This window comes from Arvicanthis niloticus, chromosome 15 (genome assembly GCF_011762505.2).
Source record: "Arvicanthis niloticus isolate mArvNil1 chromosome 15, mArvNil1.pat.X, whole genome shotgun sequence".
Taxonomy (NCBI): domain Eukaryota; kingdom Metazoa; phylum Chordata; class Mammalia; order Rodentia; family Muridae; genus Arvicanthis; species Arvicanthis niloticus.
The window spans coordinates 12,217,901-12,465,912 of NC_047672.1; the positions used below are offsets into that span (position 1 = coordinate 12,217,901).

Genomic DNA, 248,012 nt, shown 5'->3' on the forward strand with positions numbered 1-248,012 from the left:
AATTAGTTAAGTGGGTTTCCCTCTGTTTCCATAACGAATTTCGCAACTCTTCATAGAACTTAGCTATTAATTACTAGTGAGTAGGCTTTATTGAGGTCTGAAACAGGGAAGAGCTATTTATTTTGAGTAAATCCAGGGCCTCGTAGGTATTTCCTTGTGTTGTGTGAACATTTACGCTTTTAGAGGCAAACTCATGATACTTTCCCTTAGGAGACTCAAGGGACAGGCTGAGCAATGCATGGTGGGACTCGGAACTGTGTGGTGGAGGGAAGCCCAGAAAACTCTCAATTCCTTGTGAAATGTTGGCTGAGAGTGTTCTTTCAGAGCAGGTGCACTGTTCATGCACTGTCTCCAAGCTAAATGGATCCCAAATCAGATTCTGTGAAGTAGAAACCACGTTAAAAATTGTATTTAGATCCAAAGTCCCTTTCCTTCCCACAGGAATTATAGTTTCGATCAAATAAGTGCTGAACAATATTACTTTTTTCTTCCTTGCTATGGTGTGTCTAGAAATGGTTTGTGACAGAAAGTCTTTTTATAGCCTGGCTTTCAACATGCATTTATGTTTTAATGATATATTCTCCACCTGTAAAAATGTAGTTCTAGCCCACAGAAAATCAACACATTTGAAGCTTTCTTGGTATATTTAAGCTGTCAACAGTGTGTTTTCTGACATCTGACGTTACTCGGCTTCCGCCTTTAATGGCTAGATTGTTTTCTAAAGACAGTCTAATGACACAAGGCTCCTAAACCCTGTTGGACCATTGAACTGAGAATGACCTAAGCAGACAGAGACCCTTTGACCATCTGTCACTGGGGAGCGTATTGATCTGGACATGGTGGCTGAGGGCAGTGTGTACCGAGGCTATGGCAGTTGGCTGAGGTGTTGATAACCCTCCTTGATATGTTTGTGAGGGTTTGATTTCTCATTGTGTCCTCCCCAGCTATGGAGCCCTCGGGCAGTAAGCAACCTGGCTGAAAAAAAGCACACCACCAGGTCAAAAGGGTACATCAGTCCTCGTACATTATCCTGTCCCAACACCCTGTAGCATGGCTAAGTAGAGGACAAGAAAGGAGCCCTTCGAAGTTTTTATTTTGAAAACTTTTAAGCACATAGAAAATCACTTACCTGCCAGAACGCTTTCAAACAGTTCGAGATCCACTCATGGCTAGTGTTTTATATCTGACTGTTGTATCTCTGAAGTCAAAAAGAGCTTGTTACTGATGTCTTGAAAGCTCTGCAAAGGTAAATGGAGAGACACTGACCTCTGATTCTGTTAGGTCTAAGTAAGTGAAGCACTTTGGTGGCACACACGGGTTCTTCTCCCTGATGCTTAAAGCATCCGTGTATTCCACTGACTTTCTCAGTGAGTTTAAGTGGTGGAATACAGCTTTTGTGACAACTCTCATGGAGAGAATGGTTTTTCTTTTTTGGATAAGCATCTTTTAGAATCTGTACAGGTTGATGAGAAGCTAAGTTCTTAAAATACTGCCTTTGATATTTACATGTGGCCAACTGGAGCAATTAATACATTATAGATGTAAAAGGTAATGGTTGCAAATGACTCACCATCTTAAAAGTAGTGAAGAATATACACATATACATACACACACATACACACACACATACACATACACACACATATACACACATACACACACATATACACACATACACATATACACACATATACACACATACACACACATACACACACATACACACATATACATACACACACATACACATACATATACACACATATACACACATACACACACATACACACATATACACACATACACACACATACATACATACACACATACACACACACATACATACATACACACATACACACACACACACACACACACACACACACACACACACATGTATATGAGCAACCTCTTTCTCACATCTCCTCGTGGTCTCAAAACTAATTCTGGATTGGTAATACTCCACGCTGTTGCCATAGCTGCTACCTGCTTCAGTGAGTACTCAGTAAGCATTCATTGTTGGTGATATACAAATCACCTTTTTGCGTTATATGTGTGCTAGGAATCAAACCCAGGATTTTTATGTGTGCACAGTACACACCCGCCTCTTTCACTCTTAGCAGTGATTCCAAGATCACACAATCTGGGACGGTTGGAAAGTGACTTAAGGGGAAAAAAAAACACTGAAAGGATCAAGAAACGTAATGTATCAAGGACACAGTCGCCCACGTAGGGGTTGGGAAATGTCCACTGTGTCAGCTTATTTAGAAAGAAAGCTTGCTCACCAAACATTTTCTAAGACTTTCTAAAATTCTTAGAAATTCTAGGGGACTACATAGAAGGATTATATTAAATATTTTCATTGTGGAAACAAATCAAATACTCATAAAAGTAGAGAGACTAGCATAGAGAACACATGTGTGGCCCTCAGCCCACCTCACCAAGCTGTACCACTTGACAGTCTTGTTCTCTTCCTCCTTGTTGGCACTTGCTGCAGGCGGTGGAGGAGTATCTGTAAGCAACTCTCAGGCATCACAACACACATTTACTGATGTGAAGTAGCTTTCTTTCCCACACCTCTCTGTGATCACACATGAGTCCTTCCCACCTCTTCATGATATGGTAGAGCCAGCTTGCAAACTGAAGTTCATAGCTTGCTCTGATCCCCACAGACATATACATACATGTAGGCAAAATGTCCATACACATAAAATAAATACATCTAAAATGTAAAAGACTACACGCAATAATAATGCAGAAATCTGGTGATATTTGCCACCTTGTAATGTATTTATGATTCAGAAAGAAGAAATAAAGTACGATTTGATTGGCGGGAAAAGATGAAGAGGCAGAGGCTTGAGCAAGCTACAGCTTCGTCAGGTGACTTTTAAAGGTGGAGACAGAAGAGCAGAAGGTCGGTGGGAGTTTTGGTTGCCCAGCTTCTTTTTCAGTTTGTTTGTTACAGTTATTTTTTTTGTGCATGCATGTGAGGAGGTCAGAGGACAACTTGCAGGAGTTAGTTCTCTTCTTCCCAAGGTTGTTTCCTTGGGTCTCTTGCTGCCATATTTGCAGGAACAACCTGTCCCTTTGTTTTATAATGGGCCTATCGTTCTATTTTAATTTCTTCTGCTTTGATAGAACACCCTGCCCAGATGCAACTTTAGAGGAGGCAATGATTCATTGGACTTACAATTCTAGGTCACAGTCCATCACTGAGTGGAGTCAAGGTGGGAACTTGAAGGCAGGTCTGCTTGCGGTCCTGTGCTGTATTACCTCCAACCAAGGAGCCTGCTTCACAGTAAAGGAGGATGGTAGAAACCATGGAAGATGACATTCACAGACCAGCTTATACTCAGCTAGATTTAACGTGCGCGCGCACACACACACACACACACACACACTCACTAACACTTCAGGACCACTTACCTAGATGACGTCACCAACTGTGGGCTGAACCCTCCAGTATAAATTAACACCCATGACGACCTCCTGAGCATGTCCTCAATTGAAGCTGGTTTTCTTAGATGACTCTTGGCTTTGTCAAGGCCACAGTTAAAGCTAACCAGAGTAACTGTATATATACCATAGTGAGCATTAAAAGACCCGAGAAAACCTTACTGTAGAGAAATAATGCCATATCTATAAAGTGACTTCAGCCTTGGTAGGTTAAGAAGAAATGTTGAAGTGTTTGTTGTCTACCTAAATCATGGGGGCAAGGAGCTGTATCAATAAAAGAAGTTTTTGTTTGTTTTGTTTTTTAAACTATTTAACAACAGACAAAAAGTTCTACATTCATGTCTCTCATTTTATTTTATTTATTTTAAAAATATGTTTTGAGGTGTGAAAGGCCTGGGAGGAGTGGGGGGAGGGGAAGCTGCGGTTGGGATGGAATCTGTGAGAGAAGAAAAATGTTGAAAAATGTGTTTTAAATTTTTTTTTATTACACTTTCTTTTTCATTTATGGTGTGTGTATATGTATGGGTACAGGTAGGCACCATGGCACACCTGTGACAGTCAGAGGACAATGTATGTACAGGGATTGGTGCTTTCCTTTCATCACAGGGGCCTCTGGGATTCTCTGGGATTCTCAGGTTCCACAGGAACATCTACCTGCTGAGACATCTCACCAGCCCTTCTGTCCCTCTGTTTCTGTCTTCCTTCCTTTCTTCCTTCCTTCCTCCCTTCCTTCCTTCCTTTCTTTCTTTCCTTCCTTCCTTCTTTCTTTCCTTCCTTCCTTCCTTCTTCCCTTTCTCCCTCCCCCTCTGTTTGTTTGTTTGTTTCTTTCTTTCTTTCTTTCTTTCCTTCCTTCCTTCCTTCTTTCTTTCCTTCATTCTTTCTTTCTCTCTTTTGTTTGAGATAGGGTGTCTCTACACAGCCCTGGCTGTACTAGAACTCACCATGTAAAGAGGCTGGCCTTAAACTCACAGGAATCTACCTGACTCTGTCAACATGTCCAGCTGTTTCTTCTGTCTGTCTGTCTGTCTGTCTGTCTGTCTGTCTGTCTGTCTGTCTCATCTATCTATCTTTATTTGTTTGTTTGTTTGGTTTGATTTTTCAAGACAGGATTTATCTGTAGTCTTGGCTGTCCCTAGTTCTGTGGACCAGGGGGGCTTCAAACTCAGAAATTTGCCTATATCTGCCTCCCAAGTGCTGGGACTTAAAGGTGGGCAATACCTGCTTAGTCTTTCTTACTTTAACATTAAGTATTCCACATAAAATATTGTCCCAAAGTAAACAATTCCCTTTCAAGTCCTGTAGGGATTTGGAATGAAAAAAATCTGGTTAATATCTATTATCTGGGTTAGGAGTTAGTAGCAAATGCTTACCTTCAAATTGAAGAGAGTTCCTTTGAGTCCTAAACACAGGCCCACGAGAGGCAGGACACACATTAGTATCATACACTGTAATCCTTTTTCATAGGTGCAAATGCAGAGAGCTATTGTTATTGTTTAAGCTACTATTCTAGTGTGTGAATCCCAAGTCCGTTTACCTCCCCCTGATGTCTCTAATTGCAGGAAAGACGTTTTTAAATCTTCTAGTACTTGTCAGAGTATAGTGTGTTCTCTTGCATATTCTAATTATGGATTATATGTGGATCTCCTCTGTATAATGATAGTCTTTAGACTAGTCTCCACCCTGAAATACTTCACATTCCTAGAAACATCATAAAGGTGGGACACAGCTATTGATCTAATGCAGTAACTTCAAAGCAGTATGTCTGGTATGGCCTGAATCTGCTGTCTTAGCCCACACACCATGTTCTTAACAAACATTGTCTCTTATACCTCCCTGAAATTAGCAGTGAAACTATGACTAATAAAATTGGTTTAGAGCCAAAATTCAATAAAAGCAAAGTTAATTATATGCTGGTAAGAGAATAAGCATACAGTTAGATCAATATGCAAATCATGACCTTCAATGGTCTTCACTGTCTTCTTTTTAAGCCCTTAGTCTTGCAAAGATTAATTTACTACCCAGAACTTCATTTTATGAAGCCACCCATACTTAGATTACTAGATTTTTAATTGTTTGTATATAAACAATATATTTGTATCTATCCTTGTGCAACAGTGTATAAGTCAATTAATGTATCCAGCGTCATGTTAACAAAAGACCAGAGCAACTTAGGAAACTAAATTCACAGGACACTGCTTAGGCACTATGGTTTGATACCACAGGAAATACAAATTAGTTAGACATCCAAGAGTTTATACTCTAGTGTGGAAAAGATAGCTAAGTATACAAGTGTAGTGTTTGCTGGTTTGTTTTTAAATAAAGACACAGACAAAAAGCAATAGAGTGGACAATGGCTGCAGACGATGGAGACATTTATCGTTTTCATGGGCAGCTTTTGCCAAGGAGATGGCGTCTGACTGCACCTTGAAGAATGGGTAGAGTTTTCATTGGCAGAAATAAGAAGGTAGGACCAGGAGGAAGAAGTGACTAAAAGCAAAGGATAGGACATGGTGACTGCATAACTTAGGACCAAAACATGGTATCTTCCACCATCCTGCCCAAATATGGTGGAGTAACCCTGGCATACAACTTTTGACTTGGAACATTGGCCTGGTTAACATAACACATGATAAATATGCCTGAAAGTAATGTTTACATGGGGAACAGCAGATCATGAGTTACTTATACATAGACATGACTGCAGGGTCATCAAGATGGCTCAGCAAGTAAAGACACTTGACACCAAGCCTGATTGACCTAAGCTCAATCCTTGGGACCCGTATGGCAGGAGACCGAATCCTAAAAGTTGTTTTCTGACCTCTGTGCACATGCTGTGGCACCCACATGCTTACCATAGATGAATGAAATTAAAAACTTAAAAAGAGAAGTGACTGGGAAATACATAAATACCCAATTAAACCCAAATTAACTGCATTTACTGATGTAACCTCCTTTTAGGTCTCAAAGTGTCTGTGGCCACTCTAGTACTCTACCACTCAAGAGGAAGAAGGGGGTTGGGAGAATGCCAGGGTAGAGAGACAGTCGTCTTACTTAAGTGAGGGCAAGTATCTTAGTTTTGCAAACTTTACAAAAATGTATAACCTTGTAACATGTTGCCAGTAGCTTAGATTCACCAGTTATATGGCAAATTGGCTTGCTTATCACTTTGCCACTGACCTCTCTACAAATTCGTGAATGGCCTTTTCCTAGTGACTGTGATCCACGGCTCTCTCCCCCTTGTTTCTCTTCTTCTCGCCCTTTCCCTTCTTCTTCTGAGACATGATCAATCTCTCTTTGTAGCTCTAGCTGTCCTGAACTAGCTATGTAGACCACACTATCCACAAACTTAGAGGTTTGCCTGTCCCTGCTTCCTGATTTTTTGGGGATTAATGGTATTCAATTATATTGTGGTTACATCAGGACACTTCTTCAGCACTGTTAAGAGATTAGAGCAGAATTCTGGGATGACAAGAGGTTCAGTGGGTTAAAGTGCTTGCTAAAAACTCTTAAGAAGCTGGGTATCATCTCCAGAATCCACCTGTGAAAGGAGAGAACTACAAGCTACCCTCTGACCTCCACATGCTTAGCCCCTCCCCCAAAATAAAATGAAATGAAATAATTTGAAAAGAGTTTAGAGCAGAATTCCCAAAAGTTTCCAAGGACCTTAAATCCTCTTGCTTGCACTGAGGTCACCAAGGATTTCCTGGAGAAAACGAGTTCCTTATATTTCTGTCAGAGTGGCTAAAGCTTGACCTGATGGTGCCAATATAGAGTCTTGCTAATTGTGAGGCCGAGGCAGGATGATTGCAAGTTCAAGACCCACCTGGGCTCAATAACAAGTTCAAGACCAACATGAGCAATGTAGTGAGACCTTGTCACAAAATAAAAAAAAAATAATAATAAGGAAGTGGGCCGTGGGATGTGTGTAGTCAAGCTTGTCATGCCCAAGGCCTTAGATTCAAATACCTAGTACCAAAGAGGAAGAGGGACGGACAGACAGACAGACAGACAGACACAGAGTCTAAGAGGGGAGAGTGTACTTTCTGCAGCTTCTTGTTCTTAGGCAGGCTGAAGTGTTGACATGGCTTCTTTAATTCCCGGATGACTTGAGAGTCTTTTTCTTGGCTCTTTTCCTTTGTTTGTCTTTTTTTTTCTCCATGACTTTTATTTTAAATGAAAGAAAACATACATTTTGAAGACTAACATTCCAAGGTCATTTTTCTTTCCATGCCAATTATGTGATCTGGAATACAGAGCTTCCGTCTTTAGGCTGCGAGGCTGACTGGACCCCTTTGTGTATGGAGAAACTCATTTTCAAAGAAACCAACTGTTTTTTTGTGAACTTCCTGTTCACTGGCCAGGACAGCCTTCCCACTGCTGCCTGTTTAAGCCCATTGGCTTGCAGGGTCCTAGGCATTCTCTGGACTGTTGAATATCTCAAACTTCTGGGTTCTCAAACAGGAGCTATCTGAGATAATTATACAGGGCTTTGTTTTGTGCAACAAAAAGGAGCCATAAAAAATCATTAATTTATGACCACCCTTTTGAGAGAATTAGTTCCTGAAAACATAAATATGAAGAATCCCCAGTTCTAACCATCCTGAAACTCAGATTCAGACTTGGGAGCATAGCTCAGTGAGAATACAGCAGCCTCATCTTTAGCACGGGGTTGGTCATGGGGGTGAGAACCTTGGAGTCTAATAAAATAAAACACTCCATATTATTTAATACATTCTGATGAGGAGAATAGGGCCAAGCGTGTGGCTACTTACTTTGTTTGGGCTAGCCAGTTTGACAGTGGGCCTTAGGGATCCGTGGAACTCTGTAACAAAAAAAGTTAGGCCTTCCAAGGCTGACAGACTGGCCAGTACTAAGAAGGCTTGGCTGTATTCTATATGAAATGATACAATGAAAGAGGCAGAAAAAATATAAATTTGAGAATTTAAAATTTTTCATTGTAGCTAGCGGATCCATTTACAGCAACTAATAGTTGATCACACACATGTTATAAATTGAATGGTCCTCGTATTTCAAATAAATTGACTTTAGATTGTCTAGTCAGTACAGAACATTGGCCAAAGGCTTTCAAATCCAGTGGTGAAACATAGCGTTCTTTTTCTTCTTTTAGGCTGTAAGAATAATCACAGCCTGTGGGTTGCTATGGTGACAAGGAGCAAGTCCTAAAACACAACAGTTTGTTTCTGTTAAACACATGAGTCATCTTTTACTATGTGATTCAGTAATGACAGTTCCAAAAATCTCAAGACATCACACACAGACACAGACACACACAGACACATAGACAGACACAGACAGACACAGACACACACACACACACACACACACACACACACACAGAGAGAGAGAGAGAGAGAGAGAGAGAGAGAGAGAGAGAGATTTCTTTTCCACTCACTTCTTATATAAGTTATAGGGTCGGGCGGTGGTGGCGCACGCCTTTAATCCCAGCACTTGGGAGACAGAGGCAGGCAGATTTCTGAGTTTGAGGCCAGCCTAGTCTACAGAGTGAGTTCCAGGACAGCCAGGGCTATACAGAGAAACCCTGTCTCAAAAAAACAAAAACAAAAAAAAGTTATAAGTGGGCCTCCATAGTCTTTGTCTTTTGGTTCAGGATGATAGCAGACATTATCAATAACATTTTCTTGGTCATTTTCTTCTTTTCTTCTTCCTCCTCCTCTTCCTCCTCCTCTTCCTCCTCCTTCAGGAGATAGGGTTCTCTGTGTAGCCCTGACTATCCTGAAATTTGCTTGGTAAACCAGGTTGACCTCAATTCAAACATTTGCCTGGCTTTGCCTCCCAAGTGCTGGACTCAAAGGAGTGTGCCACCACCATTCAGCAACAGTAAGATATTCTTAAAGTAAGATCATTTAATTTCATGATATTTCAAGTTCTGCATCTCACTAGGTACCACTTGATGGATACAGTACAGGATACATGTACTTCTGTTTTGATGCTCTAAAGCACATGTTTTTCTCTAACCCACACACAGATACCTGTAAGGAAGTACTAATTGCCTATCTGTAAATTTTTGAGATTTTACTTATTTGTATTTTATATGTGTGGGTGCTTTACCTGAGTGTATGTCTGTGTACCACGTTATACAGTGCCACATGGATCAGAAAAGGGCATTGGATCCTCTGGGACTGGAGTTACAGATGCCAGTGAGTTACCATGTGGGTACTTGGAATTGAACTTGGGTCTTTTGGAAGAGCACCTAGTGCTCTTAACTCCAGAGCCATCTTTCTAGCCCCAATGTGTGATTTTTTTTTTTGAACAGCTTTCTTTTCTTCTAGGCACATATGCAAGATAGAGAACAAATAAACAAAAGATACTCATTTTTTACTAAGTATTATAAAAGATTATTGATTATCAGGAGGAAAATAGACTAATAATCTGTTTATATTCATGAAAACCGTACGTTATAAAAAGGTACCATTGTTTCTCATTACTTAAAGCCTTTTGAAATAAACCTGGAAGCATGAAGGTTGCAAGTCTTCACCAATTGCATTGTTATTTGTCTAAATAGTATTCACATCCAGGTGTGGTAGTGCATACCTTTAATTCCAGCACTCCAGAGGCAGAGGGAGGGGGATGTCTGTGAGTTCAAGGGCAGCTTGGTTTATATAATGGGTTCCAGGCCAGTTAGAACCACATGTGAGACCCCTGTCTCAATAAAGACTTAAGAAGGGCATGGGGAGGGAATGGGACCACAGCATGCTAATCCTGTGTGCATGAAGCACACTGCTGTGATGCTCTCGAGGGCGGGTCTTCACAGTATACGCCCATGAAAATTAACTAATAGAGCAAGGTACAAACATGTCAGAAGACAACCCAAGGACGTGTGCAATGGATCAGACAGACGTAAGGACAAAAGAACTCACGAGAACATTCCCGAGGATGTATGTCAATAATTTTATATGCATAACACTTTCTGTGTAAATGGGATCATAGGGTACTTGTGATTGTGTAATTTGGTTTTTGACCCAGCAGTATGTCTCAGAGGTCTTTCCACGCCAGTTCATAATTAGTTCAGCCTCATTCTGAAGTTTTGCATTACTTCCTGTCCTGTATGTACTGTAGCCTATTGAAGCACTGCCTGTTTGGTTGACAGTTCAGGAAATGGACTTAAAAAGGTTTTGGATAGCCAAAGGGTGTATAGATCTTCAGCTGTATTTTCTATGTTAACTTAATTTAAAAAATTACTAGTACCCACCTGTCCTACCTTTAAGGTATACTCCAGTTAGCCAGTGTTCCATGGGAGCAGAGACTGTCCTTAAATCTCACTTCATCTCTCAGAAGCTTCATTTTCTTTGCCATTTGCTTACATCTCTTGCCTCTACTAAACACTTATTCTAATTTTCAATGTCATTGGTTTTCTGGTCAGTCTTAATTTAATGGTGCTACATGATTAGCTGATTTTGGACTATTCTATTTTCATCTTTTGTATTAAAAATTTTAAGTTGGCTGGGATGTTGCTCAGTTGATACAGTCCCCTACCAACAAGCAAGAATCCTTGGGTTAGGTCTTCAGCACCATATAGAACCCTGTCATGGTGACATGTCTGTCATGGAGACATGTCTGCCATCTGGGAGACAGAGGCAGGATGATCAGAAGCTCAGGGTTATCTTTTGCTGCATATCAAGTTCAAGGCTGGTCTAAGTTGGGGAGACCCTGCCACAGAAGGGAAAACAGGTAGTTTTGATAAGCTAGCTTTCAATGGGAATTTCATCTTTGATGGTTTTCATTTAGGGAAATATGGTTTTTAAAGACTATCTGAACTTTAGCAGATAGAGAAGCTATCATTCCCCTTAATAGCATAGTAAGGGATGTGCAGCACCAACATTGTACAGTCTGAACACATGGTAGCCAGTAGGGCTTGGGCCTAGGAGTCCTGTAGATTCGAAAATATGAGCAGTTTTGCACAAAATGGTGCGGTGTCTTCATAGATCTCCTGCATATTTTACGCCTAGAGTATTCATTGTATCTGGCCTAATATGAATGCCGAAATTGTTATACTATATTAGTTAGAAAATTATATGAAAAATGCCTATGTGATCAGCAATTTTTCCTAAATGTTTTCGATCTGGTTGAATCTGTGGATCCAGAGCCTACTTGAAGAGATTGACGTGGGTTTCTGGGCGAATCTCTTTGCACACTGCGTTTTCAGCCATCTCTTCTTGTTCGATAAGAAACAAAGAAGTGAAAAGTAATTATTTCAATGTAGAAATATTTTGGGGCTCATCTAAGATATTTCAGGGGAAAACCAAAGCTGTACATGGGCCTACTGCAACACTTCCTAAAGAAATGACACATCTGTAATCTCAGATGCACTTCTGTAAATTGAGACTAAGTCACAAAAGTTCGAGTACTTTTTTTTTTTTTCCCAAGTAAGGACAAAGTGTTCTCTAAGAAGAATTTTAGAACAAAACACTTTAAAATTTGCTTTTCTGGTATCTCCAGACACTGGAACACAAATAGTTGCCTATTTGAGACAGAAGTTTAGCAGCAAAAAACCCTTACAGCTTTTCAGAGATGAGGTCTCATCCCCTTTGTGGTCCTACGAAGTGTTTTGGAAGTGGGTGAGTAACTTCACAGTGTGGGAGGTCATTTGGGTGACCCTGACAGTTCTGAGCTCTGCTTTCAAACATGCTCTTAAAAACTGTGGTTGGTGGTTTTTTTTTTTTTTTCCCAAAATAAGAGCAGATTGTGAAAGGCATTAGGGACTTGAAAAACATCTCTTCCCATATGTAGGCACGGGACTTTCCAGGGCCTGTGTCTTTCAGTTTTAGCAGGATACATTCCATCCTTTCCCTCCCCGACACTGTGTTTGTAGACACAAGAATGAGTGTGTATAAACAAGGCGGTACATTCAGTAACTAACTTGAACGAGAAACAACAGGATCATTGAGCTCTAAAAGGCAGGGAGGATTCGATCTTTGGGCTCACCTATAATTTGTGCACCATAAATGTAGGAGGAAGTCAGCAGGGACGTTTTAATGACAGTGCTGTCTATAGCGGTAGCATCAAGCAAGACATTGGCATAAATCATTGGCACTTTGCAAAGTGTCACTTCTGTCAACCTTCTAGTGATGTGATCTTTAGTCTTTCAAATCCATAGACTGGCATTTGGATCCGCTAAGCATCTCACACCCTGTCTTGCATATTAAAGCTCACCCAGCCAATACTGCAACGCTGAACCAATGCACCTTTTCAACGGTTTTCAGCAACTGACCTAAGAACTAAGCTTTGTTCTTGATATAGTTTGCAGAATTTCCTGTTCTCAGATGCTGATAAGGCTGTTGATTCATTTTTAGGAATCTGGGAGGGGGCAACGAAGCAGTAATGGTTCTTGTATTATGTTATAGGGCTATTATTATTATAAAATTTTTATTTGCAGCTCAAAAGGTTATTTTAGTGTGGGTTTCCACCTCATCCAGGAAATGAACTACTTGCTAAAGTAATTGCTTTTCAGTTGTATAAATGTCACAAAAACAGAAATAATGACATTGACAGACACAGTCACTTACACTTGATCTGAGGAAATAAAATTAATCTACCTATGTGCATAGCAAGATGGGATATGTGTATCCAGAATTCAGAGAGGATGCTTGCCCTCAGCAGGGTCAATTCTTCTGCCGGCAGGGATGAACTCCTGAGGAACTCACATTGGTGTTCACTTTGAAGCTGAAAGGAAAAGCATCGTGAAAGGTAGAGCTGCCTACGCTCCTCTTCTACACGTTTTTTGGCACTGTATCCCTGAATGTCACAGTCTAAGCACAAGGGTTTTTGTTCTTATTTTGTGTTGTTCTAGGAAGAAGGAAAGAAAGAAGAAAGGGAAGGAGGGAAGGAGGGAAGGAGGAAAGGAAAGAAGAAAGGAGGGAGGGAGGGAGGGAGGGAGGGAGGGAGGGAGGAAGGGAGGAAGGAAGGAAGGAAATAAGGGCCCTCAATATATTCCTGCTTCTCCTTGCTCTCACCTTTCTCTTTACTTGGAGCCATGGGGCTGCATGTCCTGAGTAGTGCCCTTTCAGAATAAAGGCCATAGATATAAGGAGGCTGGGAGAGTCAGTCAGGGATAAGGAGGAGGAGGAGGAGGAGGAGGAGGAGGAGGAGGAGGAGGAGGAGGAGGAGGAGGCAGAGGAGGAGGGCAAGGACTACTTAGAGAAGGGGGCCTGGTGACCCCAGAGGAACCTTTCCATTTTAATTTCCTCTCCATTCTACCTCTTGTTCATCCGTCTAAATTTTCCACTGATCTCCCTCTCCCTCTCCCTCTCCCTCTCCCTCTCCCTCTCCCTCTCCCTCTCCCTCTCCCTCTCCCTCTCCCTCTCCCTCTCCCTCTCCCTCTCCCTCTCCCTCTCCCTCTCCCTCTCCCTCTCCCTCTCCCTCCCCCCCTCCCCCTCCCCCTCCCCCCTCCCCCTCCCTTCTCCCTCTCTCACAATATGTGTGTGTGTTTGAATGTGTATGTGATTGTGTGTGCTTGAGTATGTATGTGAGTGAATGTGTGTGTATACCTGTGACACAATATATGTGTAGCATTCAGGTAACTTTTGGGAATCCGTTCTCTCTTCTCCCTTGTGAGTTCTGAGGCTGAAACTCACGTGGTCAGGCTCTTGGTTTGCTTGTTTGTTTAATCATTTCTTTATGCCAGAATGGACACATAGATATTTACTTTTTTTTTTTTATCACAATCTATGTAAGTTGTTTATTTTGTTCCTCAGATTGCTCCCCAGTCAGGGTTGGCTGTTGGTGGATCTTTTAGCTGACTTCTTCAGCGCTGTGACACTGTCACTGTAGGGTCATTGGGGCACTTTTTTATTCTCTGGCACTACTGGACAATTGAAACTCATTTTTCCTATTTCCTGACTCTGGTCTGAAGTCACCCATTTCTCTCTAGCTTTAGATGCAGGTTCCAAATGTACAGTTACTGCCTGGTGTTCTCTCTCCTTCCATGACATTTGTTGCTAGAATTAAATAACGATCCCTTAATGCAAGGTTCTGAGTTTCTTTTGCTTTCTTTATTAGTGGAATAATTTACATAGCAACAAAGCTAAAACTGAAAAATGGAAAAAGTGTTCAAGTCCAGGTTATTTAATTTTTAAACCATCATATATGAAGGGACTTGACTAAATGGTGTGGAAACTCATACCTGATGTTGAGGCTTTTTGATGTCTAATTCCAATGACTTGATGAAAGATGACATCTAATTTCAAGATGGCATCAGATAAGACATAACACTGTGATTGGAAGTAATATGGGAAGTTTTTGTTTTTTAATTAATGAATTAATTTTTATCAAATCATAATTTTTACTTTTTCACACAGGGGTTATAAACACAAAAAGGCAGGATGTGGAGAAGGGGATGACACAGGAGCATAGGTGTTCAGGGGGAGATATCTTCCAGAACAGAGTATTGGCTAGGTAAAGGTTCAGGGGACAGGTCACTATGACTCTGCCTATGATTCACTTGTCCTTATCTAAGTTGGTACTATCAGCCAAGGCTACCTATCTACAAGGTCTATGACTGCTCAGGCTGTTAAATTTCCACCAAAGCTGCCTGTTTACAATAGCTTATAGCAATCTGTTTCAGTGTTTTTCCACAGAGACCCAAGACTTTGTGTTAGCAGGCATGTATGTCAGGTCTATTGCTGATTTTAGGCCTATGGCTGATTTTAGGCCTTCAGTGTATAAGCAGGGCTGCCCCTGACATCTCCTCCCTTCTCCAAGTATAGAAGGGCCATGGCGATTCTAATCTTGTGAAGGCAGGGATAGAGGCCTGACCTCTAGTAATTAAAATATGGGAAGTTTTTATTATTAAGTGTTGAAAGACAAGGATAGAAAAAAGTTGAAACTGGGCAGTGGTGGTGTACACCTTTAATCCCAGCACTTGAGAGCTAGAGACTGGTGGATCCCTTAGTTCAAGGCCAGCATGGTCTCCAGAGTGAGTTCTAGGATAGCCAGGGCTACACAGAGACACTCCATCTTGAAAAAAACAAACAAATGAGAAGAAAGTTGGGAGTATGTGTGTGTGTTGGGGGGTGCCTGGCCTCAAAACCTAGGCTGCATTTTATAGGCTGAGGTGGCTATATCTCTCAGCTTGGGTCCCAGAACCCTGGCTAGGGATTGTGAAGGAATGCAGAAAGGACAGATACACCGGGGTCAGGTGGGCTGTGCGTATTCTGATGGAGTGACACCAACTACTTCAGCAACCTCGAACTTCTGTGTGTTTATTATGTACAGCACAACAGGAGTTTGCTAGTCTCAAAAGGAGGTGTCTGTAGGCGAACAGCTTCAGGATGCCAACATCTGGGAGGAGGGAACTGCTGTTGCTAGTTTTGCACAAGCTATTTAATCATTTGCTCATCTTTGGACCAGAGGAAGACTTTTGTCTTTCTGGGCCTGACCCTGATTTCCCAGAGGTCTAAGGCCCTGGTCCTTGACATGACATGCCAGCGTCAACAATGAACATTTGCTCCGGACTTCATCTGTTCTGTACATAACTCGCTCAGCACTTCCTGAGCTCCCCATGTGCGGTGACTATTTTAAGAAGTCAGACCCATTTGTCCAGTGTTCTGTAATACATGCTGAAAATATTACTTGGAGTGAAGCTGGCTGTGGGTGGGCAGTGAAACAGTAATGGCTTGCCATTCAGGCTGTTGACTCCATTAGGGGTCAGGGACTGGGCCACCAATTGCTCCTCTGTCCCTTCATTGCTACACCACAGGCTCATTGGCTTTATTACCTTGTGGACATGGATGTTCAAGTAAATTATAGGAGTATTTTAAATATATTGTATAGAATTAAGTGTGAAGTGGACTGTACAGACTCATTTGCCTTTATAACACTCTATTACTATTAGATTTCAAGCAGTGCTAGGAAGCCTGGGAGGAAGCAGAGAAATGTTCTCCATAACCTAATTGTCTCCAAGGATGGTCGCATGTGCACGCATAATCTCATTGTCTGTGGCTGGAAATTATAGGAGGGTGAGAACAATTTTAAAGCCTCAGGCAGGAAATAGTAATAGGTCTTAGTCTTTAAGCTGGCACAATAAATATTGTCTGGCTTGCATTTTCCTTCAGAGTTTGTGGTGTTTGTTAGTCTCCCCGGCTCCCCTCCCCTCCCCTTTACCGTGACCATCTCCAGCTACTCTTCACTCCGTTTGTTTCTGAGCTCAGGTAAGATGCTTTGTAGGCCAACTGCCCTCTGGATGGAAAATGATTTATTACAGAGACAGTTTGCTTTGTCCCAAGCCTCGGAGATGGAATTCTAATCCTTTAAAAGTTTTCAGTATTTTTATGACCCATTCTTTTACACCGCCCCCCCACCCCACCCCTTTTTTAGGTCTGTAGCTTTTTCCAGCTAGTTCTGAATCAGAATGCTCACATTGGTCATCTGCAGATGACAGCTGTCTAGTAGAATCACTCACTGTTTTCATTAAGACCAGCTCTTAGGTTTTTGCTTCATTGTATAATTCTTGCTTATTAAGAGCGGATGTCACTTAAGGGAGAAAGCATTGTTGGATAACCTAGAACTGGAGTTAGGGATGGTTATGAACCAGCATATGGGTACTGGGACTTGAACCCCAGGCCTCTGAAAGAGCTACAAATGCTCTTCACGTCTTAGCCATCTCTCCAGTTCCTAGATAACTGCATTTGGCAGGTATTCTAGAAGAATTTCACAGTGGGGTATTAAAAACAAACGAAAATATCTTCTGCCTGTATTATATAGCCCTCCTGTGAAGTAGATTGTAATGGTAAGAGATCGGTAATGCCCTGAAGGTCTGCGGAGGGCAGAGAAGGGAGCTTTTGGATGAACACAATCTGAGATATGGTTGGTTATCTCTTCCTGCCTTTTCTAGAAAATGGCACAAGATTTTAACAAGTGATGTGGATAGTAAAGACAAAAGACAGATCTGGGTTCCAGATTGATAGGAGAGAAGGAGAAAGTCAGGTCTACCAACCCCAGTGATGAAATTGCTGTATTAGGTCAGGGCAGAAGTAAGACGTTCATAGGTAAGTTATGTACTCTTTTTTTGTTGTTTAATTAAATAATTTATTTTTTAAAATACATTTCAGATTTTATCCCCTCACCCCAAGTTATGTACTCTTTAACTGCCTGTTCACATAGATGTGTATTTTTTCCATACACAATACTACCACTTAGGACATGATATTACTACTTAATCTTTATGCTAGTAAATGGTTGTCACGTGGATAAGAGGTACCATTTGGCTTTTTTACAGGTCCAAGTGTGGGAGAATGGGCTAGTCTGGTTTTTACATCCTCAGACAGTGGCTGTGTTCCCTTAGCTCATGAAATCCCCTGGCAGTTTCCCTATTGTTTGCACTCACAAACAAACCATTGTGGTGACGGCCTTTTAAGTGGGTATGTGATATGGCAGGAAAGCACTATGTGTGTCCGTCTCCGTCACTTCCCACCTTCCTAAGCATCACAGCGTAAGTCTTTGCCAGATGTGAGTAGAAAGGAAGGGGCCACAAGGACATTCTCCGGCTGGCCTTGGACAATGCTGACAGCACGTATCAGCCACTCAGCACTTTCCCAAGTAGCCGCTGATGCCCGGCTACTCAACTTTAACCCAGGAAAAGGAGGTCACTTCAGGAAAGAGACACACATCAAAGATGATGCTGGCGGTCCTCGAGAGAGAAGGTCATCGTCTGATATTTCCTTTAGCTTAGTGTCAGCACCCTCTTTGGGGAGTAAAACGCAGTGCTTTTCTGTCAAGGCAGAAACTGTGTGTAGATCCATCATTGCAAGCCGAGAGGAAGAAAAGCTTTTTATCTCAGAGCCTTGGAAGAAGTCATAAGCATTAGCGTTTTCTACCATGTGTTAGGCACTGTGCTGGTCCCTTGAATTAACTGTCTAACTTAATCCTTACAATAATCAGAGCTACACCTCATTTTTCTCTCCAGATAAGCTTCTTCCTCCAGTAGACACTGTGATTAAAGTGGCACTTATTTAAAATTACATCCTGTCTCTGACCTACGCTTTTTGATCATTGCTCCATATTACAAAATATTCTGTCTGAGCTCTACTTCATTAGGCTCAAACTCCTGCACGTCTACTGTTTTGCTGTCATATTCTACCATGGGTAATGGCAGTAGAAGAATCTGCTCCAGATTCTTCCCTTGTACACTTAGGGACACATATGTGTTCATTTCCACAGCGTTGTCGCCAGGCCAGACACCCTAGAGGTTTGTGGGTTAATGATCTCCAGCTACATCCACAGCCTAAAGCCTGGCCCCCATGACCGTAACCTACAATATCAAAAGGTGTTTTGCAGCTGTGATTAAAGCAAGACATGGACATGGACATGGGAGGACTACCCTGGATCATCACCGTGAGTTCAGAATAGCGCAGTCTTAAGAGGGATATAGGGGATTGACAGAAAAATCAGAGGAAGGCCCTGTGACAATGACAGAGCTGGGGCGAAACACTTTGAAAATGGAGCCACGAGCCACAGAACACAGGCAGCTGTGAGACCATGAAACCAAAGCAAGGGGACATGCTCGGATCCTTCAGAAACAACGAACATCCACTACATCCCACTGATACCTTGACTTTTGCCCAGTGAAGCTGATCTAACACTTAAAACCTCTAGACTATAAAAAAGATACATGTATGCCATTATCTTAGTTTGGGGTTGGTATAAAGAGACTATCATAGATTTGGTATTTATTTTTCGAAGATCCTTAACACATGAAAGTCAAGACCAAGATGCCTGTAGATCTATTATCTGGTGGGAGACCACTCCCTGATTTAAATAAAGATGCTGTGTCTCCTTGGTTCCCTACATGATATAAAAGAAAGAAGAGGAAGGCTCTCTTGTCTCTTCTTGTAAAGGCATTAAAGCCACCACGAAGGCATCACGATTATGGCCTAACTACCTCTGAAAGGGTCCCATTTCCAAATATCATCACTCTGGAATTAAGGTTTCAACATGTGATTTTGGGGACTCTGAGTCCACAGCAGTTGTTTTAAGTCACTAGGTTTGTGTTAATTTGTTCTAGCAGTGATTGCAGTGGTATGGAATGAACGGCATAATGTGTAGGTCTAGAAAACAGCTGGGCAGAGCTATCGAGTTGACAGTAAATAGCACAAAACACACGATGTTGCAATTGTGAGTTTTCAAGACAGCTTGTTCTTGGTAAGCCAGTCACCACTGGTGACTCACCCTGTGGCACCCCTCCCTTCCTAAATGCACACAGGAATGAGACCGCCTTCCTCCGGTGACTAGCTAGTCTCCATTCTTGGGCCTGCTGTTGAGGGAGGTCTGAGGAAGGAAAGGTGCCTTTGATTTACTTTCAGCTGTTTTACCTCTTAACCTCATCTTCTCTTGCTGTTCCTTGTTCATTAGGGTATGGTTACCACAGTAACAAGTAACCAAAAGTAACAAGTAACAACAAGTAACCAGAAGAGGGGTTTGTTTGCTCTTCCCTTGCCATCCAGGGAAAGTGAAAGTGATGGACCTTCTTCTCTCTTGAGACATTTCTGTGGTCCAGACGTGGTGCATTTGATATTTAAATGCTACTTGCAGTTAGGAGTTGCAGAGAAGGAACTTGTAGGTTCTGAATCTAATTGGAAAGAGCTATTTTAATGTAAGGAGAATGATAATCTCAAAATAGCACCACAGAAAAAATACTAGAGCTATAATGAAAAAAGAGGAATTTTAACAGAGTATTGACTTTTAAGGAACATTTTAGTATCAGCATCAACCCTAATACTCAGCTAAGAAGTAGGGTATTATGTTAAAAAATATTTATGATTGTCAGGAAATCTATATTAACATTCAAATCTCAAAGAATAAAATGCATTATAATTCAGCCAGCAACGAAGCTAAATTGCACACCATTTATTTATTTGAACTCTAATGATTCAGATTTTATCCAGGAGTATATTGACCTGTGGAGGAACTAATTAGAAGACCATTTCCCTGTCTCTTTTTCTCTTCCCTTTTCAGCGTCCGGGATTAAACCCAGAACCTTGTACATGCCAGGAATGTGCTCTGCCTATAGGCTATAGCCATTTATGTATTTTTATTTTGAGATGAGGGTCACTAAATCATCCAAACTGATATTGAACTTGATCTGCAGCCCAAACGTCCTATGCTGCAGTTGAGATTATAGGCCTGAACCAGTAGGTCTCCTGGCCGAAAAAGGTCTTTTTAAACACTGTTCTATCTATCTATCTATCTATCTATCTATCTATCTATCTATCTATCTACATATCTATTCATCTATCATCTATTAATCTATCATCTATTTATCTAATATATATTATATATATATATATATATATATATATATATATATATATATATATAATCAATCACCTACCTATCTGGTGTGCTGGGTACATGTGGGTTGCCCATGCTATGGTACTTGTGGAGGGGTGAGTTCACTCCTCCCATTCTGTAGGTACCGGAGATGAAACTACAGTGGTGGTCAGACTTGACAGCAGGTACCTTTACCCACTGGACCATCTTGATGGCAAGAGAGCCTTTCTTTATATTTCTGCCTGTCAACACCATTGGTAGTGAATCTAGACATTATTTGGTTGTAGATTTAGTGTTTTATTGGCTCTGAGTAATGAAAAATACTTAAAAACATTTCCTTGTGATCACTGTTAAAAACTTTAAAAAGAAAAGATTTCTTCTGTTTTATGTGTATGGATGTTTCTCCTGCATGTACATCTGTGAATCGTATTCATGCCTTGTGCTCTAGGAGGCCAGAAGGAAACTCCCTGGGACTGGAGTTAGAATGTGAGCTGCCATGTGGGTGCTGGAACTCAAATCCTGTGCTCTTAACATCCTCTCAGCAGCCAGTACTTTTAACCAGAGTGACCAGTCTCTCCAGCTCCACTATAATGAAGTGAAACCAATGGCATTAGCTTTTCTTTCAATTAATTTTTTAGACTTATTTCTACTATGTTATGTGTATGAGTGTTTTGCCTGCCTGTAAGTCTGTGTACCTCACTTGTGCTTAGTGCCCAAAGAGGAGGTGAGCTCCATGTGGGTTCTGGGAATCGAAACCAGGTTCTTGTGCTCTTAAACCACTGAACCAACTCTCTAGCCCCACTTTTCATTTTCCTCAGACCCTTCTGATTCTGTGTTGGACTTCTCTCTCCCTCACCACCCTCAGAACCTTAAAGCAGTAAGGCTGAGTGAAACCTGTTTGTTAATCTTCAGCTACATCTTAATTTGAAATTGCAATCTTCCAGTACACACATTACCAGTGTTGATTAGAATGCCCTGCGTCTTCGTGTACTGGATTACAACACTCCTACTCGGGCCAAGTCCCAGGTCTATGCCCGGAAGTACTCCTCCTAACTGCCCTGGCATTTCTAAGAACAATGTAACAGCTCAGGGCAAGCAGAAAGACATGCAGAAATGATAAAAATGTTTCTATTAATTGCAACAAACAGCTCTGCAAGCCTAAACAGAGAAAGAACAGCTAAGTGAGTTTCTGGACAATTATTCCTCCTAAAAGCACAATTCTCAACCACGCAGTCACCAGTGGTTTAGTTCCTGAGTGTCTGACTGAAAATTTGGAGGCTTGAAACGGCAGTCTTTCTAGAAACGTCAAATGGGGAACAGTAGACTATACAGTATACATTATAGAGTGTTAGGCAGTAAACGATGCAACACTCTGTGGTTTTTCTATTACCTACTGGGCGGAAGTGAATGTTTCTGGCTATACTATTTCAAATAAAAAGAAAATTTAAAGCCAGCCAAATAGATTTGCTCTTCACTTACTTTTTGGTATTAGGCTCTAACCCAGGTCCCGTGCTCACCAGGAATACGGTCCACTCTAGAGCTTTCCTGGACTTCTCCACTAAAAAGTCCTTATCTCGGGCTGGAGAGATGGCTCAGAGATCAAGAGTGCTGGCTGCTATTGCAGAGGACATAACTCAGATCAGGTGTTCTCCACTGCCTGTAACTCCAGCTCCAGGGTAGCTTATGTGCACACACAAACACATACAGACATACACAGATTTTTTTTTTTTAAGTCAGCTTTATACTTTCCTTTGTTTATTGTAGAGTTAATTTCGGGGTTGAAGGCTCTACTCCCCTTTTGCTCCTAAATACCTACAGGGGATTTCTGCCCCACCATAAATCATTTAGTTCCCAAGTAAATGACATAGAAACACCAGACTTGCCGGGCAGTGGTGGCACGCCCCTTTAATCCCAGCACTTGGGAGGCAGAGGCAGGCGGATTTCTGAGTTTGAGGCCAGCCTGGTCTACAGAGTGAGCTCCAGTACAGCCAGGGCTACCCAGAGAAACCCTGTCTCGAAAAACAAAAACAAAACAAAACAAACAAAAAAGAAACACCAGATTTTAATAACAAGCAGCTAGCACTATGTTGGGAAGATTCTGAGACTATTCTAACACCCAGAGAAATTTCCCTTACTCGCCAGTGTCTCCTGCTTAGACTATTTTTATTGTAGCTGTCTTTCTGTGTAACTTCCCTTTGGCCATGTGCTCATGTTTCATTCTGCCCAATGGTGACCTTCTTCTCCTCACCCTTCTTCCTTCTCCCACTCTCCCCTGTGGTCTCTCCTGAGACTCCCTCACCTGGTTAATAAAATGCCCATGTCCAGACTGCAACCTGATCTTGGGGTACAGAGCCCAGCATCTGAATACACAGAGTACAAGATCAACCCCAACATTTTTGGCTATTATTATTTTTTCTTATTATTTTAACATTAAAACAACAATAACAACAAAAAAGATAGCAGTGGGGCTGGCAAGATGACTCAGTGATGAAGAACACTGGCTGCTCTTGCAGAAGATCTGGGTTCACTTCCCTGCACCCACATGGTGGCTCACAACCATCTGTAACTTCAGTTCCAGGATACCCAGCACCTATTCTCTCTCTATATATATATATATAATCACATGCACTAAGGCACACATAAATGAACATAAAATAAAACAAATATTAAAAATGATGTTAGTAAGTAAAATCTTTATTACTGAATTTATTTACTTACTTAACTATTTGACATTTTGAGACAGGGTCTCATTCTGTAGCTCTGGCTATCCTAGGATTCACTGTGTAGACCAGTCTAGCTACATAGTCAACTCACAGAAATTCATCTGTTTCTGCTTCCTGGGTGCTGGGATTAAAGGCATGTGCCGCTGTGCTCAGCCTGTCGTTGAATATTTTAAGGCAGAAAGATGGTCACTTGTCTTGATAATCCCTCCACTTCTGAAGCTCATGAGGAAGACAATGCTACTCATATCCAGGATCATTAGTGGGGGCATAAACCATGAATGAACTCTAATGCCAGGCTTATTAAGAAATCTAGCATAGTTTCAGTTACTTGAGAAACTGAGCTGGGAGAACTCTTATATCTCAATAGTTCAAAGCCAGTCTGGGTAACAGAGGAGGACCCAAACACAGGAAAAGAAAACATAAACTATTCAATTGTTAAGTGTCATTTTAAAAAGAGTTTTTGGAAAGATATTTAAATAATAATTTTCATATTTTATTATTTAAATGATATTTTAAAAGTTATAGGGGGAAAAATAAGTTATTTAGGAAATCAACCGGTTAGGTCTAGAGAGATGGCTCACTGCTGTTATGGAGGACCTGAGTTTAGTTTCAAGCACCCACTTGGGGCCATTCATGATTGCTTATAGTTCCTGCTGCAGGGCATCTGATACACCCTTCTAGATTCCTAGGATAGGACACTGCTCTCAAACATCTCTCTCTCTCTCTCTCTCTCTCTCTCTCTCTCTCTCTCTCTCACACACACACACACACACACACACACACTAAAATAAACCTTCCAAAAACTAAAACTAGCCACTTGAAGCGAGTTTAGATTTGTTAAGTGACTGGATTAATTTTACTTTGATAGTAATGACGTATAAAATAATTTAATAAGCACGCATACCTTATAATACAGTAGAACTCTTTATTTTGACGGTTGAAATCCTGGTCTCTTTACTGAGTTGATTCAGCGCCGTCTGCTGAGATGGTTTCATTGTTAATTGAGCCATCTTACAGTAAGACAGGCAGATTAAAGAATGTAATTTACTACTCTGTCTCTCAGCTCATGGCTAATTTTAGGGATATATAGACTTTTTTTTTTCATCAGCGTTAAGATGATCAAAGTTACAGCTGTTGCTCAAGCTTTCTCTGAGGATTGAGTGACTTAGAGTAATGTGCCTAAAATACCAGTTTTCCCACTTTGTTTGACTCAGTTACAATCCTCAAGGCAGCCTCAACATTGATCTCTCAGAGCAAGAAAACGAGTTGATGAGTTTATATGCTTTTTTAGCCATGACTAACAATTACAGTTTTATTTCAAGTAAGATGGTGAGAAGAGAAAAATATTGTTCATGTTTGCCATAACATTTTAAGAAGACTTGAAATTAAAATATCGTGTTCTTTTCCCGTGAAAACAATCTTCTGTGATTTCACCCTGAGGCTTTGATAGTTAACCAGGAACAAGGGTTTGAAGAATGCTCTTCTCCCTGGTCCCTCCTGAGAACTTTGTAAGCTTTGCGTGTAAGTGCAAACAAAAAACAGTAAGCCTTTTTGATCTCAAAGATTTGAAGTCATCTCTAAATCTCCAGAGTAAATTCAAGGATTATGAGGTAGGACAGGCACACACAGGAAAGCACGACAAAAAAAGAAAAGAAAACAAAACAAAAAACAGCAAATACGTGACACCAATTCCCAACAGAGTGCAGCAGATCTGTGATGAATTCTAGTCTGAGTCACTAACAAAGACAGTGTTAGTGGGATAGGTAGGAGGAGAGAGGTGGCAGGAGCCATCATTGGCTACATTCATATTCAGGTTCATTTACATGCTAACAGAAAAACAAGGTTCGCTCAAAGGCTTCATTTACTGTAGGCCTTTCTTTCTTCCTTTTCTTCCCCCCCCCCCCCGCCCCCCGCCTTTTTTTTTTTTTTTTTTTTTGACAGGGTCTAAGCAGAGTGAAATTCAATTCTAGTCAGACCTGGGTCACCAGGGATTTGATATCCCAAAGGCTTTTTTGTTCCCCTTGTGTCAGAGATCTGAGTGAGTTAGTATTTAGCTGTTGGAGCCCAGGAAGCCTCTTACTAAGCAAGACAATGACCAGGGCTTGTGAAATCACCATAGCTCCACCCAGTCACTGTCATTCTGAGAGGCTACCTATGAATTTCCGTTACCCGCTGCCACCGCTACCAGAGTGGGAGCACTGTAGAAGTTGACCTGGTCATCACAGGTCCAAGTGTTACTGATTGGCTGGTGATGGACAAGGCACGACATGAATCTGTTGACATTTCATTCAACAAGCATCTTGGATTTATTACCTAAATCAATCTTGCTTTCCTTTTACTTGGCCTAGAGTTTAGCAACAGGAGCATGCAGGAACATATCCCCTTGTTTGCATCTGGTACTGACTATCAGAAAGAGGTCTCCTATAGCCTCATGCAGGCATTGCATAACTATCAGGGAAGACAGCTGATCATAGAGTTACTAAAATATCAGAAATGCACATGATGTGTCTAAGGAAGAAAGCAGAACATGAGTGAACCTGATTCATTCTCATTCTCTCTCTCTCTCTCTCTCTCTCTCTCTCTCTCTCTCTCTCTCTCTCTCTCGTCTCTCCTTTAAGAACTAAACTGGTGCTTTCTTCCCTTACATGTTTCAAATGCTGAGGAAAAAAACCTTTAGCCACAGAAGTTTCTTCTTTGGAACATTTCCCAATAAATGTATACCAAGCGCACAAACCTGAAAATATGAAACTTGAAGAATTAACTCAATGAAAAACATGGTGACAAGAAGTGTACTCTGTCTGTATGGTCAACATCTACTTTGGTTGTAGTCTGTAGACCTCAGTGTCCTAACTGAAGCGAAAACTTGTCCAGACTCAGTGGAGGGTATAAAAGTGACTAAAACCTCTCTAGCCCTACCCTGTACTTTAAAATGTTTAAAGTGTTCTTACTCTTTTCTTCTGCTATAAAACTAAAATGACCTACAAAATGTGCTTGATAATATCTGCTATCAGCCTGGACCAAAGGAGAAAGACTATTGAGGTCCACCTGTAGCTTAAATAAGAAGTGAGAAAAACGTGTGTGTGTGTGTGTGTGTGTGTGTGTGTGTGAGTGTGTGTGTGTGTGAGTGTGTGAGTGTGTGTGTGTGTGTGTGTGAGTGTGTGTGAGTGTGTGAGTGTGTGTGTGATGTCTTGAGATTTTTTGGAGTTGTTATTACTAAATCACATAGTAAAAGTTGACTCACGTACTTAACAAAAATAAACCATTTAAAGTATTTTAGGACTTTCTCAGTAATCTTCAATACTTCATCCGCAAAGCATGATTTGATTGTGTAGGTTTACTGTGATATACAGTAGTTTTTTTTGTGTTCTGAATACTTTCTGAGTCCTGGAAATACAATACTCTATTAAGCTTCTGTTCTAATGAAATAAAGATGCAAGAGGTAGGGGAAATGGGCAATTAAAATAACTATGCAGTAATCCGTGAGCAAGGTGAACCAGATGGGAAGCTGAGGCATTCTGCTATAGAAAGCTTGGTCTTGGGATCTGGCAAGATGGCTCAGCAGGGGAAGGTAGGCGCTGCCCAAGCCTGATGACCTGAGCTTTATCCTCAAGATCCACATGGTGGAAGGAGAGGATCGATTCCCACAACTTGTCCTTTGATCTCTCTGCTAATGTGCACAGACACACAGACACATCGAGAGGCACATAGACATACAATGCAAGACCCTGAAATACCTCAAGAAGGTGGCATTTGAGTAAAGACCTGAAAAATAAGATGCTGGCCATGAGAAGAGCATTGTAAGTCAGGGCAGAATAAACACAAAGAATCTGTCTCTCTCCAACTTCCATCTTGACTAGTCTTTTAGAACATGACAGTATTGTGAGATTGCCGTGAAGTCATTTCAGGGGTCAGACTCAAGCTTACCATCAAAAAAACACGTGGAGTCTCACTGTGGACTTGCTTAGACCAGAATGCAAAATAGATCTTTCTGTCCGATGAGAGTATAATACCTCTGTGCTGGCCATTTCCTACATAGAAATTGTATGCCTTTACAAGAATAGTTTGAGGTAGACCTCACAGAGTAGAAAGCCTACAAAGGAAGTACTATTATGGGATGTCAAATGTATCAGAAACCACCATGCCAAGGTGTAGAACTTCCCTGCTGGGGTGGCCTCCAAACTGGTCTGAAAGGAGTGGCATTCTGTCAGAAGTGCATCAGCTAATCAAGTTTCATATGTGGTTCCAACAGGCTTACTGTTCATCCTGTGTCTTTGGCAAATTTGGAAGGCTGCCTGGATGTCTAATCTCATTTCCAAATTCTAGGTCTCTCTTATGTTCACGTTGATGTGAATCTGTGATTCTTCCAGACACCTGTGCAGGCAGCATGAGCCACAGGAAAAGCGATTGAATTCCTTTCAATTTAGTTTCTTCCGAGGACCACCCTACTCCTTTCTTTCCCTTAAGGCAAAAGGTGCAGTGTAGGGGGAGGAGGTGGGAATGGTAGTTCGTGACTTGGTGCCTTTAAATTCCAAGCCCTGCATTTCGGTGATTTCTAACTCGACAAGTATGTTTAGAAAGCCAGACTCAAAGCTGTATTGGGAAGACGGCCAACCCTTTGCCCAATGCACCTGGTCCCTGAAGAGACAATTTATATGTGAGACATCAAGAGCATTGGAAGTGGTTTTCATTTTGTTTTGTTTTAAAGGTGAAAAATGCTTTTTATCTTTACAGGCATAATCTGAAGACAGCAGCAGGCGATTTATATGTACAATCCTGCAATTTGCTGTACTAGTTAAACTATTTTATCTGGTCTTTGCAATGATAAAAAGCACACAGCTATAGTGCTTTGATATAACAACAACGTGAAGCAGAAATAGAATACAGACAGATAAAATTGTGTGGTGCCCGCACAATGGCGGTTTGAGCAGCGATTGCTCCATTCCATTAAGAACAGGGAGAGTGCTTGCCGACATCTCAGAAGAAGCCATAATTGGCTGCTTAGGGACGCAGGTAAATGGACTTTATCTTTCTGAATTTTCAGATTTATTTTGTGAGTTCAAAGCCCAATTTTAAAATGCAGTTAGTGTTTAGCTAAGTAGCACATACACCCCTCCCCCATTCAGAAAAATGGATACAAAAGAGAATAGTTAGAAACATTTTTGCTGGATAAAAGGCAAATTCCCTCATGCTGCTTATCACTAGAATCCTCAAGCTACAAATCGGGAATACTGAGAGAAGCCTCTGGGCAGCAGAATTACTAATTAAGACAACTTTAAAGTGGTTGTCAAATATCAGCATTAATCCTCAAATCACTTAAAACTTTTTATTATGAATTTATTTTATCTGTAGGAGTGTTTTGTCTGCATTTGTGTCTGGGCACCACATTCCTGCCTGATTTCCTGAAGAGGCCAGAAGTGGGTGTCATATTTCCTAGGATTGGCCTTAAAGATGGTTGAGAGCTGCCATGTGGGTGCTGGGAATTAAGCCTAGGTCTTCTGGAGGAGTAGCCAGTGCCAAGCCATCTCCCTGGCCCTACAATTCTTATAGAATCTAGGACATTCGAATGACAGATGCCATGTTTCTGTGACTTTGAAAGATAATAAACAGTAAAAAGATCAGTCTGAGGAAGCACCATTACCCTGGTAGGTTTTTTTTTTTTTTGCTATGTTTATTTAGAACCATAACAGCAAGATGTTCATTTTACATGTATGTGTGTGTGTGTGTGTGTGTGTGTGTGTGTGTGTGTGTGTGTGTGTGTGTGTGTTTTAGCTGGAACTAAGAAGTGTTTACCCTTTTTTTGAATAACCTACTTAATATGATAGCCCATTCTCACGTTGACTGTCTTACTAGAGTATCTTTCAGCATGTAAACACTCTGCCATTAGATCTTTAAGTGGTTTTAGGTGATCAAGTGGAACAGCTGCTACTCACACAGGCTCTTCTCAGCAGCCAGCAGCACAGAGCCTAACAGGGTAAAGGGAGTCTGAGGACATTAGCAACAGCCGGTTCTTAAATAGCCATTCACTTCTATTTACCAGTTTAGTTGGTAACTAAAATAAGATCTCTATCTCTTAAAGACTTAAGAAAATTTCAGACTAGGTGTGTTTATTGTAGGCTTAGAGTTTTCAAAACCTACTTTAATAAGGGTTTGTAAATGCTTCTAGCCCACTACCCACCAGAGGTAGTAGAAAGGAAGGTTTATAGGGTAAAGGGGGGGATGTGGACCTGTTTAGGGATAGTTCTTTTGGGTGATCCCAATCTTTGTCAGGATACCAGCAGTTCAGCTCCTCAGCAGTGGTAGCTCGATCCACTTGCAAACACCATTCACGAATCAGCAACGGCAGCTCCATCCAGAAGAAACCTCGAGGCTCTGCCAATTGGCTGGAGTCTGCAGAAGTGGAAAGAAGTGACCAAAATATCACGAGAAGCTCTTTGGTTTTCTCTACAAAGTCATGAAGACACATGATGATCAGCAAAGAAAGCAAGACGAACTCATGCCACAGGGTTGCCAGTGTAGACCAGCAAAGAAAATGGCAAGGCGAACTAATGCCACATAGTCTACTGTCTGTTGGGTCATCCTTACACCCTTTCCAAACACCAAGTGTCCTCTCAAGCCTCTGCTCTAGTAAAACATCACATGCTGCTCCTTTTCCAGGCAGCTTCTAGAAAACACCATATGTCTGTTCTCGCCAAAACATCCTCCCATGTGTCTGCCTTAGCAAAACATCCTCTCATAAGCCAGTTTCCAGGAAAACATTACATGACACATCTGAGTCTCTAAAGAAACTAGAATTTTTTTAAAGTAGAACTTCCATTTTATTTTTCCCAAAGCATCTTTCCTTTTGCCCTTATGAAAGAAACCACCTCTTTACATGGGCTTTGGTAGAGGTCGTGGTGCAGCGCCAGCAGGTCTGAATCGTGGGGGGGGAGTTCGGTCCTTCCCGGGCCTCACGAGATCGATTGCTGACGACTTTGCTGTGAATGGCACAGCTCACGCAGTAATGCATCTTGACATAGCTTGGGAAGCACGTATGTCCCTGACAGCAGCGACTTCTACAATGTTTCGAATGACAAACTTCTTGATGGCCTTATTCTTGGGCACGCACGGGGCGCAGTTTGTGCAGCGAATTGGCTGCACATGGCCGCGGCCCTTTTTGGCACGACCGTTATTTCTTCTTTTTTTGGTCATCTTGGAGCCAAAACTCGAAAGAGCGAAACTAGAAATTTTTACTTCAGCTTATAATCATTTGAAAAAAACTTACCCTGCATAGATATCCCAATCAGAAATCTGTGAAAATTTTTCTTCTTGGGGGTTGATAATAAATTTGGTTCGTATTTGTGTCAAAGATATCCATGGTTTTAAAAATTAAATTGTTCACGCGCTTTCCTAAGGGAAATAGTAGGTCACTTCTCAGCCCCAGAGGGAAGCCACCTGTAACACTTCTGGTTGCTTCAATTCGATTTGGCTCCGTCAGGAAATCTTCACCCAAAGCTGTCTCCTGACTGCTTACTTCAGGCACTTACCCGTTGGCTGTGGAAAATGAGAATTTCTCTTTCTTGTATGCTTCCCAGTATTCTCCTTTATTTCTGGAACACTTCTAGTTTCCAATTATCCCCACGTAATTATATCGTAATTGTGTTTTGTTGATTATTCAGGGCCTCATTATTGTGACTACATCATGCTATTCACAGCTGAGTGTGCCGTACACTGTAATACCAATACTTGCTGTGTCACTTTAAAAGTACAATTTAATTATTTAAATAATATTCTTGATTTTCATTTATTTAATTTTTTTTTTTGTGTGTGTGTGTTTGAAACCGGTTTGTTCCAGATCCTTCCCAAGTTAAACGGATCTCTGTTACCACATTTGAAGATTTTGGGGCGTCCACCTGTTTCTGTAGTAGCCATTAGGATCGTTCTTTGACACTCCTCTGCTTTATTCTAGTTTGGGTCAGTTATCCTCTATGCTGGCTACACTGCCCTCCAGAGCGAGGCAACCTTGTCCTGTAGACAACCATGACATGCTTTAGTTTTTCAAGCCAAATGATCACAGGTCCGTCTCTTCAGCTTTGATGTTTCAACAGTTAAGCAGCCATGGAGAGTGCATAAATGCTGGGCGTAACTGTGCTCTAGCAGAACTTTATTCATGGATACTGACGTTTGAATTTCTCATATTTTTATTTTTAAAATAGGATTTTTTAAAAAGCTACTTAAAATTGTAAAAACAAAACAAACAAACAAACAAACAACCCCAAACTACTCTTACTTCTTCAGTCACTTGAGGAACAGGTGTCAGACAAAAGTTGGCTTGGGGTACAGTTGGCTGCCTCTCTTTGCGGGGTGACCCTGCTTCCTGTTTTGATTTAGATCCCGAACTTCCCCAATACCAGCTATTTTGTGTTGTTGGGGTTTTGAGACAGGATGGCTAGTTTAGGCTGGCCTCAAACTCACCTTTGTAGCTGTCACTGAACTTCTGATCCTTGTGTTTCTACATTCTAAATACCCAGTATTACAGGTACTGAGAATTAAGCCCAGGGCTTCGTGTACTCTGATTCGGCTGCACATTCCTGTTCAGATTTCTAATTCCTGTTTCACACACTACTTTGATACATCATGTCCTTTTTCTTCCTCCCTCTCTCCCTTCCTCCCTCCCCATCTCCCTTCTCCTCCCTTTCTTCCTTTTTCTAGCTATAGTGCCCAGACTGATCTCAAACTCCAGACAGATCTGCCTCAGCATCCCCAGTGCTGGGATTACAGATGTGTGTCAGCGCCAAGTTTACGTCTTAGATTTTGTCTTCTAATTGCCTCCTGAGAAAAAAGTTTAGGATCTTAAATAACTGAAGTTCCTCATTTCGCTTTCACATTTACTTTACAAATGTCATGATCTTGGAGGGATTTCTCCATTCTTGGCTAACTTCAACTGTTGCTACCAGGAAGTCTGATATCAACATGATTCTTTTCTTGTTTAAAACAGGGTATTACAAATCCAGGGTAGTCTTGAGACTCTTTAAGGATGACCTTGAACTTGTGACCCTCCTGCCTCCACTTCTGGAAGGCTGGGATTTCAGCCGTGCTCTATGCTACAGGGTTTTGTGAGGTTCTGGGGACTGAAGCCAGGGCTTCACACACAGCAAGCTCCATTACTTGCCTCCAGTGAGAACCTTTCTCTTTCTTTTTTCTTTCTTTCTTTCTTTTTTTTTGGGGGGGGGGCATGTATTTGTTTATGTGTGTGCTCCTGTACCACAGCACACTTGGGAGGCCGGAGGACACGTCAATGATCTGTTTTCACCTTCCCTTATGTGGCTTCCAAGGGATCAAACTCACGTTGTCAGGTCTAGTGGCAAGCATCTTTGCTTGCTGAATGCTCACGGTGACTCTTAAACTTGTTCCTGTTTACTTACATATTTATTTTGTTGTTCTGAGGATTGAACCCAAGGCCTGTTGGATACTCAACAAGCACTCTAACCCTGGGCTCATCCCTGGCCCTAAACTGTTATCTGTTTAAATTTAAAGTTTTTAATATTTTTTCCTTAAGATTGTGAAATTTCATAATTTAAAAGATCTTTGTTGGGTTTTTGTTTTGTTTGTTGTGGGGTTTTTGTTTGTTTGTTTGTTTTAGATAGGGTTTCTATACATAGCCCTGACTATTCTGGAACTTATTCTATAGATTAGGCTGGCCTCTAACTCAGAGATCTGCCCACCTCTGCCTCCTGAATGCTGAGATTAAAGGGGTGTGCCACTACTGTCCAGCTAAAAGGTTTATTTTTATTTTTATTGTTTGTAGTTATGTGTATGTGTTGTATGCCTGTGTAGGTGTACATGTATCTTTCTTCTTTCACTTTTTTAAAAAAATACAATTTTTATCTCATCTTTCTTGGAGATAACTTCAATTGTCTACAAATTTAGTTAAAAAAATTTCCCCTGTATTTTAGGCACACACACAAAGATAAGGAGATTTAAACGGAAATGGAAATTCTGAAGTCTGTGGATGAAGCTGTCGAGTTAGGTGACTTGTAGGGAACACACACAGTCTGTAGATCTCTCACCATGGTGGCCTGGCTGTATGCCTCAAAAGGAATTATATAACTCCTGACTAGAATATTTAAGTTTTGTTGCTAGCATTCTGGGAACAAAATGAGAGAGAGAGAGAGAGAGAGAGAGAGAGAGAGAGAGAGAGAGAGAGAGGCATTTTTTAAAGGGTAGTATAAAAATTTCCATATCATCTTCTTGGTTTTTTAGTATGATAGTATGGTACCTCTATCTCAATTTTGCCTAGGTTCCACTAGTCCTGAATCTCTTTATTTATCTTCTGCCGAGAAATAAACATCCTGCTGTCAGGGAGGGACAGTCTATAGTGTGTGACTGAAGAAGCAAGAACTCTCTTTGTGTTAGCTTTGTTGCTTTTAGAGTGTTTTTTTTTAATTGTATTTCTTTTTTAATGTTTCGGAGTTTTATTTGTGCATATAATATACTTTAATAAAATCCATTCCTTGTTTCCTCCCCCCTAACTCCTCCTCTTCCTCCTTTTTTCCTCCCAAGTTCACTTGCTTTGCTTAAGTCCACAGTTAATTTCGTGCTGACTTTATGTGCATGGGTGTAGACCATCTGTTGTAGCATGGGGAGCTGTGTCAACTCCTGGGCTACTCAGAAGGTTCTTTTGAAGAAAATGAGGTTGTTTCTTAGAACCCATGGACAGATTAGGATTTAGCTCTGTTCACCTGCTTTCTTGTTTTCAGTGTTCTGGGATACCATCCCTTCCCTTGCTGTACTGTGACATTGCTACTTCTGCTGTTCTGTGACTTCACCCCTTCCCTCTCTGTTCTGTGACTTCACCTCTTCTCTCTTTGTTCTGTGACTCACCCTTTTCTCTCCGTTCTGTGACTTACCCTTTTTTCTCTGTTCTGTAACTTTACCCCTTCTCTCTGTTCTGTGACTTCACCCCTCTCTCTTTCTCTGTTCTGTGACTTACTCTTCTCTCTCTGTTCTGTGACTTTACCCCTTCGTTCTCTTCTGTGACTTCACCCCTTTTCTCTGTTCTGTGACTTCACCCCTTCTCTCTGTTCTGTGACTTCACCCCTCTCTCTTTCTCTGTTCTGTGACTTTACCCCTTCGTTCTCTTCTGTGACTTCACCCCTTCTCTCTGTTCTATGACTTCACTCCTCTCTCTTTCTCTGTTCTGTGACTTTACCCCTTCTCTCTCTTCTGTGACTTCACCCCTTCTCTCTGTTCTGTGACTTCACCCCTCTCTCTTTCTCTGTTCTGTGACTTTACCCCTTCTCTCTGTTCTGTGTCTTCACCCCTCTCTCTCTGTTCTGTGACTTCACCCCTTCTCTCTGCTATTCTCTTTGTGAGTTCATGTCTTACAAATTCTTTTATGTCATTTACAGGGTCGGGGTCAAGAATGAAGATGAAGTATTCAGTTTGTCATTTTAAACTGGACTAATTTTAAGAGAGGAGTTCTCCTCTCATGAAAACATATTAATTTTTCATATATTGCAGTCAGAACTCACATGGTTTATAAAGTATGTCATTGTGGGAGGCACAGGCTGTGGATAAATAGCTTTATCCTTGAGGGAGTAATAGTAAGTTTGGCTTCATATGTTTTTGGCAGATGCCTGGAGTTATGTGTCCTAGGTATTATGTGTTTTGAATATGTAGGGTTAGTCTCTGTAGGCACTGTTCTAAAGTATATTATGTGCTGTTACAGTGTACTGACAATGATCTTATATTTGTTAGTACTAGATCTATCTGGTTCTGGCAAAAACACTCAAGTAACAGTGGCTTTTATACTATATAACTACATTTCTTCCTTATGTAAATTAAGTTTACATTTCTGTAAGGATCTTCCATGTGGCCCAAGATGGCTCCTTCAGTTCCATCTAGGTTTTCACTTCAGCCAACAAGTGTGTGCATGTGCACCTTTCTTCTCTTTAAGGGTACTTTCTAGAAATTGCATTGATCACCATTACATACATTCCACTGGGCAGAAAACAGTCGAAGGAGTTTGAAAATTGTAACTATTATTATAAATAGCCAGACAACAGCTTGGTCTTTTATAAAGGAGTGTGTCTTTATAAATACATGTGGTCTTGGGAAGTAGAAGTAGAGCACTTAAAGGAATAAAAAACGGAGACAGAGGGGAGAGAAAGTAGAGTGTTTTCAGAAGAGTGCAAGCGAACCTCAGACAAGAGTAGCAGGGAAAGGGAATGTAGGAGGAAGTCCTGGACAGAGGGTCTGAAGGTGGGGCACTGCTCTTGGCTCCACAAACTCCCTTGTACAAGGTCCTCTCTGTGAACTACTTTTTATTCAGTGTGCTAGGACCATCAAGTAGTGTGCGTGAAGACAGTGATGCCCTGGAAGCTGGGGTTAGCTTCAAATCCATCCTTTACTCTACAAGGTCAACCTGTGAGTTAAGTTTTTGAACATAGGACAAGTTCTTAGTATTCTTTTTAAAAGACTTTTTATTTATTTTATGTATATGAGTACACTGTAGCTGTCTTCAGACATACCAGAAGAGGGCATCAGATCCCATTACAGATGGTTGTGAGCCACCATGTGGTTGCTGGCAATTGAACTCAGGACCTCTGGAAGAGCAGTGAGCCACACTCCACTGAGCCAACTCTCCAACCCAGCTCTTAGTAGTCTAAACACAGCATCTGATTTTAGATTATCTTATAATCACGATAAATAAAGCTCAATAATTACTCTTGGCCTTACTTTGCTTATCAGTGAAATGAGATGTTAAGAATAGACTTACAAGTCCAGAATCACACATTGTAGTGCCCTGGGGTGATGTAATGAACTAGAAGGAAGGGTATTGCGGAATATTATGAAGTTGCAAAGGCAATGGAGTGTTACTTCCCAGCTTTCAGATGCCAGGTAAAGCAATAGTTTGAAATACTTTATAACAGTAGCTCATACAGTGTTTTGCCTGTTTGTTTTTGGTTTTTTGAGACAAGGTCTCTCTTTGTAGATCTGGGTGTCCTAGAACTCCTTATGTGAACCTCCGTGACCTCAAACTGACAGAGATCCCCTCTGCCTCCCAAGTGCTAATATCAAAGATGCCAATATCCTGAGGTTCGTACTATGGGTTTTGATGTCTTTTTTTTTTTTTGAAAACATAAGTTTTGGGGCTACTTTTAATTAAAAAATCAACAATAACAACCACAATAAAACAACAAAAAACAAAAAGAGATACTATCTGAACATCAGTAGAGAATAATGAACAGGGTTGTACAGCTCAGTCTGACTCCATGGTTTTCTATGAACTATGCAAACAATCATATGCATCGCAATAGGCAATAATTATAAGAAATAAGTAAAAAGGTGCTTTTCTTTTTACTTGGTGCGTTTGTTTAAAAACAGCTCTTAATAGGTTGTGAATGCTTATTAGATGTCTAGACCCACCTGCTTGACCAGTGAGACTGAGCGAGCGCCTTTAATCCCAGAGCTTGGGAGGCAGAGGTGGGTGTGGCTGTCACTCCTGCTTTGGTTTAGGTATGCTCTGAAAAGCAATCACTAAGAGATTCATTGGCTGTGATCCTGGGAAATTTGGGTACCTTCAGATTAGATCTTCTTTAACATGTTATCAAATTGATGGCTAAATGACAACGTCTAAGTCCAGAAGCATTCTCTGAATATGGTTGAAGGAGGCTGACAGCCTGGGCATGAAGATTATAGAAAGGAGAAAACTAAACTAAGGCTCATTTCTCATGTCCATCTGATTCTAATGGCTCTGCACAGGACTGCACGCACAGTGTCCCCGGACAACTCTTAGATCACAGTTTGGGTCATCTTGGGGGAGTATGTTTCCTTTCCATCTTCAAATTAAAGCTGGGTCAGTTAGGAATAGCTAATCCTCACTGAGGGAGCTGCTTGCTGGGTCGTGAGATGAGTCCCAGCCAAGGGACTGAGTAGAGAGTTGTTCTTGGCAAGCAAAGTGGGACCTGGGACATGATTTCATAAAGAACAGCGTTAAGTACTATAGTCAACCAACCCAGACTTTAGCATTTGTCAAAGGTTCAAGAATGTGCGTGAGATTCAGATTTTTGGCTTCCTGTGAGTAAAAGGCCCAAATGACAAACCAGAGTCTTTTTCTGGAAAACAGAGTCACTGCACTCATTGCCAGGTCTTTCTTACAATGCCTTCCCCCAAACTATCAATGATTGGAGGCCAAAGCCCTCAGTGCAAACAACCAACCAAAACTCTGCAAAAGCCAACAGCCGTGATGTTCAGCTAAGCTGGCTGATTAAAAGGAGAAAACTGCGTTGATGTCAAGAAACTCGGAATGATTTAATGAGAAGATTAACCATAGGCTGTAAGTCTGTGCAGCATTCCTTTGCTTTCTCAGTCACTCGAGAATCCATCCTGAGTGTGAAAACTGCCGCCTCACGTCAGTTTCCTTTCTCCAGGTTGTTCAGGTGCCCATGCATTTGATGAACATTTTTAAGACACAAAGTGAGACAGGGGCTCACAGCACACTCACAGGTTTATGTTGACGTTGTTTGAATTCCTTCCTTCCTCCTCCTCCTCCTTCTGCTTCTGCTGCTGCTTTTCTTTCTTTTCTCCTTCTTTCCTTCCTTCCTTCCTTTCTTCCTTCCTTCCTTCCTTCCTTCCTTCCTTCCTTCCTTCCTTCCTTCGGTTTTCTCTACATAGATCTGGCTGGTCTGGAACTCACTATATAGAGCAAGCTAGCCTCAAACTCACAAAGTTTCACCTGCTTCTGTCTCCTAAGTGCTGAGATTAAATATGTGCACCTCCACAACTGGCCTACAGCTGTTTTATCTTTCCTATGTTTGCTTTTCTCTTTTGTATCAGACAAACCCAGTATTTTCTTATACTAAAGAAAATGCCATAAAACTTAATTTATCTACAAATATCTTTGGCAATATTCCTTATATTAGATCATTATGTTAAGTGAAATTAGCCTGACACAGACACTGGTTTTTTTTTTTTTTCACACGAAACATCTAGGTTTAAATGAATGTGTATGTGTTTATGTGTGTGAGGGGTGGATGGAGGAGGACAGCAAGAAGCACATAAGAACAGAGTATAGTCACATATGTATGAAAATGTCATCATGAAACACATTTCTTCATATTCTAACCTAAGAGCAATTTTAAAAATAATTGAGCGTCTGGAGATGGTAGAGCACTTGTGTAACTAATTCCTTGTCTCATCCTCAGCAATGCATATAAAGGGGCATGTTAGCACATGCTTCTCATCCCAGCATTTGGGAGAAGGAGACAAGAAGAACAGATGTTCTAGGTCATCCTCAGATACATAATGAGTTCAAGATGAGTCTGAGCCACATGGACACATCTAAAATAATTAATTTATAAAATCTCTCATTTCTGAAAGAAACAGTGTGGGTGGAGGGGATAGCTGAGCCAGTACAGCAGCTACTGCAGAAGCGTGAGAACCTGAGTTCAGGTCCCCAGCACCCACATAAACGCTGGGTGTGGTGTGCAACCGGGTATTGAGGCACAGAAACAAGAGGGTCCCTGGAGATCCTTGGCCAGCAAGTATAGCCGAGTTGGTCTCCAGAGTCAGTGAGATCGTCTGTCTCAAAAAGAAAAAGCAGGTACAAAAAAAGAGGGTAATGGTGCGTGCCTAATGGTGACCTCTGGCCTTTGCACATATCTATACACACATGTGCTTTTGCACCCACATACACACATATACACACATACCCAAACACGCACATATAGCACACACACACATACAAGGCTTGTTTTAGTAGAAAGAGAAACTACTGGTTTTATAACGGGTTCTTTGTGTTCTCTGCCACAGTAGGATCTTTATCATTTAACTTCCATGTACTCCAGATCTCTCCTCCACAATGACGGAAAGTTATGTTGGTGGCATACATATAGTACCAATCCCACCCACGTGCCCAGACTTCTAGTTTCTTAGTTCCCAGAGACTCACATCTTTTATTCCTTGTGTGTATATGTTCCCTACCCTTTTAAGTTTATTTTTCTAGAAATTTCCTGTTTAGATTTAGAATGGGCTCTAAAGTGCTGCTGGTTATTCAAGGACAGATCCAGCCATGACAGAGCCTGTGTGTGTGTGTGTGGGGGGTGGTGGTTGATGCTTGACTGGGGTGACAGTCCTGCACACAAGTCACCTGATGTCTTGCCATGCACTGATATGCCTTTAATTCGAGGTTTTCAGGATGGCAGATGAAATTACTTCGTCAGCGATTTGAGGAACCCTTTACTCTGGGACTGCCTCTGCCTCCCTTCCCCCAACTCATTACGTTTCCAAGTGCCTGTCACTGCTGACCTTAATAATAACCTCATATCCTCAACAGTTTGGCAACACAGAAGAATAAATGTTTCCAGAAAAAAAAAAATCTGTACACTCTAATTCCCCTACTCCAGTCCAACATACATTGTGAGCTGGAACTAGTTTTTGCACAATTATTGGGCTGCTGAACGAGTAGATTTTACCCTTATACTGTAGAATCCTGGAGTTTTGCAAGAGAGAAAAGTAAGGCCTCGGTGTCCAGTGAAGCCATAAGCTTGCATAGGAAAAAGTTGTAATTAGCAGCCAAGCACGGGTTGCACCGCAGAACACAGGATGCCTGTGGGAGCTAGCGTGGTGTTTAAATGCCAGCACACTTACTACAAGTACTATGCGCTGCTTTCTGCCAGGATCAGTACAAACTTGGGTTACACATCCCAGGAGACCTGCACATGAAAGCTCCGGTGTCTTGGGATTAATCGAGCTCACACCATCAGACGAGCAATGCTCTGTTGTGCGTGTTTTCTCAGTGATTTGCCTTCTTGGCTTGGCTCACAGGCCTGCCTGTTTTTCCTCATTCTCTGCTGGGTCTTTAGACAGTGCTGTCTTTGACAGCAAGCTGGATAAATCATCAACTGCATGCTGATGAGCTGATTCGCCTTCTTCTGTCTAAATCAGGACAGCCGTGGAGTCTGGAAAGGGACAGGGTGGCGGGTATGTTACCTCCCACTGTCCCTTGCTTTGCTTTCATCTGGGACTGTTTCCATTTTCCACCTTTCCTCTACTGTGTCCTCAATTTGGGACACTTCCTCTCCTGCCACTTTTCCACCAGGAGCATAACTACTCCATTGTCCTGATCATTTGTTTGTTTTCTTGCTTGTTTTTACTGATCTTGTTCTGTTTATTTTTTCATAAGACAGTAAGCAAGCTCGGGAAAAGAAAACAGTGTGGTGAGTCCACCCACTTCCATTCTCTGACTAGAAGCAACATTCACAAAGTCAATTTTCATGTAAGGTAATATAATAATAATAATAATAATAATAATAATAATAATAATAATAACCTCAAACATATTCTCAAATTTGTCTGGAGAAACACATTCCCTAACCTTCATGAGAATGTGCTTTGCAGATCTCTGTAAGGACAATGCATCCTCCCGTTGCCAGGTTTTAGATGATGATTCTCCTTGGCTCCAAAGACTTTCAGTAGTGTGCCACCATCCAGCCTTGGAAATAGTTTCATTTTCTATTTCTCTACAACTAAAATTATAATTAAGCTTTATGTATCACCTGGTAGCTAGTTATAATTTTAGAGAACCACAAACTTTATATCCTTTTTAAAACATGATTTATTTTTATTTTGTGTGCATGGGTGATTTGCCTGCATGCATGTCTGGGTGAGGGTGTTGGATCCCCTGGAGCTGGAGTTACAGACAGTTGTGGGCTACCCCATGGGTGCTGGTCCTCTGGAAGAGCTGCCAGTGCTCTTAACCATTGAGCCATCTCTCTAGCCTCTTCATGTCTTTCTGTTTTGTTTGTTTGTTTGTTTTAGAAAGGGTTTCTCTGTATAACAGTCCCACTGTCTTAGAATTCAAGAAATCCACAGAAGTCCCCCAAGTCCTGGGATTGAAAGCATAAGCCAACATGCCCACCTTCTTTTTACTATTTGTACATAATAAAGGCAGCCAGAGAACTGATGAGGACTTAATACAATTTGAACATTTTATGAGTTTTATTTTTTTATGGAAACCATCTTTCTTCAAATTTATCTTCACATTTACTTTTTTAAAAAAAGCATTAAAAATTTGTATTACAAGAGTCCCACATTCCCTTCTCATTTATTTTCTGTTTTATATGTGATAGGAAGTAGCCAAGCAATGGATACAAACACAGAATTTTACCTGCCAATATGAGTCTTGTGATTTGTCAATACTTCAGAACATTGCTCCTGGGGCCAAGCATGTCACATTAGTATACAATGGAGCGTCCTTTCTCTCCTCAAATATGTTCTGTATCATGACTATGCCCCAGTCAAGGGCCCAGTCATCAACTTTAAACCCACAAGGTCACCTGGTCATCTTGTGATTACAGCAGCAGCTTTGCGGCTGGTAATTGTCCTACAGCTGTGGCAGGTCAATGGAAAAATGTTCTTTAAACGCCATAAGCGTCTGATTGTGCAATACCGAAATGAGACTCATTGATTATTCCTACCGCTGGCCAGCCAAAGCTGGGGAAGTAATTAGGGCTTTTTGTGTGGATTATCCACTGAGAAAAGGTCAAATAACTACAAACAGTGCCAGGAGAGAGGAGCCACCAAGGACCACAGCATCCGTGATCAGTTAAGAAATGCTAAGGCAAGTCTTAATAATGACGTGCTTATGCCAGGCTCTGCAGAATGTGATCGTCTGTCAAAGAAATCCAATGAAGCATGAGTGATGGCTACTTTTTCCCTAGGAAGCTGGCTTCAGGTCCCTGATGCCCATCAAACAGGTCTGTCAGGGAAACCAGACTGAGAAGAATTTAAAACGCAGGGCTTACCAGCCTCCCTTTCTTAAAGTCCAGAATAAAGGCAGGCAACCGTTCTTTTTGTCGCCTCCCTGTCTGTGCCACAGAGTACTGTTTTCCACGTTTGTGATGAGATAGCCCATTACAAGGGGGTTTGAAGCTGTTGATTTGCAGACTCAGATTGGGAGTATGAAAAAAAAAAAAAAAGCCTCCCTGAGCCACCACAGTTCTGTTCATGGAAACACAAGCCTACACAAAGGGCATAGGCTTCCTTCCATCTGCTCAGATCTATCCTTCATAAATTTCCAAGTTTAAGATATTTCATCTAAATCCACCTCCAATCGCTAGCTCAGTGATGCCTGAAATTCTACAGTGAAATTGTCTTACATCCTCTTAAACGATTTGCTTATATGAGCTAAGACAAGTCTCAGGAAGCTGGCAATTTGGCCATTCTGCATCTAAGGAGAAAACATTTAAAAGTTAGATTTGAGGTGGTATTAGGGAAACTGTATACAGAAAGTAGGATAAGTGGTTGGGGTACTTCCTACCTATGCCCGAGGTGGAAAATACAAGGTAGTAGTGAGAACGCCAACTTTATGTGTTCAAGTTCTTGTTCGTGACCCCGGGCTGTTTGGTAAGTCAGTTGATCTTTCTCAGCCTAAGCAGAGGGTGAATGCCTTAACAGAAGCTGATGAGGTGGCTGGTCAGTAATGACCTAATGTAGAAAGAAGAGGATCTGAAGAGCATCTAGTCTTTCTAGACAATACCTTCCGAGGTCTCTGAGGAACTGGGGAGATGAGTCAGTGCTATAAAGCATAAGGACCTGATCCCAACCACCAATGTAAAGAAACCAAGTGTGGTAGTGCTCGCCCAGAGGGCAGAGATAGAGGACCGCCAGGGCTTTCACACACTGTGTACAGCTACCAATTGATTATTCTCTAGTGTGGGTTCCTCCCAGCATAGAATAGTCTATGGGCATAAGAGACTGGGGAAAAACCCAGGCATAGAATTCAGTCTATGGGCATAAGAGACTGGGGAAAAACCCAAGCAGTGAAACAGGCCCTTCTTCCAAGAAGGGGTTCCAATATCATATCAGAAGTTACATCAGAGATCTAATTGGGAAGTGGGGGTAGGAGGGCCAGAATGAAGGACCAGAAGGCTTGATGTTGGTGTTCCAGCCTTACTTCATCATAGGCAGAAGACATTCCTCAGTGGAGCTAAGTAGATAGTAGGGGTGATTGGTGCCTGCAATAGAGCATGTCCTGGGGGAAAGGAGCATTAACACTTCTCTAAGATTAGCACTTTCTCCCTTAGAGTCTCAGCAGGGACTTTTATGAGGGTCATGGCTAGTGAGTGGTAGCGCTTTGAGTCTTCTGGAAGAGGGCTGGGTTTGCTATGAAGTTTACTACCTCAGTTTCTCCCCTGCATCCCTAAGAATGATTGACCATCTCTACACAGCTCTCTAATGAACCTGGAAAGAACCTTTATTTTTTCAAACAGCGAGAACCCCTCTAGATGGGTAGAACTGTCTGACTGATTACATAGAACTGGAGTTCAAGGAGGAGCCTGACAGAAAACTTTGGGCAAGTGTAAATTTGGAGAATTGGAGGGATTACCTAAGCGTGGGTAAAGTATGTGTGTATTCTTGTGTGCACCTGGGGGTCAGGTACTTTTACTCAGTAGCCGGCTCCCTTGTTCTTTGAGGCGGAGTCTCTCCCTGGGACCTGAGGCTCACTAAGCAGGTGAGGCTGGCTGGCTGGTGAGCCACAGAGATCTGCCTGTCTGCCTCCCTCCTGCTGGCATCACCAGCTCTCCTGACCATGCTCAGCTTTCAGACAGGTTCTGGGGATCAAACCCCAGTTCTCATGTTTGTACAGCAAGCACTTTCTTGACTTAGCCACCTCCCCAGCCCCCACTCTCACCTTGTCATTTGCATCCCCAGGTGTTCTGGAAAGAAACACTATGTAAGTCATAAGCCAACTACCGTCACTCGAGTAGTAAGTGATGAATCTTAAATTCAAGCCTGTGCTCTGAAGAGATGAACTTAGTACCTAACAGCTTCTAATAGAATGAGCTGACAGAGATGAAAGTGCCGATCTCAACTCCCAGCCAGGGGTGTGTTAATCCTTTAGGGAGTGTGTGGGTGTTTAACGGGTGCTCTCTGCAGATAGCATCTTCCAGTTTAATGCTAACAGGAGAGCTTTCACAATCGGAGGAATGTTTGTGAGGCACAGGGAGTTTCTTGAGTCTTCTTCCAATAAGAGCTGTGGAGGACAAAGCTTTCAAGAAAATGAGGGTGACATGGAGATCATTCACTGCCAGGTCCCTTCTTTGTCTGAGGGCTTTTAACTCATCGGGACAGCACCTCCCCAGAGGAATAAACACCTGGGAACCTCACCTTATGTTGAAAGTCCTGTCTCTTACGGGTGGTGGGAAACGAAGCACACTTATTTGAACATTCGTTTTTACCCTTGTCGTCTGCTCTCTGTATGTTTTTGTTGAAACCGAAAAGCTTTTATTCTGAGCAGTAAGTGACCTTGACAGAAGCTGGCTTTACCCTGCAGAAGTTTTGAAGCTATAGCGGTCAGATGGACACACCTGATTAATATTTACTTCACACCCAATTCTCTGCTGTTTATTTTGACTTGCATAACTTGCTTGCATTAGCTTGTGCTGACTCTTGCTGCCAGCAGAACATTCTGCAGGTTTTTTTTTTTTGTTTTTTTTGTTTTTGTTTTTTTTAAATGGCAACCTTCATACAAAAGTAATTCATGGTATAGAATGAGCTAAGTTAACACACTGAAAACTAAAAGGATCCTTGTTTTCTCATGACTGAACTGCAGGAAGACCCCAAGGTGCTGTCCTTCCAGTGCCAAGCATCGAGCCAGTCTAAAGGCTGAGCTGGCTGGCATCTAAACTCCATTCAGTGAGTTCTTGTAGAGAAAAACTGCATTGTGGAAGAATTTCTTTTTCCTTTTTTTTTTTTTTTTTTTTCTTACAGGATCTAAAAGCACAGGAGATCTTGCTGACTGAAACATGGCTTTCTTTTCACAGGGTAATTGACTTGGGAATGGAAGAATAACCTGTTTGTTGGGTGAAAATATCTTGTTGAAATACCATTCTTCTCCCATCAAGGTCAAAGACTGTGACAAGTTCTTGCTACCTAGGGTTGTTGGGTTGGGGTAGGGTGGGAACAGGACTATGTAGTCTATCTGAGTGTCTGAGGGTCTGTGGCTTCTCCTTTCTGTACAGTCGTAAATTAGACCCTTGTTTTAAGATTCATTTTCTTTAGAGAGGCAGCCCATGTGAATTTCCCACATATATTTAAAGAACTTTTGTCCTGTATGCAAAACATAGAGCATAACTCAGAATAAAAATTTCCATTTGTACTCTTATACATCAAGTATGCAAAGACTGGACTCAATAGCTAACAGGACAAACAATAAGCATCCTTTCAAAGGGTAACCACTGGAGCTTGGCTCTTGAAAGAACTGAGTTTCACTGCCAAGGTTCTGCACTGGCCTGCACACGCCACGCTAGTCCTGAGTTCTCTTAGTCATAAGCACATACAACAGAACTTTGTAATGATAGAAACGAGTTTTAACATAGAAACTTTCCCTCCCCATCTTTCCCTGCAATAAACTGGCCTACAGCACAACCAATATTATCAAAACAGGCACATTTACAGAAAGCTGGTTCTTGAGTGAAATATACTTATGTTTTAATCAGCCACTTAGTGGCTCATGGCAGGGGTGGTGGCATCTAAGGAGATGCTTCAGACTACATTTGGTACAAGAGCAAAGCCCCACTGAGCCAGCTGCAGTCTGATGGCAGGTTAGATAGACCCCATCATTCTCTGAAAACATTCTGTTTTTATTGGATTGAGGTGATGGTCATGTATCCCTCATCCTCCCACATACAGAAGAAGGAGCACACAAATCACTCTTTCAAAAATATGAATAAAAAGTGATAAACAAACCCCTTTCAGTGCCATGCAACATATCTGCTCTATTTCATGTCTAATAGTCTCTTTGTGAGAATCCAAATGAGAGAAAAGAATGTGTTTCTCTCTCAAACTTACAGATGCTTTCTAGTGGCAACTACTAGACTGCTTTCAATACTTATAGTTAAGATTTAGTCATAACATTTTAGAAATTGTTTAACGAAAATGACCACCCCTCTCTTAGCAAAATACAGTTTAGACATCGGAAAGGTCATCCCTCAGCTATGGCTAGAAAAAGTTCAAGATGTGTGGGCAGAGCCTCCAATTCATCCTCTCTTCTAGAAGCCAGTTTGGCTTCCTTATCCAATAGAGCGTCCATCCAATTCCCTTTACCCTGTCCCTACCAGTTCCCAGGGTCTACCCCCGAGCGCTCAAGATCCAAGCATGCTGCACTGCTCTCTACCTCAACTTTTCTCCTGGCAAAATTCAATAACATCTCACGACTACCATTCTTATTATCATCATGGTCAGAGTCAGAGCCTCACTATGAAGCTCGGCTTGCCCTGCCTCAGGCCTCGGAGTGCTGGAATTAGAGGCATGCAACGTCATACTGGCTCTGAACATCCACCTCTTTCTTCTTCTGAGAGAGAGTTTCAGGGTGGCCTGGAATTTACAACTTTGACTTCTTGGCTGCACTGATTTTGGGTGTGATTCTGTCCTATGCACACCCAGCTAGCTGTACTCTGTTCTTCAGGGTCACTAGCCACTGTGTATTGGCTGGTCATCAAGATGTTGATGTGCTATAATATGCTTTGCAGAGCTCCTCCCAGGTTCTATCCTTATGCATAGCATCTTCTGAGCAAGTACAGTAAATTACTTATCGAAACAATGCTAGGAAGTGGTTATGAATGTCATCTTTATCTTAGCCCTGGAGAAACTGACACACAGATTTGTCATGCAACCTTCCCAAGGATGCACAAACTGAGAAATAGCAGTGGTGGCTCACGCCTTTAATCCCAGCACTTGAGAGGCAGAGACAGGCAGATTTCTGAGTTCGAGGTCAGCCTGGTCTACAGGGTAAGTTCCAGGACAGCCAGGGCTACACAGAGAAACCCTGTCTCGAAAAAAACCAAGAAAGAAAGAAAGAAAGAAAGAAAGAAAGAAAGAAAGATAGATTTGATACAGAGTCCATGCACCATGCTTCTAATAGGTTATTTCTCCTGTGTGGGTGAAATGAACCAATTTAAACCAGATTAGATCATACTTAAGGCAGGGTTATTGGGAAGGTGCACTCGAGCAAGTTCACTGGCCCCAAGGACCAAGGCCAGGGAAGTTACCATAGGAACGGAGTGGTGTAGGGGAGAGAGAAAGGGAAAAGGGGAGCACTGAGAGAAAATAGGAGAGAGAACAAGAGAGCGAGCGTGAGAGAGAGAGAGAGAGAGAGAGAGAGAGAGAGAGAGAGAGGGAGAGAGAGAGGAGAGCGAGCAAAATGTCTGGGGAAAGGGCACCCCCATCCCCTGGGCTGGAAAGTTCAGTGTTGGGGGCAGGGTATGCTAGGTAGAGACTGAGGGATCCTGAGAGAATCTGGAAGCCAGGTCTGCTTTGGTATGTAAAATATGTACCTCAGTCCCTTGTCCCAGGTCTGAAACCAAACATCTCAGCCTTTTGTTGATTATAAATGAATAAGGGGTGCCATAATCATCCATGACTACTTCCTGCTGACACTGGGGCACAGTTTTGAAGTGTGAGCAAAAAAGCTGGAATGTCGACCAAGCACGGAAAGAGCTGGTTGTTTTACTGTTGTTCAGGTTGTGGGACCATCTTGGGGTAGGAGTATATAGGCCCAGTTGAAGCAGTCTGTGAGGCTGGGTCAGAGCACTTGTCAGTAACTGTTTTGGAGCTTTCCCAGATATAGACTCTGAGAGATCACCTGGATGTTAGGGGCAGAAGAGAAAGTTTAGGGAGAAAAACTTCTTTTGGTGTGCATTTGGTCTCGGCAGTTGGTGGAGAGGTGGAGATATGTTTCTCTGTGTCTAAGTCTCTCTCTCTCTCTCTCTCTCTCTCTCTCTCTCTCTCTCTCTCTCTGTGTGTGTGTGTGTTGTTTGTGTGTGTGTGTGTGTTTTTTATCACTTTGGATTTTCCTTCTATTCTGTCTTTGAAGTAGGATGTTTGCTTATCCATAATTTCACCAGCAAAGAATATTGTCTAGCGTTCAGATTTTCTCTAAGAGTGGGAAATGACAAGGAGCGTTTCAGAGTACTTGTGAAATTTTGCTCTTTTCCATTCTCATGATCACATGAAAATATTTTCCATGTTCAAGAACCAATTTTATCTCTTTACATGAACTGTCTGGGCTAAGTTCCTATGTGCCATCTATTTTCCCGATTATTGGTCTTTGTTTATGGTTTAAAATCTTTGTAAATACAACATGAAGACTAGATAGAAAGATGTAAGTTGGACACACTTTCTGATTTTTCCTCTTACCATAATATAATAAAGTTTTGTATATGAAAGGAAAGAAAGAGAGAAAGAAAGGAAGAAAGAAAGGAAGGAAGGAAGGAAGGAAAAGAAAGAAAAGAAAGGAAAGCTTGGGCGAAGGTGGATATCAATACAAAATGGGCAGCCACAAGACGGGCCAAGAAAACTGATGCCAGCTAGGGACTGAGGGATGCTGGGAGAACCTGGAAGCCAGGTCTGCTTTGGTATGTAAAATACATACTTCAGTCCCTTGTCCGGGGCCTGAAACCCCAATTTATCTTCTCTAGTAGTAACACTTATAGAATCATCATGATGAGCCATATTATGTTAAGTAATTTGACACAGTATTTCACTGCTAAAGCTGCCCTATAGTATTCGTAGCTTATTGGCGATTCCGCTAGACTCCGCCCAGGGATCTTACTTCATCTTCTGCCGCCATGACCTTCCAGTTGTGGCTTATAAAAGGATAGCTCCTCACCCCAGCTCACTCCCTTTCTCTCTCTCTCTCTCAGCTCCCACGTGCTCCTGGACAGCCTCCTTAATCCCCACCCCCTTCTCTCTTTCTGTCCTTCTCTGTCCCCCCTTCTTTGCCCTCATCGCTCTGCTCCTGTCTGTCTGCCTCGACTCTGTATCTCCCTCCCCTTCCTTCAAATAAATCTCCTTATACCAGGTCCTTCACATGGTATGATTTCTCAGGGGGTCGCCTTGGCATATGCCTGCCATGTAACCTCCCCCTTCCTGCCCCGCCGTTATATTTCATAGCAATACTAATGTATTTTTTTTTAAATCAGTTTACTTTTCTGTAAAATGTATTTCTGTAAAAATACCAATAATCTTGAGCTGATTTACTACTTCACCTTACCTGTAATAGAACATGTGCGGACACTCTAATGGCTAACACCTCATCTCTCATTTAGAAGTAAGGTGCTGGGAATTTGTGTTGCTAGCTTTTGTGTCTCCAGCATGAAGTGTGGAGTCAGGCACCATGTAGGAGTCCATAAAATATTTGAAGAATCAACGAATGCTTATCTTGTTCAGATGGTAACGATGGCAGTGTGATATACAAATGCAAATCTGGTTAATGACGGCCACTGGAGTCTGCTTTCTGATAAGGAGGATATTCTCTTTTCTGGGCATGGTGAATATTTTTCACAGTGGTCTCCTGTGTCCTTGTCCTTGCCTGTGCTACCCAGCCAGACACACACCCTTTTTTGACTATTTTCAGGGAAAGAGAAGGCTGCTTTCTTGTGAGGAGCTATGTCTCATTTAGAAGGTTTATCTAATCTACTTCTTGATTAAGCTTTCCAATCGAAGGTGCCAATTATGAAATTACAAAATAAGAATAATGAGTGAAACATGAAAATATTCATACAGAGCTGGGAAGAGCTTTGGGTGTCAGGCAAGTGGATCAGAATGCAGTCTCTGATGATTACTTGAGATATTTTAACTTACTATTACTATTTTATGTGTACTATTTCATGTATAGCTCTATGTTTGAGCACCAATTTCATGCTTGGTTCCTGCAAAGGCCAGAGAAGGGCATTGAATCCCCTGGGACTAGAGTTGCCATGTGGTGCTGGGATTAAAACCCTAGTCCTCTGGAAATGTAGCCAGTATTCATAACCAACGAGCTATCCCGTCAGCCCCACTCGGGGTGCTTTAAGCTGTGTGGAAGATTGATGCATCTACAGAGCACTAATCTCTCTTGGAAGCAGCATCCTGGATTTCACTTATTTGACAGATACAATTGAGTTATAGCTTTGAGAATCTGATGGAAACAATGACATCATCCTTCAGGAAAGCCATCCTTTTAGCTGTACTGGCTGAGTTTCACCAGCTAATTTATTCCACCAGTAAAGCAATTGTTAGATTTTTATAAACTTTCTGTCTTACACAGTATGTCTACTTAGGCCTGAACCTTAAACAGTTGGAGAAAAGGAATAAAAATTCAACAAGGTTTGCATCAAAATCCTCTGAGTCTCATCCTAACAAAACCCCCAGAGCAGGGTAACTCGGCAAGTTTCAGGTGTTCAATCAATGCCCTTCAAATAAACGGATGAAAATCTAAAGTTGTGAATTAGATCAATGAAGATGTGATCACTTACACTCCCTGAAGATCTGTCTGCTCACAAGTCTCTGACTGCTGACTTTAAGTATGGATTTTTTTTGTACTCGTATTAAGGAATGAGAAGGTGTGATTTTTCTTTTGAAGTCACTTAGTCTTTTCCCCCTACAGGATTGTACATGCCACCTCAACAGCTTGTCGCCTACCCATCACATGCATGGTGAAAGAGAGGGCTTCTGGTTCTTATATGTTCCTAAGTGCCAACACTGTATTAAAAAACAACCCTGCTGGACCACCACAATGTATAGCTTCAAAGTGTGCTGTAATGCATTACGGCTTAACATATGTAGCTTTGCCTCCAACATCTGTATCCCGATTTGTGGTCCGATAAACCTCCCTGCTGCAGATGGCGTGCGCATGGTTGTTCTGAGGTGCCATGCATCAACACAGCGTTCCTAAACACAAAGCAATAATGTATTCAATTAAAGGAGGAAATAAAACATCAGGCTGTTTCTTATAATACATCTTTTACTAAAGCTTCCCACATCATATGTTTGCTGAGGAAATAATACATGTCATTCAGACTAAGGGTTATTGTAGCCTGCTGAGGGAAACATGAAATTCTGGAGGCTTCAGCAGTACTGGGAAACCCTGAAACATGGGAAGTGTACAAATTAGAAAAGGGTGTAGTATGTGACTAATGATACCTCCTGGGATACCTTTGCAACCCATATTTACTGTTATGATCGCTGGCTTCATTTAAGCTACAGGAGTTGAAAAGCAATACCCCTGTAAGCGAGGAGCACCCCCCCCCCCGTGCTCATTAGATGTGGTTGTAACTTAAGCCCAAAGGCTTTCTTCTTCACTGTCATTCTTCATACTTCTGGAAATGTGGCGCTTGAACTTGTAATAAAAGTGGTCCATAGCATGACCATATAATCTACAGCTCCCGGAAAGCACGCTCACACCTCTACATCTGTAGCCTGCGCTGGGACTGAACAGAAACTTAATTCACCCCAGATGTTGTCCAAAAGAAAGTTCTGGATAAGGCTGCCAGTCTTAGGCTTTTCTAGCCACTGTGACCCAGGCAAGGGTGTGGGTCTTCAGCCCAGAGTCCCCAGCGTTTCGTTGGAGACTTTTTCATTTGTTATGCCAAGAGAAAAAAAATTGCTGGATCCCATAAAGTAACCCTCCCCCAAGATCCCCCCACTCTTCCATTTATAAAGGAAGACAATGGCTATTTGACTTTATTTGGACAGATTCTGTGTCTTTCTGTCAAAAACATGCCGAAGAAAAATATTGTTCTGCTGTCTTCAGAGTACCTAATTCCCTTGCACTGTAGGAAAGCTCACATAGCAATTTCTTTAAAACAAAACAAAACAAAACAAAAACAAGCAAACAATTTATATATGTATGGTTTGTGTCGCTGATCACCAGAATAGCCTTGGATAGAATAACACAATTAGGCAGCAGGTTTATTTCTAATGATACTGGGTTTTTGTTTGCTTTTTTTTTTTTTCCTGTAGAATCTCATGTAGCTCTGGATGGTCTTGAACTTTCTGTGTAGTTAAGCATGACCTTGAACTCCTGCTCCTCCGCCTTCGCCTCCTGTAAGTGTTAAGTTCACAGGTGTGAGTCACCTGCTCAACTTTGATGATACGTTAACACTGCGATAACTCTCTTCTTGCTTCAGGTTTTATTGGCCAGCTCCCTGTTCTTCAGGGATGGACACTCGGTGTAGTGTCGGTGTCCTTTATCATGTGAAATGCCTCATTTCAGGCTCCATGAATGGAAAATGCTCAATCATCAAACAGTATAGACTTTAGTCTCATCTTAACCCATCTATAGTCCCCTCCTTTTTTGGTCTCTCAGGTTCATGCCTTTTTGGGGGGGACTGGCTAGAGTCATCTTCTTGACATGTGATGTCCAACTAGTTTGTGAGGTATCTACTCTGTACAGTGGAGGCTTCTCTGCATTGTAGCTTCTTGGTTGTAGTCCAGGACCGGCCTCTGCAGGCTCATTGTGCCTTACAAACCGTGGTGTTCCCTCTGGAGGGAGACCATTTCCCATTATGTCAGATCAGATACAGAAACCAGCCTGTCTGGGCTCAGTTGGTATAACTACTTATAAAAATCACTACTTAATAAGGATATCTTCAATATTTATTAAGGGAACAGCGTGAAAAGAGTCATATGAAAGATAGCATTGACCTTTGCAAAACTACTGTTAAAGACATTGTTCACTGAATACTAAATAATTGATCAGAAATGCATCCATCCAACAGCCTTTTAAAACGTGTCTCCTGACACCCTGATGTGTTTCTCAGTTAAATGTTGGAATCTATATCATGCATGGAATTATTGCTCCTGGTTTGGCTACAGGAAAAAAAAAAAGAACTAAGTTTCCTGATCTGTATTCCTTACCCCATTCCTCTGTGGTGATATATGAATTTCTGAGTTTGGATGTAAATGTGTGTGTGTGTGTGTGTGTGTGTGTGTGTGTGTGTGTGTGTGTGGTGTGTGTGTGTGTGTGTGTGTGTCTGTCTGTCTGTCTGTCTGTAGCATTTCTGGAGAAAGAGTGAGCCAAAATAAATTCTTCCTTCTGGAAGTGTGAAATGAAATAGACCCTCTCCTCCACAAGCTGCTTTGGGCAGTGTTTGATCACAACAATAGAAACCTAACTACAATAATAGGAAACAGCAAGGAAAAATACATGACAACAGAGCTGGGGGGGTGGTGCATGCCTATAATCCCATTACTCAGGAGGCAGAGTCAGGGGATCTCTGGGTTTAGAGCCAGACTGGTCAGCTGTAAAAGTTCCAGGACACCCAGGACTATATAGAGTGGGATTTATATAAATTATATAAATTTATATAGAATTTAGACTATATAAATTCTGTCTAAACACACACACACACACACACACACACACTCTTAAAAAGGCATAAGGGAATAGTTTCCATCCTGTGTATGACCAACGAGTGGGATTTCCTATGGGAAAGTACAGACAACTCCAACAGATGGAATAGAAAGTGCTTGATAATTTGAAGTCCAGTTGCAATACTATAGTTATGAGTCTTCATACTCATACCAAACTAAGCCAACAACAAAATATATCTATTTATCCTAGGGATATAGCTTAGATGTAGTATAGGTTTGTAGCATGCATGTGTGAGGCTCTGAGTTGGATCCATGCCTTGGAGAAAAAGATATCACGAAGATAATGCAATGACACATTTTGTTGTTAAGTATTCAGTCCACTATTAGAGCTAACTTTGGGGCTGGTGAAATGGGTCAGCAGGTAAAGGCACTTGTGCCCAAAGCTGATAACTGGAGTTTGATTCCCGGTACCTATATGATGGAAGGAGATAACCATCTCCCGTGAGTTATTCTCTGACCTCCATACCCAGACAATATGGACCTCAAATAAATAAATAAGTCTAATACCATTTTAAAGTGACTTTATAGAGTTTTCTTTCACCTAGATTCGTGGTTCTCAACCCGTGGGTTGGGACCCCTTTGGAGTAGAAGCAGGTTTTCACAAGGGTTGCATATCAGATATCCTGCACACCAGATATTTACAGTATTCTTCATAACAGTAGCAAAACTACAGTTATGAATTAGCAATAAAAATAATTTTATGGTTAGGGGTCACCACAGCACAAGGAACTGTATTGAAGGGTCACAGCCTTAGGAAGGTTGAGAAGCACTGCCCTAGAATTAAGAGACTGACAGCAAAGACAGTAGAGGGCACACTTCTGTGTGAAAATGTAATCTGGTCTCTTTTCTCCTTTCTATTTTTCTCTTAGAAGAAACAATTTGGACAGATCTGTCTGCGTACCCTATAAAGTGTATCCTCTGAACACTGTAGGGGAGAAGACAGCCGTAGACAATTCCTGAACCACATGACATTGATACATATTGACCTAGGGGCTGAAGTGCTCCACTCTGTTGTACATATTAATGTGGGATTTTAAAGACAACCCCACAGGACCTGCTTTGCTAATTTGGGAACTAGATAAGTCCAATAAAATGAAAATTTATTCAGAGAAAAGGCCTTGATGAGAAAGAGTCCCAGGAGACCAAACACTAACATCAGACCACTGGAGGAGCAGATAGTCCCTTAGAATAGAGGGTCTTCCATCTTGATTTTTCCAAAATAATTTTTTTATATACAGTGTGAATTACACAAGACACCATCTCCACTGTTTTGGGAGTAGAAAGACGGAGTTGACAGATGTAGTTATCTGCCAGGAGCAACCATGTGAATTTATAAATATTTTACAAGTGCAGCTTTCAGAAGAGTGACTTTTACTGCCATATTAATGCAACCTTGCAAATTTATAGCCTGGGCATGTGTGGGTTATGAATGTCCACTATTCCGGGCTAATGCCAAGAACATGTTTTATGCTTTAAAATTCTTTTTCTCCCCTCTGATCACAGACTCCTCGGCCATTCAGATCTGTGTAATAACTCAGCAGCACACGAAGAACAAGGCCACATCAGTTTCCACTTGCAATGGCTAGACTCATAAATATACTGATTACAACACACTCTGTGTGACAAAGTGTGATGCGCAGAGCGTAAACACATCTCCAAAGAAAGGGAGTTACTAGTAGTTGAAGCAGCATGGCCATGGTTCTTTGTTGCTGGCCAAACCCACATAATACATAGCCCCAAATTATAATCGCATGCCATGATCCAAAGAAAACTGAAATAATGTTTAAGAAAATAACACCTCGGTGCATATTAGGTGGAATACTGAGGAGTGATGTGTTATCATCAAAGGCCATGCTACTGAAAGTGTTTTTAAGTTATCCTTTAAAAAGGTTTTTTATTACACTTACTTATTTTGTGTGTATGTGTGCGCATGTGGGCCCATGTGGGCCATAGCACATGTGTGGAGGTCAGAGGGCAGCTTTCAGGAGTTGGTGCTCTTCTTTCATTATGTGGGTCTCAGAGGATCACAGTCAGGTCAGCAGGCTTGGTGGTTAGTGTCCTTCCTGGTCGAGCCATCTTGCCAGCGTTACTGAAAAGGTTTTGGTTACTATACTCATCTTTCAGAACTTTCCTCGTACACTTGAAAGTTGCCTTTTGCAATGATTGTGCCCAAGGTCAGTCTTCCTAGTGTTGCAGATTTTGGAGAAAGAGCAGGTTCCTGGGGCTTGAACAGTCTCAGAGATCTCAGAATGGGCAGCCTTCCTTCAATGCCAGAGGGCTCTTCTCTTCCAACATGTTATGACCTGGGCAGAATCGTTACCTGAGAGAAGTCAGAGACCCCCGTTCATCTTTCTCTCTCCCCTAAGTAGCTATCGTACACTGAACACATCACTTAATTTCTCTAGTTTTTATTTTCATTTCCCTCTTTTGAAAAATGTTCAAGTTGTACTATGTGGTGCAAATTCCTTTCCAATTAGGATGATTTTTTTCCCTAGTATGTGTGTGTATACACCAACCTATTTAGGTACACATATTTAGATAGCATATTGTAATTTACAATATTAGTTGTTTTGTTTATTAGTGAGCACGATTTTCATTGTCTAAAAATTATCAGGGGATGTGGTGGTTAGTGATAATTGTTAGCTGGGGTAGTTAGACAGACAGACAGACAGACAGACAGACAGACAGACAAGTGGGTGGATAGGTAAATGGATAGCTAGCTAGCTCTAGAATCACCTAGGAGACCAGCCCACGGACACAGCTGTGAGGATCTTGATTAGGTTATTAGATGTGGGATGCTCCGTCTTAACTGTAAGTGGAATTGTTCCCTAGGTGGGGATTCTGGGCTGTTTAAAATGGGGAAAGTGGGGCCAGGAGATGACTCAGTCAAGCAAGCCTGACAACCTGAGTTTGATTCTTGGAATTATGTAAAAAGCTGGGGGGAGTGGCTGGCTCTGTACTCCTTGTGGTCCTCGGAAAGATGGAAAGATGGGAGGCAGACACAAGAAGACTACCCAGAAGCTCAGCTAGGCTGGAATACGTAATGCAGAATTAGAAACAGCAAGAAAGACACTATTTTAACAAGAGGAAGAGTAACCCTACCCCCGTCTCTCTCTCTCACATTACATACACACATGAATACACACACAATATATACACAAAAATAAGTTCTTAAAAACTGAGTGAGCTGAGCATTGTCATTCATCACTATGAGCTTCTTTCAAAGATTTATTATTTTTATTTATATATGTGCATCTGTGTGAATGTATCTCACTTGTGTACAGGCGACCGGGGACCAAAAGAGGGTGTTGGATCCTCTGAGTCTGAAGTTATAGCCAGTTGTGAGCTGCCACAGTGGGGCAGAAGTCAAATTGGTCTTCTAGAAGAGCAGCCTGTGCTCCCAACTGCTGACCACCTCTCCAGCCTCACTCTGCTTCCTAACGTTGGATGCAATGTGACCGCAGCCTTAAGCTCCTGGGCTGTGATTCCCTCACCATGGGCCAAAGCAAATCCTTCCTTCCTTGGGTGCTGTTGTCAGAGTGTTTTATCACAGAAACAGAAAAATGAGGTGAGCCAGGGAAACTCCTGCATTGTTTTACTCCCAATAGTCACCATTTCTGTCTTGCTGCTTGAAAGAATTCGGGGAGAGTCTAATCTTATTTAATGGAGGTTTATCCGTTCACACACGAAACTTCTTTGAGTGCAGCCAGGAAGGACCTCCAGAATTACTGAAATTAAGTAAATAAATAAATAATCCTTCTTTATTCCAAGGCTTAATCCTACTGAGGCTCCCACGATGATGAATCACTCAGCAGGCACCAAAGAGCCCATACTGGCTGATCTTACACATTTTAATAAAATGGCGCGCACACACACACACACACACACACACACAGGCACGCACACACGCACTATGAGAGAATACACTTATTGGCTGTGAAGATAACCTTAATCTTAAGAATAAGATTCTGTAGAAAGTAAACCCTTTCTCATTTATTTGCTGCTAACCTCAAAGAAAGACGTAGCCAAATGTTAGAGTTAGCCAGGAAAACGTCAGTTTTAAAGCTAATCAAATCAATTGCTCTTTTTCTTGTTATTTTAGACTGTAACAGTTTTAAAGATCCCAGCCAGAATAACCATCCACAATTCAGATATGTCTGCATCTCTTATTAGTCTGTTTTCTTCCTTTTCTCTTTAGTCTGAATTTTTTTTTACCATCCTGTTAGTGTAAAAATAGTAATGGAAAAATAACTAGATATTCATGTTCTAACACAGGCACATATTCACATAATACATGGGTCATTACAAACTTACTAACATGGCATTCTTATCACACACTCAATTTACTTGATTTTATGCCTTCCAACTATTAAGTCAAGGGTCACTCATTCTGCAAATTAATGGCTAATATAAATCTAGAATAAGAAAAAAAAGCATAAGGAAAGAGTTTCCATCCAATGTGTGGCCAACTAGTGGGAAAGTACAGAGGTAGTCAATGGACGAAACAGAAAGTACTAGGTAATTTTATGGCCAACCACAGACTACAGTTATGGGTGTGAAGACAATAGAAATGGAATCTCCTGCTTCGGGTCACAGCCCATCTTTCTAGGAGCTTTGAAGGAATTCTCCTTATGTTTCTCTGAGCCAGTCACAGGATTTACCTTTCTGAAACTACTGATGACTACTGTGAACAGGATGATGCCTCTCATCACTCGTTGGGCAGGGATTTATTTGGGACCATTTTGAAAAAAAGCGTTCCCAGAATCATCAGATTCTCTGTCTAATTGCATATCATTCAGTCCCAATATTTGTGGGCTGGCTGGGACCAAGAGCACAAATGAAGACGCTATAAGCCAGATGCGGTGTAATCCCAGCACTAAGGAAGCAGAAGTAGGAGGATTGCTAGTTCAAGGCTAGCCTGGTCTGCTCGGTGAGTTTTGACTGAAACAGTCATCTTCAGGGTCCAGCACTGAAACCTGGCCTTCTGCTTTTTCTGCTCATGCAGTGACCTGTTCTCAGTCATGGTGTCCTCTGGGGGGTGGGGTGGGGGGCAAGGAGACCAGCTCCAGGTGGATGCTGACTCCAACATGGCCTCTTGCTCTGTCCCAGAGCACACAGTGAGCATTTCTTCATCCAAGGAAAGCATGGTAAGGCGGGACTTGCAGTGGGGAGGGCTGGATGCCTTGGGACAGGGATACTTGCTGTGGTCAGGGACAAGCCAGTCTACCTCTCGGAGACTCAGACATATCCCAAAGTCCCCCAGATCTCTCTCCAGTCCTTTTCCTTGCCTGAATCATGTTGTTTTTATTTTCATTTAAAAAAAAAAGAAAGAAAACCACACATGTCTGATAATATCACACACACACACACACACACACACACACACACACACTAATGTAAGAATTTAATCCTCAATCCAGAGCCTAAAATGAGTTTACTACTGTTCTTAGTGTTTGGGACACAGCACTGAGAGTAAAACATCAACGGTCTTTGCATTCAATAAACTCATTTTACACTAGAGTTACAGAATCTGGATCAGGCTCCTGTGGTTCAGAACTAGGCCAGGTGTGGGCGCTGTTCCTTAAATACAGATTACCAGGTATAACTTCCTTAACTCTGCCCTGCATGCCCCAGGCCCCAGTGATGTAATGATACAATGACTGCCACACACTGCCATTTAAAGAAGGCTCAGCAGAAGAAGCTGAGAAGTGGCATCTGGTAATTCTAAGGTTTAGTTGAGTACAATTGTTGGTCTTCCTCTCCTCTGTCAGTGTGACATATGTCTTAATGAGGTCAAGTTCCTCCTAGGACCGTCTTAATGCAAACTTAGTGCCCTCTGAAATTCTTCTAAGTGAAAAAGGGCTTTATGATTCTTGTTCTTCTCTCCTCCACCCTCAGAGATACCACCTTTTCAATCAAATATAGCTTCTTTGTAACTCGGTAGCTTAAAACTACGTGTGTGTTATATGTATGTCCCAGTGTGGACATGTGCATACGCACTCATTTACAGGTGGTCTTGGAGGCCAGAGAGTGTTGGGGCTCATTCTCTTTCATTCTTCCCCTTATTCCTTCAAGGAAGGGTCTCTCTGAACCAGAAGCTTGCCTTTTCCATCTATGCTGGTAGCCAGCAAGACCTTAAGAATCCTCCTGCTTCAGCTCTTTATACTAGCAAGCCCAGGGGTCCCTTTTCTTTGCCCTCCGCATTGCTGGAGTTATAAGTGCAGGCTCCCAGCTTATGATGTAGGTGTTGGGATAACCACTGCGTCATCCCTCCAGCTGTTGCAACTCAGTAATGCTGCACCCTGCATTCCTTAACACTTGCACTTGAACCAAAGGAAGACTGACATTTCTATAGGTCTGAGGCATTGGTGTCCATGTCAACAGTTCACATTCACTTAGGGCTTTATCTGTTCCCACAGGGTGGATTTTTAGCCTCTTTGTATTATGTAGGAAGTCCAGAACCCAAAGAAATCTGATTTTTTAATTCCTTTTGTTCTGTGACACAGTCTCAAGCTGGCCTACAGTGAAGGATACCCTTGACCTTTTTGTTTGTTTGTTTGTTTGTTTGGGACAAGGTCTCACTATGTAGCCTTGGCATTCCAGAACGCAAAACAGACATGACTGGCCTCTAACTGATAATAACCTTCCTGCCTCTGCCTCCCAAGTGTTGGGATTAAAGGAGTATGCTACTGTGCCTGGTTTATCCCAGACCTCTCCTTTTGAGAAGGCTGCTCTTGCCTTTGGGCTGGTGCCAGACTGCTATGAAACAGTGCAGTGGCCTTAAAGGGTCTGTCAACCAAAGCCGTGGTACGGGGCTTCATCATGAAGTCATCTCTGCTTTGAGATCCGATTAACGGCTAAAGAGGTCAGAAAAAAAGTTTGCTTTCCCAGGTTTCAAGTCCTGGATCCTTATTAAAGGTCTATTAATTCTGCAGGAAAATTGTACATTTGTCTTTAGCTCAATTAATTCTCTCTGCCTCTGTTCCTTCCCTTATCAAGTTCAACAAAACAAACAAACAAACAAACAAACAAACAAAAAACACAACTACTTTTTCAAGATGTTGCTTAAATTTTTCTTAGCTGATTATATAAATTTAATACTAGGTTTTTTTCTTTCAAATCATCACAGCCAACATCGGGATACTGTGTCTCCACTATATATCATTACGGGCCATTTTCCTAGCCACTAAGGCAATTTTGTTACTAACTTTGCGTGGTAACTTTCCAGTTTCCTTCCCAGTCCCTGGTTAACATTTATTCTCAAGCTAATGCTGTCAGTGGAATCCTCTGTGTCTTAGTTACTTTTCTATTGCCACGACAAGACACCATGACCGAGGCAACTTAAAAAAAAAAAAAGCTTTTAATTGGGGATTTGCTTTTACAGCTTCAGAAGATGAATCTATGACCACACAGCAGGAGTGGCAGCAGGCAGGAAGGCATGGCTGGCACTGGAGCAGTAGTTGAGAGCTTACATCTAATCCCAAGTGGGAAACAGAGATAGATAGATAGATAGATAGATAGATAGATAGATAGATAGATAGATAGATAGATAGACAGACAGACAGATAAAAAGACTGGGCCTGGCATAGACTTTTTGAAACCCTGAAGCCCACCTCCAGTGACACCTCCTAATTCTTACTAAACATCCCACCAACTGGGAATGAGATATTCAAATATATGAGCCTGTGGAGGCCGTTCTCATTCAAATCACCACACTCCTGATGACACCTTCTGGGTCAGTGAGTGCTTCCTGAACAACACACTGTCCACAAATTTGTGGATTATGAAAATATTTATTCTAATGGTTTTGGAGGAACCAGTGGCTTTTTTTTTTCTCCTACAAGTATTCTTGACTTCACACACATGCAGTGAGTGTTTTCTGTTGGTGGAGCAATGGCTGTGTGTCTGCCATCACCTGCAGCCCAGCCCAGGGTGATTCACATGCTACGAAGTCACAGTGTGGACAGAGTACTTCTGTTATCTGTGGGCCAACCTTCGAAATCTACCTCCATCCTTTTTTCCTCTCTCTCTTCCACTTAGCCCATCATCTTGAATATACCACTGAGGCTTTATTAGCCATATGATTGCCTTACCTCTCCTTATGCTACCTGATCGATTTACTAATACTACTATGCATTTGGCATATGCATTATTCAGTGTTTCTCTAAACTTATTTTATTTGGGTCTAATGGAAGAGTTTATTTCTTCCTAGTTTCTATTTGAGAATCATATACAAAAATAAAATGATTAGCAGTTACCCCTACACTGAGTTGAAGCTGCCACTCTTGGGGATCACTCCTTTGGAGAGCAACCTTTTTTACAAAACACCCTTTGCTTACTGTTATGGCATCAGCATTTTCCACAAGACTTACATTGACCATAAGAGAAATGTTTAATATAATTATAAATTAAAAGAATATATTAGCACAGGGAGCTGCCTCAGTGGTTAAGAGCTCTTGCTGCTCTTCCAGAGGAACTGGGTTCAGTTCCCAGCACCCACATCAGCAGCTCACAACCACCTGCAACTCTAGCTCCAGGGAATGCCTTTAGTCTCTGTGGGCCCCTGCATTCATACACACATGTCTGCTTGCCCTATATACATACGTATAATTAAAGATAACAAAGTAAAAATATTTAAGAGAATATTTCATTTTCTTAAATATTAAAATATGATAGTGGTAGGTCACACAAAAAAAAATTAAAAAAAAATGTTTTCCCTGCATTGGAAGTAGTGGGTTCAGAGAAGGTGAGAATTTAAAAGAGAGACCTGTGTGGAGAGTGGGAGATGGAATTATATTTTAAGGAAATCACCTTCTTAAAGCTTCTGCGTTCTTATATCCATCAAAGGAGTCGTTTATTTCTCTCATAAATCTGTAATGATGGCACAGTTGCACATAATGGTTTGTAATTTCTTTTGGTCAGCAAAGAGAAAAATGAAAGGGGCAAACCACGGCACCAGCCCAGTAATGTCCACCTAATATGTCTTAACAGCCCCTGAGACAGCAAACCTACACGACCCTATTGCTGAAAGCCATAGTGCTATTGAGTGGATGAGTTTCTAGTCACAAATGCAATACAAATAATGAGGTGATTGCTCCTTCCCTCATCACTGAAACGCCAGCCACAGCACCCCCACCCCTCCCCCGCAAGGAGAAGCCCTGACCTGTAATAGGACATCATCCAGACAGAGCGGTAATGGGACATCATCCAGACAGAGCTGTAACAGGACCATCATCTAGACAGAGCGGTAATAGGACCATCATCATTTCCCGTTCTAATCACACTTAAAAACTTAACGCCTGTAAACCAAACACGTAAGCTAAAGCTTCAATTTGTTTTTGCCAAACTTTCAGATTCCTGTCTTGCTGCTACAAGACTGTTCTTTCTCCTCTTCATCTGAACAGTTTCCTTTGGAATAAATAATCCTACACAAAAGTTTTTGTTTGAGCTCTAAACTAGATGCCCTTGCGTGTGAATTTTTGTTACATACTAACTTTATTTTTCTTCTTTATCGGGAACTTTCTGAAAGAAAAGTGGTGCCCCTAAACCTGTGGTATTAAAGACAATAGAGCTTTTATCATAAGAAACGACTTTCTGTTCTAAATTAAGATATATTCTTATATTTCTGTTGCTAAGAACTACATATAAAACGAAAAAAACGAGAACTGACTACTTGAAGGAATTACTTGTGAACTGTTCACTGTGACAAATGTAAAAAACCACACACTGTCACTGAAGGTGGTTACTCATTGTCCATGAAGTTGAAACACAGTAAGAGGGTTGTTTGTAACTGTATAAAATCAACACAATTACTTAGACATCTGACCCTCTCCCCCAACGTCTAGAACATTCCATTGCTCCGTAATTACCTTTCTTGCCTCACCCTGCCCCCCATCTGCCACCAGATGGTTTATATACGACTATCAAGGTGGTTTTCCGTAGTGCTCATCCCCAAGTTTAGAAGTCGAAATCATTTATTTGCTTCCCAACAGAATAAATCACAAATTCAAGGATGTGAGTAGGGATCACATTTATTTTCTACCTTCATCTTCATCTAATAATCTAAGAAGTGAGGTTACCCCTGGCTAAGCTTCCTGAGTCTTGCTTTGTCTAGAAACAGCTGAAGCCGGTTCATTGAAGTTGCTGAACATTTTATATGCCATAAGGACAAAGAGTTTCTCATTTTATGTAGACAGAAATCTCAAGGTTTTAAAATTCTTCTTCTTCTTCTTCTTCTTATTATTATTATTATTATGTGCATGGATAATTTTCCTGCATGCATGTCAGTGTACCACAGATATGTGTGGGGCCTAAGATGCCAGAACAGAGTGTTGGAGCCCCTGGAACTGGAGTTGTAGATAGTTCTGAGCCACTATATGGGTTCTGTAAATTTAGCCCAGATCCTCAGGAAGAACAGCTATTACTCCTAGCTAGTGAGTCATCTCTCTAGCTCAGATGCCAAGGTCAGGTTTATTTATTTATTTATTTATTCATTCATTCATTCATTCATTCATTCACTTTCTTGAGACAGGTTCTCTCTATTATGTAGCTCTGGTTGCCCTGGAATTCACTAAGTAGATCAGGCTGACCTTGAACTCACAGAGATCTGTCTGCTTCTGCCTCCTGAGTACTGGGATTAAAAGCATGGGCCACCTTCAGGGTAGATCCCAAGGTTTTAGTGGGTCTGAAGAGTCTGAATCATTTTAATGTGGAAGGTTTATGTGATGGCTAATATTTATCGTCTACCTGACAGGACCTAGAATCATCTAGGAGATAAGCCTCTGGGTATGTCTGTGGGGGTTCTCTACAGGAACCACACACCTTCATTGTGATAAGCATCCTGGGTCTGAGGACTGAGTGGAAAGGAGAAAGCAAGTCCACTGCATTCATCCTCCTCTGCCTCCTGACTGCTGATAGCATGGCCAGCTACCCCATGCTCCTCCTGCTGTGATGTCCAGGCCATGTTGGGCTGTACTCTGGAACTGTAGTACAAATGAGCCCTTCTTCTGTAAGTGGAGTTTTGCCAGAATGTTTTGGTTCATGTAACTAATACAGCTGATACTGGGCCAGCCCTCCTCTGCAATTTAGATTCAAGAGCCATTTATTAGGAAGTATACAGTATCCTTTATATAGGCAGTACTTTGCACAAAATGCTAATGCGTAATCTTTAAGACGGTATTGTGGGGTATTATCACAGCCAGTGTTCAGACAAGGAAATTGAGCTAAGCTAGAAAACAACTGCCTTGCTTTATGACTGGTCAGAGAGGAGCCAGGATGTGGATACCAGTTCCCTGATCTCGAGGCTTGTGATCTTTCACCTTTATTACACCTCTAGCATAAACTCATCATAATTCTGTTTGGGTCCATTCCAGAACCTTCCTATTGTTGTCTTAGGTCGTTGCTATACCAGGAAAATTTTGGAAGGTAATAGCTCAAGACAAACTTCTTAAAATCATCCCATTCTTTTTGAAAACAAAGTTATTCTGTGCATTTTAAAAGGCGCTTCCAATGCAATCCTCATCAAGATTCCAACACAGTTCTTCACGGATCTTGAAAGGACACTTTATAGCTTTGTATAGAAACACAGAAACCTCGGGTAGCAAAAATAATCCTAAAAATTAAAAGAACTTTCGGAGGTGGCACAATCCCCAAATTCAAATTGTAATACAAAGCTATAGTAATAGAAACAGTGCGGTATTTGCTCAAAAAAAAAAAAAATTGAATTGATCAGCTGAATTGAATTGAACACGCAGACATAAATCCAGCAGGCAGTATTTGTACCCTCAGTGCAGAGTGTTACATGATGGTAGACTGAGAACCTAGAAAACAACAGTCCACAGTGTGACAGCACAGGGAGTCTCCAAGGAAAACTTAGATTGGCAGATCACATGAGGGTGGGTTTTTTGTTTGCTTGCTTGTTTTTATTTTTTTTGTAGTACTTTGAGTGGAGTTTTAGTAAACAGAATGAGTTAATGACAGGTGTAGCAGTAAATTAAGCAAAAAATTGCATTCTACAGAAATGGTTATAATACACTTCGTGATGACACATGAATAACACAGACTTATAACTACATACACTTTGATTACAGATTTACCTTAAACATATGGTACAATTACGTTGGATCGATAGAGGAGGGGAAGGAATAGGTATGTGTGTGTTTGGAGAGCAGGTCAATAAAAATAATTCTTAAAATTAAAATAAAATCAAGAAATAATAGCTTATGCCCATTATTTTAAAAATGGTTATAAAGGCCAAAAGAAATAACTCAAAAAAAAAAAAAAAAAAAAAAAAGACATTGATTACCCTTAAGGAGTCAGGAATAAGTGTTGGGGAAGTGTGGGCTTGGGGGCTGATTTTTGTCATATTTTATTTCTTAAACCACATACATGGGTTTCTTTAGTTGAAATTAAGTTACTGTAAGCCATAATGCATTAATTGGTTCATTGTCATCTGTCTGTTTAGTAGAGTTGGCTGAAAGTAGAAGGAAGCCTTCGGACTAAAGAGAGGGGGAGGGGCACTATTAAGAGAGAACAATTTATTTTTTTTACAATTCTTGCATGTTTTTTTTTTTTCTAGTGCCAGCTTTGGCTACATCTTTGATTGCACATCATAGTCTGTGTTTGGGTATTAATCACCCTGGGAAGCTGTACTAACTCGTTTCGAGCGTATATGAGAAGTCACATCTCAGACACCATCATCTCAGCCTGAGATGAAGTTAATACATCTTTGCTGAGTATCTAATTCGGTGTCACTGGGGACATATTGCATTGTTTATGGGATACATGTGTGTGTGTGGGGGGGGGGGAGCAGGAGTAAGAAGAACAGAGCAAGAACATTGCTCTTCTCCTTGCTTTTCTGCAGACCTGCACAATTTCAATCACAGTTCTCCTGGGTAGAGATGATGTCCAATTCAGCAGCCTGAACTGCAGTTAGCAATTGTGATTGCTCAATAAATATTATGGTAGTAATTCTTGGAGGGCTGGAATGCTCGTAGTTTAGACAAAGCTGTCACCAGCTGAGGAGCTGAGCCGAAAGTGCTGTCATATTTCTAGCCGAGTCACAAGTGTTAAGCCCCTGTTAGCCTTCTCATCATGTGGTAATTCCTTAGCACCACTCCTTAGGACCGAGCAGCTAACAAGGGCCTCTGAGTTCTGTGATAGCCACAGTTTGTTCTCTGTGGGTTATATGTAGGCTGTAATCTGTACCAATGAGTTGGGAAAGCGGCTGCTCAAAAAGGAAACTATAATTAGAGTTAGCAGGCTTCCACATCTCTTTCCTGTTTATTAGAGTCTATTTAGAGAATCTGAGCGAGCAGCTCTTATACACAAAACACAGAACTAGAGGGCATGGGTGACAGCCTTTCAAAACTGTACCCTTACATCTCAGAGCATATATCGTTTGGATCAGTGGTTCTCAACCTGTGTGCCTTGACCCTTTTGGGGGTTGAATGACCTTTTCACAGGGGTCACCTAAGGCCACTGGAAAATACAGATATTTACATTATGGATCATAACTGTAGCAAAATTACAATTATGAAATAGCAAGAACCAATTATGGTTGGGGGTCACTACCATGTGAGGAACTGTATTAAAGGGTTGCAGCATCAGGAAGGTTGAGAACACCGGTTTAGATGTAGGCAGATGTGGGCACTACTAGTGTTGGGCAGACTGCTTTCACAGAGTAAAATCTCTGCATCCATAGGACCTGAACTTGGGTTCTCACATCTTAGCTGCATGCTTATGAACTGATGACTTAGTTTGTGGAGGGCTTATAATGAGATGAAATAATAAAGATAATTGAATTAATTCTTGCCCAGAAAAGTCTCTCACACACAGTACAAGCTCTTAATTTTCATTTTCTCTTTTCTCTGCCATCTCCTTTTTTATTTTTTACTCATTTTATTTTAAAAAAAATTAAAAAGATTTATTTTTTATGTGTATGTGTATATTGATTTATTTTTTATGTGTACGCTACCTGCATGCAAGTGTACCATATGCATGCAGTTCCTGAGGAGGCCAGAAGAGGGCATCAGATACCAGATGAGATACACAGTTTTGAGTCACCATGTGGGTGCTGGGAACTAAACCTGGGTCTTCCACATCAGTAGCCACTAGTCTTAACTTCTGAGCCATCTCCTCAGCCCATCATTTCATTTGAGACAGTGACTCTCTATGTAGCCCAGGGTAGAATCTACCTTGAGCTCTTCTTGCCTCAGCCTCCTGGGTTGCTGGGATTACAGGGTACACATAGCTTTAGGTTCTAAATAATGCTTTCTAATAAACACGTTATTCCTAGAAGGTGCAGTAGGAGGAGCCCCTCTAGATGTGATTGCAGGAGGTTAACTCTGGAAGCAGCAGCTGAGTTGAGCACCAGAATTGGATTGTCATGTAACTGGAACAGGACGGGGGCTAACATTTTAGTGTTTAGACTGAAGTGAAACACAGCGAAGAGGCATAAATGCTTTTCTCTTGGTTAGTAGTCAGGTATGTTTGGGAGTTTTGTCGATATTATGCTGGAAAGATGGATCCGAATTAGAAAATGCCTCAATGCCACAGAAAACAGATTGTATGCTGTTGGTGAAGAGTTGAGCTAGGAAGTCCTTGCTGGGTGTTGCTGGAGTGAGAGGAGCTGAGCAGAATTCCTGGGAGCTGCTCTGTGATCACTGTGAATGTGATGGCACCAAGGGACTGGGTAGGGGTGGGGGTGGGGGTGGGGGTGGGAAGGTTTAGGTTGGGGTGGGAAGGTTTGGGTTGGGGTGTGGCTGTGTTGCCTTTGATGAATACAGAACCCAAGATGGCCTGATTTTCAAGGAAAATTACGATTTGAGTTTTTTTTTTTTTAATTAGTGGTTATTTTAGTTCTCAAGATTATTAAAAATCTTCTTTCAAGAAAATATTTCTTAAATAAATGACTCTAAGAAAGCTAAAATCTTGAGTCATTCATATCATGAGTAATATGACTTTCAAATTGCCTCCTATGAGCAATGCCAGGAAGTCACATAGTACGTAATGAATTATATCATGTGCTTTTGGCATAAGGATACATTAGGCATATTAACATGCTGGGCACTCTCTCCAATCCCTCTGCATCCCTTCACACCTTAACAGCACTGGAGCATACAGAGTGATGATTACTAATAATTTAGCAGGAAGAATAGATCTTCACATTTGTATTGATTTATCTTTGCACCCGCTTAAATGACCTCCAATAAATATTTAAAGGGTATATATTCACTTACCAATAAGGCATGCATCAAGAGCCACTACAGAATATTCTCCCAATGCTAAATTTGGTTGAAAAGTGAGCAAATTGAATTGCAAACAAGATGTCCCTTTGAGTGACAATGCTTTTATTTTCCTTACTGACAAACTCACACTAAGCTGCATCCTTGAATTCAGTGGTTATTGTAAATGCCTCAGGCAAATGAGCTAGGGGAATATTAATTCACCTTACAACTCTTGAAAATCCATTATTAAAGTCCTGGTTAAGATGATTTCTGTTAATAATATTAGCTATGATCTTGAACTCTGAAGGTCACAGAAAGATGAGTTGGTCAGGAATTGAAATCAGTGGAGCTGAGTGAGAGGCGTCTGCCTACACATTGAAACAATCACCTCAGACTGAGTATTAGATAACAGCAGAATATACAACAAAGCCTTCTACCGTCTCCTGCCACCCGATATCTGCAAGGTCAATGAGAAAACACTGAGGTTTATACCTGGAAATCGCTTTATACCTTTCATTATGAGCTTCCTTAGTGGATACTTCCAAAACTAGAGTTATTTCAAGGTTGATCTCCCTCCCCCACTCCCTCCCTCCCTCCCTTCCTCCCTCTCGTTCTTTCTCTCCTGCTGGCTGGCATATAGACATTGTAGACCTAGGTGCCACCGAGCTTAACTCAAGAATCATCTTTTGAATGAATGGCTTTCAGTATATTTTTTCAACACATAAAGCATGAACAGATGATCATTTCTGAGGACTTAAGGGTAATTAAATGTTCATGTGTAGTATGTGTGAAGGTGTTTGTGTGTATCTACATGTGTGTGATCATATATACACATGCTGTGTGCATGTGGAAGGCAGAGGTTGGTCTCAGCTGTCTTCCTCTGTCACTCTCTACCTCTTTATTTCTATTTTTTTCGTGTGTTTGCACACACACATAAATAAGGGAGTTAGTATTTTATACTCATTGACACATACCTCATGTCACCCAGCACCAATGCTCTTTCTGGACTTATCTGTTATCAAGTATGTGTTAAAGTTAGGCTCTGTTTTTTCCTCCCCGCCCCATGTCAGTCTCAGAAATAAGACTCAGACTCAAAATATCTTTACAAATATCTTGGCCTTATAGCTAGGTTCTTCTCTGACTAGATATAACTTAAAATGTCCCATTTATTCTAGCTTACAATCTGCCACATGGCTGGTTACTTGTGCTCAGGTACCATGGATCTGTCTCTTCACATCTTTCTGGCAACCTCCACCTGGCTCTATCTCAGAATCCTCTCTCCTCTTGTATGTCCCACCTCTATTGCCTGCCTAATCGATAGGCCATCGGATTTTTAATTGACAGGTGATGCATTCATACAAACCACAAGATATTCTCCCTACAGTTCTCCCTTTTAGTCCAATAGTTAGGTTCAGTTTGATTTTGAGTACGTTGGAAAGAAGACTTCTGGTATTAGTCAGGATTGTTTACTTTTCAAGTTGGAGGGTTGTGGAGTGTGGAGAGATATTGAAGGAATACTGGATACTAAAGAATCCCTGCACATATATGTTTGTGTGATTTATAGTAAATGCATAAAAAGGAATCAGAGTAAGTGTGCACACTTAGAAACTAGTTTCAAGGTTGACCATTTCAGCCGAAGTTGCATAATGGCTTCTCAACGGCTATTGAGAAGGTTAAAAATATAAATTTTGATTCCAGAGTCCATATTCCAAAGGCAAGCCTGGTGGATCATGACAATAATCTCAACACTCAAGGGGCTGAGGCTGGAGGACTTAAAATGTCCCATTTATTCTAGCCTACAGTCTGGAACTCATATTAAGTTCCAAGTTGACCTGGATTATATGGTGTGTTCCAGTCCAACCTGGTCTACAGTGTGAGACTTGTTTCAATCCACACTCCCCCAAACAACTAAAACAAACAAACCAGGAAAACCAGAGAATAGAACTCGTTTGTTAAGATTTTTGAACTTTTATAAGTACTCCTTTGAGGTCTAACAAGCAGCCAGGGTTGGGGTCATCTTCTGGGAAGACAGTCATCTAAGACATGGATTTACTCATTTGTTTATTTACTTATTTTAGCACTGAAGATTGAACCCAGGGTCTCACATATACTAAGCAAACCACTCTACCATGGAGCTTCATTTGCAGTGGTGGCTGGGAATTTACTAAGGATGGGCCTTTTTTAAATGTCTCAGTTTTGTGTCCAGGAAGACCACAGAAGAGTGGCGTTACGTGGAATGTACTTTTAATTCCTGGTGAGAAAATATTGTTCGTCAAACATCTTACATCTATTAAACACGTAAGTTGACCTAAATCTTAAAAAGTTCCTATATTCTGATAAGATAGAGGCAGAAGTGGACAGAACACGTGTCATTAGCTGAAAACAGATACACGAAGCTCGAAACACCTGTTCTACTTTAGGCTCCGTTCATTGCTAATTAACATCCCGCTACTCATTTTGATATATTTAGGCTTCTCAACATCATTTCTTCCTATCATCTCCCCCTCTGACTTTACAACTGGGATCCTGGATTAACACATCACATTCTTTCACTTGTATTATTGTTTAGATAAGTAGCATCCCCGACCTAGACTCATGTGTTAAAGGCTGGCCCTTAATGCCATATTCAGACTGAATGGGTCACACGAGGGCTAACTTCATCACTGGGTCGATTCATCAATGAATTTACTACGAGTTTGCTATTGGGATGGTAGGCTTGATCTATAGGATGGTATATAGAGGTAAGGTCACAAGGGGCATGGCTCTGAAGGGTACGTCATGTCCTGACCCCTTCCGGTCTCTCTTTCCAGCTGCCATGAGTGATAGAAATAGCTTCTCTTCTACACGCATCCACTGTGATGCGTTGCCTAGGTCAGCCTCCATGTACTGTAATCTCTGCCTTGCTCTTGCTCTCTAGTGCTAGGGATTGAGTTGAGGGCTCCACACATGTTGTCCCAGGCAGGCCTTCTGCCCCTGCTTCCCTTCTGTCAGCCATGCTAGGTATTGAGGCACCGTGACAACAGGCTAATGAACTGCATCAGTAACTGCATCAGCGTGTCACCTCCTAAACTGATTTAAATGTCTACTTTCTGCACCCCTTTCCTCACGAAGCTTCCAGATCGTTGTCCCTTAGTTTAAATAGTAACTCCTTAATCATCTAAGCTCACTGCTTAAAAATCACAAATTCTTTAGCCTGGTCTGCTACTGCTTCTGCGACTTGCACCAAGTCTCTGTCTCACCTCCCATTGTCCCTTCATTTACTCTGCGCTTTGGGTAAACTGACTTAGTCTTTACATCATACATGGATTCTGACCACTTGCTCATTCACACCCTGCTTACGCTTATCAGTGGAAAGAAATGCTTTCTACTTGAAGCTCCATAGAATTTTAACTGAAAAATTTTCATGGCCCATCTATAGGAATATACAACTACCTCATACTGTGACATCTTTGCATCCTTCTCTCTCTACTTGGTGTTTGTTGGATGACTACTTAGAAGCTCGAGAAGAAGAGCTAGTAGCAAAGGTGGCTTGTGTTAATCTGGCAGCTTGGTGATGTTTGTTCTAACTATTAGCACGTGCCAGCCAAACACACTTAATTAAAAATCCCACAGCACTTCCATTGTCCAGAGGAGAGTAACCGGATCGCCACTCAGAGCACAAACAACTTACTGAGTTTCCTTCATGCGTTTCAGTACCTGCTCTGTCAGATGTCAGTGCCACACAGGACATAGTAAAACCAAAGCTGAGACCGGGTACCAGGCCATCAGCTTCTCCTCCTCTAGGCCTTCAAGACAAGATCATGCTTACCTCTGCTCACGTATACCCTAGTATTCTGTCTCTAGTCCCAGCTCTACTAACCAAGCTACTTTCTTTTTCAAATGCACAAAACCAAAGGCTGAAATGGAAGGCTCAGCCCCTGGCTGGCCTTTTACATATTCATAGCACACAGAGGCTCCACCCATCCCATCTCAAATTTCACTTTCAAAGAATTTTTCAGACTGCTATCTGGATACTCTCCAAATAACAAGATTTACTTGAAGCCCTTTAGACACTGACCTAACATTTTTTCTCTTTCATCCACTGACAACCTTGCAGAAAACTATGAACATCAGTTGAATAAATACTTTTCTGGTCCTGTAGGTTTAGACCTAAAGAATTAGATGTAATGGGAATTTGACAACCTCATTCTATAGCTGTTACAAGAACAGGGTGTAATTTAGTTCGAGAGAAGAACATCCATTTTTCTTGCTCAAAGTTGTCCCTGGACTATAAATTCCCCGCCCCAAGCCAGCCTTGAAAAGGCCAAGTGTGAGCCTCAGAAGAGGGAACAGCGACAAGGAAGAAGCCTCTTTAAGATGGGACTGAGAAAGATGGACAGGGTTTGGAAGCCTCAGGGACATCCAGAGACACTTTGGGTTTTATGGGAAGCAGGGTGGCCTTAAGCGTCACATAGGTGTCATGTCCTTTCTGGATCTCTACAGTGATTGACGTGGTTGAGGTCATGACTGAGCCTTTCAGAACCAGAACTCTCTCCAGCAGAGGCTCATTTTTGTCTCTTAAGTAATCATGTACAAACTGAGACACAACAGCTCCTCATGTGTGGCAGAACTCTTGCAAAGACTGAAGATAACGCAGCTCAGAATCTTTACGGGAGTCACACTGCCTTTCTTTTCTTTTTTTTTTCTTTTCTTTTTTTTTCTTTTCTTTTTTTTTTATTAGTCTCCATAATTGTTGACTAAGAAGTTCCTCTTGAGAAAGGATACCACATTGATCATAAATGTAACTTCTGTTCCAAGTCAGAGAACCAATTAGGTGACCGGAATTATAGCTGATATTTATACCACCAATTTAACAATATTCCAATCTTTCCTTATATTTTTCTGTCAGCTTCACTCTGGGATAAACCAACTATCCTTAGTGCCCACTTCAGCAAATACATTAACATTTGAATAAACTGGCTTAAAATATGAATCAGGGATTACATTGCTATACCACGAAGCACTTAGTTCAAATTCAGTTCTTAGCACACCACGGAGTTACCACTGATCACCTTTGAGTTTATTTCTTGTTTCCAGGCTTATAAAACTGGAATATTAAGATCCTGAACTCAAAGGAAGGCTTCAAACCTAATTAAGATAATAGCCAATAAGTATTCAAAGTCTCTTGGCATGTTTCTAACAAGTTATTAGGCACATTTGTTTGTACCTATGTTTAAGAATACTGAAATTCAAATTAGGACATACTTTTGAGAAGGCATTTTGTTTTGGAAAGACTTAGTCCAACTTAGAGTAGTAATACTAGGGAAAAATACTTCTCACTTTATGTCAGGATTGTTTTTGTATAAGAATATTTTATATTCACATTTTAAATTAAATAAAAATAAAGATGATGGTGCCTAACTATATGTAAACACATGCCACGGTGTGTGTGTGTGTGTGTGTGTGTGTGTGTGTGTGTGTGTGTGTGTGTGAGTGTTTGTAGGAGTGGGCCGTCTCCTTCCACCATGTGATATCTTGGGATGGAACTCAGGTTGTCAGGCCTGACACCAAATGTCCTCACCCACTGAGCCATCTCAGTAGCCTATATGGTTCAAGTTTAATCCGCTTTTTGGAATAGCATCATGAGGCTGGGAGTGCAGCTCAGTAGATAGACCTTGTATAGCATCTGTGAAGCACAGTACTATGTTAGGGACATATTAAATAAAGGCTTCGGTGTTCTATCAGCTTCAACAGAGAGACACATTCTGTGTTCTTCATATAAGATGTAACAGTTTAAATAAAAAAATCTCTAGGTCACTTTGGAAGCACTTTCAAGAAAGCCTCAAGTAGCTGTGAAGTTGCACTCTGCCTTGTAATACTGAAGGGATAAGAAGAGCCAGAGAAAAGTCTGCTTCGAAGTCTGCATCCAAAAGGTGCCAAGTAACCATCCTTGGGCTTCTACTACAGTTGGAGCCAGGGCACTCGGAGGGAATAAGAACATGAAAGGCAACCAAAAATGGTTCAGCCTTTAAAATATGATGCTAATAAAATATTTTAACTCTCCCCTTCAATTTTGTCCTCTGAAAATACTTTACACCACAGTATTCTGCTTTGTGTGTCCTGCAAGCCCATTCCATCCTTCACTAAAAATAAAATAAAAAAAAAAAATACTGGTTTCATTTTGATGTAAAAACTTTGAGCCTGAAAAGTGGTTTAAATGAAAAGATGCTTGCTGCTAAGCTTGCCTCTTCCCAGAATGCACCTGTGGAAGGAAAGGACCTACTTTCCTCAAGTTAATCTTTGACCTCCACGAACATACCATGGCATGTGAAACCCCCAATAAATAAAAAAAATATACAAAAAAGACTTTGAAATTTCTATTTTAACATTTCTATTTTACACGAATATTTTCTCTGGAGCTGCAGCAATGGCTCAGGGTGGTTTACAACCATCTGTAGTTAAAGTTATGTGAAACTCAGTACCAGGAACACACATAGTGCACACACACGTAATGCAAGCAAAACACTTACTGATATTAGGAAATACATTTTTTAAAAAATGAAAAAAATTAATAACATTGATAAAACTAATAACTGTAACAAATATTATTTAATCCCATTATTTTGCACGATAAGGTCAAATACAGAGTTTTATCAAGACTATGATGGCTTAGAGACCCACAGCTGAACAATGAGCAAGGTGAGAGACTTCAGAGTCCTCATTCCTGAATGGACATCTTCATCACACTCCTCCCCTCAAGGCTTAGGGAAAAGGAGGCAGAAAGACTAGAAGAGCCAGAAGTGGTGGATGACTTTAAGGAAGTAGCATTTTTCAAACACAACAGGCCTAGTGCACTAAGAAGGCACCGACTGACAGCAGGCACTGGAGCCACAGAGGTTAAGGCCAGGCCAAATACCACCAATGAAATGGGGAAGTGGCCTATCAGTCCTGCCTCCAGTCAAGAAACTGTTTGAAAATTGAAAGCTGCAGAGAGAGGGGGAAATCAATTTTCTTCAACAGAGTGATAATGGGACTATCAGCCACCTTCCTAAGCAGGCCCAGGCTCAGGAGCAGCCAACACAAACCAGACTCCCGATTTTTTAGTTTTCCTTTCCTTTTATTTTTTAGACTCCCTATTTTTTAGTTTTCCTTTCCTTTTATTTTTTAGACTCCTGATTTTTAAAGTTTTCCTTTCCTTTTGTTTTTCAGTGAAAGAAAGAACATGAAGTTGAGAGGAGATCTGGGAGGAGATGGGGAATGGAAAAAAATAGGATAAAATATACTGTAAAAAATTCTCAGAAAATGAATACAAATTACAAAATAAGAGAGTGTGATAGCGTAACTCAAGCATGGTTAAAATCAGATGAGTTTGCTTTTAAAAAGAAAGATTTATTTTGTTTTTAATCATGCACATGTGCCCACACCACAGAGGCCAGGAGGCATCAGATCCTCTTAGACTTAGGGGAATAGCTAGTTTTAAGCTGACTGATGTGGGTGCTGATCACCCAACTCTGGTCCTTTGCAAGAGCTGTACATGCAGTTAGTACCTGAACATGTCTCCACACTGTTGTTGATTATGTTGATTTGGGGAATTGAGTTGATCATACAGTATTCTGTCTTAGCTAATAGAGTGTGTTCCACACTAAGGCCGTAGTATACAGACCGGCAGGCAAAATGCAAATACACATAAAATGAATAATTAAAAATTCTTTTTTAATTTAAAAGATGTTGAGTTTCTCATCTCAGAGATATCTTCCTTGTGTCTAAAGAGAATGTACGAAGACACAGGTTAAAAAAATATGAACAAACAGGTTTTGCTACATTGCTGGCCCCGAGTTTATGAGTATATTATACCTCTGTGGTTTTCCAGTCAAACTTCTTCATGGCAGTCCTCAAAAGTACAAAGATTTCCAAATTTCTGCTGACCTCTTGTGTAACACAAAACTGATATTAAATAAATGTATATAGTTTAGTCTTGGAAGCCTTACCCTTCAGGCTTAAGATTGGTAAGGAAAATACTGCTTTTTCTCTCTTACAGTTGGTATTTGGCTTCTTGAGTCCTGAAAATCCATTTCTGAGTCTCTTGGCATACTCGGGAAAATAGATACAAATTGGTTTCCCTTTATCCGGAGCTTGAGCAGATCGCTAGTATTCCAAGTTCAAAAACCACTTGTGGAGAAAGGATTTTATCAAATCCAAACACAGGAACAAAGAAATAGACTCTAAGACACAAAAATATTTCATCAGGAGCACAAGGGGCTAGCAGGTGGCAAACAGGTGCCAGAGACAGCCTGGCAAGTTTCTGTTTATACATGTTCTCTAGGATGTTGGAGCTGAGCCGGGCATGAGCGCTGTTTATAGTCTGCTGCTGCTCAGCAAAAGAAACCCACTTTGCGGCTGCGGCACACAGCTAGCCATCTCTAATGTCTGTTTCCCTCCCTCCTCTGTGACACAAGTTTGAGCTGAACATAGAACTGCCCCGAGTAAACACTTCTCAGGCTCTTGTGAGTTAGCCTCGCCATGGACCCAGCTTTGGCTTCTGAATGTACATGAACTGTCCTGTGGGAGCTTGAGGACCTTCTGTAAGCTCCTAATTGCTGGAGAAAGTTTGTGGTCCCTCTTCCTTGGCGTACTTCCACCTTCTTACTCAGAATATGAATGGCCTTGGAGAGTGAAACTGAAAGCTGGTATTATGAAAGAACCAAAGAGCCTGGGAAGGACCAGTACTGAGTGCATACTTAAGACTCTTAAAAAAACAAGCAAGAACTTGGGCATGGTGGGACACTTCTGTGATGCCACCATCCAGAAAGCTGAGGCAGAAAGATTGAAAGTTCAAGACTAGCCTAGGCATGTAATGAGATCCTGTTTCAGTCAACACATCCTTCCCAATCATTAATCCTGCTTAAGTCACTGTGTTTGGGGTTTGTTGTCATTTACAGGCACATCTAACTCTAATGACTCTAATAACTTTAAGATTCACTGATTTTGAGGTTGCAGTTAAAAGACTCTTTCGACACATTCTGCTCATGTAGAGAACCCAAACACACACTGGATAGCTCGCAATCACCTCTGGCACCTGCATTCACATACACAGACACACTGCTTCTTCCCATGTGCATACACACACACACACACACACACACACACACGAATTCCTAACGTATCACACACAATGTATATACATAATTTAAATGCATATACACACTGGTGCATAAAAACAAAATTTAGAAAATAGATTCTGCCTTGAAAATGCGAAGTGAGACCTAAATTCCTATCCCAGTTGAAGTTTCTGACATTCTTTAGTGAAAAAGATCAATATGTAAATTATAGTAGATACAAATCAGCACCTGTGTTCCCAAGAGCACAAGAAAAGCCGGTTCACCTACTTAATGACGTTGAGTACTAGCCAAAAGCTAGCATAAGAGCCAGCATTACTGCTGCCACACTAGGTAGTTTTTATTAAACATTTCAAAAGGCAAATTTCTATTCCCTCTCCACATAGTAGATGATCTCAGTCTTATCAGCAAAACTCAGAAACCTTCCAATCCTTCTGTCCTTCTGTCCTTCCAATTGGAAGTCCTTCTGTCCTCTAAAGTATCAAATTTCCAGACCTATCTTGCCTATCCTCTTCTGACTCCCTTTTCTGCATTACAAGGCTGTGTCTCTCCCACCAAGTGCAGCTTCTCTACCTGAGCTTTGGATGCAGCAATACAGTCTCAGGAAGTCTGGATGGCAGCCTAGCCTATCTTTTTTCCTGTCTTTCTGGTCTGCTCACCAGGATTGTCCCTATTTGTTTCTAAATGGCCTTGTTTGGTCTGCTAATAATCTCCCTTCTCTGGGTCATTCAGTGTGCCTATCAGGGTGATGCTTTTTGGTGCTTATTTAATCAGGATGATGTCAAATTCATACTCCTTTATGTCAATTTCCTCATTTCTAGAGAATAACTCAGTGTATCAAAATATGCCGCAGGATTTATATAATTTCCCTATACTCAGGGTATGTGGATACACACCTAGATATTTACATAGGTTTTAGGATTTTGTCTCCTATATTTGTAGTTTTCAAATTGTATATATAACACTTTTTTTGAGAACACTGTTGAGTAGTTCCAATCACATACACACAAAAAGTTATTTCTAACAGCATTATTTGAAACAATGTGTTTATATCAAGAGTTGGCCAAGATTTTTTATGCTAGATATTAGTTTAGCTCTGTATATGAAATCCATTGCCATGAAAGTTAATCATACTATTTTAATAAAAGAGAGAGAGATTGTAGAGAAACTTTAAATGCTTCATAGTTATTGTGATTTGTTTATCTATTTGCCTGTCTATTTATTTATGTTTGCCATATTAAGGATTGAACCTAGGGCTTCATGAATCCTAGACAAGCACTGTTCCACTAAGCTACACCTCCAGCTCTGCGTATTGAATGCTGCATGATTATGTACTCAGTAAAAAGAAATTGAATTCGTTTACCCCACATAAGAAAAGATTTTAAAGTAATGAGAGAGAAAAGATATGCTTCTGATTCCAGCTCATCGGAAGATGTATTTTAGGAGCAGACTTTCAATTACATGTCTTCAAATAACAATTTAGCCCAGACAGTGAGAACGGCTGCTTCATCTGAATTTTGTAATGGTTTCCTGATTTGTTGTTGCTTAAAGCGATTACATAAAGGCAGTAAATTCTCAAAACAATGGAAAATGGAGTACTGAAAAATTCCAGTGGTGAGTCCGTGCAGACCAAGTTTCAGGGACAGAAATAATGCAGGGTAGCTACAGTAGGTATGTGTGATGGGACACGGGGGTCACTATGAATAAACTGACAACTTTGTTTCCCTGATACACAACAAGCTCTACTGGCCTTGTTTTAAGAGCATCATCACGAGGCAGGTACTGTATTCAGAGATTCTTGACAGTCAACCATCAAAAAGAATATGCAATGAAAATCCAGAGCTCTCTGGCAGAGATGACCATGAACTCCACAAACTGCCCTACAAAGGTAACTTAGTAGGAAAATAAAGGATAGAACTTGAAGTTTTTATAATTATCTATTGACTTTAGTTTATACTAGTGTTTCTCAGGTTACTTTTGATGGACATTTTCTTTACTATTTGGATAAAAGTTAAACAATACTGCCTTCTATATTTATAAAACACAATATCAAATACTGAGGCAGCATTGAATTACTGTAAATATTTCAAAATCTACCTGCTTTCACACTAATCTTTTCATGGAATGGTGACAATCTGTGGACCCATACCTGGTTATAGTTGACACCTTACACTGATGTCACCTTCCAGCACAAACCAAGGACATGAGAATTTGACTTTTATCAAGTCGTGTGTATCATTAGTACTTTCTCCTTCAAGTTAAGAAGTGACATAAAAAATGGGAAGTTTTCTGTCAACTACTCCATGCCTGCCTTCTATTTACAATTCTGTCTTTTCTCTTTTAAATTAATGGAGGAAGGGTATTGAGGCTCGACCCAGGGCCTCCTGAGTGCTAGGCAAGCCCTCTCACTGAGCTACACACCTTCCTCACGACATACTCAAATAGTTGACTGAAAATTTCTGTGACTGAAGCTTTATAAATAATTTCCAAGTGAGAAAATAAAAATGATTACTACAAAAAAGCAAGCACACATATATCATACATCCATACCTCTGTCTGTCTGTCTATCTAATCCAGAACAACAGAAGACATTTTCTGTTATCTGCCACAAAGAACTATTTCAAATATTAGCTAAGATTTGTCCTTTTATGAAAAGCTGAATGCTTTTCTTCTTTTTGAGAAAAATATTTTCCTGAAAATGTTCCATATGCTTAGGATTTATTTTTCTCCAGTAAGCAAATAGGGTTTATTGGAAGTTAGAAAAATGAGAATTATCTTTTTTTTAATTGAATATTCTATTTACATTTCAGATGTTATCCCCTTTCCCCATCCCTCCCAGCACCTCCCTATGCTCCCTCCTCCTGCTTCTATGAGGATGTTCCCTCACTCACCCACCCACCCACTCCCACCTCCCCACCCTCAAATTCCCCCACACTGGGGCATCCATCCTTCACAGGACCAAGGATCTCCTCTCCCACCCATGTCCGACAAGGCCATCCTCCCCTACATATACAGCTGGAGCCATGGGTCCCTCCCTATGTGCTCGCAGGCTGATGGTTTAGACCCTGGGAGCTCTGGTTGGTTGGTTAGTATTGTTGCTCTCTCCATGGGGCCACAAACCCCTTCAGCTCCTTCCGTCTTCTCTCTAATGAGAAATGTCTTTATCTAGTGTGTAGCAGTCAAGTGCAGTGAATTGGAAGCATGTTATTTGGGGATGACATGGGAAGTCTGTTTTCATATTACAGCAAGTTAGGAGTCAAAAACAGTACATTTGCCAACATTGCCTAAAACTATGACATTTTTTCATCTATCTGTGCAAAAATTATGTTTCAAAGGTAAAATTAAATGCTTGTATGTGTGAAGTGAGTTGGCAGAAGAGAAATCAGGCTTCTTGGGAATCCCTGTTCTTACTGATGGCATCTGCATGAGGAAGTTTGGAGCTTGGGTCAAGGCAGAGAACTTAACTAGGAAGGACCTTGGTTTTCAGTCTACACTGTGGCCTTTAGATCGCTGAGCAGATGAACGGAGGGCAGTGAGGGACACCAGCAGGGGGAACTGTACATCCCCCCAGTTTCCTTCTTGCTGCCACTGACATGCCTGGCATAGGTGTCCCCAGTGGATGCTGGTTAGTCACCAGTACCGACTCTGTCCATGGAAATCAGGACAATTAAAACATTAAAACAGTCATCCACTAAAGAGAAAATAAAGGGAAAGAACAGAGGAGATTTCAATTATTTATGTGAATGTTTCTTTCGGTCATGTTGCTGGGAATGAAACTTGTCTGTGTTCTGAAAGGGGATGGCACAGACATGATGGATGGGATATGGGGTGAGGGGTGGAAAGTTCAACTATTAAAGGGAGGTGGCCAGGTATGATCGTGCATGCCTAAAATAAAATACTAGTATTGGCAAAGTCAAGATAGGCCTGGATTATATAATAAAACCTTATCCTAAAATAAACAAAGTTAAATGGGTGTGAGAGGAAAATATGAAAGAATTTCTGAGTATAGTACATCCAATGCAAAGTATGGGCAAATTCACAAGGTGGTGCTTAACGGCCGAGATCAACACATCTCTGTGTTTCTGTTTTCTCTGTAGTGGCATACTGTAGAAAAAAAAAGAGAGAGAGAATTTGTTTGAGACTTTTAAATAATATTTGATGTTATTTTTATTGGCTTTAGAGTAGTAATTTGTAAGGCTCTGCTGTTTAATATTGACAACTTTGAAAGTCACTGAAAAAAATTAAATGGCAATTTAATGTTAACAGCTGCTTATGGTTATCAAATCCATCAAGACCCTTCATGAATATATTAACACAAACCCACTAAATTACTGTTGCTGAAGACAGCTTGGTATTTTAAAAATGCCTGGTGAGAACAAGGACACTATAATAACAGGAAGGGCCCTGGTCACAGCTCACTGTTTTATATCGACAAAGGAAAGAAAGGCAGACTTGTTTTTCTTCTTTCATATTGTAGACTTTCTGCTAATTTAGTTATAAAGAGATCTCTAGAAATGTACTGGAAAATATTGCTTGACCTAAATTCATGTTTTTACTTGCCACAATAAACAAAAATAAAAGCCATGCAACGAAAGCAACTTATCTGAGTAAAGGTGAGAGAAAATTCAGCAAATAGTTCACACTGTTATGCATGTCTGGAACCCAGTCATGAGCTTAATTAACAACATGGCCCTGTTCTTTGTCATCTTTTCACTACGTGTTGACTGGAGATTGTGCACTGCATGACATATGTCCACAGACACCTTGCTTGCTTCACACAGGAAGTCCTGGAGCCATCCTCTAGAAGAATCATATAACCTAAGCTTCAAAATATTGTCTCAGTTATCTTTCACCCAAAGCTACTTTTTTTGAGGGGGCATACTGGGAATTGAACGTAGGACTCCACAGTTACCAGGCAAGCATTCTACCACTGAGCTATATGCCCAATCTTCATTTTTCACTTTTAATTTTAGAAAATGTCACGAAGTCCCCAGGCTGGTGTTAAACTTTTAGTGAACGTAGGCCGTGAACTTACCATTCTTCTTTCTCATCTCTTAACTACCTGGAAATCTAGGCTTGGGGCTACCATGCCTAGCTTGCAGCAAAGTCAGTGCAGGTGCCATAAGATGGCTTCCCACACCAAGGTCTCTCATTTAAACTCTTAATGAATTGGTAGAATGTCAGGGAGTGATGATCAGGACCAGCTTGAGAAAGGAGGGCTGGAGAAATGTAAATAACACAAGCAGCCTTGCACCTTACCCTTTACTGAAGGACAACTCTTCCTAATTCTGTTTTGAACACAATAAAATGGAATTTTCAAGGTCAGCCATCATGCCTTTTGAGCAGAAAGCAGAGACGTGGATTTAAAGAGTTAAAGAGGAGAAAATGTTTTCCGTGTACTTGTTCATGCTCAAACTGACCGTGTGAGGCAGAGCAAGAGTAAACCAGTTCACGTGGAGAGGGGACTGCTCATTGAGCTTTAGATCAGAATGAAGAAGTATTTCCTCTGCATACATTTCCATCTTAGTGTACCTAGAAGTATTTCCATGTTAGTGAGCCTTGGGGACTGAGACTGATGAGTGACAGAAAGCAACATGGGTTTAGGCTCCTTTCTTCTCAGGAACTTCAGGTGGAAGAGAGCCCCCGTGCCTAACACTGAGTAAATTCATTTTTCTTATCCAGTGATAAAATGTATTTTAAAAAACTAACTTAAACCAGTTTGAGAGGGTATAGTCTATCATGGTGGAGAAGGCCTAGCAGCTATAGCTGCTTGACATATATGAGGCAGCTGGTTATGTTGTGTTGGTCAGGAAGCAGAGAGCTTGGGGTAAGGGTTCAGGATGGGCGATCTCTTTTTAGCTTCTCCTCTAGGGTCCTATATCTGCCAACTAGATCCCATGTCTGAAAGGTTCCACACTTTACAAAACAGTACTGCCAGCTGGGGAACCAAACACACCAATCTGTGGGGATCTATTTAATATTCAATTCCTAACAGGGGTAAGACACTCATCTTTTAGGAAGACTAGATGTAATCAAGACCAAACATGTTCCTTTACTGAAAGTAGGTTTAGTTAAGACTTGGTCTCAGAGCCAGTTAGAAGTAGAATAGAAGGTTAGAATTAAGTTGTCAAACAAATTGACCTTATAGCCAGACTGCTGGTGGTAGGGCTCGGTTGAAGCTTAGCATTCGTGAGGCCTTATGTTGGTTACTGGTGAGGTATGTGAGCACTGAGAGTCTGGAAACTGGGGGGGGCGTGGGGGGGGAGAGTGCTATGACTGGGTAGGAACCAACTATCTGACAGGTCCAGAACTAGAGAGAGGGATCTCTCATCTTATTTCTAACTGGCAGAGTCCTAAAGACAGAACGTCTTGGAACTCAAATCCGAGCCATGGAAAACTGTTTATTCTTCTTATATTAAAAAGATTGGCCAAGACAGACAAGGATCTGAGTACATGTATGTGCAAATGAGAGGGAGAGCAAATTGAGTGGATGCATTTGCTGCCTCCCTATCTTAATAAACTATACTAACAAGAGTACTAGCTATAGCAAAGGCTGGGAATGTGACTCAGTGGTAGGACACTTGCCTAGCAAGCATAGGCTGTGACTTAGACCACTGGCACAAACAACTAAGACAACATTGAAAGCTCCATCATGAGCTAGCTCTATCAGGATTTTCTTGTTCTGAGTTCAATGCCACATCTTCAAGGGTGGATAAATTCATATGAGTTCCAATGAGAATGTAATTTTTTTTCATGTTTATTGCTACACAATGATAAACTCACACCGTATCTAGAAACTTCAAATGGAAATACAGTTAGGAAACAAATCTTCACTTCTAAATACCCTTTACAAGCCAAGACAGGTTTAAAAGTTTACAAGTTTTAAAAGACAGGTTAAAAAATGGGTTAAACTTAGAACTAAATATCACCTCAATTACTTCTTTTGTCTAATATACTCAGCTTACAAGAGCACAAATCTGTCTTGGTTGCTTCATCTCTTGGTACTTGCTCTGGAAAAGCTGCTATGTTGAAAGGGCACTCATCTGTCCTGAAGAAAAGCCTATCTTGTCAAAAACTAAGGCCTTTCCCCAGTGGCCAAAGAGGAACAATGGGTGCCAGCCAGAAGTTCATGGGTGAGCTATCTTCTGTCAGATCCTCTTGGCTATGGTCAAGTCAGTGAATGACTACAACTAAGCCTCATGTGAGGTGCTGAGCCAGGATCATGTCAATCTGCTTGTGGATTCTTGACCATCATAGGTGTGTAACAAAAGTTGTTAACTTTTATTATGGACAAAGAAACAACGGATTTTATGCCTAAGGATAATCTTTCTTCATAAGCCTATGAAAGCTAACTGAAAATGAAAGGTAAATTGTGCTTGGCCATTGTCTACTTTTCTTCCAGACACACCTAAATTCTTTTAAATATAGGCCTGTGGGCATGTCCTAGTTCAGCACTCTACATTTATTTTGAAGTCATATATATATATATATATATATATATATATATATATATATTCTATTTTTGAGGGAAAAAAAAAGCCCAAGAGATGTTCCTAGAGTCTAGCACTTTTTTTCTTTTCTGTGGAATGGTATGAAGGCCTCAGTCTCTTTTGGGTTGAGTTTTAAAGTTTCATTTATTATTATCATTATTATTCTAATACAACTAAAGTATGAAAAGTACTATTTGATTTCTCTACTAATTTTTGTTATGAAAACAAGAGCAATAGGAACAATTTCTTTCAGCCTCTCTTTATTTCTCTTCTCGTCTTACAATCAATCCAGTAACTCTAACAATAAACAGTAAGAATAATGGCGTATAGAAAACGTTGCCTAAGTGAATCCACCATGGACCTGTGTCTGCACATGGCTTTCTAATAGGGAGCCTGTGCTCCATATCAAGTCCATTCTCTGGTTTTACCTCTGTGATTTGGACTCCTGGATGCTATACATTTTAAAGGCAATTTTAATAGTTTCTTGTCTCTTGCTAACAAGAGTGACTTGTCATAATGAGCAGTGTAGACATTGCCCATTCGATCTACTCTACAGAGCTGTCTATTTGATACAGAGCAAATCACCTTAATTTCTTTGTGGAATGAGTGGAGTATAAATAAATAAGACACAAGAATAAAAAAATGTAGTCAGTTCTATCTGAAGGCAACAAAGTACTGAAACAGCTAGAGCCTCTCAATAAAAAATGTGAGAAGCCAGAGAATTCTATAAGACTTCATACAGTAAAGAGAGGGATAATTTTTCCTAACACACTGTCTATGCAATAGTTTCTTTCTTATTTAGAAAAATGGATGATTTTGTAGTTTAATATTTAATAACAACAGTTCTTGATTCTTTCAAGTCGGAAGAATGAAATTCACTTTTAACTCCACAAAGGAGAATTCTCATTTTCAGCACTCTTTTTTTTTATAATTTATTACGTCGCTCATCTGGGCAGGTCTTTGGATTCCATTTTGATTAAACAGACATTTTGGAGGTGTCTTTTTTGTTATTATTATGCATGGTTTACTTGCTATGTTTTTGTTTTTGCTGTTCTGTAAGACATGGGCATCTAAACATTCCCACTTTCCCTTTTAAAATCAGTGTTTTTTAAAATCAGTGTCTCTTTGAGAATTACATAAATGTCATAGTACATTTGAGTCTTAATTTTTACTAGTACTATCTGAAAAATACAAGTATCTATTCATTTGGTGCTGGGAATTGTACATGCTAAGCACATGCTCTGATACTCTGAGCTGTCCCCCAACCCCGACATTTTTTTGATGAAATATTATTCTAGTTGAGGATGATACTTATTACACATTTTACTCTGTTGGGAGTTAGGAAACAATAGTAATATGGTCCTCAAAACCAAACCATTAGATACTGTTTAATTGGGATTTCTTTGGTAGAACTTTAGACTCCGCACCTTAGTAGCTTCCCTCAGTGATTCTAAGGCAGACTAAAGTCTAAAGAACATTAGTCTAAAGAAAGCTGGAGGGGAAAAAAAAGAAAAAAAAAAAAACGTTGGGATAGTGGCACATGCCTTTAATCTCAGCACACATGAGGTAAAAGCAGGTAGATCTCTGTGAGTTCAAGGACGGCCTGCTCTACACAGTGAGTTCTAGGACAGGAAGACCCTATCTTGAAAATAACTAAATAACTAAATAACTAAATAGAAGGAGGAGAAGGAGGAAGAGGAGGAGGAGGAGGAAGCTGGAAGGTACTTGTGTTGGCATTTAGTCTAGGCTCCACCTCAGTTACCTGGCAACAGCTAGGTGTGGCTGACTCACTAAAAAGAGGCTGCTTGCCATCCTCCTCTCTCCCTCTCTCCCTTGTTTCCCTTCTCTTCTATTGCTCCTGCTCTTTACCTTTCCCCATCCTCCTCCCCACCCCATCTCTCCATAAGCTCTTGACCGGCCTCTACTTTTCTACTCTCTCTCCCTCATCTCTTTCTCTGTCCTTGTCCTCTCTCTCTTTGCCTTTCTCTGTCTCTACTCCCTCAACTCCCTTCCCCATGCCTTAAATACCCTAAATAAACTCTATTCTATATTCTATACTACACCTTCCTGTGGCTGGTACCTCAAGGGGAGGGGATGCCTCAGCATGGGCCCACAGAGGCACCCCCTTTCCCTACACCATACTGCCCCTTTTACAAACATACCCCCGGTTGGAGCTTTGATACAATGTTCAGAGCACAACATTAGTACCTAGGAGAAAGAATAAATGATAGCCACTGTTTCTACCAATGGAGGTAGGTGATATTCAGATGTCATTTTGAAAATGGTGTGCCTGGCCAAAGGAAAGATGGAAGGTGCAACTTGGGGTATATCATTAGTCACATTTCCAAGCATATTTTTACTAAAAGAAATACACACTTTACATCAAAATGTTTTCCCTTGTCTGTTCCTGCCTGGAGAGACCTAACAGCCTCTTTTGTATTCTTAAGTGGCTCTCGTAGCTTCATCTTCTTTCATGACATGTATGTCTACACAGTAGGTTTTAAGGGATTGTAAAGGTCAATGGCACTTGAATATAACAATCATTTCTACACACACATACTCTCCCTCCCCATGCCCTGAATAAACTCTATTCTATATACTATACCATCGTGTGGCTGGTCCTTCAAGGGGAAGGGATGCCTCAGCACAGGCCTGCTGAGACATCCCCTTCCCCCATACCTCACCACACACACCCACAGAACATATTCTAAATATCTTTATCTTTTTATAAATACATCACACACACACACACACTTTAAAGACTAAAGGACCCAGAACTTTTTGGATTTTAAGTGTAAAAGTGTAATATTGAAAGACTCAAACCTTTGCTGACTAAACTGAAGAAAATAGATTTTTATATTTTTACTGTTCTAATCACTAATTGAAATTAAAAAGTACTTAAGAGTGGATTTTCTGGTACATTTCAGCACATTTCTGGTGCCTGACCCTAAAAGGATAATGTCTAGAACTAATTCCGTCAGAGTGAGAGAAATCATTCATGCCAAGAATAGGTAGGAAAATAATGTCAGGGCCAATCAGAATGCTTTGCCGGTTTTTCTTCTCTTCTCTTCTCTTCTCTTCTCTTCTCTTCTCTTCTCTTCTCTTCTCTTCTCTTCTCTTCTCTTCTCTTCTCTTCTTTTCTTTCTTTCTTTCTTTTCTTGGACTCTCAGGAAGGACTGGCGGAAAATGGGACTTCGTTACTTTCGTCCAGTGGGACAAAGAAAGCCATGCTAGTTGGGGCGTTATGGTGGGAACTTCTTGGTGAGTTACCTGACGAGGGCTTAAACCTTAGTGGGAATGACCACTATTTAGATGGCCCCTTAACGGGAAAGTGCGTAAGCCTTGAGGAGGCGTTATTTTCCGGAATCCTGGAGAAAGAGAGGTGTGGCTGAGGTACCAGTAACGAAAATGGCGCGGACGAGCTTCAAGGTCCGGTCAGGTGACATAGCTCCAATTCGCTCCCTTCCTTCGGAGGCCTTGCCTCCTGCTCGCTTCCGTGTGTGGGCGTGGCCTGTCCAGCGGCGTGTGGGCGTGGCCTGCCTGGAGGCGCTTTCTTTGGCCACGCAGAAAGCAAGGCCTACGCAAGCGCAGTCGGGCTTTAAGCCCAGAGTCTCCCCGCCCCTTCACCCATAGCCCTGCCCCGTTCTCCCGGGCGGGGCGGGGCAGGGCCCGGCGTCCAGCGACCGCTGGCTAGAGAGCCAGTGACTTCCTTGTTGGCAGTCTCGGCCAGGCCGTGTCCGGAGTCGTAGCCCCTCGGTGCTTACTCGGACCGCTATTGCGAATCTAGGTCCAAGCCACTACCATGCCCAACCCCAGCAGTACCTCCTCTCCCGGCCCTCTCCCTGAGGAAATTAGGAACCTGTTGGCAGGTAAAGAGCAGGGGAAGGGGGCGGTGACGCTGGGGGCGGGGGCGCGGGGACGGCGAGCCGGCAGGGACAGAAGCGCTTAGCCCTCACCCTCTGCGGGCGGTGGGGGCGGGCCGTGTCGGGGGACTGGGGTACCGGGACTAAAAGGGAGTGGGCGTGTACGCCGAAATGTGCTGATCCTCCCTGGAGAGCCGGACAGTTATGCGTTTCATGAAGACCCGAATGTGAGGGCTGGAGGTGGACAGCAAATGTTGATGAATGTATGTATGAGACCAGCGAAGTTAGATGTCCAAGCACTAGTTCCTGGGTGACCGGGCCAGTAAGGATGCAGGTGCCCGCAAAGACTCTCAGCAGGGCTGCAGGTGTCAGGAGTTAGGAGGCGAAAAAGTACTATTTCCAGCCCCACCCCCACTTTCTTGAATAGTCAGGTCAAACATGTTTATAGTTTTGAAGAGTGTCCGATTTTCAAATAGCCTCTATTTCCTCGGCCTCAGTAACTACTCAAAGTGAAAAAGGAAGGATATGTTAAAAGTCCTACTTCCTGTGTCATGTGATCAAGAAACTTCATCTTTGCACCCTCATCTTCCCCTTTTCGGGTTTACATTCCCATTTATAGGAACTTTTAGGAGTTGAAATGTGGTTTCTCAGTTCCTCAGTTAGGTCAGCAGTGTCTGGAGGTGTGTATTTCCACTAAGCATCAAGAAAAGTTTGATAGTTCTGCCCAAAGTAGAAAATACATTATTTTAGATTATCACAAGTCTCACCTATCCTGATGGTCTTGTAGATGCTAACATCTGGAAATGGGATAATTTTAGTTTGGTTGTCTCTAAAATATTTCTTTCAATATCGATCATGGATAATAGAATTAAAGAGTTTTGCCTAGATGCCTGTGCTGTCAACTGTTCATTTTAATCGTTAAGAACAATGTCATCTAAAAGGTACATTTGAACTAGTAAGTTACAGTTTCAACAGTGTGAGAACAAGCATCATATAATCCCCTGTTAAACTGTTGGGTTGTTTGCATCATGCGTGGATGGAGACTTGTGTTTGTATGAACATGATGCAGGGTGAGGGTGTGCTGTGTCACTCTGAGAAATGCTTCTTGTCATTAATGGATATCACTAAGAGAAATGATGAAAGAACTGTCGATGCTGATTTAAGGAAGTGTTTTATTTACTTATATGAGAGCTTAGAGGAGTACCAGTTTTGTCTTACTACAGTTACTATTTTTTTTTGGGGGGGAGGGACAATGCAGGAATTGCATGTTTTGAAAAATATCTTAAGTAAATCAGAAAATCATTGTTTTCAGGTTGTTCTAGGTCCACATTTGTAATTAAAAAAAGAAAATATCCCCGTTTAGCATGTAAAGCTTTAAAACTCCTTTAGTAGGCAGGCTATCATATGGACCCACAGTCATACTTCCAACATCTATGATATGTGACTACAAGACCCATCACTCTGACCTTCACAGAGTACAGATTTTTTTTTTAGCTCTCTCTTGTATCATGTAAAGAGCTCAGAATTACACATTTACCTGCTGATTTTAACATTCTGTATATTTCTGCCATCTTTTAAGTTAGAGGATGAACTAACATAATGTTTGAAATTAGCTTTTTATAAAATACGTGAGGTACTAAAAACAAATATCAAGACAATAAATGTTTGCAGATTACAAGTTTGCATTACGTTTTATTCTTAGAAGATTTTTTTTTTAGCTCGTGGATATGATATATAATTAAGGAATTAAACAAGTGAACTAGTCTTCACGGCTTACAACAACTTTAAACAAGTTTTCAAAGAAAGTAGTTAAGATTTTTCTATGTAATTAACATCTAAGGATGTTAACAGTAATTAGGCATTTGTCCCTTGAATCTTGTTGGGAGGCAGGGTGAGGACCAATTTATCACTCAGATGTTCTTGGGGGAAAGTGCATAATACAATTTAGAATTATAAAATTATAGTGAAGTGATTGCATTGATTTGTATTTTAGAGATATTGCTGACATAGCTCTATGATATATAGATATAAAGATAGTGCATTCTTTTTTAAAGTGAAGAAGAAATATTGGTCCTGGCAGTTGTAAGCAGTCAAGGCTGTTAAAATGCACGGCACAGTGTGAATTAGATAGAAATCAACCTTTACAGGAGTTTAAAGTCCTTTGCTTTCAGAAGAAAGAAAATATCTCACTTTATGTTTCATATGTTCATCATCTAAGTCATCAGATGTCACACAAGTGTTTGCTGAAATAGGTGCTCAAGTTTGTTTTTTTGTAATCATGGTTTTTCTTTGTCATTGTTTTGCTTTTTGACTACCATTTTAATATTTGTCCTCTTTTCATGCCTGTATATGTAACTGTATAGAAATGCAAAAATAAAGTTACTACTCTTAACTCTCATTCCTTGAAAGAATGACAATATAATAGTTTGAACAGTTATATTTTTTATAGAATCAATGTACTAAAAATTGAATGGCTTTATTTTTTAAGATTAAGAAATGTTAAATTATTCAATTTTAGTACAGTTATATAAAATTTTGTTGAATCAACCTTTGACCCCCTACCCCCAAAACAATGAAAGAACAGGTTTATCCTGGATAATTCAAACCAAAGGATAGCCCCAAAGCCTTGGCCATTTAATCTTACCCTATACCCAAATATTTTGACTAGGACTAATAGCAAGAATGGTCTTGATTTATGTGAGCTCTCCTCTGGCAGGCAAGAAGGTGAACTGGGAGTGCTGCCTGCTGCCGGCAGTGCCCGTTTGTCTAATCACCCTGTAAGTACGGGATTGTTAGTGGTTCGCAATCAGATATTTGGACTCATTCTCATCCATTCATATCTTGACAACAGATTTTAAAAGGGAAGTGTTGCCTTCTTAATAAATTAGAAAGTAAAACCACTGTTAAAAGAAAATAACTGTCAGTGCACTGAAAAATTAACGAACAAACCATAAGAAAGTGGCTATATGGTTTCAGCAAGGTGACCTTGAGATTTGTTCAGATGGCAGTTTTGATTAGAAATATTGCCTTTCCCCCATTGGGGATTTCCAGAACATTTTTTTTTTTTAAACACCTTCACACAGTGTAATAGATAATACTGTTGGGGCACTTGATAAAGAATGCAATTCAGTTGAAACTGAGGTAGGGTTTTTTCAATGCCAAGTGCAGTATGGCTTGTTTCTCACCTTTCCAATTCCTATTTATGATTTGGTCAACATTTTTAGTTTTATTTTCCTTATAAGAATTATTTATGGTATATCTAGTGTTCCATAGCTTCCTTCTGGAGCACTGGCTGAGTATGCAAAGGGAAGAGTGCCACCTACTGAGTCACCAATTGCCACCTTCTTCTTACTACCTGGATTATCCACCAGAGCAAAGACAAGCCTTTCCATTTTGGCCACAGCAACTAATGAGGGTAAAGTTGATAAGAGAACATTGGATCCAAAGGGAAATCAGCCCATGGCACCTCTAAGGTCCTTCCTTCTACAAACACGGATATGTGTTTGCAAACCAAAGGACCAGAAGTTTATAGAGATTTTGTCTGGGTCAAATAGTATCTGTAAATGAAGAGGCAGCATTAGGAAAATTACTCATCTATTTACTTAAGAGTAAAATGCCTTCTTTTTTCTTGTTGGGGGCTATTTTGGCATGGCTTTCCAATCGAAGTATTTTCACCTTGGCTTACAAAGTAAGGCTCTTGATAGTATGTGCATTTTAAATAGTTAATCTAATCTTAATCAGCATTAGTTTTTTTTTAAAACATCCAAATGTACTAAAAAAATGAACTTTCCAAGTATGTTTATCTCTGGTGATACTCGCCTTGAAGTACTTGTATAAAGAAGGTAAGGCCACCAGAGGAGAGAAAGTCTCTGGTGGTTTGAAACACAGTTCAGTTGTTGCCCATAAATTGAACATTACGTGTCATATATGGGTGATAAAAGTGGTACAGGCTAGGTTTTATATCCTCATTATTTATTTAGTTTGTCTTTTTCAATTAAAGCCAAGTCTATCTTTTTCCTCCCACTGAGTTTCCGTTTCTCTTCCAATCACATTCTGAACACATTCCATTAGATGCTACCCAGTGGTGGATGGGTTCAGTGTAAATCTCAGATGAGTGTGTTACTCACTGTAGTTTCTTTGGAGTGTGTGGTGAAAAGATTTTGATTAGATAAAGAGGGTGAAAGACGGCCAGCCTTATCTTTCAACAGCCCGGCCTTTTATCATAATAAACCATTTAGCTTGTACCGCCAGTTTTGAAAATTTTGTAGTCAGTTGGATTATAAGACTCCGATTTGTTTCACCCCTTGCACTTGGTGATCTGTGCTTCTTCATGTCTCTTGCCATGTTTAAAAATCCACAGTTCGGCAGTAACATGGGAAAGTGCAAGGTGATCCAGGGGAAGGCATTGGCTCGAACAATCAATAATTTTTCAATTAGCCAGTTTCCAACTTTGAGTATTTTGTTCCATTGATCTGCATGTGCCCAGTTGAATTGATTTTTATATTTTCCTCAGTAGCTGTTTGGTCAAATCATTCCCTGTTTTAACAAAGAGTGTGATTCTGTTCTGACGGCAGCTGAAAGTGTAGGCTTTAAGTTAACACATTAAGTTGGGGTGACAGACAGCTCATCAAACAACATAAAATCTGGTTCCCAACGTAAGGCAGGGAGACATGAGGAATTAAGTAGTAAAGCCATCTGGGGGACCAGGATTGGTTTTTACAGTTATTTTATTGATGTGGGATTCAGCAAATGGTGGCTCACCCCAGTTCTTGCTTTCTCCTTTGGGCAGATTCAGGCCAGCACAGAGGTGGTGGTGGTGGTGGTGGTGTGTATTAGGTAGAGAGAAGAGGGAGGTTACTTTGTTCTCGACCTCCAGGCTGCAGGTCTTATTCTAGGATCGTCTATAGTGGGCATTGGTGAGGACAGGTGCTGAACTCTCACTGCCTGGTGGAGGAGTTTATCATTGGAAGACTTTTGTTCTTGTATCTTTTTACTATTGGATTACCAAGGAAGGTGGTTAGAAAAAAATGCTGTGTGTGTCTGGGTGTGATAGAGGTCCTCACGTCTAGAGGAAGGCGGGTGGCAGTTTTTCTAGAGGTTCGCATGTACAAAGAAAAAGAAAACAAAAGGAGACTGGAAGTACCGCTCAGTGGGCGGGGTTTAAGTGCTCACGTCTCAGGGATCAGTTGTCTGCTGAGTGGTTTTCTGATGTAACTGCATAAGGATTGCTGAGCCAGAACACGTCATTTTTTTTTTAATTTTGTTTTCAGACCTTAACATTTATGGACAAAGCAGTTGTAAATCTGATCTTTCAGCTGCCTTGCCCCAGATTTTTACAGCTGTTCCCACCGGACAGCTTACTCTTGACAAAGTCAAGGTGTAACAGGAACAAAAATGACCACGTTTACTTTCACTGAGATAACTCTTTCCTGTTGCTAACTTGCAGATGAGGCCTGTGGAAGTGGAGGTGATTCCACTGTTACATGCAGGCTGTGCTGACCTGCAGCCTTTGAGGCCGATGGGGTACCATCGGTCTGTTGCTTGGTGTTCACCCTCCTTTTTCCAGGCAGAAGCTCAGTAGCTGCCTCCTACCCCTCAATCCCGCTTTTCCGTGGCTGGCACCCGTGGGTAAAATAAAACCTCTCCTTCAGAGAAAAACCTCTCCTTCAGTCCCTGGGCTCAGGGGCCAGTCTGCGCAGGCTGACCTTTTCCTGTAGTCAAATTACCACGTTCCCGGAATTACAGAAAGGAGTCAGTGAAATCTACATATGAACAGGAGGACACGACCTCCAAAGGAAGGTAAAAAAGGGCTAAAGCGGCTTGCCAGCTCACCGTGGCAGGCTATTTTACCATTTGCAGGGCTATTTAGAGCACAATAAAAAGCTTCAAATCTCTTTTCCGACCAGCCAGAGGAGCCCTTGATTTAACCAAGAGTTTTATTGCTGCCTTTGAAATATTACTCTGGCTTTGAGGTACAAAGCCGCAGATCCAGCCCCATTTGTCTAGCGTGGCTGTCCCAAGCTCAGCTGCACTCGGTGCCCAGCTCTCTGTTCCCAGCTACGTGGACAAGAGCCTGAGGTTTAAGGCTGGCTGGGTTTGGGGTGGTTCCTGGGGGCAAGGCTGGGGTACCCTGGGACAGGCTGGTCCGTGATCCCTGTTCTGGGGCTGGCAAAAGCACGGAGGAGAAAAGTCGGCAAGCAGCGCAGTACCGCTATTGCTGCCAGGTCAGGCTGGCGTGTTTCATCCGTTAGCTCTGATGCAGTGTATATTTTAAGAAGCACCCTAGACTTCAAAAGCTTAAATACCAACCAAGTCTATAAGCAATCAACAAACCAGATTATTGCAGCTTTTCCCAGCGAAAGTTCTGGTTAAACACCACCCCCAGCAAGGCAGTTTGTTCTCTGTATCCTTTTGAAGAATTATCGAAAAAGCCAATGTTTGGAAAAATCGTCCGAATTGCTTAAAGGCATTTTCTAGGAAAAAGCTTGGGGATAAATATATTAAATGTGTCATTTTAAAAGTATAGATGGTTTCCATACCCAGTCTTCCCCTTGAGAAATTCGGATTTTTCCTACACTCTTTTAACAAATTTTTCTCAAAATAGAGGGATGGGTTCCCATTTTCAAGACACATTGGGTAGGCTTTTAGGAAACAGTAAGTTGAGCACGTTTTTGTGGTTGTTTTCTGAGTTTTTATAAAACTGAAATGACCTTGTAAAGAAATAACTCTTGGGTAGTAATTCGTTCTGTTATTGCTTCCGGAGATAGAAAATAGATCCTGTTTGTTTAAACTGGGATTGCATAATGAAAATGTAAAATAGGCAATTAAATACTCGTGGAAGAGGGAATTAAAGACAAACATTGAATGAAAATAACATTAAGCAGACTGTTTAGCAGTCTATGTGCCTGTGAGTCATGCAAGCATAGGGTGTGTTGGGGGGGGGGACTAGCAGCAGTAACCTGCTACTTCTTGGTCCACTTTTTAAAAAGTTACTGTATAGATACTAGGGAAGCCAGTGATCTCTTTCAGCTATAGTCGGCTTGTCCAAAGGTGGCCTGCTCCTGCTCCTGTGGGTAGAAGCTGCTGCTTCAAGTTTTATTTTTTTGAACCCACTTGAGAATCTGTCCCGGGTCTGCAGACCTCTGCCTCTGCCTCTTTCCTTGGTATTTTAGGGGTGACAGAAGGAAAGAGGAACCAGGACATTTTGCTTTCATTTCATTTGATACTTACTTTTAACATATACTTGCTGGTAGAGATTGTTTCATGTTTTAGTCTTATTTTTTCCCTTGTATTAATTGGCTTAGCAAAAAAAAAAAATGCATTTATTGTGAATCTGTAACAGCTTCATCCATATTCCTCATTGGAGCAAAATACTTTCCATAATCATAAATTTAAAATGGATTGCATTCTAGGCTATATAGTAGGTTTTAAATGGTTAAATATAAATACTGTTGAGATTATTGTACTTTTCATTACTTATGTGTAATATGTTTTGATTTTTTTATTAACGTAAGTTAGGAGACAAAGTAGTTAGAGAAAAGGAAAGTAAGTCACACATCTTTCTGGTATGGAATGTGGGTGATTTATTTAAAATTTTAATGTAATTCTCTAAGAGGTATCTTAAAGTAAGCCATGAAATTCCGAAAATAAAATATGTGTAAGCTCTCCAGTATTTTATGAACAATAATAATGGATGTCTAGGAATCAAACCAGCAAAGACTTCTTGCAACTTTATAGGAGAGGAATCAGCCAATGCAATATTTAGGAGTTTACTAAAATTCCAGAAGAGACTATGGGGAATGGTATATAAAGCCATAGAAATATGTTTCTTAGACACTATATTTTTAGATAGTAGAAGAACCCATTTTTTTCACTTTTTTATTTAACTAGTATTCCAGGTGGCTGAATGCAGAGTGAAAAGCAAAAGACAACTGGTTGTCTTTTTGACTTGAGGGTAGCCAGTGTGGGTGGGGCAGGCAGCAAGGAGGAGGGTATGATTTGAGGATCTTAGCTAGAAATAAAAGCGGATTACTTTTTTCCTTTAAGCATTAGATATTATGTGTTTCTGAAAATAGATTATACTGGGGAAAAGCAACGTGTTATCAGAGGCTTTAGCTTATCTTTATAAAAGACTATGGCTTGTTCTTCTGGCAACTTAAAAAATAATTATAGAATGATAGTAGCACATGCATAAAAGCTTTCTGCCTGCTTTATAGAGAGAATTTGTTTTATGGGGCACCGCAGTTTATTAAAACTTGTGTGTTTCTTCCTAGTTTAATGATGCCAAACATCCAAATAGCATTTTCTGTGCTAAGCATCTGTAATATACAGATTTTATTTAGCTAAGTGGTGATCTGATTTGTCCAACTTAGTTTTTGAAATATACTTAACTGCTATGCTTCGGACTGATAAATAATTACCACAGACTGCACAGACATAAACACTTAAGTACAGAAACAATCACTGATATTCTTCTTCCACAGAAAAGGTTCTTTTCTATAATTTGTATCTTGTTTTTATATTTTATGGTTTAGATGTTGAAACATTTGTGGCAGACACACTGAAAGGAGAAAATTTATCCAAGAAAGCCAAGGAAAAGAGAGAATATCTCATTAAGAAGATAAAAGATGTAAAGTCTGTGTAAGTCACTTGCCTTTTATTACTAATTTCTTACTTGGAAATAATTCTGTAATTAATGTTTATTATGGAGTTAAGTTTTATGTTCTGGTTTATTAATGTTAAGTATTTTTAAAGGACAGACTATATTTCCACTATAATAGTTTCAAATGCTGATATCCTTTTTGTTGATAGTTATATTTTTTCTAAGTATACTAGCAAAATGCTAAGAATTTATTTTGAGCATCTGAGGACATATTTGGAAGTTTTAATATCCATGTGGAAAATACCTCAGACTTTAAAAAAGAAAATTCTTTAAATTTATTGTATTAAATAAATAAATATAGATATTAAAAATATATTCTATTATTAGGTCTTTTAAAATTATCTTTTTCCATATTTAAATGTATATATTATGAATTTGTAAGCCTTTAAGAATTGTCATTTCAGGACAGAAAATATTTTTTTCTCTAGATGTATATTTGTAATACAAATTTTGGATTTGTAATATTGTTACTAATTAGACCTTGCCTTGATTTTTCAACCATGTTTAAATGTTTTATTTTCTTTATTTTTACAGCTATCTTCAGGAATTTCAAGACAAAGGTAAATTTTAAATCTCAAATAATTTTCTTTGGTGGAGATTTTCAATATGGTAGTCTTAACATTCTGAAATTTTATAGTTGGAATCAAAATTTTAATTTCCACGCTATGTATTTAGACCTTCAAGATGAGAGTGCTAGCTCCCCCTGCTGAGAGGAATACTGAGAAGCAGATCTAGAATCCCATGTGTAGACCTTGTCTTTGATTTTTGTGTTTGTTAGGAATCTAAGTACAGGCATACACTTGTAGCTCCACCAGAGTGCTTGGATGAGGCCAACTAAGCTGTCACCTCTTGCTGTCTCACACGACAGAGATTGTTTTTACGGGGTGCAGATGCTTCGTGGTTTTATGGCACTGGAGATGGAACACAAGACACTCCCATGAGCTATATGTCCCTAGCCCTTAGGTCATTAATTTAAAAGAGGGCTAAAAATAGATGCGAATTTTATTTGACAGCATGGATAACATGTTTTAAAATGCCGACCTTTATTTTAGTTCTTTTGATTTGAATAAATGTGTATTTTAGAAGTTTTTAGAGATGGGCATTTGGTTTCATTGTTTTTGAGATATGTGGTAGTGCTGGTGAGCTGACAGTTTTCCTTTAGACTTGAGAGACTGTTGCTCAGCACTGAAACTTCCAGGTACTTCATAGTTTTGGTTCTTTGAGAGGACCCGCATACGGTCTTTATTTCCAAGGTGCTAATTCACAGGTCATGACCTTCAGCTTGTGAATGTTAGTATGAAGACAGCAATATGAGATCAGCTAATCTGTGGAACCGGTTTCTAAGTCTGGATAAGAAAGTAGTGTGGTACCTTCTAACTGGGTCCTAACTTTAATTCCTATTTGAGCTGTCTGCTGGTGAGAGGATAGCCACAGCTTTAGGACACCAAGTTTTTAGCCCCACATACTTCCAGTTTCAAGGCAGTCGCAGTTTCTTTCACAGTTGCTTGTCAGGATCAGTGGGATCCAAGCGGACTAACAAGTTTTGCCATACTAAAATGCAGATAAGAGCAGGAAAAGTCTCCTCCTTCCTAGTCCTTAGAGTTGTGTGCCTCAGGGAATCTTAAACTTGGCCTTAATCCTATTGCATTTACTTAAGTGAATGCACAAATGGGTTTATACATTTTGATGGTGTTTTTTTAATACAATACATTATTTGTGAGGAAATAATAGGATACCAGGTCTTACCTATTCTTAAAAGGTGGATTTTGTTGTGCTGATTATTTGCTAAATTCTCATTGTGGCTTAATTATTTGGACATTAAAAAATTTTAAGCTAAGAAGGCATGATAATGGGAAGCCAGTGTATAATTGCATGCATCCCTATGGGATTATGTTTTAGAACTTGTTCAGGTGTGTGGATATTAAAATTACATTACTGAGATACATTCTTTGTCTCTAAAGAATATGGAAGTTTATACAGTATTTGATAGAAATTGAAAAATGAGCCTAGAATAAGAGTTCAAATAATGTGGAATTCAGAGATTTCCCCATAATCATTTTCCTCTGAATAAGTCATTTGCAGCTCAATACTGCTGAATTGAGTTAACTAATCACCGAGAGTGCCGGCACAAAGTAAGCCCGTGGATAAATTAGATGTATACCTTGGAGAAATATGAGAAGCTGAGTAATTTTATGCCATCACACCCTCACAATGTATTCAGTTTTATTCTAAAAAGACTATTTTCTAGCTTATTAGGACTAGGAAAGGACAAACTTAATGGTTGCAAAGTGACTACCCAGCATGCATCTTCTTTCAAAGATCTCTACTATGAATGACTTCAGTTCCAGATGCCTTTGATGCTGCTGTCCATGCTTCCAGTCTCCCCCAGGCATCTGGGTCATGCTCCCTCCCTTGTGGTCATGTCCTCTCCCTTCTCCCCTCCCCGCTTCTTCCCACTGCTGCCTTTCCCCTTTGTATTCTGTCTTCCATCCTTCGGTAAGCCAGCGGTAGATTAATTTTAATATCATTATTGTGAGAAAGATGTCCAGGTAGAAAGTTCTTAAACAAAATGAGTTAACTGAGATTTGCTCATTTATAAGTTCTAGTCACTAATTTCTGTAATGTTCACAGATGTCTATTTCCATCTTACTGTCTCTCGTCATTCCTTCCCCTGCATTGTAGAATATCCCCATCTTGGGATTTACCAAGGCACAGTCTACAGGTTGAAATGTTCAGTCATTAAAATTACTTGATATGATAGTCACGACCTTAAATTGTGTAGATCTGAGACTGTTTCCGTTGGTATTTCTTCTTTGACTGAGAATAGCTTGCTTTATTGCAGTGGCATTTACGTGTCGAGGTTTACCACTAGCTTTCCTATTATTTATATTCATTTTCAAAGGAAGATAACATTTTAAAACTTTCCATTGGTTTGATTTTTGAAGGCTCCTTATATAATTGAGCGTAGATTCCCCACTGAGTAGGTCTGTCAGGTTGTAACTTTAGAATAATTATCAGTTATTTATCTAAATGCCTTAAGTTTTAGTAAAAAAGATTTGAATCTAGGCAGAAAACAGTGCTTGGTGTAGTCCCTGTTATTCGTTAGAAACATTGCCTATTCAAGTAGAATAAAAAGGTCCCTGCAACTCTGGAACTCTTGAGCAAGATAGGTAACTAATGCTACTATCATAGTTGCAATATATCCTGATACTGTCGGGTGATCTCCTGAACCGTCACCCTGTAGGCTCCAGGTCTTTGTGCACTGGAATTATGCTATATGATTAAAAAAAATTTTTTTTGAGACAGCATCTCTTTTTGTAGCCCAGACCAGCCTCTAGTTCAGGATTTTTCTGCCTCTGCCTCCCAAGAGCTGGGATCACGGATGTACACCACCCTACCCACAATACATAATTATTTTATAATTGTTCTCTGTCACAGTTCTCTTAAAGTGACTTAAAATAATTATTTTCATGCTTTATACATTACTATTTTTGGAAAGACTATTATTAGTCATTAGCTAGCATTTTCTGATACATATTAGGTCCGTTACAAAGAGTTGTACTCTAGTTACACTTTTACCTTGTTTTAGTGTCAGTAATGATTTAGGTATTGCTTCCTTTCTAGATTTATTGGAATAAGGTAACGGAACACATAGTGGATGTTCAGTAAGTTCTTCCCAGGGTCTGTTTTCCATTGTGACTTTGTTTCTCAAGAGGAATCTTGATTCAGGAATTCAGTTTTGAAAGAAATTTTTAGAAATGTCTAAGTCATTAAAAAAGTAAATATTAAATGGGACACCATTTCAAGAGAATAATTTTCAAATTTGTAACTATTGGTATCTACTCTTTTTAATCTCCCTGCCTTTGCCCTTCCTGTGCTGGTCCAGCATACTAGGCATGTAGTTCCAGCAGAGTCTCTGTGCTGGGCCAGCATCTGGTTTTCAAATGGGCTTGCTTGAGATGCTGCAGTTTAGAGCTCTTACCTTCTCCTTCAGAATCCCTTTCCCTCTAGCTGGGAAAAAAATTTGTCCTTACAACTCTATCAGTGTTGTTAAATATGCACAGATTTATTTAGAAAGCAATTTTCTTTGACCTTCTTGTTTATATTATCTAAGCTTATTAGTGGACCACTTTGTAAAAATAGCAAGACTGTTGAGTAAGAGGGGATATATTTTAGTTTGTCCTAGTGGAGTCTTCAGACTAATGGAAGAGTCAGTCTTTGGGTTTAATTTCCTAACATAGTATATACTCAATTGAAACTTAACTCCATAATGAAATCTGAGTAAATTAAACTGAAGGAGTCCCATCCCACCCCCCCTCCCTCCTCATGCTCGTACAAGTGTGCTAAAACATGTTTGAGATAATGGGCTGTAATGGTAAGAGCCTATTTCCAAGGTAGTCCTGGAGAAATGATGTCCTTATTTCAAATCTGTGCCTCAGTTTGGTGTGAGTTATGTTTATTGTCTGTTGGCTCTAAGTTGGGCTTCTAAGAATGAGAGGAAAATCTTACTTTTGTCATTCACTGTTTTAGGAACTAAACTTGTTTTAAGAAATTACAGAGTAAGTGCATTAATTTATATGTTTACTATATATTATTACTGGAGAAATCAGGTTGGTCAAATGAACAGATTTAGGAATTAATTTGCTTTTACTTGGAGTTACCTCTCCAAATTTTGTCCTCGATGCTCTATGTGAAGGAACAATTATTCTCTAAATAATATGTTAGTTATAATTTTCTTTAAGTTAACAGCTATACACATTATGAAGTACAAGTGATATCTCAATATGTATACAAAATAGACTGTAAATTTTAGGTATTTTTGGCTGATTATCTGATCATATTTAAAATAGAACTTTATTTGACAAAATCGGTGATAAATTGGGCAGAATGCCTTCAGTGGTGGTGGAACTTGTGGCTGTGCCATCACTGTTGGCTGCATCTCTAGGCATTTAAGAAAATGGTAATTGATTATAAGCCCCATGAAAAGGGATGGCCAGCAGTATTATAAATTTCAAAATAGTTATCAGGGACCTGTGCTGCTGTGGTGCAATTAAGCCTGGAAGTTGCCACTAAAACGCTGGGAAGGGAAGCCTTGGATCATTGTCTTTTAGATGGTTAACTTTGTATCGTTAATTAAACTTTTGAAAGTTGTGGGATAAATCAAATGCTTTTCTAGGGAAATAAGAAACAGTATTAATGAGCAACAACCCCATAATTATCCTTGTGAGTACATAACAGGGACACATTCATGTCTTTTCTTTGCGCAATAACTTTTACAAAGAAGTATTTTTAAACTGATCATTAATTTTATGACCACAGAAATGAGATGCAAAATTTATGCTGTTGTCATTGGCACAGGCTCAAGGCACCATGGACATTATGTGTGATTGTAATAGAATGACTGCCAGCTAATGACTCTGCAGACATTACATTTGAGCATGCTTTTCTTTTAGATGTCTGATTAGTCTGTAATGCTTTCAATTATGTCTGTAAATTGTATTGGATACTTTTACCTGATGCCCATTGTTGATTCGGAGTTCAGTATTTTATTACATAAACACACATTGAACGTTTTCCTTTTAATTTATAGAATCCTTTGTAGGTATAGCTATAGATACTTAGCCCTGGGGAGGAAAGATGCTGTGCGCTACTCAACAGCGACCCCTGTGTTCAGTTAAAGATCCACAGAGGAGAACAGCTTTCTCTCTTTATTGGCCGAGGAAATGGTTGGAAAACAAACTCAGAGGATCATCAGTACAGTAAAGCCATGCTGAAAAGTAGTAGTTTTCAGTTTAATGCACCTTTAAAAAATATGTTTCCTGCACAGATGCTGTAGACATTCCTGTACATTTAGACCAGCTCTTGGGGTCAGAGAGGGGTGGCAAGAGGTGTGGGGAGGGAAGTAAACAGCCCTGTAGCAGTATTTCATTTAGCTTGTCTTTGGTAAATACAAATATCATACTGATTTTAAAAATTCATTCTTTCAATCAATTTTAGTTCTTATAATAGGTAAATTGAAGATAATTTAATTTTAATAATAACCTAAAAAGTATGTGTTTTCAAAAACAAAACTCAGGAGGTCTTCAACATGTCAGTGACAGATTTTTATAGAATACATTTTCTAATATCAAATGTCCTTGATGTTTCAGTATTTATAATCTTAGTTATATATAGCAGATACATAGAATATAGATTGCTATATGAGCCCACGTGTGTAAGATCACGTGCATTAAAGTAGGCAGTGGCCATATCAAAAGTTAAACTATTGATTTTCAAAACTTTAAAAAAGTCTTAATTCATCTGTTCATATGCATATAGAGTGTGAGGATTAAGCCTGACTATCTGAATTCATTTTCGTGTATTACTTAGCTTTAGTATTTTAAAAGTATTACTTTAGCTTTAGTATTTTCTGTAGTTACAGCATATAACTGTATATATATATATATTCAGTATATATATAATATACTGAATGCTAAGTTCTAGAAATGTATGTAAAGTATCCCGATACCTTAAACATTTAGCGAGGTTTATTGTTTGGTGTGTAATGTGAAGAGTCCTAAGAAAATCAATATCATAACAATTTTTACTTCCTTAAAAATAGGTCATAACAACTAAAAGTAATGGAGAATTTTGTGATCTTTATTATACATTCTATGTACAATCAAACATGTTCAAAATATTTCAGTAGCATTTTACGAGACTCCTTTTAAAATCAAAATTTTCTGCATAAGAGATACATTATAATGTCCTGGAAAGTACTTTGAATATCCTGAGAAAGATGAATTCTGAAGAGTTGGCAACATCTATATGCATTTCTTGGAATTTTGATTACAAACATATTACCATATTTAGTGTATCAATGAAAATGTAACTCCTTTTAATCAAATATGATCCTATGACTTTTAATGGAAACCATGTTCCTGTGGCTTTACCTAGTCAACCCCTCATTACAGATTTCAGATGACTGTATAGGTAAGGGGAATACCTAAATTATTTTCTCAGTTTCTCTTTCTGCTTTTCAGTTCTTATTATTCTTATTATTTTATTGGTCTTGTTTAATTTCTTTTCTTTTCTTTTTTTTTTTTTTTAAACTTCTAGAAACCTTGATCTTGGGACTGAATTCTTTTGGGTCATAAGTAAGCAGTTGTCTACTGACCTTTAAAACTATTTACTAAGTCATTTATATTACAATGCATATAAAATAACATCAGACATGGTTTTGCATAGTTTTTTTTTCTGTTGCAGTGACTAAATTTAATGGTAAAACTAACCTCTTTTGGCAGGGTATCATTATTTTCAATGGGCAAATCATAAAAGGCATTTTCTCTGATTCATTTACAGGTGATGCTGAGGAGGGGGATGAATATGACGATCCTTTTGCTGGGCCTCCAGACACGATTTCCTTAGCCTCAGAGCGCTGTGATAAAGATGACGATGGCCCCTCTGATGGTATGTGACATTCTCTCATAGAATATACCTCTTGGCGCTTTCATACAGATTGCTGGGTGTAGAGGGGCGGGCTTAACAGAAAGCAGAAAGTATGGGATTGGGGGTATCTCACCTTTAACAGAACCTTTTCAGAAGAGCTCTCTCCAGTGGTCCTAGGGTGGCTTCTTGAATGTGTAGTTGCTGCTTTTGTAAAGAAAACTCTTTTTACTAGAATTTTTAGGCGAGTGCTGGTATTATTACAGGAAGGTTCTTAGTAACAGTTTGTTAGTTAATTTAATATGATCATATTCTTGCTTAATATTTGATTGTGTTCCTTAATGTTTTTTTGTATTATTTATTGTATGAATAATGAACAAGATATTTGGTGTATTTTTTTCTTAAAACTTCATACAAAACGAGTTCATAAAATATTAAATTAATTATTTCTACATTACCTTCTCATACTGAGACAGTTTTTTTCTAATCGAATTCCTTTTTACTATACATTTTCATTTTTCTGATCTCCCTTCAACCCTGCCCCATGTTCCGCATCATTAGTACCCTGTCTTGTATTAATTGAATTCGTAGTGGAGTTGATTGTTTATATTTTAGTGATTTAAAAAAAAAAAAAAAAAACTATGGACTGTTACCAGACTTAAGAATCTTATTTTTAAGTTGCAGCAAGTGCCTGCTTTTTGATTTCTAGTCAAGTGAATCTGCACTCCAGAAAGCTCGTAAGAGTGATCTAGAGTTATAAATGAAGAGCGCATACCAGTGCATTAGCCATGCATATTAATTTGTGCCACTCAAAGTTTCACTGAGACATAGAGATGAAGGATGCCTTTTGTCACCATACGATGATCAGACTGTGCAGTTCTGTCTCTAAGTACAGTTGCTGAATACAAATGTGCTTCCTGCATCGCAGGGCTCCGCATCCCGTGTTATCCAGATCATTCCCTTTGGAAACATAAATTGCTTTTATGAGGTATAAAATTATGTCTATTGCAGAACAGGGATAAGTCAAGTACATGCATAAGTGATAAACATTCTAACCACTGATTCAGAACAAAACAGTCTTTTTTTTACATCCAGAACTTTGTCCAATGTGTAGCAGTGATAATCGCATCCATTTTGTGTTAACTTTTACATTTAATATCTGCTTTTCAAGGGAGGGATGTTTTCTGTCTTCTGTCTTTTGCAAAGATGCATGCTCCTTTTCACCAGTGCTTGCCATCCATAACCAAGCACTGCCTCTCCATCCTCATCGCTACCATTTTATAATGGAAGAAATAGTATTTTCAGGCAAATTAATGAATTATTATGTAAGATGTACTGTTTTAAGACTCACTTCAATTATTTGGTTTAGTTTTCTGTAAAATGTATATATGTGTATATGTATGTATGTATACATCATTACACAAGCACAGAGACAGAACATTTATATTTAAAAGAATAAATATACATTGACTGTATCATCAAGTAGGTTTATCAAATTCTTAAAAATAGCACAAATATTTTGATGTATGGGGCCATTATATTGAATATGAAAAAAAATCCTGCAACTTAAATAATCAAACAGTTAAATTTATATGATTCAGAAATAGTCTAAAAGTGAATTTTTATTAAATTAAAGAATATTTTTTATGATTATTGTTTTCTCTTTTAAGTGTAAATGATTTTGGTGCCTGGTAAGATGGCTGCTAAGTCTGAAGACCCGAGTCCCATCCCTAGAACTCGTGGTTGGAAGAGAAAACCAATTTCCACAAGTTGGTCTCAGACCTTCTCATGAGTACTGTGGTACATATATGCACCACTCCCATAAATAATAAGTATAAAATAAATTAAAATTTTTCCATGTGTTTTCAAAGTCAAAATAAATGCATTGATATGAAAAAAAAACTTGTTAAAAAGTAATTGATGGCATGTTTATGTATAGCACCAGTTTTGTTAAATATCTGTGCTTATTCATTAGTGCATGAGCAATTCTTGAGCAGATTAGACATTTTGCTTTTATTATGATTCATTTTGATATATTAGTAATAGGATTGTAGCAACTTTACACTTGCTTGGAACATGGTAAGTTAATTTTCAGACAGTCACCGGACATTTACTCCAACCTAGCATCTCATCAGTTTGCTCTTTGCAGTGAAGATTTTGTCTGTGTTCTCTGTGATTTGTGGAATATAATTTCCTTTCCTGTTATCAGTCTAATGATGTGTTAATTACAAAAATGTATTTAACAGTAACTATAACCAGCGTAGCCGTTGTCAAGTCAGGCTGTTGTTTTGTCCTTTTGACTTTACCTTATGGCGGGCACTAGCAGTATCTGAATGTTGATGGATTAGAAACTCTAAGCATGATAATGTATTTTTCATAGAGTTAATGTAATTTTCAAGGTATTGTAAAGGTCAAAGCTGCACATCTCTGTGAATTCTAAGTCTGTCTTTCCCTTTAATATTTCTTTTTCTCTGTTCCTCTGGTTCAAAAGTTCACCCAGTTCCCAAATGGCCACCTAATTTTCCAGTTATTCCCTCAAGCCATATGTGTTTTGGTTTCTTTATGGTTTATTAGGTACTGTAGGAAAGTAGCATAAGTTATATCTTCTAATGAAATTCAAGCACACTTCAGTGATGCTTCGACTTGATTGCTGGTAGCAATTAAATCACAGGCAAGGAGAATAATGCATAATCTCACAAAGTCCAGACACCCTATCGACACCGAATGGGGATGAGAACAGGAACAAAAACAATATCTTCAGACACTGCCAGACATGTTGTTTCCAGCCTGCCTGGTTTCTGTCTTCTTTTCTGTCTTTTGTTGTTATTATTGTTGTTGTTGGCCAGCTGCCTGATGGATAGTAAAATCATAACTTGCTGCGTGCTAACAGGCAGAGTTCACGTGTAGGTTATTGAGAGCTGATAAAGGGTTAGATGGAGTTTTGATTTTCACATTGGACCCTGGTACACCAGATTAATGGAATTTCAATGAGAGACTAGAGAAGCCACAGCTTTGTCAGAGAAACAGATGGAGATCCTATAGTCATGTCTGCTCATTAATACTAGTTGCGTGAAAGGTGCTCTCTCCTCTATACAAACAAGTTGATATAATTGATTTTTGAGTGGTACATTGAAAAAAAAAAAGCACCTTATTGATGATTGGACTTGTAACATAAATAGTGACAGATTTTTGTATAGTTTGTAACATAAAGATGGACTTTGTGATTTTTTTCTCTCTCCCTTTGGAAACACTTTTTATTTTTTAGAAAAGAAATATATCTTGAGACCAGTAGCTAAAAAAGGAGTAAATGCCATACTGAAAAAGAACAGCAAGCGATGTTTTATTTATGAATGATTGCACCGATGCTGTCATAGCTACAATTTGATAGGGTAACATTCAAAAGAAAGCAGATTCTTTCTGTTAGCTTCATATCTTTCTTTTTCTGGAAAATCAAGGACACAAGTGGTATCACTGTAGATCACTCATAAAAGTTTTATGCTAATTGTGTGGGGTGCTAATATATAATGGGTAATTCAGTAGTCAGATAAAATTAGAGATAATTAGGCTGAAAGCTTCAAAGATACCCCTTATTGAACACACAGTGCAATGTTTGTGCACTGGTGTAAGGCGTGTGCAGCCGTTGCTAGTCACTAGTCACAACTGATTGTCCTAGTCACTATTACAGTGACTTGAGTTTCCACTTTCTACATTGAGGTCAGTTTTCCTTTATTTTCATTGTTTGTGAAAGGAGGTCTCTAACCATATGGCATTTCAGTGGATCCCTGAGGTGAGGTGAAAGAATTCACTCTGCTAGAAGATGTGTATTGGCTCTACTTGTCAATGACAGGTCGAAGGATCCCTGTGGACATTTGTTACAAATCTGAGTCAGGGCTAGACCATAATCACTTCATGGATAAGAATCTGGAAGCTCTAGGGTGAGAGTGTAGGAGAGCTAAAGTGAAACTCAAGTAGAGAAGAGTCATTGCGTGCATCCTCCTAATTAGAAGTCCCAGGAAAACGGGGCAAGCAAGGAGTTGGCAGAGACATGCTCTCACGTGCACTGCTATTTGTCTATGATCTATTCCTTAAAGCTTGAAGATTAAGACAAAGGCTAAGATATTTTGATCATAATTTATAATGTTTTTCTCCTTCTTTTATATACCTTCCCTTAAGAAACTCCAGTACATAAAAATTTGGATTTATAAAACATGAACACTACTTATTCCAAAAGACTACTTAAAAAAGGATGGTCTGGCCCAGCAGGATGGTTTAATGGGTTAAGATGCCCGCTTCCAAGCCTAATTGTCTGAAGTCAATCCTAGCCCACATGGTGGAAGAAGACAACTGATGGCTGCAAGTTGTTCTCTGACCTCTTCCCAGGTCCCATGGCACATGTGCACACCCACCGTCCCACCTACCTACCCTCCCCGCAAACACACACATACACAGAGAAATGTAATTTAAAAAAATTAAAATATGCTATCCAGGGTGCCTATAAATAGTCAGTGTTCACAGGCCATCCAGCACGGGCTTAGATGTGAGACCATCCACATGCACACCATAAACTGTGTGACACTCTTGAAAAGACTTTTTTCCCATGTAAAATCAGCTGTAGCACTAATCATTTCTTATACAAAGTAAAGCAGTAGTTGTTTTACTTTTTTTAGGTGTCTCTAGACTATGAAATAATATTTGTAACTAGAAAAGAATTCTTTCAAGACAGCTATTCAGGTGCTTTTCTACTATAGTATCCTGTGCTTTTGATACTAAAACTTTATTTATTATTCTAAGAATTTATAAATCAATTGGGGATTTGAGTGTGGGACTAGCATCCTTCATCTCCTAAGAGTTTAACTTCAATTTTAACATATCCCATGTATGTAATGCACATTTATATGTTAAATATTTTATTTTAATATTCTAAATTACTAGCTTTTTTAAAGCAATGATTATTTTAGTTATTTCTGTCATGTATACAGTATTTTTAAATATTTAGTAGAAGGAAAGGGACTACAGTTTGGGTACATATTTTTACAGGACATTGTTAAGTAGAGGACATAATTTTGTTTAAAGATTATATTATTTGTGTAGGTGTGGGGTAGGATGCATGCCATGCGTGGTGTGGAGACCAGGGAACAACTTTTGGGAGTCAGCTCTCTCCTACCATGTGGCTCCTAGGGATTAAGTCTTGCCATCAGCATTAGAGGCAAGTATCTCTAGTCACTGAGCCTTCTTCTCTGCCCTAGAGTGCATCTTGTAACTCGAAAGATATACATTGTGTGATTGGGGATAGAGCACACATAGACTTGTAATATTTTTATGGTATAAAGTATGAGTGGATAAAAACAAATGGCAATAAGAACCATCTCTTCAAAGTTTCAAGATGACTCAATGATTTAGTATGTGCCAAACAAGCATGAGGACAGGAGTTTGGGTACCCACAATCCATTTAAATGCTAGGTAGGAGTGGTGGCCTGCCTGTAATTCCAGCCTTGAAAGGAAGGCAGAGATGGGATCCCCAGAGCAAGCTGGCAGCAAGACTAGTCCTATCAGCACTGAGCTTTGGGTGTGCTTTAGAAATTGTGCCTTAATGAATAAGATGGAAGAGTGAAGGAAGGTGATTCCTGACATTAATATTGTCCATGCTCATACATTGTATCAAGATGGAAAGAAGAGAAAGTATTTTTTTAAGGTTTTACACTACTTGATGGGAACACATGTCAAACTAAAATAAAGTAGCAAAATAGGCTAAGTAAGAAAGATTGCAAAGTTAGAAAGCTCAGCATTACCAAAAGAATTCCATTTTTAATTCAACAAATAAGCAGTTATTTGCACTATACATGAAGGAGGAGACACAATATTTGGATAAGAAAATGTATTCAAAGATGCATAAGATGAAGTTCTTATTTTCAGAAAATACGTAATTGGGGTGGAAGAGATGATAGTTTCCTAAAGTCATGTCACTAACACCCAGATTAAGGACGTATCAGAGGTAGTAAATACTATTTGATAACAGCATTCCACTCTTGTGAGCTGTACCAGGGCAAGTGAATGCTTCTCTTGATTTTACCTTCGAATTTGTTGACTGGATTAGTCATACATTTTAGCATCATGGCAGACAAACCAAGTGTAGACTTTATGTGTGATCTATGTAGGGAAGCCTTATATTTAAGTGAGTTTCTTGGGGTCTTGCAACAGTGGGGAAAGATGCTGTAAAGAACATTTGGAGTTGGAAAATCAGATTTTTATGCTCAGACGATTCCGTGGTCAATCACAAGTCACTTGGCTGCTCTGGACTTTTCTGGTTTTGTAATGAAATGCTTAGAGTTAGTGCTTGCCTCAGAAGTCCCTGGAGCATGAGTTGCTTGTGACCACATTGCAGAATTATGTGGTATTATGTAGTGATAGCAGTGAGATGATTTTCCTGGTTATGGACTGTATGGGTTGTAACTTGTGAGGCTGAAGAGGAAGCAGTGACAGAGATTTTAAGTTAGCCATGGTGTACTGGAAGGCCTAAGTGGCTGGGTAAGTTAAAGTTTGCCTTTAATTTGGTAGTCATCAGGAGAACCCAGAAGTAATATATTGATATGATGAGTGCAGATTTAAGGGATATTACCTTGGCAACATCAAATGCATGTTGAATCAGAACAAAAAACTATCTAATAGAACCAGCAAGCTAACTTTGCTACATTATTTTTATTAATTATTTGATTTATTTACATTTCAAATGTCCCCTTTGCCAGTCTCCCCTCCACAGCCCCACCACCCCATCCCTCTTCCCCTTTGCCTCTAAGAGAGTGTTGCCCCACCCACCCACCTACTCCTGTCTCACCCCTGTAGCATCTTCCTTTGCTGGGGCAACAAGCCTCCACAGAACCAAGCGCCTCCCCTCTCATTGACGCCAGATACGGCAGTCCTCTGCTACATATATAGTGGGAGCCATGGACCCACCCAGGTATACCCTTTGGTTGGTGGTTTAGACCCTGGGAGCTCTGACAGGTCCTGTTAGTTGATACTGTTGTTCTTCCTATGGGGTTGCAATCCCCTTCAGCTCCTTCAGTCCTTCCCCTAACTCTTCCATTGGGGACCCTGGGCTCAGTCTGATGGTTGGGTGTGAGTATCTATCTGCATCTGTATTGGTCAGTTACAAGGCTTTGACTCTAGCTGTTCCTTTTCAGTGTTGGGATTAGGCAGTCTGCAGCCACCTGACACCCTTGCCGTCTGGCGCTGTTACTGGTTATACTCTTTAGGGATTTGAACTTCTGATAGTGGAGTTCAGGCTTTATTTCAGGCTCACAGCAGCCATTGTTGCCAGCCAGTTGTGTTGATGCTTCCTTCCCTGCACTGGGTCTAGTTCTTCAGTGATTGGTCCTTCTGATTGTCCTGTAAATGTAAGGGCCTTCATGACCACTTTCCTTCGTACTCTCTGAGTTCTCCTGAATGCTGTCTCTTCATTTCAGTCTCATCTGTTTTCCAGTTGTTAGCAATTACTCATTTTAAAAAGGAACCTGTGACACCATTTCTTTATTATTGGTGATAGTCTGGCTTTGTTTGTTAAAAGCAAACAAAGGCTTGAGGGTGTAGCTCAGTGGCAGAGTGCTTGCCTGAATACATCCTGTCTTTCCAGTCCCAGTAACAAATAAGTTAATCCAAAAGGGATTTCAGGGGAACTTCAGAAGGCAAGGAGGCAGGGCTGGTAGGAAGTGCAGCTACTGGTGAGTCTGCACTGTCATTTTTGATGATATGAAGAAGCTGCTTCATCATACATTTTATGAACAATGTTTTAAAATAGTTTGTTGTGGAAATAGTTTGTTGTGGTCACCAGTGGAAAGCTGTCATTCCAGCCTTAGCTCTAGTCACTTTGAATAAACACAAGCATTCTGGGAGAACTTAGATTCTATAAGCACTAGCAAAGAACTTTAACTATTTACTTTTAAAGTAACTGTAGTGTTATTGTAAATACGACAATATATACAGTAATTATACTAAATAACTATTCAGAAAGGAAAGAGTATTGTCAACTGGTGTTAGTAGGTGCATTATAGATAAACCTAGAGTATGATAGAATTTAGTAAGGCTAGGTACAGTTGTAATGAGTAGAGGAAGACTTTTTTTCAGGTAAACCAAGGGGATGCAGGACAAGAAGGAATCATGCTGATACTGAGCCTGTTAAGAACTAGCTGAAAGATTGACAGGACTGAGAAAATGTGGAGAAAGTCAGGAGATGAGGATTGGGCAGAGGCACAGGGAACACTTGGTACTGGCTTCAAGTCTTTTGGTTTTGACAGAGTCTCACTGTTCGTCTTGTGTGGCCTAGAACTCTTTATATAGCCAGGCTGACCTCAAACTCACAGAGATCAGCTTGCCTCTGCCTCTAGAGTTCTGGGAGTAAGGTGTAAGCCACAATTTGTGGTTGGCTTCATGTGTTGATCCAGCTACTAACTTAGTTTGGTGAAGGTGCTACCATTATGTATTGGTTTTCACTTAAAAAAAAATCTGTTATTTCAAATTCTGAGTTAGGGAAAGGGTTGGTTCTGTAAACCAAATAAGATTTACATTTTTGCTAAAAGAGTATGGTAAAGAATGCTATTGTAGACATATAACTAGTTATAACTGCTTTATTGAAATATATTTAATGTAGCCACAGGATTTGGCCATTTAAAGTTTGTAACCCAGTATTCTTTCATTCAGTTACAGTGCTGGGTAAATATTTTCCCAGTAATTTTGGAACATCTTCATCACCACAGAAGGAAACCCTGTGCCATGAGTGGTCACTGCCCATTTTCTCCCAGGCCTGTCTTCTCCCTCCCTGACTTGGGCCTAGTAAAATGAATGTGCTCTCTGTCTATGCAGTTTTCTAATGTTAATAATTCATATGAGTGTGGTTGTGTAACACATGGCTTTCTTTTCTTAACGTAACATTTCAGGGTTCATCTTTGCTGTGGCATGTGTCAGTTATTCACTGTTTTTTGGCCTTGAAATACATCATTGTCTGTACACTACTGTTGTTCATTCACGAGTTAGTGGATGTCTAAGTTATTTTCTCTTTTCTGCTATTATGAATAGCACGTCTATGAATAGCTGAATGACCTTTTGTATGAATGTGTGCTTGTATTTCTTTGAGGATATATATAAAGTGACTCATATGTAAATTTATGGTTTTTTTTTGAATTGCCAGACTTTTTCTAAATGACTGCCAGTTCATGTGTTTCCCAGTAGTGTATGAGACTCTGTGTTTTCTACAGACTGCTCTACACTTATTAATATATTTTTTGTTTGTTTGTTTTTTGAGACTGAGTCTCTCTACATAGTTCTGGCTGTCCTGGAACTTACTTCGTAGACTAGGCTGGCCTCAAACTCACAGTGATCCAACTCTGTCTGCCTCCAGAGCTCTGGGATTAGAGGAGTGGGGTACCACACCTGCCCAATATCTTTTTTGATTGTAGCGATCTTAGTGGAAATAAAGTCCTATTTCACTGTAGTTTTGCTTTGCTTTTGTAGTTTTGGTCTGCTTTCTTTTCTAGTGACCACTGATATGGATCAGCCTTTCATGTGCCTTTGCTGAATGCTGTCTTTGGCTGTCCTGGAACTCAATCTGTAGACCAGGCTGGCTTCAGACTCACAGAGATCCACCTGTCTCTACCTCCCAAGTGCTGAGATTAAAGGCTGCACCATTACTACCTGGCTAAAAAATTAAAGTTTTAATGAAGTTTAATTTGTCTGTTTCCCTCATTAGTGATTTTATTGTCATGTCTAAGAAATAAAATAGGTTTTTAATGTGTTATTTTCTTAATTTTTTTCTTATTTTGAGCCTAAAGTGATTTATCAAAACACTGATTTCTTCTACTGTGAGAGAGTGTGGGATTATAAACTAACTGGAAGGGACCGTGTAGTCTGACTGGACTGCAGTTGCAGTCCTGTGCATGTTTAAGACTTGGGCAGATAGTAAGGGGTAATTTTCTTGCTGCCTTTTCAGTTCAGCCAACTGTCAGATTTTGTAGTTTTTAACATCATTTAAAAACAACTCCTGCTTTCCTATAGTTTATGTCACTGTTCTTATTTCTAGCATCATCATACCTTTGACATGTCAAAGCAACAGCATATGCTGCATTCCATGTAAAAATACAAGGCTCTTCTAGTTTTCCATGGATACATTATTTCTGAGAACAGGTAGTCTATAGATTATTTGGCAAACTTTGAGACTTTTCTGGGCAAGGCTTTGTTGGTGCTTCGTTACAGAAGCATGCTGGGGTTATAATTTTGAAAAGTTGTTGCTGCCTTTAGTTTTTAAAAAAGAGAGTGAGTCTGACTGTTTGTATTGATCTCTTCCCCCTTGTAAGAAATGGAGGCCTTTCCTTTGGGCATCAGTTACCAAGCTGAACAGTCTTGTCAGGCAAGGGAGCTAAGGCACGGAAACAGCTCGTGAAGTATCTGAGTATCTGGTCAGTGTGTGCTCTAAAGACTATATCTGATGTGGTCTGCTGTTGGTCTGCATGTGACAGTCTAGTTATAAAAACACAGAGAAAGCACAGAGAAGCATTAACAGCATTTGACAGTCTTGCTTTATCCAAGTTCATAATCACCCTTTCCCTAGTAACCAATGTTTTACTGTTTTATAATGGCATTAGTTTGTTGTGATGTGTTAGGGAAGGAGGTAGAGAAATGAGGTTCAGAGAGAATTATCACAAGAATACTAAAGTATTACCTTATTATAGAGAATCATCACAAGAATACTGAATATTACCTTATTATGGAGAGTCATCACAAGAATACTGAAGTATTAACCTTACTATAGAGAATAATCACAAGAATACTGAATGTTACCTTACTATTTTCTCTTTTTTTGAGTCCTGTATCTTTTCCTGTGTATTCTTCCATAGTCATAATTTTGTGTCAATTTAAATATGAAGTTGGTTTCTGCTGTGGAAAAATTTTAGGGATTGAAATTTCACATTTATTGACAAATACATATTCAGGTTCCAAAATTATAATTAGATATTTAATTATATTTTTATATGAAAGCCAAGGGATGGAAAATCTCAAAGCTTTTCATTTCTAATGTCTAGAGAAAAAGATGATGTAATTTGAATGTTATCTAGTTCTTTTTCATCCTATACCAAAGCATAAAGCATCACACTTAATGATGGTCAGAAAAATCATGTCATCTCTGCTGTGATCTTGCTTCAGCTTGTGTGACTGTCTCCAGAAGCAGCTCCTTACTTTTTAAAACCAATTGTGAGTTGTTCTCTTTTAAACTTGTTCATCACTTTCTTTAACAGTAACAGAGGTTAATAAAAATAATATTTTAATATCAAGAGTAGTAAAATGTTAACCATGGGGAAAAGAAATACACACACATTTCTTTTGTTGAATAGGACTTGTTTTGGTATTGCTACCCTGGGACCTATCTCCTGGAATAAATATATGTTGAAAACCTCTAATGTGCTTCAAATAGTTCTTTTCTAAAAGAAAATATGCCTTAGAGGAGATAAGGAGTTTATCTTTTAAAATATAGGAAGTAAGAAAAGCTAACAGTATTGTATGTTTTAGGCAGAGTGCTAGATGGAATAAAAGTCTAAGTCAGTAGATTCTTCTGTTCGGGGAGGCTGAGGAGAATGAGTTGATTAATAAGATACCCCATTTGCCTTTGAACACCTTACAGGTTAGTAGACTAGCTGTGATTCAAGGCAGGTTGGAATAGTCACTACTACAAGAAATATAGAAAGAAGAAAATACTAATATTCATTGTGGTGAAACAGACTTGTAGATGGCATATGAGCCAGGTTTGGGAGAAGGAGATTCTGGTGTAAGGATCCTGGAGATAATAAACAGTCTAGAAAAGGCAGAAGTTGGTTAGGACTATTAGATAAATTAAAATATAATTTTAGACTATTTGAATTAAATTTGTCCTGAGTAGGACTGCTTTTTCTTCTTCCTCTTCTTCCTCTTCTTTCTGCTCCTCCTCCTCCTCTTCTTTTTTGACTTTGATTTATTTTATATGTGAGTGTTTTACCCGCTGTGTTCACCACATGAGTGCACAATGCCCACGTAGCTTAGAAGAAAGCATCAGATCCCCTGGGACTGGAGATTTTGTTGGTTGTGAGCTGCCATGTGGGTTCTGGGACCTCATCAGTTTCTCTGTGAGAGCACCAAGTGAAGACCCTTGGCTGCTGCCCAGGACTGCTTTTTATCTTATTCTTCCCAGTTCATATTGTCTTCTAAAATCAATGGAGGCATAAAAAGATCCAAAGACACATACATTGTACTCATGTCAAAGTGAGTTAGGAGATGCTAGGCAGGGAGGGTCAGGAGAACTTGTAGGAGACCAGGATCAGCCTTTGGGTCTCTCCTGTACACCTCGGCCCCAGCTCTTCCAGGACAGGAGCTACTTGTGTGGCCTTGAGGTTTGTATGAGTCAGTGCAAAGACAGAAAACTGATCTAGTATATTATTTTTAGTGTCTCTGATATAAAAATAAATCAACAATTCAAGAGAGATATAGCTCTTAGTAGGACCAGGATCTAATGAAGTTACTTGTAAGGAGGTTTAAAAAGTGGTGCCATGTGTAAGGCAGTCATGAATGTTTTAGAGTAGATAAAATTCTCAGCTCAGGAACAAGTGGAGTTTTGTCTTAAAAGGTCCACTAGCTCAAATTTGAAGCGGATCAGGTAGGACAAGCCATTTTATGAGAGGCAAAATATCATGGGTTGGCTTTTTTAGGCCATGAGGCAAATCTGGTCAGTTGCAATTTGTATATAGATGCTTTTAAAAAATGGAGCGTAGCTATGACATTTTTCACATGTTCTCTCTGGTTAGGTTTCATGTTATAACAGCGTCTATAAGAATAGTCATGCTCTTCATAGTATACCTTGTACATGATGGACCATGTATATGATGGTATAGGGTCATGTATATGATGGTATAGGGTCATGTATATGATGGTATAGGGTCATGTATATGATGGTATAGGGTATAATTGCCTAGTGACTTGATAGCTGTCTCAGTTTATGTAAGTATTCGCTCTCATGCTTACAAAACCATGGAATGGCACCATATTCCATTCTCCCTGATGATCCCTTCTGTAAAGCCATGCACAATGGCAGTTGTAATGTACACCATATGTCTCACAGTGCTTAGAGCATTTTTTGTCTGATCTTCCACTGAAAAGATTTGTAAATCCTTGGCCTAGCAGTACAACTCTGATGGTTTGGTTTAGAGCTAAGACAGTATAAAGAGTGTGTGCGCAGAGGTCTCAAACTGGTTAGGCCATGTTCTAAATTCAGCTTAAAGACATAGTATGTTTGCTAAGACCATGATTTCATTTTTGAAAATGTTTGTACATCCACTAAAAACTCTTCTTAGCTTCACCCAAACCAACCAGCTAACCAACCAACCAGACGAACAAAAAACCCTGTTGGCTCTGGGTTTTATTGTATTTTTCTTTTTTTGAGGTGTCTTTCAAGCGTTTTTCCTGCAGTGCTCCACTGCCTCCCAGCCCTCATTTTCTTTTTGCTGCCTGAGTTGGACAAACAATTGCATTGCTCGTCCTTCATTTAGGTTCAAATATACTGCTCTTTCTAGTACTGGATAGCAGAGAAATTTGGGATACATTTTCTGAGAAGTGACTGGAATGTTCTGTGTTGCTACTTAGAGGCAGCTCATACATCTCTCCTTTAGCTAGGGAACTGGAGGAAGGGCTGATAGGCTCCTGAGAGGATGAGGGACTTGCCAAGGCTTGTGCCTGCACAGAGGACTAGCATACTTTGTGTGAGTGACCTAAGGGATTTGGCATGTAGGCAGTCTTAAATTTTCTTCAGAAAATAGTTCTTTCTCATTACAGACACAACTGGGTAGTTATGGACCAAATGACATGTAACTGTGTTTATCACTTTGGATCATCAGCTGTTCTAGTTAACAGAAGTCATAATTGGTTAAATTATGGCCATATAAATAAAGAGTGAAGATCAGCCGAGAAAACATGAGATAAAGCAAGGAAAGGTATGGATTGTGAGGAATGAATCAAAAGACAAGTAATATTGAGCTAGGAATAGAGCACTGTGGGAGAGAGCTTTCCTAATATTTGTGAGGCCCAAGTTCAGTCTCTAGCATGTTAACCAACAGACACCAAAGAATAAACACAAAATTTAGTTTGTTGTGTCAGAATATTGGAGATGGAGAAGGAGAAAGAAAGATGGGGGCTTGGTGCACTTCTCAGAGGCAAAGGCCTGAGAGAGACCCAGCTGAGGATCATTGTTCATCTTGATGGGTAGAGACAAGTATAAAGAGGCATGGGAGATACGGAGAAAGATGAGTGATGGGCTTTGTGCTGCTTGGATTTTTGTTTTGTGTTTTGTTTTTGTCAGATTGACAGCTTGACACAGACTAGAGTCATCTGGGAAGGGAAAACATCATTTGGGGAATGCCTCCTGTACTACCTGGGGCAAGTCTGTAGGGTATTTTCTGGATTACTGTTTGATATGGGAGAGTGCAGTTTGGGTGGGGCTACCTTGGGCAGGTCCTGAGTGGTAGAAGAAAGCAAACTGAGCATGTCATGATCCTCTGTGGTCTCTTCAGTACCTGCCCTGACCTCCCTTGACTATGGGCTGCAACTTGCAGGTTGAAATAAACCTTTTCCTTACCAGGTTGCTTTCAGTCATGGCATTTTATCAGGGCAACAGAAAGCAAATGAGGACAGACTTCATGACTGTGTAGGTGATCCTTAGATTCTTCTCTTGAGGAAGTGATATCTGCAAAGAAAATTGAGAAGTGGAAATCAGGTCTGTTAAACTTGAAGGCATACTGGGAAAATTAGTCCGAGAGCAAGACTGAGATATGGGATAGAGATATGGAAACTCAGTGATTTGCCTAAACATGTTGGCTGTCATGAGAAAGATAAGACCTGCCACATTCTGTAGAAAGAGATGGATTAAGATGTTCAGAAGAGACACCTGCCCTAACTTCCCTCACAGGTGAGCCAGGAGAATTGCTCTCTTTGTTTCTAAGCGTATGATCCCAATTTACAAAATTTTAGAAGTCATTAATTACTTTCACTTAATGTGGTTAAATAGTCATGGGGATATATTTTATTTTGGTAGTTTGGCATTCATTTGAATGTTGGTCTGATCTTAGATTTTTTTCTATTCTCTTTGTTTTTATTGTCTAATTATTTTTCTCTTTGTAATTTAAGTATCCTGTTACATGACTGTGTTTTGTCCTGGCAGCTTAAATGACATTAAGCCATATTTAAAGCAGACCAGATATACTTCCTAGTATTTCCATGCTGTATTTACAAGGGCCTTGTAGAGGCTAAACCTTGTATTTCATTTGTTTAAGGATAGATTATAGTGTTGTGGTTAAGAGTACACATTATTATAACATGAACAGCCCGGTTTAGTCCTGGCTTGACACTGACTTTGGAAGATTTATTTTCTCTCTATGCTTTATTTTCTAAATTTGTAAAAACAGTGGTAATTATAGTATTTTATAAGATTACAGTAAGCATAAGTGCATGGTAAATAATTTGTATAGAAATATTCAAAATATCTCTTGGCTTTTATAATGTTGCAAGATGGCTAGGGTATTGAATGCTTAACTTGATTTTTGTACATTTTTTCCCTCTGGAATTTTTAATCTATGTTTGAACATAGACAGTTTAAGTTGTGTTGGACTATATTAAATTTAATTGTGTTATGTTATAATAGCTGAAAGGGGAGTTGATAATCTGTAATTGTTTTTGTGACTTAGTATTCAACAGGCAGGTCTGTGTTACAGTTGACATGCGCCAGCAGTAGCCTCTTATTTTGATGAAATGCATTTAGCTTTCTGTCTCTCGGGCAATAGGAGATGATAAAGCAGTGGCATATGAATCTGATAAAAATGAGCCTTAAACCATAGACTCATTAGGTGGGTTATTTTGTTATAAAGATGCTAAACATGTTAAAATGAGGCTGATCTTGACATTCACAGTGTTCTTTATTTGGTTGACTCTTTGTAGACTTGGCCAGAAAGCCACAGTATACAATTACTAACATTAAGACAAAAAAAAATTTAAATTCTGTTATATTTTAAGTTTAAGAGAACTTATTTGTGGATTCTATTTTATAAATGTAAGATTTTTTTGTGACCATAACTCTATTTTAAGAATAAGATTTTAAAATATCTGTTTTCTTTTAAGAAGAAAGAAATATGTTTTGTGACTATGTTTTATAATGAAAGAAAACTAAAATGTTCATGTTGTTACCTTGAGTTGTATCAACTGGAATTATAATACTGTTCTCTGTAGTTTTCCTTTATATGGTAATAGCTTGTGGAAGATAAGCTTATTTTGTATCTGAGTTGTGTTTGGACTTGATATATGAGAGCTCCTCTAGTTTATAACTGTTCTGTGATAAATACTTTGTGTTTTGTTTCTCATTGAGCTTTAACAAGGTACCTGTTATTATGTTCTATTTACTCTGTTTATGTTAGTTTCAATAATCTCTATTCTTGTATCTGTATGTTTTTATTATAATTCATGGGTATACAAAACTACTTACCTGTATGAATATAGATACTTCTATGACTTATCTGTATTCCTCCAAGACTGTAAAAAACATTGGTTTGTTATTTAGTTAGTCCAGAAACACAAAGGTTGAACAGCTATTTGGAGACCCAAGAGGCTGATTCTGACAAAGGATTTGAAGCCTATGCAGTTCTGTTAGGTGAGGAAGAGTGAGTTAGGTGTCATCTAGGTAAGGCTGATCCTCTCAGAGTCAATTTTCTGTCACTGGCTGTCAGTGCGTGAGTTAGGGGTTGAGATAGCACATGAACAACATGTGCTGTGTCGCCTGTCCCACTGCTTGTTAGGTTTGGGCGCCGTGGGTGCATTAGCATGTGCCTCGGGGTCACTTACACTCTTCTGGCAGCATAAATTCACTTCTTGCTCTTAAGAAAGAAAAATTGCTTGCCTTATGAAATTTGTTTATTAATGAAATCTATTTTGATCTGTCACTGATTGGTACTTAAGATAAAGTTCAAAGGCCATCTGTCAGTGTAATTGCTAATATATTAAATACATCAATACATTTATATTGTAAACGATATATTCTTGGAATTAAAAAAGTCTTGTGAGTTTTCTGCCTTTAACTCTTTATAGTGTTTCAGTTTCTGAGTAATTAAAATAGGAGTAATGCCAAATAGTTGTGTGTCAGTGTGCATGTGCTTGTGCATGTGTGTGCATGTGTGTGTGTTCACCAGTGACAGGGCCACAAGAAGGTGGTAGTACTTAAGCTTCTGGACGTATCACCAACTGCCCAACTGTCCTACACTTCAAAAGCATGACAGAAAACGTTCCCAGCAGTATCCAGCATAAAAGTGTGTGTTATTTTTACTGTAAAATTTGACTTGGAATATGTCTTGAGATATTGCTGTTTCTTTAGCAAGTCATAGGAAATTGTGAACAAAAACAAAGTACTTTTTAAAAATAAAAATAAAGCCTGCAGATCAATTGTTTAATCCTGAGACTATCATATGGAGCCATTACCTAGGCAGAATTCTCTTAGAAAGCATACAGAATTTAACAAATGCCATCATCAAATGCGAAACAAAGGGAAGGTAGAAGGAAGAAAGTAGCATCCGCTCAGCGACAGCTCTTCAGAATCGCTGCAGTGTTTACTGCGTACAGATGCGCTATGGTTGGGTCAAGGTTTTAGTTCAGTGCCGGTGCTGAAAATGGAAATTATGTTCTGCCTTTTAGTTTATATATCTTATCATCCCCAAGTAGTGCTTGGACTATTTAAGCCCTGAACAACCCACTGGCATGGTATTTAACTCTGTCATTAGGGTTTCACAGGAAGGAAGTAAGGTGGTAGTAATTGATTTATCCCCAGCACACGGAGCCCCCGCTCTTCTTCCACTCTGTCCTCCCTTGGGCAACACTCACAGGGTCGAGCTGCCAATCTGTAGACTTAATTTTTTCCAGCAGTACCATCTGGCTCCTTGGCACCACAACTTATATTGGTTCTTTGTGGTTGCTATAAACAATATGAATTTGTCATACTGTTAGACAACTTATCGGTAGTTTATTGCGGCTTGATCCTGTTTTCTTGCAACTAATTATTGATTATTATTTCAAGAATCTCCTTTGGTGTTTGTGAGAGCACAGCAAGGCTTTCTTGTGAAAAGAATGGAACACACCAAAACAGATTCTGGATGTCAGCTGGGGATTCTCTTGAATTCTGTCGGATTCTTCAGTAGCGCTTCCTTTCAGGACAGATTTATTTCAAGTTAATGGTAGAGGTTTTCTCTTTCATTCAGAGTCCATGCATTTGTTTTGAAAATTACTTGAATGTGTGTTTAAAAATCCCATTTTGATTGCCCTTGTGACCCCACCATGAATATTGAGAAATCTCTGTGAGTGTGCAGATAGCCCTCTAACATCTGCATTACTGGCCTGCTTGCTTCATCTGTCATTTTTAAAATGATCATCTGGTTATACTTTGTGTTTCATTTTGTAGATTAGGGGTTTTACTTTCATGTCTCATAATATCTAGAAACAAATAAAAATGATTATGGAAAGTTCATCTGAGTTTCAATAATTGAAAAGATATGTCCAGGCATGTATTTATACAAACTTAAGCCATTTCCTTAACACATAGTAAACCAGACATATTTTTTTCTTAAATGCTTAAGGATTCTTTGTATAAAGCAGCTCATTTTAACAGGGACTTACTTGATCACATTTTTGTGAATTCTTCATGGAACAAGATCTTCATATTTTTAGGAAGTTTTTAGAGTTGCTCATTCATATGAAAGTGTTTCTCCTGAGTTTGTTTTTAATAGATGCTATGTAATCTATGTTGCTTCATAATAATGAAAGGATGCTGATGTTGAAAATGTGTACCTTGAGTCTTTTTAGTTGCTGGCATAAGGATATTTGAAACTCGTGAACTCATTTAATGGGGATTATTTTCATACCACCATGTTAGCAAGCAGTAACTGCAAAGTTGACTTTGCAGAACATTTTCAGAAGGTTGGGCAAAATGCACGACTAAACTGATGTAATTTGCTTGTGATGTGATGTTAAGGTCCAGTTGTTAATAATTCTTTTGGTTCTAAGTATGTGAAGAAAAGGAGCAGTGAATGTCACTCTGGGAGAAGAGCTAAATCAGATGTCACTGGTGTGATTCATGTGCTGACTGGAATGGTTAACATGCATTTTATTCTACTGTCTAGCAGAAGGAGGTAGGCTATAGAAAAATGAATTCTTCCCTGAATAATTCACAACAATTATATCAAATTTTAATAACTTGAGCTGAGAAGGCATACGTATGATTCATGTTCTCAGAATTATCCACATTAGAGATTAATTGTGCTTTCTTAAACAAAAATGTACTCCTAAGTGTTTTTAATTGGTAAATCACGGCCAGTTTTCTATTTATTAAAGTAGCATCATTTGATCAGTTTTTAGCTATAATTTAACATGAAGTTTAAGCATCACAATTCATCTGCTGTCACAAATGTCAGCTCATTAGATTTTGCCTTTAATTCCAAAAAATGCCTTGAATTGTTTGTTGGCTTTATCTCAAACTCAGATATGTAAAGAGGACAGTAGAACATTTTTCTTTGAAATCACGGAGAGTTCAGTGACCTTTCAGTGGCAAATTATGTAGAAAGAAAATATTTATATTCATTTAAAATAACCTCGGTGAAGAAATAGTCTCATTACCCTGTTTGATCAATTTCTTGTAGCCTGAGCTGTAGCGCGCCGCTGTAGCCATTGGTTGATGGAGTACACTGAGTAGTGGCTAATGGTGATGGCGCTCATCAGGAAGGGTTCAGCCAGCGGTCAGCAACAAATAATTCAAGGCTGTTTCTAAGTTTGTGGCTGGTGGAATTTGCTTCTTGCCCCAAGCCAGCGGCATTGCTGAGCTGGGCTATTTGATTAGAAGAGAGGCATATTTGCTTCTTAGCAACTGCACATTTGCACAACCCATAGTCCTCTACTGCCTCTGAAGGTTTCCCCTTTGTGACGGTAGAATAATACTTTATTGTTGATTGACGGACAAAAGAGGTTCTAATACAAGACAAGCTTATAACCATTTTTTGAAGTTTTTATTGGCATTAGAAACTGTAGCTTCATATTACAATTTAAAAGAAAATATAGACCAATTGTGCTTAGTGTAAATAAGCATTGAAATCCCAGTGTACTAGAATTTTGATATTCATATCAGCAAGGTTTGCAGTGCATGAATATGATTGCATAGTATTACTTTTTTGCCTACTATGTTCAGTGACAGAAAATAAATTTTGACCTCTGTGTGTGTGTGTCTGTGTGTATGTGTGTACTTTCAAACTATGATTAATACTAATTAAAATTTAACTAATACTGTTGAGAGAAGAGTTGATGTAAGTTTTCCTTTTTGATTTGAGAATTAATTTTTATATGAAAATAAGTCAGATTTTGAGTTCTAAATGGATGGTGGGTGCAAGCTTTAGAACATAGTTCTCATGGGAGTGGATCTATAGAATAAACTCTGTGTCCCCAGTAGTAGATATGGTTATTTATAACTCAGCAATTAAACAAGTGAGCAAAGAGCAGCATGGGAAACACAGTCTGGGTTTTATGTTCCTGGGAAACCATGATGAGAAGAAAACTGTGTTTGTTTTTGTGTTTTTAAACATGGTTTTATGGCTTTTTTATCATTCAAATTTTATGAATTGACCTCGAGTTTTAAGGTTTTTAAGCAACTGATATGACCAGAGATGGTATTAATTGGATCTTTCATTTTTTGATAGTTTTTTTTTTTTTTAAAGAAAAGCATTGACCTATAAGATCTTAGGAGAATAGTACAAAAACTAATTGAGCCAATGTATAAATTTAAACTCATTATTTCATATAAATAGTTTATATAGTTTATGGTAAGATAATATATATATATATATATATAATGAATATAAAGATGCTTTAAATATTGCATGAGGTTATATTTAGAATACAGAGTGCTTTCAAATGTATTTTTGCCTCTGAAATTTATGACAGATATGAAGAGTTTTCATAATTTAAAATGATTAACAAAAAAGTGCATTGGTGTGAATTTTCCAGTTAGCAAATCTTGAAATGTGTTTTGGGACTTAGGGGGAGTTAAAGCAAGTGCAGACATTAACATAGACATAAAGTGTATATGGGCAAATACTCTCATTTCCCAATAAAGGGACCTTAGGGCATATCAGTGTGCATAATATGACCATCACTGTGTTTACTCACTAATAAATAGCTGCTTTCGTGACAAGCTAGCGTCCAAAGAAGGGAAGAGGAATGAGGTGGAATGATTCACTACTGCAAGGCGGTAATATGCCCAGTGTATCAAGCAGCTGTCCCTATGCCATTTCAGCTAGCATGTTTGAAGTAGTCCTTTAAAAACAAATTGGAGCACTAGGAGAAAAGGGAAAACACTTTTAAGAGTGGGTTTAAATCGTTTAAAAATTAACATGCCTGCAACTAAATTGCCAAAGTTAGGATATGCTATATAAATTAGAATTATGTTTTGCTAACGTTTTATTTATAAGGTAAATTATGAGAGTTTGGTGTAATAAGGAAAATGAACTTTAAATTACTAAACTCTTGCAGATAGTTCAAAAACGGATTTTTAAGACCCTAATCTACTGCATTAAATTATGTGTATCTGTCTGTAGCATCACGCGGCAGTTGTTGCTAACTGCCGTCGCAGTTGTTGCTAACTGCTGTCCCCTCCTTGCTGTTTTGGGGTACAGCCCATGGTAGTTTTTTTTAGTGGACTTTAGAGCAGTTGTCACCTCGGGTTGAAGGGTCTGTTTCATTATTGAAGCTCTTTTTCCATCTTTAATGGTAAACGTAGGCACAGTGGTATTTTTGCATTTAAGTATGTGTTTTTGCATTTAAGTATGTGTTTTTGCATTTAAGTGTGTGTTTTGCCATGCAGATGAGCAGGGGCAGAGGTTTCTAGGGCTTTTTTTCTAGGTAAGGAAGAGACTGATCATGCAAGGAGCAAGGCCGTGGGGTTGGGGTGCGGCCAGATTTTGTCTTCTGTTTACCAAAAATCTCAATGTTCAGGGCTTTAAGGCCAAGTTAGCGATCAGAATTGCTGTATTCTTATTGAAGAAGCCGTGGCCCAGCAAGGCTCCATGATCTGCCTAAAGCCACACAGCAGTGGTGATGAGCAGAGGGAGTTTTTTCTCTCTAGTCTGGTATTTCTCCTATAGAGCTCACACAGGCTGTACAGTCTGTGGTCCCCAGGAAGATGAGTTTCAGGACAGGAGATCTCGGATACCAGCTTTGTGACCTAGCTCAACTCCTTGCCTTCCTATTTTTTTATTCATTTTAATTAAAGACTCTTAACTGACAAAATTTTGTGGGGGGAGGGAGGGTATGTGATGCTTTAACCTATGTGCACATTGTGGAATAGCCAAATCAGACTATTTAATGCATGCATACCTCATTTATTTTGTATAGTAAAAATTTATTCTCTTAGCAATTTCAAGTATATATTGTAGAACCTAGCTGCTAAGATGTGCAATAGTTCTCTTGAACTTACTCCTCCTGACTGACTGAAACAGTGTTCTTTGGCCAACTTTTTCCTAACCCCCAGCTTCTGGTAAGCTACCATTTCACTCTTGTTTCTGTGCGTACAGCTTTTAGCACTTTGTATCATTGGAATGGTGCCTTTTAGTTTCTAAGTATTTAACATGATGGTCTCTAGGTTGTGATAAGGATTTTTTTCCCTTTAAAAGCCAGTTACTAGCCCTTGTATATATAACACTTCATTTTCTTTACTCCCGGGCTAATGACCCCTGAGAGTGATTCCACTCCCACATCTTGGCTGTTCTGAAGACTGCTACAGTGAGCAGGAGTGCAGATGGCTGCAGGGCTCTTGGACACCATGGCCATGCCACACTCACCCACTAGACCATATATATAGGCCACCAGGATTCTTGGTCTTAAAGTAGTTTGTAATTTTTCAAGAAAAACTTCATGCTGTTTAACATAAGGGCTGGATTCACTTACATCCCATGCAGGAAATTTCTGCTCCACATCTTTGCCAAGATGCGGTTCTTTTCATCTTTTCTTTTCGTTCTTTGTGTGTATATATGTTTGTGTGTGTGTGTGAAAGAGAGAGAGAGAGAGAGAGACAGAGAGAGAGAGAGAGAGAGAGATATTTAACTTGGATTACCCTGATGATTGATATTTTTTTCATGTACTTACTGGCTAGATATGCATCTTCTTTTGTGATGTACCTATTTAGGTCTATTGCCAAATTTTTAATAGAATTTCTTTCATTAAGCTATGTTCCTTAAATATTTTGTATATCAACTCCCCATTTGCTGTGTAATTTGCAGGCATACTCCCATCTCTGAGGTCATCTCTCTACTCTCCTTTTTCTTTGCTCTTGAAAACCTTTCAGTTTGAGGAGACCTTATTTGTTTATTTTTGCTTTTGTTGTCTGTGGTCTTGGGGTTGTACGCAGATGCTCTGCCTGCACAATGTTGTGAAGATTCCCCTGCTTTCCTCCAGTACTTTTAAAGTTTTACTTCTGTGTATGTGTCTTTAACATATTTTTAGTTGATTTTTTGCATATTAGTATTTCATTTACATACCATAATTTATTAAAAAAAAAAAAAAGGTTATCCTTGTCCCACTGGATGTTCTTAGTAACTTTGTGAAAAATTAATTTACAGTTAAGTGTGCAGGTTTATTTCTGGCATCTTTATCTCTTAGTCTGTTTTTATGCTAGCACCATGCTGTGTTTCATTCTGTTCCACTGCCTCCCGTTCCCCCTCTCTCCTGCTTTCCCTTCCTTTTCTGTTTTTGAGATAAGGTCTTATATAATCCAGGCTGGCCTTGAGTTTTAATTCTGGATCAGCTCCTGAGTGCTAAGATTATGTTTTTAAAAAATCACCATGCCCAGCTAATTCATCACACACACACACACACACACACATACACACACACACACACACACACACACACACACACACACACACACACACACTGTGAATGGCATTGTTTGTCTGATTAGTTTTGGAAGGTGGATGGGGAGCTTTCATTGTATATAGATATGCTGTTGACATTTCTATGTTGAGTTTTGTATCTTGCAACTTTACTGAATTAATGTTTGCTTTAATAGGTTATTTGGGGGGGGGATGAGTATAGTCCTTAGGGTTTTTATATATGAGATCCTGTCATTTAGAAACATAGAGTTTAACATTTTTCCCAACTTGTATTTTTTTCATTTCTACTGCCTAATTGCACCAGCCAGGACTTACACTAATATGTCAACTAGAAGTGGCAGCCATGTCTTCTGGGAGATATTAAACTTTACCACTGAGATGTTTGCTCTGCCTTTGTTCATTTGGGGCCTATACAGTGTTAGGGTATCTTATTTATTTAATTAGTTGGAACCTTTAAGTTCATGTTCTCACTAGAATAATATAATGATAATATACCCACATTGTAGATTGACATCCAAATGAGCTAATCTGTGCAAATTTTATTTGTGAATCTGAAAATAATTTATGATAATGAATTATTTCCTAATTTAATAATCTAAGTAATTTGAAGAATTTGAATTCTTGATTTTTGATTTCTAACCATAGGAAGGAACTTGGAAAATAATTTGTTTTGCTACTTTCTCATCTATCTTAGTGAACACTTAGTCATAGAATAGGTTAAGTAGCCTTTCTAGTCATGTATATAATTACTGCTATCATCATCCCTACCTGCAACTACCACTTTGGGGCTATAATTGACAAAGTATTGGGCTAGACATTTCTCATATGTTTATAGATGTGATAAGGGAAGTATTTTATCATTTGCTAATAAGCTGAGATTTAGACTGGTCACACAGCTAGGAAGTGAGAAGCCGGGCTTCTGACCAACTTCATTTTAGTGTTTGTGCTCCTGGAGCAGTGTAATCTGCCTCCCTGATACTAGGTTCCAAGCATTAGGAATCCTCCTAATTCCAGTTTGTGAAATACAGTCTCTCAAAACATGTCTATATTTTCTTTAAAGAATTTATTAATATTAGTAGTCTTTAAAGGATTTATTAATGTTAGCAGTAGTATGGAATTTAAATCACTTAAGTATCTTATTCATTTACTTAAAAATGAATCCTTTTTGTAACATGACAGTCTTCTGAGATGATAGGAATCTTATGTTTGTTTTGTGGTGGTTTGAATGAGTATGTCCCCATTGGCTTACATATGTGAATGCTTGGTTTCCAGTCAGTGAAACTGTTTGGAAAGGATGAGGGGATGTGGCCTTGTTGGAGGAGGAGTGTCACTGGAAGTGGGCTTTGAGCTTTCAAAAGCGCATGCTGCTCTCACTTAGTGCTCTCCCTTCCCCCCCTCTTTCTCTGGCTTCTATCTGTTCTCTCAGTGTGTAGTCTCTTAGCTACTGCCCCAGCAGTGTACCCCATAATGCTCATGAACACTAACCCTCTGGAACTGTGAGCCCCAATTAAACACTTTCTTTTATAAACTGCCTTTGTTACAGTGCTTTATTATGGCAACAGAAAAGTAACTAAAATTGTTTTCCTTTTGTAAAATTGTTTTCGTTTTGTAAGGATAGATATGAAAATGTATTAGTTCAAATAGATATTAGTAAGGCGTAAGTTCACTGTGATGCTACAGTCACAGAGCTGCTGCTTTCCTTAAAGAAGGGAACTGTGGTAACCTGTACCACCCACTGTTCCAAAGCCAGGAGTGTGTGGAGTCAGAGGACATGGTTGTTCTTTTTCTCATAAACCATTTCTAGTTATGGTTTTATCTGGAGACATTTTAGTTTCTTTCTAAAAGTACAAGATGCTTATAGAGCAGGTGTTGGCAACTTTATGATGTTCAGTTAGTGAATATAAAACAAGAATGAGTAAGACAATCAGCACTTAATGTGGACTATTTTTTAATTTAGCCCTGAAAATATTGAAGTGTAGTCTAGGGTAGTGAGCCTTCAGAGCCTGTTCACTGGGTGGCCTTATTAGTGAGATCACTTTTAGAAGGATGTTGCTTTGCCTGTTTAGTAGCTAATTCTTTTTCTGATGTACACCTCCCATTGGATACAGTGTATTATTTAGCTAGTATATAAAATTATACTTTTATAATTGACATTTAAAAATTTTATGCTATAATTTTTAAGTAATGAAAGGAGAGAGGAAGAGGCATTCAGAAGCAACAGGTCACTGTGTCTGAGAACTTGAAGCCAGTAAGACCTTACAAGGATGACATTGTCACTGATCCTAATGCAGCTTAAATTGGTTTGATGCATTATTAACTGAAGTTCATATTTAGTTCAGATTTCCTTGGTTTTCCTCTAAAGTTCTTTTTCTATTACAGGAGGTCATCTAGAATCCACACATTATTCATTGTGTCTCAGACTTCTCTTAGCTAGAACATGTCCTAAGATTTTTGTTGTTCTTTGTGACCCTACGGTTTTGAGGAGTAGCGCTTATGGTGTGTGGTGTCACTCAGTTGGGATTTGGTTTTTATTTTTCCTTGTGATTAAGTTACGATTGATCATGGGTTTAGGGTAGGTGATGACTTAAAAGTGAAGTAACACTTTCATGGTGCACCTAAGTACACACATCAGTATGACATCACTTTTGATGTTAACCTAGATCACCTGTCTGAGATAGTGCCTATTAAGTTTATCTACTGTGGAGTTAATATTTTCTTTTCTATAGTTTTTAGCTTTTACTTTGATAAAATGTATGTGTATAAGTTTGCCGCGCCAACCCTGACCAGCAGGAATTAAGACACGGAATAACCGGTTCCTTCTCACAGCAGTTTACCCAGGATGCTTAGCAGTTGGTAGTCAAGATGGTGAGCCCACGATCCCTTCTTGGGCGCAGCTTATAAACCCTGCCAGGAGCCCATGAACTCATGCCACGTGCACCATACAGCTGAGGTCACTAAACAGCAAAACAAGCTATGTGGGATAAACAATATATTTATCAGAGTGTGCTTCAGCTGTTATAGGCTTTTGACAACCAAGTCTTTCATCAGGGTATATGGTTCCAGATGGCTGCAAAGTTGATCTAGCCGCTTTCTACTAAAGTCGGCTCCCAACATATAGGAAAGTTGCAACAGTAGTACAAGTGATTCCCATATTCCCCTTATGCAGATACACTATGTATTTCTTTATCACATCTCTCTCCCTCCTTCCTCCCTTCCTTTTTCCTTCCCACCCTTCCTCCTTCCCTCCCTCTTCCTTTTGGTCTGAGCTACTGGGAACAAGTTGGAGCCAGGATGACCCATCAGCAGGACTTCTATAGAAGTGGCTTCGTCTTCTTTTCTATGTATCATGGTAGGAAGCACATGGCATTTTCTTGTCTAGTATTGCTGATGATAATCTTGACCTTATGGCTAAGCTGATGACTTTCAGGTTTCTGTGAAGTTACTACTGCTTTTTTCCCGTTTTAATTAAGGATAAGTTATGTACACAGCCCATTTCTTATTGCATTTTTATATATTAGTTTCACTATACTTTCATTTTAATGACATATTAGTTGACATTCCATTTCCGGTGGGGAAAACATTTTCCCACTTATGTATGTTAATAAAGACATATAGATTATAATTTTATTCACTATGTTATAACATTTGACCACAGTTTTATGTCACCATTTTGATACTGAAATGGTTCTAGATAGGGCTTCTGGGTTTTCATAATGTATCTCCATCATATTTTTAGTTCTTTGTATAACAAGATATTCTGGACTCACCAAGTTCCAGCCTGTGATCAGCCCTTTCTTTAAGGAGCACAGATTTATTTCAGTCGAGAATGATGTTGAGAGACAAAGATCTTAGTGCTTAATGTGTCCATACTGCTTGTGTAACATGGCTCTTGGAATGTCCAAAGTAGGAGATCATTGACTATTTATGTCTGTATCTCTGGAAATGTGCTAGGTCATTAGAAACTTTGCAGCTTTCCATTGTTCTGGGTCTTTCTGAATGCTCACTAGTGGGATGTTTTCTACTGGACACAGATTGGTTGCTATGTATGAGAACGTTAAGCCACATGAAGCAGTCCTGTTTGTGGACTGTGCCTGGCATTCCCAGATGAGCCCTGTGCTATACTCAACATCAGCTGCTAGCCATGTTATGAAGCCATCTTGGATGTTTTAGCTTAGAAGAGTCAGCAATGACTGCAACAAGGCCAGTAGCATATGGTGGAGCGATAATAACCACCCAACTAGTAATATCCTCGGCTTTTGCTTTAGTGCTTAGTCGATGTTATGCACATCAGGGACAGTTGCAATTGCAAGATGTTTTATTACTTAGATTCCCCAAAGGAGAATGTGCAGCATACTATACAGAGCCATGTAGGGAAGCACCAGGGTTGATCAAAACACAGATGGAATAAAGGGGAAATGTGGGTGAAAGGCTTTTTTGCAGGGGGGAAACCAAGGCAAAGCAGAGTGAGCAGACACAGAGCTGGCTACTTTGATAAATGTTAACAGATTTCCTAGATACGGGGGACAATCTATCTGTGGTTGTCTGACACCTGAGTCTTGGGTAATTAGTGCAGGTGGCTAGTGGCCAGAGTGCAGAACCTGGATACAGGAGGTAGCTGGGCTCTGGAGCAATTGGCTTCATGTGAAAGGCACTGTTCAGGAGAGTCCTTTTTAAGTCTAGGCATTGACTGGCCTTGGGAAAGATCACTGTCTTAAGGATCTGCAAGCCCTTTATCCCCCAGATGGTAAAATACCAGAAAATAAAGAGACATGACTAACACAAAGAGAGATAACAAAATGGCTTCACACACACCCTGCATAGTACTCACAACCCTGCCTACGTTTTGAAGTGGTCACTAAGTAACTTAAGACATCCATTTATACAGGCCAGTCTGCCTCTTCAACTTTCCACTTACCTTCTAACCTACAAGTAACCATTACTCCATCCTGGTTACCCCAGTTCCAGTGCAGTGCCGCAGGGTTCTAAGTCTCATTTCCAGTGGTGGGAGATCTGGCCTCCATTGTTCTCAGTGTATTTACTGTAACTCAAATTCAGATTAAGAACTCTCAGTAGAGACAGTTTGAAACTATGAAACAGATTTATGGCCAGTTTTCAATGTTCATTTAGTTTTTAAAGATAAATAATCACATATAGCAAATGTTAAGTTACCTACACCACTGTCAAATGTAGAATGCTTCTACTGCCCCGGAAATTTTCCTTGTATTATTTCATTGCCCAGCTTGCTCACATGGCTCAAATTGGTGTAAATGTTGTCAGGAGGCCACAATTTCTCATCAAAGGGCCCTTTCTACTGGGTACTTGACTGTCCCTAAGATACAGTTGCTGGCTGCTTCTCCCTTGAGTGGTGACCTAAGAAAGAGCCACATGGAATTTATATTCTTTTTACCACATAGTCTCAGGTTTCATATAATGCCACTTCAGCCTTTTGCAGCAAGTCACTGAGTTTACCCATATTCAAGGGGAAAGCTATCAGGTTCTATCTTGTAAAGGAAAGAATGTTAAGGAATTTAGGAATGTGTTTTAAAAGTGTCAACAACTGAGATGCTTAAAGAAGTTAAAATAAGCCTGTAGTAACAGAATAGCAGAAATAACTCCGGCTAAAAGTATTCTGTATTTCTGTATATATGATCTCATAGCTGATACGCTGTCTTATAACTTGATTTTTAAAAATTAACCTGAGATTAAATTGTGTTAGAGATTTGCTAGAGATTTTTTGTACATATCTGACTGATAATCTATTTACTATTATTTCTAATTTTATGTTTCATAGGAAGTATCTTTTAGTGATGGTAAATATTTTCTCTAAATAATGGTTAATTTTCAAGTACTATATTTTATTGTTTTTTAAATTGCATTTATTTTAATATAAAAAGGTGCTACATTTTATCATATTTTAATTCATTAGTTTTATTTCCATTTTATAGATCATCTTCTAAACATTTTATTTATTTAATGTGTTTGAATATTTTGCTTGAACATATATCTTTGCATCAACACAGGCATGCCTGGTATAGAAGAGGGTATTGAATCCCCTACAACTAGAGTTATGGACTGTTGTGGGCTGATATGTCAGTGCTGGAAATTGAATCCAAATCCTCTGTAAGAAGGATACATACCATCTTTTCAGCCCACATAAATTGCCTTATTACATATTGCTCACTTAAACATTGACATATTCTTCATTAAACATTCACTTTATGTTGAGAATTCTAAAATATTAGCAAATAATTTATATATTTGGTATTATATTTCTTTCTTGTTTAAAATGTGTTCTACTGGTTTAAAAAGTAAATTGTATAGGGGCTAGAGAGACAACACAGTTGATTAATTAGGGCATGAGGACTTTAGATCATATATCCAGAACTTGAAGAAGACTTGGCATGATAGTATGCTCCTATAACCCTGGTGCTGGTAGGTATGTGTGGGGGGAGACAGGAGGATCCCTACAGCTCCCCTGACCAGCCAGCCTTGACAAATTACAGAACTTAAGGTTCAGGGAGACCTGGTTTTAAAAAAAAATCGATGTGGAGAGCAGTTGAAGGAAAAAAAAAGACATGTCTATTTCTCACATTTGGTGTACTGACACTCAGACATGTCCATACAACACAGCCTAACACAACCAGTACTCACAAAACTAGAATTTTGCTGTTAGAAAACAACAGAAGGAATCCAATATACTGATGATTCATCATGGAGACACCTATTCTCTCCCCATTAGTGCAGAAAATCAGCTGGCAAAGTCACAAGAGTGAAACCTAGGATGTTGCCTAATTTAGAATCTGTCTAACTGTCTGGTGCTCATACCAAATGTACCAAATGTAATCAGTGGTTACCTGAGGCTGTTAATGAAGGACTCTTTGTTAAAGATGGAAAGACACAACATCTGACCCTCTCATATTATTTATCTTGGTTTCACATAGCTACTGATTTTATCTGTCACTACTGATAAGAAACTTATCTTGAGTTCCAAAGATGGAGGAATTGATGGTATAAACTGAAGAAAGTACTAGGTAGCAAGACTATTAACTGGTTTTCTGTGCCTCTTGTTATGAAGGCTGTTAGGACTTTTCTGTTTGTGGGGTAAGACACTCTTTAAGTGTTACACAAACATGTTATCTTATGGTAAACCCTATTTTGTCCAATCTTTTACTCACCCTATGTCTAGGATAATTGAGAGATTATTATATGTTACTCCCATAACATTTGTGCCACTATGTCACTAGTATGTCTTACGGCCAGGTCACTGTTATATAGGTCACAGGGTTTGTAGCTGGATCATACTTGACTACTTTTCTTTTCCAGTAGCAAGCAGAGTACCTTCCAGCACTGTGAATGATAATCAGTAGGGGTAAAACTTCTAGTTGGGCACTAGTTTAATTTTCCATGTTTGATGACCTAAGGAATGGTATCTTTAGCAATAGGGCATGTCTTACTTAGGGTTTTTATTGTTGCAACAAAACACCATGACCAAAGAGCAAGTTGGGGAGGAAAGTGTTTATCCGAGACTTACACTTCCAGATAGTCTGTCATTGGAAGAAAAAGCCATGACAGGAACTCAAACATGGCAGGATCCTGGAGGCAGGAACTGATACAGAGGCCATGGAGGGGTATTGCTTACTGGCTTGCTTCACACAGCTTTTTTAGCCTGCTTTGTTATAGAACACACCCAGGACCACCAGCCAGGGATGGCACCACCCACGTTAGGCTGGGCTCTTCTTACTGGTCACTAATTGAGAAAATGCCTGTCTTAGGTTGTTCTGACAAGAATGCCTTCCTTAGCCATCATGGAATATGCATTATCAAAAACAATGCACTTCTGTCTTAGGTTGGTAAGGCTCTGTGCAGCATCTTTCCCATCCTTGGCTTGCCAGCCTGTTAATTTATTAAGTCTGTTTGGGGGTCCATTTTCAGGTTCAAGACATGTACTTTGGCCGCCAATATGTTATTTAACAAAGACAACATGTTGCCCTTAACATGATGGGCAGGAATAAAAGTATTCCCAGGACAAAAAGGGCTAGCATGATCAAGCTGTATATTGCCATTCTTGAAGCTTGACCAAATTAGAAATAATGACCTCAGGCCATGGGGAATTTTATCAGCAGTAAATCTACTGCATCAACGCTCAGCACAGCAGCATTCTTTAAATTCATAAGCTCACTATGCAAAGTTAAAACATCCAGAGAGGTGTTAGAATTATGCCAAATACACTGCAAGTGTCATTAAACTTCTTCCTAATTATAATGACTACTTCTGTAAATTTTAGAACTAACATGAATCAAATAAAAAAGGGGAAGAGGCAGATAGCCTTTGGGGCTGCTTGGCAAGAATCTGACATGGGCCAAGGACAAAGAAGTGGGCTTACAGCAGGAATCTGACATTAGGCTAGAACAAAAAAGTAATTTCAGGCAGGAATCTAAATTTTAGGCTAGAACAAGGGATTAGGCTTCAGACATGAAAATGACTTTGACCTAGGACAGGGAAGTTGGCTCAGATATTTTGGTCATCCTGATAAGCCCTTAGAAACAGTGATCACGGGAGTGTTCACAGAATTTTGTTTATTGCCTTGCTTGTTCCTTGACTATTTGTGTCTATTGTGTTGCTAGTTCCTCAACCTAGAACTGACCTTAATACTTACATGTAATTAAAATGGTATAAAAGCAAAAAGGAGGAGGGGGGATGGGTTGGGATGTTCTAGTGAGGGGAAATGAGGAAAGGGGATGGCATCTGAAATGTAAATAAATAAAATATCCAATAAAAATGATTTAAATATGTCCAATCTTTTCCCTCATATTTCAATTGTGTTAACAAAGTTATAGTTTTAAAAAAATTGTGCATTTATAATTCTATGTTTTAAAAATACTAAATGTAAATTGTCAATATGGAAAAAAAAAAAAAAAGAAAATGCCTTATAGCTGAATCTCATAGAGGCATTTTCTCAATGGAGGCTCCTTCCTCTCTGATGACTAGCTTGCATCATGTTGACACAGAAAACCAGCCAGTGCCTTATCCTTGGGTTGTGGAGAGCAATAGATAGCCTTGGCAATAGCCTGTGATGTTTGGGGAGGGAGGTATCCATGGGACCCCTTTGGCCAACAAATCAACAAGGCATAGCCCATTCCTGTCACTAGAGGTTTGGCTTTCTGCTACAGGATGTCTAGTTGGGACATTGTCTCCCTCATTATGTGGTGATGCCATTTAAATTACTTTCACGTATGTGTATATTTTGGGAAGCTTCTTTAGTAGTGGGCTTCCGTGTGGCTTTTCAAAAGCCTTTTATTTACCTTTACTTCATCACATTTCTTTCTTTATTCTCATCTCCATTTAATCCTCCTATTCTAGTTTCCTCATTTTTTTTCTAACTTATATTTTATTTCCCTTCCTTGGAAGATGCCCACTTCTCTCTGGTCCCTTATGAGCTACCTAACCTCTGTAGTTATTCAGATTGAAACACAGAATTGACCTCAGACCTTATTTCAGAGGAAAGGAAACTGAAGTACTGATGGTTAAGTGATCTGCCCAAAATGATATAGCCTGCTAATAGGAGGAATACTCTTTTTAGATTGTCTGCCTCTGGTTAGGGCTGATGCTTTGTTTCCTGCCTTCACTGCTCTAGTATGCTTGCTAATCTGCACAAAGCAGTGGCAAGTCTGTGTGTGCATACCTTAAATAGAAAAGAATTTTTAAATCTGGAAGTACGAGAAGAAAACCATTTGAGAGAATTTTTAATTTATTATTTGGTTTGCACCTTCAGTCTTTCCACCAAACTGCGGTGGTACAGTGGTTTCTCATCCATGGACACTGAGCAGTGGGGATTTTTAATGGAAGAATAGCTTACTTAAGGCTTTTAATTTTGGATTTAGGTCATAGGGTTAAGGCAAGTGCCATCCTCAGGTCTCCCAAATCTAGAAAATTAACAGTTTAATTTCTGGTCAAGCTTGTTCAATTAAAGATAATTGGCAAATGTACCCAAGCTTACTTCACATGCAGGAAGTTCAGAGTCAGACACAAGTAAGCCTATTGATTGGTCCTGGGGAGAGTTATTTTGGAAACAGCAGGTAGGAAAGAAGCTTGGCATTTCAGAAATAAGACCCTAATTTCTAGCAGTCTGTGTCACTGCTAGGCTGGCACTGGAAAGGATTGGTTTCTTAAAAGGAAAAAATGGTGGACATATGCTTCCCCAGGAAATTATTTCTGGAACATACTGATTAATATCTAACCTTAAGAATTTTATGTAGGCATTTTACCATTATAATTTTGAAATATGGAAAGTCCTTGCAACATTCTTAGATTGCCTTCTGTCTGTCTGCCTTGTTAAAGATCCTTTTAGTTAAATGGACCATCCTCCTTAAGTGATGTCATTAGCTCAGATTGAAAAGACATTGCCTGCAGGGAAATCACTTAATTGAACCAAAGTGCCTTATTTCTGTACATCTTAGAGCAGTTTGCTCACTTTTATCTTCAGATTGGATAATTTATACTAGATAATTTTTTCAACTCTACAAATGATAAAATGTTAAGAAAAGTAATCTTTTTAAAAAAGTATTTTGATGTTTTGTAGTTTGCCATTTTTGAGTTAGACTCACTGGTTCCTAAACTGTTGAGTCAAGTCTTATTTTCCAGTTAAGTGTGTTAGCTTGTTGGACTAAGTTGTTAATGCATTTGGGTTATTGAAGTCACTAGTTACAAAATAAATGTTTGTGATTTAATATAGACATAAGCTGGTTACTTTTGCTCTTGCAATATTTCCCTATTTTTGTTTTGCTCTTAAGTCACATTTATTAGTGTGTGTGTGTGTGTGTGTGTGTATCCGAAGTTTGATGTGTATTTGATAGGTGTATGTAGCTGGTGATAACTTTACAGTCATAGGTTATAGGACATTGCTAACACTTTGGAAAGTTTGCTCTCACTGCTGTGTAGTCTGTTTTCTGCTGTCATTCACATCTCCTGGCAGTCAGTAATCTGTTTTCTGATGTGTAGTTCTGCTTTTTCTAGAAGATTATGTAAATGGAATGTAGTATGTAACCAGGAAGATCTGGCCGATTACACTTAGCATGAGACTTCTACAATTTGTATCAATTATTCAATGTACCAAGAGTTGCTTCCTTTTTATTGTTAAGATGTATTCCAGCGTGTATAGGTACCACAACTTGGTAATTAGTTTACTAATAATGGATATATATGTTCTTTGCAACTCTGACCAGTATTAAGAAAGCTACTGTAAATATTTGCATGCAGTTTTGTGCATATGTGTTTGTGTTGCATTGCTAGGAATTGAACTTAAGGCTTCATATATTCTAGGTAAGCTTTCTACCACTGAACTACACTCCCACTCCCAGCAGACATTTTTTGAGGCTTATGTTTTTAGTTTTCCTGTGAGTGAGCTCTGCATGAAAAATTAATACGCAGTTTCCCACAGGGGCCGTATCATTTTAAATTTGCCCCAGCCGCTTTGCATGCTCACCAGCACTTGGTTTTGTCCATCTCTACCTTTTATTCCTATTAATAGGTGTGTTAACTTTAATTCTACCACCTATTCAATCTTTAAAACTTAAGATTTAAAAATAAGAACAACCAAACTATGGCATCTACCTGATCGCTGGTTGAGGCTGCTTGGTATACACTATTTTTTTTTGTTGTTTTTTGTTTTTTGTTTTTTTGGTTCATGGTTCTAAACTAATTATAATCATACAACTTAAAAAGGATTGCACTGAATCTAGTGTGTTCTACTCAGTTTTAATATTATAATAATGAGACAGTTATAAAATAATTGGCCAAGTTTCTAAACACACTAAATGATCATGCTGGTTGAAGCAGCACATGACTTTTGACACTTAGAGTAAAGAAATGACTTCATTGTATTCTTTGGCAATTGTGTATATGCTGATATTTCAAAAGAACAAAAATGACTTTTTAAAGTCTCAGTATGATATGTACTATTGTATTTCTTTAAGGAAGATATTTGATTATTACAATCTTGATGATTGTCTAGTTTAAGGTTTTCCATTGTCTTAACACAATAGAAGGTCTTGATAGATTTGAGACTTTATAGAGTATGGCTAGTTGGTAATAAGTTTAAAGTCCTACTGATGTTTGGTTCCTGTTTTTCTGCTTAGATTACCACTGTTTTGAAATAGGAAAAAGTTATTTTACATAAAATTTGAGGTTGAGCTATGTTGTCCAGAGATTGCTTTAAAATCTTAGAGTCTTTAGTTAACTATTTTATCCTGGATATGTTTAAAAAAAAAAAAACCTTCAATACTTGAATACATTAATTTAAAAGCAGTTATGGAATGTAAAAATGCTTTCTTAAAACAACCCCTACATGAGCTATCTTACCAAGGTAGAAAATGATACCAAATGGAACATACATTAAAGTAAATCAGAACTTGATCATAAAATTTTTTTCATGAGCTTTCTTCTGAAAACTAGTTTGCTCTTAAATAACCACCATATAGTTTCAAGACTCAGACCGTAACATTTAGATGTAAGGTTTCTAAATTCTCCCTGTAATAAGTTCTGGTGATTCCAGGGGATATAGGTCTTGTATCATTTCTATCATTCATTTGATTTAAATTTCACCAAAATCAGTTGCAACAACATCCAATTTTCTGCAAATCTCTAGTTCACCGCTAGGTCAGCAAACTCTTATGGAGAAGAGGCTGAAAGGGGCGGAAGGATCTAGTACATTTAATGGCAACGTTTTGTGTCCAGGTGAGAAGGTTCCTTGCTTCTAGACCTAAGTAATTAGGTGGGTAAGAATCCTCCGATAATTCAGCCAATAAAGGTGTTTAATGATAGAATGAACAGTTAGAGGTGATGATTAATTAGCCTGGGCACTTTGGGCTGGCCAGTGTGCGTGCAGCAGTACATACTGGCCATCAGCTGGTAGGCATGCAGTCTTGTAAAGGGCTTTCTGCACTGACACTGGTCATATATCATTGCAGCTGTGCCCTTTGATTACTGGGAGGGCTTGCAGAGTGATTAATAGCCAGGATCAATGTTTCTGCCCAGCACATGACATTTGGTCACAGAGCAACCATATACTTATTCCCCTTTGGCACAACGCTTAGGAGGAATGAAGGATGAGACCTGCCAATTTATAGCTGAAGAGCTTCCAGTTTATAAAATGAGTCAACTTTGACTGTACAAAATTATTCCCCATTGAAATAATTAGTGCAGCATTAAACACAATTAGAAGTAAAACTACAGGAGCATGCTCGCTGAATTCAAGCCAGTTGACAGATGGTTAAGGTCTGATATTTGGCTGCCTGTGATGACCAAGAGTTATTATTTTGCTGAGAAAATAAAAAAGCTAGAAAGTACATAGTGGCTACTTAAAGTAATATGGTACAAAATACATACTTAAAATACATTAGAATGTCTAGTGTAACATCTCCGTATCTGTAACACAAGCGATATTAGTATATTATGCTTATTAATATACTATGCAGCCATTAAAACAGACACTATTTTAAAAACGAAGGCTACTTTAATATAACAAGGTCTTGATCCAGTAACAAATACTGGGCCCCAACTTAGTTATTGCAACACTTATAAAACTTTCTAGAATAATAGAGTTGTGGATAGCAGATATCGAGACCTTAACTACATAATAAAAATGCTTAGGTCAAAATGTTTTAGACTTACAACCTTTACATCTTTATATATGTAAATTATCTGCCTATGTTATTTATATCAGCATATATTATTATAACAGAGAAAAGACAGTTTTTGACTTTCTAAATTAAAAGCTTGTATATTCTAATAGTGTAATATTACATATAATATATTACATATAAACAATATATAACATATAAATGTTACATGTCATATAAAAATAATAATATATACCATCTATAATTATATATACATGTATATATATAAATTTATAGTTATTGTGCTCTTTGCAATTAATAATTGGTTACAATGTCTAACTGAGTTGGTTCATGTTGAATATGAAGTGCTAGTTGTCTTCCTAGTTAACTTAGTTATTTAACAGAGGTGTTTTACTGTGTTCCCACTCTTGCTGGATAGGCCTTGTAGTGCTGAGTCATTTTATATTCTCATTCTAATTATTCTAAAGGGGCTGTTTAGAAAAATTACCAAAGTTTGTTGAGTGTATTGTAGCCCTTCAAAATTGTTTCTAATACATGTGCCTATAAGTTCGATGTGTGTGTGTATGATATTTGTGTGTATCCCATTAAGCATGTACTTTGAGAGATGTGAGAATTTAAGATTTAGAAGAAACTAAAAAATTATATGAATAGAATTTTACTTTCAAATTTACACATGAATAAAATTAGATCTAAGCTGGGCTGTGGCGGTGCACACATCTTTAATCCCAGGACTCAGAAGGCAGAGAAGGTAGATCTCTGAGTTTACTGAGCTCATTTTAGGACAGCCAGAACTACAGAGAGAGACCCTGTCTCAAAAAACAACAATAACAAAAACAAAAAACAAAAACAAATTAAATCTACATTTCTGTTGTAGTTTACAATAAGTCAGCTTTTCCTGCATTTTTTCTGCTGAATTGTTAAACAGAGGTCCAGACTAATGTGCTGCTTAGTACTTATCTGTGGTTAGCAATAGGTCACTTTACATCTTGGTAGTTTGGGGTTAATCACTTATTTCTGATGTTTCCATTTCTTAATCTGTAATGTAAGAAAACATGCTAATATTACCTGAATTTATATATTGTCTCTGTTCTTACTAATTCTGTGTGCCTTCCAACTTCCCCTGACAAGTCCTTTTCTTTTTCTAGTGAACACTGATAAGACAAGTCAAGGAAAGGATGGTGCTTTGTTTAGGAGTCTGGCTTACAATTGTCTGTGATGTTCTGGTCCTAGAGAGATTTTTTTTTTTTTCATTCTTACATTTTTAATATCTCTTCTTGACCAAGAGCATAAATGGCGAGTTGATGAGTTTTAAGAGGTTAAAAGTCATTTGGGGCTGTGAGTTAGAGCACAATTCTGAGGTTTGCCTGAGGAAGGAACTTGGTTTCATCCTTACCCATGCTGATGAGCTAGCTGGACATTGTGTACATGAAAGCTAACGCTGAGCTCAATCGATGACTCCCAGGCTGTGCATGCTTCCTCTTACTTCATTTCCTGTCCCAAGTGAATATATAAATGTTCAAGTGATTAAAATTTAATTAGTGATGAGGAAGGGATGCTGTGTATTGAGTTAATCACTTATTAGATAATTGCTCTCAAAAATAGAATATTTGAGAGAGAGCTTTTCCTTAAAAAAAAAAAAAAAAAAAAGTCCTAGAAACTGTTCAGGACACTTTAGAGCAGTCACTTCATGGTGCAAATGTCTGTAGCTACAGATGGAGGTTGCTCACATACCAGCAGCCACGGCCTTGCTGAATTAAGGGCACATTGTGTACTTTGAAGAACCTCTTGGCCTGATACAGAGTGCTCCTCCAGGCCCCTTCAGCTCTTCACATCTGGACCCGACTCACTCTTCTTAGCCCTTAGTTCAGCCCCCTGACATCACAGGCCACCCAGCTATTCTATGGTAGTTCTCTGTGGTCATTCTTCACCTTTAGCCTATTACGTTCTCCATTATTGCAAAGTATTTTGCATTGTTTAAAAAATGTGTTTCTCTTCTCCATAACGTGGCTTCTGTTAGTTTTCTTTGCCATACTCATTACTATATCTCTTCTAGAAAGTTGGGCCTTTAATAACTTGGTTGAATGGAGGATTTAACTTTTCTTTATTAATTTTTTTTTTTTTTGTTTTTTCAAAACAGGGTTTCTCTGTGTAGCCCTGGCTGTCCTGGAACTCACTCTGTAGACCAGGCTAGCCTCGAACTCAGAAATCCACCTGCCTCTGCCTCCCAAGTGCTGGGATTAAAGGCGTGCGCCACCACCGCCCAGCTTCTTTATTAAATTTTTATCTTGGTTGAAAAGGTGTCTCCCTACCCTTGTGACTTGTTTACTGCCCTGATTGCCAGTTTGTATAGAGTATGGCCCATATGACCCTTAGTCCCAAGTGAGAGAGGCCCCTGTATTGGTCAGGTTTACAGAGCTTTGACTGGACATGTCTCCAGTTGTGCTCTTCCCCACATGATCTAGTCTGTGGAGCTGAGGTTCAGTGGCCAACTTATGTGTGTGGTTGAGCTTAGCTCACTGGCCCTCACTGTGCCTGACTTTATCTTACTGGCCCTCACTGTGCCTGACTTTATCTCACTGGCCCTCGCTGTGCCTGACTTTATCTTACTGGCCCTCACTGTGCCTGACTTTATCTCACTGGCCCTCACTGTGCCTGACTTTATCCCAGTGGCCCTCACTGTGCCTGACTTTATCTCAGTGGCCCTCACTGTGCCTGACTTTATCTCAGTGGCCCTCACTGTGCCTGACTTTATCTCACTGGCCCTCGCTGTGCCTGACTTTATCTCACTGGCCCTCACTGTGCCTGACTTTATCTCACTGGCCCTCACTGTGCCTGACTTTATCTCACTGGCCCTCACTGTGCCTGACTTTATCCCAGTGGCCCTCACTATGTCTGACTTTATCTCACTGGATGCCCCTTATCTGCCAGACTGTGTTCTCAGATCTGAGGGTTCTAAGATGACTGGAAAGTTTTTTCCACAGCTGTGTGGACCTTTTGTATGCATTTGTTCCTGGGGGAAGATCCATGTAACTGACCTGTAAATTCAGTTTGTATCTGTAGGTTGTATCTAGGTGGTTGGCTGAGGATATGGATGAGGCTCCTTGAAGGCCTGGGTTAGAGCCAGAGGTAGGGAGCAGAGATACGGATATCTTAGGTGTCTAAGATCCTAAAGTTGAGTTTACTATTTTTCATTGTTATAATGGTGTGTATTTGCCAATTCTAAGAATCTTGTTAGCTTGATGGCTAGCTTTATATTGTTTAGATATTTGTTATACAGGTCTCCATTTGTTTCAGGGACACAGATGCCAGGGGGAGCTTTGAATCAATGTTGTGTTTAAAACTCAGAGAGCCCAGGCCTTGTTTTCAAACTTGACCATTCTGAAAGGGGTTAGCAGATGGTTACTGAAAGTTACTGTCAGCACACCTCATGTGTAAAAGAATGCTAATTCAGCTCTGTCCCAGCATTTTATTATGAGAAATTTCAAACATACTGCAAAGAAATGGAAGGATTTTACTGTGACTATTTACATAGGAAGCACCCAGATTTGTTTATTTGGTTAGTTTGGGTTTTTTGTTTGTTTGTTTTTTGTTTTTTTAATGTTAATCAACGGCTTTATAAGTTTGGTAATGCTCAATAACAAGATGCCCATACAATCAGAAGTGTAACCCAATACCCAACCTAGATATACCAACTATCTTTGACTGGCGGAGATACTCAAACATCTGCCTCCATGTCTCTCTGTCTCTCTGTCTCTCTATCTCTCTGTCTCTGTCTCTCTCTCACATCACCTAGCTCCTCCTCTCCTTACTCCTCCTCTTCCTTTCCTTACTCCTCCCACCTTAGCTCCTCCTACCTATCACCCTTCTGTTAAAATAAAACTTTAACAGTTAGAGCATAACTATACCAATTTGTGTCACTAAGGTACAAGATAGACCTAATACCCAGTCCATTATTTTGTTGACTAACCAGAACCTCTGTCATCTCTACTAACTAAAAGACTTAGTTCTGAACCTGGCTTTTTTCTTGGCTTTAGAATGAATGTCAGCTTAAAACCATCCTCTCAAATCTTTTCTCTCAAAGGAAATAGCCAGGATTGGCTATGAGACTATAAGTTTTCAACCCTGTCAGAAATCCAGAATGGCTGAGTTAACTGAAATTATGGGAAGCACAAAGCATAGCTTCTAAAACTTAGCTAATTTATAGAGACTGCTGAACACCTGGACAGTCCCTATACTACGGAACGTCGGAGCATCTGATCTTCAGCCTTCTGGCCCAGGATCATCTGACAGACCTAGTGATGTAGAATTAAGGGCTGATTACTCTGTCTTGGCAGATATAATCAGTTCACTATTCTGCAAGTGTGTCCTTTTCTGGACAGTAATTTGTCTGTAGATGGAAAGAGGCAATTCTTGCCTAGTGGCTGTTTCACCACAACTGGAGTAACTCCAAAGATGCTCAATTTCTTCTTAGAATCCAAGACAGGAAGCTGTCAGGAGCAAACAGGTCTCTAATCAAAATGAACAATACAGAAATGTTTGTAATGTCAATTCTGTGGACTTCTGACATTTTGGAAACCAACTGTCCATGTAAGGCAATCTGGACTGTTGTCTGTTAACTCCTCTCAGCTATTTCTTAAATAAAATATAGAAAACACCCTAACAACAAACTCAAAGCCATGAATTTGCTATAGGCCCTTAACTCCAGGCTACCATCTCAAATCAGTTAGAAAAGTTAAAGAAGGACTGGGTCTAAGCCTTGTATTCCTAAATGTGTTATATAGGCACAATGCCTATAAGGGTAACAATATTAATCTCACTTTTATATCAATAATATGCTCGTACCAATGAAAGCCTTAAATTTGAAATCAAAGTAAATTTTGTACCATTTAAGAAATTATAACTTTGTCTTAATAACAACTATACATATTTCTACCAATAGGTTATGGCTATGTAAAAAATCCTAGCTAATCCTTACTGTTCCAACAAAACCACTACTTTTCCCTAGAAAGACAGCCCAATATTAACTACCTCCGACCCCAAGCCCAGGGAATAGGGGTGCTGACTCTGCATTAACTTCTTCAAGCTGATTATGGGCTTTGAGATATTAGAAGAGGGGCAGGGGGGAAGAGTAAATTGATAAGCCTCTGACACTGTGTCTTCACTGCATCCAGCTGAAATTCCAGGACATAGAGGTTTGAGCAGGTCTGCTCAGCTTGCTTGATGAGTAGATACACCAAGGCTATGTATGTATTCTGCAATATACAATTCTCAAAATAAATTTTAGTATCAAGATAATTTTTTGTTTGAGTTTTGGAATCTAGTCTTCTGGCAGCCTGCCTCTGTCATGTCTAATCCATATAATTCTGGGAGTTTCTGTGAGGGTGTGCTCCCACCATCCTCCCATTCCCAGCTCCCTGCTCTCAAAACTCCCCAACACTAGGAAATCCAAACTTTCAGGCACCAAGGCTGTCCACTTCACTGATGCCTGGCAAGGCCACCCTCAATTACTTGTACAGTAGTTCCAGCCCTTTGTGTTCTCAGGGTGGAAATTTTAGAATGGCTACTCCATCTTGTTTCATAGAACCATTTGCTTGAAAAATTGTTTTCCAGCCTTTTACTCTAAGGTAGAGTCTGTCTTTGTCACTGAGGTGGGTTTCCTGGGTCCTGTTTATGTATCCAGTCAATTAGCCTATGTCTTTTAATTGGGGAATTGAGTCCATGGATGTTAGGAGATATTAAGGAACAGTGATTGTTGCTTTCTGTTATTTTTGTTATTAGAGGTGGAATTATCTTTCTGTGGCTATCTTCTTTTGGATTTGTTGGAAGAGAATTACTTTCTTGCTCTTTCTAGAGTATAATTTCCCTCCTTGTATTGGAACTTTCCCGCTATTATCCTTTGTAATGCTGGGTTTGTGGAAAGATATTGTGTAAATTTGGTTTTGTTGTGGAATATCTTGGTTTCTCCATCTATGGTAATTGAGAGTTTTGCTGGGTATAGTAGCCTGGGCTGGCATTTGTGATCTCTTAGGGTCTGTATGACATCTGTCCAGCATCTTCTACCTTTTGTAGTATCTGGTGAGAAGTCTAGTGTAATTCTGATAGGTCTGCCTTTATATGTTACTTGGCCTTTCCCCCTTACTGCATTTAATATTCTTTCTTTGTTTTGTGCACTTGGTGTTTTGATTATTATGTGATGGGAGGCATTTCTTTTCTGGTCTAGTCTATTTAGCGTTCTATAGGCTTCTTGTATGTTTATGGGCATCTAGTTCTTTAGATTAGGGAACTTTTCTTCTATATATTTTGTTGAAGACATTTATTGGCCCTTTAAGTTGGGAATCTTCACTCTCATCTATACCTATTATCCTTAGGTTTGGTCTTCTCATTGTGTCCTGGATTTCCTGGATGTTTTGTATTAAGAACCTTTTGCATTTGCATTTTTGACAGTTGTGTCAATATTTTTTATGATATCTTCTGCACCTGAGATTCTCTCTTCTATCTCTTATATTCTGTTGGTGATTCTTGACTCCTGATTTCTTTCCTAGGTTTTCTAACTTTAGGGTAGCCTCCCTTTGTGATTTCTTTTCTACATCCATTTTTATGTCCTGGATGGTTTTGTTCAATTCCTTCACCTGTTTGGTTGTGTTCTCTTGTAAGTCTTTAAGGGATTTTTGTGTTTCCTCTTTAAGGGCTTCTATCTGTTTACCTGTGTTCTCCTCAGATTCTTTGAGAGCGTTATTTAGGTCCTTCTTAAAGTCCTCTGTCATCATCATTAGAAGGGATTTTAAATCTGAATCTTGCTTTCCTAGTGGTATGGGGAATTCAGGACTTTTTGTGTGAGAGAACTAGGTTCTAATGATGCCAAGTACCCTGGGTTGCTGATGCTTATGTTCTTGCACTTGCCTTTCCCTATTTGGATCTCCTTAGTGCTACCTGCAGTGTCTCTGACTGGAGCCTGTCTTTCCTATTATCTTGGTTGTATCAGAACTGTGTGGGGTGGGTGTTACTACTGGGGTTAGAGCTGGGCCCCAAGATCTGCTCAGTGCTTTCGGGCCCAGACCAGAAGGAACCAAGGCTCCGGGCCAGGAGTGACTTCCTGGGTCCTAGTGGGTACCAGTTACTCCCTGTTTTGGGTGGGCATTGCTGTCTTTTTACCTAAGATACTGCCCGGGTTAGAGCTCCTGGGAGGCCTGCTTCCTCTGGGTTCTGTGAGATTGGGGGCAGAGCTGTGGCCAGGGAACTGCTCAGTGCTCTGGCCCAGACCGGAAGCTGTTTTTTGGTTTTTGAGACAGAGTTTCTTTGTGTAACCCTGGCTGCCCTGGAACTTCCTGTGTAAACCAGGCTGGCCCCTTTTTCCCTTCCTCTGCCTCCTGAGTGCTGGGATTAAAGGTGAGCACCACCACACCATCACAGACCAACGTATTTATTTATGCTTATCAAAGTAAATTTCTGATTCTAGTATATTCTCCTTAAGTATATAGGTGCAAGAACTCACTTTTAATAAGAAAGGAGAAGCCTCTGTTCAAATGCCTAATGTTTTAAAAACAAATTTCCCCATAATTATTGTGTTCAGTGTTTAGCAGTGAGCTTACACACTCACCATGTGCTAGTCGTACTTCGGGGATGGCTGTGATAATTATTTATTGTGATGTAATGTAGTACATGGTGATTCATACCCAGTTTTGCTCAGGTAAATAGGATGTTGTGACTAATATGATGAATGTAAATGATTGCTTTCATTCAGAGGCAGATTCTGGATTGGAACCACAAGTCACACATGGAGAATTAGAATGCTAGGTGATAAGCAGTGGCCTGCTGCTAAACGTTCCCTCTGCCTCTTGAGATGGAGAAACTCTGCCTTGCAGCATTTACTGATTTCCATTGGCATACAATCCTGAGAATTTTGCAACAGTTTTATGCTATTCTGCTGGTGAATATTCCCTGTTCATCCCAACTCTTCTCCCACCCATGTTCCTGGCCCATCCTCCTGGCCTGGAACATTTCATAATTCTTCCTTAGTTTCAGAGTCTTAGACTCCTGAGAGTTCCCTAGCTCTTTTCTTCCCACCCTTGGCTCTGTCCCAATCTGCAGTGGAAGAAAACCCTTTCCTTACTACTTTAATTGATGTAAGTCAACAGGAGAAACCTATGAGATCTTGCAGTAGTCCCTACCAGCGGGGAATAACTTAAAAGAGGGGTGGTCAAGGCCTCAGAGGATGGAAGGCTCTGATGCATCTTGTTTATACATTTACTTTTAGGCTGTGTTCTGGAGTGTGTTGGGGTGGAATCCTGGCAGCTGACTCTAGTCAGATAACAGTAATTTAGATAAGATTTCTTTCTGTCTTTGTAGTTAGATTTTGTTTGTTTAAGCAATCAACATGGTATCACTGTGGAGCTGGGAAGAGATGCTCACACTTGGTTTGTGATCTAGCTCCTAGTGGCCTCAGCACACCACTGGACATGTTATGAGTTTAGTCTGTAGAAGGAAGACATCCTGACAGATACAGTACTTGAGCTAATGTTTGAAGGATCAGTCCGAGTTAAAATCTAAGGGTAAGGGGGTGGGCTATTTAAATATGCTGGTTGTTGCAGGTTTGCTCAGATCTTCATGGATCTTATACTTTGCTAAAAAGCTCAGAGATAATCAGTGAAAAAGTGTTATGGAAGTATAAGTATTTATCTCCAAACATCAACCCAGTAATGGTATGGATTGAGAGAAGACCAGAAGAGAGGCAGGTGAGAAGATATTCAGATATTTAACCACCAAACTCGTGTCTCAGGTGAATGACTGGGGTAATGGGAGAAAGATGAATAATCTGGGGTGATTTAAAATATTTCGTATGAAAGAGTTAGAAGGATTGGAGGCCCTCAAGTCAACCCCATAGGAAAACCAACAATGTCGTCAGCTAACCTGGACCCCTCAGAGCTCCTAGAGACTGAGCCCAAAAAGAGCATACATGGGTTGGTCTGATGCCATGACACATATGTAGCAGAGAACTACCTGGTCTGGCCTCAGCGGGAGAGGATGAACCTAATCCTGCAGAGACTTGATTCACCAAGGATGAGGGGCTGCCTTTTCAGAGGCAAAGGGGAAGAGGGATAGAGCCGGAAACTCTTTGAGGGGGTGGGGGGCAGCATTTGGGGTATAAATAAATAATTTAAAAAATATTAATTTAGAACTGCAGGCGGGACATGCAAATGGCAGTGTTTGCAGCTAGGTATGGGCCTGGAACAGAATGATTTGGGAATTAAGGAGAGTAGTACACACTTGAAGAATGTAGGAGCTTTACACATTCTGGTGTAATTTAGATGCTTTTTTGTGCATCTGTCCTAGTCTGTTTGGGTTCCTACAGCAGAATGCATTAGGCTGTATAATTTATAAACAAGAAAATGTACTACTTGCAGTTTGGAAGCTGGTAAATTTAGAACCAAGGTCTTAGTAGCCTTAGTTTGTGAGAGCCTGTTCCTCGTAGATAGAGCTGTTTAGTAACAAAAAGACTGCAGTTTAAAGAGAGCAAAGCCTGTAAGGCTGTAAGTAGTCATTTGTCCAAAGAATACATGCAGGGTATGTGTGACTGTGTTCAGAATCTTAAGCCATTAGGACATGCCAGTCAGAGAGCAAACCCCATGGGATCTTTTTAAAAATACATTTTTAATTAAAATATAATTATGCTACTCACCCCCCTTTCCTTTCCTCCCTCTAGCCTCTCCCAGGCTTCCTCCCTCCACCCCCCAATCTCTTTCCTCAAATTGACACCAAAGGGCCAACTTTACTTTTATAGTTTATAGGAAGTATTTTTATTAATTTTTTGAGAATCTTAATATATTTTTATCATATTTATCCCTCTCAGCTCAGCTGGATCCATGACCATCTCCCTAGCCACCAAACTTTGTGGGTTTTCTCTCCTTTGTTCCTTTCTTCCCTCTCTTTTTTAGGGGTTAAATATGGTTAAAACTCGATAAACAAAGGGAAAAGATGGGGTTCATGGACAATGTGAATGATTCAGCAGGCTTATCAAGGTGGCTCTGAAATAGCAGGAAACCTGTCCCAGCACACAGGGAGCTCATTGTTCTGGGGCAGCTATTAAAAATATTTTTTCTCGCATAATATATTCTAATTATGGTTTCCCCTCCCTCTGCTCCTCCCAGCTCCTCACCACCTCCCCTCCCATCTGGTCATTCCCTCTCTGACTCTTATTAGAAAACAGTCTTCTATGGGATAGTAATAAAATATAGTAAGATAAAGCAAGAACTGACACATCAGAGTGGTGAAGACAAGCAAACAGAAGGCAAGGAGCCAAGGAAGGTACAACAGCCAGAGACTACTCATCTGCACACTCGGGATCCCATAAAACCACTAAACTGGAAAACACACACACACACACACACACACACACACACACACAGAGGCAGAGAGAGAGAGGTAGTAAGGTAGTACAGGCCCCCTGTGAATGCTGCTTCAGTCTCTGTGAGCTCATGAGCTTTGGTCATGTTGATTAGAGGGCCTTGTGTTCTTGGTGTCCTCCATCCCTTTGTGTTCTTGGTGTCCTCCATCCCTTTGTGTTCTTGGTGTCCTCCATCCCTTTGTGTTCTTGGTGTCCTCCATCCCTTTGTGTTCTTGGTGTCCTCCATCCCTTTGTGTTCTTGGTGTCCTCCATCCCCTTGTGTTCTTGGTGTCGTCCATCCCCTTGTGTTCTTGGTGTCCTCCACCCCCTCTGTTCTTATTCTCTTTCTGCTTCTTCTTCCATGGGGTTCCCTGTGAGCCCTGCCCCTTCTTTCTTTTTCTTTAATTTTTTTAATTGAACATAATTTTTTATGCAATATTTTCTGATCATGCTTTCCTTTCATCTCCTCCCAGACTCCCCTCACCCATCCAATTCCATGCCTCCCCCCTTCTCTAACAGGCAAATAAACAAACCAGAACAAACTGAAACAAACAACAAAAAGGAAAAAGAGAAAAAAGAAAAAAAGAAAAGCATGAGAAACACATATGTTTGTATGCGCGTGCACGCACACACATAAACACACACACACAAATACATACACTACACAAAAATACAAATTGGATATCATAATATATAAACAAAAGGCCTGTGAGGTTAAAAGAAAACCCAGATAAAGCAATATGAAACAAAATAAATAAATAATAAATAAATAAATCTCCAAAGTATCACTGAGTTCGGATTGAGTTGACCATCTACTGCTGGGATGGGGCCTGGCCTTAAGTGTGGTTTGTGTACCCAATGAGACTCCATTGGAGAAAATTAAGTTTTCTTTGGTGAGCAGTTGACAAGTAGAGGTAGCTTCTTGTTTGGGGATAGACATTTGTGTCTCATCCTCTCTCAGTGCTGGGGTCCCATAAGGCTTGGATCTGTGTGAGTCCTGTGCATGCTGTCACAGTCTCTGTGAGTTCATATGTGAGTTCAGCAGTCTTGTTGTTTCTGGAAGGCACCACTTCCTTGGTGTCCTCCATCCCCACTGGCTCTTACGATCTCCCTGCTTCCTCTTCTGTATAGCTCCCTGAACACTAGAGGAGGGGTTTGCTAAAGACACCCCATTTAGAACTGAGCATTTCATGGTCTCTCACTCTCAGCATATTGTCCCCTTGTGGGTCTCTGTATTTGTTCCCTTCTGCTGCTGGAGGAAGCTTCCTTGATGATGACTGAGCAAGACCCTGATCTCTGAGTATAGCAGAATGTAGTTAGGAGTTATTTTATCGATACATTCTTTTAGCAGAATAATAATAGTGTTTGGTTTTCCCTTAGGTCCATGGCTGATATAGTCTGAGGTTCTTGGTCACCTGAGCAGTATCAGGCATGGTTTTCATCTTTTGGACTGGATCTTAAATCCAATCAGATACTGGTTGGTTACTTCCACAACTTTTGTGCCATGATTGCACCAGCATATATATAGGCAGGTCACCATTGTAGATGGAGCTGTTTGTAGCTGGGATGACGTTTACCTTTCAACTCTGGCATTGTTAAGAGTACCTTCTGGTACTACGAACATTAGTCAGTAGGAGTGAAAGCTCTAGGTGAGTTTTACATGCACCATGCTTGTGTTCAAAGGCTAAATATGCACTGCTTTATACAGCCGTTGATTGTACACTGTTGAGGGATAGGCTTCTGTCTTGGTCTTCTTTTATTTTAAGTCTGTTGGCAAGGATTTAGTGAGGCTTGGTAAACTGTCTTTTGTGGTCCTAATGACAAATGGGCAGTAGCTCTAATTATCTTGTAAAATAAGCAGTGGTAAATAAAACTGACATAACAATAGAAATTTTAATGTATAGTCTCTGTGTGCACATTCTTGTACTCCAGCCTCAGACAGCAGAATTTTGCTGTGTCGTAGCTGCTACTTGTGTTATGCAATTGTGTTAGGCTGGGCAAGCTAGGAAAAACACTGAGTCCATGCTGTTTCTCAGGTGAAAGTAAATTTTAACTATATGTCCATTCAGAAGTTAGGGAAGTTGTTATATTTACTTTGATTTTACTGATGATAAAATGACTAATGAAAGGCTTCATATTTAAGGTTCACTACCTGTTTTTGTCAGCCTGTAAGCAAAAGGTAGCTTCTACATTTTTAAATGATTAAAAAAGAACATTGTTTCCCAGCATGTGAGCATAACTTAACATTAAAGTCTCATTGGCCATGAGTAAGGCTTTATTGGTCGAGCCCATTCGTTTCTGTATTGTCTATGCTGCTTTCAAGTGAAGGGTACTAGTGAACAGTGTGACACAATCTGTCTGGACAGTGAAGACCAAGGCTGTTTGATCTGAATCCTGTCTAGATTAGCTCCTCTGCAAGGATGGGGCCCATTTACACATTCAGAAGCTGGGGAGGGGGGTGGGGTGTTAAGAGAGGAGTGGTACAGTCATGGATTGAATTGAGCAAAATAAACATCTGGCATGGTAAGAACACTGAGTGTTTGCTGCAGCCACTCATCTGCTTCATAGGATTCTGTTAGTACCAACTCAGGCAGGCTATTTTACAGGAACCAGTATAGAGAGGTTAAATATCTTGTCTAATGTTAGGACTGAAAACGAAAGTTGGTTTTCCAGTTTACCCCAGTGACTTTCTCAAAAATCGCACTTTGCAAATGTCTTCCATTGAATGTGTTCTATTCTCTAGTAAGAGTCAAGGATATAGGTGAAAATCCTAATTTGAAAATCTAAAGTTGTAAATGAAATGCCACTAATAAATGGAAAATTCCACACCATGAAACTTGCACAAAATTATTAAAATATTATGTAAAATTTGTATCTGACTATGCATATCAAATGTATTTGAAACATAAATGACTTTCATGTTTAAAACTGGATTCTGTCCCCCAAACAATCTCATCTTGCTTATGTAGATAATTTTCATATCAGGACTCAAATTCTATTCCTATGCATTTTAGATAAGGCTGTTCAATGTGTCTTCTTCTTTAGGGGGGAACCCTGACTGCCTCTCTAGGGTATAATATTATTGTACTTGTAAGCTTAATTTGAAATTGAATTATTTTAGTGACAATTTTAGTTTATTAGATATTATAAACGAGTTCTCTACTCATAAAGCACAAGCTTCTTGTTCTTTTAATTATAAAGATTTTTAAAACTGTATTTGAGTGTTTTATTTGCATGTATGCATGCATGCATGTATGTATGTGCATCATATGTATGCAGTGCTGGAGGCAGTCAGAAGAGGGCCTCAGTTCTGGAACTGGAGTTACAGACAGTTGTGAGCTGCTGTGTGGGTGCTAAGAACTGAACTCAGCCTCTGCAAGAGCAGCCAGTGCTCTTAATCACTGATCCAGCTCTCTAGTCCTATTTTTAAATTTGGAAACAGGGTCTCAGTGTATAGCCCTATTGGGCCTATGGCTTACTCAATGTGCACACCAGGCTGGCCTTTATAACTCACAGGCAGTAATCCAGCTGTTCTGTGTGTATCACCAAGTACAACAAGTATTTGGTATTTTAAAAGCAGACCTCAAATGTGTTTTATGTTGTTTATTTTTAGTTTATGACCTATTCAAAAAAAATTTCCTGGTAGTTGTTTTTAACATATGCTACGTCATAAGTCAATATCCTCAAATAACTTCTTATACCCTTAACATCAAATCCTAATTCTTAGGAAGCTGACTTAGAATCTTGCCTGACCCAGTGCCCTTACCCCTACAGTCTCACCCATGCTGTGTTCTTTCCCTCATTCATCTTGTTTTAAGGTCTGCAGTGAACCATGCTTTCTTCCATTTCTACCTGTTCTGTTGTTTGTGCCCAAAGCATCCCATGTTTGTTTCAGCCTCTGTCATCACTCCATAGACCTTCCTGAGTTGAGGTTCCTTTTCTGCCCCACGTGGCTCTGCATCCCTTTTTATTTTCTGTTTATCACTTACCACAGTCTGTAAGTTTATGAGATCTTTTGTAACTTTTCTGCCTACCTTTCTGACTATATTATTTTAAGTTCCACAAGTGAAAGGGCCAGGAGACGTGTTTACTTTTGTGATCTTCATGCATGGCATAGTGCCCACCATGTAACAGGCCTTCAATAAATCTCTGTGTAATGAATGAATAAAAGCAATCTACTCTCGGTGCTACTGTTTAGTGTGAGACCTCATCACAGTGAAATACTGTAGCTGCCTCCTAAACTAAAAGCCCTCTCAAATTCCTTTTATGTTCCTAATTCTACCCTGCCAGATTGATTTTATGAAATAGTACATCGATAGAATCATTTGCTTCCTCAAGATCCTCCAGGAGTGGCAGATTGCCCACTGAATCAAGTCCAAGCTCCTTCTGCTTGTTTTTAAAGCTCTCCTAATCATAATCTTTTACTTCTCTTTCACATAATTCTTTACTTTTATAGGCTAGCCTCGTTCATAAGCCATCAATATTTATTCTGAATGCTCGCTATCTTCCGACATTCATAAGAAGGCCTGCAGCTTTCCTGCCTCCTTCAATAAATCCAGCCATTCACTGCTTGATTTCCCATGCAGCTACAGCTTCATCCACATTAGAACTTAGATTTTGACCATGTTCTTGAACACATTCTTCAGTGTAAGTCTTGTTTTTACAACAGTATAGAGGAGCCAATGTGAAAGTGTTTCCTCTGAATACCAGTAAGAAGCAGAGTTCAGTTGAAACACTGTTTTATAGAACTGTATGAAGCGCTCTGTCATAGGACTATCTAACTGAGGGTTATAGAAAAATGGAAACTTTTCTGTCTTGGTTATTAATTCAAACATTTGATAGCAGTGAAAAAAGTCACATTTTATCTTTATTAAATTTCGTTGAGAATTGTAAGGCCTCAGATTTTTGTGACATGTGATGCAGAACTACTTATAAAATTAAAGGTTCTCATTCTATTAATTCAGAATTTGTGGTAATACTATAAGGTCAAAGGCTGTGTTCTTTCTGGGGAAAAATGATTATAGAAACATCTAATCTGAACCATTCTTATAATTCATGAAGACATTTAATATTCAGTTGATGGTAATTCTTAGAAATAGAACATCTACTAGACACTTTTCCCCTGAGTTCTAGAGATGGGCTTTAGGCCTGGGCAGACACCATGGCAGTCATTATACAGTCTCAAAAGAAATGACTTTTTAAACTACTTTTGATGCTGACAGTGCACACCAATGAAATCCATTAATTTACTTTGATTTTTTTTTATTATATCAAATATTTGAGGGTAAGTAAATTAATTTTGCTTTAAATTTGTTACAGATTATATGGATATATAGTATGTGTATACAATTTATTTTATAGATTTTATACTTTTGTTATCTTTAACCACTAAATGAATTCCTTTTAGATGTATCAGGTACATTGTTTAATGTAATGAAATTGCCTGGAGTTACCTGCTAGTGAGTGGCAGAACATGAACTAGAAAGCCAGACGTGACTCTTGAGACCATGGCTCTGACTATTGAGCTTTCCTCTTTACAGGGACAGTGTAGAATAATGAATGAGTGCAATGATAAAAATCTGTCTATGAATGAGCATAAAGTTCTTTGATGTTCTTGGACATGCAATTCTGGCTGATAGTAGAATTCTAGAGCATAGTACTTGAAGTACCCAGAAGACTGCCAGATATTGATCCAAGCTTTACTTAAATCATCTCAATTAATCTTCCAAGCAACCACATAAAGAAGGTACTCAAACTGAGGCTCCATAGCAGTTAACTGTCTTACTTTCCCTGGGAAGCCTGGGCCAACCTCACCCATCTTTTTTCAGACAGTAAAGTCATCTCCATGGGATGTTGTCTCCTAGTTTTAAAAAGAAGGGAGGTCTCATTTGCCTGTGATGATTTTCTCATAGTAAACAACATTTAGACTTGTCATTACAGGTCTCACAGTGTGGCTGTGTTCTGATTCCAGTCTTAACGCTCAAACATTGGCTCAGGGTCTTCATGAGGATTCTGTGTTCCCATTTATGTAGTAGACCTTAACACTAATGCATCACTGTGGTGAAGCATGCTTGTCTTAGAGTTATATATCCCATGGTTTTATTAAACAGTTCATTTATAAATGTTGAGTTATAAAACAGTATGTATGACAACTTGGGCTGTTTTTCAGGAATTTTTTTTCTTCATAATCCCTTTTATGCCTCATGTTAACCTGTATTCTCTTCTCTGCAAGTATCTTGTTTGTCTTCATAGGATAGTTTGGATGCTTGTGACATTCTGTTAACCCATAGTATTTAGTATATTTAGGTTCTAGTATGTATCTAATGGAATGGCTGCTTTTTGCAAGCATTTTGAATACTTAGTTATATATTTTTAGAAACATTGTATTTATTTATTTGTGTATGTGTGTATATTTGTGCACCTGTGGGGAGATCAGGGGACAATTTGTAAAAGTTGGTTTTCCCTTTACTGTGTGGGACCCAGGGATGGAACTCTTTCAGGCCAAATGGCAAACATCCTTACCCACGGAGTGATCTTGCTGGCCCTTGGGTATATATTTACCTTAATGACCTTATTTTGATAAACACTACCACCCTGTGGGTCAACAGAAGAGTACTGTGCCTGTGTGTGTGGTTTGATCATTCTTTTATCAGCCTTTAAAGCATAGCAAGAGTAATGAAGACAGATTTAAGAGAATCTTGCCTACTTGAGGAAATCACAATCAATTTTAAAAGAACTATTAATACCTATTATTTATATTTACCAAATTTTATTTCCTTTTCTCTGTCATTAGTGTTTTCAGAGAAAAAATATCTCACAATATCTCTTATAATTCATAATTTAGACTTTATTCAAGTGTCCAGAGAGATTATATTAACTACCTCATTTCTGCTTCTCATCTGTTTAGGAGTGTATTTGAATTTCATACTCCTAGAGTGAAAGAACCAGATGGTTGTTCTCTCCAGAAAAGATAGACTTATGTTAAATCTTTAAAGTATTTATTTTGAAACATTTATTACTCTGCTCCCAAACAGTTAGTAATTTAAACTTGTTTGACCTCCTGAAAGTCTCACATACCATATTGGTTCCCTCAGAGAGCTCTCCAGACTCTGCATATGGAGACCCGTGTCTTAGGCTTAGGGGACAGGGCAATTGGGAATGCCAAGTAGCCTGGGAAAATGTGTGTATAGAGTGTGGGCATGTAAAGAGTGTAAGAAGATGAAGTTAGCAAATCATAGATCTTAAAGGGTCTTATGTATGTATGCTAAACAGTGAGACATTGTCCATGCGGACAGTGCAGTTACCATAAGATCTTAGTTCACGTATATCAGATTTGTATCCAGGTAAGAGCATCCTGAAGAAATCTAGAGAAGATTGGGGAAAACCAGATAGATGGATAAGCTGTTTGATGACACAAGAAAAATGAAATGATGAAACCTTAAGCTAAAGTAGTGGTGAGGGGCTAAGAGGAAGGGTGCTCAGGAGATACTTTAGAGATAGAGTTGACCAGATCTAGTGGCTGATCTGATGTAGGCAGTGAAGAAAGAGGTAGAGAGGAGTCTGGTGTTTTGAAATGACCACAGAGCCATGCTGTTCACAGAGACACCATAGGATGAAAGGAAATGGTTGAAATTCATTCAGTTAAAATGAAGAAAGGAGAAAAGAGAGATAAATGTTAGAAAACATTTAGTTATGTGAAAATGTGGATTTGAGATTCGGGAGAAGGATTCTTGGCTGAACTCCTTAGCATAGAGCAAGAATGGAAGGTGTAATTGAGAAATTACACTAGGAGGGATATGAACTATTTGAGAAATGAAAACTGTGAGGCTGGGGCCCTCACAAAGGATGACATCACTGAGGACTGGGGTGAGGAGATGAGTCTAAGAGACAGAAACAGTGTTTAAGAATCAAGACCAGGAGGGAATACTTTCACGATGCTAAAGGGGGAGAGAATATTATTGTTACGGTGGGTGGTTAGTAGACACAGGTACTTCAGAAATAGCAGAGAAAGATAAATACTAGAAATTGTTCATTGAATGTGGCATTTATAGTTGTCCTGATTTTATGTGGTGATTTTACGAGTAATTTTATGCATGGGCAAGGTCAAATTTCAGTAGACTGGGAAATGAGTAGTGAGAAGCAAACTAGTCTAAAAAACGTGGCAGTCATCCTCAGAGTGACTCCCAGCAGAAGCACAAGTGAACTATTAGTGCACATGACACACTAACTGGATGACTCTCTAGGTAGTTAGACTTGGGGGAAAAATCCAAACTCTAAAAGATTCTTATTATCTTATTCCAAATATATTCAAATATATGGGAACAGTATAGAAATGGGGGACAGAGAATGGTTGCCAAGGTATAGAGAAAGGAGGGAGGGGCAGGAGAGATGTGCATGGAACTATAAAAGTGGGACAGAAAGCATCTTTGTACCTGATTCAGTGTTCTCACTGTGATATACACATTAACCTATGCAGGTGGCAAGATTCTAAAGAATTCACACACATACACACACACACACACACACAGAGTAGACAGACAGATAGACTAAAATGGGGGAAATCTGAGTATGATAGGTGAGTTGCATCAGTGTCAGAATATGTACCCTGGTTGTGTTATTAGACTGTAGCTTTATAAAAAGTTATCAATGGGCAAAGCGTGCAAGTGATCCTGTGTGATTTCCTTTCCATCCCTTTCCTTCCTTTCTTTCTTTTTTAATGTTTATGGGTGTTCTGTTTGCATGTCTGTCTGTCTGCACCATGTGAGTGTGCCTGATGCCCACAGAGACCACAGGAGGGTGTCAGATTCCCCAGGACTAGAGCTACAGACAGTTGGGAGCTGCTGTATAGACACTGGGAGTTTAAGTTGGATCCTTTGGAGGAACAGCCAGTGTTCTTAACATATAAACATCTCTCCAGTCACAAGTTTCCTATTTCAGTTAGGATTTTAGTGTGATTTTCTTTTTTAAGAACTCACTGTCACATAAAGTTGTACCGTAACACAGCCCTCCAACCTATCCCAGTGCCTGCAGCCCTGCCTGCCAACTTGGATTCTGTACTATTTCTTACAACTGAATGAGTCTATAATTGTCTAAATAAAAATGTCATGGTCTAGCAAGGTTCTTGACACATTCTAACTTTATAGTAAATGTCATGCCTTGTTATAGTAAACAGTCATGCCTTGTTGACATGGACTAGACTAAAAATGCTCCAGTTTATTTAGAAAAAAGCTCTGAGGAATTGAGTTAGTAAGTTTAGATACTAATTGTGGAATTACTTTTTTAAAGCAGCATTTGTTGGTACCCCTCTTGATATGTACTAGCTAAAAGCTGCTGAACAGGATAACTAGAAAGGCTGTGCCAGGTCATACCTACAGGTAGTGCTGACCTCCTACAAATACCTGGCATCCCCAGAAGGGCATCAGTCCCAATTCAGATGACCCAAAATGGAAAAACAAGGAAGGGAAAGCCAGAAGATGGCATTTCATTTCTTTCTGGGGTATCCCACTAGTCTGTGACAGCTGTAGTAAGTGCAGGAGGTGGCACTGTGACTCTTACTGTGGACCTACAGAATACATGGCCAGTTGGTTCACTTGAGGAATTTAATGTATCTAAACTGTAAGTTATCCAGAATGCTTTATTTGGTGATGTTGTGTTTGTCTCATGTGGGATGTATTGACTAGGTCATCAAGACCTCCAGGGTGAGTACATCCTAATATCACTGCATCTAGCAGTAATGTAATACAAAATTCTCAGCATTATTGAAAGTTTATTGATTAAGTATTCTAGATTGTGTACAGCTGCATGCCCATGAAGTTTAACTACATAATGTTATATCTGCCACCAATTATGGTTACAAGCCATAAAAACACTCAGCTCCCAGAAAAACAAGCACATGAGGGTTAAGTTTCACTTGGAATATATCCCCTGCCAACTGTTTAGATGCTTGCCAAGTTCTTTGTAAAGTACTGCAGCCATGGGTTGTTTTTGTTTTTGTTTTTGTTTTTACATTTTCCTACTGTTTATTGGCTTTCATTAAAGTTCTGTTTTCTTTTGAGGCATATTTTTTCTTTCTGACTCACCCTGGTAAATATTATTTCATACAGTAAAACTAGGACTGCCAAGATGACTTAGCAGGTAAGAGCACTTGCTGCTAAGCCTAGCTCAGCCCCCAGATCCCCTACGGTGGGAGGAGAGAAACAGCTCCTAAAGATTGTCCTCCGACCTCCGCAAGTGCCCCCCACACAGCACACTTGCCTATACATGTACACACTGAAATAAGTAAATGTAGAGAGATGGTTGATAAAAGTAACACTAAGCTTTTGGTGTAAAGAAGGATCCTTTTATATCTTTATCTAATAGCCTTCATTTTAAAAATATGCATTTACTGAATAATTACATTTCAGGCATAACTATACTCAGCCTTTTCTATAAAATACTGATTTGTTTTGCTTAATATATAGTTATCATTATTATTTTCAAAATCTGATTTGTGGTACTTTTGTCAATTTGTAACTTACTGACCAACTGCTTGTAAATTTCTATTTTATTGATGAAGACAGTAAATATTAAGTAGCAAACATAAGGATGGTTATATAAATGTATTCAATTTTGGAAACTATGTGGGTGTTCTGTGGTAATTTACACCCTTTTCTACTCAGACACACAAGCGTGTGTATTCCTCTGTGCTTTATACAAATGTACACACACTCAGCTGACTGCCTAGGGTTTAGACCTGTCCATTGGTGCTACACATGCCTATGTTTTGAATCAGTTACATATCTCCTTAGCATTAGATGGAGGTATGTTTTGTTCTTAAATTCTACCAGTTCATTTTCTTCTACCCATTAAACCCCAAGGCTGAATTTGGGTAAGAACACAGACTTGTTTTCTCAATGGAGTCCAGAAGAGTTTCATAGGCCAGGCACTGATTGGGGAGGGCTGATGTGTCTTTTGCTTTGAGTCTTCTGGACCCAGAGTGATTGTTGTTTAAAACCCCTGTGACCACTAGCTGTGCTAGAGCAAGCTTGTGTGTTACCTCCTTCTGACACTTGACTTACAGAAACAATACTGCTTTGGCTTTTGTTGGGCAAAATTGATACCATCTAATAAAAACAACAGAATAAAATGGCTGCTATATTATAAACCATAACCAGAGGGTTTTTTTTAAGAGGAATTATGATTTTATTTTTACTGAAGTATTATTGGCAAACTTTACCCAAACAATTATTATACCTGCCTGAGGGGATGCAGAAAATGTATGCAGTAAAAATAAGACTTAAAAGAAGGCTTTGCATAAATAAGCACCATTTTAATAAATTTAGAGTGTGGAATGCTACTTAGAAGCTTACAAGCTGCCTTACCTTTGCCTTACATTTTGTAACTAAATCTAGAAATAGTGAGCCATCTTGGCACCAGGAGAGGCTGAAACGAGGCACCTTCTTATGTTTGAGCTGTTTGTTCTGTAAAGGGTAACTATACTATTGCTAATTTTATTGCATACTTATTTTAAGTATGTATATGATAAAGTATTCTACCTGGTTGCTACCTAGTTATAAACATTAACATATTGTTTTTATACTCTACCAAGGCAAGAACTAATTTTACTTTTTCTGACTTAGTGATTTCCAAATTGTAGGCTTTTGTCTAGATTTCAAAGCTTTGTCAAATAAAGAGTATCTGACATGTTCTTTTTTAAAAAGTCTAAAAACATCACCATTTGTGATCCTGATGGTCATCAGTGGAAAAGAATCATATTTTATACATCTGTATTTGAGAGGAAATATTATCCATAGTCTAGGTTTTTAGGAGATTCAAAGAAAGCTAAAATATTTCAGTGTACATAAATATATAGTTTATATGATAGATATGTTTTTAAATTTTTTTCTACATAATTTAAGCTTGGCAATATTATTTGGTTTTGTTTATTCTTTGGTTTTGTTGTTGTTTTGTCATGTTTTGTTTTGTTTTGTTTTTGAGATGAGTACTTGCTCAGGCTGGCCTTGAACTCATGGTTCTCCTGTCTTAGATTGAGCAGCCAGGATTGCAGGCACATTCCAAGCTCGAAATATTATAATTGTACCAGGGACTGCCGGCATTTGAAGATACTATCAAATTGCATTGTTGGCTGTTGCCTATAAGTGGTTTTTAATGGTTCAGAAGAGTTTTAAGATGTATTCTTTCTAGATGCTGGCAAATTTTACTGCTTAGCTAATTTTCTACATATTCTTGACACGGACATACCACCTATAATATTGAACTAGTAGTATTGCTGTCTTTTTGCCCAACTTCTTCAGCAAGGCTAATTAGAGCCGCTCTCTTGTAGGATTTAATGATGTCCATAATTCTTTTTATAGAATATTCAACTGAGTAGCAAATTATTTTGCCTAATATCTAAAAAAGCTATTAGATTTTAGTATTGCACTCTTAAAATACTCAATATAACCATCTAGGACACTTATACATAACAAAGTGATATATAAATACATATATATACACACACACACACACACACACACACATACTTTTATCCCATTCATTATTTAACATTACATATGAATCTGTTACTACTAAATAAGGTTAAACTCATGGTCCTCCTGTCTTAGATTGAGCAGCCAGGATTGTAGGTATATTCCAAGCTCACAATATTAGATTGTACCAGGGACTGTAATTTAGATTGCTAAATTACAGTATTGGTATTTAGTTATTTTGTAAGCTGATTGTTGAACTAAAGCATAATTTGCTCAGAAATGGGGAATGTTGCTGCAAACAATGAGTTAGAAAGAACACTGGACGTGGTTTCCTTCTCCTTTCCCAGTCACTGCTGACTCTTTCTTTTGGTGATGGGATGGAACCTAGCACCTTTGCATGCTAGGCTAGCCCTCTGCCATGGAGCTGTAGCCCCTGCCCTGCATCTTCACTTTAGTTAAAGGCCAGGTTTCATTTGCTGGCTCCTCCTCCTCCTACTTCATCCTTAACTACAAGCCTCACCCATGCTGCATCTTCCCTGGCTTGAACAAAGTGCCACAGCCTCCTTATTTCCAGGTTTTGAATTAACTTTAGTGTTCTTTTCTTTCTCTCTGAAGTAAATGATCCATTGACTATTGTCTGGTGTCTCTCCTAAGGTTCTCTGTGCTTCTGGCTTTCAGTCACACACTTCCCTTCTTCCTGGGGTGTCTGCAGTCTGTCAGAAGGAATACAGATGTAAGACTTTATTAATAGCTTGGTTCCTATCCCACCTAAATTGGATATGACAAGCTCGTTTATATAAGGGAGCTGTTTATGTTGTCTTTTTTAAAATTGATTTCATTCCATATCTTGGACTGGGAAATAATATTTCTCCAGGTCTAGACTATGCTCTTAATTTGACATGAATTTGCATTTGATTTGAAGTAGCTCCAATTAAGGTTACATGGAATATCTCAGTTGAAATCACTATTATAGAAATTTATGTTGGGACTTTAAATATAATTTAATGTTTTTTTAAGAGTGATCAGATTCCTAGTGATCAGTAAATTTTTAGTTTATGAATTTATATGTATTTCTGTTACCACAGGATGTTTTATAAAATTGGTTATCATTTCTCACTGTGAAAATGTCTATTTTTCCATCAAAAGCTTTGCATTAACTGTTAAAGTTTTTTTCTTTGTGAGATTTTCTGCCAGTGTAGTACTTGGAAGGGCAGAGATCAGTCACTAACTGCACAAGTAAGAACCCTCCCGGTAGCTCTGGACATGTGGGTGTATGTCCTCAGCCAAAGAACTCCTGATCACCACTCTGTACAGGTTATAACAATGCCTGCTTTAGGAATAAACCAGTTTATGCTAGAGCCGGGTAGAAGACTTCTCACAGCAAAAGCTGGATTCCACTGGGCCTCGGAAAGTGAAGCATGGGAGGGGGGCCAGTGGTAAGCCTGTTTGTAAACTTTGCGTCTCTGAATGTTAATTTCAGGTTTCCTCTCTGAAAGGCCAGTGTTTGCTGAGCTTATCCTGTCAGCACTACCTGGTGTCAATTGTCAGGTCATGTTTAGCATGTGGAGATGTATTCATCTGCTTCAGCCAGCACAGTAAGAAGCTGGGATGAATAGAAGGCTCAAGCAGATGAAGAGGGATTAACTGTGTGTTTTGAACAAACTCTTCAATCACAGAAGCAGTGATTTTACAAAGGATTAGCTGCTGCTTTTATAAATATTGATTACTGATTTGCTACTCCGAATGGAGATGACATAACGTGTGCAGTTGCTGTGGAGTGTGCTGTGTGAAGTGGACATCATTCATATTAATGGCTGTGTCACAGGCATAATAGAAACAGACAGATTTATTACCACAGCAGTTGCTTGAACTGTTATGGTTAAGATTGTGTCAGCATATCTATTAAAACTTCAGGATTTTAGAAGTTTACGGCTTAGCTATAAAATTCATTTCCCAGATGGAGTTTGGAATACCAGTTAAAGCCTGGCACAAGTTTTAATGCATACTTTCACATGGGTTTGAAGACATTTAAGTTGAGACAGAGCAAAAAACATAGATCATTTTCTTATTAGTGTAAAATGGGCTGAATGATACATCTTATCTAACATGCTTAGGACTAAGAAAGGTTTCCATTTTCTTTAATTTCCTTTTAGATTTTGCGATTTTTGTACATAAATAATGAGATATTTAGGGACTTCGACTTGGGTCTGAACGTGAAATCATTTAAGTTGCATATTTACCTTATACACATAACCTGAGGGTACTTTTAGACAGTGGCTTTCCTCCACCTATGTTTTGAGGTCAAGAGTGGAATTTCCACATGTGGTATCTTAGCACTCAAAAGTTTTGGTATTTATACCATTGTAGATCTCAGATTTTCAGATTAGCAGTGTTCAGCCTATGTCAACAAATTTAAATTCATTTTACTTTGGGGAAAAATTTAAAAGCACTAAAAAGTATCACGGACCTGTGTATGGAAATGTCAGAATGAAGTTTATTACTTACATGTGACTCTAAAAAACTAATAAAAATTAAGTGAAAATTTCAAGATAGATAAAACAACACTAACAATCATTAGTAAGAATTATCTTTCAGAAAAACACATTCTTTAGTCTTTTTAAGGGGTCAGGTGTTTTGTTTTTATCTCAGTTATTTTTATTATTACGGTCAGAAAACATTTGAGTTGAGATTTGTCTCTGGGTGAGTGCGCTGGAGGGTTTCTGTTCATTGTGGTGGGGAAGGGTATGCTCCTAGAGGGAGGGTAAGGGAGTTGTTCCTTCTGGGCAGAGTGAAGACTTGTGTGGATGTGTGAGGTGTGGGTTAAGTACAGACAGCTGGCTCTGTGTGCATTCTCCCGAAGCAGGGCCTTTCTATGAACGGTTTTCATGTTGTATCATTGCACTATAATCCTGTACTTGTAATTATTGGTGTAGTCATCTGGCTCTGGTTTTAATAATTGAAATTGCTGAAGATCCTGATGTTATTTTCTATTTATAACTGTATTGTGTAATAATATATAATGCATGATCCTTAGAAAGAAAATGTTTTTATCTTCCAAACACCCTACTTCCTACAAGTAAGAACTGCCAACAGTTCTGATGTGTTTTTCCTGCATTGGATGGATACATGAAATACAGAACCTTTATTTCAAATTGAAAAACGTGTATCAGTTTGTGTATTCTGCTGCTTTGTTTATCACTCGAACATTAGAGATCTCTCTGTATAGTTAGTGTAGATCTTTCTATATTTATATTATCTAGTTTAGCCTTACTTAAAATGGTTATACATTTTAAGTGAATTATGCACTTCTTCTAGACAAGCATTTTCATTTTTTTTCTGCCACAGTAGTGTTTCTGTTGTGGCACATATTAGGTGCTGTGATTTATTTTGGAGGATAGGATGGCTGAGTTCTTAGAGCTTTTATCCACAGACATCACTAAGGAGGTCTCTTCTGCCCTCTCTACTGTTGACAGTTCTTGCTAGCCTCATAAGTTAGATGGTAGAATTCCACGTTAGTGTTTAGTTAGAGATGTTTGGTTGCCCACTGAGCATTATTTAGCAAGCACTGTGTCCCAGGTGCTAAGCCAATGACATCTGTAACTTCTGAACTTCTGCAGTAAACTTGGTAGTGAAGGGGGGAAGCACTGGGCAGGATAGCAAATGACTTCACTGGCTGTTCTCATTCCCAATTGCTTTGTTTCCAATTCTTGACCTATTTTTCTGTTTATCTATTTATTTATTATTATTCTTAAGTATCTGCAGGAGTTCACATGATATCCATACAAATATTTTTCCCCCAAAACATTATGAAAAAGTCATCATTTGATAAACTACTGTTTTTACTAGTTACTCCAATGTGGAATAATACTAACCTACCTGGTTTCTTAGATCGGTAACAGATAATTGGACCAAATATTGAATTGCCATAGCAGCATTCTCTGAAGAATTTGTGCATGTTTTTTTTAATTTGATTTGTTTTTACATTTTCCATGTTCATTAGTACTTGATCATGTGAAATTTAAGCCTGTTTATATGGAGACTTAATTTAGTTGATTGATGTAATTAATGACTTATCTTAATATTAAGAATATGGAAAGCATATTATTTATATAAATTTATGTAACTTCTACTTTTATTGAGAATATGTATCATGGTCTATTCAGACATGATTTAATTATAGGCAAAATCTTGGAAAAATATATAATAGACTATTGTATCTACCATTGTTCTTTTGGAATAAATCATGGCCCATGTATACTCATGGGTTTGAGTAGGTGCATATTCTTTGGATTTTTAAGAGACTTGTGAGTGGGTCATACTGTGCTGGTTCCTCCAGTGTTTTCCCCTCAGCATGAGGTTCAAGTGAGGCTGCACAGCACTGTTGACACAAACACATGCTGTTGTCACCTAGCATGCTGTCAGCAAACACTGCATCTTGTGGAAATTTTATCTTATTTTAACTGAAGAGTTAAACTTAAGTTGTGAAATTGTTTTGGTAACAACACTCTTAACCAGACCTTATAGGTCGTGGGGTTATGTCATCTCTGTGAGCCCCAAAAAAGATAGTCCACAGAGTAGACATAACACTCATGGTTTCTCATGAGCTCCTTGGGATAAATACTACTGTCTATATTTGGAATTTGATACATAATTAGTTTTAAGAAGTATGCCAAAATTAATTCACTAAAAATGGGCACTTTTAAGGCTGAATCTTCTGCTTAAAGGTTTTTTTCTGGTATTTTTTGTTTTATTTTGATAGCTTTAAAGTTTAAAACTGATTGGAGCTGGGTGTGGTGATACACATCTGTAATCCCAGCATTTAAGAGGCTGAGGCAGGAGAATCTGGAATTTGAGGTATCAGCCTTGGGCTTGGGCTAGAAAGTGAATTTAAGGTCACATGGAGCACATACTAAGCTGAAACAGCTGAAGCTGACGCACATCTGCAGGGCAGTGTCACTGACTTTAACGTCATTGCTCAAGAGGCAGAGAAGTGTGAGCCTGGCCCTGGCTTTTCCATCCTGACTGTCCTTTCCAGCTGTTTCAGTCTTTTTCCTTCTGAACTTTATGGCTGTTCATCAGTTCAGTAGCACCTAATCATGAACATATCAAAGAAAAGACTGTAACTGCATCCCTTGTCTCTTGTGTGGTATATTTTGGGTGTTCCAAAGTGTTTGATGAGTGAATAAGCAAATGTATGCAACTGGATGCTTAATGCTTGTGTGTGTGTGTGTGTGTGTGTATGTGTGTGTGTGTGTGTATGTGTGTGTGTATGTGTGTGTGTGTGTATGTGTGTGTGTGTGTATGTATGTGTGTGTATGTGTGTGTATGTATGTATGTGTGTGTATGTGTGTGTGTATGTGTTGTGTACATGTCTCTCAGGTGTAATAAAAGTTCATAAAATTATTCTTTTTACTCAAAGGTAATCTGTAAAACTCACCACTTGCACCATTATCTGTATGCCTCTAATTCTTCTGTGTTTTCAGAATGTATAATTGCAGAACTGTATTTATCATCTGCTTATCAATTTCCTTTCAAGTTTGTGTTGAATGTTTTAGAACGTTTTCCACAAATCCCATAAACAAGAGTTTAGAAGATGTGTTTTTTTATTATTTTTAATTATGTAACGATGGCAGTGTATGGGTGTACGCATGCAGGTGGGATGCTCTTAGAGGCTGAAGGTGTCAGGTGCCCTGGAGCTAGAGTTGCAGGCAATTATGAGCTGCCTGTGCAGGAGCTTCTGCAAGATCAGTACATGTCATAACTGCTGAACCGTCTCTAGCCCTACTATTAAAAAGACCTTTAAATTGGTTTCATCAAAAAATTATTTATCTCAAAAGTATATATTAAATTTTTCTTCGTTATGATTATTTGCATGGTGTGTGTGTGTGTGTGTGTGTGTGTGTGTGTGTAGATGGGCAGATGTTGCAGCACATGTGTGGAGGCTCTAGAGAGCAACATTGTCCAGTTGGTTCTCTCCTGCTGTGGCTTTTGTGGATCAAACTTAGCTTGTCAGGTTTTTGCAGCAAACTCCTTTATTCACTGAGGCCTGTTCACGAGCCCCCTAAATTTATTTCTTATGCATGCTGTTCAGTATAATACAGTTTATATAAAACCAAACCCGTGTACCTTAAAGAGGTATATCTGAGGCACTGCCTGTGGCTCTGTGACTAAAAGTCTAGTGAGAAAGTCAGACTTCAGCCAACTGTTGTAAAGTACCACATAAACTCAGCATCAAGTACTGCCTTGGGCTAGTCTTACTCATGACTGCTAACAGGCATCCCTTTTAAAGGCAAGGTTAGAATAGGAAATAAGTTTATGCTAAGCTTTGATGTCTAGATCCTAGGAAAACACTGCTGAACAGCATCTGTTCTGATATTGAAGGTTTGGTCAGTATTCTCTATTAAATTACTGTTCTATGGCTAGTAATGCTTTATAATTCTTTCAGTTGCATCACTACACTGAAGAGATTGACATTAGATGAGACTCAGGAAAGTGCTATCATCTGTTGCTATGAAACAGACATATGCTTCAAAGTTTTACAGGCTGGCCAAGTAGGTTGTTCATGCCTGTAATTCCAGTGCTGGACAGGAAGATTCTCGGGATCTCAAGGACAGTCACTGATTCTAGGCCACAAAATGAGATTCTGTCTCTAAAAACAAAACAGGTTGTTGATGGCTTATGCCAGCACTCATGAGGCAGAGGCAGAGGCAGAGTCAGAGGCAGGCCTGGTCTACATGTTTACCAAGTTTCAGGTAAGGCAGGGCTATGTAGTGGCACCTTGATTTAAAGCAAAACAAAAACCACCCACAAATGTCATGATCTAAGATTGACCTGGCTAGTAAAGCTTTGTTGACTAATTGCTATCTGTCTTATAGTAAAGTCATATCCATCCAGCCTTATGTCCCTGTGAGGACACCAGAGATTATAAATATAATGAAAATGTGAACTGACAAGTAAGAATGCATTCACTGTACCACTGCATTGGCTGATTCTTAGAGGATATGGACTTTTATTTACGAAACAATGTTAGATGTCAGACACACACACCCCTCCCCCGCCCCGGGACTGGAATTACTGAGGGTTGTGAGCACTTCTGAGGCTGTTTCTTAAGAAAAGTTAGACAAGTAAACTCAATGTAGAGTGAGGCAGGGGTCTCAGAACCATGAAGTAATCTCATGATGGGCATCAAATATGAAACAAGTGTTAAGAGAGTACCTTTCTTAGAGTGGACTTATTTACCAAATGACTAGGCCTCTTTTCAGACTCAGCATGTGAATTGAGAAGAGGTAAGAGGAAGTGCTGTCTCCCTCAATTTGAGGACTCACACAGCTAACAGTGAAAGTGAAGAATTTAAAAGATTTAGATAAGTTTTAATTATACAAGTCATTCACTTCCTTAGATTTATCCCGTTTTTTGTTTCTCTGTTTGTTTTCGGTATTGTTTCCCTGATTGCTTTCTTGATCTGCTTGTTGTTGGTATATAGGGAGGTTACTGATTTCCGTGTGTTAATTTTGTATCCTGCTACTTCGCTATAACTTATCAGCATTAGGCGTTTCTGATGGAGTATTTTATGTTTAGAACCCATATTCTGCAGACTAGGACATGTTGACCTCTTCCTTACCCATTTTGTGCCCTGTTCATCTCCCTCTGCTGGTGCTATTGCTCTAGCTAGGACTTGGAGCACTGTATTGAACAGGATGGAAAAGAGAAAAGACTGCCTTGGTTTGTTCCCCATTTTAGTAGAAAGGCCTTGGGGTTTTTCTCTGTTTAGCAAGATGCTGGTTGTGGAATTACTGTGTAATGTCCTTATTATATTGAGATGTGTCCCCTGTATCCATAGATTCTCTGGGACTTTTATCATGAAGAGATGTTGGACTTTGTCGGAAGCCTTTCCTGAATTTAAATGAGATGATCATGTGGTTTCCGCCCTTGATTCTATTTGTGTGGTGGATTACATTTATTGATTTATACATATTGAACCATCCCTGCATCTCTTGGAGAAAGCTGACTTGATCATGGTAGATAATCTTTGCAATGTGTTCTTGAATTAGGTTTAAATCTTTATTGGAGACTTTTTTCATCTATATTCATCAGAGAGACTGGCCTATAATTTCCCTCCCAATCCCTCCTTCCTCCCTTTTGTTTACTACAATAAAACGGTGTTTTTCAGACTTGACAGGGAAGTTGCATCTATGAACCCAACAGTTCTGACATGATGCCAAGATCTGCATGGGCTCCAGCCAGACAAAGTCTGCCGTGAGGATTGGGTTGGGGCAGTGAACACCCCTAGCTGAGCAGCTATTGACAATTGATAGCCTCTGGTATAGAGAAAGTCGGGTTTCTTTGAGGGTGTGGCTTCTGGTTGGTCTGGCAAGCGCCAGGACAGGTCCCACAACCAGCAACACAAATTGGAGTTGATGGTTTAAATATACAAAACAAAAAGGAAGGTGTGGGTGGGTTTTCAAGAAAATGGGAGGGGTGGAATATGATCATATGTTGTATGAAATTCTCAAAGAATTAATAAAAATATTATTTTAATAAAAGGTTTGAATAAGCCCATTGGTACTTCATTAGTGTTTAGGGCTGGAGGGAGATTGATTAATTGTTGAGGAGTTTATTCCTCACTATTTTCATTTCAAGGAAATAGTTCCATCATGTGGAGACAGAGTATTTGACTAGACCACGGTTTAACTCAGAGTGAAGGATCACATGAGCAAAGAGCAGTCTCTAAAAAAACTCCCCCCTTCCTTTCCAGTATAAACAGGAAGGAACTTTGAATGGTATGAAAGTGACAGGAAGGTTATGCTAGCTGAAAGGCATAGCGTTCCTGTGGAAGACGATCTAAGTGGCTACTAAATTCTAGATATTGGGTAAATAGCCATCACAGTTTTTAAAAGTGATATTTCAGTTAAGAAATTGCTTTCCCCTTCCTGTAAAGAAAATACTTTATTTAAGAAATACGAGATAATGAGAAGTAGGGTAAGTATTACTTATGACATTATATTTTACTGTGATTTATCAGATTAATCAAAAAAATTTTAGAGTACTCAGGTTAAGTGATACATTCACCGTGACTTCAGTTCCAGGGGATCCCACACTGTCTTCTGTCCTTTGATGTTATTGCATAGTGTATACACATACGTGGAGGCAGAATACTTAGACACATAAAATAAAATAATTAAAAAGTATTTTGCTTTAGAATAACTTGTTTTCCTCTTGAAATTTGAAGAACATTTCAATGATTACATTGTGTGCGTGTGCCTCTATGTGCGTGTGTGTGTCTACATGTCTGCATACCTATGTGGAGGTCAGAGGACAACCCACAAGAGTTAGTTCTTTCCATCTACTTTGTGTGTCCTGGGACTTGAACTCAGGTCATTAGGCTTTACCTGCTGAGCCATCTCAATGGCCCCAGAGAACATTTGTTTTGTATGTTAAGATAATACATTTTGCCTAGTGCATGTACAAAGATTGTGGTACTACAACTCAGTGAGACCCAATTGTTCCATAATATTCTGGCGAATTTAATGGTTGGTCCAACTTGTTTTCCACTTAGATTCTGTTTATATGTACTGTTTTGTTTTTGTCCTTTTTTAAAGTGTATCTTTCTATCTACATATCTATGTATCTATCCATCTACCTGTCTACCTACTTACCTATGTTCTACTTACCTATCATTTCTCCTTTCAGTTATCAGTCTTGTAAAGAGCTGGGGAAATTTCTAAAAACACTAGGGAAGTTACTGAGTGACATGTCATGTTACCATGAGTTTCTAAGTTTAAGCTTAACTTACAGCTTAATCTTTAAGGTTTTTGGATTTGTTTTGTTTTGTAGAAATCCACTGTTTATGCTACTTCTATTCAGTGATCTAATCTTAGACACTTGAATGCTTTATAAAACCCTAAAACATAAAACAGACTCTCCCTCACGATTCAAGATTTCTCTACAAATTCAGGTAGAGGGAAAGAATATTTGATGTGGACTCAGGAACAAATACTGTATTTGATTTGGGGGAATCACTTTGTTTGGCTTGGTGGGAGTAAGAACACACAGGTGAGAGCTGATGTGCACTGGTCCAGCAGACACAAAGAAACATCTGGTTCATCTGAAATCCCCAAGCTCTCTCTCTGGGATTGGTTGAGTTTACTTGTTTGTTATAGTCCTATTTATTGAATATCTATTGAAGGTCTCACCCATCCGGGACAATCAGCTGCAGCAGATGCTGGCTGCATTTGTATTTAGGAGCACGAACTTTTTTCCCTACTTACTCAACATTTACAAGAAGAGAGAAGCGAGTCTATAGGATGGATTTGAAGTAAGGTTGCTATATCTGATTTGAGTAATTGTAGTGATTAAAGGTACATTGAATGTAATGAGTTGATGTCAGCATGGCTTCTCCAGAGCGAGTTACGCACTGATTTTTCTTTCTCTTACTTTCCACAGGAAACCAGTTCCCTCCCATTGCAGCCCAGGACCTTCCTTTTGTCATAAAGGCTGGTTACCTGGAGAAACGCAGAAAAGGTGAGTGATGGGGCTAATGAAAAGGCTGAAGCCGGTTTGTTGTTTCCGTCCTGAGATTAAACACTGTGGCATACTCATGGAGGCAGTGTTCTCTTTAGGCAGTCGATGTAGGAAAATGTCGAAAACCTTATCCAAACATGAAATGCCAGCTTTACATAGTTTTTACTAGCAAAGCATTAGTCTGGCTTTCAGTGCAGCCTGGGGCATTTGTAAACAATTCTGGAGCAGTGTCCTACATCTTGTAGGACAGCTTCAGGCCATGACTGTGTCCTTAAGGTTGGAGTTTCTCACCAGTAACCAGTGTGAGCTTCCTGCACCCAGCCAGTATACATAGCCTGCTATGGTTCAGAGCAGCCTGTCATCTCATCCGCTGTCTGTTACCTCTTTTACTCTCCACTGGCCTTGGTAATTGGGACTTGACCAGGTGATCTCCTTTCAGCACAAGCATAAAATTAAACCGGGGGGGTGGGGTGGGGTGGGGAAGTGGGGAGGTTATGATCCAGGAATGCAAGCATCTTTATGACCCGTGGCTTCCCTTAGCTTGTTGCTGCAGACCTTCTGATCATGTTCCACAAGTACTGCTTATTTTTAAATATCTTTTAAAGCTCAAATTTCAAATTGAAAGAGGTAATAGAAATAAATGATCCAAGTTAACCCTTCCTTTCTCTTTCCCTTTCATGACAAATTTGAGAATGAGACTCCATTAATCAATTGTATGAAGAATGTACAGTCTATTGCCTTTTTTAGACTGTGTAGAGAAGGTTTGGCTACCAGACAGTTAACACCATTGTAAGGGATGGGAAATACAGACTAATGTGAGAGGTAAAGGGAAGCTGAGATATTGTCTGAGCGTGCGTTCCCTCGTGTGCTGAGGAAATGCGTTATGCGAATCATGTACAGTATCTAACCTGCTTATTTCTCCCGCTTTCGGCAGATCACAGCTTTCTGGGGTTTGAATGGCAGAAGCGGTGGTGTGCTCTCAGCAAAACAGTGTTCTATTATTATGGGAGCGATAAAGGTAGTGTTGGCTCTTGTTTATATCAGTTTCCATTGAATAAGTTTGCAATCACTTTCCTTCAGAGTGAACTGAAGACAATATGGAGAAAAAGCTGAGAATTTTTTGAGGATTATAGCTTAAGACTAATTTATCTCATCTTTCATTATTTGACAAATGTCAATTGCAGACTGCTCTAAAATTTAACACTTGTGTTTTTATAAGTTTTAAAAGAAAGTAAGATAATTTTCACTCATACGGCTTTTCACCCTAGGAAATATTTATCATCTGGGCTACAGTTGTAGAACTAGAGAAAAATGAGGACCATGATGATATGAGATAAAAGTTTTGAAGACAGGAAAGTAGTAAATTTATTTTAGATAAAATTTAATGGATACATAATTTTCTAGTCCAACTTTACAGATACAAACAGCAAAAGCAAATGTGTATTGAGTTTGTTATATTCTGGACCATGTCTAAACAGTTTATCTATCTACCTAAGTGAGTTAACTAACATAACTTGCTTAACTCACAGCACGACAGTGAAGTAGGTCTGTTATTAGCCTATTTGTTTACTTATAATGTCTTATTAGTATATATTAATTATATATAATTGCCACAATCCGTGTGGCTTGGGTAATGGTTTTGCCAGTTTTCCATGGGTCAGAGGTCTTGATCCTTGGTGTTGCTGGGCCATTGCTCCCTCCCTTCCTCCCTGCTCCTCATCCACCTTCACATCTCTCCTCCCTCCCTCCCTCCCTCCCTCCCTCCCTTCCTTCCTTCTCTTTCTTCCCCTTCTCCTTCTTTTTGACTCAGTGAGTTTCATTAGGGTTGCAGCAGCACGTTGTATGTTGTATACACCACTGAAAGAAATGTTCCTCCCTCTCCCATCAACCATTAGCTGCATGTGAACCCTCAGAAAGCAGAGTCCTCTGGGTTCCTCTGTCTTGTGTGTGCATATCCACATGCCCAGGGTTTGTGCAGTTATCTGTCTCATTTATCTTAATGTTAGGAAAACAAAGGACTGAGAGGCTAAGTTTGTGCAACATCCATTCTCAGAGCGGTAAAAGGCAGGCCTATGTTTATCACTCAAGTTTTACTATTTACCCTACCTTAACTCTCATACTTTACAACTTTGTTTATTAACTAAAGCACATTTTAGTAATAGTTTGTATAATTTTAGCTCTTATTTGAATAAGTAAATCTGCAAAATAATGAAATTTAAAATCTATGTATTTCTAGTTTTGCCTTTTTCGAAGGGAAAGCGTATCAGAAGGTGAATATTATAAAATAGAAGTCATTGTTCATAGAGATATGCAATAGCCAACATGGTATACTTAGTTAAAATTGTATTCTGAAATCATTGTTTTATACAATGAATATGCAAGAATAAAATCTTTATGAATAGTATACACACATATGTATACAGTTTATGTGTATATATTTTACATAAAAGAAAAAATTATTGAAAAATGTCTCAAATAAGTACTTTGTCCTTAGAGAACATAAGAAGAATAGTCACTTAATGAAAAAGGATAAAATCCCAATGCCACTGACTATTATTTTTCCCATGGAATTGTTATTTGTAAGTGTGGGTTGGAAATTTGTTTTATTTACTATTTATACTTAGAGAATTTATTAGAACAATATGCAGTTGAAATTACTGCATCTCAGATAAATTTGAAGTTCTACACAATGCTAGAAGTTGCTCTTCCACTTTGGTTGGTGGGATTAATGACTTAGAATTTAGTGGCCATTTTAGATCCTGTCACTCTATGTTCTATGTTGTGATAGTGCCTGTGAGCTGGTCACAGCACATGTACTTCCCCTCCTGTTGTGAACAAGTCAATGATGGCGACAGAAAACTTAAGTCCAAATTCAGTTATAATCAACACAGGTCACAATGTGAGCTGCCATTATAGAGATGTTGTTTTCTATACTATTATGAGTTTCCATCAAAATCTTATCATTTCTCAAAAGAAGGCCTTTCCCACCAGGCCCAGAAAAGGAAGTTTCAAATGCTTGTGCCTTTGGTTCAGTTAAACTTCTCATTTCTGTCGCAAGGCTCTGTGATTACTGATGTCAGTGTTAGTTCAGAGCCATCAAGTCTTCCTCAAACCCAAAGGAGTACTTGTATTTATATTTTTCTCCAGAAGCCGACGCTATATAAAGAACTTCTAGCTCACATCTTTGATATAGTAAGTTTGCATTCCTGTTTGTATTGCCAGACCTTATGATGCTGTTGTCCTTAGACCGTAGGATGGTGTTGTCCTTAGACCTTACGATGCCCATTGCTGCACCTTCCTCTGTGTCCCAGGTCTGTCTGCAGTGTGCTGCCCATTGCTGCCACTTTATCTTTTCTTCAGGAAAACATATCAAATAACATTTTAATTTTCTTTTGTGTAATCAAGTAGCTGAGTTGTGTAGCTTTATTGTGCATGTGAACCATTTTCTAAACCTGTTTAGATATGTGAAAATTGTGAGCCTCCAAGTAAGTAGGCTTGAGATGAATGGTTCATAGAGGCATAAGGCAGGCTTGATACCACTCACAGAGTTAAACCATACTTCATTACTGTTATGACATATCCATAGCTCACCTTTTTACCTTATTGTGTGTGCCAAAAACCATATTGACCTATCAAAGTAGTAATGGCTTAGAAAGAGTACTGTCGTCCTCCAGGGTATGTAATGCACTTACCTCTGTACCTATAAATATTGTCTGTATTTATTATTCATAGCCATTCAGGTCCTTAAGTAACAAGTACATGTAGTAGATGTTTTATCGCTTTGTGAAGTCCCATCCATCCTCTCCTCTCCTCCCTTTGCCCGTGACTGTCATGGGTCTCATCTGTCAAGCATCCTACATCCTAGATGCTCAGATTCCTATCGAGGCATCCATTCATCCACTTACTCATTTATTCACATTTTTATTTGGTAAACAGTTTTAGATAGTTGATATAAATAGTGAGAATCCAAAGATCCTTAGAGGTGTTCACTGCTTCAGTTGTGTGAGTATCAATGAGAAGAAGATATGAGACTATGAGAATGGATGTAGGAGTTAGGCAGATAGACATAAATTCAGTGAGGTATAATAAGTAATTTAAATTAAGTGCCTTTGGATCACAAAGGAAGGGAAGGGAAAACTAACTACTAAGAGCCTTAGGGGAAACTTCACTGTGATAAGGGCATTTTATTGGGCCATAAAGAATAAATAGAAGTTTACTGGGTAAAGGCCATAATTTTAATTATGTGTCTGTCCAAAATTTGTATTTGGAACCACCTCCACTAAGGTAGTGTTAGGATTTTAGAAGTGAATGGACCATGAAGGCTTTACGCTCATGAATGACCCAGTAAAAATGGTCAAGTGAGCTCTGAAACCCCACTTTTATACTTCTGCCTCCCAAGACCACAGTGTCTCTGCCCTCTGGAGAATGCAGCAGCAGAATGTCCACCTGCAACAGAGGGAAGACCCTTGCAAGACCTGCTGGCATCTTGGTCTTGGCTTCTAATCTGCTAGGACTTTGAGAAGTAAATTCCTGGTGTTCATAAATTACTCAGTAATGGGTATGTTGGCAGTGCAGATGGACTAAGAAAGAACACGGGGTAAAATTAATATTTCAGGTGGGAGAAAAGCAGAAATTCAGTGCTGTGAAAGCCGTGATCCCATAGGTAGGGTTAGTATGGGGAGCCAAGCTGAGACATAGAGGGAGACGGAAGGAGCTGCATTAGATTAGAGACACAGAACAGGTTGAGAAGCCTTCTGAGGTTCTGACAGTAAGGCTTCTCTAAGGATTTGATTGTTAGTGTGGACTTAGGCAGAAATCTGTATGATCAGACTTGGCTCTAAGGATGGATTGAGATGGAGAGAGATTGTCACTAGAACCATTTAGGAGGACATTGAACTGGCCTAAGCGAGAAATTAACACAGCTCTCTCTACTAAGAGAGAGAGCTACTACATACAAAGACTGAATGTAGCTCTCTAAGTCCACAGCTGTTTCCCTCACCATTTGTGGTCATTACCTAGCATTCTAGAAGCTACCCAAAATGTTGGCTCAGTTAGGAGTTTGTTTCAGACCCTGGGGTTTGGGTTTTTTTCACTTTCTATTACTTTTCACATGGTCTTGAGTCAGCATGTGAAATGAACTTTGCGCTTCTCCTCTTTTGCAGAGCAATACGATGGGCAGTTGTACCTATGTGTTTTCAGGGCTTAAACCTCCTTCCTTCTTCCCGTTTAGATAATATGCCAGTCCTCTCTAGTATGTGAGCACTATAGGAGTGTTGGTTCTACAATGTTATCCTAAATTTAGACCAGTTTCTTTAATTAAAAGACATGCTTTTATTTTGGGTGTTTGGGTGTTTTGTCCACAGGTACATCTTGTATTCCATGAGTGCCTGTTGCCCAGGCAGGCCAGAAGAGGGTTCAGATCCCCTGGAGCTGGAGTTACAGATAGTTGCAAGCCACTGTGGATGCTGGGAACAAACCTGGATCCTCCGGAAGAGCAACCACTGAGCCATCTCTCCAGTTCTTAAAGGTTCTCTGTTATATCACATTGTTGTGATTTTCTTTTATAAAAAATTAAAATATAGGGCTAGAGAGATGGCTCAGTCGTTAAGAGCACTGACTGTTCTTTCAGAAGTTCTGAATTCCCAGCAACCACATAGTTGCTTACAACCATCTGTAATGGGGTCCAATGCCCTCTTCTGATAGGTCTGAAGACAGGAACAGTGTACTCATATACATAAAATAAATAAATAAATCTAATTTTTTAAAAAAATATAGAACAAAAGTCATCATAAATTTAAAATAACAAAACTAAAGATTTACAGACAAAAAAGAATTTCATTAAATTAACCTTCCCGCTTTCACATCTCCCACAACTTTACCATTGATAGGGGAAAAAATAAGAGAACGTATCTCTTTTATTCAAAAATTATTTCTGTGTGAGGACATCAGTATTGTATCATGATGACATGTGATGTGTGAGTGAATGCTTGTGTTTATAAGATTTATATTACAATTTTGTTTTTCTGATGTGCGAAGGATACTTTTATCCTATCCTAGCACTAATAATTCTTTTTTAAAATCAGAAAGGAGTGTTGTCAATAGACCTGAGTCTTTGATGTGCAAATATTGACCTTTAAGCTTATTATAATAAACCTTAAAGTGTCCTTTTCCTTCCTGCCTTTATGGATGAGAGCCCCCGTAGGAGGATAGAGAAGCCAAGTGTACACCTGTTGTTTAGTAGGACTTCTTTACTGTGCAGAAGTGTCAGGTATAGACTGAGCTTTGCTAAACATCTGATAGCTCTGAATGGTTTTGGCATATAATAAAGCGGGACCAGTGTAACTTAGGATGACTCTCTAGATACTAAATATATATTTAGATTGAAAATAGATATGTTTAAAATAATACTGTATTACAATGCATAACTCTCTCCTCCTCCATCCCTCTGTGTATGCATATTTATGTACACATGTATTTATATTGTTGTAGTCATGTGGTATACATTAGATAGATGTATAGTTATAGTGACTATATAGAGAGAACTATATATAACTATAGTGTATATAGTAACTATCTAGAGAACATCCATACTTTGGATGTTCTTTGAGTATATATGTATCAGATGCCATTATTGCAAAGCACTGTACTACATTAGCTCAAGGTATGGTCACAAGTGCTCACATAACAGTATGATATGTGGATTGATTGGGTCACTGGCATGGTTGACTGAGTGAGAGCTGCTGAGCCAGAGGAAGTGGCATGAGACAGTAAAGGTTTCCATACCAGAGTTAGGGGTTTGGGCTTTCCAAACCCCTCTTCAAAGGGTCAATCCTTTTCAAAGGGACACCTGATGCTCCTAAGCATTGTGGGTAATCTGGGCTGGTGTCATGACAGCTCTGCTTGGATGTTAGAATGATCACTTTGTTAGCTGGTAGGGAAAGAGGTGAAGGAAGTGAGACTGGGGGCAAGGTGCATTCAGAAGTTGGGGGTGATAATAAATGAAGGTTCAAGGTGTTTCTGTGCAAGCACACTGCAGCTGCTGGTTATCTTAGATGTGCAGCTTTCATGTTGCAGTGAATCACCGTGACACCTTCTATTATTGTAGGAAACTTCCAAAACGCTAAGTACATGTAGGCTATTAAGGAAATATTTATGTGGTGATTGTCTTAACAATGACTATTTGTTCTGACAGTCCAATGAACCATAGTGTGTGTGTGTGTGTGTGTGTGTGTGTGTGTGTGTGTGTGTGTGTGTGTGTGTTGAGGCAGGCTCTCATGTGTCTGAAGCTGGCTTTGAACTCACTATGTAGCTGAGGATGACCTTCAGTTTTTTATCTTACTGGCTTCCCTTCAAGCATGTTGGTATTGTAGATGTGTGTCACCACACCCTGTTTATGTGATACTATGAATAAAACCTAGGCCTTCATGCATGCTACACAGGACTCTACCGACTGACTGCATCTCGGGACCCCATGTCATGATTACTAGAATGTCAGTTTTAGGTGAAAACACTAGATATAGGGATAAAAGCAGAAGCAATTTCAGAAAAGTCTATAACTTACTTTTATTCACAACTACTTTATACTATTTTTGAATATAGAGTTTACACTGTGCTTAAGAATGTGTGTGTCTATTTTGAATATCACATACTACCCCATAAATATTTGTATGCTTCTTCATATCAGTTAAAGATAATTTTTTTAAAAAAAACTTTTTTTAAGTATTTAAGAAAAAGATATGTCTATTGTTAAAATGAAATGCCTGGGGAAAACACCTGTCTGTTTTGGCTGACAGGCTATGAGCTTCTTCAGTCATGGTCACTTATTCCTTGCTTTTAGGCCTGTGACAGGACCAGGAGCTTTTGTGGTGCAAGTTTCTGGCAGAGGAGGAGTGCCTCTCCTCATGGTAGGGAAATGAAGGAGGAACTTAGCACATCTTACTACCTCCCTAAAGGGAGCACATACAGTAACCTAATGTTAGCTTCTGCTGGGTCACTTCCTAAAGGTTCTGCCACCTCCCAGTAGCCCTGCAGGCTGGGGTCCCAGCCAGCCACTTGCGAGCCTGCAGATGGGAGATTCCACATTCAAACTGTAGCCATTCTGCATTAATAACTACCTGGTTGTTATGCTTATGACTTGCTGTTATTCAAAAATGATATGTTAAAAAAAAAAGGAGATAGGTAGAAATTTTTGTTTGCCAGACCATGTTAGCCAAACTTCTAATTTTAATGAAAATACTTTTCTTTGAATCCATAAATGTATTCATAGTCTCGGGCCCTTTATTTAACAAATATATGTAGCTGATAATATTTTCCACATAAAATAGTACTCTATATGTCTTTATGTATAGCTCAGAACACCAAAAAGTGTATTTCAGTCACCTTTGTTTCTGTGAGCTAATAAACAAAAAGAGAATGTTCATTTATCTTTAACTGAAGTCCTAGAATAACTTGCTAATAATTTTTGAACAATTTAGTGAAGGGGTTTAATATTGAGGGATATCTTTTCTTCTCCCTTCTAACAGGCATTAGAATTTGCAGAAAATACGTAACTTGTTCACAGAGGAAAAAGACCCTAAGTATAACTATAGGTAGCATCAAATATTGACAAAGTACATTGAATATGTTTATATGTGCTAGGCATTTGTACCAAGTTTACATTCTCACAAGCAAGCAATAGAAACAGCTTCCCACCAAAAAGGAAACCAGCAGGACAAGGCCAGATCTGACATGTGATATTACTACTGTGCACTGCCTGACATGTGATGTCACCACTGTGCACTGCCTGACATGTGATGTTACCACTGTGCACTGCCTGACATGTGAAGTCATCACTGTGCACTGCCTATATTTGATGACTCTGCACTGCCTGACATGTGATGTCACCACTGTGTACTGCCTGACGTGTGATGTCACCACTGTGCACTGCCTGACATGTGATGTCACCACTGTGCACTGCCTGACATGTGATGTTACCACAGTGCACTGCCTATATTTGATGACTCTGCACTGCCTGACATGTGGTGTCACCACTGTGTACTGCCTGACATGTGATGTCACCACTGTGCACTGCCTGACATGTGATGTTACCACTGTGCACTGCCTATATTTGATATTATGACTCTGCACTGCCTGACATGTGATGTTACCACTGTGTGCTGCCACTGTATTTTGCCAAGAAAATGGATTTTGAACTCTCTCCTGATTCTTCTCTTCCTTCTGTTTGAGAGTTCAGACTGGAGCATTTGCTTGCCTCTCTCCAGCTTCTGTGGTGGGAAGCTTTAGTGCCTGTCCCGGTAATGTCAGGACAAAATCAGTTAAGATGCTTAGGTGCTACAAAGCCTCGTTTAATAAATGCCCTCAGCTTACAGGGGTACTAAATGATTTGGAATGACTCAGTTTTATGGTTTTGCTATATTTTAAATGACAGGAGAGAAAACAGTGGTTTTCTTTACTCTCTCTCTCTCTCTCTCTCTCTCTCTCTCTCTCTCTCTCTCTCTCTCTGTGTGTGTGTGTGTGTGTAAACATGTCCATGTGAATACATGTGCCACTATGGCCATCTTAGTAATTGCTATTTTAAGCATATTTTTTGAGAGACAGTGCAGAAGAAAAAAAGTATAGTTTCAGAAAAAATAGACAATCCAGTTGGATCCTGGTAGATAGCAGAAGATATATAGGAGAACATTGAGGAAGTTGATAGAGGAAAAGGAGAAATCAAAAATGGTACCTAGTGGTCTCATTTGCAGATAGACATTAGTAGAGGTGCTATTTGTTGAGATGGAACCATAAGTCTTGTGAGCGGTTCTCTTCACTGTGTCTGTGGACATAGAAGGCTCAGAAACCATTTACTTGTCTCTTTTTATAGGGGAGGGGTCTGTACAGGTGAGTACATGGATGGGTGCACATTTGGAGGCCAGAGGAGGCCTTGGAGTGTTTTCTTGTATCACTGTTGTCACTGCTTTTAGATAGGTCTCTAACTGAACCAGAAACTCACCATTTTGTCTAGGCTGGCTGGCTAGTCAGTGAGCTCTAAGGATCCACCTGTCTTAACCCATCAATGATGGGGGTGTAGGTACACCTGGCTTGTCGTATTGGTGTTGGGAATTCAAACATACATCTTCATATTTACAGAGCAATTGCCAATGCTACTCACTAAGTCATCTCCTCAGTTTTCTCCCCCACCTTATTTTTAGACAGATTCTCTCACTGGCTGGTATCTCATTGACTAGACTAAGTTGGTTGGCCATTGAGACCCAAGTATCTTCCTGTTTTTACCTCCCAGTGTTGAGACCACTGTAATGTACAGCCGTGCCTGCCTTTCTCTTAGGTTGTTGGGACTCAGCGGAGGTTCTGATGCTTGCAAGGCCAGCACTCTACAGACTAAGCAGCTTCCCAGGCTCCATGGTCTTGCTCTGGAACCTGCGTTTGCCCGTTTGTTTTTCCTTTTCTATTCATCCTACAGCAGGGTGTCTGTATAATCTGGAATGTTTACTGTGAATTGCAATCATGGCTTCTCTGGCTCTCTTTGACTGGAAACAGGAGCTAAGTATGTGACCTCTGGCATGTTTGGGGAAGGGGCTGTATAAAGTAGCTTTACTAGTGTAAGCTGAGGTCACATGATTTTGGTACCTTATTCTTGGGTATGCTACTATGGGAGCACACTTGCTCTGCCCCAGCTCTTCTCTGTGCTGCTGACTTTCCATCCCCAGCAGGACTCCCTCCTTATGCATGTGAGCATCTTTCATGTTACATGGATGAGAGTTTTAGAGTCAAGTTAGAGTTAAACTAGAGGTAGAATCAAGTTTGTAACTGGTAGTAAGTGGAAACTGAACCATCCAGATCTAGCCTTTAAAATCTTGTTTCTCTAGGGCAAGTTGAAAGAAAATCGTTCAGAATTTCTCTGGACGACTTCAGTATTTTGCCTTATATTACTTTCATTTTTTGTATTGGAAGTTACATTCCTCTTACAGTACAAGTGGATCATTGACTGGTGTTTGTGGAATACCTACATTTTTCATGCATGTATTTTTATGTCGGTGAGAAAGATCTGACATATGCTATTAATAACTTTTGTCTTGACATACTTACAATGCTACCAGGCATGTTTAAAGTGTTTAATATTAATTTATTGAATAAATGGTTTAGTTTTCTTTGAGAATGGCAGAAAGAATCAAACCTGTTCACCACTTACTGTTTTTCACTCTTCCTTCAGTATTTTTCCAGTTATGTATTTTACAAATTATGTCTGGGGAGCTCCAGACATAAAAGAATTTATCTCTGAATAAAAGAATTTGTAGATGAGTCATGTTTGTGCATGCTGCATGTTAAATTCTCTCTTAGAAATTCAGTCAGTATATAAGTAGACTAAGCTTCAAGAAAGGCATGTCTATATAATCTGCTCTCATGAAACTGTTGACTTTTGGGTTTGTTAGTACTGAAGATGTTTTGTACATGGTCAGTGATGCTTTGCCACTGATCTACATCCCCACCTGCACTTACTGATCAATTCAGCAAAAGCATCTTAAACATAGATGGACATAGAATCTCCTGATAGCTAAAGGAACACATTGGAAAGTGTTCTGGTACCCTTTCTTTGTCCTTTCTTTCTTTTTTGAGGCCGGATCTCCCACTGTAGTCTAAGCTAGTCTCAAACTCAGGATCTTCTTGCCTTGGGCCCCTTGCTGATTTACAGGCACACACCTGGCCTGTAATTTTCAAGGTATAGTTTTGTAAACCTTATAATTAAGTAGGGAATTTTTCAACCAAATGAAGTGTAAAAATTTTAACTCGAATTTTTTACTCACCCAGATTTAAGTTATGAACAAATAGATTCTTCAGGCTTAGGTTATATTTATCTAACTCTTATTTTTTTCTCATTTAATATTTTGGGTAAAATAGAATCTCCATGGCTTTTAAAAGGTGATATTATTCCAGATGCTAAATTATTGTATTTAAGAAAAGAAGATCTATATTTTATTTTTGGCTGACTCTGCGTTATGGAAGCATTTCTGTCCTTACCCTGAGATCAGTTAAAGAGACTGTCTGTCCCCACTTCTGATTTCAGTGTTGTGTTAATATGGGAAATAAGCCTATTGCCATGCGGCTTTTCATTCAGAGTGGCACAACTGAGTGACGAAAGCTGATTTTCTAGTTTTGGAGTATTAAATCTTTTGTTTCTGTTCCATTTTATCTATCTTTAAAATAATATCTGTCTAAACTAAAAACAGCCTTCCTTGTGAATGTACCAGATGGGATTCAGGTCTGCTTCTCTAGTTCCCTGTCCACTGACTGGCTACAAAAAGCTCTTTTTTTTTTTTTTTAATACAGTGAGAATTGTATTATACACAGAGGGAATGGACATCAGATTGCTTAGCCCCTAAGACAACGGAGTCACAAAACAAATTACAAAAAAAATATACAATATTTGGAGTGTATAACAAGTCTAGGAAAGACTGGCCTCTCGGAAGGACAAACGTTAAAGAAGACTGATGCAAGCTCTTCATTGTACTCTGTCAGATAGCCCAAGCTCTTTGTACAAAACGGGAGGAAGGCGGCCTTCTGGTGATTCTTAAATGGTCAGGGAAAATGGTAGAGAAACTGTGGAAGCTGCTTGGTCCCTTGGAATCACACTGGTTTGATCCGGTATCGGGGCTCACCTGGTTGTAAATATGCTGCTGCACTAGTAAAGCACCATTAAGGAGACTAAGTGAGACTGTCATAAGATAGCCCACTTCCAGAGATTACTAAATACCAGATGCTTCGTGTATGTCTCAAGGATGTCTTGACTCACTGAGAATGCTTTTAGTAGGGATCTTAATCCACTCAGGTTGCCATTAAGAGTACCTTAGGCTGATAGTTTATATGCAATAGAAATATTTTCTCAAGTTTCCAGACTCTGGGAGCATTAAGATCAAGATACTAGTTCATTTGAGATATCTGCTGTATAGAGAGCAACTTCTTGGTGTCCACACATAGTAGAAGCATAGAAAAAAACCTCCAGGGACCTTGTTTCTTTATTTGCCTGCTCACTCTTCTCCATCCACATGGCATTGCTTCATATTTGCTTTCCTTTTCTTCTTTTAAGATTAAAAAAGAAATGTTTGCTCTGAAGGTCTGCTTAGGCAGTGGTGGTGCTGAGGGAGGTCAGAGCAGGAGGTGGGGATGTCCAGCAGGCTTCAAGTAGTCCACACTTCACCCTTTTCAGGTGAAGCTAAAATGTCTATCAAATTTAAGTTCTAGTGCTTAGATTTTTCCCTGTGTATTTCCACACGTCCTTTTGAACACCACTATAGACCTCTTCCCCCAGTTCCCTAATAGTTCCAGATTTAGAGTTGTTGAAGTAGCTGACTAAGATTTCTTCTGAGTCAACAAATAAAACCTTGAGTGAATGAAGCTCTGATATTCTCTTCTCTTCTATAGACAAACAGCAGAAAGGAGAGTTTGCAATAGATGGCTATGACGTCAGAATGAACAGCTCCCTTAGGAAGGATGGGAAGAAAGATTGCTGTTTTGAAATCTGTGCTCCGGATAAACGTGTCTATCAGGTTGGAATTTTAATGTTGCCTTGAAATTAACTTGATAAGATGTCCTGATTTCATTTATGAAAACATTAACGTTATATTAAAACAGCTTTCCCCAGCATGTTAATAATAAACATCATGTTTTGTACATTGAACATTCATATAAATTGGAAATACATTAAAAGTTTTCTGATTGGTTCAAGTGATATATGTCCTTGGAAAAGATCAAATGAATCTGTAATTTATCAGTTCACATCACATGTAACATTTTATATCTATTTTAATAGAACTGTGTGATTTCCTAAAAGAATTACACAGCAGAAAGAATAAAATTATCAAAGGAAAAATATTAGAGTATTAATGCATATTGTATTGCTTGGGGTGTGGGGAAAATGAAGATGCATTATCAGCTCTACAACTCAAGAGCTATCAGCTAGACATCAACATGGAATGTATGTTTAATAAGTTTTAAATATCTGAGATTGCAGTTGAAAGCCAGTTAATTAAGTTGTCAGGTACGGTGTTGGAATCTGACAAGAACATTTTTAAGAAAACTGTACCCAGCAGTCTAAAGAAATTCATGGGTGTCTTCTAATTGTCAAGGGCAAATTTTGTTCATCAGTTCTGCCTTTGACATTGATGAAGAGAAGCAGCATTTTTCCCTGTGCAGCTGCCAGCTGCTGATCAGAGTTTCAAATCCATCATCCTCTGCTTCAATTACATAAATTTGTCAAAATTAACTGTACATTATAAGAAGCATCCTTGCAAGAACAGTACCCCTAGACATGAAAAGAATCACTAATGTTCTAAAGAAATGCTAAGAATGCAGCACGCCTCTCAGATTGCACCTACCATTCCAGTTCTTGTTGTTTGGATTTTTTTTTTATTAGTTTACAGCAGCCTCTCCCAAAGATGCTGAGGAATGGGTCCAGCAGCTGAAGTTTATATTACAAGGTAAGAGCATCAGTTGAATGTTTTCATGTTCCTTACATATTAATTTAGTAATGGGTTGAGTTGGGTTTTCACATATAAAGCCTTCCTGACTTCTGTGAGAGGGATTGGGAGAACATTGACTGGTATAATAACATGGTCCATTCACTTGGGTTTATGAGAGCTTCTTCCCTTGAATACAGTTGGTAATTTTAAGATTCACGAATGTATAAGACCATTTAAAATGCTTTTAAATTAAGAGTACAATGCTACAGTAGTAGCATGTAGGTGTTAGTTTTCAGAGTTGTGTTCATTTAACACAGAATTAAGTCTCTCTTGCATTCTTTTTTAATGTGCTTTACAAAATGTATTCTGAAGACATGGGATCCGATGTTATTCCCGAGGATGATGACGAAAGAGGAGAGTTATATGATGACGTTGATCATCCCGTTCCAGTCAGCAGCCCACAGAGGAACCAACCAATAGATGATGAGATTTATGAGGAACTTCCAGGTATCTATTTTGTGGTGATACACTGAAAGAGACTATGGCTCTTATTCTGAGCCGTGTTTGTGTTTGTGTAATTTGTTATCAAATTGACAACTTGAGTAGGGAATTGTGAGCTATTATGAACAAAGACAAAGAAAACTATTTTATGAAAAGGTTTCTGCTTGAGACATTTCAAGTGTGGGTGCACACTTATGAAAAGTGAAAGCGACCTTAGAATGAAGCAGATACAATCCTCATCTCTTGGGGCTTTTGGCTCATTAGCATTGTTTATGCTACATAATTTTTTAATTAAAAAATTGACTTGCCTTACAGTTTTTTCCACGAATGTACACATCATTTTTTTTTTAACATCTTGGAACTTCCATTTACCAGAAGTTCTGTGCACACCCCATATGTCACCAGCCGTCTGCTCCCTAGTCCTCTCTGCTGGATTCCATTGCCTTGTCTTAGAGGAATGGCATTGAACTGTAAACAAGGGTCATGGAGTTTTGAGAAATGTTTTATAATTGGTATTTTATCATAAGTGGGAAATCAAAAGGTTTCCTTACTTTAAAAGTTCAGGCCTGATAAGGTATTGTTATACTTCAGTAGTTGGTTTACAGCAGAATTAATTACTTACTGGCTCCTTGACTGTATGGTGTCTAAAACAGAAAACTAATAGTCTGAAATTTAGAATTCTTGGTCTGTGACAACACGCTTGTTTTGTGACTAACACGCTAGGCTGAGATTGCCCTTTCCCTGCCTGTTAAAGGAACTCAGTGGGGAAGAAAGGAGATTAGAAACAATGTCAATGCAGTGACTATCTTTCTCTGATCAGGCAATGCAGTACTTTAATATAAATCTTTAAAATTGATTTTAAAGTACTTAACATGTCCCAAATTAATGTCCAGATGTCATTTTCATTACAGTCAGTAAAACATAAGGACCATAACATAGACTTAGAGTAAAAAATTTTAAATTCTGACTGTATTAGTTCAGTGATATTTCTTCATCTATAAAATGGGTATAATATTATTTGGAGAATCAACTGAAGTAATTCAACACAATTCTTTCCTTGTCCAAGTCCACAATAAACATAACATTATTATTTTTTTTAATTTACTTATTTTTATTTCATGTGCATCGGTATTTTGCCTATATGTATGTCTGTGTAAGGGTATCAGATCCTCTGGAACTGGAGTGACTGACTGTGAGCTGCTATGTGGGTGCTGAGAATTGAACCCTGGTCCTCTGGAAGAGCAGCCAGCCCCAACATCATTATTTTTCATTGTTATACTTGGTGAATTCATACAAATGTTTATGTGATGTTCTGACCAGATAATAGTAATGATGGCTGTTATTAAAAAGTACATGTTTATCTGTGAATTAAACCTTACCACCCTAGAGGAGGATACTTAGCACAAAAGTATGATTTGGTGAGAACAGTGATGTGCGAGTTTCTGTTGCTTTGTAGTTCTTTGTTTATAGCCCCACTTCCTGGTTCATCCTAGGGACATGGCATCAGCCACAGCATCACTTAACCTCAAGTAGAAAATCTCTCTGGCTGCTTGGTTTAGTCACTGCATCATTAATACGGTTACTTTAGGCTTTAAAAGCACTTGTGACAGGACTGAGGATGTGACCTGATATAAAACTGAAGCATGAAGCCTTAGACATGGTTTTACTGCCATACACATTTCAGCCCTTTAGACTTTACAGTCAATATACTGTGTTACGGTTGCTGGGTTAACTGTTAAGTTGTGTGTTTCTTCAACTTTACTCTTCTTTCCCCACCACCCAACGAAAGAACTTCACTGAGAACAAAGATCAAATATTCAGTTGTTTCTATAGCAAAGTTCAAGGAAGATCTCCTGTGTAGCTTGAAACTTGAGGCAGCGTATGAAACCTCCTCTGACTGCAGATGTTCTTCCTCACCACTCCACCTCCCCAACATACATATATGGTTTTTGGCCAAAAGCCATGTAATGTTGGAAATAACTGGTTCTTCTTTAAGTAGTGTTACTTCTTGCAGTAGTTCTAGTAGAAATTTCAGCTGCTGTGAGGTTTCCTTGCCTCTGCCTGGGGTCCCCTGATGCTGTACAAAGTGATTGAGCTTGATAGAGCCAGCAACTGTGCCCCTGGGAAAGAGCTGTTGTAAGCAGCTGTGGAATGTCTCCTGCTTCCTTCTCCCCTGCGTAACTGAGAGTCATTTCAACATCTGCACAGTTCAGCAGGTTTGTCAAACTGAAGCCCGCAGCTACAGAGGGGATTTTTTCATAGGAGGCCCTAAAGTTATCCCAGAGTTATAGTTTTGTTCATTTAAATATTTGAAACTGGGAAGGTAACTTTAAATTTGAAAAGCATCTCTCTTTCAGGGTTAAGGCTCAAACTTGTTGTGTTCACTACTTCTTTGAAATGTAAATGTCTTTTGAGGTCTCAGGGCATATCTGAAGACTGTTGGTGTATCCAGCTCTGTACAGGGAATGTTGGTCTCCAAAGTCCAATTGGTTATGCTCTCAGAGTTAAATAATAATTCTATTTTAACCCAATTTCCTGTCAATTACATACTGTTGAAAACTAATCCCCTGAGTTGAGAGATGAAGCACACAGATGCATCTGAAGCACTTGCAGCATTGACAAGCTGCTCTTGATGCAAAGCCTTCTTCTGAATAAGGCGAACTCTTGCTCTAGAAAGTGTATTTTTAATATGAAAGAAACCTTCAGTGTTTATGTCTCAATAGTAAGAGGGAAACATTGCTTAAAAATTATGTTGTAAGATATTGCTTGAAAAATGTTTATAATTCTGTGGGACTGTAAATAGTTTCAGAGGAATTTTCAGTTAGAATATTCTAACTTTATTGCAGAGCTTTATCTTTAATTTCCTGTTCATTAATTTTTAACTAACTTCAGAAAAGAACAGAATAAATTTCTAGATTTCTTTGTGTTTAGGGATTTATAGGGGAATGTATTGTAGACAGGCTGAAAGTCTTTGGCTTTTCTTCAAGTACCCCAATGTTTTGCCATCTTTTTTTCTGTTTTATTACTACTTATTAGCATAGGCCAGTAGGATTTGCATACATCGTGATGTTACTATAACATTCATTTGCTTGCACAACTATTATATTGGCTAAAGTATGTTGAACTGATTAATGACATAGTAATGAACTCACAATTTCAGAATGTATGGTCAGTTTATTATTAGAACTACAGAAAAGCACTTCTGTCTTTCTGTGAATCTTGAAAGCAAAACAGTACTTGGGAAATAGTCTTAGAAACCAACTTAGCTTGCCCCTCCTCAGCTTAGTGAGTTGCCTGACCTTTTCCCTTTAGTGGCAGGAAATGGTATATTAATAACAACCTGATTTCTCTAGGCACAGATTGAATAGAATCAGCTGGCTAACAAGAATGGTAACAACTATGAGTCTATTAACTGTGCCACTTTCTGGGGAATTGAACTTGAAATGTCTCCTGGCAAGTGGACTAGAGGAGAGAGGGCAATGTAAAAACAGGCAGACAATTTTCTATTCCATTAACCTGTTTTTTGCCCCCCACTCTCTGTATTCTTTTTTTTTTTTTTTTTAAATAACTTTAATAACAGATTGGACTCTTTGGAGCCAGAAGAGGGTGTTTTTATTCTTTGGTCACTCAATTCCACTTTAAATTTATTCAGCCCAACTGTCTGTACCTAAAATGGAATGTAAAGTAAAATGCTGCTATAAATTGTTCAGTGAAACTATTATGTATACATAAAGAAGACCACTGTTCGAGTACTTAAGTTTGAAGTAGTTTCCAGCAAGTGAGCACAAATGCAGATTTAATCAATAAATAGTTGCAACCTCCCCCAGTCCAGTTTAGCTTTACTTTGCTTCCATCAGTCATAACATCCAGTTAATACCAAGGCCACAGGGGCCTGGCAGTCTCCAGCACTAACACTGTCATAAGTGACAGAGGGTCCTGACTTCAGGTTTTCTCATTCTTTCTTTGGAATGCAATGCAAAGGTGTCAGTTAACGTTCACAGAGCCACAGTGTTTTACTGGCTCGGTATTGTAATCCAAGAAGCCCATTGGTATTCTTGTTTCCTAAATGAAGTCACTGAAGTATATGTGGTGCTACTGTCTCCTACGAGGATGATAAATACATTCTCCCAACTAGATGACTAGAGTTACATTTTTAGATGGTTTCAATCTCATACTCTGCTGAGAGGATTATGTGAAATTATAAGAAAAAGAAAAATATTATAATCACTGTGTATTACATAGTGCCTATTTATGTACCTATCCACACATGCATATATATTTATACACACATACACAAACACACAATGCATTTTTGTTGAACCCAGAGTTTTGTGCAAGAGTTCTACCTGTTTGTTTATTTTTGGTGACTGAAGATGTATTTTTGATCTTCTTTATATTATTTTATAATAATGATATGAAGTTTTGGAATACAGCTTGTTTGCCATGGGTTGCTGTTAGCGTTGCAAATAAGTTTCTTCATTATAAAAAAATACATGTTAACTCAAATGCATATGATCATATATATAAACCCAAATATTTATGAGCATGCAAAACATGTGGATTTGTGTTGGTAGAGACAAATAGCTCATCTTTGAGAGTCAGTTATATACCAGCTGACTACAGCCAGGTTAGACTTTTGTTACCAGGGTATGTTTGGTGGTACTTGCTCTGCGTGTGTGTGTGTGTGTGTGTGTGTGTGTGTGTGTGTGTGTGTGTGTGTGAGTGTGTCTTTATCTATGTGTCCATACAGAGATGTTGCTAAACCTGAACATCTATAGGATACAAAACAAGCTCCATAAAAATAATTATGTGACTCAAATGCCAATCGCACTGAGGTTTTGGAGCCTGGGCCGCAGGGATGCATTTGCTGTCTCCACTAGCCTTTACGTCTTGAGCTATGAAGACTTTTACCTGATTTCCACATTAGAGTTTTATTTATGTTTATAGGTACAACATAAATCTTTTTAAATATATAAAATAAGAGATACATAGGTTGTTCTAAGTCTTCATAGATGAGCTCAAGTTTTCTGTTACCGTTTTGTTCCTGGACAGTATTGATGATCTGTCTTGGGGAAATGAGAAAGAAGAAGAGGAATAAAGTCAAAGACAGAGGAAACTTCTTTTTCCTCTGAAGCTACTGAGAGGAAGAGGCCTTTTGAGGTGGAGCCTTGCTATATTCTGCGTTGATAGGGTTGCTGTCCTGACTCTTAAGGGAGAGACTAGACCTCTGGGACTGCCCTTCTCCAAAGAGGTCGGGCATCTTAGAGATAGGAGACTGAGCAGACCCAGGGCTACCTGGAGCAAGACAGATGTCTTGAGAAGGAGTAGAGCTCTTTGGACTATTTTCTAAGAAGACAGCTAGCAGAGTAAGCTGCTCTCTGTCACTGGAAATGGACAGGGACTTGTGGAACAGCTTCCAAAGATGATCAGCAAAAGGAGTCTTACATGGGTTACTCTGCAAGTTACACTGGTCCTCACCTCCATCTGTTACATGTTATTGCTGTCTTCATTTGCAAACCTTCATATCTAGAAGAAACTAGATAATGCTGATGTACATGCAGAGTAGAAGCTGTGCTGACCTGGGACTTAGTTAATAGTGTCATATGCATTGTTATCCCTCTTATGCCCATTGAAAAACATACAGTTATATATTTTAAACAGAAATGTGGTTTGTTTGTCAATTGAGGAACTGCCCTTTCATTTCCTTCCTACCTAGGTTTTTTTCTTTATTTCCTCCGGCTTGTTTCTCTCATTCCTTACTGTCCTCAGTCTCTTTCCCTCTCTCCATTCCCATCTTGCTTGCTTGCTTTCATTGCCTTTGGTTCAACAATACTCCTGTGTACGTATTATAGGCCCAGCATTGCTCTTACCTTGCCATATACACCCTGAAGGGTGCCTTGCCTCTTGGGTCCAACCATGGACTTACAACCTTTAGTTTCCTGTGTTTTATCTTCTGTATATATAACATACTCATGTATCATGAGTTAGCTATCTGTGTTTTTCTGACATAGAAATCCTGTTAAAAATAGCTTTGTGTATTTCTAACGTGACACTTGTTTTCAAGCCACCCTCCTGTCACTCTCCTGCTCTATCCACTGCCTCCTTTTCTCCGTGTCCCTGCCTCCGATATCCTGAATGCCTTGGGCTCTGTGAACAGCAAATTGTTACAGTCTAGAAGAGGAACTTTGAGGGAAAGACACATCACACTGAGTCCCAGCTTGGCCCCTAACTGTGAACATACAGGGAAGATGGAGACTGCAAGGGCAGCTATAAACACAGAGGCAGGAAAAGCAGTGTGACATTAACTTTACTTATTGGTTCTTTTAAAAATAAAACTTATTTTTCAATTTACAAAAGAGATGAAACTAACTGAGCGAACAGTTAAGTTACTGAGGTAAGTTGGACAGGGGAACCGAAGCGTATATCTGTGGATACAAAGTCACTGAAGAAGTGTGAGGCCAGAAGTAAGGCAGGACATGAGAAGGGAGAAGCAAAGGGGTAATGTGGTAAAAATAAAATCATAGAAATAACTACAGAGGTAACTTGATTACTCTCTTAGAGGCGACACCACATTAAATGTTTTAATCGGGTAGAATCATTAGGAGATATATACCTGAAGCAAAGCTACATGGAGAGTTCCAGAGTAAGGAGACAGAGTGAGTACTCCAGACAGCCCTTCCCAGGGAAGCTCCTGTGCTGCTACTGATATCAGGCAATGAAGACTTGAGATACAGAGTGAGAAGACCATAGTAGAATAATAATTAATGACAACCATAGGTAAAACTTTATCTGACTACACACACTCTAAATTAGTAATACAGAACTTAAAAAAAAACAACAGATTCCACAATGTACCATTTCTTCAGCCATAGAGGAATGTTTTAAACATAACACTTTCAGAAACTGGCTGGCTAAGGAGGCAGAAATTTAGTAAAGATAGGGAAGATTTGAACAACAAAATTAGTGAACTAAATATAATATATTTTGAAAGATATGAGTGAGCCCAGAAAATAATATTGAATTTCTATTCCTTGAATATACAGAGAATAGTCATGAACACTGATTACCTATAAATTCAGATTTTTAATTCTCAACACATTCCAATGCATCATAATAGGCTATATTCTTTACAGGGGCCTGGGAATGTGGTTTGGAGTTGAGCACTTGCCTAGTAAGGCCCTTGGTTCTGTCTCCTTACTAAAAGTGATAATAATAATGATAAAGAACAATGTAATTTTATTATCCAATGTTAATATTAAGTTAATTTAAAACACCCTGGTATTACTATATTTGGAGATTGGAAAATGAATTTCTGAATAGTTCATGAGTTAAGAAATCTTAGTGGGAATATGTGGTTCTAAGAGAGAATGAAGTGGTCCAGATTGAAGCTTTGGGCATCATGCTTTGAACCACAGTAGAGGGGTGTGGTAGGGAATGAGCAAAAGAAGAATTCATCACCTACCAGCTGGGGATGAGAGAACATCCAGAGTAAAGACTACAACCCAGTGTGTCAAGTGTACCGTGGGTTACTGAAAAACACAAAAGGAGGGCAGGAACTGTGACAAGAAAGAAGAACCTTACAAAAAAGATCCATTTTTTTTTTTTAAAGATCCTAATAGAATCTCTAGAGAGTATTGGTTGTTTAGTTTAGTTAGTCACTGGATTATAAATTTTTAGACATATTTATATTTACATTGCTAAAGAAGCCAATAATGTGCAAATTAAAAATTCTGAACTAGAAAGCAAGCAAATAGCAGCCTTACCAATCAAAGAAAAATGCTGACATTTATAAAGCAAAAAGAAAAATTGCGCTAATGGGGCTGACCCATTAAGATTATTCCTGTGAACCTTAGTGTTAGAAGAATTCTAACACTGTGCCAGAGGGTCAGGTAGTCATGCTGCAGGGTTTGTGTTGTACATAAACCAGCTCCTTATCACTTATCACCAAGAAACCTCACCAGCTAAAGGCATTAACTTCTAATTACCTTCATACCAAGCCTTTAAACTGGAGACTTCATATTTCAGATAAGATTTTCTTCCCATGGAGAATATAAACAGACATGGGCAGCTCTTGCTTTTGCTTTTGCTTTTCCATGTTTTCAGAAGATAGAGTGTGATGAAGTTTCTAGTTGCTACACAAAACCCCCTTGCCTCTTTTAGGTCTCAGAAACCCACACATGCACACACGTGTGCACACAGCTACACAAACACATGCATCTTTGGAGACATTTTGCAGCAGGAGAGTAACAAGCTTCACTATTTGTGCAGATAGGTCAGCTGGGAATATCAGCTTCCTAAGAGTATCTCGGCTGCTTACTTTAAAGCTGTGATTAATAAGAACGGACAAGTTCAACAGAGTGTCAGTGATAAATATAAGCACTCTTCAGTTCTGGCCTCAGCAAGGACTGGAGTTGAATAGTGCAAAGCTTTCATCAAAGTGGGAAAAAATCCAAGCTAACTTAATTAAGCTTAAGTGAGGCTTTACCTTGATTTTGTTTCAAAGAAAACATTCATTTATAGATGTGTTCCTTGTTATTAGAACTTCATTAGAGTTCTTACAAAGAGACAACTTCATACCAGTTCATATCCACTGTCCCCCACCCCCCATTCCTCCTTACAGAAACTGAGATGAGTCAGAACGTTTTCTCACAGAACTAGGAGACTCAGTGGCTGAGGCAAAGGGTATTTTTGAGGTCTTTGGAGATGGATCCCTCCTGCTTCCAAGTCTGGCCCCCTTTCCACATCCCTGCTTCCCATTCATGAGGCTAGTTCCTCTCTTCTGCTTGGTGTGCACACACTTGTAGGAGCGCACTTTGGTCCCTGTCTTCATACTTTTTTTTGCCTATTTACTCTTAGTTCCTGAAATTTGGTTTTGTGTCCTTAACCCATCATGAAAATGGCTTCTTCAAAGTCATTGGTCTTCTCCCAGTCATCAGTCTTGAACCTCACATCCAGCTCCAGAAATCTCACGTACCTGGTCAGTGTTTTATCTTAAAATTATCTCTTCTGTTGGCTTTCCCTCTTTTATGTTTTGTTAAATATAATATTTGTGAAAAGTGATTAATTACTTTTTAAAATGCTGTAATAAAATAGCTGACGGGAATAAAGGGGGGAAGAATTTATCCTGGCTCCATTACCAGTATAGTCCATTATGGTGGGAAGAGATAGTGGCAGAAGTGACTTGGACCATGGCAGTAGGAGTTTGCAGCAGGGCTCATTCATATAGCTGTGAATAGGAGGTACAGAGCTCAGTCTAAAACCAGAAGCAGATACCACCTTCAGCATCCCATTCTGGAGCACACCCAGCACTCCAAATCCATTTTCACTAGCTAGGTCCCATGTTTGAAAGGTAACACAGTCCTCCAACCCAGCACCACTGGCTGGAGACCAGTCTTTCAAATAAGGGAGCCTATAGGGACCTCTCAGACTCCATGTACAAGTGACCACTTCAGCACTCCAATGTTCAGGGGCTGATTGTTTCAGATCATTTGGTTTCTAGTCAAACTTTTATTTCTTTAATAGTGATACTTTCTATGTCTTACCTTCATGCATTCTCTTGTTATATGGCTCACTTTAGTCTTCATATATTTATTGAAAGCCCACTGAGTGCCAGATTCTCATGAGAGTGCAGGGAATTTAAATATAGAAATGATGGGCTTACTTTCTATTAAGATAACTATAGAGCTGGATGTGTAGTGCTTACAATTCTGTACTCCAGAAATTGAGGCAGGAGGACAGTGAGTTCAAGGCCAACCTGAGCTAAAAAAAAAAAAAAAAAAAAAAAAAAAAAAAGTCTCATGTCAAAGCTCATTACAGATTATAGTAAGAGCACCAAGATGGAAGATAAGAGGATGACTTGAGAAGGAATAGTTACTTCCATATCAAAGGAAAAGATGGCGTTTAAACGGAAAACTCTTTGGTATAACTGAAAAGTAGAAAAAAAAAAAAAAAAAAACAAAGTTTTTCTGGCATTTCTATCAGAGCACCAAGCTCTGGCTCTGAGGTACTGTGCATTGAGAGAACCAGAGACCCCAGGGAGCTAGACAGGGAGACTAGTGGCAAGAACCAGCTCAAGTAGGACCTTTGTAGGGCAGAATCAGCTCCTATGCCTAAGTGACATTTGAAAGACATTTGCCGAGTCTCTAAAGTGAGACTTATATGATAGTATAAGGTCACCCCGTCCATCAGACTCTCATTGTGATGCAGCTAATGAGGAGAAATCTGGGGGTTTGTAAAATTCTTCATTCTCTACATTCTGTCTGGGCAACTCCCAGCCCTCACCCCCATTGCTATTTCTGTTACCAGGACCAGTGGTCACTCAAGCAAAGAGTGTAAAATACCCCAAACTCATCTTGAATCCTTCCTCGATGGTCATGCTCCCCCATCAGATTAACTGCCACTTCCTACAGATTCTTCCCCTGAAGCATCATCTCTCCTGACTTTCCATACCCTCAGGCTTTCATCGTTTCTCCCCCTGATAGTCCATTCTATATACTGACAATAGATTGACTCCTAATATATCATGGTCACATTAACCCCTTGGTTGGTAACCTTTGTTGGGTTCCCAATGCCAAGTATTTACCAAGTTGGAACTCACTGGCCAGGCCCTGAGCCCTTTCCACAGTCCAGCTTAAATCTGTCTTCCAGCCTCCCTTGTGCTACCTAGACCCTTAGACTTCAGACAGACCGGGCTCTCCACCACCCTTCATGGCTCTGTGCTTCATCTTGTAGCCTTGAACTAAACCGTTGTGCTGAGTTGGTGAACTAATTCATGGCTGAAATTCCAGTGAAATGGTAAATAGGTAAGGCTTTGGCTTTTTTAGTTTTTCCATCCTCACAGCCCATGATCACTATTTTCTAACATGTGTTCTATTAGATATGGAATCAATGCTAAGTTTGTAGATTAATAACCTAGATTCTCAAATATACCTTAAGTTGACTATAGGCACAAATATATGAAATCTAAGTACCACGAAATAAAAAATTTAGCATTCTTTCCAGTTCCAAAGTCTAATGTAGAACATATTTTCTCTTTCCACACTTGTCTCAAGTCTTCATAGTCATTGCTCAAAAACAATAAAAACTTGCCTTTGGGTTCTGTATATTTACAGACTGTTTTATTTTAATGGTATAAAAATAGCATTTTCTCTAACCGACTTGGCTAGAGCTTTGAGGTCATTCCATTATGAATAATTAAGATGATGATATAATTCTGGATATTTTCTGAGCACAATGCAATGTTTTTGTAAGTATAGGCTGGCACAGCACCATACACTGACATGTATAATGACAAATGCCATATTATCATACCTACTACTGTTCTGGGTGAATCCAGAGCATCTGATCTCAGTGTGGAGAGAATTCGTACAAACTTCAAAACTCCTCCAGAGATCACTTAACAAGGGGGACACTTGCAGGACAAGGGAATGCAGACATTTCTTACATGATGTATTTCCGCTCCTCTAAAATGTGAAGAATGGTCGTCTGTCAACTGTAGGCTAGTGTACCTACCCTTGCCTTGCACTCAGAGGTCCTCTGCAGCCTGACTGAAGTCTCACATCTGACCAGTCTGTTGGGATACAAAGCCTCTCTAGTTTTAACAAGCTGACTTAGTGTCCCTCAGTCCTTTCCCAACCTAGAATTTTTGTTTACTCTGCCATCTGTATGGCAAGGCAGAGTCACTTTCTCTTTTCCGTGGTCATTTTTGCACTTGGTCCTCCTCACTTTATCTAGTCCCAGGTCAAACCGCATTTACGCAGAAAACCTCTTCTGCCTGTCCCAGCTTGTACTAGCCTCTGCTTCTCCAGACTTCCATAGCACTGTGACTTTGGAATAAGTCACATAGCCTTGGGTGGCTTTTTTTCCTAATCACTATCTACTGTTGTACAAACCTTGTCATTTTACTTTTCATACAGCTATTTGACAGACAGATTTGTTTTAAGTAGCTCAGGGCAAGAAGCAAACCTTGTGTTATTTGGCATATCCCTTAGATAGTACCTCCTTCCTTAGAATTCAAGAAACTATACCTTCAGCAACACAGAGCCTTTAGTTAAATAAAGAGAAACCAAGAAGGTATCTTTAAGATAGTTCTTGTCCTAATAGCATCAATCATCACAGAAACTAAAAGAATGATTGCCGCATTGTATGCTGTCATCTTGAAGCATGCCTGATTGCCCAAAACTTCACTGGACTTTAACATTACCATCCAGGCAGCCTAGTCTCGTTAAGAATTTATGTAACAGAATCCAGTGAGTGATGAAAAGCTCTCATTTCACCAATCCTTTGTACCATTAAAGATGGATCATCTGTCCTTAGCGACAGGATCGACTTGGGTTACCAGTCCCTTTGGTGTGCTAGTCATCTCAAATGAGGCATTCCCCAGGAAATGACATTCTGCTCTGTGCCCACTCACTCATTGGAGGCAATAGGAAGAGAACATGTGAAGAGCACAGGACTGTAACTGAGTTTTGAAGGCTACCATCTGGGAATCTGTTGTAACCAGTATGCAAATGATATGTTTCCTGTTTAAAAACAAGCTGAGATATGAGAGTCGCACAAGCAGCTCAAGTAGTGTCTAGAGAGCTGCTTAGGCAACACTTCTCCCAGGCATTCTTGGCAGACTGTGCGGAGGACGGCCTAGAGCAGCCAAGGTCTGCTTGAGTTTCTGTTTCCCGGGGCTGGAGAAATGGCTCAACAGTTAAGAGCACTGGCTACTCTTCCAGAGGTCCTGGGTTCAATCTCCAGCAACCACACTGTAATGGAATTTGATTCCCTCCTGGTATGCATGAAGACAAAGCACTCATATACAGATAATTAATTAATAAATAAATAAATAAATAAATATTTTAAAAAGAAGAAGAGGAGGAGTTTCTGTTTCCCGTCTCCTTCCCCTGCTTCCTGTCCTTCTTAGCCTGAATCAATTCTGAACCTGATTCCACATTGCCCATTACATTCTCTCTTCACCACTAACCTCATGCCTTCCCCATCGTTCTTTTCTCTCTCAAATTGTCTTACATCTCACTCAGAACTGCCTGGAAACATACCGATTGGCTGTGTCAGGGTGATTAACATCCATAAAGCCAAGTGTGGTGGCCCACACCTTTAATCTAACAGGCAGAGGTAGGGAGATCTGTAAGTTCGAGCCCAGCCTGGTCCACGCTTTGAGTTCCAGGACAGCCAGGGCTACACAGGGAAACCCTGTCTTAAAAAAAATCCATAAATAAAATATTACCTATTCCTATATCATATAAGACTTAGGTATAAATGACAGTGACCCGCAAAGAATGTAGAGATACTTAAGACCAGTTGTTTATTCACTCTTTCATGACAGCTTAGCATTTATTTAAAGGCATTTTGAAAAAGTCGTCTGCTCTAGTCAGTGAGCAAAGAGGGGCTGGATATATGAAGTAAGAAAAGTAGAGAGAAAAAAACAGGTTTTTTAATAATTCTGTTAAGTTAGTCATGGGACACACACACACAAAAGTTTTTAGTCAAGCAGGCACAGTGCTAGGCACTAACTATGTAGAGTTGATGGCTTTAGTCAGAATGTATTAATGAAGGATGAACATAACAAAAGACCGAGAGAAACCGATAAGAAGTAAAGTTCCAAAACAAAGCCTGTGGCCAGAGATGAGGTTTCCAAAAGGGCCTGTATCTGGAAGTGGTTTGCAGTTGTAAACAGCACTTTTATTCTGAAAATACAAGTAAAACAAAGATGCCTTGAGCATACTGAGATGTAAGCAACTGGTATTCTATTTGGAAAAGGCCAGATGATTGCATATTCACTATTACAGCCAAAGTCTGTATGTCTACTCAGGGAAGCTTTCAAGAAAGAGTTCATAAATAGGAATATTTGAAAAATAACTATCAAAACACCTTACCATTTATACCTACTTTTGTTTTTGCCCACCTTACACATACAAAAACTTTCCAAAGGAAGTGGTAGAAGAAAGCCCATTGCTTGAGACATTAAAAAGCAGCTGCCCCAGAGCCCCAGGAAATAGCCATACAGGATCCATCTTTCTATGGGAAAGCAAAGGGGCCAAGCTACTAATGTTAAGTGTGGGTCACATCTCTAGCTTGGCAAAGGTATGAAAATAAAGATTTACATTCATTGGCCTTCTTCCTAATTTCTTAGGCATGAGTGGCGTGTTTACTTCGCTGTTCTTCTAGCTCTGTGTACCAGCCGCATGTGAAGTTTCCACCTACCTCTGAGGACCTGTGTGTGCCCTGGTTCTGGAGGCTTCCCTCCATGATAGTTCTGCATTTGCTACTGCTAGAACCTCAAGGATTTTACAACTGTGTCAAGTTTCTTGGCTTGAGAACACTACTTGAGGTTATAGGTATTTGTAGAAACTTGAGGTTCTGATTTCTCACAGAAACCTCAACACTCTCCAGAGACCTGGAAGACAGAAAGCTTCCTGGTGGCTTTCCTGGTGGCTTTCCTGGTGGCTTTCCTGGAGTGGCGTAGATCTCACTTGCAGGTCTCTCTTCCTCTCAGGCTCAGTTTTGTCACAGACTCTGACCCACCCTGCATAGTCAATCTGTCATTTTGGGAAAGCAGAAAAGACAGGTTTGTTTCAGTTTGGCCATTGACCAGATTGCTGCTAAAGGTTACATTCTTCACCGTGAGTAATTGATTGATTACTACAGAAACTCTGCAGTAGAGATTTTATTATAATCATGTGATTTATAAACTTTAACTTAAGTTAGATAAATGAAATTTTGCATGTTTACTATAGGCAAGACTCCATGCTAGGTCTGTCTGTCCTTTCTGAGCACTGATGATATTTATTTATTAATGATTTCTTGACAACAAGAAATACTTGTTAGATTTATGATGAAAGATCTTAATAAATCTGTTGGCTTTATGAAATAAGTTATCCTAAGTGGCTTCTTGATACAGTTTAGGGTACAAATGATGTTTTTGTTATACACAGGTTTACTGAAAAAATTAAGTAATGTAGAGACACATCTTGATCTGCATGCAGGTTTTATACATTAAGAATAATGCATATCTGCATGTTAAGTCTCATTACGTCAGATTAATGTGGTGATTTGGGGATATGTTGTAAAAATGGAGTTGTCAGTCTAATCAACTGAAGTCCTAATTAAATAACTTACTTTATTTCTTGTGCCAATCAATCTTTTTCTTCCAGAAAATCAAACCCATTGTTTTAAACTATTTATTTCTAGAACTCACATGACATAAACATTATGTGACAGAAGTTGTTTGGTATCAAGAGAGAAAATATCATCTCAGAGAAATGTGTCATCTGAGACTAGGGAAAAAACCCACACAAAGTAATTTTATTTGTATCATGGCTTCTTCACTGTTGGCTACATCTGTGACAGTCAATTTTATATTAAATAATAACAATATTTGTTTATGCTTGAATGTATACTGTAGTAAATACAGTTTTTTACTCAGCATATGCTTGTTTGGAAAGACTGTTGAGTTCATGATACGCTTAATGGCCAGTTATAAAGAAACATTGACATTTCATGTCTTAAGAACACTCAGCTGCCACTTGCTGACAAAATTCAGTGTCAGAATTTTCATTTTACCCTCAAATCTTGAAAAAGTGAAATTTTTGGAGGTCAAAAATAGCCAAATACCATTTCATTTAATTTGAACTAGCAGAAATAGCATCAGGAACAGGCTCTAGGAGGTCATGGTGTTATATGATAGAACTGTAATGAGTGAGCTGTAGAGACAATTATCTGTTTGCTGCAGTTATTTCAGGGCTACAGTCTCACTTTTTTTAATTTTATGTGCATTGGTGTTTTGCCTGCATGTATATTGTGTAAGAACGTCAGATCTTGAAGTCACAGACAGTTGTGAGCCTCCACGTGGGTGCTAGGATTTGAACTCTGGTCCTTTGAAGAACAGTCAGTGCCCTTAACCACTGACCTATCTCTCTAGCCCCTACAGCCTCACTTTCAAGGACTAATACAATACAAATATTGAGATGCTTTGTTTTGTTGAAGTGATACACCTTCCATAGAGCTTAACCTGCTGGCATCTACTGTTAAGAAAGCCATTGCGCATGTTGTCTCTTTTGATCAATGAGATGCGTGGTGTGTGTCTATGATTTTGTTGTTTCAGTATATGAAAATGCTCATGAGACAGGCTCCTGCTGAGTCTCGGTCCCTATGTCATCAGTGCTCTGAGTGCACATTGTCAGTTGTTTAAACATTGTTGAATCCGCTGTGGGTTGGCAAGAAGCATCTGGGAGCCAGACTTTTCCTGTGGACATGTGCCAAGTCCTATATTGTATTTCCTCACTGCACTGGACTATATTGAGATAATTTTTCTTCTTGACTTTTTTAATCCAAAAATTGTTTTCCAACGCTAAGTAAAGGGCCATGTGATAAAAACTGTTTTTAACAAAGCTACCTGAATTCTGTAACCATTGGCTGATAACTACTTTTCTTTAGGCAAATGGGAGAAACTAAGTGCTTTAATTAGCATTTGAACAGTCAGCATTATTCTCCTAGGTGGACTAAGAAGATCAAAAGAGTTTATAGTGTCATTTTATTATTGTCTTTAAATTGATGATTTATTCTAAGCAAGGACAATAAACATTGAATGGTTTTCTAAATATGATAGTTGGGCAGGCCATTAAATTTACATATTTGATTATATTATTTAATTAGATGGAAATAAAGCCCTAAATTGTACCTTAATATGGTGTACATAATTATAGCATAACATTTTATCAAGTAAAAGTACCAGGATTGGTTTATTAAATGTCATACTTACATTAACAAATAGTCTGTAAACAGTTATGATCTGAGGATGAGAAACCTAGAGTGCTTTCTCATACCAGAAAGCAGGCAGAGAGTTAGGTTTGCAGCCATGTCACTGTCTAGCCTTTGGTCCCTAAAATGGCAGATACTTGTCCTTGCATGGTGGGAAGTTGAAATTTACTCAATTTCCTACTCCGAAATGCTGTGTGTGACCTTGAGGGAAAAAATCAGCTACAACCTGTCATGTACATTAAAAATGCCTTGACTCTTTTACATAAAACGTTTTGTTTATGTTGGATTTATTTCTGGAATCCAAGGATGAGAAACTTTCAAATGAGAGTTCAGCCTGTCCCTTTAGGGAGCCAAACCCGAACAAGGGTTTTATTTTTTAAGCTCAGACTTACCCTGTATGCTTGGAAGAATATCAAATACTGTTTTGCTGAAGACCTCCATCAGATGAGCTCTGTGTATTCACCTCCTTTCTCCCCACGCTTCTTCCTTGCTTCTTTGGGGAGCCCCATTCTACAGAAATACTGTGGTTTCATTATAAAATACTGTATAACAGACTCATCTCTATGCCAAGAAAATACCTCTTACCTTAAAATTGGAAGCTCCTTAAATTGCCTCTCTGAATATCTATGCGCATGCCCTCATAGGTCCATGTAGATCTGTGTTTGAAAAGTACTGTTCTTTTTTTTATGTCTTACTGCGGTCGACTGAGGAGCTAGAGCTATCCTCCTCAGGGCTGGTGAGTCTCCCTGAACTCATGTCTGCGGTGGAAGCTGCCCTTGGCTCTGCCTGCTTTGGGGCCCCCTCCTCTGTCTTTCATCATATGCAGTCTCTGGGAGGGAGGTGATGGACACCATTTTTCCATTTGCAAGCTGCTTTCCAATAGAAAGAAAAATGTAAGGGGCAAATGCCAAGCGTTCCATTTTCTGTGGCCATTACAAAATTGACTCTTCTGTTTTTCTCAGTGGACACTATCTTCAGGAAGGATATTTTATTCCAGACTGTCAGTTAGCCATGTGATTTTGTCACTGAAGAGTGTTAAAAATAAGATTATATGTCAATACTACATTATGAGATTGTCTTTCTCATAAGTTCCATGCGATGTCAGGAGGGTAAAACACAGGTTAGGTAATTAACACATGTAGGAACAAGTGATATTATAGAGTCTTACACTGACGGGAAAAGCTCGGGTTCTGGAAGCAGACTACCCAAGTTCAATCTGGCCCTCCTCCTTGCAGCTGTATTTACTGCACTGGTCACTGACATGCTTCCATGCCTATGTTTCTTCATTCGGAAATGGGAATAATCGTGCATCTGCCTCAGAGGGTTTTGAGGACAGAGTGAGATTTAAGTGTGAAGTGCCTAGTGGTCTTCACACAGTCAGCCCTCAGATTGTGATCACAATTACCACTGCTGGGAATCTGCTGTGCAGTATACAGCATGTTGGGCCCTTTACCTCATTTTGTCCTCAGACTAATTCCCCACAGTACACTTTATCATTCTTGTTTCAAGGTGAGAAAATTGAAGCTGATCAAGTTTGGCTTGGATGAGTTGTAAAGCTAGTAAAAGGGCATGGCCGCTGGAGCAGGACCTTCATTTGCATTTTGCTTAGTTCCATTGGCTCTCTTGAGAAGATAAGTGAGATAAATCCTGCTTTAATAATTGTACTATAATTGATTTTACTTTGCTGCTGTTTGGTGAGGCATGCCATGTTTTCAAATTTAAAAGGTAAATAATACTGGAAGATACAAAGTTATGATTAACTTGCATTCACTTGATAACAGAACACTGAACTTTGGGGTTTGTTTTGTTTTGTTTTGTTTTGAGATAGGGTCATACACAAGTATGATCTTGAACTTGTCATGCTCCTGCCTTTTCACCTCCTAAGGTCTGAGACTAGGGGAATGCACCAGCATGTCTCCTTTATGAAGTATTGGTCCTGAATGTAAGGCTTCATGCATGCCAAGCTGTGCTGCCGATGCTAGAACACTCAGCCCTGTAAAGTCATATGTAAGGAGGTACAGCTGCAGAGAACAGGCTCTTAAATGTTGTGCCTTGACCACACATGGTCTGGTGACTTCCATGTTCAGAAGTTCCCCAAATCTAGTGAAATAAGATCTTTATGTATGGGCTGTAGCCTCTGAGTTTTTAACAAGACCCATAGGTATTTCTGATACCTGTTGAAGTATTAAGAGCCAATGCCCTGGGTAAACAACACATCTAGGTGATAAGCAGGGATGTTAATGTGGCTCATGAATGTGAAGTTATGTATTACAATGAAAATGTACAGTAGTAATGGAAAATGTTGTTGAGAATTGTTTTATAAATATTAAATATTTACTACTATATACTATCCTTTCTATTTCTTGGAATAAAACTGTCTAGGCACCTTGAACCTTTATAGTTGGATACAGCTAACTAAGCTCAGAGACCTAAGGGGCTGAGAGTGACTCTGGCCCCCATGAGGATGGTTAATTGTTTTTAATATCAACAACTTGGGACCTTCAACCAAAAGGAATGATATAAAGAATACTTTGTATTTAGGAGTAATGGTGGCTAGTGAGATTGGCTTAGTTAGTAGATAAAGCTTTGACATGTACATTGAAGGTCAGAGTTTGGGTCCCAAGAATCCATGTAAAGTCACATGTAGTATCATGTATCCACAATCCCAATACCCCTTTCTGCAAAGTAGGTGGTGGAGACAGGAGAATTCCTGGGAGATTGCATGGTTTAAACAGCAGTGAACAAGAGACTCTACACCCCAAGTTTTCCTTTGACCTCCATGCACTAGTACGTGCTTACATGTACTATCAGACAGACACACATGCACACATGCACACCCACACAAATAAAAATAATGCAGAAGGGAAGATGAGGTAATAAATACTTACACTATCATTCGTTCCTTCTTCAGGTAAAGGCTACAAGTGAAAGTAACATTGAAAGTGAGTGGGACTGAAGGGCACAGGGCATCAATAGGGACACTGTTCCACTTTACCCATGGCTTTACTTGTGGAGAGGGCAGTGGGCAAGAGCAGCTGTCATGGTAACCTGTGATAACCGGAGGGCAGGGTGAGCAGCAGCTAGATACACAGTGAACTTCAGAAGGCAGGTTTCAAAACCACAGAGAAGCAATAGGCAACAAGTGTGTGCTAGTAAAGCCTGTAAGTGCTTTAATTACAGACCATCTCAAAGAGGAAAAGTGGTCAGGGGGGATGGAAATCCACCAGTTTCCTTGTGGTAGAATGTATTTAATGAATGCAGCTTTTGAAGAGACCTATGAAGATCGCTGAAATTCACAGACTATGATCCGTATAATAAACACTAGGTAACAGCATGTACTTTATTTCTGGACTTAGGACAGTAGCTCAGAGAGTCAGCTCAGCTCCAGTGTTATGCACTCCTTTCCTGTCAGAATTCATGTCTAACTGCTAATGTTAGCAAGCAGTAGCAGAAGCTCAAGCGGAATACCCAGCTAGCTAGATCCATTTAACTTTGATTCAACAAACATTCTTAGGAACCATTTCATTCCCACCCCCTGTGCTGGTCTGCGGCAATACAAGGAAGCTCTCGGGAGGTCGCGCCTGCAGGAAGGTCGGCTAGGAAACAAAGTTTGCCATGAGCAGGGTACAAATGTAGGCCTTAGTGCATCCTGGAGCACACAGGGAACCTGGCTAGTCACCTGCGGGGTGTGGAGAGAGTTTCTTGGTTGTGGGATCAGTTGAGCCATGTTTTTGAAATCAGTAGGACTTATATTTGGCTTCTGGCCCAGGTAAAACTACATCACAGGAGGACTTGAAAATGAAGTCGCTGAACTGTCTATCTGGCGTTAACTATGAAGAGTGGGAGAGAAGTTAGAAGGATATGGGGTCTCTCAATAAAAACTTGACCTTCTTTAGAGATTGGGAGTCTGTAGTGTTTGCTATTGGGCTGAGAGACACTTTGAGAAGCTTGTGTGACAGCTTATCGGTGAGTGAGCTTGGGGGCTAAGCTCATCAGGAGCATCTCTCAGTGCTGGGGCTGTCAGCGGCCTACCGTGGTGGTTACAAGTGACCAACATTCTAGTATTTGCTTGAAAGCTTAAATTTTATCATTGGAAATAAATGCTGTCATAATTTTCCCCCAGAACATTCATTTTATTTCTAAGACAGCATCTGCCAGATTCTCAGGCCTAGATAACTGTAGTCTGTCAGTCATTCAGGTTTCTTACTTGGTGTCTGTGAAGCAGAGCAAACAGCCAGGCTGTAGCATGTAAGCCCTGCATTCAAAAGTCTGCTCTATAATAGAAATTATTGTAGGCACTTGAACATCAAATGAGATAGCCATATTATAGTTAAATGATCTAATCACTAACTTAATTATTGATTAGGTGATTTTCCTTTATACCTAATGATTTTTTTTAAAGATTTATTTTTATTTATATGAGTACATTGTACCTGTCTTCAGATACACACCAGTAGAGTGCATCAGATCCTATTACAGATGGTTGTGAGCCACCATGTAGTTGCTGGGAATTGAACTCAGGACCTCTGGAAGGGCAGTCAGTGCTCTTAACCACTGAGCTATCTCTCCAGCCATTACCTAATGAAATTTAAAGAATCTACAGTGACAGTTTATTTTCTAAAAAAGAGATTAAAATAATTTATAAATAACATTTAGGAGAAGAAATTATGGACATAGTGAAATACGTGTGCATTTGAGATATTTTTGATAAAAAGCTATTTTAAAGAGAAAACCTTACCAAAGAAAATATGGCCTACAAGGTATAAATAGTGCTTAAATCAATATAATTTTTAAAAATTTTAAAAATTTTAAAAATTATTTTTTCTTTTAACTTATTGCCATTTTTCTATTTTTTAGCAATGTGTAGATAATTTTTTATACTTAGAATAATAAGAAAAAGTTAATTTCCATTAAAAAGGAATTGTAATTGTGTCATAAATGCAGAACCAAAACAAACCTTTTATAACAGAAATCACTTAATTTGACTTTCTTAGGTTGATAAAAATTTTAGCACTAAATTTTTAACAGATTTGTAAGCCCATAAAGAGTCTTTTTATTACACCAGGGTCCATGTTTCTTAAAGCTCTCATGCAGAGAGCTGGAGGGGGAATTCACACTTGACCGTTTCCTGGAGAGCTCATTGTGACTCTGCCATTCCTGTCATCTTAATTGTCCGTTCATTTTGAACTTTAAGACTAAACATAGGCATCTGCGTATATCTTTGTAAAACTTGAATAGTTGTAATTTTGCTTTATTTCTTAATGTAGAATTGCTAGTTTTATTCTTTTATTATTTTACTATTGGGTACACACACACACACACACACAAGTACAACCTACTGAGCTCATGTAGGGCTGATCATTTGTATATAGTTAGGGCTGACTGCTGGGACTGGATGCCCTATGAGGGCTCATTGCTGGAGACAACTGGCTCTCCCTTTCTTGGCAGCCATTGTTTACCTGGAACTCTTGAAGTCTATTTTGTCCATTTTGGCAAAAACATATAATGTTACTGCTTTACCAGCTAAACAGAAAAATCTTTTTGAAGTATCATATTTATATTACCAGTGTTTGGATCTATAAGCCTTTCTGGACCTCACCCTCATTGTAAACCTTAGTATCCCTGTATGTATCCTTTTGATTATCTTTTTTTTTTTTTTTACAACCTTTCTTCTGGCTTCCATACCTTAGCACAGGGCTGGAAAGAGACTAAAAGGCAAGGTGTCATGTGGATAGCCCCTCCCCATATGGATAGCCCCTCCCCATGTGGATAGCCCCTCCCCATGTGGATAGCCCCCTCCCCATGTGGATAGCCCCTCTCCATGTGGATAGCCCCTCCCCACTGTTGCTCCCACTTTTTACATCATAACATAGGGCTAGCAGTTTGTGTCTTCAGTCCCCACGCACTGCAGGTTCATCTAGTCAAGGATGGACACTTTGCTTACAGTGCCCTAGAGCCTGAGCTCTTGATGTTCAGGTTAGCTCATGGCACTGACATGGGGGTGAGCTTCTTTCAGATACTGTGTATAGAAAGACTCATCCCTACCATTTCCATGTAAACATGTTTCCCTTGCTAAATGTAAAGAAGAAAGGAAGCTTGCTGACTTGGAAACAAATCTGTTTTCAGTTATGACTTACATTAAAAACTGTACCAAATTCTGGATTCTATATTAGGGATGTCTGAGGGTGTGAAAAGCTTGAGCTGAAGACAGAGCTAGGAAAACAGAAAAGACAAAGCAACACACAGTAAGCGTTACGAACTGTTATTCTGCTTCCAGGACCACAATAAAAAAGGTGGTTTTAATACAGTTCCTGGTTCTGTAGAGCCTGGCCATCTGTGTTAAAATGTCTTTCATGTCCTTAAACAGCAAATCCTTAGAGAATAGTCCAGCCATAAAGTAAAGGGTGTGTGTGTGTATTTGTGTGTATGTGTGCACGTGCATGTGCACATGTAAATGTTTGAATCCATTGCCTGTACTTGCAGTTATTAAATAATACCCTCGGCAAGTTTAAATGCTAATGACAGTCAAAGAAGCGACACCAAGGCTTACTAGCGTATGCCTGGAGTTTGACCCTCTCTCACATCTGACCTAGCTGGATACCTCCTGAGCAGGTTACTCATGCTCCACAAGTTTCATTGTTTGCATTTGTAAAATAATAAGGATATAAGGCCCTAATATTGCCTCCTAGAATTATTGGAGGATTTACCTACATAATGGATTTAAACATGGGTACTATGGATAGTGTGGTTGCTTAAGCAAAAACTACTATTCTTGAGAAAAATACATGATTACACAATCAAGTGAAGCCATGAGAAACATAATGATGTGTGGAAAAGACTGGAGAGTCAGCCATTGGCTCCTGAACTCACTCACCTTGCCTGGGTGCTAAGGGTCTCTGGCCTTTCTCAGTATTTGGTGTTTTAAGCAGTTTTCTTTTTGATTGTTTATCCTAAAGTAGGAACATTAGCGAGCTAAAGACAGCAGTATTGTACATGCCACATAGCTGCACAGATTTGTGATCCTTATTATGATACTAATCCATTTGCTAGGAATTAGATCAATGTTCAAATTAGACAGATTGATATAAAGGAGAGGAGATGTCTCAGCTTTTTTACCCTAAGCGTTTCTCAGTTTCTCAACATGGATTTTCCCGAAAAGATTTGGAAAGACTTGACTATCTCATCCTTGCTCAACTCAGGAAGGAGGCCAAGCCGCCATTAAAAAGAAGTGGCTGCAGTTAGGCTCAGGATTGTGTAGGTCAGATGGCTTCTGGAAGGCTCATATTTCTGACAGGGTTCAAAGTCGAAACCTTTCCTGACCACCAGACATTGCTAGAAGACACTGATTAGCAGGTGCTGCCTGTATCTGATTACCCTCAGCCCTTAGCTTGCTTTATTTTCATCTTGTCTGATCACAAAACAATCTCTGGATGATGCTTCTAACACCGTGTGATTGGAATAATAACTTCACGTGTCATAGACTTTTGTGCTGCAGCTGAGAGGCATGTAAATACAAGCTGCTTATTTGCAAGAAGCTTCCAGATTTGCAATATGATTGCTATGGAAACCACATAATGAAAACCCTATAACCATCTGTGTGGTTTGATGGATTTTACTGCAGAGCTGAGCTGGTTTTGTTTACTGTTATTAAAATGTTGAATGGAATATATTAACCCACAAACATTGACTATTTGAGGTATTAATTAGTATTATATAATGCTATTGTGTCTCAGTACGAAAATAAAATATGTTTAATAATAAATCTAAGTAAAATAACATGTGAATGTATGTATGTCTAGAATGGAGTAAAGGTAATTATTGCCTAAAATTTTGGTTATTTGTTCTTATGCAGCTTTTAGTTAGGGTTATGGAGAGTTTTGCACTGTTAATAAATGAACGGTAGGACTTGCGTGGGTTTTGGATCCTTTTTTTTTTCACAGTATTTAGTCAGCACCTTCCTTGTGCCAGGCTGTAGTTAATATTCATTGTGAATATTATCCTCTAAAATTAAAAACAAACAAAATTTGAGTTTGTCTTTTATGTGGAAGCTATTTGTGTTGTTAGGCCAAGAAGAATGAATTGTTGAATATTATTTGGAACACTTGATGGATGGGTTGCATAAGGTTTTCACCTAAAATGTCAGTGTAGCTTTGAAATGCAAGCAGACAACACTGCGGACGCATCCCGTGCTCCACAGCACTAGTTACAAGGCCCACTCACAAAGACTTCAGTCTGTGTGCTTTACTGGACATATCGGCGCTCAAACATTTTGTCATTTTTCTGATGATTTAATAATACATTTCATAAAGGCAAAGTTTTCCTACATCAATACAATCCTTAGCATATACTATAGACATTTTAATAAACTAAAAATAAATTTGTGGTAATAAATTATTTGAAAATTATTGTTAACTTTGCCAAGAACATTTTCTATTTAATTACTACAATTATTTTTTCTGGTATTATGGTGCTAACACTGTATGGTGAGTCTAAATCCTGGTTTCTTCTTAAAAGCCAAAAATAGTACTTACTACCTAGCTGTGGCTATCCTATGCTAAGGACAAGTACCCCTGTAGTTTTTACCCCCAATACTGGATTTGTGCCCAGGCTGGAGAGAGAGTGGGTACAGAGAGAAAGGTAAGGCAAGCTCTGTCATTCACCTTAAAAAATAAGTGCACCATCTGTGAAAAAAGCATAGAGGGGACTAACTGTGAACTCTGCCTTAGAGTTTATGGGAGAATACCCCATAAACAACGCTTGTGATAAGTAGTCCGTGAGATTTGGCCAAAGTGAGATGATGGTTGTTAAAAGAAGGGTCCCGTATTAAATTACCGATGTTAACTCGGCAGTGTGCATGAGGACAAATTGTTCCAGCTGCTCCTTGTTTTGAAGCTTTTATTATTTTGTTGGAGTTGAATTATATAAACTCAAACCACTTACATTTGACTTCTAAGTACAGTAACCCTGAAGCTTGCTTCAAATCCTGGCGTTGATTAATCACTGGTAAAAGTATACAGGAGACTTTTCTAATCTATTATAGTTGCCCTTTTCTCTGATATTAACCTTGTCCACTTGCAAAAACAAGTCTGTGTTCCCCCAGCAACAGATTGTTTGGGCCAGCCTCTTAGGGATGATATGTCCATTTGTCCACTAGTCTCAAAACCTGAGCCTTAAAACGTCTAGGAAGGCAGGCACAACGCTTATCGATTCTGGTTCCTCCACCTCTCACGCCATCTCCTTCCTGTTTCCTTTGCCTCTACAGTTCAGGACTTCCTTCCTCTTTATCTAGACTCTCCACGCCCCTCATCCAGACTCGCTGAGACAATGGGATTTAATGATCATTTCTAAAGCAATTTCAGTCCTGCCCTGTCTGCCCAGAAACCTTGTAAGGCTCCCACTGCCCATCAGACTGGAGTCTGCAGCTATGACAAGATGTTTGTGGGCCTTAAACTGGCCCCCATTTCTCAAATTGCCTCCTGTCTTGCTTTCCCCCAAGAATGGGGTGCTCCTTTGTCCTGTGAACATGACTGTGCCTGTACTTTAAGGTGGGACCTGGAAAGAACTTTCTTGTGTTCTGCCGGTCTTCCATGCTATCCCAGGTTCACCCCCTGCAGCACTTCAGTGCTCTCCCTGCCCATCAGAGAGGTCCCTGTTAACTGCTTTCCCTCAGCTCTCATCTCTGACCCCAGCAGGCTGCCAGCTTCCTCAGGGCAGAACCTTCGTCCCTTTGCCTCCTTAGCGACTCTTCCCTCACACGTGGGCGACCCTCAATGAAAACTGGCTGACTGGTTGATTGATTTCATAGTCAGACCTATGTGTGTGTATCTTACGTACACACTGTGGATTATTCTTGAGTTAGGATGTTTTTTAGTTTAGTTTTTCTTTGGTATGCCATTTGTTTGTATATCCTACGCTAAATAATTTTCAGTTTTGTATAAATCCTTAAATAGGGAAAGTGAAAATGTAATACATCTGCTTTTAGTAGAAAAGAATGACATAGTTTGGTTCTGTTGAAAACAATTTCTTGCTTAATGTTTTGCTGTTTTGTTCCATATCCTGGGAAGGGAATGTGCTTGAAGTGTGTGGGAGAAAAGTCTGAGCAAAGCCCTGACTACAGAGAGGATAAAGAACGTGGGCTTTATAACCACAGCCTCAACTTTAAATCACATGCTTTGGAAGTTTGCCACCTTTTGCACCTCAGTTTACTTATCTACAGAATGGTGCTTTATAATCATTCATCTGTAAAGCCTTTCCTCCCGTGGTATGTGACACATAGGAGATCCACAGTAGAATTTCGGGGGAATTCCCTTTAAGAGTTAGGACCCATCTAGCAGTCTCTTGTGAGAGGACTGGTGAGGAAAGCAGTGAGCATGGCTGACCTTTGATGACTTACAGATGATCTGTATTTTATGGCAGACATTTCTTTCTGTGCTGTCTTGATGTTTTAGGAACATGTACTGCAGTACTCCTGCTACTCAGCATAATGTAGCATGCTTGTATAATGGTGCTGTTACTTTGCTAGATTTCAGGGCTGCCCTGGATATAAGATTACTCCAGACAAGTTTCTCTACGCATTTAAAACAAACAAATATGCAACACATTGGGCCATATATTATATTGTATCAGGTCGACTTAAGCCTTGATGAACACGCTGCTTAGTTATTAACAAAGGACTAGAAATCTTGCTCGTCTTATGCTCTTAAAGATAATTATTAAGTGCTGTAGACTCTGTCTTGTTCTTTAAGCAGGGTGGGTGCTGTGACAGACACGGGGCCTCTTAATGTGCTACTGACTCTGTTTATTTGCAGAGGAGGAAGAGGACACTGCTTCAGTGAAGACGGACGAGCAAGGGAAGGGGAGTCGGGACAGTGTGCAACACACCTCAGGTAGCACTGGCAACGCTTATTTTTGTTTTGTTCTAGTCACTTTCTAACTCTAAGATGCTTGTACAGCTCCCTAAAGGAGTTGACTTGTTTGGTCTGTATGTCTTATGGTGGGTAAGCTGCTTAGTCCCATTTAGGATGCATGAAAACCACTTGAGAAGGATTTATAAAGTAAGCCAATTTATACAAGGTATTCCTTCCTGAATTACTTTGTAATGACTCAATTAGCTTTCATTTCTGCACAAAGGAGATTTAGTTGCATAAATTAGCTTATCATCATTGAGGAAGTGTCACTGCTAAAGGACAGTTTATAGATACAACATGCAGTTGCTGTCAAACCTATAAGAATGTAATATAGACATCTGTGTATACTTTGTGCTTGAGCAGAACAGACTTCTGCCATTCAGAGACTAACAGGGGACAACAAGTTGCCCAGGGGACTGGCAATGTAGACATCTCTGAAAAGGTCAACTTGACACAGGCTCTGACAATCGACCCACAGCTCTGTCTTCTTTGATAAAAATCAGATAAACTTAAGACCGCTAATTGATCTGCAGCCTGTTTAAATGTTGGCCATGCATATCTTCATTGCATATGATTAACACAGAAAGCAAATGAATTGGGTAAGAAATGCCAGAGTCCAGTGACAGCAGCTTAAAAATGAGAAAAGGACACTGGTTGCCTAGAAGACTGGGGAGGATGTTCTGCGTTATCCCTTTCCACCTGGCACGTGGCCCCAAGAACTAATTATGTGCACACCATGTACAAACACACAATAGGAACAGCTCTTCTTGCTTGTTCCTATTTCCAAGTAGCACAAGATAAACTATCTGTAGCACAAACATGAGGTTAATTTTGATAAACCAGCATTTATTTTGCAGAGAAAAGAGATGGGCAGCCTTCTTATCAGGACTTTACACCTCTTCACAGCCATATGTCAGCTGGGGCAAGGTCTGCCCTGTCACCCCCGGGGCCTGTAAAGAGCTGGAGCTAGGGTCACCTTCCTCTCTCTGATATGCCCATACATCACTCTTTTGAGTTGTCAGAAGCAGGGTGGACAAGCAGTGCGTGTTCAGGAAGTAGCTTTCCCGGGGCCTTCCTACTGTGACATAATGGGAAGGAAACAGGCCTGATTCTAGACCTGGACAGGAAGGCAGGAGCAGGTTGCTGCAAAAGGTTTGTGTTTGCTTTTTTTTTTTCCCCAGAAAGGAAACAGGACGAAGTCATTAGATGTTAGCTAGCACTCTTGCCCTGTAAAACATAGCTGTAAGACATGGCAGCAGCAAAGCCCAGTCACTATGCTTGATAGTAAATTAGGTATCTGTTTTTAAAGTTATGAATCATGATTTTTCTGCCAAGACCATACAGGTTTCTTTTTAAAATTTCTATACAGGTACCGAAGGTAGAAACACACAGTAGCTAGATCTTCCACAGACACAAGTGAGCTTGCCTCAAATGTTTGCCTTCGAGGGTAGGGGAAACAGTTGTTCTCAAAGGAATCTGCTGAGGTGATGCGCCTTTCCTGCCATCGGCACACGGTCCATCTCCTGGGCCTCAGAGTTCTTTCAAACTGGAGTCCAATGCTTTTACACATCAAGCCAGCCACTCAGGGCACTGAGGTGACGAGGGTGTTGCTGTCTTACTGAGCATCACAGCAGGTGAACTTCTAACCTTCCTCAAGAATTGTATGTATCTTTTTTACATTGACTAATTTTACAGGAAGAAAATCAGTGTTCTAATGTAAAATATAAAAGTAAAGCTGAATTCATCTTGTCTCCTACAAGTTGTTTCACATTTATTCATCTTACACAGATCATACATATTTATAGGTATATAGATGGTCCTGTTTGACTTTTTTTTTAACACTATAAAAATACGCTTTCCTTTCTAAAACTCTTCTCAGGCTTGTGGTACTCAGGGAAAGGGTCTCTGGTGTCAGCCTCATGCTTCATTCAGTGTCAGCATAATCTTTTATAATCTTGTCTTTGCAGACTGTCTGGTGTTTACATGTTTAATTTGTACTTTGGTAACAATTCTGTTAGCTTTGCCAAATATCTATTTTATAACGTTTTTAAAAGCTCATTGTCTAAATTTTTCAAAGGCTAGCTTTTTTTTTTTAACCTTCTTTCAAAAGTAACACATGTCCCTCAGGACAGCACACAAAGCAAGGTGAAGTTTTGTGTGTAATTTTCAAAATACTACCTGTAGTATAGGTAGCATGGTGTTAACCCACTGAGTAAAGACAGCAAAACCACATTAACTGTGCTTCTGAATGTTCCATATTATAAAAAATGCCTCTCTTGGGGGCAGAGATGTTTCTCAGCAGGAAAGCATTTGACTAGCATATTCGAGGCTCTGTGTTTGCTATCCCCATTGCCACAAAGCAAAGCAAAAATATGTCATGAGGATTCTCTTTCTGGGCATAGGTAAAAGTGCTAATTTTTGTGAGCCTTGTGTGTTTTCAAAGCTGTTTTGTATATGACTTTTGTCTATGTGTGTTAGACCCACTTACATTTTAAAGATAAACTATAGCAGCTCCCTGCTTTCCACAAATAAGATTATTTCTAACTCTTAATGTCTGCCATACTTTGCTGAGGAGACAGCTAACACACACACTGCTGGCCTTTCCCCTGGCTGGTGGTGCCTGCTCTTCACCTAGAACGTCAGTCATACACACACAGCTGGCGCACACAGAGTGTTCTTCAGCACTGCTCTCATCTGGGACCCAGAACTGAGGTCAGTGTTTGGATACCACCATCATCAAGATTATAGGAGGCACAGTTGAAAATGCATCTTTCCTCCAGCTCTGCCGAATCCTGGCTCTGTGGCTTCCTGGCGGCAGTGAGGTTTAGTGAAATGTTCCTGATGCACATCTAGGGAGCGATGCATCTTGTACACCGTGGGGGTCTCTCCCCTTGCCTGCTTCCATAACTCCCATTAGTGTTAATGGGAGTTTTTCCAAGTGTATCCAGGGAGAGAGAAACCAAAGTGATAAGAATGTGTGTTTATATTTTTCCTTTTGTCCTCTACTAAAAAAAAAAAAAAAAAAAAAAAAAAAAGCTGTCAAATGCATGAAAAGTGCTGTGAGAAGGTCTGAGCTGGAGGAAGGGCTGGGACAGCTGGGACCCTGTGGGATCCCACAGCTCCACCAAAAACTCTGACCCTGGTTTTTAGCCCAAGCTTATTTCTGAGCAGTGTGAGGAACATGCCGGGCCCCTACTGGGGAAACTAGCTAGTTAGACCTTCTTCATCTTGGCTTGAACTGTATGGCAGGCCTCACATGTGAGATGATGTCATCCTGTCTGCTCTAACTCCTTGACTTTCAACCTGACACTGACAGACTACAAGGGGTGCAACATTTGACCCATTTAGCAGTTGATTTAATCTGACAGGAATGTTTCAACTTCTAAATCTCTATTTGTCTAAATAAGTGGTTTTTAAAGGAAATCAGTCACTTTATTATTAAGTGATTTTTTTTCCTAAAAAAAAAAAATAAGAAAGAAAGAAATGGACACTGTTTGGAGAGATCTGTCCAGCAGGAGTGCCCTCTAGTGTCTGTGTACAGAATTTATTTAATCTATGCTTGGGGCGTGGGGGAGGATGTGATAGGGGTGGCCACAAGCATTTTTAGCTCTTGGTTGGACTCTGGGACTTGCACGTGCTCCTGCTGGTTTTAGTGCTTTGAGCCCAAGTTCTAAAGTGGAGAGGCCAATACAGGGTGCCCCCTCCCCTCCTTCCCCCCCTACCCCCTCTCTTTTTCTCTCTCTCTCTCTGTCTCCTCCTCCCCATCCTATCATGCCACCTCTATTGTCTCTCTCTTTCCAAAAGATAAAAATTAAGAGGATTCTGTAAGGTTGTATTTTTTAGTCCTTGTTTATTTTCTCACAAACTTAAGTGAAAAGGTGTATTCTATAAATACTTAGATTCCCTGTTATTCAGATTCTCCTTTTTAAAAAATGTTGAGGACATTAAGGAGAATTTAAAAGCTTCTGGTAAATTAATACTTTGTGAAGATCAACACTATGCTAACTGTACTAATGTGACTGTTTGAGATTGCCAAGAAGCCTCTTGTTTAAAAGCCATCTAACAAAACTGAGATGACAACCCTGATCCAGCATACATCTCCACATTATCCCGCAGATTCAAAGATGACATTGCAGCAATGAAAGCTGTCAGCACATATGTGTTCCGCCTGGCTAGTGAATACACGGGCATCTTGTGTCTTATTGATATTATGTGCATTCTTTTTTCCTTAACTCATCAAAACTCAATTATCATGAAATTAAAAACAGGAAACAGTTCTCTGTGTAACAAAAGCATCCAGTGTATTTAACTGTGTGCTGTGTTTTAGGAGAGCCACATTGTGTGAGTGACAAAGCATATATTACCCAGTTACTATGGTATTACAGAGCGACAAGCACTAAATAATCAATCAGTTAATGGTGTGTATGGCAGTGTGAGCATTTCACATCCATTGTGCTTATGCCAGGAGAAGGATGAGCTGATGACTCCACTGTATGAGTCTAGTGTCCTAGACCTGACTAACAAAAGTCTGTACTAGCAATTTCAAAGCTTCAAAAATACTTTAGAGACAACTTTGAGAGACTCTGAGTACAAATGCTTTATATTTGAGTATTAAAATATACTATTATTGTTACACTCTTGTCAAGTGTTCCAGTCTCCATGAGATTGTTACTTCAAATATGTCTGTCCTGTTCCTTAGATATTCTGATGGTGTAGTAAGACCAGTTGCTCTTCAAACACATAGCGAGTGAGTTTAGGACTTTTCATTTAAAATGAGCAGAAGCACCTTGCTGTTCTGAGAATGCAGTCGCTACAGGTTTTAGATTAGGGATGGAAGTGGAAGATAGTTGCTGGTTCACTAAGATGTTCCCTGATCCAGGCCAGAGCTTCTTAGACTTTCTTGGCAATCTGGAATAGTCCTTTAATTTCTATTGGTTCAAGCCTTAACTCCAACTTTCTCTTTCTTTTTTCCTAGGAGATAAAAGCACTGATTATGCTAATTTTTACCAGGGCTTGTGGGACTGTACTGGAGCTCTTTCTGACGAGCTGTCCTTTAAGCGTGGTGATGTGATTTACATTCTTAGCAAGGTAAGAAAATACCCCCCAAAAATGACAGCTGTCAAAGGAAATACATAGCTCAGTTCTCCTGCATTTAAATTTACAACACGAGGGGAAAATGCCAGTTGGAATTCTTCTAGGTCCTAGTTAACAATTGGAAGTTCACAATAATTAATTATTTTGTCAAGTGAAATATAATCAGAATTTAAACACAATCAGATAACAGGATTCAACGTAGCAGTGTGTTTACCTGTCATTCCAGCCCTTGGCAGGCTTCCACCTACTGCCTTATCCAGAAACAATATACTTATGTGAAAGTTAACATTGTAAGGTATTAGGTTATTAATTATGTTTTTCTTGCTTCTTCCTTTTTATTCTTCTGTGTGCTTATTCTGAGTTTGCCTGCCATTCTCCAGTGGAAACACTGTGTTTATAAAAAAAAAAAGTTTTTCATCTTTGTGTAAACACATTGGGTGTTCCAGCAATTTAAAGGCTCTGTATTCAAACAGGTTGAGGTAATTTTTTAAAGTTTAACACACTATATTTGTGATTGCAGTGCCAAACTGTATTGCCTCAAACTCATCTTTATATACATGAGAATCTTTGTCTCTGCTTTTTTAAGATACTGGACTGTAGAACCTGTCAGCTTCAAACATCAGGTTCTGATGCTATGTATGAGTTCTCTTAATTTTTAGTCTAAAATTTTTCCTACTTTGCTATAGGGATTTTTTTAAATGTGTACTTTTTAAGATCATCTCACCACCAAATCATGAATGAAAATGATTTAAATATAAGCAGGGGGATGTTACATAGGTCATAAGTCTAACACTTTAATGTGTTGATCTGAGAAATATTTTGGATATTTCAAAAAGACGATATGAGTTATTAGATAAAAAGAGAATTTGAAAACAAGGTCACATATTGGGTTTGAATGTTGGTTGGCTGGTACAGAAAATCCTGACCAGCTGGTCATAGAATCTTAGAGTGAGCATCTTCATGAAGTGTCTGCTCTTGGTGCAGACACAGTACTTGAACTATATTACCTTGACTTCCACAGGAGTTATTTCCTGTCCCTTCTGCTTAATCCCATACCATATGAAGCATCCACAATACCAGGACACATTCTAGACACCAGGAGTCGTAAAGAATAATACATAAGCACTTGGAGGTTAGTGGGAGAAGGAATATTTACCAATAACTTAATACAGATCACAACTTACTGAGAAGCCCAAAGACAGGCTGGTCTTGAACTCTAGTCAGCCTCCCAGTGGCAGGATCCATGCGTTGCTGTAGCATCTTACTGTCATGTCCACATGGCAGCTTTTGGCTAAGTCTGTTATTAAACATTTGATTGTCCTGAGTTAAAACGCCAGCATTTACAGTTAATTATGTAACAGAAATAACACTGTTTGTCCCAGTTCTTATCAGGAAACTTTTCTGAAATTCCTCCCAAATTTACCAAGTTCACTGTTTATTTAACCAGTTTAGCTGTGAGTATATAAAATTAAAAGGTTGATTAACTTGTATTTGAAATTTCAGAGTCTAGGGATATGTGGCATAGCATTGTATTCCTTTGCACACACGGAGCTTGTAAAGCCCACGTGGGTCTCTTCTTAAGGCCTTCTTCATGAGTCAGCTTGGCTGCGGGAAGCCCAGGCAGAAGACCCACCCCCTCACCGCCCCCAGGCAAAGTGGCATGGACTCGTCTCACTTCTATCATTTCCTGTTCCTGTGAAATTAAAGGTGTAGTCCTAGTGTGCACTGTCCATCCAGGGTGCTGAGGGTAGAAGTTAACTTCTCTGAAACCTGTTTAAGACCTTCGGTTAGAGGTGGTCCAGCTCACAGGTAGCGTTCATGTCCGTCTGAACATCTTAAATGCCGTTATCGGGAAGAGAACTAGCCTCCTCTTTCAGACCTTTGCAAGGCTTGATGTTCCAACAACATTGGGTTCCTTCTAGAGACAGCATTTTAGCTGGAGCTAATTTTGGTTTTTGAAAGAAGCGCCAAGAAAGATGAACTTGTTAGTCATTGTGTCTCCCCATAGGCAAAATGACTGATACAGTGAGCAGTTGTGAGCCTCCGAGAGTGAAGTCAGGGTACATGGTTAGGATAAAGAGAACAGCCGAGAACAGCCTCCTGGCTCTGTCCCAACATAGCTGCAGACTTTGCTGGGCTATCTGCTTGCTTTGGAGGCGAGTGTGTGTTTGAAGACTTCCTTTCTACCTTGCACTGCACAGGTGCAGAAAGAAACACTGGACAGCCTCTCACAGTTGCTGTAACCTACAGTTTTGTTCAAACCTGGGTAGACACAGACCTTAATACCATAACTGTGTTTAATTTCTGAATGCCTAAAATAATAAATTAAAAACTCAGGATTTTCAGAAGAAAGCAATGCATTTCTAGATCAAAGTGGGACTAGTACTGTATATTCTTAGAAGGATAAGCAGTTGCCCCAGCAGGTAAAAGTGCCTGCATTTATTCTGAGTTCAACCCCTAAGGCCCATGTAGTGGAACGAGAAAACTCTTCAGAAACTTGAAGGCATACACATAAGTAAACATCTAATTTAATTCTTTAATAATAGAAGTAGTATGAAAATAACAACTATTTTATATGACTAGAAATGTGTTTAATCTTAGAGTATTATCTAGATCTTTGTGGTGATGGCGTGAAACTTTTACCATTCTAATTTATTTTTTTACACCATCTAGTGGCTCAGAATGAGTAGTGCAGGTAATTGCAGTTAATGTGCACAATCAAAATGGTGTCATTAATTCAACTTTACATCTAGCTATGGGTTATTACTCTCCCATCTCATGTCAGTAAAGTATTAGCATTAATCATGAAAAATTTTGTTTATCATTTTGAATTAAGTGTGGAAATTGTATAAAAAGGAAGAATATAGTTTAAGGAATCTAGCAAAATATTTGCGAAGACATAGAAAATGAATACTTTGTAAGAAATCAATGTCATGACTTTTTAATAAATAAAACTATTTAAAAGGTTTTAAAGAAATGCAATTTAATCTCAGAAATGTACTGACTTTTAATTTGAAATGTTATCTATGATTTGACTTACTGCCCACAAATTTCTCAGTTTTGAATATGTCCATTTTAAAAAGGCAACACAAAATAGTTTAAGGAAAGATTTTTTAATGTAAATATTTAGACAAATGGTATGTTTTATAAAAAACAAATGGTATGTTTTATAATAAAGGGCATTTCAATTTTGTAAATGTAATGGTAAAAAATGTTTCACTAATTCAATGATTAGACTATTTTCATTATACATCTCTATGGAAATACACCTTTATTTTTAAATTTTTCCCTCCCTCCCTCCCTTCTTCCCTCCTCCTTCCCTCTCACCCTCCTTACTTCTCCTCCTCCCTCCCTCTCTTCCTCCCTTCCTTCCCTTCTTTTTCATGGACGCCTTGATGGGACTTGCTGTGCTCAGTTAGCCTCAGGATGATTTATTTATGTTAAGCCTCTTTTGAGAGTTACACAGATCTTAACCACCACCACCCTTTCTTTCTTCAGTGAAAATCAAATACAACATACAATAAAGAAAAGCTGGCAGACACCCTGCCCTTCTCCCTTCTCCCTTCCCCCTTCCCCCTTCTCCCTTTTCCCTTCCCCCTTCCTCCTTCCCCTCTCTCCCTTCCCCCTTCCCCCTTTTTCCTCTTTCCCTTTCCCCCTTCCCCCTTCCCTCTTTAACATTTTCCAATTAGCAGCTGCTATGTGACCCTCAGGCTGAGCTAGCCCCTCCTTCAAATATCTTTTTTTTTTTTTTTTTTTTTTTTTAGTTTCAACCTTTAAACCTCACTAATATAAATCTAAATACTGTTTGCCTTAAATGGAGACAGTACCTTTTTGCTTTATTCTTTTCATATAAACTTGCTGTTTTCTTAATGAATTAAAATAATTCAGTATTTTAATGTAGATTTAGAAATCTTTTTTTCTCCTCCCCCCCCCCCAAAAAAAAAGATGGAGTATATTTTCAGGGACAAGTGAAGGTATAACTTGAGATTTTTATGACAGTTTTGAATTTGAATTTATAACAGTTGGTGAATTAATTCTGAAAATACAGTGTGATCTCAGGCTTTTTTGTTTGGTTGGGTTTTTTTTTAAGAATGGAAAAGCCATTATTAGAAGTAGAAAATCTTTCAGTTTTAAATTTCAATTGTGTGCTGAAATCCAGTTATTTAGAAAATCATGCTAAATATTTTACTATTTGCATCTCAATTTTCTTTTCCCAAACATGGACATTATCTGGTAGGCTAATGGTGTTTTCCAGAACCATGTTTGTGCAGTATCCGTAGTTCATCAGTAGGTTCCAGATGGAACAGTGGCAGGCTGACTCCCTGCCCGTGTTCTCCCCTGGTCCTGCTAGTCTGCCTTGCTGTCTGGACTCAGAGCCTCCGGCAGTTTGTCTGTACTTGTTGGTACCTTGCTAACCACCTTCTTATCCTTACTTTTCAAGCAATAAATTATTTTCAGAGAGCTGTCTATCCTTCAGCAGGAAAGAGGGATGAGGGATGCTACTTAAGACTCTAGAATATTCTCTTTCTTACAGAGCCATGCATGACTTTAGCTTTGCAGCCTTTAAAATAATTTTTTTCTTAAGACCAAAATGGGAAATGTAGATAATACCGTGGTCATGACTGTGCAATAAAATGCATTTGAGGTTGTGTTGGCTGAAGGTTTAAGCAGTCTTTATTTGTGTTTGGTTGATACTTCCCAGTGATTGGTGAATTGTAGCTGTCATTGAACATTTACTTCTTGTTAGAATACAAAGATTTACTTAGTATGGCATTTGGGGCTTTAAACCTATAAAATAAATGAATCAAAAGTCTCACTGGCAAAGACAAAGGCGTTAGGGGTTTTACTTGTTGTTGTTGTTTTAATATATAGTTCTCCTAGTTTCTCATTTGCGATCAGATGGCTCAGGGTAGCACAAATAGCATGGCCAACCACTGAAGACTGACCAGGACAGCTCAGGGGGACAGCCATGGCTGACAGTGAATCCCTGAGAGTCATCCAATCCTGTGGCCTTTTGGGAAGTTTGTTTGTTCGTTTGTTTGTTTGTATGCTGTCCCTTTGGGTACTGGGGCCCAGTGTAACCTGCCCCCTCCTCCATGCCTGCCCCTCCAGCAGTGGGAGCACTCTGTTTACATGCTGCAGCCCCACTTTTCCAATCAACATTCTCAAGTAAGATGCAGGCAGCCTTCCCTTCTGGGACAAGGCTGACGGTGAAGGGGAATGGGGCTTTGGAGGCCCACTGGTGGCCCAGGCCTTGTAGTGACTTGAAAGAAAGTTAGCAAGAAGACAGTGTCAGAGGTTCCTGTGGCCATGGGAGGGGCTGCCTTGGGAAGTAGCCAGGTGGCAGGGTCTACAGGAGTTTAATTCTGTGTTGAATAACCTAAAGTTTGCCAGAAGCAAACCAGAAGCATAAAAGCATCACATTGTGTGTGTGTGTGTGTGTGTGTGTGTGTGTGTGTGTGTGTGTGTGCGCGTGTGTGTGTGTGTTTTACATTGAACAATCTGTGGTCTCTTGTACCCTTTTTACCCAACCCCTACCTCAGAAATCAAGAGCTCACCAGCACAATGCATGTCATTGTAAACTTTGCCGATAGTCTTTTGTGATGTCTCCTTCATCTCTGTAGAACATGAAGCTCGATATCTTGGGAGGTTCTTGGGCAAGAGAGAGTAGAGACAAGAGTCAGACTGCTGAACTGGAAACTGGGGCTAGAGAGAAGGCTCAGTCATTAAGAGATTAAGAGCACTTACCGCTCTTGCAGAGCTGGAGTGATTCCCAGTAGCCTGTAACTCCAGCTCAGGTGTGATTCAGCACCTCTGATTTCTGTAGACACCTGCATACATGTGTGTATATCCATTCACACATACACACAATTAAAATAATTATTAAAAGAAAAGCTTTATAAAGTAGATGTTTAATGAATTAACAAGTGACACGTGTTCATAGTTGAATGGTTAGCTATTTTTTTAAAAAGGAGAGAGAGAGAGAGAGAGAGAGAGAGAGAGAGAGAGAGAGAGAGAGAGAGAGAGAGAGAGAGAGAGAGAGAGAGAGAGAGAGAGAGAGAGAGCGCTCAGGGAAAAGCACCCATCCTCTAAGGCTCGCTCTTTTGCAAGATCAGATAGCTCCCCTTTGCTTACTTTGCTTTGTGTTACTTTGTTGAAAACACTCTGAACAAAAAAGAATCTTGCGTTGAAAAGGCTTTCTTTCAGTTTACACTTCCAGGTCTATCATTTAGGAAAGTTGGGGCAGGAACTGAAGCAGAAACCACAGAGAAAAGCTGCTTAATGGCTCTCCCACTGGCTCATGCACAGCTACTTTTCTCACATGGCCCAGACCCACCTGCCTTATAGGAAGTCCGATGATGTTTCTGTGGAATCTACCCATGGACACAGCTAATCAGTACTTTCTCTAGGAATCAATACTGATCCCACCCTAAATCCTTTCCAGTCCTGGCACTATGTGGACCTCAGTTAAGAGGTTACCTTTTTGACTTTTTGTATCAGAAATTAATTTTAAGTATCTCAACCCAGTAGCAACATAGATGGTTGGTTGATTTTTTTTAGTTAATTAATTCTATTGTTTGTTTGTTTTTGATCAATGGCTATTTGTTAAACACTTTCTGTGCAGAGAACTGGTTGGAGCTGGATCCAGAGAAGCTTTGAGTGGCTTCCCTTACAGGATCCTGAACTGGGTGGTAGAGACAAGGAGCCTGAGAAACAGAGAGTGCTAATAAACTCCTCTGGCTGAGAATGTGCAGAGCAGAGGGTAGGCAGAGAGCTGAGCAAACAGTGTCTTAGAACAGATTCTAGAAAACAAACTAAACGAGACCTTTACCTTGTTCATTCAACAAGTATTTAAGGCTTTGCTTGTTCTTTTGTCTGTTAACCATAAACTCTTGTGTCCTGATAGATAGAGGGACACAAGGAAGCCAGCCTCTCCTTCCAGCCCAGTTTTCCACTGCTTCTTCCTGTGCCCTGGGTGTGAGCCACACCTGCTGTCCCTGAAAATACAAGTTTTCCTTTTAATTTCTTCACATAGGCCCTGCATTAATTACTCTCTTCATTCCATCTGGAGTCTACAACTACCTGTTATTTTTCTCTACATAAAATTGCAAAACCCCACCATAGACTCATGTGCTTCCCCATGTGTGACTCAGTGGCCAGTGTTAAGATCAGCTCTCCTCTCCCCACCCCCCCCATGTCTCTCTTCCCTTCCCTCCTTGTCTCTTCTCCCTCCCCTCCCTTCTCTCTCACCTTTCCTACTTCCCTCCTTCTTTGCTACTTTCATTCTGAACTTCCTGACATAAACACCATATCTTAAAAGTATTTTTGTATTTAGCTAATATCTCATATAAAGACAAGTATTTAAAATGCATTTACTGTCGGGCGGTGGTGGCGCACGCCTTTAATCCCAGCACTTGGGAGGCAGAGGCAGGCGGATTTCTGAGTTCGAGGCCAGCCTGGTCTACAGAGTGAGTTCCAGGACAGTCAGTGCTATACAGAGAAACCCTGTCTTGAAAAAAAAATAAAATAAAATAAAATGCATTTACTAAATTATAGTTAAATATAGGAAAGAATTCTGGTTTCATACGAGAATGATGGAATCACAAAGTTAGGAGAATTTTAGTGCACACCCTTACTTTACAAGTGAAGAAATAAGGCTCAACAGAATCAGAGAAAACCAAAGAAGGATGGAGAGCTTTCCCAGGTGGTGGGGTTTCTGCAACCAGAACTAGGAAGCTGCAATTCCTTTCAGTCAAAAGACAAAGCCCTGACTTTGCCCAGCACTGGCTGCTTTGAAAAGCTACATTCTCACAGGAACCTCTAGAGCCTGAGTGGATGATTGAATTATTATAGTATTGCAAGGTGAAAAGAGTTACCCACTTTGTCTACAACCAAGACAGGCAAGAAGACAGGTGAGAGCTCAAGAAGATGGGAGGAGCTGAAGACCCCACAGGCGCCTCCCTGAGATGTTGCCGCCCCCCCCCTCCCCCCCCCCCAGCAGAGCTGTCAGTGCTTAGTTCTAGTCAATTTATTTCTTCAGAGAAACAGAATCAGGTGGGTCCTGGTTCCAAAGGAGACAGATACCTTTTCTTCTGAAGATAAGATGGAAGCACTTTAGACAAAGCATCTCATTGGATGTTGTGGAAAACAGTAGCCAGCACCTGCCAGAGGCAGGAGCCCCATGCTTGCTTCAGCTTGCCCAAGTTCACTGTGTGCATAGATCAAAACAAGTGTTTGGTAAGTGATTCTTAAATAATTATCTATGAAGAAAAAAGTGTTCCTATTAGAAATTAAATTTCTTTTCAAAGTTAGACACTTGGTGCACCATCCAATGCGAACATGGGTCTGGGATAGTTTCAAGTGTCTAACTTACTGAGTATCTATTACATATGCATTATTATGGGGCATGGAGAAGAGAACAAGGCAGTACTCTGAGCTCAGGAAGTTTGTTCTTTGCTATTTGAAGGAATAAAACTGAGGAAGAAAAGCTCAGCTCAAAGTGAGATGTGTAGTGTGGGGAGGTAATTCGGCACACAAGTCATGCTAGCTGACTTAGTGTGTCTCGGGCACTGGACAGGATCTAGCTGTGGGAGGGGTCTTCCTGGGAAGGGCGCTCTGTAAACACAGGCAGGGGTGGGTGTAGTAGCAGGTGGAACCAAGCAGACTACAGAAGTGACAGGAAAATGTTGCTACAGAGAGAAGAAGCTAAGCAGAGGATTTTGTAGTCACTCATGAGGAGATGGAGTTCTTGAGCAGCAGTGTACACTGATGCAGACAGTTCTTAGAAGATCAGAGGGGCAAAGGGAACGGTGCAGCCATTCCCAGTGAGGTGGTAAAGGCCTGCAGTGGAGCAGTGGCAGCTGGACAGCGTGGGTGACAGCAGCAGTCATGGAGATGTGGATTGGCAGATGACAAACCCTGACACTCCAGCCTTCTCTCCTGAGCTTCATTCAGCCTCTCCTTGCCCAACATGTCAATGAAGGATCAGGCAGGACGGCCATGTCTCGGCCACAGCATCTTGCATTCAGTATGTCAGGCCTCTGAGATGTCAAATAAATTTGTTAGGTGAATTAAATCCTTCTTTGTCCATTGTCCATGTTTCTCCTGCTATTATAATGGAGTGGCCGATGGAAAAAAAAAAAAAGAAAGAAAGAAAGAAAGAAAGAAAGAAAGAAAGAAAGAAAGCAAGCAAGCTGTGAATTGAAAGAAGTCTGTCACAACTGAGTACTAAATGATAAACCAGAGGTCTAGATCCCACAGCTGTTGTGAGCTCAGGGTAGCCATGGAAAGCACCTCCCAGGAGTGGTATTCCACTAGCACGGAGAACCATGGGGCTCACACCCATCTCCTTCAGTGGTCAGGGAGCTAGCAGGGAGGTTAGATGAGGACAGTTGATCATCATGGATGTCAAGCCTTGTGTTGCTAAGGAAACCATTAACATGAGAAAGGGAAGGATTCATATAAGTTCCTATATACATAGGTACCCATGGAGAGAGATAGACAAACACATACATATGAGATAACCTTGAAGAAAGTCTTTATATGTTTAAAATGTTAACTTAGTTTTTTACCTATTAGTCATTATTACCATATGTGGAAAATAAAGGTTAAATCCACTGATCTTAAATTCACCATATTTAATATTCTATGGATGAAATTGCTTTCATTTCACAAAGGGCTAGCATGCTTCAGAGCATGAGTGTATGTTCAGACAAAGGACATAGAGACTGCCCAGCATTTGGAGCACCTGTTGCCTTCAAGTATATCAGTAAGGGACTGAGACCCTAGACCCTGCCAATACGTCAGGTTTCTGTAAAGCAGATTTGTTTGTCCAGTTTGCAGATAGTGGATTAATACACTCAAGAAAGGGGGATCTGGCACAGAAAAGGATTTAAGTGAATTTGGGAATCTTATCAAGTGTAAAATAATGCACCAGCAGAGAGGAAGGCTGAGTTCCTAAGCAAATGTGAACATATGTTTTCTACTGTGTTACACAAAGTCTGTTTCTCTTTATCAAAACTCGTCCTTTCCCCAACCTTATTGCACAATCTACTGCCCAGTAAATATCAGCTATAAACAAATAAGATGACTTAAGTGTTTTGACAGCTGTGATGTGGGAGTCAGACTGCGAAGTTCGTTGCCATCTTACTGTTATTCCCTGAATTATTAGGGGAATTTGACTTTGGTTTTTTGCCTCTTTGACTGGCACATTACATTTTGCCTGGAAGCCATCCATTTCTCAGATAGCGAATTCCTTCTGAGTGCTATTTTTATACAATAAGCATCACTACACCTCTGGATCTTGATAGCATTACTGCAGGAGGAGAAAGCAGCTTTGTGTTAGTAATTACCTAACATTGTCAGAAGCTGACTGCAGGCCTCTTCCCAGTGATAACAGAATAACCGCATAATGTAGCTTTATAGCACATGATTAATAGAAAATAATTACACGTCCTACAAAGGGATGCAATATTTCTTATAAATTGACTAAAATGGTTTCCTGTAGATTAAAGGACTCTTCATTATTTTATCAGTCCTCCTGAGGTACAATCGCTTGCCTATGTTAGCATTTCAGTTGATGGTAAGAGCTGAATAGGGTGAAGGAGACCAGATGGCAGACCTCGTACCTGAGATCTTGAGAGCAGGCAGACGACGTGATGCTTCCCGACCTGTCAAGATTTACATGGCAGTCTGGTATGGCCTCTCCTCTTTCCCTCCCCCAACCTCTCTCTCTCTCTCTCCTCTTTCCCTCCCCCAACACACACACTCTCTCTCTCTTCTCTCTCTCTCTCTCTCTCTCTCTCTCTCTCTCTCTCTCTCTCTCTCTCTCTCATTAGTAAGGTTTGAGGGGTGTTTTTTAAATGATCCATCTGTGACTTTCTAGAACAATGCTATGATTACTATGTGGATTTTAAGACAACACAGTATTTATTGATGGCATTATTTCCAACCATTAAACGATCTATCATTCATAATCACATATGTTGGGGCAAAGGGGCTGGCTTTCTGTTTTGGAAGGGAACCTTGCATGATGTTGAATCTTGAGGCTGAAGTTTAGAAAACTGTTATAGTCCAAGGAGCATTTTCATCCCAATTTATGGGCTGCAGATGGTTAATTGGGATTCATGTTGCTCAGGAGGCTCGTGCAGAGGATGTGGAGGTGCAGGGAACGCTGCTGTTTGCAGTCTTGTTGACTACTCTGATGGCTGCAGTGCACAGCTGTAAATCTGCCTTCTAGATTTGTTGTCTCGCTTTGTTTTATCTTATGTCTTAATATCACACAGGAGTATTACGTGGAATTATTTATAAATATAAAGTAAGAAATATTCTGATTTTTATTCTTACCATTTTCTGAATACGATCTAATATTTTAGAGCATTTTCATGAGGTGTGTACTTCATACACTTGGGAAGGTATTTTAAATTAAGTGAAGCATTTGGGATCCCTTATTATAACATTTTTCTTTCTCTCTGGAATGTCCTATGTAAGGCATCTGTTTCCAGTAGAGAAAGCTCCTCTGGAGAAAGCATCTCTCTACTGCCTGCTTCTGTCCTTTCTAGTTATCCTGACTGCTCTACCACACAGAGCACCAGAGTTTCTCAAGTAACACCTCTTGTCTTAATCTGAGAATTTATGCTCTTTGGGGAGTAATAATAGGTCCTTAGTAGACAATACAGATTATAGCTAAAGTAGAAGATTATAAAGTTCTATGAACTGACGTTGGCTCCCAGGCTGAGCACCACTCCTTTGTTGCAGGTGCAGGTCAGTGGTCTGTGTCTCCTATTGGCTGTCTGCCCTCCCACTGGATGCTTTCTGTGTCTCCTATTGGTGGTCTGTCCTCCCACTGGGTGCTTTCTGTGTCTCCTATTGGCGGTCTGCCCTCCCACTGGGTGCTTTCTATTGGCAGGCTAGGCCGTTTGCTCTTCTGATGTAATCCGTTGGGGGGAAATCGAAGGCTGGTATTGGGTAAAAGCTTTCACTCCCAGACTTAGCCCATTAGTCCATTTTGATATCTTACAATGCAGACCTTTGATCTGTAAAGTATCTTCTTTTGTTAAGCATTTGGGCTCCAATTGTATTCATTGCCTTAGAAACTTGAAAGGGCAGTTTTATTAGGTGCCTTCTGGGTACAGTGATTGCTAGGCTCGTTTTGATACTTCCTTTTGGTAAATGTGCCTTGTGTAAATTACACCCATCGTTGTTGAGTTCTGGACTGCGTGCTCATTGCTTAGGCAGTCTTGTTCACTGAAGTCGCACTGTCAGTGAACTTTTAAAGTTAACCCCTTATTCCACCACCTTGAGAATTGAGGCTGTACCCTTATTAGAACAAGAAATACGAGGTGAGTCTTTTTGCCCCCTCTCCTTCCCCTTTTGTTCTTTGAATAAGCCTAATTCTGCTACTGCCCACCACTTTAAAAGCACTCATAGATTTTATCCTTTAATTTATAGGTAGACTGTCTGTCAATACATACATGCTAATGTTGCTACATTTGTATTGAAGAATAGCATAATTTTCCTTGCGATGGTCAATAGCACACAAATCAATATGAATGTTAAGCCTGTATGTCTATCAACCCTCCCTTCCCTGCCCATAACTCAGTGTGCATATGCACATTTATCTATGACTCAGATGTTGGAAAATCATAACCTATTGAATTACTTTGAGGATTGATTTTAAAAATTTATCTTATATGAAAAATTAAATTTGGGTCTAATGCTTGTGCAGAGTATTGCTTTTGGAAGATATTATTCTTGAAACTTGTAATTCATTTTACTTGTTTGTATCTCACTAAACATAAATAAATTTGAGATAAAAATACATTAGTCAATCTGGCAGACAGAGGCCGGTTAAGGAGGGTTCACAGTGCCTAAAGCAATGGTGTGTCTGTCAGTGGGGAATGGAGGAGAGAAGAGGACAGCCAGGTTTGTTTATCTCACATGGTAACATGCAGAGCACCCCATCAGTCACTCTGTTCACAGATTCATATTCTGCCTTTCAAACCAGAGGGACTTTCCTTTCCTCCTGATCTCCCACTCTGCAAGCAGACCTAACAGCACCTTTACTTTAACAGGCCTCCCAAGGTTAGGCAGTCCAGGATCAGTAGAGAAAAAGGCTTTGGAGTATTATTTTCAAGGAATCCATTTGTGAATTATTTTATATCGGTATTTGTGAATTTATAATTTTAGTATTTCCTTATTCTCCACTTAAATCAGTTTCAAATATACTAGATTTTTCTGAAGAAGGGGTGCACCCCTGAATTCTAAACTGCTTAAGTTTAAGTAGTTTGTTGTTGTGCCCGCCCATCCCCTCAAGTGCCTTCCTCCTTGCTAGATAGGCAGTAAGCTTCCTGAAGGCACACTCAGCTCCTCTGGCTCCTGTCTGGTATCAGAGGCTGCACTGTGTGGAGAGGATGGGAGCCCAAAACCAGCTCCTGCTGAGCTCACTTTTCGTGCTCTTCCAGAGGGACCGCTTCTGCAGTCTGCCCAGTGATGAAATGAAAGGGTTGTATGTTGTACAGTAACTTAACACTTGCTAAAAGCAACGGATTTTGGTTTGTCTTTTATTTCTGTTGGTTGTTTTGTTCGGGGATTTTTTGTTGTTTCTTTCGGTTTGGTTTGGTTTGGTTTGGTTTGGTTTGGTTTGTCCAAAACCAAAAAAGACGAAAGACGTTTCCATTTGCAGCTCCAGCACCTGTAGCTTTATAAAAAGAAACATTTCTAAGAAGTTGCATACAAACAACACTGTGCTTACCCCAACCTAATGGTTAATACTGCATATTGTTTTCAATATTTCAATTAGGAATACAATAGATATGGCTGGTGGGTAGGAGAAATGAAGGGAGCCATTGGCCTGGTGCCTAAAGCCTACCTAATGGAGATGTATGATATCTGAGAGTCTGGGTAAGTACAATTTAATCCAATATTGTGTAATAGCTCTTATGTTCTCTCGGTCTCTTCCTTGACTCTTTGCCTTTTTAAGTCTTTGTAGTTTTCCGATAATATAAATATGGTGCCCCAAATCTGTTTTTGTTTTTGTTTTATTTTGTTTTTCTTCAGCTTTAATTTTTGAAAATAACTCTGGAGAATGTACTGTGGAAGTGAACAGATTATTTAGGGAAAGTTCTTTAACAATGACCAGCTGTGTTCACAAACCTCCTCTTATACAGTACAGTGCCACTTTGGTGGCCTTCCTGAGGAAATTGATTCAGAACTGTTGAACAAATACTCACTTTTGTTTGGCTAAAATTGTTTTTTTCTAAGCAGGATAAATAAATCAACGTTTCTACTGAAGAGAAAAACTCAAATGTAACTTTCCCTTTCTGCCTGCAGAGAAGTCTTCTGTCTGTCTGCAAGTGCCTTGGAACATGGACCGCCTGAATGCTTGCTCAGAGCCACCTTCCTTTGGTGAACATTCCTGCCTCAGCTGTTAGTCTATGTAGTCACCCACTAAAGCACGCTGATGTCAGATTAAGCACGAAGTAATGGGTTACATTAGATACCAGCAGTAGAGAGAAGACCTGTTACTGTTTTGCAAATAATTAGCTTTAATTTACCAGTTTGGTTTGTATGAGAAAATTTACTGTGGTTGTATGTGAATGTTCCTCATTGAAGCGCAGTGAGGGTTGCTGTTCCTCTTAGTCACTGGTATAAGTTATTTTTAGAGTGCCACATATAATTTCCTAGACTTTGTACAGTTTGAGTCAATAATAAAGACTTCTTTAAAGCTGTCTAGATGACCTAGCTTGGCATTGTATTCTTCATAGAGTATTAACATGTTGTCATGACAGAGGCTGTACGGACCCACAGGTTTACCTGCTGTTAGGTGAGAAAGAATAAACAAGTGCTCGAATCACAGACAGAGGGAAAGTGGCAGCCTGCTGTCAGCTGGTGCACAGAGCAAACCAGAGCTGGGTTTGTGATAAGCCCTTCAGTATCCTAATTTGATGATGGGCTCGCCAGTGTTTTCTAATATAATTTTATTTAAATTTAATGAAATCAAAGATTCATAAGAAACCCCATTTTACCACTAGTATAATGTATAAACAACTTGAGCATGCTTTCAGAGTACGGGGCATGCCAGGTACTCTGTGGCCTCTCCGACCCCTCATTGCTGCACTATCACAGTCCCCCTGCTAGACAGCAGTCCTGGCCAGAACTCCTGTGCACTGCTCTGGACCAAACAGAAAAGAAAGACTCAGGATGGCAGCTGTTGGCAGCCTGTGAATGGAAGGGAAGGCTGGCCCGCTGTCTGATACTGTTTGTTGCTGCGTGGGTACAGAGTCCTGACAATGCTCTTTCATATATAGTTAAAGTCAGAGCACTTTAACTCATCTCCAGAGACACCATAGCCTTACTCCGCATCACATGCACTGCTGACTAGATGTTTTGGAGTAAGTGGAATCTACTATTGAATCATTCTTTAGCAGGCTTTTGCTCAACTGTTCAGGTAGGAATGCAAATGGGACAGTAATATTTTTTAAATCTCCACTATTTATGTAAAACTATATTTACAAACAATAGTAAAGTGTGTTGATTTTACTGCTTATTTTACTGTTAGATGTTGTATTCACTCATTTTCCAAAGTAAAAGAAAAAATCTGAAGTTTGCCTGTGTAGACATAGTCCAAGTTCTCAGAAATCATGTTTGTATGATGACCCATTTCCTACTTAAGTGTCATCTAAATAGGTTGAAATCTTGGCAAAAGTTAGACAGGCGGAAGTTAATTCAGTAGTTCATCCTTCAGAGCAAGCATGGTTGAAAAGCAAAGCCTGGCCTGTGGTTACGGCTTCTGTGCCTTTAACTTAGGTGGCCAGCAGATGGCAGCAGCTTGTCATTTGCAGGTGGAACCACTTGGGAACCCCTCCCCCACTCTGGCGGCCTGAGAAGCAGTTAGATTTCTGTCTCCTTTCCCAGTTAATCCAGGAGAGGGAGTCCTTTGCCAACTGATGACCAACATTTCCAGCACAGAAGCTGCTTCTGTCCAGAGCCTCTGGCCTTTGTTCTTTTTAAAACTCAAATATACATGGGAGATAGAAGATTGGAACCAAAGGCCTTTAAAACTGGGAGAGATAAGAAAGATTGCTGTTCCCTGTGCTTCAAGTGAGCTTTCTGTTCCGTCGATAAGCCGTTCCTGTGCTGTGAAGAAGTTTCTCCCTACCCTTGACAGTACATCACATTCTCCTCAAGATCATAATAACATCATTAATGTGAATTTAAACAACACGGCTTGTTAGAAAATGTGCTAATTGTTATGTTCTCATTATGTTTGCCTGGCTTTTATTTGTTTTTCTATGAACAGTTAGAGAGCTAATTTTTCTGAAAGGTGATTGTAAGTCATATTTTATATAGCATTTTGCCTGATCGTTTGCTCTGTACTGAATCTGTACTCTGTTGCCATTAGATCTTACAATAATGTTCCACTCTGCAAATTTTTAAGGTTCAAATAAAGTTTAATTGTTTGCAAACTGTTATGATGCTAATAATTCAACAGCCTGCTGTGTTACTAATGAAATTACTTTGTTATGATTAATTTGGAGAATAGTGTGTTGATTGTAGTAATTAAGCACAACAAGGTGAAGTAAATGATGCTAATGCCATCTGGCCTCCAAACCGAACGAAGAAATGAAACAGGGCTGTCATTTGAATTTATTCAAAGAAGTAAGCATCGCACACATGGCTTCCATGTCTGTAGGCTTGCTCTTAACTCCATTCCGGCTTGACCACTTTTCGGCCTATGACATGTTTTTTTATGAAAAATAGTGTTGCTTGTCCAGCAGTTGTTGTGAATACTTGGTTTTAAACTGATTATTTTAATTGTAATTCAATTACAGATAATTACATACAGTACATAGGATCATAGGGGGAAATCACTTTTCAGCCATCTGTAGGGAGAGTAGGTACATGTGGGCCTTTTTATTTTCTGTCAGCGCATAAACACTCTGGACCTAGCCCTTCATAAGCAGCCTGCCTCCCTTTGGTTGTTTCGAAGTGTTTGTGTTTACTGGTGGAGTCTACTCTTGTTACTAAGATACAGCCATAAGACGTAGTACAGCCTGGTGCAGGGTAAATAGGCTCCAGTAAATACCTGTGAACTGCTTTGATAACCTATATTACATCAGGACTTAAGATTTAAGAAGAGGGGGAAAAAAAAAGAATTTGATCTCTGTAGCCAGAAAAACAAAAACAAAACAGCTATAATCTTTCTACAGTTAGTGCATCTGCTTTCCAGAGATGTTCTCAGTAAGCAATTGGTCCTCTTCACTGAAGCCTTGGCAGCTGGCCCCTAACTACATCAACAGGATCACTGGATTTGTTAGTCCGAGTATAGCGAGAGTGTAGATGACTTAGAAATGGAGCTATAACACTGTGCTAGCCATGTGTTCAAGGTTGTGTGGCCTTGAAAAGCACAGTGGCCCAAGCAGACATAGCTCCTCTTTCAGAACATCCCAAGTTACCACTGCCGTCATCCCCCTTGGACAATGTCAGAGAGCCTGTTCCTACCTTCTACCTTAGAAATAAGCCTTGTAGATTTTCACCTTGGGTGTATCTGATAAGAATTTCAGAGTCAAGTGTGTGGCACGTGCCTGTGTCAGAGGCAAACCTATCAGAAGTCCCAGGCCAGTCTGGACTACATAGCATCAACATAGCATCATCCTCTGTTAAAAGGGATCAGTAAAGGAAAAGTCCTGAGAAGAAATGTTTCACAGGTCCAATTATAATGTAATTATTGTGCTTAAAAAAAAATAAAAAACAAAACCAAAAGCAAACAAAAGACCCTCTCGCCCCTGTCTTCTCAGAAGTCATATGATCATATTAACTTGAATGTTTATGGCCCTTAGGTGAGAGGAGATACTGCTGCAAGTAACCTCAGTCAAACCCTTGCTTAGCTTCATCCCAGTGTTTGGGATGGGGTTGAGCACAGGAAACACGTCTGCACATGACAAAGCTGCAGAGACAGACCTCTCCCCCACGTCCTCCTCAAGTGTTTCCATAACATCTTGACTCTGGGTTCTGTTTCTCCAGGAACTTCTCCCTCGTTCTGAGAGTTTTCCTTTTTATAATCCGTTACTCAAATGGGAATATAGGACTGCACTTGTCTGTCTGTTTATTGGCCTCAACTTTTAATATAAAAATATCACTTCTGTTAGAGGAAACGCAGGTGCCACGTGAAACTCAAACAGCAATTTAGGTCTCATTTGAGAAAAATGTCACACAGGTATTCTCAGAGGAGAAATTTAATGGCACCAAAGCCGTCCAATTGCAAACAGCTTCCTCAGACTAGGAGAGGCTCCTGCAAATAAGCAAATAAGCTGATCCCCCCCAATCTGCCCTCGTCCCCAAGCCCCATACAGTCTGTATAAAACTGCTCCGTCTTCGCCTGTCATGTTCAGCACGATGACAATTTCATAATAGCTGGCTTTACTGGATGGTTTACTGCTTGCTGTGCTCTGTACTTTCTTTTCAATTCTTATAACAGCCCTGTTGAGTTCTGTTTGTCACTTGCTTTCCTGGTAGCAGTCATCTACACTCCCCTCAGTGACTGACAGACCCAGTACTCATGTTGATGTAATTAGGGCCCCAGCTGCGGCAGCCCCAGTAAAGATGACCAACTGCTTACTAAGAGCATCCTTGGAAAAATGTCTCGAGGTCCTAGGAAGTAACTTACTTGGCCAAGTGACTCCAGCACCTACTCCCCTTCCCTGAATTCAGTACCATTGGACTAAGAAGTACTGTGAGGGAGTCAAGCAGTGCACACAGTAGGTACACACACTCAGCAACTGCTTATTGACCAGTAATAAGGATTGCAGTCCTACACATGTGGAGGCACCGCTCTAAGCATGGACAACCTGACAGTTGAATTCAGCTCTTCTCCTAATCAAAGCTGTGATAAAGCAGAGCATGTGTAAAGCAGCTAATACACTTTGATGTGGGGACTTGTCTGCCACGAGCCTCCAGCCCAGCCAAAGGTGAGTCAGCTATGGTTGCAGGATAGAGAGGGGCCAATAGAGTTGTTTCCTAATGAGCCTTTCCCGTTGTTTACTTTCTTATCCACCAAGCCCAAGGACCCCAACAGAAGCCCCAAGAGGGCTGCGAAGTGGACTGCTTCTGTCTCAGGTCCTTGTTTGGGGTGAATAGATCTTATTAGGTAGAATTTGTTGTGTTGTTGTTGTTTTAAGCCAGTTTAAATGTTACTTATAAACTGTTCAGTCGTTATAATTGCCAAACATTATAAAATGTGTGTCATCTTGTAATTGAGTGGTAGCAATGCTCTGAGGTAAGAATTTATCTTAAGAAATTTTGTAGGACTCCCTGATACTTAGATGCTGGACACTATGGACATGAAGTCTTATTCTGTAAGTACACATGTACCCACAAAGTATCTTCTACAGAGCTCCCCAAATAAAGTTTTCTGGTGTGATTTTTTTTTTAAGAAAAGACTTATTTATTTATCTGTTTATTTATGACCAGAGGTTTGGTGGTGTGGAGAGCAGAAAGCTGATTAGAGGACGAGCCAGCACTCACAGTGGCGCTCAGGAATTTAACCAAAGGATCGAATCAAATCATGTCCTTTGTAGTTGAAGATAATGATGTCTTTTTCTTCTGGTGAGTCCTTTGAAATGTGTACATGACTGGCCACCACTGTGTGTTCCTTTTCTAGGAAGGCAGAGTGAATGACTTCGCAGTGTCACAATAGGCAGGGACAGCTGGATAACCATACAGGTCTAGTTGGTACAAAGCAAGTTGTCCTCCACAGGTCAATACCCTGTTCATTCCTACTTCCCAGATCAAATGCCTGTGACCCGTAGCATCTGTCACTCCTTCCTTCCTTCCTTCCTTCCTTCCTTCCTTCCTTCCTTCCTTCCCTCCCTTGTTCCACTTTCTTCCTCCTCATTGGGCTTTCCCAAGGACTTAAATCACAGGAGGCTTAAGCCATGTCTCTTTGTTCTGTACACTGAATCTAGCAAAGCCAATATGCATAACTGCTGGGCCTGTTCCCTGGGTCCTGAACTGAGGGCTTGGCACAGCTGCTGTGAGTGGTGTGCTGCCTCACCTGTGGCTCTGGCTGCCCAGCGTATCCACCTCGTTCTTTATTATCGTCTTTGTGCTTGCTATTTCTCGTCCTATCTAATTAAATGATCCCACTTTGAATAATTACATTTAAGTGCTAACAGCAAGAGAAGGGCATTTCAAATACAGAGTTGGACATCCTTTCCCAAGTAGATTCATAGTCAGTAAACCGGGATGAAGCACAGGGAAGAACAGCTCCTGGCAGCCTTACCTAGCTGCAGCTCTTAGCAGGCCAAGCCACAGACCATGGCCTGAGACTAAGAGACAAGTATCTCTTGATGTTGTTATATCTGCCCTTCTATCTAGGAAACAAACAGGGAATTTTTTTTTTCTTGTATATTCTACAGAGGGGGAGAGAGGGATGTGTAAGGGATTCAATATTGGCTCAGATAAGGAGGTTGATTTTTATATTCATTTTTTTAATTGAAATCTGAACTACTTTGTAGCTACTGAATTATGTGAGAGGAGTAACGGGCGGTGTGTGGGTCATCTCCTTTGCACAGTTACTGCCCTTTATAGTCAACCAAATTCTAGAAGCCAAGAGCCACTGGTTAGGGATGTACACTCTTCCTAGGGGTAGGGACAGTCCTCAGGTAACAGTGAGGAGCAAGGAGGGCATAGGATGGAGTCACCTGAATCCCAGTTCCTCCCTGACTGGTGCCCCCAGGCCCCTCCCTGCCGACTGCTAGTACTCCCTGTTCATTGCCTTGAGATCGAGCTCAAGGGAGATGAGATTTGGAAGGCTCTGAGAAATCCAGAACAGTGTCAAACATGGCTTTGCTGCCTCTGAGGATCTGGGAACTAAAATGGGGAATATGAGGGGGCGAGGAGCCAGCTGTGTGTGGCATTTGCCACAGTGCCCACGCAGTGCTGGCTTTGGCATTTTGTAAACATTGATGTCTGCTGTCCTAGAGACGTTTGGAGTTTCCCCCATCTGTTTTTAAATCAGGCTTCTGAGCAAAAGTCAATTACTATGAATGGAGATTTCAAAACTACAGGTGACCTCGGTCTGTAAAGTTTATAAATAAACTTCCGATATTTAAAGCTGTGGATTTGCTTTCTTTGAATGTCATCTGGATGCATTAGAGCATTCCTACACGTTCTGGGAAAAGGAAACAGATGCTCTGAGGAAAAATCTTTGCACAGCTTCCCTTCCTCTGATGCCCGTTAGTAAGCTGTGCTTCCGTGGATGCCTGTGTATTTGTGTGCGAGCTACTCTTTGCAGGGCGAGAGTTTTCCTCAGGTGGGTGGCTGTGCTCGAGATGCTTTGATCTGACTGAATTAGCCTGGTAGTGCAGTACTCATCTTAGTTTATAGTTTGTGAAATAAAGGAAAACCAAAACCTCATCACATGTGACCCTAATGCTTTAATGGTATAACTTTAGGCAAAGCTAATAAAAAATGCAAAGGCCACTAAATAATTTAAATTATCTAAAAAATTAAGCATATTCCTTCAAATAATAATGGCTTTCATGATCTGATTTTTTTTTTTAAATCATTTCTCATGTCTTGAGTTTCTTAGAAGTAAGGATATCAAAGTTCATTGGAGTTTATTTAAGATTATTTGTTATGATTATGCAAAGTCACCAAAGATTCCCTTTTGTTTTTTTAATCCTTACAGTTGTGATCTGTAGTAATTTACACAACACATAGTTCCAGGGACGTGTCTGATAATATCATTGTACTATGGAGTTAAGTTTTAGCACTTTTCCTTAAAAGCTCAATTTGCGATCTCCCTCCTTAATTACTTTAAACCATTATTAGCCGGTCCCATCAACTGAACAGCAAACAAAAAAGGCCCTGTTCCTGTCTGTCTTTTTTTTTTTTTTTTCTTTCTGAAAATAGCGTTCTCTTATTGCAGCTTAGCTGACTTCAGCTGGGAAGTTGTTCCCACCGTGTATGTCCTTGACTTTTTTACAGACCCTTTGGTAACATGAAACGGTGGGGCTGTCGCATGCAGAACAGAGCAAGGATGTTGCAACCACTGCCACTGACTGGAGATCAGACTGCTCGTAGAACTTTTCCTCCTCTTCCTAAGTGACCACAGGAGAGGGTTTTGTGTTTTGCTTCCCTTGGTGCTGTAGTTGATAGCAATAAATACTCTGTATTGATTACTGCTTAATTCTAATGGAAATACGCTAAAGCTGGAAACGAACTGCATCATAGTGTTCAACACCTTAATTTTAAGACCGTTTCTAAATTTTAAATATTGATATGATTGCCCCAAATGTGCTTCTGTTACTGGACCCATTTCACGCTGTGATATTATCACCATTTTATGTATTTTGTAGAGAAAATTTTGTTCACAGTATATTTTCCCCTGTGGTATCTGTCTCATCACGACATTCACATAACTGAGAAATGTGTTGTTCTCTTCTTTTTGCTCCATTTGAAAACACAGAGAGCACATCAGCTCAGCACATTCAGAATTAGTATAGAAAGACACAAAGGAAAAGAAGGAGAAGGAAAGGGAAAAGCTAGTGGACAGAGTCATGGAGAGATTTAAATGTCGTCAAATTCTTCGAGTGCACAATTTCAGCCCAGTAAGCTTCGTGGAGGCTGCTTGGAGGAAAGCTTTCTTTCCAAACGAGTTTTTTTCTCACTGAAAACATGTTGAGAAGCGTTTCATATGAGGCAAACGTGCAGGAGTTTTCTTTCTTGTTTTTTTTTTTTTTTTTTTTTTTTTTTTTAAGAAAAGGATAAAGCAGGCAATGGCCCAATACACAGCTCTAATTTATTCCTCGTCAAAACCAGGTCGCTGTTTGTACACTAGGTATCAAAAGCTAGTTGAGTCATTAGAAGTGGTCTTTCAAATGCCCTGTGTTAAGATATTCTAGGCAAAATTTATTTTCAAGCTATTTCAAGGGCACAGGGGATGTTGTTTCCCTTACGAAGGAAATTCTGAATTTTGCCGCATTGTTTTTAGTTTTTAAATATATGTATAAAACAGAAAGGGAGAGAGCGGGGGCTGCTGGTTCTCCAAATCCTGATATACTATGTCTTCTTAATGAACCTGCCGCAGTGCCCAGGAACCAGCTCCCTGCAAATAAACATGCTTCAAGTGATTTAGCCACAATGTCCAGACTGTGTAAACATCTAATTATTACAATAAAATTGTCAATAAATTTACATTACTGCTCCCTTTTCAAACGTTAAGCAACTTTTTCTTTGCTTGATAAAAGGGCATAAATTGTATTTTTATGTGTTTGTGTTTTTGTTTTCATTATACTTCTCGGCGCACTCTAGACAAAAGACTCTGAGCCTCAATGCTCTGAGTGATTCCTAGACGTGGAAAACTTGTATATTTGTTTATTACCGTGATGCTGTGCGTTTCCTCTCACAGCGAGATGGACGCAGCCTTTACAATCTGATCTTTAGTCACGGTATTTTTACAGAAAGCCATAAAGCTAGCCCTGGAGTCGCTGCAGCTTTAAGAGAGACACAAAGAATTAAGGCCCCTATAATCCACCATTAGAATGGAAATTTAAGTTACATTAGAAGCAAAAGATAAAACGGCAAAATGCAATAATTTCCTTTAACAAAGATTATGTCCAGTTTTTGGAATTATGTTATCACGTTGAACATAATGGTAGAATACACCCCCCCCCACACACACACACACACACACACACACACGTATTTCTTATATAACTGGTACATTAACATTAGAAAAGCAAAGCGATATTGAATTCTAATGAGGTCTGGCCTATATGCTCTGCTAGGAGAAGAATGAGGGTAATTCATTTGTATTCAACAAAGCGCTCGGAATCCACGCGCATCCCTGTGGCTCAGAGCACGGTGCCGCTCATCTGCTCCTCCTTGGAGGGGGGAG

At 39.6% G+C, this 248,012-nt stretch overlaps 1 protein-coding gene and 1 pseudogene across 2 annotated transcripts; one reads left to right on the forward strand and one right to left on the reverse strand.

Moving 5' to 3' along the window:
- Positions 1–30,291: 30,291 nt before the first annotated feature.
- Positions 30,292–30,689, reverse strand: LOC117720838 (small ribosomal subunit protein eS26 pseudogene; annotated as a pseudogene).
- Positions 30,690–89,055: 58,366 nt separating this feature from the next.
- Positions 89,056–240,580, forward strand: Skap2 (src kinase associated phosphoprotein 2). Of its 2 annotated transcripts, none has more exons than XM_034519386.2 (13): positions 89,056–89,341; positions 97,870–97,975; positions 98,532–98,557; positions 105,339–105,446; positions 176,314–176,391; positions 177,326–177,409; positions 189,808–189,932; positions 190,799–190,862; positions 191,217–191,351; positions 218,918–218,995; positions 223,992–224,104; positions 237,912–238,012; positions 238,442–240,580. In XM_034519386.2, the coding sequence occupies exons 1-12, from the start codon at positions 89,275–89,277 to the stop codon at positions 238,002–238,004; spliced, it is 1,077 nt and encodes a 358-aa protein (XP_034375277.1). In that variant the 5' UTR covers positions 89,056–89,274; the 3' UTR covers positions 238,005–238,012; positions 238,442–240,580. The 2 variants fall into 2 exon arrangements, with proteins under 2 accessions (XP_034375277.1, XP_076769453.1); XM_076913338.1 differs by lacking the exon at positions 89,056–89,341 and adding an exon at positions 89,404–89,598 and having other exon boundaries at positions 238,442–238,845.
- Positions 240,581–248,012: the final 7,432 nt, after the last annotated feature.

What these genes read in the sequence shown, in the direction of transcription:
- Skap2 (XM_034519386.2), top strand. Translation starts at nt 89,275, where the DNA reads ATGCCCAACCCCAGCAGTACCTCCTCTCCCGGCCCTCTCCCTGAGGAA. An exon ending in AATTAGGAACCTGTTGGCAG is followed by an intron (nt 89,342 to 97,869) that starts GTAAAGAGCAGG and finishes TTTATGGTTTAG; the next exon opens with ATGTTGAAACATTTGTGGCA. An exon ending in TGACGATGGCCCCTCTGATG is followed by an intron (nt 105,447 to 176,313) that starts GTATGTGACATT and finishes TACTTTCCACAG; the next exon opens with GAAACCAGTTCCCTCCCATT.